Source organism: Nomascus leucogenys, chromosome 8 (assembly GCF_006542625.1).
Source record: "Nomascus leucogenys isolate Asia chromosome 8, Asia_NLE_v1, whole genome shotgun sequence".
In the NCBI taxonomy this organism is placed as follows: Eukaryota; Metazoa; Chordata; class Mammalia; order Primates; family Hylobatidae; genus Nomascus; species Nomascus leucogenys.
Window position 1 is genome coordinate 74,528,808 of NC_044388.1, and position 281,226 is coordinate 74,810,033.

The following is a 281,226-nucleotide window of genomic DNA, read 5'->3' on the forward strand; positions in this document are numbered from 1 at the left end:
GGTGGAGCTCAGTTGGTTAATGTTTGCTCACCCCTCAGCTGTGCGCCCCAATTCATAACGTGCCACGGACAGGGACCGGTTACCAGTTGGTGGCCAGGGTAATGAGGACCCCTGGTACAGATGGTAGTCCGGCTATGTTGCCCAGGATGGTCTTGAAGCCTGGCCTGAATTAATTCTCCAACCTCAAGACTTTTCAGCTCAGCTGCATCACAACTTAAACCTATAGGTAACTGTCACAGAAACTTGTTTCCAGTGTTACGCCATCTTAAAATAATGTGGGTGGCTCTTAAAAGAGCCTTTGGGTTCTTTCCAAATCGGCCTCCCGAAAAACTCTTTACTTCTTAGATGTGGCCTTTCTAATATTAGCTTTATGATGTTGGGTCAATTTTGGCTTCGCAGCCCTTGCCTTCACTGGGCTTTTCTGCTGTTGCTTACCCTTGGCTCCTTTAGCCTTTCTCCCGCTCCTAACAGCTTTTTTAGGAGCTGTCGCCCTGGGCTTCTTGGCTCTCTTACTGGTTTTAGCAGTCTTTGGTGACTTGGAGTCCTTGGATAAAACCAGCTTCTTGGTCTTGGCAGAAACTGACTTTTTAGCCTTACTCTTGGTAGATTTAGGAATGACCTTCTTACTAAGCTTAAAGGAACCGGAGGCACCAGTACCCCTGGTTTGCACCAGGATTCCCTTGTTCACTAAGCTCTTGAGGGACAGTTTGATGCGGCTGTTATTCTTCTCCACGTCGTACCCAGCAGCGGCCAGTGCCTTCTTGAGCGCAGCCAGAGACATACCTACTCGTTCCTTTGACACTGAAAGGGCCTCGGTGATCAACTTGGACACAGAGAGGTTCGGCACTTTGCGACTTGCATTTGTCGAGCCAGCCGACTTCTTCCCTCGCTTCTTGGCTAAAAGTTTCTCCATAGCGGCTGGAACAGCACCGGCAGAAGATGCAGGCACGATTTCAGACATAACAGAGAAACGCAAGACGTAATAACCAGCGAAGAGCAAAAAACGCCACGGGGCCTCGGGGCCTTATATAGGGTAGGGCGCGCTGTGATTGGTGCATCACCTAGGCACCGCCCCCGCCCCTTGGAGGAGGAGTATTTGTGTTTGTTTTACCCGGAAAAGTTGACTATAACAAAACCCCTCTTTACAGAATCTCCCAGGGTCTAGTGCTGAATAATCTGCGGAAATTCATATTTCACATGACTTTTTGCTTTTTAATGAAAAATGACCCTGGATGCCAAAACTATTCGAGAAAGCCCTCGATTTTCAGTCAAATTCAAGGAGAGGAACAAAACTTCCCCTTTTCCTTGTAAATTAATAAGTAATTTTTGGCAGAAGATGTATTTCATCTCTTCAGAGTGGTCTTCCAAATGGATAGCTTCAAATCGGTAGAGGAAATAAATTATTCGCGCCATAATTTTTATTTAAAATTATTTATATATGTGAGGGAAGTAACACAGATCTCTTAGCTGTCTAATTGCGGAGTCAGAAGATGCTTATAGAATTGTCAAAAGACTGCAGAGGATGTCTTTATTTAGGCATGTGCAATCTAATAATGCATAATCCACAGGAACATGGGTTGTCTGTAATTAAAGGTGCTCCCAAGTCCCTGTAGCTTTATAGAGGACTCTCAAGGATGGGGTAATATCAAGATCTCACACATTATGTAAGATTGGCCATAATCAGGCCACTCTCATGACCGGTGCCCTCAACTGAGTTTTGCTTCAGGTTTCATTAATTGAAGTCCCCTCTATCCCCCTGCCCGCCCCTACCTCCCCAGATAAACAGACACAGTCCCTCCCCTAAATTAACTATAAAACATGAAGTAGGAACTCTAGACTCAAGAACCTACTAGAAACTACAGACCCCATGTCTAACAAGACTGGGCGGGTTGGCTGGGTGCAGTGGTTCATGCCTGTAATCCCAGCACTTCGGGAGGCTGGAGGCCAGGAGTTCAAGACTAGGTTGGCCTGGTTCCTACCAAAAAAAATAAATAAATTAGCTGGGCGTGGTGGCACATGCCTGCAGTCCCAGCTTCTGGGTAGACTGAAGAGGATCACTTAGAGCCCAGGAGCTTGAGGTTGCAGCTACTGCACTCCAGCCTGGGCAGACCCTCATCTCTGAATTGCTTAATTAATTAACTGAGCTGGCAGATTTGGCTGCATAGCTGTGGGGAAAGGGTTGTTGGAATAATGTACAGTGTGCTCCCCTGAGCTTCTACTGGAACAGGTCTTTGTGAGAGGCCTGGAGACAAGAGCTTGCTCACAAAGGCCAAGGCCTTTCTGGGATGCTGAATGAGTTCAGTGTGGCCAGAGCATAGGGTCTCAGCAAAGGAAAGCTCCATAAGGGCCATTTTGTGAAGATCCCCAAATACTTGTGTGAGACATTTGGCAGATATTAGAAGTTTTGTTTTGTTTGGTTTGGTTTGGTTTGAGATAGAGTTTTGCTCTTGTTGCCCAGGCTGGAGTGCAGTGGTGTGATCTCAGCTCAGTGCAACCTCCACCTCCCAGGTTCAGGCAATTCTCCTGCCTCAGCCTCCCAATTAGCTGGGATTATAGGCGCCCACCACCACGCCTGGCTAATTTTTCGTATTTTTAGTAGAGATGGGTTTCATCATGTTGGCCAGGCTAGTCTCGAACTCCCCACCTCAGGTGATCTGCCTGCCTCTGCCTCCAAAGTGCTGGGAATACAGGCGTAAGCCGCCGCGTCGGGCAGACATTGGAAGTTTTTAAGCAGAGGATTTGTTGTATTGCTGTAGTTGTCTTGGGTTTAGATTTATTGCATAAACAATCATTATTGAGAAGGGCCCACAGTCAGAGGTTGGGAGTCTGTTGCAATAGTCTCAGAAGAATGGCAAAGACCTTGCCTAAGGGGACAGTGTGGTAAAGGAGAGTCTACATTTCAAGTATTTCTGAAACAAAACCCAAAAGACTTCAAACTTCTGATTGCAAAGTGAGATAGAAAAGTTTCTTTCTCTCTCTCTCTGTTATACCCATACACACACACATATGCATAAACACCTGAAAAAAAAAAAAAATTCAGGAAACAGGCCAGGTAAGGTGGCTCATGCCTATAATCCCATAAATTTGGGAGGCTGAGGCTAGTGGATCACTAGAGCCCAGGAGTTCAAGGCTAGCCTAAGCACATAGCAAGACCCTGTCTCTACAATTAAAAAATTACCTGGGTGTGGTGGCACGTATCTGTGGTCCCAGTTACTCAAAAGGCTGAGGTGGGAGAATCACTTGGGCCCAGGAGGTCAAGGCTGCAGTGAGCATGATTGTGCCACTGCACTTCAGCCTGGACAACGGAGCAAGACCTTGTCTCAAAAAAAAAATTTTTTTTTTTTTTTTTTTTTTTTTTTTTTTCAGAAAAAAATACTATCTTAAGCATCAGCACTTTAGTATGTTTTATTGTGGACTAGTTCATTTTTAAAAGAACACTAGGTTGGAAATCATGAGATTGACTTCACAACTCACTAAAGCACTGTGTCACTCAGTTTGGAAATTATTTCTCCTTAGAGAGATTACAGGTGCATCTTTTCTGAGCACCTGTATGTTTTTACATTTGTTTGGCTTCTCTGACTTTTGATAATTTCTGAGCATTGTACTATTAAATATTACTGGCTAGGGGTCAAATTGTGGATCAGGTTTACAAGTTGACAGATATGTTACTCCATTGCTTTAAAACTAACACAGAATTAGAGAATTTAGAAAATTCTTACATTCCATAATTTAAGACCCAGAAAAAAAAAGATTCATATTTTGCATTAGATAGCTAAAATGGTACCATAAAAGCAAATTATATCCACATATATATAGTATATGGTGCTTCTCCTGTGCCAGTCACTATCCTAAGTTTTTCTCCCCCTCCCCCAAAAATGTAGGAATTAACTTTATAGATGAAGAAACTGAGGCACAGGAATGTCACATGACTTGCCCAAAGGAAATTCAGTCTTCCTTTTTCAATTTTTTTTTCTTTTTACTTTGCTGCAGAGTCTCGCTGTGTTGCCCAGGATGGTCTTGAACTCCTGGACTCAAGCGATCCTCCTTTTTCAGCCTCTCAAAGTGCTGGGATTATAGGCATAAGCCACTGTGCCCAGTCAGGAAATTCAGTCTTCTAAACATTCATTATTGAAATAGTACTTCCATAAACATTTTCTTAGATAAACTTTGGCATCTCTAACTTCTAAGTAGCAAAGTCATGGAAACAGTCACAAAGAAAATAACGATTTTCTTTTAAAAATAATAAATTCTTATCTCTGGTGATAAGTATACAGCCCATTTTTTAAAGTATTAATTTTACATTCCAGTTTGGTTTTTCAAATGTTTACCATATATTTCTTTTTCTACATATGTGTGTGAGTGAATAAAATAAAGGCATCTACAGATTTTTACATGTTCAGTGAGATTAGCAGGGTTTCACTTGATAGCACTCTTACCATATTCACTTCTTGGCTTTTCCTGATATCTAACATTTTTAAAACGAGTACTCCCTTTTCATATGATTCTTCCTTTTTCAGGCACTATTTTTGAACTTTATATTTGATTGGCAATAATTTTTACAGACATTATTTTACAATTAACTTTAACTCTGTTCAAATGATTTCTTCATTTTCAAGTATTTTATTTGAACTGCTTTTTTTTGTTCAACTACCGAGTATTTAATTTGTCTGTTTTGTAGAAAGGGTATGTAGATAAGTCCATGTTTTGTAAAAGTTGTCTCTAAAAATCTAACAAGTGTAATTATGATGCTATTACAGGGCTGAGAGATGCAGAAAAAAAAAAAACACTAAAAAAATTTTTTTTTAAGTATTACTTGCTCTCTAAAGAATTTACCATCTATTTTGGGAGATAAAATCCAAACATAAGCAATGACAACAGTTGTTATTATTGCTTAAATCAATGTCCAAGACAATAATTGACCCCAAGGTAGGGAAATCACTGAAAGAGTGTAGCAGAGAGGGTGTCCTCTCTGTTCAGATGAGCCTGAATAATTTGTTCAGTAGGTTTCTGCTACTCATTTATAAACTGCACATCTTCTATATATAGTCCTGGAAAATGTCTAAGAGGAGAGAGGAACTAAGATCAGGGCCACCATTTAATTAGGAAGTTCCGGAAGTACCTGACCTGGAAGAAAGATTAGCATAGCTGAAAATCACCCATAGGGGAAACATCTAGGTGGTAATCTTATTTCCGTTCCACCTGACATTTCAACTTCTCTTTTCAGCTATAAGTATATAAGTACTTACATGTAAGTAAAGAAATGTACCCACATCATGTTGTTTTTTATTCTATGCTTAACATGTATAATGTTAACAACACAGACTTGATGTCCAAAACATTTCTATGAACAGCTCATTACTCGATGACTGAAATAATTTTTCCAAGCCACATGGAGGCTAATGAGTCAGTTTTTGAAAGCAAGGAGAGAAAAACATTAGAATTTAGGGTGACATTTCTCTTGCGTTGTAATCCAGAATACAGAAGGCAGAAAAAAGCAGAAAATCTCTCTTCTTAAATTTTCTGAAAACCAAGGTGTGCATTAAGATGGTACATGCCTACTTCCCTTTGCCTTTACCCTTTTTTCCTGCATGGAACATAGATATGACCCCTAGACATGCTGCAGATGACCATGAGGTTGAAAGCTACATGGAAGATGGTTAACACAGGATGATAGAAGAGACTTGCATACTTGGGCAGCCTAGACAGCTCCTGCCAGCCCCCAACAAAACAGCCTAGCCGTCTTGCCAATCGAGAAAAACAAATCCCTTCTGGCTAACCCACTGTAAGTGAATTTCTGTAAAATGTGGCCCAATGTATCCATAATTGATATACAAATATTAGTTTAGTGGGTGGCACCTCTCCATGAGCATGTCGACTTCATGAGACTGAGATTTTTGACTGTCATGTGCAATTGTCCCATTACAGTGCCTGGTGCATGGGAACAGCTCAACTGTGCATACCCATTGAAGAAATAGATGCATGGTCAATCGAATTTCCAGGTATATCTCATATCTTTCCATTAAAAAAGTAAATGTACAGCATATCTCCTTCCAGTTTATTTGTCTCTCTAGGACCAATTTACAGTCTATCAGCAGTGCGTGAGCACCTGTTTCACCACATATACAAACCCCTCCAAGACTGTAAGGATATCATTAAGCTTTGTATCACTGTCAGTTAAGTGGCAAGCATAGTTTTCTACATACTTTGCATTTTTGTTTTTCATGAGGTTCAATATTTTACATGGGTGAGTTGTTAGAACATATTTATTCAAGATGAGGCATTTGTCTCCTGGTAAGACATCTTGGTCTAATGCTGACTCTGGGGTGTGGACATTTGGCTGTTGACTGTGAGGTGGCTATCCACATGTGGAGTGGAGGAGTCTTGGCCTTGGATTGAGGAGAACAAGGTCAGCTTCTCACCTCACTTGTTTCTGGCTTTTGTGACCTTGGACAAGTTTAACTTTTATCTCTCCTAGTCTTAGTTTTATTGTCTGTAAGTGACAGCAATGATGCTGTCTTTGTTGGCTTGGGCTGCCATAACAAAATACCATAGATTGTGTGGTTTAAACAACAAAATTTTCTCACAGTTCTGGAGGCTGGAAGTCTCAGAGCAGGGTATAGCATGGCTGGATTCTGGTGAGAGCTCTCTTGCTGGCTTGTAGAGTGCTACCTTCTCACTGTGAGAGCTCACATAGCCTTTCCTCAGTATATGTGCAGAGCTCTCTCTCTTCCTCTTTTTTTTTTCTTTTAAATAAATTATTTAATTTGGAAGACCAAGTGCAGAATCTTCCTCTTCTTATAAGGCCACCAATCCTATCCAGTTAGGAACCCATCCTACTGACTTCATTTAACCTTAATTACCTCTTATAAGTCCTGTCTAGGAATAGAGTCATATTGGGGTTTATGGCTTCAATATATGAATTTGGGGGGATGGGGAGACAATTCAGTCCATAGTAAACACTTTCTCAAAGAGTAGTTATAATGTTTGTAAGAGAAAATGTAGGTAAAAGTAGTTTCAGTTGCATGCAGCTAAATGCAGTTTAGTATCCCTTCAGAGTCCTCCGCAGAAGAGGCACCTGATAAATATTTATTTGGCCTTAACCTAAGGTATTATTCTTTATATAGTGCCTTCCCATGTAATGACTGATAATCATGTTTATCATTTTGCAGCGCAGTTTATTTCTTATAGGGTCATGGCTAACAAGAAACATGGGAAAAATGACCCTCAGTAATAGAGTAATTAAAATAAAGAAATGTAATTTCAATTTTTTGTCTTTTGGGGGCCTATTAGGTTAACAATGATTTTAAAAATTTATTGTAAATATGAGTGCTATAAAACAGGAATTTCCATATTATGCTGGGATTATAAATTGGTATGATCCTGAATAGCAATTTGGGAATGTATATGTTAAGAACCTTAAAAAATGTTTTTCACTTTTGATTTAGTATTTCCACTTCATGAAGTCTATCCTTAGGAAATAATATTTGAACAAAGATTTATGTACAAAGATGTGTGAGCTGTATAATCTATAATATAATGCATAAAAATGGGAATCAATCGAAGTAGTCAATAACGAATACATAATTATCAATACATCCATAAATTATACATCCGTAAAAAATTTTCTAAGTATATTTATCTAAATACATATCATATGACACCTAAATTTATTTTATATATGACACATGATGTGAGATATGTATATATGAATATGAATATATATGATATACATATAAAAAGAATAGGAGATACTAGGAGTTATTTTAATTTTGTCTTTATGTTTCTCGAGTCATAAATTTCTATGAAGAACATTTTAATAGTTTTATGCATAGAAAAAAAGCTAATTTTTCTTAGCCAGGTGTTCATTTGTCCTTCTTTGATAGTTCAAAATACCTCCATTTATCTTCTTCTACGATCACTCATTTTCATTGGTTTATTTGCAAGATGAAACAGTGTCCAGCAGCGACGACCGCTGGAAAAGATATGTCTAAAAGCTGTTGTCTCCCCCTGGAGAAAAGAGAGAGAGTGATTGATTCACTTCTGTAATTTATCAGATATGAGATATTGTATTTGACTATGAGAACAATGATAATGATGATGGCTGAAGTTCATTGGATGTTTGCTCTGTGCCAGGCAGTGTTTTAAGCACTTTACATAATAGATACCAATGCATTTAGTTGTTGCAACAACCTTATGCGATACCTACTGTCATTCTCCCTGCGTTATAGATGAGGAAATTAAGGCACAGAGAGGTTAAGTTTCCCAGGTAGCACAGCTGTTGGATAGTGAGCCTGTGCAGTAAACCCACACCCTCTAGCCCTTGAATCCCTGTACGCTCTTAAAAGATGAATGTAACCTAGTCAGTGTCCTAAAGTTCCATTTGATCTAACCTTGAAGGATAAGAGTTTGTCCAGCGAGGAAAAAAGACTTAGTGTTTTTCATAAAGAAGATAACAGCGACAAAGGCCAGGCTGTAGGGACTGTCTGATTTTTAGAGCACTCTCTCTAAACCCTCCAACATGCTCTTACTCTGTTGCCTGCTGAGCATCTTTGATCCACTCTTGAGGCTAGCAGTTTTCCTTCCATTCAGGATCTCAGAACGTGTATTGTCTCTGCACAATTTTTAAACGTGCAATTTTATTTTTTAATTGTTAAAAATATATTTATTTCAGTGCACTGAAGCTCAAATCTGTGTGTTTTAAAATCTAGTGTCCAAGGTTCATTATCCCAATTGTTTAAGCAAGTCTAACAACAAAAGGGGCACATTTTAATTTTCAATTTTTTTTTGTTCTAGCCTACAGCTGAGTTTGGGCCAATAACAGTAGACAAAAAAGTGAAAAGAAAACTAAGGACAAGAAAATAAAGGAAGGGAGAATGAGGGGAGAGGAGGGAGAAAAGTGAAAACAAAAGTTTATTCATATTTCTCTTGAATCCAATTCTTTTACCGTTTGAAAACTTGATATGGTCAGAGAATAAGCCTAGAATTTTAAGTGATGAGGATAAGGTTTTACCACAGGTAGCTTCCTCTACATAGGTCTACTTCCTCATAGAATGAGAGAAGCCCCATCATTTCTGCTCTTTTACCCTTCTGAGCCAGCAGCAAGGAGATCTACTATCAAGGCACGAACAACTGTAGAAACACGAGACCAGATGTCTCTATTAATTATTCTACAAATTGCGCACTGGATGAATTACATGAATCTTTAAATCAGCAAATCAAAGTCCCATTATTATTACATATTTTTTCCTCCTCAGAACTGAGGTGGGGCGGGGTACAGTGACTCACGCTAGTAATCCCAACAATTTGGGAGGCTGAGGCAGGAGGATCACTTAAGCCCAGGAGTTTGAGACCAGCCTGGGCAACATAGTAAGACCCCATCTCTACAAAAAACTTTTTAAAAAATTAGCTTGGCATGGTGCTGTGCACCTGCTGTGGTTCCAGATACTCAGGAGGCTGAGGCAGGAGGATGGCTTCAGCCCAGAAGGTGGAGGTTACAATGAGATGTGATTGCGCCACTACACTCCAGCCTGGCAGCCTGGGCAACAAAGTGAGACCCTGTCTCTGAAAAAAAGAACTGAGGTCAGGGAGTAGTAAGAAAGAGGCTCATTCTCCAGATTTACTCCCTTTTTCTTAATTACAATGAACTCATGATACTTGAGGATATGTCAAACTGATCTTCAGACCCCAAAGAAATTACTCAGAGCCTAGAATATCTTTCAGGAAATGTTACAGTGGTATACTCTACTCAATTTAATTTTATGCTTGGTCATCCAGGATTACACAGGCTAAAGGTAGGAAAAGTTTCACTAATTTTTAATGTTTTTAAATTTAGGACTACTGGGATTATCTGTCAATGTGCTGACTATATATATCCTTCCAAATCTGGAAGATTTAAGAGAAATGACAGTTATTCTTTAAGTCCTTAGGAATATGCCCAGAGAGCTAATTTCATATATTCAGGGAAAAAAAAGTGTATTTTTTCTCAACCTGTTGGACCTCAGTAAACATATTATGATCAACTGGCATTTTTATATCAAATAATTTATGAAATTCTTATAATTTACAGAAGGCCAACTCCTACCAAAGTCTTCAGTCATAAGCTGCTTCAAGTCCTTTTAGGAGTGTAAAGATGGTTATAAATAAAATTTGTCAAACAGCAGTAAACACAGTGGTTTACATGCATTAAGGATCTTTAATCTTTACATACTTCTAGAAGGTAGGTGCTATTACCATCACCCTTAAGGTATAGAGAAGGATACTAATGCACAGAGAGATTAAATGACCTGCCTCAGAGTCCCACATCTGATATGTGGTGATCTGGGAGTCAAACTTGGAGTTTGTCTCCAGAGGCTTCACTTTTTGTCATCATTGAGCAATGCTGTGCAGCCATTTTACTAGCATGATACCATGTCTGGAACTAGTGTTCTATAGGTGCTATTTCATTTAATCTTCACCCCATCTTTATGAGTAGGGCAATTATTACCACTCTATAGGCTCAGGGTAGTTGAGTTTGTCAAACTGTGACTCAAAGACATTTAATTTTTGGCATACTATTTACTTATGCACAAGGTATATCAAGCAATGGACTGATCTCACTCAACAAAGTATTTTAAAAAGATGATTTATAAAATAGAAATGGGAGAAAAAAACTATAAACTGTCTAGGAATAGGGTGTTATGTTTGCACATTATTTTCAGTAGAGAAGAGTTTAGTATGGATGCTCTCTTCTTGTATAAACCAAGAATGTTAAAAGAAAACAATTAGTGATTCTCTAGAAACAATTCGTGATTCTCTAGAAACACTTAAGATTGGCTGTGCAGCACTGTGGCTATCTCTGTGTAATATTTTCCACTGACAATCAACATTTCCATGTTAGGTAGGCCATGTCTTCACGATTTCTGGCACCAGAGTTTTTCAACTCCTCCATTTTTGGTAAAAATATCTCATAAAGGAGCAAGTCTAACCATGTGAGTTTGTTTAGTTTTTTTTTTTTTTTGAAAATGGCTTTGTAACAACATTTAATAATTTGCATATTAGAGAAGTACAGAAGTAGGGCAAAAAAAAAGTTATGAGGGTAATTACAAATATTATAAGAATTCCTTAAAATCCAAATTGTCTCCAAGAATTTAATTGGCTTGTCTTAGTTAGATGAATAGGTCTCAAAGATCAGTTTGGTCAACTTTAGTTAAACAAGTTCATTTTTCCTAATTGATTATTTTGACTCAAATGTGGGCCATAGGCAGAAATAAATTTTCTAGTAAATATTCTTATTTAGGAACTTTTAGTCAAGGTACAAAGGTCCTTGTTACAAACCTGCAAAAAGTTAGCATGCCAATCTCTTAGTAAAATATAACCGAGATTTGTTTATTTGCTTGTTTTTTAATACTTGGGAGGACCAGATCAAAATTTCATCACTGAAAAGACAGCTAATGGAGAAAAGGACAAAACAGAATAATACCACAGGTAAAGGAAGGAAGAAGCTGTCTATTTCAGACCTCATCTTCATCTGTAGACTTTGAAGAGGAAACTTCCTACTTCCAGAATTCTGGAGGTCTTTTAATGAATCTCAGAACTGTATTTTTAGTGATAGTGTATTTCTCAGTGAGATTCCAAATGTGTTTACAACTGGGAAGCACATATCCATCTGCTCTGAAGTATAAAAGCAGTATTTGTTGTTTGAAGTACTGAAAATGGAGGTTTCAGCATTGTTATAATGTTGTCAGAGAAGATTGGTTATTACATTAAGATATGAATATAAATCATGGCTATATAAAAATAAGAAAAAGATTGAAGTCTTATTTTAGAGTGACAATCCATAGTAAATTGAATGTACCACATTAACAGTAACAGCTTTTTAAATAAGTAAAGGCTCAAGGTAGTCATTATCTTGAATGCTTACCTGTGTTTCTCTGTAGCTATAGTACTCGATAGAGTCAGAGCTGTTTGGATTAACCATAGCCCTTAAACAAAGCAGGCAATTGTGTTCCCTCATAGGCATGAAGAAAACAGAGGCAGTCATCCAAAACCTGCATGGTCCTCTAGGCCCACACGTATACAGTACGTGATTTACAAATCTAAAGTGGCAAAAGCAACGGTATCTATTCTAAGGCAATCATATGTTCTCTTATCTGTTTATCAATGGTTATTCTAAACTGTGTAAAAATGTTATTTGCATAAACTACACTGTTTCTTGTGATTTGTATTTTGTACCTTCCAATTTAGACATTGTCCAGGTATCCAAAGATTGAGCACTAATTTACTCAATTTAATAATATTCACCTAAATTCTTAAAGTTATCATACATTGTGAACTGAGTACTTAAGCTCACATTGAATCCTTATAATTAGTAACATAAAATTTAATTCCATTTTTTAAAATGACATTATCTATTATGATTTAATTTGGTTCAATGAATAATTTACAATTTTAAAATTATAAATAAAATGATGTTAACTCATTTAACCAGTACAACTAGTAGAAATTTAGTAAATTCAAATTAAATTAGCTTTTGTTTTTGTTTTTTAGAACATGAACCCTAAACTTGTGTATACTATAATATTATGCTAATATTATTTTTACATTATAATAAAGAAGCCATTTTTTAAATTAAATTATTAAGCCAATTTGTCCAAAAAATAATATTGATTAGATGTATTATATATTTTCCCTATAAAAAAACTAATAAAAGAGGTATTAATATTTTTAAGTTATTTAAAAATTGTGAAGTTTTTTTTTTTTTACAAAATACTTTAACCTGTTAACTAAGACCACTAATGAAACTCACAGTTAAACTTTTTTTCTCTGAATTACAACTTAAAGAGGTAGCACATTTAAAGCACAAGGAAAATTTTTGATTTTTTTTTAGACAAATGAGTTTATTTAAATTGATGTATTTTAAGTCTTTATGTAAGCCAACTAAAATTTAAGATTACATTATAATTTATTAATTCCCGTAAGTGGATAATTTCACAATTATTTAAATTCATAAAATAAGATAGTCTTTTCTGGGCACGGTGGCTCACACCTGTAATCCCATCACTTTGGGAGGCCAAGGTGGATCACCTGAGTTCCAGACCAGTTTGGCCAAGATGGCAAAACCCCATTTCTATTAAAAATGCAAAAATTAACCAGGCGTGGTGGTGCGCCTGTAATCCCAGCTACTGGGGAGGCTGACGCAGGAGAATCGCTAGAACCCTGGAGGCGGAGTTTGCAGTGAGCCAAGATTGTGCCACTGCACCCCAGCCTGGGCCACAGAGCAAAATTCTGTCTCAAAAAAAAAAAAAAAAAAAAAAAAAAAGGATAGTCTCGGTCTTATTGCCAATTAGAAAAGCTAACCGTGCTAATAGAACAGAATTTAAAGTGGGTAAAAACAGAGCCATAGGTTATCTATTTAGCATGTTGATCAGTTAAAGAAATAAAAGTATGTAATTAAGATCAGAGGTCCTCAGGTGGTACCATTGCTGAGAATATGAATAATTCTCTGATTCTCAGTTTAGTAGAAAATTCTAGTTTCCAGCGTCATATCCCTTACAATAAACTCATTAAGGTTTAGAAAATATTAAATCTTTGTTTTATTCAGATATTGAAAGCACTCTTATTTTCCTGACTCAATAGTCCAATTTGTAACAACATGTTTCTTCTGTCCTCTAACCTTAAAGAACCTGAAGGGGCAATAATGTGAAATTACTAAAATTAATAATAAGCTGTAGAGCCTCTGGCATAGCAGTTATTGAGACCAGACATTCGGTTTCCTTGATTTCCTTTTTGTCTCCTGTTAGACGACCTAACACTTTCTTAAAGTCAAAAGTTAAAACAGGGCAGCCATTTTATATTCATATCATCTTAACACAGGAATACTGGTTTTGCAGATATCGACAACTATTTGGACTCAAAAAATTCAAGTTTTGGAAGGTGTAAAGAGGCATACAAGCACAAAACATCAAATCCCATGTAAAGTCAGAAAGAAAAACACCAACTCTAACCCTGTGTTCTCACAGAGAATATCAACATCTTCAAACAAAAACACCCCAAAAAAAGTTAATAAATAAACCAGATTTCCTGTCCTCTCCACTGACTAATCACTTAATGATGTGACCAGAAAACCAGAATTCAAATTCTACTACTGCTACCAATATGCAACCAATCAGCCAAGTCCAATTAGAATAACCAAAACAAGAAACAAACGCAGACGATAAACTTTTAGCATGCAAAAGCCAAAGGAAGGTGAACAGAAAACTCAAAGGGTCCAGGGATAGACAAGCTGTTTCCAAGTCACACATTTCTGTTGGTTCTTATTGTATGACTCACATTAACACTGTCTTGGTGGAAAATTCAGAAATAAATGACCAAGAAGTTAATAATTTGCTTACTGGGTACTTGTACAGAAGAGAGAACAAGCAATAGAATTATTTCATCTAACACAGGCAAAAACATAATTTATGTAAGAGAAAGGGGAAAAGACGGGGAAAGAATACTTAATTTTGTTTGCAGATTTTGGTTACACTGATTAGTTAGTTGGCAGGTAGGAGAGCGGTCAGTCTGAATGGGAATAAGTCTTTGACCAGGTCCATTAGAGGCACAGAAAAAAAACCATTTAGGCCCAGCGGGGTGGCTCATACCTGTAATCCCAGGACTTTGGGAGGCCAAGGCCGGCGGATCACCTGATGTACGGAGTTCGAGACCAGCCTGACCAACATGGAGAAACCTCATGTCTACTAAAAATACAAAATTAGCCAGGGTGTGGTGGCGCATGCCTGTAATCCCAGCTACTCCGGAGGCTGAGGCAGGAGAATGGCTTGACCCGGGAGGCGGAGGTTGCTGTGGGCCAAGATTGCACTACTGCACTCCAGCCTGGGAAACAAGAGAGAAACTTCGTCTCAAAAAAAAAAAAAAAAGAAAAAAAAAATTTACTTGTGAGGGACTCCGGAAATTTCATTTCTCATCAGAATCTCTCAGATAAGTTATCTAGGCAAGGCAGCCCGTGATTGCACAGCAGTGTTCAACTATAAGGCCTTGTCTGGCACCAAAGACGGGCCTTAGTTGATTTTCCGGATGTGAAAGAAATTGCAGATTTAAGATCACACAGTCCTTAAGTTAAATAACTGTAACCTAAATTACATGGTATTTAAATTTGTAAAAATCTGCTTTAACACTAATTTTATTTATTGTATATTCCCGGTTTTTAATGGAGAAAGCAAACTTCACTTCTAGGTGCTAAAAACGTGTTCTAGACTTGAATAAAAAGATGGGTAGACTGCTTCTAACCTTTCATCTTAAAATCTTTGCCGGGAAAAGACCATAAGTAAAATACTTAAGGGAATGTGGAATTTCCCAGGCCATAAAGCGGCCTGCAGTTGTCTAGGAAGCGAAGGTCCTCTGGGAGACACAGGGTATGTGCTAAGTTTAATGGCGTCTCCTCTTCATTCTCCCACCCAGAGCCTAGTCCTTACTGGCCTTCAGTTCAGTGTTGGAAGGCTTGTCAATTTACCCAGCAGTTAACAGTTGGCTTCTACTAAAGCAACTTTCAAACTTTTCCGCATGTTACAAGCCCCCTACGGAGATTTTAAGTTTCAATCAGGCAACACACCATTTATGGCTGACTGAGCACTGGGATTCAGTAAAATTTGATTTGAATCTTGAATAAACCAGTTGAATAGAATAAGATGTATGAAGCAACATCTGGCGCAGGGCTTAAATCTTTAGTTCTGTACTGCCTTAGTCTTGTTATCAAAACTGACGCATATTAGGTTAAAAGACTTTATTACCGCGGCAGTTGGAAACCCAGGAGACACAGCTTTCAGTATACTACGAAGGTGTGCGCCACGAAAACAGAGGAGGGGGTGTCCCTTCCTTAGACAGTTACTGCCCAGGTTCCCACTCCGGTCCGCTATGTAAATCAGCGTTTCAAACCAGCTTTCCCTCGAATGGTTAATATTAAAAATGACAGGACAGCCTATTGGCTGGAAGCTGGTGGCGAAATTATGACATTACGGCAACCGTTGATCCTGGCGACGTAGACAGCGACAGACAGCTGGGTCCGAAACCTAAGCGAGCCAGGTTTCTTCCGGGAACGCCGAGTTAGCAAGCAAAATGGCCGCTTGTCTCCATTTTAAATTTAAGCACAACGAATTGACCCCCCAAACCCATTTTTAATAGCTGGCTTCTTCCGGGTTCAGGCCCCTTTGTCCCTCTCTAAGCTGCAATATTTGTCCCCACCCCTCTCCAATCCCTACCTTCTAATACCCTCCCGCCGCCAAATAAAATTTGGCGTCTGGCCACAGCTCTTTTAGTGGGTATGTTGGTGGCTCTTAAAAGAGCCTTTGGGGTTAGGTGTTAAGACGCTTACTTGGAAAGTTTACTTAGAGCTCGTGTACTTGGTGACGGCCTTGGTGCCCTCCGACACGGCGTGCTTGGCCAGCTCTCCGGGAAGCAGCAGGCGCACCGCCGTCTGGATCTCCCTGGAAGTGATGGTCGACCGCTTGTTGTAATGCGCCAGGCGGGAAGCCTCGCCCGCGATGCGCTCAAATATGTCGTTAACGAAAGAATTCATGATGCCCATGGCCTTGGAAGAGATGCCAGTGTCGGGGTGGACCTGCTTCAGCACCTTGTATACGTACACAGAGTAACTCTCCTTCCGGCTGCGCTTGCGCTTCTTGCCATCTTTCTTCTGTGCCTTGGTGACCGCCTTCTTAGAGCCTTTCTTCGGGGCGGGAGCAGACTTGGCTGGCTCAGGCATCTTAAAACACCAGAAATGTGTCGAAAGTAAAGAGCAGATTTCTGCTACTTATAGGGCTTTTATGCTAATGAGGGATGGAGAGTACCTCTTAGTTAATTGGAAGACAAACTGCAGAGTTGTCATCCGTGGGCAGAGCTATGCAAATGAGGTATGAAAGTACAGCTTTTCTATTGGCTACCTGACTAGCATTTGCTACCGACCAATCAAAAAGTCGGATTTACTCCCCAGGAACTACCTATAAAAGCAGCCATGTTTTACATATTTCTCGATTTTGTTTGTTTTCTCGTGAGCTTCGGCCGCTGGTTTTGGTAATTTTGTTTGATTGCGATGTCTGGACGTGGTAAGCAGGGAGGCAAAGCTCGCGCCAAAGCGAAATCCCGCTCTTCTCGCGCTGGTCTCCAGTTCCCGGTCGGCCGAGTGCACCGCCTGCTCCGCAAAGGCAACTACGCAGAGCGGGTTGGGGCAGGCGCGCCAGTATACCTGGCGGCGGTGTTGGAGTACCTGACCGCCGAGATCCTGGAGCTGGCCGGCAACGCGGCCCGCGACAACAAGAAGACCCGTATCATCCCGCGCCACTTGCAGCTGGCCATTCGCAACGACGAGGAGCTCAACAAACTGCTAGGTCGGGTGACAATTGCTCAGGGCGGCGTCCTTCCTAACATCCAGGCCGTGCTTCTGCCTAAGAAGACCGAGAGTCACCACAAGGCCAAGGGCAAGTGATTTGACAGGCATCTGAGCTCCCGGAAACGCTATCAAACCCAAAGGCTCTTTTCAGAGCCCCCCTACCGTTTCAAAGGAAGAGCTAACCTCACTGCTTGTACATAGAAGGAAAAAAGATAATAAGGTAAGTTGGTAAGTTAATTTTATGCCAACCTGGAGCAAGGTGTGTATTCTTGCTTTTCGGTTTTTTTGGGGAGCGCCGTTAGTAAAGGTTGGTCTGTTTGTATGTAATAGGTCAGTTATGGATTAATGTTCGCACGTACTATCATACTCTAACGAAATATTCTAGTTAACGTTTTGTAAGATCGACCATAGTTAGTGCCTAAGAGTTTACATGCGGGGTATGCCTTGTGATCTAAAAGCTTTGTTTTGATTACTTTAAAAATGTCAGTTGAAGGCAAAACTAACGTTGGCAACCTTGTTCGGTCCTCCGACTAGTCCTCCGTCTATTTTTTCCTCAATTTAGGCTGTAGGCAGCCTCACTTTCTTAAATCTGTGAGACAGGTTCCATTCCTGCCGAAGTGCAGAGTGTATTATCTAAAAGTTAACCAGGGAGTGTGAAAGGTGTCTGTAAAAAACAGACTAATGTCCCTAATGTAGAACGATGCCTGACATGCAACTTACTCTTATATTTTAAGAGGCTCAAGCGTCTGGGTTGCCATTACAGGCAGAAAAGGAAATAGAGTGGGGCATGTGGCCACTCAAAAACCTTTGTTTTCTAAGCTCACCCCTCTAATCCTAGCACTTTGGGAGGCCGAGGGGCCTGATCACCTGAGGTCACGAGTTCGACACCAGCCTGGCCAACATGGTGAAACCCCTCTCTACTAAAAAAATAAATAAAAAAAAATAAGTCAGGCGTGGTGGTACATACCTTGTAATCCCAGCTACTCTTGAGGCTGACGCAGGAGAGTCGCTTGAGCCTGGGAGGCGGAGGTTGTAGTAAGCCGAGATCGTGCCACTGCCCTCCAGCCTGGGCAACAGTGAGACACCGTCCCCCCAAAAAACCTTTGCTTCTTGGGATCTGGTAACAGCTGCCCCACCCACAAGAAATGGAGATCTGGGACCATGGACAAATTTCTAGAGACCTATTTTCCTGGATTCTGTGAATCTCGCCGAGGTTTTTTTCCGGATCTCGGTTTCTGCAGTTTGTTTGCTTGCTTTTTTGAAACGGAGTTTTGCTCTTGCCCAAGCTGGAATGCAGTGGCGCGATCTCGGCTCACTGCATGCGAACTCCGCCTCCCGGGTTCAGACGACTCTCCTGCCTCAGCCTCAGCTTCAGCCTCCCTAGTAGATGGGATTACAGGCGCCCGCCACCAGTAGAAACGGAGTTTCACCAGGTTAGCCGGGCTGGTCTCGAATTCCTGACCTCAGGTGATCCGCCGGCCTCTGCCTACCGAAGTGTTGGGATTACAGGCGTGAGCCACCGCGCCCGGCCGGTTTCTGCTTTGATCGGAATTAAGTGGACAGGAAAGTCTAGGTGGGCTAAGTCTTGCCTACGCATCAGCTCCCAGCTGCTCAGACTGGCCAAACAGACCCAGTCGTTTAGTCTAACGCTTCTGGAACTCCACTGAAGCGTTTTGCATTGTTAAGTTTGGAGCCTTCAAATCCGAGTGTGTGGCAGGAGATAATAATCCTAGCAGAAGCTGTTTACTGCTGACGCGCCTCCCACTTCCCAGATACTGATACCGGGTCGGGGCGGATCCAGCCTTTTCCGCTCTTCCCTCCCTCCACCCCCTCCTTTCCCTACAACTACCCTCAAAGGAAAAGGGTTGGATGTCCCATTTGGGTGAAAACAAAGTGGCATAAAAGCAAATGATCACCTTTGATAGCCACATATTAGAAGTTTCCGAGGGTATTTTTAAATTACAACGATTCTAATGGGCAGCTGGGCTGAGAATCATCAGATTTGAAGGTCTGGTTTCCACATGGCTCTTGGGCTGAGAAGACCGGATTTTCCCCCTCAGCATTTCCTGTATGTCCAAGAACTTGGAACCTAAGGTTAGAATTGCCTTATGGGCCTTGGAATCCTTTTTATTCCCAGGCCAAATTGCTTTTGATTCCAGCTCCCAATCGGTATGTGACGTTGGCCTAGGGCTTAATCTCTTCCTGCCTTCATCTCTTCCTTGTATGCTTTTGCTCACCTTGAAATGAAAAGAACCTGGCTCAGCAAGTGTAGATTCTGAAATCAGAAAACAGGCTGAATAAGATAGATGGTTTATTAGACACTACTGTGTGCCAGGCACATTTCATGAGCTTCCAGTATGTTAATTCATTTAATCCAACAATCTAAGAGATAGGTTTTATCCTTATTCCGAATTTTGAGATGAGCAAACTAAGAAACAGCTTAAAGAACTTGTCTAAGTTCCAAGGCCAGGAAAAGAGTACTTATAACAGCTGGCTATTCTATAACCACACCTCCTTAAGAGATTATTGTCAGAAAAATAGAAAGAGTAAAACATCCATACATAATGGGTAAACTGTCCACATACCAGAATGTTACTAATGGCTTTCTAACTTCTGAATAATTTAAGGGAAGGAGGAAAGGTAATTTTCCCCAGGGAATCTACATGAAGAGGTAAATCTTGACAATGTATTAACACTGTAAACCCAGGGAAAGAAAAGCCAGTACAATTTTTATTTAGGGTGTGGCAGATAAAACAAGGGGACAGGTGAGAAGATGGCTCAGTAGAAAGCTACAAGACTTGGTGCAACTGACTTTGGTGAGAAAAGGAGAGAGAGAAAACTTGAATTTCAATTTTTCTCTCTGGGCTCCAATAACAAGATTTTGTATTTGGTCTATTTAGTAGTGAATGATACATGGTGTTAAGTTTGTTAACCTAGAGGCTTTCATCTAAAGCAATACTTAAGATGTAGACCCCCTCTTATTCGATTACTGATAATCAGCATAGAACTTGGCATACAAGAGACACTTGGTTGTTGGGCATTGAGAAAATGTTGAACTGAATGAATCAATGACTAGACAGCCAGGAAGCACTTTGTTCTAGAGAGTCGGTTTATTACTAAGGAAGACATTAAGTATTAAACATTAGACTAATAGGTTGCTAATAGTGTTTTCTCTTTCCAATAGAAAATGTCTTCTGAGGCTGGTCTGGTGTCTCACATCTGTAATCCCAGCACTTGGGGAGACTGAGGTGAGTAGATCACCTGAGGTCAGGAGTTTGAGACCAGCCTGGCCAACATGGTGAAACCCCGTCTCTAATAATACTACACAAGCTAGTCAGGCGTGGCGGTGTTCACCTGTAGGCGCCTGTAGTCCCAGCAGCGCCTGTAGTCCCAGCTACTGAGACTGAGGCAGAAGAATCACTTGAACCCAGGAGGTGGAGGTTGTAGTGAGCCGAGATCGTGCCACTGCACTCCAGCCTGGGCGACAAAATGAAACTCTATCTCAAAAAAAAAAACCAACCCCATCTCTACTAAAAAATACAAAAATTAGCTGGGCATGCTAGTGCATGCCTGTAGTCCCAGCTACTCGGGAGGCTGAGGCAAAAGAATCACTTGAATATAGGAGGGGGAGGTTGCAGTGAGCCGAGATGGCACCACTGCACTCCAGCCTGGGTGACAGAGTGAGACTGTCTCAAAAAGCAAACAAACAAAAATAACAACAACAACAAAAAAGAAAATATATTCCGAAAATCCAAATTGCATTTGGCAGTTTGTTCTGGGAGCTTCAGAGACATAGAAGGTGCCAGTTAACCAGTTCTTACCTAAGAGGTACTGCTAAGAGCCTAGTCCCTAAGCAAAGGGAGCATCAGAGAAACACAGAAGGTGCCAGTTAACCAGTTCTTACCTAAGAGGTACTGCTAAGAGCCTAGTCCCTAAGAAAAGGACATTCCTCATAGCTCTGTCCTGTCTCCTTATCTCCAAAATACTTTACCTTCTACTTTGAAATGCCACTGTTTTATTCAAAAGCCCTAGTTACTTCTGGGGAAAATTATCTATTGAGCAATGAATTTCCGTAGCTTCAATTGGATTCCAACTCTTGAGCAAGTTTTCATCTACCTTGCCTGAATGGCCCTGGGAGGACTATTTAAATTGAGGCAAGTGGATGAGGATGCTAAACCTAGAGGTCTCCCAATTACCAAAGGCACCTGGGCACCAGGGACAAAAGTTTATCTCAGGAATTTACTGAGATGTGAGGCTGAGATAATATTATATTTCGGTACATAAGGTATCCTGAACAAAGCAGATCAGTTTAACACAAAGTCAACAATTGTAATTTCCCTTTTAAAATTTCCAAATCTATGTAGCAATATCCTTTAATTCATTCATCATCTCTATTCACTTTTTGTATTCTGTAAATCATTTGAACTCTTATAAGAATTATATTTTCCCCTTGAGGTCACAAAAAAGAAAGTATTAGAAATTTTATAACCAATTTTTAAAAATAATATTTTAAGGTTAAATACAAACCTTCTAAAGTTTTGTCATCTGTTGATCCTAAATTGTAATTATAAATTTATATATTCCTGTTAAATATAATGCATGTGTGTTACAAGATTATTAGCTATTTGAGAATTTCCCATGCATATTGGAGATGAGCAAATGGAAAAAGGTTTCATATGTAGTAACAGGATTCTCTATTTTATTTCAACTTAATATTGTACCAAACCAAGTAAGAGGAGCATCATGAGAAAATGTACTAAAGGACAGTCATTACCTATATTTACACCTAGAAAAGAAAACTATATTATTGATAAACTGATAAATCTTATTTATTTATTTATTATTTTGCTCTGTCATCCAGGTTGGAGTGTACTGGTGCGATTTCCACTCATCGCAACCTCCTGCTCCCAGGTTCAAGCAATTCTACCTCAGCCTCCCTAGTAACTGGGACTACAGGTGTGCACCACCACGCCCAGCTAATTTTTATATTTATAGTAGAGACAGGGTTTCACCATGTAGGCCAGCCTGGTCTCAAACTCCTGACCTCAGGTGATATGCCCACCTCAACCTCTCAAAGTGCTAGGATTACAGGTGTGAGCCACCGTGCCCAGCCTGATAAATCTATATTAAAAAGAATAAATATAACCATTGCACCTTCAACAGAAATTGGAATATGGCACATTGGTTTCAAAACAAAATGAATTCTTTGGCATTGAATTAGTGTACTCATGTTGAAGAAATGTCAGAACTTCATTGGCTGTTATTATATTACAGTTGTTTGTTTGAGTTGTAGTTTGGGCGCAGAGTAAAGGAACCAACATGTCTTAGGATTTAGAACTTGTGCACATTGCTACAGTTGAAAGAAGAAAGTGTGCTAAATTCCAGCCTCCTTGGTATGTGGTTGGGACGTAAAGTTTTACCACATCCTTCATTGTCTTAGCCTACTCAGGCTGCCATAACAAAGTAACAGAGACTGGATGGCTTAAACAACAGAATCTTTTTTTCCATATCTAAGAGGCTTGGAACAGAAATTCGTTTTCTCACAGTTTTGGAGACGGAAAGTTTAAGATCAAGGTGCCAACATAGTTTATGGTGAGAATCTGTGCCTGACTTACAGATGGCTGCCATCTCACTGTGTTTATATGGTGTTTCCTTGGTGCCTGAGTGGAGAGTGAGCTCTAAGTGTCTCATCTTCTGTAAGGACACCAGCCCCAATGGGATTAGGGCCCTATCCTATGATCTTTAGTTTTATGTACCCCCTAAAGGCCCTATCTCCAAATACAGTCACACTGGGGTTTAGGGTTTTAATAAATGAATTTTGCGGGACACAGTTTAGTCCATAACATTCTGTCCGTGACCTGCCAAAACATATGTCCTTCTCCCATACAAGATAAATTTATTTCATCCCGGCCTGCACCGTGGCTCACGCCTGTAATCCCAGCACTTTGGGAAGCCAAGGCGGGCGGATCACAAAGTTAAGAGATCGAGACCATTCTGGCTAACACGGTGAAACGTCATCTCTACTAAAATAAAAAAAAAATTAGCCGGGCATAGTGGCGGGCGCCTGTAGTCCCAGCTACTCTGAGGGCTGAGACATGAGAATGGCATAAACCTGGGAGGCGGAGCTTGCAGTGAGCCTAGATGGCGCCACTGAACTCCAGCCTGGGCGACAGAGCTAGACTCCGTCTCAAAAAAAAAACAAAAAAATTATTCCATCCCAAAAGCCCCCTGAAAGTCTTAACTCATTCTAGCATCAATTCTAAAGTTCAAAGTGTCATCTAAAAAATCATCTAAATCAGGTTATGGATGAGACTCAATGTGTGATTCATCCAGAGACAAAATTCCTTTCTAGCTTTGAACGTGTGAAACCAGAAATGTTACATGCTTCTAAGGTACAATGGTGAAACAGGCATAATAGACATTCCCATTAGAAAATGGAGAAACAGGAAAGAAGGAAGGTGTAATGTGTCCTAATCAAGTCCAAAACCTGGCAAGGCAAATTCTGTTAGGTCTTAAGAAAAACTCTCTTTGGCTTGATGCCCTGACTTCCAGGCCAAGTGGTGTCTCAGTGTCACCTCTGGCTCTGTGGTTGGCCTACTCCATCTGCCCTGCCTGAAGTCTCGGTCTTTCAGTTTGGTGGGGTCCCACCCAGGCAGCCATCTGTGAGGGACTCTCCCACACAGTTTTGCAGGGCATCTTTGAAACTCAGGTAGAGTCAGCCTTGACTACATGTTCCCACCTCCACCCTATCCCATCTGTACTCTCTGAGTCTGAGATCAAAGTGGCAGCCCTGGTGGCTCCTGCCTGTAATCCCAGCACTTTGGGAGGCCGATGAGAATGGATCACTGGAGGTCAGGAGTTCCAGACTAGCCTGGCCAACATAGGGAAACCTTATCTCTACTAAAAATACAAAAATTAGCTGGGCGTGGTGGCAGGTGCGCTACTCGGGAGGCTACAGATGTAGAGCCTGTAATCCCAGCTACTCGGGAGTCTAAGGCAAGAGAATCCCTTGAACCTGGGAGGTGGAGACTGCAGTGAGCTGAGATCACACCACTGCCCTACAGCCTGGGTGACAGTGAGACTGCCTCAAGAAAAAACAAAAAAGAGTCAGTCCTAGTGATCTTGTAAGTTGCCTTTGGTGGGTCAGTCTTTCCTTTTCTTAAAGAATAGTACACATTGACAGCCAGGTAGCTCTATGATCCTGTTCTATAGAATTCAAAAAGTTGACAACTTTCCTTTGTTCCTTCTGTTTTCTCTGCCTGCGTTAGTTTAAATTGGCAGTGTCTCTGCTGGAATAATCCCATCTCTCTTCCTGGCTTCTGCTGAGATGGCTGATTAAATCCTTGGGTCACACCTGTTATCTCTTTATCAAATGGTTGTTCAGGCTAGGCTCAATGTTTCACGCCTGTAATCCCAACACTTTGGGAGACTGAGGAGGGCAGATCACTTGAGCTCAGGAGTTAGAGACCAGCCTAGGCAACATGTCAAAACCCCATCTCTATAAACAACAACAAAAAATTAGCTAGGGTGTGGTGATGCATACCTGTAGTCCCAGCTACTTAGGAGGCTGAGGTGGGAGGATTGCTTGAGCCTGAAGGCAAAGGTTGCACTGAACTAAGATTGTGCCACTGCACTCCAGCCTGGATGACATAGCCAGATCCTGTCTCAAAAAAAAAGAAAAGATGGTTCAACCATACCTCTTCAAGAAAAGCTTTCTCAATTTTTACAATATAGATTGAGAAATCTATCCCAAATCTCCAAGTTCTGATTGTGTTTTGCTTAAAAATTCCTTCTTGGCCGGGCGCGGTGGCTCAAGCCTGTAATCCTAGCACTTTGGGAGGCCGAGGTGGACGGATCACGAGGTCAGGAGTTCGAGACCATCCTGGCCAACATAGTGAAACCCTGTCTCTACTAAAAATACAAAAAAATTAGCAGGGCGTGGTGGCGGGCGCCTGTAGTCCCAGCTATTCGGGAGGCTGAGGCAGGAGAATGGCGTGAACCCGGGAGGCGGAGCTTGCAGTGAGCCGAGATGGTGCCACTGCACTCCAGCCTGGGGGACAGAGCCAGACTCTGACTCAAAAAAAAAAAAAAAAAAAAATTCCTTCTTTACTTAGGCTCTTTCCTCTCACATTTTACTATAAGCAATAAGGAGGACCTAAATCACACCTTCAATACTTTGCTTAGACATCTCTTCTGGTAAATATCCAGTTTCACTGCTTATAAGTTCTTTCCAGTAAACACTAGAGCGTAATTCAGCCAAGTTCTTGACACATTATAACAAGAACAGCGATTTCTACAGTTTCCAATAACCTGTCCCTCATTTTCATCTGAGACCTCACTAGAGTTGACTTTAATGTCCATATATATGTATATATACATATATATATATATATAAATATATATATATATATATATATATATATATATATATTTTTTTTTTTTTTTTGGTTGGGGGGTACAGAGTCTTGCTCTGTCTCCCAGGCTGGAGTGTGGTGGTGTGATCTTGGCTAACTGCAACCTCCACCCCCTGGGTTTAAGCGATTCTTCAGCCTCAGCCTCCCGAGTAGCAGGGACCACAGGAGCGCATCACCATGCCCAGCTAATTTTTGTATTTTTAGTAGAGACAGGGTTTCGCCATATTGGCCAGCCTGGTCTCAAACTCCCGACCTCATGATCTGTGCCCTCAGCCTCCCAAAATGCTGAGATTACAGGCATGAGCCACCACGCATGGCCTAATGTCCACATTTTAACCAACATATTTAATATTCTATTCATGATCGTTATAAATCTAAGTTTCTATGAAAAGAGAAGTTTCTCTCCAGCTCTCTTCCTTTCTGAGCCTTTGCCAGAATTGCCTTTAATGTCCATATTTCTATCAATAGTCCCTTCACAATTGGCTTTTTCTAGTATGAACCTCAAACTCTTCCAGCCTTTACCCATCACCAATTTCCAAAGCCACTTCCCCATGTTCAGGTATTTGTTGTTGCAGCATCCCATGCCTGGGTACCAAAACCTTAGTCAGCTTGGGCTGCCATAACAAAATACTACAGACTGGTGGCTTAAACGATAGACATTTATTTTCTAACAATTCTGCAGGCTGGAAGTCTAAGATCCAAGTTGCCAGCATAGTCAGTTTCTGGTGAGGATCTCTTCCTGGCTTAAATTATTTCACAGACACCAGGCAGATAACCATATCCATTCTTTCTTGTATTCGTTAATAATCAGAGCTAAAAGTGTAGGGCTCTAAATTTACACTTCAGCAAATTGTTCTGTCATTAAGTATTCACCTCAAAATGACCAGACTATACTGTGCTCTGAATTTTAGAAACTTGGAGCTTGGCTCTGGTCCCTAGTCTTTGTTCTGTCTCATTAATGGCTTCATCAATACTACAGTTCCAAAGACTATCTATATGCAGTAAACTTCCAATTTCACATCTCCAGCCTGACCTTTTTTCTGAAATGCAAATGTGTGTAGCCACATTTTCACTTGACATCTCCATTTAGAACTCTAATAGGTCTTACACCCTAAACACTTCCAAGACACAGGAATAAATGTGCTCCTTAAGCCTGTTATCCCTTGCAGTTCTCCCCAGTTCAATAACTGACACTACCATTTACTCAAATCAACATTCTAAGAGTGTCACTTGCTACATTTCCTTCATCTCTACAAATCCAAAGTATCTGTGAGTCACGTCACCTACATATTCAATACATGCAATAATTCATTCTCCATACTCCTTACCATGACTTGAGGGCCCACTCAGTGACCACCTCTGGCCTCTGTTCACCTCTTCTGTTCTCCTTTGCTGTTCCAGCCACGCTGGTCTCTTCACATCAAGCAGCTAAGCTCTGCTCATTTAAGACATTTACCTTCTTGGCCTCAATCTCTGAAATGCCTGTTTGATTTTTCTTCTGGTGAGCTCGTTTTCACTCATCAGGTCTCAGCTCTGTTTCACACAAGGCTATTTAAAATAGACCTAGCTAAATGGATTAAAAATCTCAGAATATGAAATAAATATCAGATGACATTTTAGGAGACCCTTTATATACCTAATTTGTGTGTGTGTGTGTATGTGTTTGGAAATGGTAGTGGGAGGGTGTCATTACTAAGTGAGGTGAAACACAAGCCATATAGGAAAGGACACAGACTAGATAGGTCCAAAAGTGGTTTAAGACAGAATATATGTAAAGAGAGTTGTAGAAAGAGCAATAAATTGGGATAAAGGATTTCCAAAACATACAGGGTTAGTAACCTCAATTTACAAGGACAAACTGCAAAACGTTAGTAAAAAGGCAAACATAATATAAAAAATGATTAAACGATATTTTATATCATGTATTAAATTCATATGGCCAATATATATGAAAAACAAACAAAAAACTTCCATAATAATTCAAAATTATGCATATTAATACAACAAAGGGATACTTTTTTTTTGTTTTTTTTGAGACAGAGTCTTGCTCAGGTACCCAGGCTGGAGTGCAGTGGCACAATCTCAGCTCACCGCAACCTCCACCCGCTGGGTTCAAGCGATTCTCCTGCCTCAGCCTCCCGAGTAGCTGGGACTACAGGCGCCTGCTACCATGCTTAGCTAATTTTTGTATTTTTATTAGAGATGGTGTTTTACCATGTTGGTTAGCCAGGATGGTCTCGGTCTCTTGACCTTGTGATCCGCCCGCCTCAGCCTCCCAAAGTGCTGTGATTACAGGCGTGAACCACTGCACCTGGCCTAATTTTTGTATTATTAGTGGAGATGGGGTTTCCCCATGTTGGCCAGGCTGGTGTCGAACTCCTCCTGACCTCAGATGATCTACCTACTTCAGGCTCCCAAAGTGCTGGGATTATAGGCATGAGCCACTGCGCCCAGCCTGGGATACCATTTCTTACCTATGAATAGACAACCACTAAAGCCAGTATACTCAGGACTGCAAAGGATGAGGAAGAATTGCCATTGTCATATAGTTTTTCATAACTTTTCCTGGCAATGTCTATTAAATTGTATTAATAGACATTTGGAAAGGGAGAATGTCAACAATCTAGAATAAAGGCCCCACTAGGTAAGGTTACATATGTAAGGACTCTTTCAAAACTGTCACAAGAGGTCAGACGCGATGGCTCATGCCTGTAATCCTAGCATTTTGGGAGGCTGAGGCGGGTGGATCACTTGAGGTCAGCGGTTTGAGACCCGCCTGGCCAACATGGTTAAAACCTATCTCTACTAAAAATACAATGATTAGCCATGCATGGTCGCAGATGCCTGTAATCCCAACTACTCGGTAGGCTGAGGCAGGAGAATAGCTTGAACCCAAGAGGCAGAGGTTACAGTGAGCCGAGCTCACACCACTCCAGCCTGGGCAACAGAGTGAGACTCCATCTCAAAACAAAACAAAAAAACTACTCAAAACTGTAATAAGAAAAAAAAAATTATACATGTAAAACATTTAAATAACTATAAATAAGAATACTGTTGACATAGACATCCATTTATACTATGGAATGTTACGCAGCTACCCGAAACAATAATCCGGTGAAACAAAATCACACACACAACTGATGAGAGTAAATAGAGAACCGTATGGAAGAAAACATATCACATTAATTGTCTCAGAGAGCTGAAACTAAGTTGGTGCAAAAGTAATTGTGGTTCTTACTATTACTTTCACTGGCAAAAACTGCAATTACTTTTGTACCAGCCTAATGGAATGGGGTGAGAAGAGGTTAAACCTTTATAAACATCTCTGTGTGAACTGTTAAAATGAGCAAGTATTTTTTTTTTAAAGTATAAAGAGAGAAAGTAAGCTTTCTCCATTTCCCACCTCAAATTATGTTCTATCACTCATCCTGTTTATATTCTTTCAAATGCAGTTTGAAGTTTTATTTATCAGATTCCTTGTTGTTTGCCTCTTTCCATTAAACCTAGCTCCACAAAGTAGAGACCTGGTCTATTCATTCACTGTTATGTCCCAGCATCTAGCAGAGGGCCTGACACTTAGTGGGAACGCAAGTATCTGGTAAATAAACCAGAGAATAGATATTTTTTAGCCCGGAAAGCTGTTTCACTGCACAGAGTGTGATTATCTGAATTTCTGTATAAAAATGTCTATTTAAATCATTGTTAATACATTACCTACTCACCTTACCCAGCTACCAGGAACACTGTGAAGTTTAGAATTACACCCCATTTGTTTTCCACACTGTTACCATTTTCCCAGTTTCTGCACTAACCTCTCCAGACATCATGTATACTGATAATTCTAAGTTGTCTAGATTGTTAATTCTTTTAAGGGCCTGTTCTCTGCTAGCTGGCATCATGCATAAAATAATTCTCTTTAATATGCTCTGGGTCTAGGGTTAATAGATATTTGCTTAAAATCATGGAAAGAAAATGGTCACACAGCTGGTGTGTGTGATCAAATTTGTGCTGTTTCATCCACTTAATGTTTACTTTGTAATAATGGAATCTCCCAGCTTTTATCTTCCTTCCTTCCTTCCTTCCTTCCTTCCTTCCTTCCTTCCTTCCTTCCTTCTTCCTTCCTTCTTCCTTCCTTCCTTCCTTCCTCCCTCCCTCCCTCCCTCCCTCCCTCCCTCCCTGCCTCCCTCCCTCCCTGCCTCCCTTACTTTCTTGACAGAGTCTATCTCTGTTGCCCAGGCCGGAGTGCAGTGGTGTGATCTCAGCTCACTGCAACCTCTGCCTCCTGGGTTCAAGCGATTCTCCTGCCTCAGCCTCCCAAGTAGCTAGGATTACAGGTGCATGCTGCCACACCTGGCTAGTTTTTGTATTTTTAGTAAAGACAGAGTTTCAGATGTTGGCCAGGCTGGTCTCCAACACCAGGCCTCAAGTGATCCGCCTGCCTTGGCCTCCCAAATTGCTGGGATTGACAGGCCTCAGCCACTGTGCCTGACCCCAACTTTTATATTCTAATGCTGAGATGATTCAGCATTAGAATAATCTTACCTGCTAGGATAAGTTTGTTGAAGAATTTTACCTTACCTTGTACCCTTTACCTTCACATCTACCTGTACCCTGGCCCTTCACATCGTTTCCATATACTATATCTTCAGTAAATACAGGGTAAAAAACTCAGAATGATTATGTTGACAGCAAAACATGTTTGTGCAGAAATGGAGTAGTCACTATCTAAGCTACAGAGACTTAGGAGTGTATTCCTGAGTTACGTATCATTTTAACCATCACTGGATCTTAAATCCCAGTTGCTATATTGAAGGGGGGAGATACATTACTCTTTTTAGAGCTTTGCTCTCCGATACAGTAACCATTAGCCACATGTGATATTTTAAATTTAAATAATTAAGTCAAAAATTCAGTTTCCTCAGTCTCACCACATTTCAAGTTGCTAGTGTCTACTGTATTGGATACACAGACATAGAACATGTCTATCATCACAGAAAATTCTATTGGATTGCACTGGGCTAGGTACTTTTTGTGCCCCTGGGCTAATAAATTCAAGTGCACTTAACTAGCTTCCTCCAAGTGGAATCAGAGGATAAATTTACTATACAAAATACAGGACACCAATTATATTTGAATTTCAAACAGGCAACAAATAATTGCTTAAGTATGCCCCTCACTGCACACCAAAACATTACATGAGACATCCTATACATTAAAATATATATATATGCTGTATATTTGAAATTCAGATTTAGCTGAACATTCAGTGTTTTTAATGTGCCAAATCTGGCAGCCCTATCTGAAGAGCAAAACTGGAGTGTCTAGCCTGGATAGGTCCTTTTACACCATGGGGAGTTATTTGAGGAATTGAGAAGGGCTGTGGTACCTGTAAAGAAGCTAACTCATTATGAAGAAAAGGATCTGTAAGTTTTTCTGTATGCGTAAGGAAGGCCAAGAAGGAGGTTTCCAGATATATTTACTTTTTCTTCTCTCTCTTAGGTTGCAAAAGCTTCTCATTTCAGAGAGATGCCAGGATCCTGAGTGCCTGCCAAACTTACCAATTCTAAGGATTAAGTGGATGGATGGCATCAATCTTCCTACATTACTGATTGATTCTGCATCCGCAAATTTTTTTGTTAAAAACATTCTACATCGTGTGGGGAGATAAGGCGGGTAAAATGAAGAGAAAGAATATTGAGGGGAAGTTCTTCAGAATACAAAATGTGTTTAATTTTTTAAATAAGTATAACATTCACAGGGTTCAAACGATGTGAAGTAAAGAGGTATATATAAAGAATCCACCCCTCAACTTACCCAGGTGATCACTTCTTTTTCTTGTGTATCTGCCCAGTATTCATTCCTGCTGATATCAGTCAATAATGAATGATACATGTTATCTTCACTTTTTTCATTCTTGGTCAAGTAGCAGACTGTATACACTTTTCTGCACTTGCCGTTTTTATAACAATCTATCTTGGAGAACTTTCCCTATGAGAACATACAGAGCTTCCTGTACACAGTTGCATGTACTACATTATGCAAATGCATTATATTTTATGTAACCTGTCCACTGTTGGTAGCCACTTGAGTTGTTTTAGCCTTTTGCTATCAAACAGTTCTGGGATGATTTACCCTGATTTACTGCAAAATTGAAATTGCTCTGCTATTCTGCTGGAATGGTGGTAAGTGAACTGAAAATTCCAGTCACTCTTGGGCTAGACTCAAGGTTCTTAAAAACTATGTGGCCATCACCAAATTAGTTATTTTGAACCTTAACTTCTTCACCTCTAAAATGGAGGTAATACTTACCTTAGGTGGCTATGAGAATGAAGATCATGTGTATGAATTGTTTGGTGCTCTAAAGAACAGCACAAATAAAATTATTTTATTTTCAAATTTAATTCTAATTATACTATGTGTAATTTCTTAATTTTGAAATAATTTTATTTGTAATTGCATAATCTTATTTAATGTATAATGTATACATTGTAATAGAAACAGATTTCCCAAATTCCAGCCTGGCGTGAGGTAATAAAAGGTAACACAAAGGGAGAGGAAAGCATGTGCCATTAATTTTCTGCCTAGGACACCTCCCTGGTTAAATTGATATTTCCTCCCTTCCTTGCATAATGATTAGGAAACACATCCCCCTGACCTGCCTGCCCTCTTTTGCCTCTTTTTTCATCTGCAGTCAAGGTCTGATTTTAAGACTGACTGTTACTCTTACAAAATCTGTGTGTATTGGTGGCTAAGGGCCTGTATGGTCCACTGCTGTGTTCCCAGGTCCCAGCATGGTGCCTGACGCTGCCTGGCAAATAGTAGTCACTCGAGAAATGGCTGATGAATTCATGAGGCCTAATCTGGATGGAAATTTCAATTCTGGCCCTGTATTTTCAGGAGCTGGCAAGAGAGCCACCTTAATATCATAGGCTGAGTTGGAAGAAGGGAACACCCAGTTTATTCTTAAGAAGTACCTTGCCAGGTACTGTGGCTTAGGCCAGTAATCCTAGCATTTGGGGAAGCCAAGTTGGGCAGATGGCTTGAACCCAGGATTTCAAGACCAGCCTGGACAACATGGCGAAACCCCATCTCTACAAAATATGTAAAATTTAACTGTGCTTAGTGGGCCTGCACTTCTGGTCCCAGCTACTCCGGGGCTGGGGTGGGAGGATTGTTTGATCCCTGGAGGTCAAGGCTGCCGTGAGCCATGATTGCAGCACTGCGCTCCAGCTCTGGGCAACAGAGCAAGACCCTGTCAAAAAAAACCAAAAATGCCTATACAATAAACCTATAAAAAGTGGGTTTTGTGTGTCTACACACACACACACCTACCTGCATAGACACTCAGGTGTTCTGGAAAGACAGGAATCAGAAGCCAAAATACTTGTGATTTTGTTCCAGCTCTGCCACTCACCAAGTGTCTGATGGGATTAGTTGCCTGCCATCTCAGAATTTTTCTTCTGTAAAATAAGGTAATAGTACCTCCCAGAGTTATGAAAAACCATCAAGTGAGATGGCAGATGAGAAAACAGTATATTCCTTGTAAAACCTGACGTAAATGTGTGCGAGATTATATAAAGACTGTCTTCTGTCCATTTTCAAATGTGGAAAAGTGAAAGCAGGAGAGGATGTTGGGATTTCTGTCAGAGATTTGCTGGCTTCCACCTGCAGAAATTGAAGTAATTGGGGTTCTTACACCTAAGTACTAACTGATTCTGGTTGCAGTTTGCCCCCATGGCTAAGTGAAGCTTTTAGAAGAGTCAGCCTGGTAGACATGGAATGTTGAATGGTGGTGGAGTGTACCCACACACCTCCCACCAAGTCAGCTCCAGGTTCAGAAGCAGCAGCCCCAGTGGAGGGCATGCGTGTTTGTAGCTCAGCTGAGCCACCTTTCCAGAAGCAGAGGCTTTCCAAACAGGGATGTCCCCCCACTGCCCATTCTGCTTTTGGTTCAACTTGACTTCCTACCTTCAGTGAGGGCATGGGGAATTCATCTAGACTGGGTACCTGAGCAAACTTGGCAGAGCAAAGAGAAATGAGGAAGGCCCTAGGTAGATTGGGCCTGTAGAAGGAAAGAATCAATGAAAGAGCACAGAAAGAAACTCCCATTTTCTTTAGCACAGTCCCTTCAGATTAAGGATGAAGAGGCTGGGGCTCTGAACTGGCTGGCCTTAGGTATGGTCACAAAAACAAGTCAATGGCTTTTCCACATCCACACATTGAGATATATTTCTGCCCTTGGTACTCATTTTCTCTGATCTCCAATTAAAGATCTATCTATGCCTCATTTTAAAGCCTTTCTACTCTGGCCAGTGTAACATTGGTGGTTTGAAACTGGCCATAATGGCAGCATTTACACCATGGGAACTAGCATATGTTACATCAGGGTTTTTTGTTTTGTTCCTGGAGAGCCAGTAAACATGCATCATCACACCACTGCCTTAAATATTCTCTGCTCCTTCCTGGTAACGATAGCCTCATCTCTCTCCCCACTCCTCAACTCCATCCAGCACATGCACAATTGGATCACTCTATTGTGCTGTTTTCCTACCCAGAAGGGCCCTGTCTCAAATGACTCCTACGCTTCTGGTCTGATTTAAGTTCCATACTCTTTCCTATGAGCTGTACCCACTGCATATATTTCTATATTGTTTCTCACCTTCCCTGTTTTCATGTCTGCTCTCCAAGTTTTGTGAGGAAGCCTAGAACACTCTTTTTGCAGATACTCACTTACTTAAATGTCACCTCAGTGAGGCCCTCCATTGACCATTTTCCCACTCCCAGAGGGGCAGGGAGGCCTTCTGAGAAAGTGACTGTGGTCTGGTGGATGGTGATGCTGGGAATGTGAACTGTCAGCAACAGCATAGCTAGGAATGCAGTGAGCAAAGGCACTGTGAAGACACAAGCAGAGCTCTTCAACCAATGACCCCAGGGACTTTTTCTGGGTTGCCTGGCAATGAACTGGGAACAATGGCTGCTTCTTTCCCTGTGGGAGGATCAGCCAATGTTCCCAGGTGCTGGAAGGCTGGCTTTCTCAGCTGACACCCACACAGAAAATGTTTATTCTCTTTATCAAGTCTGCTCTCATGCTTTTTCTACGAAAAGGAACAGCCCGGGCTGTGTGTGGGTCCCTTTCTGGAGCACAGCCTCTCTGTGCATCAGGCTACCCCCTTCCTGGGCTCAGGGCTCTGTAGGCTGCAGGAGAACAGGCACTGTGTATCTGCAACCCTCTGCCCACTAGTTCCAGCTGGCACAAGCAACACTGTGCCTGCTGACAAGACAGGCAGAAGCCACGAGAGGAATTAAATTACCTCCGAAGGTGGTAGACAGTGGAAATGAGTGGATATAGGCTTTCATTAAAGGGCTAGGATTTAACTTCTTAATCATTATTCCAGTCACCTTGTATCTCATCTTCTCAAATGCTCTTAATGAAAGTCAGAAACCAATAGCTCTCTCTCTAATTTTCCATTTATGCCCCCCTTTCTGTTGTCCATTATTTGCCCACTATCTCTCTTTCCTCTCCATTTAACATTAGCTATTTTTAAAGCAGCACTTTAGAAAAGTTTCTTTTCTGTTTTGCACTGGGTAGTGTTGAAATATGTGGAGGCCCTACTGCCACATGCCCCAGATGCCAAAGTGGCAGTCATTCATGTAGGGCCTGAGAGTTGAGCTCCTGGTTTCTGGTGGGCCCACATTTGTGTCATGGTGCAGCATATGTGGACTGGCTGTCTGGCTCTGTGATCAGGAATCTAACTTTTAGCTCATATCTAACCTTTAGCTCAGAAGCTGAGCCTCAGGTTGAGATCGATATTCCTTGTTGCCCAAATGTACTGTAGTTTGCTATGCTATCCAAACTACATGTAATTGATCCATTTCTAAGCTCATTCACATGATTCAGTGAATACAATTCTTTCCAGGGCTGTTAGACCAAAGGCCTCAAGTCCCTGTGTGGGCCTCTCCACAGGACAGTGTACCACATGGCAGCTGACTTTCTTCCAAAAGAATGAGCAAGTGAGAGGACCCAAGAAAGAAGCCATAACCTTGTGTAACCTAATGTCAAAAGTGACACACTATCATTTTTGACATATTCTCTTGTTAGAAGCAAGTCCCTAGGTGCAGCCCACAGGAAAGGAGATAATACCAGAGGACGAACCCTCAAAGGCAGGGATCATCCTAGAGAATGCCTGCCCCACTGGGTAAATCACAGCCTGTGTAAAACAAGGCAAAACTGTCTTCTTGATCCGACATCCTTACAAATGGAAGCGCACCTCTGTGTTTTCTAGGGCACTTTGCTAAGTGCAGGTACAGGGTCACATGCAGGTACAGGGTCGTAATCTAAAACTGCAGAAATATTTGTGGTGTTTGAGTTTCTGTTTGTTTCTGTCACTTGCCCATTTACTCTGATGCTGCTGTATCTCACTGGAAACTACATTTCCCAGGTTTCCTTGCTCTCTAGTTTCCAGTAGATTTGGCCAATGAGTGTCACTGATGGACGATGATGGTGGGGCCAGAGTATTTCTCTTCTTTGTTTCCTGGGGCTTCTCCAGCCTCCTTGGTACTTTAGTCCTACCACAGAGCCTTTCTCCTGGTGGTCTCAGTTCTTGCCTTACCAGCCTGCGCTCTCCCTGCTTGACTCCAGCATCACCTCTTCCCTTTCTTTGTTCCTAGAGGACAGAGGTGAGAACTTTCTGCTGCAGCATATCTGTGGGTTGCCCTCACCCCCTCTCTTGGGTTTCTCAACTCTTTCATCACCTGTTTATCTAATTACCTCTATTTAATTCCTTCTATATGAAATCCCTAGAGTGGGCTGTACTTGTACACTGACAAACAGTAGGATTGAATGAACACTGGCCTTTCCTGAGTAACTCATGTACAGAGAGGATGGTTTGGAGTGTTTGCTAGTCCTAAATGTCAGACTTGGTCCTCATGCTGCTGGAAATTTAGAGGATGGTCACTTCTTCAGGATGTACCTTCACCACTCTGGGCTTGTTTCTTGTTTTGTAAAGTGGGAAGATTTGTGATATCTGTGGTCCCTTAAATCTCTGAATATTAGGGACTCTAGAATTTTTCCATAAGGAAGGTTTAGGAACTGCATGCTGATTGAGAAGTGGTGGAAGCATTTTATGTGAGACTCGCATGGGACGGTGAGGAGGAATAGTAAAAAATAAGAAGAAAGGGAAGGAACAGAAAACCCAAAACCCTGAATTGTCCATATTCCAGAAGGTGAGTGCCACTGGTGGACACTATGAGGAAAGCTAACATGAATCATGCCATGACTTCATAAAATAAGTACATTATCTCACAAATCGCTTCCTGTTTTATATTCCACTCCTTGCTTTCTACCTTACCCCCAAATCAAGGAAGTGTGCTTAGGAATAAAGTTCTAGCCTGGGCAATATGGCAAAACTCTGCCTCTACAAAAAATACAAAACTTTACAGGGCATGGTGGTGTTCACCTGTGATCCCAGTTTCTCTGGAGGCTAAAATGAGAGGATTGCCTGAGCCCAAGGGGCGGAGGCTGAAATGAGCCGAGATCATGCCACTACAATCCAGCCTGGGCAATGGGAGTGAGACTGTGTCTCGGGGAAAAAAAAGAATAAAGTTAACAAACAGGAAAATCACATCTTGTTGTACTTAGGATAATAATTTACAAAGAGTGGTAGAATTCGTTACTAGAAAAATCTCATGAAGAGAGGCATCTATCTTAGCTGTAAGACCATGGGCAATTGACATCTTTGGGCATGATTTTGTTTTCTCAAAAATGGTTTTAAGAGTATAAGGGTTATTATAAGGACTGAGTATTTGTCAAGTGCTTAGGACAGCATCTAGCACATAGTATCTACTCTATAGTAAACTTCATGAATATATTGCAATAAATTGTCATCCACTACATTTCTATTGTAACTGACAAAATTTTTTTTTTTTAACATGGAGTCTTGCTCTGTCACCGAGGCTGGAGTACAGTGGCACAATCTTGGCTCACTGCAACCTCTTCCTCCTGGGTTCAAGCAATTCTCTTGCCTCAGCCTCCCTAGTAGCTGGAATTATAGGCGTGCACCACCACACCCAGCTAATTGTTTTTGTATTTTTAGTAGAGACGGGGTTTCATCATGTTGGCCAGGCTGGTCTCAAACTGATGACAAATCAGGAAAGAAAATTTTAATAGGGACTTATAAACAGAAGCCATGTCTTCCATGGCATGTAGACAGCTTGGTGAATTTGCCCACCTGCCATTACCCCACCCCAAACCCCAGAGCTTATAGATCATCGGGAATTTGCCTAAGGGCAGGATTTATAGTAAGTATGTGTTTACAATAACATCAAGATTGTTTTGACTTAAGGGCAGGATTTATGGTAAGTACCGGGAAGTAGAAATCTTAGAGGCATTCGGCTGGGCGCGGAGGCTCACACCTGTAATCCCAGCACTTTGGGAGGCCGAGGTGGGTGGATCACCTGAGGTCAGGAGTTCGAGACCAGCCTCAACATGGAGAAACCCCGTCTCTACTAAAAATACAAAATTAGCCGGGCGTGGTGGTGCATACCTGTAATCCCAGCTATTCGGGAGGCTGAGGTAGAAGAATTGCTTGAACCTGGGAGGCAGAGGTTGCGGTGAGCCGAGATCGTGCCATTGCACTCCAGCCTAGGCAACAAGAGCGAAATTCCGTCTCCAAAAAAAAAAAAAAAAAAAGAAATATTAGAGGCAGTCCCAGAACTGGGATTATTTAGAAGTCGATACAGCAGATTATCATCTAAGATTGAGTTACTTTAGTCTCCACACTAGAAATTCAGAGAGTTCATGTAAGAGCAACTATGATTAAAAAAAAAAGGCCGGTGATCACCTAGAAAATGAAGAGCTCATAGAATGGTGAATTGTTCACTGTATCTTTTCCACAGAGCAGAGCGAAGTACACAAGTGTCCCTGGGATAGAGGAGCCGATTGGTCAGGAGACCACTGCTTGATGAAAATGTCTTTTTACAACTCTATGCACAGAAATTATCTTCTAATTTGTATCTTTGCCTCCAGACCAGAATGTAATGCAATAAACACATCTCTGATACATATTTTTTTTTTTTTTGAGTTGGAGTCTTGCTCTGTCGCCCAGGCTGGAGTGCAGTGGCGTGATCTCAGCTCACCGCAAGCTCTGCCTCCTGGATTCATGCCATTCTCCTGCCTCAGCCTCCTGAGTAGCTGGGACTACAGGCACCCACCACCACGCCCGGCTAATTTTTTGTATTTTTAGTAGAGACGGGGTTTCACCGGGTTAGCCAGGATGGTCTCGATCTCCTGACCTCGTGATCTGCCTGCCTCAGCCTCCCAAAGTGCTAGGATTATAGGCGTGAGCTACCACGCCCGGCTCTGATACAAATTTTTAATATGAAGTGTATCTTTCATTATAAATTGATAAAGTAATGGTATGGCTTACAAACCTATTTCATGTGCATTTAGGTTTGAATAATCATAGTAATAGACATTCTTACTATGTGCAAGACATTGTTATAAGCACTTCAAAAATATTGTCTACTCCTACCAATGATTCTACTAAAGGAGGTAATAGTTGTAACCATTAAGTTTTTACCAAGCTATATAAAAACTCCCCACATCTTGGTGGATAATAACAAGAAGGGTTATTTCAGGCCCAAATTCTATTTCTGTATGGATCAGCAATGGCTCTGCTCCATATTTTCTTCATAGACAGACCCAGGCTGAGAGAAACTGACATAAAAGGATCTCAATGCTCTCAAAGATTCTACAGGAAAGTAGACATATGGTACTTCTACTCATATTTTATTGACCAAAGCAACTCACTTATAAAGACTGATGTGTAGATAGTAGGAAAGAGTGCTCCTTACATGGAGAGGAATATAGTAAACCCATATCAATGGGCAAGGATATATAATACTCCCAAAAAGGGCCGTAAAATCATGGGAGCAATAGTACAATTTACTATAATATTCTTGTCTAAATTTTAGGCATGAGAAAATTGAGAAACAGTTTAGGAAGTTTCTTAAAGTCACCTAGTAAACAATACAGGAATGAGATTGAAATGGAGTGGTCTGTCTCCGTAACTCTGATACCCAGACTCCAAGATGGCTCAGTAAATTCTCACCTTCTGGTATTCACAGATTTGTGTATCTTGTGTATCTCGCTCCCAAATTGGATAACTCTGACCTATGAAACTAATAAATATTGTGACTCCCAAGAGGTTAAGTCATAAATGATATTGTGACTTCTGTTTTGCTGTCTCTTGAATCACTCTGGAGGAAGCCAGCTGCCATATATTGAACCCTTGTGTAGCCCTACAAAAGACGTCATGTGGCAAGGAACGGAAGTCTTCTGCTAATAGCCAACATCAGCTTTCTAGCTAGGTAAGCCATCTGGGAATTTTCCAGTCCCATTCTTCAGCTTAAGTCTGCAGATGACTAAAGTCCCAGCAAATAAGCTTGCCTCCAATCTCATGAGAGATCCCACGTTGAAACTACTGTTCACTCTCCCTCAAATTCCTGCATCATGGAAACCGTGTGACATAATGAATTTTTCCTGTTATTTTAAGGCACTAAATTTTGGGACAATTTGTTATGTAGCAATAGAGTCTATACTAGAGTCAATCTGTTTAAACACTATGCCAAGCTGCCATTGCATATAAATTAGTGATCATGTGTAAACAGATAATCCTTACATTTACAAGCCAGCAAATTCATGTAATATAAGGGAGATGGAGAGGAAAAAGTAAAGAGATATTGAGGAAACAATAACGGAAGTATCATAGATAAAGAGAGAAACTGAAAAAACTGAAGATACACAAGAAGGCCAAATGCAATGTGTTCATTAAACCACCTCTTCCAAAGAGAGGCCAGAACTTTGAATAAATAGATGCTGAAGAGATTCTTTGAGAAAGTGATTATAAGTTCAATGTTAAAGTGAATGGAAAGGTTGCTAATATCTCCAAAACCAATGTTTTTCACCCTGCCGCCTATAACATGGTATTTCTTCAGTATTCTGATTGCTATTCATGAAGACAATTTAGTTGGTTGTGATCAGCTTTACTGAAATTAGAGAGGGGAAGGGAGAAAAGGGGAAAGGTGAGGAAGGGAGGAGAGGAATGCCCAGACATGGTCTCCACGTGCGTCTTGGCTTTCACAGACCACAGTGGCCTCAGAATCATCAAATTTCTTATGAGATAGTTTAGCGACACAAGCCTGAAGAGTCAACAAAATTAAATATGCCAAGTTATACAACCATGAGAATGTTCATGAGGAGTACACTAGATAAGTAAATACATGGGGCCAAATTTATAATATAAAACAGCAATGCAAATCAACAAAATTGAGCTTTCTGCATCAATATAATAAAGAGGAATGGATCCTAGTGAGGGAAAAAAAGAGCAAGGCACACAATAATACACTATGATTTCACATACACGAATTTCAGAAACAGGACAAACTTAATCATACTGTTCATGGATACATATGTACATATATCTATAAAGAAAAAAAACTAGAAAATGATTTTAATAAAAGTTCAGATAACGAAGAGAAGGAGAGTACAAAGGGAATAGTATCTGGATGTCCAGGACACTAAGCAGACATTTCTTAAAAAATAAACTTTATCATATTTTTAAGAAAAACACATTGTTTGTTTTTGTTTTTTGTTTCTTTCTTTGAGACAGAGTCTCACATTGTCACCCAGGCTGGAGTGCAGTGGCAGGATCTCGGCTTATGGCAGCCTCCACCTCCCAGGTTCAAGAGATTCTCCCACCTCAGGCTCCTGAGTAGCTGTAATCCCCATCACCGTGCCCAGCTAATTTTTTTGTATTATTAGTAGAGACAGGGTTTCACCATGTTGGCCAGGCTGATCTTGTACTCCTGACCTCAAGTGATCTGCCCACCTCAGCCTCCCAAAGTGCTGGGATTACAGGCGTGAGCCACCATGCCCAGCTCTAGAAAGATGTTGTGTGTTAAAAAAGAAATCCATGCCGACAGTAGAAATTTTGAAAACACATAAAGGTTTAGATACAATAATAAAAATAATTTGTATTTCCACCACTATGGAGACTCTCTATATCACAGTTTGGTGTTTTGCATTGTTTCTTTTTACCACCTATGAAAAGTATTCTTTCTTTCTTCTTTTTTTTTTTTTTTGAGACGGAGTCTTGCTCTGTCACCCAGGCTGCAGTACAGTGGCGCGATCTCCGCTCACTGCAACCTCCGACTCCTGGGTTCATGCCATTCTCCTGCCTCAGCCTCCAGAGTAGCTGGGACTATAGGCGCCCGCCACCACGCCCGGCTAATTTTTTGTATTTTTAGTAGAGATGGGGTTTCACCGTGTTAGCCAGGATGGTCTTGATCTCCTGTCCTCGTGATCCGCCCACCTTGGCCTCCCAAAGTGCTGGGATTACAGGCGTGAGGCACCATGCCCGTTGGAAAGTATTCTAACATGACAAAATCCTAAGAGAATTATTTTTGCAAAAAATTGCGAAAAAAATGTTGCAAATAGAGTATACAATGTTTCTTATTTTCAGCAACTGTTTTCCTCTAATGTTAACGTTTTACATAACCAGAATACAATGATCAGAAATAGGAAATAGACATTGGTAAAATATTAACTAAATTTCTGACCTATTCAAATATCACACATCTTCCCCCTAATGTTCTTTTTCTGTGTCAGAATCCTATTCTGGATCCCCCACTGAATTTAGTTACTACTTGTTTCTTAGTCTCTTTAAGTCTGTATTAGTTCTGCTGTCTGTTCTTATATTTGTGATGTTCACACTTTTGAAGAGTGCTGATCAGTTATTTTGAAGAATATCCCTTGATGATTGTCCTTTTTTTTTCCACTGGAGTGAGTTTCTGTCTTTTTGACAGGAAAGACTACCAAAATGATACAATTTCCTTCTCAATGCAATGAGTTTATGAAGCACATATGCCTTGTTACTTTGTGATGTTTACTTTACTTAGTTAAGGTGGTGATTGCTAGGATTCTACAGTGCAAACTTACTATCTTTTCCTTTGTAGTTGATAAGGTAACTCGGAGAAGCAAATCATGCTTCTTAAAATTTGCCCACTAGCCGGGCGCGGTGGCTCACGCTTGTAATCCCAGCACTTTGGGAGGCCGAGGCGGGCGGATCACGAGGTCAGGAGATCGAGACCACGGTGAAACCCTGTCTCTACTAAAAATACAAAAAAAATAAGCTGGGCGTGGTGGCGGGTGCCTGTAGTCCCAGCTAATCGGAGAGGCTGAGGCAGGAGAATGGCGTGAACCCAGGAGGCGGAGCTTGCAGTGAGCCGAGATCGCGCCACTACACTCCAGCCTGGGCTACAGAGTGAGACTCCGTCTCAAAAAAAAAAAAAAAAAAAAAAAAAAAATTGCCCACTAATTTTAGCACCCATTGATGGATTTTATATGAAACAAGATCACTATATTCTTTGCCGGCCGGGCGCGGTGGCTCAAGCCTGTAATCCCAGCACTTTGGGAGGCCGAGGCGGGCGGATCACGAGGTCAGGAGTTCGAGACCATCCTGGCTAACACGGTGAAACCCCGTCTCTACTAAAAATACAAAAAATTAGCCGGGCATGGTGGCGGGAGCCTGTAGTCCCAGCTACTCGAGAGGCTGAGGCAGGAGAATGGCGTGAAACCAGGAGGCGGAGCTTGCGGTGAGCCGAGATCGCACCACTGCACTCTAGCCTGGGCGACAGAGCGAGACTCCGTCTCAAAAAACAAACAAACAAACAAATATTGTTTGCCTAATGATCATTTTCTGTTTATCTCCTTCCTACTACATTTACTAATTGGAATTATACTGTAAGGAAGAATTATCCCTTCTTTTTATTTATAAACAAGTTAAAATCCAATACTTTTAATTTTTTTTTTTTTTAAGACAAGGTCTTGCTCTGTTGCCCAGGCTGGAGTGAGCGGTGCAATCACAGCTTACTGAAGCCTCGAAATCCTGGGTTCAAGGGATCCTTCTACCTCAGCCTTCCATGTAGCTAGTACTACAAGTGCAAACTACCACACCTGGCTAGTTTTCTTTTTCAAGGTTCATTTTAGCTAAATATTCTTTTTCCACCAGTGAGAACACTGACTATCATTATATACAAATAGATAATTTTACTTATTTGCTTAATAGTAATGTGCACATAAAGGAGTTTCAGAATTGATAACCCATAGTAATAACAAACACTTTTGCTAAATTATAGTATATACTATACTAATCCATATATATTAGATTACAGTGTGTATGTATATGTATATATGATTGGTTTTTTGTCTTTAGTCTTAAAGTATCCAAATACATTTTTTTTTTTTTTTTTGAGATGGAGTCTTGCTCCATCACTCAGGCTGGAGTGCAGTGATGTGATCTCGGCTCACTGCAACCTCTGCCTCACGGGTTCAAGTGATTCTCTTGCCTCAGCCTCCCAAGTAGCTGGGATTACAGGTGCGTGCCAAAACAGCTGGCTGATTTTTTTATTTTTAGTAGAGACTGAGTTTCACCATGTTGGCCAGGCTGGTCTTGAACTCCTGACCTCAGGTGATCTGCCTGCCACGGTCTCCCAAAGTGCTGGGATTACAGGTGTAAGCCACCGTGCCTGCCCAGGGAGTATGCAATTAGTATTGTATTCCAATGCTACTTAGGTTAACTTTTATCTTCTTCCCTCCCTTAAGTGTTACTATGTTATTAAGTTAATATAGCTTGGTTTATTTGTTTCATTCATTTTGTATCCCCTATTTCTATCAGTTTTAATAGTTTAATAGTTTATTTTGCTTGTATATGAAACATTACTATAGTTGTAAGGGTCACTTATATGAAAAGGTATAGTCAAAAACGTGTCATTCCCTTCTTATCCTTACTGTTTTTTCCCATTCCCCCTTCTTTCCACCTGTTTCTTTCTCATCCACCTCCCATAGGTAGCCAGTGATTTTTAGTTTTTGGTTTAGTTTTCTATATTTCTTTTGCACAAAGAATAGAAAATTGTGTGTTTTCTTATACTCCCTTCTTTCCCAGCAAAGGTCATTATATTAAGTATATTCTTTTGGACTTTGCCTTATCACTTAAGTGTATATCCTGGAATTTATACTAGTTCATAGAGATCTTAGTCATTTTTGTAGCTGCATATTACTGCACTGTGTAAATGCATCCTACTTTATCCAACCACTCTCTTATATGGGGCATTAAAGTTTTTTGAAATATTTTATAATTCCAAACATTGCTGTGATGAATAACCATGGGTGTGCAAACCACAGCTTTAATTATTGACTTAAGTAAAAAGGAAACAATGTTGAAGATAATATATAGTCCATCTGTCTAGTATAAAGCAGCTCCTTTCCAAACTCTGTCTTTAATGAAACAATTATGGTAACATCATATTAAAATACAGAAATTCAGAATTAAGCTCTTTGACTGCAGAACTGTGAGGTAAAAGCAACCAAGCACAATCTTGTCTTTTCTTTCAACTTTTCTGCAAATCACATTGTTTCCCTTAGTTCATAGTCATATTTGCAGCTGCATATTACTGCTATCATGTCCAAAATAAAAACAATTAGAGTGTCCCCAATTTTCCACCACTCAGGGTACCTTGGAGGCTTTAAATGTCAGTGATAACAAATTACTTTCTTAGCTCATTAAAGAATAACATACTTGATAATATTTTATGACTATAAAAGCTCAAGAAATTGCACAAGGAAGACATACTGTGGACATGTGAACAGGCACAGTAGAAAGGTCTTTTACTAAGGGGCCTAACACACAAAGATTTGTGTATATAACTAAAACTACACGCAATGAAAACTGGTATTTTATATTCTATTCTATTTCACTAAAAAGAGAAATATTTTGGCCTTGACAACTAAATTGATTTCACAACTTTTCATGCTCGTTTAGACCTGTAGTTTGAGAAAACACTGTTTAATAAGCATACATGCTTTGAAGTAAAACCAATGTGTGCTGGAATCTGGAATGTACCTCTTACCAACGGTTTTCTCAAGAGAACTTTTTAACCTCTGCATGTCCATTTCCTACTTTGTAAAGTAGAGATACTATCCATAACAGAGGATTGTTACACTGACTAAGTAAGAATGCAGGTAACTCAGGCTGCAGCCCAGCTGTGGGGGGAAAAAAAATTTCAGATAGCACGTAGTACAGTAGCCAACAAATGGAAAGGATAACTATCATTAAAAATGATAAAATGGATAAGGAATGTAGATGCTGTACTAGAGGATTCAAGTAGTCCATAAGCAGCCAAGGTTCAGTCTACCTTCTGTGGTTTGAAAATAATGACTCACTGGATGCTTAACTTTAGTTACTCTCCTTTCTCCTTCTTCAGCCCACTATAGTGGCCAGCCAGGTGTGAATCAAAGGAAGTCAGGATTGGACTAATGCTGTCCCCGTCTTTCCAATATATGGTCATATTCAGCATGGATATCTTTTCTAAGATCTCACAGACACGCCCAGAAATCCGTGGGAGAACTCACGTGACAGGAAGCACATTTGCCCTGCTGGTCATCTCTAGTGAGTTCAGCAGAGTTCCCAAACTTGGCTCGGCATAAGAGTGGCATGAGAAACCTGATAAATATTCAGATTCTGAGGACCTACTGAAGAGTTATTACATCAGAATAATCTTGAGCAAGGCCTCAGAATCTATGTTTAAAACACATGCATGACTGGGTGGTTCATGCCTGTAATCCCAGCAGTTTGGGAGGCTGAGGAGGGTGGATCACCTGATATCAGGAGTTGGAGACCAGCCTGACCAACATGGTGAAACCCTGTCTCTACTAAAAATACAAAAATTAGCTGGGTGTGGTGGCAGGCGCCTGTAATCCCAGCTACTTGGGCGGCTGAGACAGGAGAATCGCTTGAATCCGGGAAGTGGAGTTTGCAGTGAGCAGAAATCGCGCCATTCATTGCACTCTAGCCTCAGTGACAAGAGCGAAACTCCATCTCAAAAAAATAATAACAAAATAAAAAATAGAACACACGCATGAACATGTGTGTGTGCACACACGCCTAGTTCTGAGATAGCCAGCCTGCTGATGAATAAGAAGGTAAGGCCTTTTGTTATTGTTCCTATTTCATCAGCGACAAGTGTCAAATAGATGCTTAATTTCACAGTGACCAATCCTAATCTCTGTCACCAAGGCTCGAGAGCATGTTCACTGCAACCTCCGCCTTCCTGGTTCAAGGGATTTTCCTTCCTCAGCCTCCCGAGTAGCTGGGATTACACCACCACAGCTGACTAACTTTATTATTATTATTATTATTATTATTTTATTTTATTTTAGCAGAGACGGGGTTTCACCTTGTTGGTCAGGCTGGCCTCGGACTCCTGATCTCAAGTCATCCGTTCGCCTCAGCATCTCAAAGTGCTGGGATTACAGGCGTGAGCCACCTCTCCCAGCCCATGTATTTGGAGGCAGAGGCGCTGATTGCAGTGAACCAAGATCGCGCCATTGCACTCCAGCCTGGGCGACACAGTGAGACTCTGTCTCAAGAAAAAAAAAAAAAGAAAAGAAAACACAGGACACCTTAAGGGGGCAAGCAGTGGAATTTGAAAGACCACAGAATTTGGAGAGTTTAACTCCTTCCTAGCCATGAGGAATACACTGGATAAAGTGAGGCATGTGAAAGCAAACTTCCATGTGTTCTGTAAGTTTCAGTCACTTACAGGAGTGCTTTTTGTTGTCATTAAATAGGTATAACATTACCATTCTGGAATCAAATGCCCATATAATCACTTTCCCTAGTCTGTTTTGGTGATTTATCCATCTCCCTTTTTATTTCAATAAATACCAAAGGGCACATTTATTTTTGCACTTATGTGCAATAATTAGATTGAAAATATTTACACATCAAGACATTAAAAACATTGATAATTTACATCACTTTTATAACAAACTCAACATTAAACAATACTGTTTTGATACATTTCACTCGTGTCATATCAAAATTCTATATTCTCCTTATTTCAGTAGCAGAATTTGTGTCTGGAGATTTTGGGCAATGAAATTAAAATTTAAAGTGATATCCAACGCCGTATTACAATCAGCCACGTCCACAGAACAGTATCATATCAGCTTATAGCACTGCGCAAAATTTTATTTCGTTTCCATGATAAGTGACTTGTAGTTCCACCCATACTGTTCCAGCCATATCGTTTTTCAGAAAAAATTCTTTTTTTTTTCTTGAGACGGAGTCTTGCTCTTTCGCCCAGGCCTGACTGCAGTGGCGCTATCTAGGCTCACTGCAAGCTCCGCCTCCCGGGTTCACGCCATTTTCCTGCCTCAGTCTCCCGAGTAGCTGGGACTGCGGGCGCCGGCCACCGCACCCGGCTAATTTTTTGTATCTTTAGTAGAGACGGGGTTTCACCGTGTTAGCCAGGATGGTCTCGATCTCCTGACCTCGTGATCCGCCCGCCTTGGCCTCCCAAAGTGCTGGGATTACAGGCGTTAGCCACCGCTCCTGGCCCAGAAATAATTCTTTTGGTTGGGCTTTCATTGCCAACTTAAACACACTCTTCTTGATTGGGCAAATACCTAAAGAAATTCACTCAGACATTGTTCAAAGGATGTTTTCAGAGGTCAATGATTTATAATAGCTTAGATAGACTCTCAAAGCTCTGCTTCTGAGATCGAAATTTGAACTTGTCATTTAATCACTACATGTCACTTATTTTTCTTTCTATGGAGCTCTGGGAAGCATTGGGATACAATCTTCAGGGGAATTGAAACCATACATGGTGAGTGGACTAGTCATTCCTCAACTATTCAGTAATAATAGGGACTGGGTTTCTCTAATAATGGGAGTAGATATGTTTCAATCTACATTTCTTATTTATTTTCCCTTATCATCAATGCTTGAATTTCAGCTCTAAGCTACTTTATTGCAATTTGGTTCTGAAGCATATGCTAAAAGCACTCAGCAAGGCTGCAGACAAATGCTTTAAAGTAGAGTGCCCTCCACTTCCAGTGACTTTATGAACATCACATTTGAAAATCCTTTTTCATCTCTGTACGCTGAGTACATTTTGGACTTCCCTTCGTTCCCAAATACCCCGAATTCAAGGTATCTCAATCCATGGAGAGGTTGTCCAGAGGAAGAGAAGCAACAGCCCCGCCCCCAACCCTTGGGAGCAGAAAGGGAAAGAATTATCCAAAGGAATTGTTTAAAAACTCAGATGTAGCGGACAGATGTAAAACCATGGCTGCATAGATTGATGTCCCAGGGGTCCAAAACTTAATCTCAAATGGGCAATAATTTGTTTGGCATTAAACTAAACCAGTTTGATGAACTCAAATGCCCTCGGCTCAATAGGCAGGACTCTCCGAGGAGCCTGTGTTACTTCCCTCACTTAAGTGCAGATTTGTAATAAAAATCTTAATGCCAGTGGCATGCTTTTTGGACATATAAGAAGCTAACCACTTGGACTATCATATTTGAGAGGTCAGAAAATTCCACAGTTAAAGATCGGTTTATAATTTACGAAGAAAATAGAAAGTTTTGTTTCTCTGAGTTGAAATTTGCCAAGCACGGCGGGAAATATTGCAAGTTTTTGGCACAAGGCTTTGTGCTTTCCTCATAATTTGAGATCTGCGTGAAGCCTGAGGGTTCGGGGATCATTATCTGAGAGAAACCGGGCAGTTCGGTGTAGACAATTTTTATATTTTTGGCTTTTTTTGAGGTGTAACAAACACAACTCGGGATCCGAGAGGACACTCTGCGGCTGCCAGCGAGGCGGGCTGGACAGCGCACCAATCACGGCGCAGCTCCGCCCTATATAAACGGGCGGGCGCAGCGCCGCGGCCCGAGTCCCGGCCAGTGCCTCTGCTTCCGGCTCGAGTTGCTCTCGCTCACGCTTGCCTTCAACATGTCAGAGACTGCGCCTGCCGCGCCCGCTGCGCCGGCCCCTGCCGAGAAGACACCCGTGAAGAAGAAGGCCCGCAAGTCTGCAGGTGCGGCCAAGCGCAAAGCGTCTGGGCCCCCGGTGTCCGAGCTCATTACTAAGGCTGTTGCCGCCTCCAAGGAGCGCAGCGGCGTATCTTTGGCCGCTCTCAAGAAAGCGCTGGCAGCCGCTGGCTATGACGTGGAGAAGAACAACAGCCGCATCAAGCTGGGTCTCAAAAGCCTGGTGAGCAAGGGCACCCTGGTGCAGACCAAGGGCACCGGCGCGTCGGGTTCTTTCAAACTCAACAAGAAGGCGGCCTCTGGGGAAGCCAAGCCTAAGGCTAAAAAAGCAGGCGCGGCCAAGGCCAAGAAGCCAACAGGAGCGGCGAAGAAGCCCAAGAAGGCGACGGCGGCAGCCACCCCTAAGAAGAGCGCCAAGAAGACCCCAAAGAAGGCGAAGAAGCCGGCTGCGGCTGCTGGGTCCAAAAAAGCGAAAAGCCCGAAAAAGGCGAAAGCAGCCAAGCCGAAAAAGGCGCCCAAGAGCCCAGCGAAGGCCAAAGCAGTGAAACCCAAGGCGGCTAAACCAAAGACCGCCAAGCCTAAGGCAGCCAAGCCAAAGAAGGCGGCAGCCAAGAAAAAGTAGAAAGTTCCTTTGGCCAACTGCTTAGAAGCCCAACACAACCCAAAGGCTCTTTTCAGAGCCACCCACCGCTCTCAGTAAAGGAGCTGTTGCACTACTAGGGGGCGTGGCTGGGGAAAATGCTGCTAAGCAGGGGCGGGTCTCCCGGGAACAAAGTCGGGGGGGGGAGAAGAGTGGGATTGTGTGTTGGCGTCTCGGGAGCTGTTTGACTAGCGTCGCGTCGCTTTACGTCGCCCCAGCCGGAGTGGAGTGGCGACATCGCGGTTTTATTGCGTTCTCGAATGCTGGAGTTGAACCCATTTGGGCCTCCCCGTAGTTTGCACTTTAGCACGACCTGGCCTGCAGATAGCAGGGAAAACAGAAGTCCGGGTTTTCCCGGGCTTCTATGCTGGGTTTTTCCGAGTTCCAATCACAGCACAGTGTATCAATTTCTATGCTGGTTGCAAGCCTACTGGTTTTCCCTACCGAGTATGGCAGGCAATGAGGGAGTTGAGTACGTGTCCATTTCAAGTGCTTGAGGAGACCACTGACACATACTGCCAGACTTGGGGGATGTCCCAATTAGCACGGCTTCTGTATGCAACGAGTCCCATAACTTGTTAAAGGAAGAAAGGGATGTAAGCTCTCCTAATCTGTTAAGTATCTCTTCAGTGTAAGTTCTGACACCACAATGCTAAAAAAGAAGTCGGATGTCAAAAACAACTGCTCCAAGCGAAGTGCACAGCTGTCTTGCCTAAAAAGGCCTATTTATAGTAGCCTCGGGTAGTCTGGTGTGGGTTTTCTGATTGGGTAAAAGTAAAGGAACGAAATAGCCAATGAAAAGGTAGACTTTTAAGTGTCGTTTACATTGGCGTTTGTGACGACACACTAAAATTAATCCAATCATAAACGAAATCTGATTAACCTCATTTGAATACCGCATCTATAAATGAACGGGGCCTCAGTGGGAGTGATTATTTTCTCAGGTGTTTGCAACAGTGTTGTAACTAGTTAACACTACGATGCCTGAACCTACGAAGTCTGCTCCTGCCCCAAAGAAGGGCTCCAAGAAGGCGGTGACTAAGGCTCAGAAGAAGGACGGGAAGAAGCGCAAGCGCAGCCGCAAGGAGAGCTATTCAGTGTACGTGTACAAGGTGCTGAAGCAGGTCCACCCTGACACCGGCATCTCTTCCAAGGCAATGGGGATCATGAATTCCTTCGTCAACGACATCTTCGAGCGCATCGCAGGCGAGGCTTCCCGCCTGGCGCATTACAACAAGCGCTCGACCATCACTTCCAGGGAGATCCAGACGGCCGTGCGCCTGCTGCTTCCGGGGGAACTGGCCAAGCACGCCGTGTCGGAGGGCACCAAGGCCGTCACCAAGTACACCAGTTCCAAGTAACTTTGCCAAGTAAGCATCTTTACACCTAATCCCAAAGGCTCTTTTAAGAGCCACGCATGTTTCCAATAAATGAGTTGTAATCATTTCATTCAAAAGGGGGATTATTGGACTTAGCACCACAGTACCAATCTTTAATGTTACGTTAGTTCTGCAGAGGAAATAACTTGGAAGTTTTAGGGAATAACAATTGTTACCAGAAATTGAGTGCTGTGGGCACATGTTAGATCGTTAGCTCATTTAGTATCACATAACACTAGCATAAACAAAGTATTGTAAATGTAGAGCTCTTTAGTTTCCGTGTGCAGATTTCCAAGTTGATCGTGACGTTGATCCGGGACTCGGTGTGGTGATGGCCCGCCCTGAGCACGAAAGTGCACGCTCTGGACAACTTCCTTATATTTGGAGCTTTCTCCACCACCACCCCCGCCCCCCATTTTGTTGTAACATTTTTACCATGCAGATATGTAATAACTGCAAGTAAAGGCTGAAGACAATGTGAGCTGAACACGGAACTATTACAAAGGTTTCTGATTTGTTTTGTAATTGGGCCGGTTTCTGTCTGAAGCTCTGGCGAGTAGGGGAGGGAAAGGCGGATCCTAGGCGCTAAGGTGCAGGAAAAAGAAGCAGCTTATGAGACACCTTAAAATTCTTTTGCTAAACCGTCTTTTTCAGAAAGCCTTTTAATTTATAGTTTTCTTTTGGCAGATTTCAGGTTAAAAGCCCTCTGGGTAACGGCAGAAACCAAATAGTCAATCATTAAAGTGTCTGACTGCAGGTAGGCAATAGTTATCGCAGGACTGAAGCCCCCTTTGCACTACAGTTTACCCTTTCCTAGATGCCCCTGAGTACCGAGGACTGGAGGAGGTAGAAAGGGAAAGAAAACCTCCTTCTGGCAGGATATAGCTTCTGCTGCACAAGGTAGGATGATGACAAAAGGTTTTCACTGCTGGGGAATGGATGATTGTGGGGGAAAAAGAATCTCGGAAAAGAGTTGGGCGGGAACTAGGAGGGAGTGGCCAGAAGGAAAGGAACCAATACTTGAGACGTGAAAAATGTGAGATGGATGAGGCTAGGTTTGGAGTCAAATGTTGGCTGAGATGGAGAATTTAAGTGATGGATGATCATTGTCCGAAAGAGGAATGAATTTAGAAGTTTGTCCTCATGCCCTCATAATGTCCTCATGCCCTCATAAACAAAGATGAAATCATGGATTATGGGATACATTTTCCATAACATGGCAAGCGTGGTACTTGGACGGATAAATAAAAGCCTGAGTAATATTTTCTAAATTCTTAAAAGTAACAAAGAGGGTCTAAGAAAGTAAATTCAGAGCCAGGGACTTGGCCCATGTTAAACCCCAAGCACTACAGCTGGCTTTTACCCAACCCATGGAAACTGACCAGGGTATAGAGCCTGATAAGAAATCTTTTTAGGTGAAGGTGAGACACCAGACCAAAATCTGTCACCTCAGGGTAGAAGGATGAACTGAAAATAAACACACATACAAACCCATCACAGATTAATGCAAATAAAAGAGTCAGCTCTGAAGTTGAGTTCTGAGCGGTGTAGATTCTACTGCTAAGGCTTGGACTACAAGCCATCCTTGATGCTTACTTGTTCCTGGCATTCATACCATAGGGATTCAAACACCCAAGCTGAGAATTTAATTTAGGCATATCCCAGGCTGGTTTTGTGCCCCTGAGCACCTGGTAGAAACAACTACAAGTCATCTCTGGAAAAGAAGCTTCATTTTACACCTCAACAAATTGCCACAGCTAAAATATCCCCCCAAAAATGCACAAGCAGCTTCACAATCTAAATTAAACAAACATCATGAAACCAGAAGTATGACTAATGAAAACAAAAGCAACAGACAATGGGAGCTGGGCGTGGTGGCTAATGCCTGTAATCCCACCACTTCGGGAGGCTGAGGCTGGAGGCTTGCTTGAGACCGAAAGTTTGAGATGCTGTCTCTGAAAAAAAAAAAAAAAAAAAAAAAGCAACAGACAATGGAAATGAATGAAAAGGGAGAATTAACAAGATACAGACTTGAGGCCGGGCGCCGTGGTTCATGCCTGTAATCCCAGCACTTTGGGAAGCCGAGGCGGGCGGATCACGAGGTCAGGAGTTCAAGACCAGTCTGGCCAACATAGTGAAACCCTGTCTCTACTAAAAATACACAAAAAGGTAGCCGGTGTGGTGGTGTGCGCCTTTAATCCCAGCTAGTCAGGAGGCTGAGGCAGGAGAATCGCGTGAACCCGGGAGGCAGAAGTTGCAGTGAGCCAAGATCGTGCCACTGCACTCCAGCCTGGGCCACAGAATGAGACTCTGTCCCAAAAAAAAAAAAAAAAAAAAAAAAATATACAGACTTGAAATGACTAGTGTCTTTTTGGAAAAAAAAAAAAAAAAAGAGTCCAGGCACAGTGGCTCCCGCTTGTAATCTCAGCACTTTGGGAGGCTGAGGCAGGTGGGTCACCTGAGCTCAGGAGTTCGAGACCAGCCTGGCCAATATGGTGAAACCCCATCTCTACTAAAAATACAAAAATCATCCAGGCATGGTGGCATGCACCTGTAATCACAACTACTCAGGAGGCTAAGGCAGGGGAATCGCTTGAACCCAGGAGGCAGAGGTTGCATTGAGCCAAGATCACGCAATTGTCCTCCAGTCTGGGCAGCAAGAGTGACACTCCATTTGAAGAAAAAAAAAAAACAAAAAGTCTTATAAATATATTGAGGGACTAAGGAAATACAAAAGTGACCACACAGGTTTGAAAAAATAACCTAATAGAAATTCTAGAAAATAAACATGTAATTATAATACAAATTGAAATGAAAAGCTTACTGCAGAGGTTAAAACTCTAGACAATCTCTTAATATCGTCAAATATTTCTTTGCTTCACTGTTGGTTTTATAGAATCATACAAACAAGGTAGGTTTACACATTGAATTTGGTTGATAAATCATCATTTTTTTTTATTCTATAGGCCCCCCCTCCCACTTTGTCCTCCTCTGAGATTTATTTTCAAAGAAGCTGTTCATTTGTTTTGTAGAGTTTTTCACAGTACAGTTGTTGCTGCGTCCATCCTAATGGTATTATTTAAAATCTTTACCTGACCTCTGTGTCCTCTATAAAATAATTCTTAAATCCAGAGTCCTGATCTGTTTAGATTCAAATTTTTGACAAGAATATTTCATAGGTATAATTGTGTATTTCTGTCAAGAGGCGTGTATCATCTTATTTTTTCCTTCTCCCTCTCTATTTATCTTATTAGAGTTGATTCTGGGAATTGCCTGGATTCATTACAGTAGTCCACCCTTATCCCCAGTATTGCTTTCTGCAGTTTCAGAACAGATCAACAGCAGTCCAAAAAATATTAAATAAAAAATTCTGGAAATAAAAACTTCGTAAGTTTTAAATTGCCCACCATTCTGGGTAGAGTAATGAAATGTTGTGTTGTCTGTGCCTTCCAGGTCTGTCCTGCCTGGCATGTGAATCATACCTTTGTCTAGCCCATCTTATGCTACTTGTATGTTAGTCACTCAGTAGCCATCTTGTTATCAGATCAACTGTTGTGGTATCCCAGTGCTCTTGTTCAGGTCACCCTTATTTTGCTTAGTAATAGTCCCAAAGTGCAAGATAAATTATGCTGACAATTTGGATATGCCAAAGAGAAGCCATAAAATGCTTCCTTAAAGTGAAAAGGTGAAAGTTCTACAATTAATAAAGAAAGAAAAAAACTTACACTAAAGTTGTAAGATCTGTGGAAGCAATGAGTGTTATATCTGTCAAACTGTGAAGTGGGAAAAATTTTTTTTTACTACTTTTGCTTTGTACTTCAAACTGCAAAAGTTACAGCCACAATATGAGATAAGCACTAAAAGTGGGAAAGACATTAGATTTATGGTTGGAAGACATGACAAGAAATGTGTTAAAATTGACTGCAGTAGTTTTCAATACTATCTGCGGTTTCGGGCATCCACTAGGGGCCTTGGAATGCATTCCCTATAGATAAAGAGAGATGACTGTATTTCATAAGAGTATTACAAAATTAAAGTGTTTTATTTTTATCATTCCATCTTCATGTATTAGCTAGAATACTTCTATAAAGAAAAAACTGTCCTGTGGTACAATTTTTATAGGATAGTCAGGTTAAATGCTTGACTACTTCTCTTGTATCCATTTTCAGATTGATACATTACTTCTCTAGCAACCTCCAAAGGTACCCAATGGATTTATGTTTAGTATCATTATAAATTTAGGAACTGTTTTACTTTTGAATATGTAAAAACTCATTCAAATTTAGTGATCTTAAGGTGAATCAAAATATTAAACCAAAACCATGTGTACAGTTGAAAAATAATGTAAAAGAATAAAACAAAAATACTAGAGAAAGATTTGTTGAATATACTAAAAGAGTGATTTGTGTTTAAAAACAGAATTTCCTCAGTTTTTGGAATGCTAATAGTACTAACAAATTGATAGAAATAAAATAGAACAATAAAATTCCACTAATACATTTCTTTCCTAAAAAAAAAAGAAAAGAAAAGCTTACTGCATGTGTTTAACAGCAGCCAATTGGACCTACCAGTAGAAATTTAATAAACTATGTAATCAGATCTTAAGGAATTATCTGAAATGCAGAGATAAAAATGCAAAAGTGAGTTTAAGAAACCTGGAATTAGGTCCGGGCAAGGTGACTCATGCCTGTAATCCCAGCACTTTCAGAGGCCAAGGCAGGAGGATTGCTTGAGCCCAGGAGTTGGAGACCAGCCTGAATAATATGGCAAAACCCCGACTCTACTGAAAATACAAAAAATTAGCCAGGCATGGTGGTGCGTGCCTGTGGTCCCAGCTACTCAGGAGGCTGAGGTGAGAGAATCACTTGAGCTAGGGAAATCAAGGCTGCAGAGAGCCATGATCACACCACTGCACTCCAGCCTGGGCAATGAGAGTGAGACCTTGTCTCAAATAATAAATAAATAAATGAAAAGAGACCTAGAATTAGTAGTAAAATATGATCTGACGTTGATCTAATCACAGTACCAGAAGAAACAATCAGGGAGAATGATGCAAATGTGAGATTTAAAAGATCATGGCCAATAATTTTCTAGAATGGATGGATTACTAATAATTAAAAATAATATAAGAAAATAAAAATTGAAACCTAACTTATTGCTCATCAAAGCAAACCTAGGTTAACAAAGTAAATATTTAAACAGAAAAATGATACAAAAAAAGGGAGTCACTATGTGTGCTGTGAATTAATAAGCTCTCCAAATTTTTACAAATTTAATACTGATTTTCAAAAGATTGTGACTTCTATTACATATTGACATATTGACCTCACACTAAAGCACTGTTTGAAATTCTGCATGTAAGAGGATAATTGTTATTTACATGAATTTTGTGTCTAGCTAACTTTATCAAATTCTATTAATCCTAATCAATATTTAGTCGACTGACTTGATTTTAATTGCATATAGTACTATTAGCGAATAAAAACGTTCAATATTCTCTCCCGTAACTATGTATTGTTTGCTTTAATCATCTTACTATGCTAGCTACCATCACAAACAATATGTCATATTAGACATGCTACCAGGTATTGTCTTTTTCCTCCTGTTCATAGAAATGACTTTGGTGGTTGATGATTTATAATTGCTTTTGTGTGTATGTGCATGCATGTGTATGTGTAGTCTTCATTGTGTTAATGTAGTTTTTGGTTTTTGTTTGTTGTTGTTTTGAGACAGAGTTTTGCTCTGTTGCCCAGACTGGAGCGCAGTGACCGGATCTCTGCTCACTGCAGCCTCCACTTCCCAGCCTCCCACCTTCACCTCAGCCACCTGAATACCTGGGATTACAGGTGCACACCACCACACTCGGCTAATTTTTTTGTATTTTTAGTAGAGACAAGGTTTCGTTATGCTGGCCAGGTTAGTCTCAAACTCCTGACCTCAAGTGATCTGCCCGCCATGGGGTCCCAAAGTGCTGGGATTACAGCTGTGAGCCACCTTGCCGAGCCCTGTAGTTTCCTTCTAATCTTCTTTTAAGATTTTTTATTAGGAATGATTTATGAATTTTATTCGATCACTTTGACATCTGAAGAAATCATATGCTTTTTCTTTTTTAACCTGTTGCCATGAAGTATAGATACATTTCTTTGTGTTGATTCATACTTTTATTCCTAGTCCAAATCTTATTTGGTCATGTAATTATTTTAAATAATATCTGAGTAAATTTTGTTAATATTTTTCATGGATTTTTTCCATTTCTATTTGCATAAAATCATTCTATGATTTTTTTTTTCTTTTAGATTTAGTCTTGCTCTGTCACGCAGACTGGAGTGCAGTGGCATGATCTCGGCTCACTGAAACCCCCACCTCCTGGGTTCAAGCGATTCTCCTACCTCAGCCTCCTGTGTAGCTTGGATTACAGGCATGAGGCACCACACCTGGCCCATTCTATTATGTTCTATTTTGGGCTTACCTTTATCAAGTTTCATTATAAAAATTGTGGTGGCTCTATCAGCTTAATTGTGGGGCTCCCCATCTCTATTATGTTATCTATTGCCGTGTAACAAATTATCCCAAAACTAATTTCTGTGAGTCAGGAATCCAGAAGTGATTTAGCTAGGTGGTTATGGCTCAGGGTCTTCCTTGAGGTCGAAGTCAAGTTGTAAACATAGGCTGCAATCATCCGAATCCTTGACTGTAGCTGGAGGATTCCCTTCTAAGGTGGCACACTCGCATATCTGGCAAGTTCAAGCTGACTTTTGGGTGGAGGTCTGAGTTCCTTGCCCGTTACACTTCTCTAGAGGGGTAACTGATTATCTTCAAAACCAAACAACTGTTTTCTCTTAGCAGGAGAAGACAGAAAGAGAAGAGGGGAGGAATAAGCCGCAATGCCTTTTGTGAACAAGATTCGAAACTTACACACTTCTGCCACACTTTTTAAACGTTATTTATTTATTTATTAGAGACAGAGTCTTGCTCCATCACCCAGGCTGGAATGCAGGGACCTGATCTTAGCTTACTGCGGCTTGGAACTCCTGAGCTGAAGCAATCCTGCCTCAGACTCCCAAGTAGCTGAGACTACAGGTGTGAGCCATTTCCTCCGGCACATGTTATTCAATATAAGCAAGTCACTGAAATCTGGCACATACCCAGAAGTAGAATTAAGCTACACCCTTTCAGATAAGAATAGTAAAAGAACTTCTTGAAATATTCCAAAGCCAAAAATGTGGACATTGACCCCAACTGCAAAAATACCTCAGCAAATTCCAACGTCTTGAAGACTTCTGAGTAGATCCCCCCATGGGTGAGGAGGCCAACCACAAGCAACACTCACTGGTAGCAGGAGGTGGCAGGGGTGAGGGCAGGAAGCAGTGCCCTTCCCAGTCTCCCAGCAGACCTGCCATCATGATCAGCCAGCCCTCTATACCACCCACTGGCCAGCCCATCCTGAAAGATGCCAAGTGGACAAGCCAGCACTCAGACACACAGATTTGGGAAAGTGAAAAACCATTTAGCCCTGGTGCTTGAGGCAGGGAAAGGGATGGGATGGGCAAGAGTCTATGGCCATGCCCAGTCCTAGGACAGGGAACAAAAAAAGGACAGGCCTGGAGTTATTAGGATGGGCCTTTGTACTGAGTAGCAATGTGTACACCATTTGGGCTGTCAGAGTACCCCTGGACAGGAGCCTCAACATCCCCTTCCCTCCCCTCTATGATTCTTTACATCCTAACTTCTTCTAAGAGGGGAGAGCAAGGGGGAGATATATATATATATATATATAAAATTTTATATATAAAATTTTAAATTATTGATAGTTCATCTGGATTACCAAAATCTGCAGCCCTACCATAGCTAGTAGGCTGCAACCCTGGTCCCCACACCTAACGTCTTCCTGCTCCCCTTCCAGCCAACTATGCAGCCCACAAGAAGGCTCTGCAGGCCCCATTGCCCAGCACCATCCCATGGAAGGCTCTGGTGGTACCCCTGAGCCCCAAGAGAACCAGCACCTTGATCTTGTAGAGTTTGTCATCACCATGTTCTCTCTCTGCTGTCCCTACCATGCCCTTCTGCCATCTTCTGGGAGAAGGAAACCAAAGGATCTAAAACTGGGGCTTGGGGAAAGATTCTAGCCTCTCTTCACTCTCCTCTCCCCACACTCTTTACTCCCCAGCCCAGACAGATGCTCATATCAGGAAAGACTATTGAAAGATGATTTATTTTTCTCTGACCTTTCCATCCCTGGGAAAACGGGAAAAAAAAATCAATAATTAAAAAACAAGAAATCAGAAATCCCCCAATGAATCCACAGAAAATGATGTCTATCCTCTTCCCTTAGATTTTTGTTTTTGGAAATACTTTTAAGTTGCCTTATTGTGGAGTGGGAATCCAAAATACCCAAATGTCTGTTTTCCACGGTGGAGAGCCAACCCAAAGAGCTTCCACCTTCTCTGGATGTGCCTGGTCTTGGACTCCCTAGAATCTTTGTCTGGGCTGCTGCATGTACACAGCCTCTGTCCTGGAGGCAAGAGATGGTGGTGGCTTGGATCAGAACCATGCCCAAGATAGCTTTGCTATTGCATCGTTTGAAGCTGATATCCTGTGTCTGCACACAGCTGCTACCGTTGTGTCCCTGCTCTGCTTGCTATTGCCTCATGCCAGGCCCCGTCCTGCCATGACGTCCTGCATCCTACCCATGAAACCCCAAGGCCAAGTTTGTTTCAAACTTTTGGAGAACAAACTTGGCCTGCATCTGGAACATACTTGTTCTCAGCTGGAACATCTCCCCTACCCCAGAGAGAAAAGGTGAACACCCACAGCTGAGGCTTGGAAATGTTTCCTGTGTTGACCTGAAAGATCTCAGACCTCAAGGAGGCTCTGTCTCTCTCTCTCTTTTTTTTTTTTTTTTTTTTTTTTTTTTTTGAGACGGAGTCTCGCTCTGTCCCCCAGGCTGGAGTGCAGTGGCGCGATCTCGGCTCACTGCAAGCTCCGCCTCCTGGGTTCACGCCATTCTCCTGCCTCAGCCTCCCCAGTAGCTGGGACTACAGGCGCCCGCCGACACGCCCGGCTAAGTTTTTGTATTTTTAGTAGAGATGGGGTTTCACCGTGTTAGCCAGGATGGTCTCGATCTCCTGACCTCGTGATCCGCCCGCCTCGGCCTCCCAAAGTGCTGGGATTACAGGCTTGAGCCACCGCGCCCGGCCTCTTTTTTTTTTTTTTTTGGAGACGGAGTCTCGCTCTGTCGCCCAGGCTGGAGTGCAGTGGTGCAATCTCAGCTCACTGCAAGCTCCGCCTCCCGGGTTCACACCATTCTTCTGCCTCAGCCTCTCCGATTAGCTGGGACTACAGGCGCCCACCACCACGCCCAGCTAATTTTTTGTATTTTTAGTAGAGACGGGGTTTCACCGTGGTCTCGATCTCCTGACCTCGTGATCCGCCCGCCTCGGCCTCCCAAAGTGCTGGGATTACAAGCGTGAGCCACCGCGCCCGGCCATGGCTCTGTCTCTCTTAAAAAGTGGAGAAAGTTGCCATTCTCCTCCTAGGGCCTAGTCTCATCCCCGCTCTGTAGGCCATCTATCTCTGCCCACCCTCCAATCGACCCCACTTGGGGATGAGGGATGAAAAGGAGGTGGGGGCCAGGAGGGAACCCTGCCAGCTGGTGAAGCCCTGTAGCAGGAAAATATATGTGGACATAGAGTATACCTGACTTCTCTTCTTCAGCCACTGACTGGATTGGGCTGTGAATGACAATGGAGTGGCTGAGGTCTCCTGTCATCAGAAGCTAGGGAGGGTGATGAAGGACTGACCCACACAGACTGGGATGTGTGTCGGGTACAGGGATAACTCCCTGTTCACTCTCAATGGGATCTGGGCAACACAGAGGAGTTGGTGGTCCTGTTGCTCACTTACTCAATGTCTTTGACCCTCCTTTTCAACAGGTTCCTCTGTTGAGCCCAAAGGCTGCAAGTAGGAGACAGTATCACAGGCTGACAAAGTCTTGCCTGTTACCTTGGGCATCTCATTGCTTTTAGCCTGGGCCCTTCCTCGCCTTTGACCTCCCAGTGGTTGGTATGTGGGAAGCCCATTTCAGTTCCTATGACCCATGTTTCAAACCATGGTCTCTGCTATGACAGTGGAATCTGAGGCCTTTCCCTGTTCAGTCTGGTGCCTGCTCTGCATCGTACCAGATACTGGGCTCCTGGACCCCCTCCTCCTTCCCTTTATTCCTTCTTTCCTTCAGGTCATGCAGCTATGTACTATATCCAGCACCACAGAAACTTCATTGTTTTTCCTCTGCTGCATCTGGGGGCACAAAGAAGCCTTGGGATGTGGGGGAAGGCTGTTCTTATCTGGGGTTTACTCCCAGGCCAGGGGGCTGCCATCTTCTTCACACACATTCCTCAAAGAGGAAGCCCCTTTGGGGCAGGGAGGTAAGGACTTCATCTCAACATAGATTGGTGGTCGGCACGAGCAGAGGGGGACGCTTTCGGCTTTTTTTTTTTTTTTTTTTTTGACACGGAGTCTTGTTCTGTCACCCAGGCTAAAATGCAATGGTTTGATCTTGGCTCACTGCAACCTCCGCCTCCTGGGTTCAAGCCATTCTTCTGCCTTAGCCTCCCTGAGTAGCTGGGATTACAGGCATGCACCACCACGTCTGACTAATTTTTATATTTTTAGTAGAGACGGGGTTTCACCATGTTGACTAGGCTGGTCTCGAACTCCTGACCTCAGGTGATCTGCCTGCCTCGCCCTCCCAAAGTGCTGGGATTACAGGCATGAGCCACCTGCCCGGACTCTTTTTTCCTTTTCTTCACATTTTTTTCTTTCTTTTTTTTTTTTTTTTCTTTTTTTTTTTTTGTAAAATGATAGGAGTTAATGTTGCAAAGAGTAGTTTACATATTCAATTTCTGAAGACACTTGAATTTAGGACCGATGTATCTGTGACAAGCATGCCAGAAGTGGCAGGGGCCATCAGGGCTAGCTACTTCATACCCACTATCCTCCCATGGGGATCCAAGACCTGAGACACAAAGCAACAGCCTGCCGAGATCTCTCTTTTCATCATATCTCTTTTTTTTTGAGACGGAGTCTCGTTCTGTCGCCCAGGCTGGAGTGCAGTGGTGCAATCTCAGCTCATTGCAAGCTCCGCCTCCGGGGTTCACGACATTCTCCTGCCTCAGCCTCTCAGAGTAGCTGGGACTACAGGCGCCCGCCACCACGCCTGGCTAATTTTTTGTATTTTTAGTAGAGACGGGGTTTCACTGTGGTCTCGATCTCCTGACCTCGTGATCCGCCCGCCTCGGCCTCCCAAAGTGCTGGGATTACAAGCGTGAGCCACCGCGCCCGGCCCATCATATCTCTTTCAAGGTTTGTCCATGCCAACACAACCTTTGGGCTTCAAACATCAGAAGGTCTGTGTGTCTCGCCCCTGTTAAGGGGCAGGTTTCTCTTTCACCTGCTCTTGCACCTGGGAACAAATGCACTACCAGTAGAGAAGGGCCATCCAGCCCTCCCCCAGCCTAGACCGCTGGGGCTCAGATAGAGGTGCTAAGCCCCTATGTCAAAAGTTGTTAAATATTTTTGTGTTGTTCTATCAATCCCTTTCCTGGTGATTGATTTTACAAAAGTAAGCAAGCTACTTAGAAGGCCCTGGAAGTGAGGAGAAGAGCCAAGGAAGATGACTATGGAGGGTGAGGATTGTTGTTTTTTTTCAAAAAAGGCTAGGTAGAGTGATCTGAATTATCTGGTACCCTCCTGAATGGAATCCTCCCACTTTGAAGGGTCCTTGGATTTTCCCCAGCCCCAACCCTCTCCGCCTTCAGGCATGTTGATAGTAGAAAAGATAAGAACTCAGAGCTGTTTATCATTGGAGACAAAAACTTGTCATCTGGCTTTGTAGAGAAGGTTCCACCTTACACTTATAGTATATTATCTTTACTATGGGCTAGGGTATCGTGTTTATTTATTTATTTTATTTTATTATTATACTTTAAGTTTTAGGGTACATGTGCACAACGTGCAGGTTTGTTACATATGTATACAGGGTATCATATTTAAAAGCACAAAAAAAAAAGCAACGTAAAATACTTGAATGAGCTTGTATTATAACATTAATATTATTGAAGGTATCTGCTTTCCAGGCTGAATTGATTCATTTATTATTCTAGTCCTGCTTTAGTCCTTTGTAATTTGTGGTAATTATGCATTCCTTTTTAATACCAAAAAAAAAAAAAAAGTGTATAAAAATAAAAACTTGGGCCGGGCCCAGTGGCTCAAGCCTGTAATCTCAGCACTTTGGGAGGCTGAGGAGGGCAGATCACCTGAGGTCGGGAGTTCAAGACCAGCCTGGCCAACATGGGGAAACCCCGTCTCTACTAAAAATATAAAATTAGCCAGGCATGGTGGCGTATGCCTGTAATCCCAGCTACTTGGGAGGCTGAGGTAGGAGAATCATTTGAACCCGGGAGGCAGAGGTTGTGGTGAGCCGAGATCACACCATTGCATTCCAGCCTGGGCAACAAGACCGAAACTCCATTTTTTAAAAAAAATAATAACTAAATAAGTAAAAATAAAAATTTGATTAGGCAAAAAAATGTAAAAAAATTTATGAACATAATTTAAAACCACTATAGCTTTTTTATATTTGAAATGCTTGGATGTAAAAAGCATTTGTGCTTTAAAGACTACATAGAGGCCGGGCGCGGTGGCTCAAGCCTGTAATCCCAGCACTTTGGGAGGCCGAGGCGGGCGGATCACGAGGTCAGGAGATCGAGACCATCCTGGCTAACAGGGTGAAACCCCGTCTCTACTAAAAATACAAAAAATTAGCCGGGCGTGTTGGCGGGCGCCTGTAGTCCCAGCTACTCGGGAGGCTGAGGCAGGAGAATGGCGTGAACCCCGGGAGGCGGAGCTTGCAGTGAGCCGAGATCGCGCCACTGCACTCCAGCCTGGGGGACAGAGCAAGACTCCGTCTCAAAAAAAAAAAAAAAAAAAAAAAAAAAAAGACTACATAGAAATCAAATGTACAATCACCTGGCTCTGATACGTTTATAAATGGTAGAACCTTTAAGAATTTCGACAATTCAGACTAAAATTGACCACTATCCACAGAGACAAAGCCCATTAAAATCCCCTCATAATATCCTGATGGACTTTTCCCAGATATTGTAGAGGACAAAGTAGTGCCTCTACAGTTTATATAAAACATTATCCTAGCTCGTAGCAGGTACTTTTTAAAAAATATGCATTGAATGTATTAATTCATCTGAGAAATTTTAAACTGCAGTCTGTAAAGCAATTCTCTAGTGCATGATTGTTGTTAGAATGTCCAACAAACAGATTGGGCCTTTTTAAAGAAAACAAACTGAAGCAGAAAAATTAATACAATAAAAATTTTAAATCTTAGAAAATACTGCAGAGTATGAAAAAATGTTTAAAAATGGAAAAAACAAATTAATGAAATTTAAATTGGACAAGAAGTTAAAGCTAAGCTAATAATTTAATATATAAAACTTAAGATTAATGATTAAGTAATAGTAAAAAAAAAGTTCCAAGTGTAAGATTAACAGATTAACACTCAGCAGAGAGAGGTATAAAGAAAAGAAATCAAATAGAAGAAATTAGTCATGAAGGATTTGTAAGGAAATTCATGAAGTATGCAAAACTCCCTAGGCACTGGCTTGGGCACTGCCGATACACAGAGAGATATGGTGGTCCTTGACCTCCTGGAGCCCTCAGTTAAAAAGACTTACAGTTAATTGTTTTCATTTACCTTTGTCTTTCACTAAAGCCTAAAAAAGTGTTTCTCATACTCTGGAAATCTTCAGCAAAGTCAAATGAATGTGGGCTCATACAGGAACTACCAAATTAATTGCATCAAGGCAAACATATGTATTCTAATTTTTGAGTAATAAAATATTCTGTTTTAAAATTTCAAAATATTCTTTATAAATACAAAACAATATTTTATACATATTATAGCCAAGTTACAATTACTTTCTAGGAAATTGGGGAGAGCATGAGAAAAAAGGTGAGAGAAATTGAGAAGGACTCAGAAAAGGAATGGAAGAAGCAAACTCCTACTAAAAAAGGGAGGGGCCAGGTGCAGTGGCTCACAGCAATTTGGAAGGTTGAGGCAGGCAGATCACGAGGTCAGGAGTTCCAGACCAGCCTGGCCAATATGGTGAATTCCTGTCTCTACTAAAAATACAAAAATTAGCCAGGCATGGTGGCATGCACCTGTAGTCCCTGAGCCAAGAGGGCACCACTGCACTCCAGCCTGGGCAACAGAGCGAGACTCCATCTCAAAAAAAAAAAAAAAAAAAAAGAAAATATTAATGGTGATGGCAAAATGGCACCTAATAACTAAACCCTTCTTATTTCTTCAATCAAGGGAGAGACATGAAGACAGAGGAGAAATGAATGCATAAAATAACTGACAATATGAATCTATACATAGAACTTAGGAAGTCTCGTCTGCCTGAAAATGACTGTGGATCCCACCCAAATCCAACTCATCCTGGTTTGCTACACACTGGCTCATCAAAAGAAGGTTACCGAGTGGAAGAAACTAAACAAGGTGTTTGCACTTCATGTTACTTTTTGAGTTTATAAACATAAAAATACAATTTACTTCTGTTACAGACCTAGTTACTGGGAATTCATTACTTGCCATGGACTACCTTTGCTAAGAAAAGTCTGAATGAGAAGATGGCAGGAAGTCTGAAAAAAAAATTTATAATTAATAAAATCTGCGGAGAACTGTAAATTCTGCCTTGATTGTTGATCCAAACCCTTCTTCTAAGACCTCCCCTTTCTAGACATCTATCTACCTATTTTCACTTTACTTTCCAGCATCAAGAAGGTCTGAGTGGGTAAGGCCTAAACACTGATTTGGCTTTGGTAATGAACCTGAAGTTAAAAACAGGTTAGTTTATGCTAAGCTGGCATTTGAAAGGTCTCCTTCAGCATCTGAATTAAGGGAAACAATGTTTTGAAGCAGTCACAAAACTTTTCTGATGCATTAGATCTGAGGTAGGACCTGATAATTTGTACTTCTAAATTATCCAGGTGATGCTGATGCTGCTGGTCCGGAGACCACCTTGGAGAGCTTTACTTTAAAGGAAATGAAACTGCCCTAAAATGCAAATACTAAATAGCCACACAAAGCCGGAAAATCGCACAGAATTTCAAACCGAAGATGAGAGGTCCTGAAAAATAACAGCGGTCATCCTACTCCCGGTGCGGCAAAGCGGCCATGAAAAGGAGTCTTGGGGACCGGTCGTGCCCCTCCACGCAGGCTCCCTCATAGGGTCATCCCATCAACCCTCGCCAGAAACGCCGGGCCTGTCATAGGGCCGTCCGGCCACGCCCCTCCGTGCCCTGACGACAGATCCACACGTTACGCCGCCGCCACGTTACGCCCATCCGGCCCCGGCATAGGGCGTCACGTACGTTTAACGTCCGTCCGGCGCGGGCGTCCGGGAGGTTGTCCGTAGGCCACTAACTGGTGGTTCCCAGTGCCCGCCGACTCGGCCTCTTTCTTCTGCGGCCACCAGATCGCGGGACATCGGAGACTTCGAACAATCCGGTGGAGTCCTTTACAGTTTAAAAACAGAGGACCGGCCGGGCGCGGTGGCTCACGCCTGTAATCCCAGCACTTTGGGAGGCCGAGGCGGGTGGATCACGAGTTCAGGAGATAGAGACCATCCTGGCTAACACCGTGAGACCCCGTCCCTACCAAAAGTACAAAAAAATTAGCCGGGTGTGATGGCATGCGCCTGTAGTCCCAGCTACTCGGGAGGCTGAGGCAGAAGAATCGCTAGAACCAGGGAGGCGGAGGTTGCAGTGACTGAGATCGTGCCACTGCACTCCAGCCTGGGAGACAGAGCGAGACTCCGTCTCAAAACAAAAAAACAGAGGACCGAAAATTTTGAAGACTGAGAGCAAGGCAACAATCTTCCCTTGATCTTTTTGCTCCTCTCACAAGGGTTTTTCAGACGGCTGAAACCAACGAAAAGAGTGAGGAAGCAGGCAGAAAATTTCAGCTTCCGTCTCTCAGCATCCTCCTGCTTTCTTCTCGGGGAGCTGGCACTTCCCCCCTTCTCTAGTAGCTGAAAATACGCCTCCCAACTCCAAGGAGACCTTTCTTGCACCTCCCTTACTGTTCTCACGCCTGTAGGGCTCTTCGTGTGAGAATTCAGTGTATGTATGTATGTATATGAATGTGTGCGAATAATTATTTCCTAATTGTATTTTTTTTTTTAAATCATCTTCAGGTACACGCAGTGCCGTCCTCCATTAAACAGCAGGCACGGTGTCTAGGGTCCGCAGTTCTTTTGGAGGCTCATGAAAATATTTTAATTTCTTCTAAAGTCAGAAGGAAAAAAATGAACATTTAAGTCGAAGAAGACGTTATATATTAATCTTCATATGACTTTAATATTTTAATAAAAGAAGGTGCCCACGAAGGCAGAAACACCTAAGGTGCAAGAAAGACAATGCAGCCGTTGTTGCACATAGCTGACAACCCTTATGAATTATTTTTATTTCTTTTTATTTTTATTTCTTTTTTTCACATACATTTATAAGTGATTTCCAGATACTAATGTCAGCCCCAAGACATACCCATGCACTGTTATCCGCCCCCCCCCCTTTTTTTTTTTTGAGATGGAGTCGCCCTCTGTTGCCCAGTCTGGAGTGCAGTGGCGTGATCTCACCTCACTGCAACTTCCACCTCTCGGGTTGAAGTGATTCTTCTGCCTCAGCCTCCTAAATAGCTGGGATTACAGGCGTGCTCCACCATGCCCAGCTAATTTCTGTATTTTTAGTAGAGACAGGGTTTCACCATGTTGGTTAGGCTGGTCTGGAACTCCTGACCTTGTGATCCGCCTGCCTCGGCCTCCCAAAGTGCTGGGATTACAGGCGTGAGCCACCACGCCCAGCCTGTTATCCCACTTTTACCCATGAGTATATACCAAGTGAAGCTTAAAATAACTTGTCCAATTTCCTACACCTAATACATGGCAGAGAGCTTTCTGACCTAGGCAGGTTAGCTCCAGGGTCCCTTCTTTACACTACAAATATTATCTCTTGGTAACTCTAAGGAATTAATTTAACATGTAAAAACAAAACCTTGTATTTCACATGATCAATGAGATTTCCACTGTTCTCTCTGCTAATAATAGTACTGCACATAAACATAGTACAGTATATACCTGTTTCTTTTTTTTATGGTACTCTCCCCATATCACACTATATGCCCACTCAACTACCACTTCTCTGGTCTTCAGGGATGTTTCTCTCTTCATCTTGCTTCAGCATCCCAACACCATATATGGAGATGAAGTCTCCATTCTCTGTATTGAAAACACTCACCAACTTGAGTCAACCAGATTCCTATAGCAAACTGTGAGTTGAGTTTAGAATCAGAGAAATATTTTATCATTATTCACCCTCTCTAACCCCCTCATTCCCAGGGATACAGAGTTAAAGCATCCAGTGAACGGCGATCTATAGGCAATTAGAGTATGTCAGCAAAGAGGCTCCCAGAAAACTCCAAAAATGCTTCACTCTGTTCTACTCACCTGCTGTTTATACCTAGACCAAATGCCACACTGTTTTAATTACTGTAGGTTTATATGTCTTCATATACAGTACTAAGTCAAGGCCCATCACTCTCTGTTCTTTCTTTTCCTTCTTTTTTTTTTTTTTTGAGAATCATCTTGACTATTTTCATTCATTGATATGAATTTTACAGTGCTCTACAAAATATTCATTAGGGTTTGCTTGGCATTAAGTTTTTCAGTAGTTTAGAAAACTATCCTTTTAGGATAGTTTAGAATATATGAACATTTTAATATGTTGAATCATCACAAAACAAACATAGTACACTATAAAACTGCCTCTTTTTAAAATAGATCTTGTTTTATGTACTTCAATGATATTTCATAATTTTTATCATATACATCTGGAATATTTACTCTTGGATTTAGAATCTGTGGTACTGTTGTGATGTCTGGCTTTTCTATAATATCTTGATTTCAGATAGGTAATTGCTAGTGTATAAAAACGCCATAAATTTTTGTATGGTACTCTTATGCCCACTAATTCCAATTCTTTTATTAATTTTTTTTTTTTTTTTTAATGGAGCCTCGCTCTATTGCCCAGGCTGGAATGCAGTGGCTGGATCTCGGCTCACAGCAATCTCCGCCACCCGGGTTCAAGCGATTCTTCTGTCTCAGCCTCCCGAGTAGCTGAAACTACAGGCACGTGCCACCAAACCCAGCTAATTTTTTGTATTTTTAGTAGAGACGAGATTTTACTGTGTTAGCCAGGATGGTCTGTATCTCCTCACCTCGTGATCTGCCCGCCTCGGCCTCCCAAAGTGCTGGGATTACAGGCGTGAGCCACCACGCCTGGCCTATGCCCACTAATTCCAATTCTTATTTGATCTAATTGTTTATAGATTCTTGTGAACTTTTACCTTGACAATTATGTTATTTTCAAAGATAATCATCTTTTCCTATTGAATCCTTGCTCTTCTGACTGCCTGTTCCTATCTCATGGTATTGGCCAAACCCTGTGATGCCATGTTGAATAGGAGTACTTTCACACCACACTTGTCTTCCTTCCGCCTCTATTGGAATCCTTCCAAAACGGCACCATTAAGTGTTATACTCACTGTAGCTCTGCCTTATGAAGTTCTCTTCTCATTGTAGTCTGTTAAGTGTTTATGATGAAAGAGTGTTATTTTGTTAAATGCCTTCTCAGTATCTTTGGAGATGATCATGTTTTTTCTTTATTAATCTCTTTTTTATTTTATTTTATTTTATTTTAATTTTATTTTGAGGTGGAATCTCACTCTGTCTCCCAGGCTGGAGTGCAGTGCCCTGATCTAAGCTCATTACAACCTCCACCTCCCAGGTTCAAGCAATTCTCCAGCCTCAGTTTCCCAAGTAACAGGGACTACAGGTGCGTGCCACCACGTCTGGCTAATTTTTGTATTATCAGTAGAAGACAGGGGTTCCCACCACTGGCCAGGCTGGCCTTGAACTCCTGACATTAAGTGATCCACCTGCCTCAATCTCCTAAAGTGCTAGGAATACAGGTGTGAGCCACCGCTGTGGGCCTTCCTTTATTAATTTCTTAAACTGACAGATTTAGAATGCTAAACTTCCTTCTATTCTTAGAATAAACCCTATATAATCAGCTATTTATTTAAATAACATGGTCTCTGCAATTTCTCCTGGTTTCCATTTTTTCTCATAATAGGCGTTTTTTTCTAAAAAACAAAAATGAATGTTCATTAGTGAGACAAAACTGTAATTTTGTTTTTTTCTTCTTTCTCTCTTCCTTCCTTTTTAAAATTTGTATTCTCCTCCAGTTTTGCTAATAACGTTATACAATTTTAAAAGAAAAAAGTGAGTAGGAGAGCTATTTTTCTATAGTAACAGATTCTGTGAAATAGGTATCATGCCAAGTGAGGTGGCACGTCCCTCTAGTCCCAGCTACTCAGGAGGTGAAGCAGAAGGACCACTTGAGCCCAGGAGTTGGAGACTGTAAGGTGCTGCCATCATGCCGGTGTATAGCTACTGTGCTACAGCCTAGGCAACGTAGCAAGAACCATCTCAGAAAAAAAAATTAAAAAAAGAGATAATCTATTCCTTAAAAATTCACTAAAACTTGGAAAATCCGACCGGACTTGGCAGCATTTGGGTGGAAGGACATAGAAAATATTTTTTAACTACCTACCTTATTTTCATAATCATAATTTGTTTACTCAGCTTGTCTATTAATTTTCTTCTTTTTCTTGAAAATTATTTTCCACTGAGTTTAATTTTTTGTAAAAGTTACACAGCATTCTCTTGTCATTCTTTATATCTCCCTTTTTGTAGTTATGTTCCTTAATTTCTATAACTGTCTGAAACCAGGGTTAATTTTTTTTTGAAATTGTCCAATGTGTGCTTTGAAAAAAAGAAGGGATGTCTTCTGTGTCAAATGAAGGTAATCATAGATCAAATTTGCTTATTGTCTTGTTCAAATCCTAGAAAACCATTAGCATTTTTCTTTGCTTATGAGTATCGAACACTCATACATAATATTAAAAGCTTACACTACAATTGTAAATTTGAAATTCTCCTTCTAATTCTGTCAGTTATTTATTGACATAGTAGTGGTTCTGTAGTCAAGTGCATATAAAGTTTGGAATGTTACATCTTATTTTTGGATTTTTATTTTATCATTATGGAGTATAGCAAAGTTCTATTTTGTTCTTTTTCAAATGTACTTGGTTTTGATTATCCCTTGGTCTTTGTTTTATTATTCTATTTTTTATTTCATTAAACTTTCAGTAAATAGTGATTTTTATAGTCTGTATCTAATCATTTCAATATCTGAAATCCTTTGTTTGCCTAGGGATCTAGGAGGAAATAGGCTCTTTGCTTATAAGGCAAACTTTCTTCGATTTTGTGACATTTGTTATGAACTTATATTTAAACATCCTAAGTTCCTGACAGAGTGTGTGGCATATAATAGGTGTTCAATAAATGATTGCTCCATAAATAGATAATGTGTGTGGATGTAGAGAACTTAGGTTCAAGATGCTTTCCTCCTGTAGGGGTTTGTTTTGTCTTCATCAGGCACAAGGGGGCACTATAAGCCTGAGTCAGTTTAATTTCAGGACTTCATTGGAACTCAAGACTTCATTTAAATCTTTGGGGCCAATTTTCTCCATCCACCTCCTCAGAGTCAGAGTCCTGTAGAGAGAAACAATGTTTTATCCCAGGGATGTTTACGAGTTTTTTTCTTCTTTTTTCCTTTTTTTTTCTCCAGGCTACCCCTTTTTCAAACCATTCTGGCTTTATGCTATGTGTCTTCTCTTTTGTTTAAGAGCATTCTATTCCCCAAGGGGCAGACTTTTAATTCCCAGAGCTCATAATCCTGATTAATGGTATTTGCCCCCAGAGAACCAAAGATGCCCTGTTTGTCACCCTAGTTTCAGCTTCTAAATTTTATTGTTCTGGATGGTTTCTGGGAATTTCCCTTGTGTTTTTTTTTTTTTTTTTTTTTTTTTTTTTTTTTTGCTGTTTTTTTCTTTGGGATGTATGTGTGTTTCAGACAGAGTCTTGCGCTGTCACCCAGGCTGGACTGCAGTGGCATGATCTCGGCTCACTGCAACCTCCACTTCCCAGGTTCAAGCGATTCTCCTGCCTCAGCCTCCTGAGTAGCTCGCACTGCAGGTGCGCACCACCATGCCCGGCTAATTTTTGTATTTTTAGTAGAGATGGGGTTTCACCATGTTGGCCAAGCTGGTCTCCAACTCCTGACCTCAAGTGATTCACCCGCCTTGACTTCCCAAAGTTCTGGGATTACAGGCATGAGCCACCGTGCCCGGCCCCTTGTGTTTTTTGTTAATTGAGTAACTAAGTACTAGTTTGTTGGTTGTAGTTTCTCTAGTTCATAGGTGTATTGCTTCAATAGAGCTTTCCAGAATATCTTTTCCACATTGCAAATAAGAGTCCTTACAGTGTCGGCCGGGCGCGGTGGCTCACGCTTGTAATCCTAGCACTTTGGGAGGCCGAGGCGGGCGGATCACGAGGTCAGGAGATCGAGACCACGGTGAAACCCTGTCTCTACTAAAAATAAAAAAAAAAAAAAAAAAAATTAGCCGGGCGTGGTGGCGGGCGCCTGTAGTCCCAGCTACTCGGAGAGGCTGAGGCAGGAGAATGGCGTGAACCCGGGAGGCGGAGCTTGCAGTGAGCCGAGATTGCGCCACTGCACTCCAACCTGGGCGACAGAGCGAGACTCTGTCTCAAAAAAAAAAAAAAAAAAAAGAGTCCTTACAGTGTCCCTCTCTATCCCTATGAACACCTTTGCTTTAATATTTTCTCTGATATTAATATTCCTAAACTAGCACTGTCTTGGTAAACATTTATTTTCCAGGGATATTTGTCCGTCGTCTTCTTTATTATTATAATAATAATAATTATTATTATCTTTTTAAATCCACGCATGATTTCTTTTCAGGCACAAATAAGAGGAGTACTCTCTAAGGCACATTATTACATATATTCTTTGCTTCAATTAAAAAAAAATCATAAAAAGATAAAATACTGTTCATGTTCAAAAACAAAAACTGACATTTACTTTTTTTTTTTTTTAGAAAGGCAGAATAAAACTTATAATAATTCCATGAAATTGCAACCATATAGCAAAATACCTTGGATATATTCCATTTAATTTAATATCTTGCATCATTTTTGAGTTTTGTTGTATGTAAACCTGAAAAAAAAATCACTGTTCTTGGAGCTGGAGAGAACTTTTATGGGAAAAATTTCTATCAGAGAAACCTACTTATTTGTAAGCATACTAGCCAATTTTGTTTTTAAAGTAATGATCCTGTGGTCCAGGTAACACCCTTTAGCTCATCATCAAGTGATTACTACCTCAGAAGAGTTAAGAGCGATTGGGATTCAGGAAATATGACTAGACAGGCAATTTTCATTATATCCAACATATATTGCTTTAAATAATATATGTCAGTAATTTCTGATTACATTAAAATAAAACCAAATGTATTTAATCTTTTACATTTTTATTTTTTAAACATCAGACCCAGTGAGATTTAAATGATATGTCATTGATTGCAACTGATAATACTGATATTATTTTTCATTTTAATTTTGCCTATTTTTTAGGCAGTGTTCAATGGCCTATTGACCTTTATCTGAGCTCTGTGATAAAAAAAAAAACAGCAATGGTTAACAAAATCCTCCCCATCTTCTTTTATTCCAAAAATGGCTTACTGCAAAAACACCCTTCATCATATGTGATTTAAATAAGACTCATGGGTCAGGCATGGTGGCTCAGGCCTGTAATCCCAGCACTTTGGGAGGCTGAGGCAGGCAGATCAGGAGGTCATGAGATCCAGACCATCCTGGCCAATATGGTGAAACCCCATCTCTACTAAAACGACTAAAATTAGCCAAGCTTGGTTCAAGCGATTCTCCTGCCTCAGCCTCCCAAGTAGCTGGGACTACCGGCACGTGCCACCATGCCCAGCTAATTTTTGTCTCAATCTCTTGACCTCATGATTTGCCAGCTTCAGTCTCCCAAAGTGCTGGGATTACAGGCGTGAGCCACTGCACCCAGCCAGGGAGGACATCTTCTATAGGGAGGTTTTATCTCCTAGGAAGAAAAATGGGAGATCAGAGTGAAGGAAGAGAAAGACCCTCTCATATTATTTTATATTGTTGTATACTCAGTACCTGTTTTAAGAAAAAACAACAAGGAAGTAAAACCAAAGACAGGCAGCCTGGCGCCAGGCCCGAAACCAGGCCTGGGCCTGCCTGGCCTAAACCCAGTAGTTAAAAATCAACTCATAACTAGAAACCAATGTTATTCATAGATTCCAGACATTGTATAGAAGAACACTGTGAAACTCCCTGCCCTGTTCTGTTTCTCTCTGACCACCAGTACATGCAGCCCCTGTCACGTAACCCCTGCTTGCTCAAATCAATCATGACCCTTTCATGTGTAATCTTTAGTGTTGTGAGCCCTTAAAAGGGACAGAAATTGTGCACTCGGAGAGCTCAGATTTTAAGGCAGTAGCTTGCTGATGCTCCCAGCTGAATAAAGCCCTTCCTTCTACAACTCGGTGCCTGAGAGGTTTTGTCTGCGGCTTGTCCTGCAACAAGAGCATCCCTCTTGCATCTGCTGTTTTTAAGTCCCTTTAGCTCAAAATAATCCTTATGCCACAATGGCATATTGTAATCTGGAATATTCTGCCACCTTTCACATGTTTATGTGAATGTACTATGTGCCAGGCACTATTCTAAGTGCAAGATATACATCAATGGACAAAACAAGCAAAAATTCCTGCCCTCTTCGATCTTACATTTCTGTAGGGTTGTCATTCATTTTGTTTCTTTAACTTAAACAACCAAATCCTACCTGAATTAACACTGAAAATTTTCATTACTGATGCTTTATCTGTGTTGATTGAATTATTTAAAAAAGAAATTCATGCAATTTATCTTATCAATGAAGGCAACTAATCTAATAAGATTAAAATTCACTAATCCATCTCTACATAATTTCCAGGAAAAAGTGAACAGATTTAATTCATAGGATTTTGTTTTTAAAGATCTTATCACCAATAGCAATCAAAATATCTTTTTTTTTTTTTTTTTTTACTTTTTCTATTTTATTTTATTTTAAGTTCCAGGATACATGTGCAGGATGTGTAGGTTTGTTACATAGGTAAACATGTGCCATGGTGGTTTGCTGCACCTATCAACCCATCACCTAGGTATTAAGCCCAGCATGCATTAGCTATTTATCCTGATGCTCTCCCTCCCCCTACCTCTCCAACAGGCCCTACTCTGTGTTGTTCCTCTCCCGTGTTCATATTTTTTCATTGTTTAGCTACCACTTATAAGTGAGAACCTAAAGTATTTGGTTTTCTGTTCCTGCACTAGTGTGCTGAGGATAATGGCTCCCAGCTCCATCCTTGTCCCTGAAAAAGACATGATCTCATTCCTTTTTATGGCTGCTTAGCATTCCATATTGTATATGCACCACATTTTCTTAAACCAGTCTATCATTTGTGGGCATTTGGATTGGTTCCATGTCTTTGCTATTATAAATAGTGCTGCAATAAACATATGTGTGCATGTGTCTTTATAGTTGAATGATTTATATTCCTTTGGGTATGTATTCAGTAATGGGATTTCTGGGTCGAATAAAAATATCTTTAAAAGATTAATCACGGCAACCCGCTCGGGTCCCCTTCCACACTGTGGAAGCTTTCTTTTTTCGCTCTTTGCAATAAATCTTGCTACTGCTCACTCTTTCGGTCCACACTGCTTTTATGAGCTGTAACACTCACCGTGAAGGTCTGCAGCTTCACTCCTGAAGCCAGCGAGACCACAAGCCCACCGGGAGGAACGAACAACTCCAGACGTGCCGCCTTAAGAGCTGTAACACTCACCGTGAAGGTCTGCAGCGTCACTCCTGAGCCAGCGAGACCACGAACCCACCAAAAGGAAGAAACTCCGAACACATCCGAACATCAGAAGGAACAAACTCCAGACATGCCACCTTAAGAGCTGTAACACTCACCCCGAGGGTCCGCGGCTTCATTCTTGAAGTCATTGAGACCAAGAACCCACTAATTCCGGACACAATACCATTAGGCACATACAAATTTATATTTTTTCAATTGTACTGATTGTTGACTTTTTGATAATTATAAAAAAAAAGATTAATCAGGCCCGACCAAGAGTGGTGGCTCACACCTGTAATCCCAGCATTTTGGGAGGCCAAGGTGGGCGGATCACTGGAGGTGTGCAATAGGAGAGCAGCCTGGCTAGCATAGTGAAACCTCATCTGTACTAAAATATAAAAATTAGCCAGACATGGTGGCATATGCATGTAACTCCAGTTACTGAGGAGGCCAAGGCACAAGAATTGCTTGAATACAGGAGGCAGAGGTTGCAGTGAGCTGAGATCAAGCTACTGCAGGCGTGTGCCACCATGGCCACAAAGGGAAGGGAAGGGGAAGGGATGGGAGGGCAGGGCAGGGCAGTGAAGGGAACTTGGAAGCTGAAAAAAAAATATTACCTAGTGAGAAATAGGAAATGCAAAATGGTTCTCTCCATCCAGATATTTTTATGGTCGGTATTTATGATGGTTTAAGGGACAATTATTCAAACCTTGCAAAGACATTAAGGGTTGAGGGATGGCAGGGTGGCCTGCCATTTTTCTATGCCAGGCTTCAGCCTTGAGCTCTAGATCTGTAGATGTATCTTCACCCTGAGCAGCTCTATGTGAATGTCTCAACCAGCCTCTCACCTTGTTACATATATACTAGAGAAATGTGTGCACATCTACACCAGGAAACATGTGCAAGAAAGTTCACAGAAGTAATGACCTCGATAATCCCAGATAGATACAATATGAAGGTTTGTTATAATAAATTGAATAAACCAGTGTTACTATATATTTAGCTACTTAAAATAATGAAATGATGGTACTGGAGTAACATATATGAACATGAATGAATCTCAAAAACATTGCTTTGGATAAAAACATCATAAAATTATATACAGCTTGTGATTCCAATTATGTGAAGATAAATTAGGCAAAATTAAATGAATTACAATTTATGGATCCATTCTTAGATATTTAAACCAAGGAAAACCAAAAAACAAACAAAAACAAAAATAAGATTGATAGCCGGGTGCAGTGGCTCACGCCTGTAATCCCAGCACTTTGGGAGGCTGAGGCAGGCGGATCACGAGGTCAGGAGATCGAGACCATCCTGGCTAACACGGTGAAACCCCGTCTCTACTAAAAATACAAAAAAAAAAATTAGCCGGGTGCAGTGGCAGGCGCCTGTAGTCCCAGCTACTTGGGAGGCTGAGGCAGGAGAATGGTGTGAACCCAGGAGGCGGAGCTTGTAGTGAGCCGAGATCTCGCCACTGCACTCCAGCCTGGGCGACAGAGCGAGACTCTGTCTTAAAAAAAAAAAAAAAAATAAGATTGATTAAGACAAAATGTAGGGCCAGGCTTGGTGTCTGACACCTGTAATTTCAGTGACTGGGGAGGCTAAGATGGGAGGATGCCTGGGCAATATAGTGAGATCCCCTTCTCTAAAAAAAAAAAATTTTTTTTTTCTTGAGACAGGGTCTCATTCTGTCTCCCAGGTAGGAGTTCAGAAGCACACAATCTTGGCTCACTGCAACCTCCACCTCCCGGGTTCAAGCAATTCTCCTTCCTCAACCTCCCAAGTGGCTGGGATTGCAGGCATGTGTCACCACGCTGGGCTAATCTTGGTATTTTTAGTAGAAACAGGGTGTCATCATATTTGCTAGGCTGTTCTCAAACTCCTGGCCTCAAGCAATCCACCTGCCTTGGCCTCCCAAAGTGCTGGGATTACAGGCGTGCGCCACCGCGCCTGGCCCTTTTTTTCTTTTCTTTTTTTTTTTTTTTAGAAGGAGTTTTGCTCTGGTTGCCCAGGCTGGAGTACAATGGTGCCATCTCAGCTCACTGCAACCCCCACCTCCCAGGTTCAAGCGATTCTCCTGCCTCAGCCTCCCAAGTAGCTGGGATGACAGGCATGCGTCACCTTACTCAGCCAAGTTTTTGTATTTAGTAGAGACGGGGTTTCACCATGTTGGTCAGGCTGGTCTCGAACTCCTGCCCTCAGGTGATCCACCCGCCTCGGCCTCCCAAAGTGCTGGGAATACAGGCGTGCGCCACTGCGCCCCGCCCAAGATTTTTTGATTAAATAAATACAAATAAAGCACATTAGCTATTATTCTGAACACTGCTACATTAGCTACATAGAAAATTTAAAAAAAAAGATGTTAAACAGATTTTAAGGTTTTCTCGTCATCACTGAAGTGAGAACAACAAATTATTTTGTGAAACAAAGATAAGACACAATAAATTCAGAGTACACTTTTGTTAGATGCTAACCCACAGAGCGGAATACTTTTTGCGCAGCACCTTCATTCCTGGAGACTTAGGGCCCAGGAAGTGGGAATGGTGGCAGGAGAGGAGAGGGGCGAGGGGGCTAGGGAGCGTGGGGTGAAGGAGGGGGGGCTTAAAAAGGACAGTCAAATTTAGGAAGAACAGTTTCTTAAACTGAAGTTAGCTAAGCAGCGGGCTTTAGCCAAAGATATTAACATTAACTTGAAAGTAAAGCTGTTTGTTAAATAGCAGGCTTTCATTTTAATTTTTTTAAAAATATTTTCGTTAGACTGAATATTTATTTCTGATCCTCGCTGTAGGGCTAAACTAGGTGTGACTTGCTTTTCCATTAAGGACTGCAGCCATTTTGGCTAAGACATTCTTTCCTGTCTTAGCTCTCTTCAAGAGATGCTATTTACTTTCTTGTTGTTGTTGTTTTCTCCGGAGCTTTATTGTGCCTGCCCTTTATTTTCACGATGTCTTTGTGCATTCTGTAAAAAGTGGGAAACACTGTTCTCGGGATTGTGTGGGTGATCGCCGGTCGCCTAGCTTGCCTTCTTCAGGTCTCTCCTGCTGCTCCAGAATCTACATCTGAATGTCAAGGCATAGCTTTTCCAGGAGCTTTTAAACCGACCTTTCAATTCGAAGACGTAACTGCGCCAGGAGCTTTGTGTCCCTGGCATTTGAAAGCATAGAGGAGAGCAACTTCCAGTTTATAAAATAAGTAAACTAATCTGAATTGTTTGCAATGGTAGGAACTGGTTGTATAAAATGTTAATTAGGTGGCCCGTGCTCGAAAACTGCTCTCAGGATATGACCAATGGGAGAGCAGACCTAGGCTCCTTCATTTGCATGCAGACTTCACGACAAAATAACGAATCAGAGATGGAGAAACTAAATCTTCATTTACATAACATTGTCTACAAATTCCGAGGATCAGGAGATGTACATTTCATTTTCATTCCTACCTGCAGAACAGCAAAGATAGTATGCCCGAGCCAGCGAAATCCGCTCCCGCCCCGAAGAAGGGCTCCAAGAAGGCCGTGACCAAGGCGCAGAAAAAGGACGGCAAGAAGCGCAAGCGCAGCCGCAAGGAGAGCTACTCCGTATACGTGTACAAGGTGCTGAAACAGGTCCACCCCGACACCGGCATCTCCTCCAAAGCCATGGGGATCATGAATTCCTTTGTCAACGATATCTTCGAGCGCATCGCCGGCGAGGCTTCCCGCCTGGCTCATTACAACAAGCGCTCGACCATCACTTCCAGGGAAATCCAGACGGCCGTGCGACTGCTGCTTCCCGGGGAGCTTGCCAAGCACGCTGTGTCGGAGGGCACCAAGGCCGTCACCAAGTACACCAGCTCCAAGTAAACCTGGCCCTGCAACTGCCTTAGTACACCCAAAGGCTCTTTTCAGAGCCACTCACCTTTTCACAATTGGAGCTATATGCTGACATGCGAAGATACTAGAAACTCCTGCAGCTGAAATAGGCATGTTTTTAAAACTTAAAATGGCACTGTCTGGGCTGGTGGCTTTATGAAACTCTGGTTTCCGTGTTTTATGAGGTATCACTCGATAGCACCTAAGAGGCAATAGTAATTTGATAGTTTTGCTCTATGAAGAGGAACTTCGTTTCTCAAGAATCCTTAAAAATACGGGTTTTACCAAAGAAGCCCATATTATGGGGGGCTGGAGCGGGGGTGGGGAAGGAGGAAAGGAGACTGCTGCTCTCAAGTAGTTCTTAATGTTGAATTTGCTTTTTTCCTTTTTTTCCTCAATTACTTCAAAAAGGTCTTAATTTGGATTTTTATTTTAGGTTCTAAAGGAAAAAATAAAACCCTCTTCCCTCCACCGCCTCACCTCCACGACCTGTCTGGTTTCACCAATTAGATTTGAACAATTCTCAGTGTGCAACCACACTCGCGCTCGCACACAAACACACATACACACATTGTTCATTGATCGACAATCCCCATCTCATCTTAATCATGTTCTTAGAGAAGTTGGGTCTCCATTGTTAAGGATTCTCCTAATCACAAAAACTGACTATGTACCTATCCCCAATCCAATAACTAATAAGGGGCATGTGACCTTTAGGATAGGTGTAGTCAAATTAATCAGATCCCTGAGGCTAGAGGGAACTCTGCCTTCTCTGGAGACCAAGTCAGGGAACAAAGAAATAAAGTTGTATTAGGAAGAAAGGAGGGGAAATGACTTGGGGAGGAGGCATCTGCACTGCCTGATACAAGCACCTTCCAGGCGAAGGTGGATGGAAGGAATATCCAGTAGGTTGAAAATGGATAGTCATTCCTTCACATTCAAGTGCCCAGCAGTGAATTTTGTACTGAGGACTTTTGTACTGAGAAGAGTGGTTCTCAGAGTTCAGTGTGCATCAGAATCACCTGGGGAGCTTGTTAAATAAAGGAGATGGCTGAGATAAAGAATATGCTAACCAAGCCTCCTGCTCACAGGGAGTTTTCTTGTGATAAACATGTGGGAGAAGATTGTGAAGAGTCTGAATGTCAAACAATGAAGTTTAGATTTGTTTTGCAGACAATAAAGTTATAGAAAGCTTGTGAGCAAGGACTAACAAAATTATAACTAGTTCTAGGAATATGCTTCCGGCGTCAGGAGACTGGATGCAGTGGAGCGAAATAAGGATGTCGAAGGAGGATAAAGTTTCAAGCCAAAGAAATGGCAGGAGTAATGGAGCAGAGGATACAATAAACAAATCAGAGAGTAGTTGAAGGGATTTCATTCAGTATTTCATCAAATACTGATTGCGTTCCCTTTGTGCCAGGCATTGAAATAATTCAGTGAGCAAGACAGACAAGAGACTGCTCTTCTGAGGCTCATATCCTAGTGAAGGAAGAGAGGTAATAGACTGGGCATGGTGGCTCACGCCTGTAATCCCAGCACTTTCAGAGGCCAAGGAGGGAGGATCATCTGAGGTCGGGATTTCAAGACCAGGTTGTCCAACATGGCAAAACCCTGTCTCTATTAAAAATACAAAAATTAGCTGAGCATAGTGGCACAGGCCTGTAGTCCCCGCTACTTGGGAGGCTGAGGCAGAAGAACAGAATTGCTTGAACCCAGGAGGCGGAGACTGCAGTGAGCTGAGATCACACCACTGCACTCCAGCGTGGGTGACAGAGAGAAATTCCATCTCAAAAAAAAAAAAAAAAAGAAGAAGAATATATAGGTCTATTTCACTCAGTAAATGGTAACAAACTCACTCCTGTTCAATGTATTATTTAGTATTATGTCTGCAATTCCTCTCTATCTTTAAATTTGGGATCTCTAGATCTCAGACCCTGAAATCCTAGACTTCTGGTTGTTGACAAGAATCCATGGAGCCCTGGGAGTTCCTTGAGTTTCTGAGAATAAATGAGCCTCATAAAATGTCTATGTTCATATGTCTATTTTCAACAGATTCTCAAAGGAGTTTTTGATCCATCTATTACTACAAACTACTCTATTTTTTTTTTTTTTTTTTTTTTTTGGATACAGAGTTTCGCTCTCATTGCCCAGGCTGGAGTGCAATGGCACGATCTTGGCTCACCACAACCTCTGCCTCCTGGGTTCAAGCGATTTTCCTGCCTCAGCCTCCTGAGTAGCTGGGGTTACAGGGATGTGCCACCATGCCCAGCTAGGTTTTTATTTTTAGTAGAGACAGGGTTTCTCCATGTTGGTCAGGGTGTTCTCGAACTCCCAACCTCGGGTGATCTGCCTGCCTTGCCCTCCCAAAGTGCCGGGATTACAGGTGAGAGCCACCGTGCCTGGCAGAACCACTCTTTAAGGGAAGTCAGCCCATTGAAATATACAGGTTACCACTGCTGAAGACATATAGACTATCTAGTCTACCCATTGATAACTTTTTTTTTTTTTTGAGATAGAGTCTCACTCTGTGACCCCGAAGCTGCTGGGACTACAAGCGTGTGCCAGCATGCCTGGCTAATTTTTGTATTTTTATTAGAGACGAGGTTTCTCCATGTTGGCCAGGCAGGTCCCAAACTCCTGACCTCAAGTGATCCACACACCTTGGCCTCCCAAAGAGCTGGGGTTACAGGCGTGAGCCATGTGCCTTGGCTAATCTCTAACTTGTAATTAGCCCCACTCTGTTCTGTCTGTAATGGAACACAACAGAGGTGATACCAAGTTGACAGGCTCATTTGGCATCGGCTTTTCTGTAAAGAGCTTTCAGGTCAATGGAAGGACGTTCCACAATACTAAATAAGTTTAGTAACAAAACTGAATTTTGTGTGATAAAGTTATGCTGCTTACAAACAGACTCAACAATAAATAAGCTTAAAGACAGATATTTTTGTTTCATGGAACAAATCTATTGTGATTAGTCCAGCTTTGTGAAGCAGCTCTGCTCCTTGTGATCAATCAGGAAATTTTGTTCATTCCAAGTCAATGTTCTGTCATCTCCTAGGGCCTGATGTTCTCTAATTGCTCAAAATGAAATCAATACCATTATAGTTGGGGAAGAAGGTAACATGGAAGTTTCAAAGCCCAGACCTGGTAGTAACTTTTCTATGTGTCTCACCTGAATTGGAAATAATGTAGCCACATGCTTACATCTGCTCCCAGAAAGACCAGGAAATGTCTCTTGCTAGATAGCCACCTGTCTAGCTTTCTCTTTATTATGATAAAGTGAAAAAACTTTATTGGAAAAACGAGGGTTTACTCAATATTCTCCACAAATTAAAATCCATTTTGAGGACAGCGAATAATACAGTGGCATACTGATAGTCCTGAGATTGTAAGGACTGGAGTAACCCACTAGAGAATGGCTTACTTATTTTTGTCTCATTTCCTGAGGTGTAAAGGGAAAGAAGGTGGGAATTTAATCATGACAACCTCTGTTTTAAACGCCCATTCATGCACCCACAGTAACCTGATCTATGATTTAAGGTAAAATGATTTGTGTTAATAATAAAGTCTAAGACTATTTAAAACGACAACAAAAAAAGAACTCGTTCAACATACCTTTAAATTGGCCACGGGTACATAAATAAAAAGTCCTTTCAAATTCAACAATAGAAAACCAGTAGATCTGGATGGAAGGCAGCTCAGAGAAAGAGACAAACAAGTTGGCCTCTCCCCATTCCACTAAAAAATGTTGAATCTTATGTACTTCACGGTTGTTTTTCTCACGGTAATTACTACTTTCTTCTTTAAAGATTGTATTTGCCAGTCAAGTGCCTCTCACACACCTCCCATCCCCCCCACACCAATAACCATCTGAATGCCATTTTGTCTTCCTTTCATGTAACAATGCCTCGGTAGGAACTAGTAACTACCTCCATTTCTTTCACTATTCTTCACGGCAGCATCAGCCTTTACCACTTGCCTTCTGAGATACAGGTTTTGCTACCTTGTTTCTCTGATAGCCACGCAGAATGTTAGCGGCAGTTTGCCATCAGCCTCCTTACAGAAATGCAGAAAACAGGCCAAGCGTGGTGGCTCACGCCTGTAATCCCAGCACTTTCGGAGGCCGAGGAGGGAAATCTCTTTTGAGCTGGAGTTCAAGACCAGCTTGGGCAACATGGCGAAAACCCATCGCTGCAAAAAACACAAAGATTAGCCGGGTGTTGGTGGCGCAAGCCGGTTGCCCCAGCTACGCAGGAGGCTGAAGCACAAGAATCGTTTGAACCCGGGAGGCGGAGACTGCAGATCGCCGAGATCGCGCCATTGCACTCCAGCGTGGGCGACAGAGCAAGACTGAAAATAAGCTTAAAAATAAAATACACTATCCTTACTGGCCAATAAGATACGAAGCCGAGACGTAATAAAAGAATTTAACTTGAAAACCGGATCTACTAAACACGGGAAATTACATTAAGTTTTAGCAGTGACTACTTCTCTTTCTCCTGAGTGGATAGGTGGCCCTGAAAAGGGCCGTTGGTTTTGTGGTAGTGAACTGTCGAGCTAAGCTCAGCCGCCGAAGCCATACAGAGTGCGTCCCTGGCGCTTGAGCGCGTACACCACGTCCATGGCTGTGACCGTCTTGCGTTTGGCGTGCTCCGTGTAGGTGACAGCATCGCGGATTACATTTTCCAAGAAAACCTTCAGCACTCCGCGAGTCTCCTCATAAATGAGGCCAGAAATACGCTTGACGCCGCCGCGGCGAGCCAAGCGCCGGATGGCGGGCTTGGTGATTCCTTGGATATTGTCACGCAACACCTTACGGTGACGCTTGGCGCCACCTTTACCTAGACCCTTTCCGCCCTTACCTCGGCCTGACATCCTGAAAGCAGTGCCGTTAAATCTGTAACACAATATCTCTGCCAGAGGCACGCAGCACTTTTATAATAGCGTGACGGACCTGTTTGAAAACCTCATGGGAAGGGGCGGGAACCACAGTCAGTTCCCGCCCTTCTGTGCAATTCTTCCCTGCTCAGACTGGAGGAGACCAAGAGGGGCCTGAGGCAACAAAAGAGCCTCAGCTGGGATTTGATAAATACTCCTACGTATATATGTATATATATATACATATATATATACGTATGTATATATATATACATATATATATACACACTATATTTGCAGCCATTAACTGAGCCATCAGTTCATAAACTTTCGACAAAGAAGCCTGACAGTTGTCCCCCACTTTTCCCGGAATATGAAATAATTAGTACACACAGTTTCCCTCACAGGGTGCTTTTTTTTTTTTTTTTTTTTTTTTTTGAGACAAGGTCTTGCTCTGTTGCCCAGGGTGGAATGCAGTGGCGCAATCTAGGCTCACTGCATCCTCTGCCTCCTGGGTTCAAGCAATTCTGCCTCAGCCTCCCGAGTAGCTGGGGTTACAGGAGCCCACCACCATGCCCAGCTAATTTTGGTATTCTTTTTAGTAGAGACGGGGTTTCACCATAGGCCAAGATGGTCTCGAACTCCTGACCTTGTGATCCACCTGCCTCGGCCTCCCAAAGTGCTGGGATTACAGGCGTGAGCCACCGCGCCGGGCCACAAGGTGCTTTCCAAGTACTTTAAGCAACTCATATCTTTATTGTCTCTGAGACTATTTTTATTGATTTATGCATTCCTAGTTAACCAAGCAGGGCTCTTTGGCATGCAGGCTAGATAGTGCTACTGAGGGAACTAAAAGTATATGAAAGTTACACATTTAGAGGTCAAATTAGGATAAGATCACTGAGGGCCCATTGAAGACAATGTACATCCGTAAAACAAAACCTTGTTGGGCTGAAATTTATGGAAATTTATGCTTTGATTGTCCCTTTAATCATGGACAGATTGTAGCTAGCACTGCATCATTCACCACATTCTATTACTCCAACAAATTGGCATCATAGTATCCCTCCAAACTATCATAGAGACAGCCTGCTCCACATACATGCTGTGGGGGTAACCCTGGGCAAGCTATACTAAGTTTCCTTGTTGTAAATGTTTTTAAAAATCTAACTTGTAAGCATTTGTTAAGTTGAAATGAGATAATCCTATCAAAATGCTTAGAAAAATGTCTAGATTCCAAATAAGCAATGACTAAACATTAATTATGGTATAGTACAATATTGTGGGTGTTTTCAATTCCTATCCTTAAGGTTCACCCTTCTAAAGGGATGAGAGTATTCTAATTTGCTAAAATCTGATTTTGAGAACTCCTCAAAATAATAAATAATTAAAAACTTAACTCATCATTAATCCCCATAAAAAGTTCCAGGTCCTTTGGGTGGAATATTTGGCTTTTCTTCCATGACTTGTGAGGAGAACCAAGTTTATCACAGCTGTTTGCTGTTTGATGAGTTTATGGTACATGGAAAAGATTGCAGAGTAAGGTTCTTAGCCTGAGATACATAGAAAGCCTTCAGGGGATCTGGGAATGAGTATAGAAAAAAAAAAGTCAAATCTTTTTTTTTTTTCTTTTTACTATCTCCAACAGAAACTTAGCATTTTTTCTGTGTATGAACTCAGGCAACAAACAGTGTAATTGGCAGGACAAGTGCTTTTATTTATATCACATTCCCATTGCCAGTATCTCAAAATTTCATTTAAAAATCTCAATCCTAAAGCCGGGCGCAGTGGCTCACGCCTGTAATCCCAGCACTTTGGGAGGCAAAGGCAGGAGGATCACGAGGTCAGGAGATGGAGACAATCCTGGCTAACACAGTGAAACCCCATCTCTACTAAAAATACAAAAAAATTAGCCAGACATGGTGGCGGGCACCTGTAGTCCCAGCTACTCGGGAGGCTGAGGCAGGAGAATGGCGTGAACCCGGGAGGCAGAGCTCGCAGTGAGCAGAGACTGCACCACTGCACTCCAGCCTGGGCGACAGAGCAAGACTCCATCTCAAAAAAAAAAAAAAAAAAACCTCAGTCCTTCAAAACTATAATAAGTCTTAGTCATATGGGTAGATTATTATTTAACGTATTAATTTAAAATGGACATATGCCAGGCCATGGCTTATGCCTGTAAATCCCAGCTCTTTGAAAGGCCCAGATGGGAGGATCACTTGAGGGTAGGAGTTCGAGACCAGTCTAGCCAACATGGCAAAACCATGTCTCTACTAAAAATGCAAAAATTTATCAGGCATGGTGGCGCACAGCTACTTGGATGGCTAATCGCCTGAACCTGAGAAGCAGAGGATGCACTGAGCCAAGATCGTACCATTGCACTCCAGCCTGGGCAACAGGGAGACTCTGTCTCAAAATCAGTAAGTAAATAAAATAAAAAATTTAAAAGCACAGATGTTAATATTTCACCAATTTAGATTTTTTATAATTTGATAATGGCATACTAATATAATTGTTTCACTTTGCATTCCTATATATTATCTAATGCATTTAAAACCATTATTCTGCGCGGGGCAAGGTGGCTCATGCCTGTAATCCCAGCACTTCGGGAGGCCGAGGTGGGTGGATCACCTGAGGTCAAGAGGTCAAGACCAGCCTGGCCAATGTGATGAAACCTCGTCTCTACTAAAAATACAAACATTAGCTGGGCATGGTGGTGCATACCTGTAATCCCAGCTACTTGGGAGGCTGAGGCAAGAGAATTGCTTGAACCTGGGAGGCAGAAGTTATAGTGAGACAAGATTAAGTCACTGCACTCCAGCCTGGGTGACAAGAGCGAAACTCCATCTCAAAAATAAATAAATATTATTCTGGCCGGGCGCGGTGGCTCAGGCCTGTAATCCTACCACTTTGGGAAGCCAAGGCTGGTGGATCACTTGAGCCCAGTTCAAGAGCAGCCTGGGCAACATGGAGAAACCCTGACACTACTAAAAATACAAACATTAGCTGGGCATGATGGCATGCTCTTGTAATCCCAGCTACATGGGATGCTGAGGCACAAGAATCACTTGAACCCGGAAGGCAGAGGTCGCAGTGAGCCAAGATTGCACCACTGCACTCCAGCCTGGGCGACAGAGTGAGACTCCATCTCAATAAATAAATAAGTAAATAAATAAAATAAAATCTTTCTTAGAAAGAGAGGCATAGTATGGGCCACTCAGAGCTAAATGGTGAAAACTTGAACGAGTTACCAATTTTATAACTGATCTGCATCCTCAGTGGTGTATAATGCCTCACCCAGTTACTCAATTTAAAATGAAAAATAAAAAGTCAAGCACTACTATGTCAACAATACTGCACAGGGCCTACTGCTGCAGAAAACAATCATTTGGGGAGTAGCCATAAAGGCAAAATAAAGAAATGGAAAGTTAAGGACACTTGAGTTATGTTCTGGTTCCACACAACTCCCTATATGTATTTCTGCAAGTTTTTTTACATAAATATTTGTATGCTGTACTGTAATACCAATCTGTACTTTTAGATGTTTGTAAACTACTAGGAAGATTTAAAAGTTGAGAAGTATGCAGATAATATGAAACAGATTATAATGGCCTTTTAAGAAATCGATGTAGGGGGCCTGGTGCCATGGCTCATGCCTGTAGTTGCAGCACTGTGGGAGGCGGAGGCGGGCAGATCACAGGGTCAGGAGTTAGAGATCAGCCTGGCCAATACAGTGAAACCCCGTCTTTAGTGTCTACTAAAAATACAAAAATTAGCTGGGCGTGGTGGCGCACGCCTGTAGTCCTAGCTACTCAGTAGGCTGAGGCAGAAGAATCACTTGAACCAGGGAGACGGAGGTTGCAGTGAGCCAAGATCACGCCACTGCACTCCAGGCTGGGCAACAGAGTGAGATTTCATCTCAAAAAAAGAAAGAAAAGAAAGAAAGACATCAATGTAAGAATTCAAAACAGAGAGAGATCTCATCTATTTTGAGAGATGGGGAATGAACAATATAAAAATTTCAAAGTATGTCATTAGATTAGTTTGAAGTTTAAAACAGGGTGGGGGAGAGAGAAAAAAAGAAGAAAAAAAACTGAAAAAAGATACTCTGCAAGGTAGTATAATTAGACCAAGATCACATAGCTCCTAAGGGGCAAAAGAAGACTGAAATACATGTCATCATGTTTGCAAATTCCGTGCTTCTACTAAACCACACTGCCAGATTGTTGATTTAAGGCCATATAAAAGAGTTTGATTGCCATACTAAGATTATTCTTAAATCTAAAGCTATATGAATCCAGCTTTTTCTTCACGGCTTATAAGAATAGAGAAAACCAGTTTTTAAGTGAAGAAAACATAAAGCTACAAGGAGATGGGGCATATAAATTTGAAGCTCATATGAAGAATATTTCACCCAGAGCAATGAAGAGAATGAATGACAGCACAGAGGGATGAGAGAAAGGAGCCACCCATAAAAAGGCTATAAAAATAGCCAGTCCAAAGAAGAGATAGAAGAGCAAGAATTACAACCATGAAAAGGCAAATAAACAAGGAAAGATGAATTTAGGAAGAATTCATCAAACTTAGTAACAGATTGGATTTGGCAACAAAGGAAAGGGAATAATTGGTGTGTCAGTTAACAAAGCAATAGTGTTGTTGTGAATAGAATATATAGGAATGTCACTTGAAATGTTGCTTCCTAGATGTGGTTGGATATATTGAGGGTATGATATACGTAAACAATTAAGCCAATATTCAGCGATCTTAGACAGAAGCTACTTAGATGAGGATGGTCATACTGAGAGTCTGGTATAGAAGATGAACAAGCAGATATCCAGCAATCATCTAGAAATCCAAGTTTGATACTTAGGCAAGAGGACAGGCCTGAAGGGAGAGACTTTAGTTACCTGTAAGAAACTAACTCACAAACCCATGAAGGCAAATAGGACAGTACCTTAGAGAATTCCTGCGGTTGGAAGGCTACAAGTCAGTTCTTCCTTTGTTGGTGCTCCAGGAAGTCAAATGTAAATATAAAATATAAATATAAAATGGGTCAAAGCCATGTTAAGATTAGAAATACATGGGCTCCAAAAAAAGTGAATACACACTCAAAGTAAATGTGATTCATATTTAGCTCATGTCTCATCTCAAACATTTGATGTTAATTTTTATTAACATTTATTAATTTGTTCATGTCCTAGTTTAATTTGCTACATGAAGTCGTTTGTATTTTGATGACATCAAAAAGTGTGAAACCCTCACCTTTTGGGCTTTGCTCTGTCTGTTCCCAGCATTTATCTCCTTCATAGTCTTAGTAAAACATAGAAATGTATATGCTCCCCAGATCAGCATACGTTCAAGACATTGAGGAGTGAAGAAAATCAGTTAAATCACTTTCTGTCATCACTCCATTTTCTTCTCATATCGAACATAAGCTGTACTTCATCACTATAAGCCTATATCCTTGTTTAAACAAGAAATGTAGTACTGAATATGAAACATGGCTGTTTTTTAAATTTCTCTCTGTAGGGAATTTTGTGTGTGTGTGGTGCTTGTGTGTATATTCCTTGATCCTGGTACTTGAATATTTTGCCAAAGTCTATCTTCCCCATGTCACCAAGCATGACAGACCCCTGAACCCAAAGACTCATGAATATTTTAATAACTAATTTCCCCCAGTAAAAATTAAAAAAAAAATTTTTTTTGACCCTTAAACGACTCAAACTCTGTTTTATGACCTTTCCTGGATCTCTCCTGAGTTCAGCTATGCAAACAGTCCCAATATCAGGAGAATCACTGATCATTGTATTTCCCATTTTCCCAAGGAAACGTTGAACATTTACTGGAACCCTCCCAAATTAACTAAACGTCCAAATAGTTACAAGAAGCTATCATGAAATATTTTCAGTCCCAACTAATTTTATCAGAAAGAGCTGTTGTTCTAAGTATCCGTAATGCTCTTCTTTTGGAGAAATTCAAAAAGAACCTGTTGTTTCTCTTCTCATATAAAACAGATTTCCTCGTTAAATCTCAATGAAAATCAAGTAGTTGTTCAATGTATGAGAAGCCAAAAATGTGTAGGCTATTATTAGAAGACAGCAAGCAATTGAAGACACGAATGGAAGAATTTATATTTTAAATGAAAACCAAGAAGTTGTCCCTCTGAATTGTGAATCTCTGAAAGTTGGAGCTTTTGATAAAGGCCGAGGCTGCCTTAATAAAAACTAGAGGAAGAAAATGTAAAGATCATAAAGCCTTAGCCGTTCCAGTTCATTGTAGAATAGAATTGGTGTGATTCCTCCTCAGGAAATTTAAACTATTTTGCTTTTCTGAATTTCAGCAAACACAACTCAGAAACAGGGTTGAGACTAGGTTGCTGCCAAGCTGAAAGACTGAGCTGGGAACCAATCAGCGCGCAGCGTGTCTGTGTGTGACATACACGTAATCACAGACACACTCGCAGCCTGATTTTTTTTTTAACTGTTAGATATCCAAACCTACAATCATGTCCGAAACTGTACATGCCGTGACTCCTGGTCTGTCTCCCAAGTCAAAGACTGAAGTAAAGAAAATGTTTTGCAAGTCCGAAGTTGCAGTGAAGCGCAAGACGTCCAGGGCCCTTCTGTGAGTTCATCACTAATGACTTAGCCGCCTCCAAGAAGCGCACCGGCCTGTGGCCGCGCTCAAGTAGGTGATGGCGGCTAGGATATGAAGAGCGGCTGCATTAAGCCGGGCCTTGCCGTTCGCGGTGGCCTACGCTTGTAATCTCAGCATTTTGGGATGCCAAAGCAGGAGAATCTCTTAAGCTAAGGAGTTGTTTTTGGTGGTTTTGTCTGTGTTTGGGGATTTTTTTTTTTTTTTTTTGATGGAGACTAGCTCTGCTGCCCAGGCTGGGGTGCAGTGGTGAGATCTCGGTTCACTGCAATTTCCGCCTCCCAGGTTCAAGCCCTTCTCCTGCCTCAGCTTTCCATGTAGGTGGGACTGCAGGCGTGTGCCACCACACCCGGCTAATTTTTGTATTCTCAGTAGAGACGAAGTTTCAATGTGTTGGACAGGCTGGTCTCGAACTCTTGACATCACGTGATCCAGCCGCCTTGGCATCCTAAAGTGCTGTGATTACAGGCCTGAGCCACCTCGCCTGGCCAAGCTGAGGAGTTTTGAGGCCAGCCTGGGTAACATAGTGAGACCTCGTCCCTAAAAATAAATACAAATTTTTAAAAATTATTTGAATAAAGTTAGGCCTTGAAAACAAACGAGGGCATCTTCGTGCTAACGAGAGCAGCGCCTCGGGTTCGTTCCAGCTAAACCAGGCGGTGTTAGGAAAATCAAGACCGAGGCCAGAAAAGCCGCTGCAGTCATGCCCAAGACAGCTGTCCCGGCAGCCGAGAGGCCCAAGAAAGCTTGGGGCGTCCTTATTCCGAAGAGTACTAAGCAGACCCCAAAGGCTTTTGCGGGTGAAGGCTGCTGGAGAAGTTTGGTTGGTCAAAGGTGGCCAAGAAAGTTCCCAAGTCAGAGGTGCCCAAGCCTAAGAAAGCGGCCCCCAAAACAAAGAGAAATTAAAACTAGAGTACCTTAAAGGCTGTTTTAAGAACTGCCCAATTACAATAAGGCTTTTTACACCAATTCCGTAAGGGGAAGGGGGACGGACAGAGGTAGGAATGCTTACTTACCTTGACTGAACAGAGGTTCCAGTTTACGGACAGCAACAGTACACAGCAACTTTTATAGAAAAGGTGGTTGGCTCTGAAAAGAGCCTTTGGGTTTTGGTTAGCACACATTCACAAGACAATTTACGCCCTCTCCCCACGAATGCGGCGAGCAAGCTGGATGTCCTTGGGCATGATAGTCACTCGCTTGGCGTGAATGGCGCATAGGTTGGTGTCCTCAAAGAGCCCCACCAGGTAGGCCTCGCAAGCCTCCTGCAGCGCCATCACCGCCGAGCTCTGAAAGCGCAGATCGGTCTTGAAGTCCTGCGCGATCTCACGGACCAGACGCTGGAATGGCAGTTTGCGAATCAGCAGCTCTGTCGACTTCTGGTAGCGGCGGATCTCGCGCAGAGCCACAGTGCCGGGCCGGTAACGGTGGGGCTTCTTCACGCCGCCGGTGGCCGGAGCGCTCTTTCGAGCAGCCTTAGTGGCCAGCTGTTTGCGTGGCGCCTTCCCACCCGTGGACTTGCGAGCAGTCTGCTTGGTACGAGCCATTGCGAACTTCTAAAACCTGCTAAATGACGAAAAAACGAAAGGCTAGCCTTTTCTACCCGTATATATAAAGACAGCCCTGCTCTGATTGGACAAGGCAGCCATTCCCCTGCAGCTCGATTGGTGGAGACGTCCACTCCCTGACAGAACATCTCCTGCATGTAGACCAAATATTAAAACTTTCCTCAGTCCATCTCCTTTAACTGCTGGGTTTTCAACCCTTTCGCCTCTGTGCCATGTTTCTGGCTTTTATTTAAAACCTACTTTGATTCTCCTTTGCAAAATTGTATCTAGCTACTAGGATGACGTGTCTTAATTTCTTTTCAAATGTTGGCGCTGAAACTGGCTTTGATCAACGTTTTAAAAAGGCGCGCGCTAGTTGTGATTGGCCAAGTGATTTCTTTCCACCCTCTTAAGTTTAGAAAGGCTAATTTCATATCTTGATTTGTCTATTTAAACTTGGAGATATTTTCAATAATTTGTTCCAAATGCACCATGACTATTAACTCATAAGTAACAATTTGAAACCTGATGTTAAGCTACATGAACATATTTAATTTCACCACAGTATGACATCCTCATGAACGCACTCTCTTATCTTTTACAAGTTCAACTGGTATTTGTGTAATCTGCTGTAAAAAAAAAAAAAAAAAAAGCCAAATTTATAAATGGCACAAAAAGACCAGTGTGCCCTTTTAAGTCATGCTGAACACTGTGCTAAGAAACACCACCTAAGGGCCATCTGGTTCCAGAGGATGTAGGTTTGTATTCCTATTTATAATTAATTAGGGTTAGCTCAGTAGAGTCGAAAGTGGCTTGCAAAAACAAACCCAAAAATCTTTACAAATTACAGGTTATTTTGTATCATTAAGATGCATACAAAAGACAATAAAAGGTTGGTTCTGGTTCTGTTGCTTTAAGTCACTAACTACATTTGTATGTAAATGTAAACACTGACGAACATTAACTTCTCTCCTGTATTTCTCAGGCCTTTTAACAGCTTTGCAATCCTAACGAGCTGCTGCATTGATCGATGTAAATTACATGTGACACAAAGTCTCTTTGCATTTTAATTAGTTTGCTTTTTTGGGGTTTTGTTTTGAGACAGAGTATGGCTCTGTAGCCCAAACTGGAGTGCAGTGAGCCGAGATCGCGCCTCCGGGGTTCAAGCTTTTCTCCTGCCTCAACCTCTTAAGTAGCTGAAATTACAGGCGCGCGCCACCACGCCCAGCTAATTTTTGTATTTTCAGTAGAGACGTGTTTTCACACCGTTAGTCAGGCTGTTCTGGAACTCCTGACCCTGTGATCCGCCCACCTTGGCCTTCCAAAGTCCTGGGATTACAGGCGTGAGCAACCGCGCCCCGACAATTTGCTTAAGTATATTTATGGCATCTTTAAAATGGACGGTGTTTCACGGTTCATAGTGTAAGAACACCCACTTATAGGTGGAAGAATTATTAAAGAAAACTGCAATAGGTACTTACATAGAGAAAACGTGAGCCCTTTTAATGAATACATGGGTGGCTCTGAAAAGAGCCTTTGGTTAAGATTGCTTCCGTAAAAAGCCAATATGCGAGTTCTCGTTTTACTTGCCCTTGGCCTTGTGGTGGCTCTCAGTCTTCTTAGGGAGCAGTACAGCCTGGATGTTGGGCAGAACACCGCCCTGAGCAATTGTGACTTTACCCAGCAGCTTGTTTAGCTCCTCGTCGTTGCGGATGGCTAGCTGCAGGTGTCGGGGGATGATGCGGGTCTTCTTGTTGTCGCGGGCTGCGTTGCCCGCCAGCTCCAGGATCTCGGCGGTCAGGTACTCCAACACCGCCGCCAGATACACTGGCGCGCCGGCCCCGACTCGCTCGGAGTAGTTGCCCTTGCGGAGCAAGCGGTGCACTCGGCCCACAGGAAACTGGAGCCCGGCCCGCGAAGAGCGGGTCTTAGCCTTGGCTCGGGCCTTTCCGCCTTGCTTGCCGCGTCCGGACATTTTGAAATCTCAAAAACAATGCTGAGCAATAAAGACAAAAATGTAAAAGTGAGTTTTGTTAGCAAGTGAGAAACTATTATACTTGGAAGTCGAATTGTAAATAACGCTATTTGATTGGCTAGAACAACCAACCAATTGCAAAGAAACGCGAGAATCACCTAATTTGCATACCACACGGCACACCAGACAATTTATCCAATCAATGTGTAAGCTTTTAAATGCCAGTTTAGGATAGGAGCTCTACAAATATTACCAGCTGCAGAGTGAGGGCACTTGCATTTCCCTTTAGGTGGTGGACGAAGTGTTTATCATGCCTGAACCTGCTAAGTCCGCTCCTGCCCCAAAGAAGGGCTCCAAAAAGGCGGTGACCAAGGCGCAGAAGAAGGATGGTAAGAAGCGCAAGCGTAGCCGCAAGGAGAGCTATTCCGTGTACGTGTACAAGGTGCTAAAGCAAGTCCACCCCGACACCGGCATTTCATCCAAGGCCATGGGCATCATGAACTCCTTCGTCAACGATATCTTCGAGCGCATCGCTGGCGAGGCTTCCCGCCTGGCGCATTACAACAAGCGCTCAACCATCACCTCCAGGGAGATCCAGACGGCCGTGCGCCTGCTGCTGCCCGGGGAGCTGGCCAAGCACGCCGTGTCGGAGGGCACCAAGGCTGTCACCAAGTACACCAGCTCTAAGTAATTCTAACGTCTTCATACCCAATCCCAAAGGCTCTTTTAAGAGCCACCCACTTTTTCAGCTATAGAGTTGTAATTACCTGCATATTTTCTGGGTTTACCACCAACAGGTTTGGTTTTATCCTGATTTGAGGAGATTGCTGCTGTGTAGGTCTAGACCACAGTTCTTTTCACTGGTTGAAGGCAAAATGCTGTACTTAACCGTAGCATGTTTGCTTTACCCCAAGTGCTGGTTATAGAAGGCTGGCCCATTGTGCTCATGCACATTTTTCTTATGTTGTGCTGTGATGTGTCCCTTGTCAAAATGGTTTCATAAGAAAAGAACTTTTGAAATTAATTTTTTTTTGCTACTAACATAGTGCGAGGGAAAGGAATGTCTTCCTTAATTCCGGTTTAGTCATCACAGCATTGGCAAATTTAGCTGGTTAAAATAATGTAATCAAATTCTTCAAAATATAAGGAAAGCAAGAAAAGTAATGTGCATGAAAACTGAAAAAATGTGAACACCGGTGCCTGGATGCAGCACTAATAATCAAAATTGTTCTTGGTTTAGTTAAAGAAAAGTTTGGCCAACTTCCTCAAAGTTGTTTTTGACTTTTTTTCTTTCAGGGTTGACTTCATATGTGTTCATTTTATTCTAATAGGCAAAAGTTGCAATTTTTAAATGAAAAAATAATTTGTCATTCTACTTAGAAATACCACAATTTTTCTATTCTATATACTCATATATAAAGATATTGAAGTTTTACTGTATTCTTTGTAATTACAAACCTTACTTGAGATCATAAACTGTTATGAATGGCATCCATTGTAGAATACTTAGAATTTTTACAAAATGTTTTTGTATCTTAAAAATATTTAAAATATTATATGCAAAATATTCTTAGAATTTCAACCCAGTTAAAAAAGGAATAGTATTCTATATTATTACTTTTTTTTTTTTTGAGATGGAGTTTCGCTATTGTTGCTCAGAGTAGAGTGCAATGGCGTGCTCTCGGCTCACTGCAACCTCTGCCTCCCGGGTTCAAGCGATTCTCCTGTCTCAGCCTCCCGAGTAGCTGGGACTACAGGCACCCGCCACCACGCCCGACTAATTTTTATATTTGTAGTACACATGGGGTTTCTCCATATCGGCCGGGCTGGTTTCGAACTCCTGACCTCAGGTGATCCACCGTCCTCAGACTCCCAAAATGGTGGGATTACAGGTATAAGCCACCACACCCGTCCCGTAATTATTTTTTAACTTCCCACTCCCTGTCTGGCACATAAATGGACACAGAACACAGCACATACAAAGCATATATAAACATTCAAATAAACAAAACCCAACTGAAGAAAAATGAAAGCAGCAAGAAAAACCTAGAAAAATGAAAACTAAAAATACTAAGTAGCTTCATGTGCAAATTTACATGGGGATAGCAGTCAATTTTTGCTTTCTGTAGTTCCAGAAGTAAATATCTAAATTAAGGTCTACATCAGCTTGAGGGGAATACAACAACTTTCTGAAATTATATGCAGAAATGTGGCCATATGTGTTTCCCCTTCCCAGAATAAATTATATAGCTTTCTATCAGATTCTAAAAATATTATGATCCACTATGTTAAGCAGAATAAGGCTACCCCAGTGATGACCACATCCTAATCCCTGGAGTCTGCAAATTCCTGGAGTCTTTGTTAGGTAACATGACAAAGGGCAACTAAGGTTTCCATGGAATTAAGGCTACTAATTGGCTGACCTTAAAGTAAGGAGATTATATTGCATGTTATGAATTAACCCAATATAATTATGAAGATTCTTAGAAGTGGAAGAGGGAATTGGAATAGAGAACTAGAGAATATGGCAGCATGAGAAAAATTTGGCCATAAATTGCAGGCTTTCAAAATGAAAGAAAAGGACCATGATCTAAGGAGAGAGTGGCATCTATCAGGTAAAAAGACAAGGGAAAAGATACAGGTTCTTTATTTCTTTAGTTAATATCAAGCCAACACCTTGACACTTTTGCTCAGTAAGATCTGTGACTGAGTCCCAATTTTAAAAACTATATAATTATAAATTTGTATTTTTTAATCATAAAATGTGATAAATTTTCAAACCAGCAATAGAAAACCAATACACCCATGCAAGTTTAAGAATTGAGTAATGTACCAGCCCCGGCCCGGGACCCTACAGCTGCCAAGATGTTGATGCCTAAGAAGAACCGGATTGCCATTTATAAACTCCTTTTTAAGGAGGGAGTCATGGTGGCCAAGAATGATGTCCATACGCCTAAGCACCTAGAATTGGCAGACAAGAATGTGCCCAACCTTCATGTCATGAAGGCCATGCAGTCTCTCAAGTCCCGAGGCTACTTGAAGGAACAGTTTGCCTGGAGACATTTCTACTGGTACCTCACCAATGAGGGCATCCAGTATCTCCGTAATTACCTTCATCTGCCCCCAGAGATTGTGCCTGCACCCTACATCGCAGCCTCCCAGAGACTGGCAGGCCTCCGCCTCAAGGTCTGGAGGGTGAGCAACCTGCAAGACTCACAAGAGGGGAAGCCGACAGAGATACCTACAGACGGAGTGCTGTGTCCCCTGGTGCTGACAAGAAAGCCAAGGCTGGGGCTGGGTCAACAACCGAATTCCACTTTAGAGGCAGATTTGGATTCTGGTCAGCCACCTCAGTAAAACTGGAGATTATTTTGCATTGAATAAACTTACAGCCGAAAAAACTTAAAAAAAAAAAAAGAGAATTCAGTAATGTATTAACTAATAGTCTATTAAATTACAATTTTATATATTTAAATACAAATGTGTACATACTATTATTATAGAAGCAGGTAAATTCTTCCTAAATATCACAGTCTCACAGAATTTTGATATTGCTGGGATTTTAACAGCAGCAATTTACAGTTCCTTTTTGTTTAGTTTCTACATATTTGATTTCTTTTCACAGTAGAAATCCTAACATTTGTAAGTCTAGCAGGACATACAAATTAACTAACATGTACCCAGTAGCCTTCGAACGGAAGACCCAAAGATACAGGGGAAATCATACATTTTTATGCTTAGATTCAACAAAGTATGGACAGCTGTGTAGAAATATGATTGGACACAAAGGGTACGAGCTAATGCTAATAGATTGAGCTAATGATAATAGCCCAGCAAGGCCTGTCTAGGTTCTTCTTGGACTTTCTGGGCAGCATTCTCTCCTCTTGGGAATAGGACAAGCCCTCTCTTAAATCGGGGTCTTATGACCTACAATCAAACAAGGTAGGCCAGGCAATTTCTTTACTGCCAGTTTTCACACAAAAAGGCAGAAGGAAAGTTGGATTAATATTTTTTAGGTTTTATGGCTAGCTTTGGGTCTAGCTTTGGTTTATATGTTCCATCTTGGGGAGGAAGGAGTCTAGTTCCTATAGCTAGCTTCGGGGAAGAATGGGAAGGAGAAAGAGGAAGGTGGGAGAAGGAGAAAAACTTACTGCTGAGGCCTTCATTTTGCAGCATTGTTTTCTGAGTCCCAACACTACCTTTTATTTTAAAAGGCTGTAGGAAGTCGCCTATTCAATAACTTGACCCATTACAGGTTGCCAATTCTCTTGTGATAAAGGCTGCTACCAGCATCAAAGAGAAAAGAAAACTAACAATAGAGAAGTAAACATTAACACACCAGTGAGTTTCTAGGTTTAGATGTGCGAGTTAGCTAGATATTTAAATGAGAATTATAAATTTTAATAAACAGGGAAGAAAGAAAAATAAGCCAAAAATGTAACACGGGCGTCCACAGCGAGGACCAGAATTCGTGGGATCAAATTTTTTTTTTTTTTCTTTGAGACGTTGTTCCGCTCTTGTTGCACAGGCTGGAGTGCAATGGTGTGATCTGGGCTCACCGCAATCTCTGCCTCCTGGGTTCAAACGATTCTCCTACCTCAGCCTCCTAAGTAGTTGGGATTACAGGTATGCGCCACCACGCCCAGCTAATTTTGTATTCTTAGTAGAGACGTGGTTTTTCCATGTTAGAGACTGGTATTGAACTCCCGACCTCAGGTGATCCGCCCGCCTCAACATCCCAAAGCGCTGGGATTACAGGCGTGAGCCGCAACGCCCGGCGGGATCACTAATTATCCATGTCTTTCTCTTCGGGAAGAAAATCCTTTTGGTCAGATTTCCCTTGGCTTGGTGGTGGAGAGGGTGAGATCTTGCAGTTTTCAAACACTTCCTAAGGGGGTTCCGTCCCCAAGAGAGCAAGCAACAGAAATGCCCGAGGCACCGTGCCTATGGGGACAAAGCTGAACTCCTCATGGAAGGAGATTGCTGCAGTTCCGGTCTTGTGAGCTGAAGCTCCTATTCAGTCGTCCTAGAGCATCCCAAGCAGCAAATGATATTAAACATGTTAATGTATTTAATCTCATTTACTTGTTAAAATACGCCTAAATTTCCTCTTTGGGAACGCAAGACTTGCATTGATGCCTCCATGGAGAGCGCACTCTGCCGGCGGGAACTGGAGTCGTTGGTAACGTCCTCCCGGTCTAATCTGAGAGGGGTGGGGCCAGCAGGCAGTACCAAAGTTCCCGTATGTGCGTTCTCAGTCTTCAATTAGGTCCGAATTCCCGGAATATAAGGCTACTACCTTCACTTGTCTTCCAGATTTCTGCGGCGTTTTTCGTTGGTCTGTTCGGCATGTCTGGTCGTGGCAAAGGCGGAAAGGGGCTGGGTAAAGGAGGCGCAAAGCGTCACCGTAAAGTCCTGCGAGATAATATCCAGGGCATTACCAAGCCTGCTATCCGGCGCCTTGCTCGTCGCGGCGGTGTCAAGCGCATTTCTGGTCTCATCTATGAGGAGACTCGCGGTGTTCTGAAGGTGTTTCTGGAAAACGTGATTCGTGATGCTGTCACTTACACGGAGCATGCCAAACGCAAGACTGTGACAGCGATGGATGTGGTCTACGCTCTCAAGCGACAGGGACGCACTCTTTATGGCTTCGGAGGGTAATGCTCCCGCTTAAACAATTCAACATCTCGACTTCTCAAATCAAAGGCCCTTTTCAGGGCCGCCCACACTTTTCCTCAAAAGAGCTCGTGACTTGTTTCTAAGTTATTGCTCCTGTGAACAGGTACGTATTTCTTCAGCCGTTTTTTTCTGTTCCAAATTACATTTGGGGTTTCGGCATACGATTTTCTAGGCTACGATCCCTTCGTGTTTACAATTACTGTATTAAATACAGCCTTTTCAGGAGGTGTAGTAGGGCCTTATGATTGCACTGAAAAGGGTAAAGTAATAGTGTCTCAAATATGTTTTCCTTACCACTTTTCTTTTGAGTCCTTAAAAACTGCATGGTTTTCGACATAAGTAGGAAAACTGCAAGAGACTGCGTAACCGCTCAAAATGGCGGAGAGCGAGGAACAAAGCTGCTGCCTGGCAACGGGCCGGGCCCGCGAATTAGCGCAGCCAATCTTGGGAAGGATTGTGCGCCTTAAATACTAGCAGCCTGTTTTCTATTACTTAACCTAACGACCGACTTTCTGGTGTGTAGAAGCTCCTGGGGTAGATAAGCTCACGCAAGGAGAGGTTGGAAGCATGCATTTCGGAATTCTTTTAAACCAACCTAGTTGTCTTAGAAGTTCTGATATTTGCTGTGTTTTGAATAAAGGAATTTGACCGTCCTTAAACTCTAAAGCTTGAGACATGAGTTCCTAAACATGAGACAAATGTTAAAGTTTAGGAACTCATGTTCCTGCCTGAGGCAAGGAACTGAAACCAGATCACTGCATCCAGACTGTGAGACTGTGTCTCATGCATCATTGCTTCCTTATCCCTCCGTGATTTCCTGTTTTCTCGTCCTTCTCGCTACATAAGCCCCCAGATTTTGGTCGGGGAGAGGGATTTGTGATTTCATCTCCCTTTCTCCTAAGCAGCAGCACCGGATTAAAGCCTTCTTTCCTGTAAGTCATTGACATTCTCTGGCGAGCAGCAGGACCTAGACTGAACCCCTGGAATATCGATAATAAAAACATTTAAAAAGTAGGTAGGATGTTACTTAGTGAACAACGGTATAGAAACATCACTTAAACTTGTTAACAATAGCAATGACAGTTTTTATAGTATACATACTATACTATAATAGGACATCATACCACAAATTGTTAGGTATACACTACTTAAACTCCACATAATCGAGTCGCATGGCTAGCAGAAAAAATGAAGGATTGATCATCTTAGCGTTATTGCCATATGGTTTCTTTCCTGTAAGCAGAAAGCAATTGCTGGAAAGCATTGTAGAAACTATAGTTAGAAAATTTTCCAAGGGATTCTGATTGACCAGCCAGAAACCCCTTTCCCTTGCTTTGCAGTCCTGCCACAACTCTAATTAGAGGACCAATCTTGTAGATACTCGTTATTGATAAGTGGACAATAGACCTTAAGCCAGTTTGAGCCAGCTTGTAGAGACTAAACAAATTGTCTGCCCTACAGTTCACCTTTTGGCATACAGTAAATCCCACCTCATTCTAATGCTAAAAGGCTCCCCATGGTTAAAATGAAATATGTGTTACATGTTTTCCCCAAGTGCAAGTGCCTGACTTCCCTCATGAATATTCATAGAATTTTTCCAAACCTACTCAATCTGTATGTAAGATTGACTCTGTAAGGCATATATATATTCCAGCTCCCCTTCACTGCCACGGAGCGCTCATTCCATCCTGGGATTGCTTCTCCCTCTGAAAATAAAGCCTTTGTTACTTCCTACTTGGATCTCATTGTCTATTATTCAAAAAAGACATGTACTCATTCCACATTAAAAACATCCCGGTTCTGCCCCAGATGTCTTGGAGATCTGGTTTGTTTAAAGAAGGATCCAGCCATAACTTCGGTTGTGTCTCCAGTTTTCTTATCTAAAACAGGCTCCTCTCCTCTACATCCCCATTTTTGGACATTGATTTCTTGGAGACCAGACTTACGGAATGTTTTTTTGTTTTGTTTTGTATTGGCTTGATTCTTAATCATTTTACTTGGCGTCTGTACTCCATGCCCTGTAAAGTACAAGTGACTTCCATACACTCAATTGAAATCAGGTGAATATTCCTGTCAGGAACAGTTTACAGATTTAAGGTACATAGTAGTGCACTACATCAGAAACACACGATGTCTGGTTTATGTAAACTCCAAGTGATAGAAAAATCGCAGGTTTGGGCTGGGAACAGTGGCGCATGCCTCTATTCCCAGCACGTTGGGAGGGCAAGGTGGGTCGATCACCTGAGGTCGGGAGTTCAAGACCAGCCTGGCCAACATGGTGAAAACCGGACTCTACTAAAAATAAAAAAATTAACTGGGCACGGTGTCAGGCACCTGTAATCCCAGCTAATCAGGAGGCTGAGGCCGGAGAATCGCTTGAACCCAAGAGGCAGAGGTTGCAGTGAGCCAAGGTGGTACCACTGCACTTAAGCCTGGGCAACAGAGAAAGACTGCCAAAAAAAAAAAAAAAAAAAAAAAACCGTTGGTTTAGAGTGATAGTTCCATTGAAAATCAGATGTTTCTTCTAGCCAGCAAGTAATCTGTAGGCTGATACTTTGAAATCAGGAAAATAGTTATTTTGAATGTCATTTTCAAAAAACGTGAGCTCGTGCATATATATGAAAAGCATCATGTTACTGGTGCTAAGGCACTAGTTTGAGGAGAAAAATTTTATGAGGATGTTAATGTAACAACAGCAACAAAAAGGAGCACATAGCATGTACCAAGCATTGTTCTGTGCTCTGGGAATTAGAACAGTGAATGAGAAAGAACAAAACAAAATGTTTGTGTTCATAGAATTTATAGTTACTGGGTGGGGGTACATACACAAAATAAGTAAAACTGTGTGTCAGATGGTGCTGACTGCTATGAAGATCACCGAAGCAGGAAAAGGCATAGCATGTGGAGGGAAGAGGTGATATTTTAAATGATATGGTCTTGGAAAATTTTACTCATAAAGTGATAAAAAATACATTGAGAAAGTGAGAGAGTATGCCAAATAGAATACCAAGCAGGAAAGCCTGGAGGTAAAAGGCAGGTATTATGGCTGGAAAAAGGGGCAGAGGTGAGGCAGACAATGGAAGGCAGGACAAGGGACCCCTCCACACTTGTTTACATGCTATGCTGACTACAGCAGCACCCAGCTCCATAACCTTGCAGCCATTGAAGCTTCTGCTCATAAAATCAGCCAATCAGACATAAAAGAAATAGAACACTCTAACCACAAACATCCTGGCCATCAGCATAGGGACTTCCAAAAGACCTTCCCCAAATGAACATGTGCTGTAGGGCCTTAGATTATCCTAACCTAACTTTTGCATCATGTTAGTGATAAAAATCATACCCCTGCATGGAGATTTAAGATGCCAATGAGACCTGAGACACAGGAAAAAGCATGACAAGGGACTGCAAAGGTGTATCCAACAGACCACCCCAAACATGCCATGATGTCACCTGGACAAAGCCCAGAGAAGAATAACAAACTAGACTAGCTTGCTTTCAAGGAGCCAGCTGCAAGTATAACTCTGGTTGCTGTCTCCCTTTCTGCTCAAGCTGAAAGCCCTAATAAACTTCCTTGCTCAAGTGCATCTTAGATTCTTGGTTGATTTCTATTTCCTGAGGGGCAAGAACCCACTGCCGGTATCGGAGAGGGTGCAAAGAAAAAGCAAGTAAGATCTGCGAGGCAAATGGAGGCGAGTCTCTATATGGCCTTGTAGACCATTGTGACTACTGTTTTACTCTGAGTGAGATGGGAGCCACTGCAAGGTTTTGAGTGGAGAACTGACATAATATGATTTATAGACACACACACACACACACACACACACACACATATATATATATTTTTTTTTTTGAGACAGAGTCTCAGTCTGTCGCCCAGGCTGGAGTGCAGTGGTACAATCTCGGCTCACTGCAACCTCAGCCTCCCAGGTTCCAGTGATTCTCCTGCCTCAGCCTTTCGAGTAGCTGGGACTACAGGTGTGTGCCACCACGCCCGGCTAATTTTTTGTATTTTTAGTAGAGACGAGGTTTCACCGTGTTAGCCAGGATGGTCTTGATCTCCTGACCTCATGATCTGCCTGCCTTGGCCTCCCAAAGTGCTGGGATTACAGGCATGAGCCACCGCACCGGGCCTGATTTTTATTTTTTAATGAGCTATCTGGATGCCTGATGAAGAATAAACTATAATGGGACCAGGGTAGGAGCCAGGAGACCAGTTCGGAGGGTACCACAGTAATGCAGTTGAGATGGCAGTGGCTTGGATGGTGTGTTAGTGGTAGAGGCTGTGAAAAGTGGTTGGATTCTATATATATTTTGAAGTAAGGTTGATAGTTCTTTTCTGAGCTACTGAATGCTTAGAGTATGAAAGAGACAAAAATGTATGGATGATTCCAATGATTTTAGCCAAAGCAACTGGAATTGGAGGTATCAATTGCTAAAATGTGGAAAAACAAGGAAGGAACAAGTTTTGGAGAGGATTCAAATTCTTAGTTTTGGATATCCAGAGAGAATTTAAGATGCCTGTTACATATCTAAGAGAAAGATATGAAAGATATGAAATAGGCAGTTGGCTATAAAAACCTGCAGGTTAGAAAAGAAACATGGAGATATAATTCACAGTCGTCAAACCATAATTGCCATAAAAGTGAAAAAGCCACAAGATGGGATTAAATCTCTTAAGAAAGAAGGTAGATAATAAAGAGAAAAAGCTTTGGGTCAAAGAAGTAAAGAGTGTTTGTTTTGTATTCATGACGTGAATTCCTAACTTACAGTTTTACAATTTCTTTCTCCAGTAATTTTCCTTTTCTCCTGTAATTTTCAGAACAAACAATAAATATTATCCCTATTTTACAAATGTGGAAAAATTCCCTTACTAATAAGAGTATGAAATAACATTGGAATCCTCACTTAAATAATCTATTAAAGTTAGAGCCATGGGGAGATCACTTTGGAGATCCAGTGATAGATATTCACAGTTTTTCCAAAACACACCCACTCTCGCCACATATTTGGGGACATTTGAATCCCCTGATGCAATTCTATGTGTTCTCAGGCATCCTGAAGCCTATTTGTGGAAACCGGCTTCAGAGCTCTGTATCTGATGCTGCCTTTTCTCTTCCCTTAGCGCTGCCACTTCTGATGGCTCTGAGAAGATGGACCTGGAGAATGAAAATCTCCATCTGATTCCTTTGAACTGATGTTTCCTTGTTGCCATGGAGATACTATACATATATTTATGTTGTGAACACTAAATGACCAGCCTACAGTGTTGTACTCCATACTCAGAGACCCTGTTATTTACTTGAAAGTCCAATTACTATGAACTTCCAATTTCATCAGAATCTCGTTATCTCTGCCAAAACAGCTAATCTCATCATCTTGAAATTGGTGAATGGCATTTATACACTTTTAGTTGGAATCATGTCTTTTTCTTTCACATCCTACATAATAATCTATCAGTAAGTTCTATGAGCTCTTCCTTGAAATCACAAACAGAATCCAACCATTTCTCATTGCCACTGCTACTCCTCTGGTCAAGCCACTGCCATCTCCTACCTTTATTATTGCAACACCATCATCACCTGGTTCTCCCAGAGGAATTCCAATAAAGGGCAATTCAGATCAGATGACTCCTCTGCTGAAAGCGCCCCCCCCGCCCCCCTGCAACGCCCAGTGGTTCTCATGTCACTTAATGAAAAACTCAAGGCCTGGCGCAGTGGCTCACGCCTGAAATCCCAGCACTTTGGGAGGCCGAGACGGGCAGATCACGAGGTCAGGAGATCGAGACCATCCTGGCTAACACGGTGAAACCCCGTCTCTACTAAACATACAAAAAATTAGCTGGGCGCAGTGGTGGGCGCCTGTAGTCCCAGCTACTCGGGAGGCTGAGGCAGGAGAATGGCGTGAACCCCGGAGGCGGAGCTTGCAGTGAGCCGAGATAGCGACACTGCACTCCAGCCTGGGCGAAAGAGCAAGACTCCGTCTCAAAACAACAACAACAACAACAAAAAACTCAAGGTCCTTTCAGTGGGTTGCAGTGCCACACTGTCTGATCCTTGTTACCTCTTTGGCCTCAAATCCCGCTACTCTTCCTCTCCTTCCTAGCCAACTCGACTAGTTCCTGGAACTTGCTAGAAGTACTCATCACTCTCAGGAAGGACGTACTCATGGTTCCCCTTGAGTGGTCCACTCAGCTTCTAGGTTTCTGTAGGTGTTGTTCCCTCACTTCCTTCAGGTTTGTATTCAAATATCATAGTTTTCTTGAGGCTATCCGTAACAGCACTGTTTAGCATTACAACCCCTCCCCACCACCTCCATATTTTTTCCTACCCTTGAGGAGCTTCCAGTCTATTTGGTCAGTCAAAACATGCCCTCATGGGAATCAGAGCAGGAATTAAATACTATATACAATTTCAGAAAACAGGCCAGGCACGGTGGCTCATGCCTGTAAGCCCAGCAATTTGGGAGGCTAAGGTGGGTAGATCACATGAGGTCAGGAGTTTGAGACCAGCCCGACCAACATGGTGAAACACTGTCTCTACTAGAAATACAAAATTAGCCAGGTATGGTGGCACATGCCTGTAAATCCAGCTACTTGGGAGGCTGAGACAGGAGAATCGCTTGAACTCAGGAGGCAAAGGCTGAAGCGAGCCAAGATCGTGCCATTGCACTCCAGCCCGGGCAACGAGAACAAGACTCCATGTCAAAAGAAAATAGAAGTTCAGAAAATAGTATAAATCATGTCAGTATTGGAAGAGATGGTTGATGCTTGGCCAAGTGGCTTTGTGCCACGTTTGGAGGCATGTTAGGCCAATGACAGGAATGTGGACTTTATTCTGAACAATATGGAACCATGCAAAATCCCTTTCCTGACCCCTCAACTGTTCTGATTATGTAAAACAATTCTCATATCTTTTACAAAACTATTTCTTGCACTGAGTATGTTGAATTCAAATTATGTGTTTAATTTATCTGAACAAGTGCCTGAATGAATGGATAAATAAACGCAAATCTAAATGAATTTACAAATGATAAAATGAAATACTTCAGTGTGCATGTGAAGTATTTCCTTTCCCTGGCAGAAAAGGAAAATATTTCAAGAAGAACAAAACAAGTCTCACAGGCCGGGTGCAGTGACTCACGTCTATAATCCCAGCACCTTGGGAGGCCAAGGCAGGTAGATCACCTGAGGTCAGGAGTTCAAGACCAGGCTGGCCAACATGATGAAACCCCATCTCTACTAAAATACAAAAATTAGCCGGGCATGGTGGCACACGTGGTCTGTAGTCCCAGCTACTCGGGAGGCTGAGGCAGGAGACTCACTCAAACCCGGGAAGTGGAGGTTGCAGTGAGCCGATATCGCACCACTGCACTCCAGCCTGGGTGACAGAGCAAGACTCCATCTGAAAAAAAAGGAAAAAAGGGAAAAAAAAATCAAGTCTTATATAGTAGCAGAGATTTTTGTTAAGCACTCACTCTTTTTTCAGAATCTACAGACTTTTGGAGTATAAGGGGAGATTTCCTTTTTCATAACCAAATTTTTGCTATAAGCAATATTTCATAGTTTACGGTTCTTTTTATAGAAGTTGGAGTGACTTTTCCACAGACATAATTGTACATTATTTTTTCTTTATTTGCTTTTAAGTTTGTACTTCTAGATACATTTAAAAATGTAACAAATTGATATACAAGTTATAAAGAATAACATGATGGCCATGCTTGAACCCAATTGTCAATCAAAAAATTTGTTATATCTGTTATATTTGTCATATTACCAAAAACTGCTTTGAACTCATCTCTCATCTTCCTGCTACTGCCCCCAGAGGTAACCATGACCATAAATTATGTCACTTTCTGGCCTTAATCCTTCTTGTTCCTCTGTTCCTTACAGTCATTTTGTACTTTTTAAATTAGCCTTCCCATTTGATCCTCTCTGAGGTCATTAGGACATTATTTCATAAACATGAACATGTGCTCAGAGTCACACATATTATTAGGTGGTTCACAAATAATTCTTAGTCTGTTTTTTCCTGTTTTTTTTTTTCCTTTTATGCTAGGATATTCTATTTTCTTGATTTTCCATTTCTTTAGTCAGCGTATCTTAAATTTACTCTATTCGTTTTTATATTGCATAGGATAATAGCTGGTACGTAGTTGGTGCTCAATAATTACTTGTGGAATAAGTTAATTTTTCTTAACATACAGCAGGGAGACTTGGAGAGGAAAGGGCCTAGGGAGAGTTTCCTATTTCTTAACCACACCATTGAGAGTTTGGCATAGAGACAAATAGAGAAAGTTATCTTTAGAGGAGCTGTCTATTGCACCAAAAAAAAATGTAACAGCACTGTTAACATCTTGGCATTGACCCTTATACTCACTCTTTTTCCCTAAAACTGTAGTGTGTGTGTGTGTGTGTGTGTGTGACATCATGTAAATACGAATACACTATTTGGCAACTTGGATTTACCCCATACAATACCATGAGCATATTTTATGTCAGTTTTTTTAAAAGCATTATTTTTAACAGCTGCATAATATTCCATTAGGGACAAAACCTAGTTTTAGGCAAAGTCCAACTCTTCAACATTAATATTTCCAGTTGTTAGCCACAGTAAACAAAAATATGGACAATATTAACAAAATTAGAAGTTAAAATCAATGAGAGTTTGTATATTTTTAAATATTTGCAGAAAAGAAAAGGGAGTAGTCTGGAATGGGGACTAGATTTCAAACTTGGATGAGTTAAGTGAAGATAGGTAGAGTATCATAAGGTCTGTCTTGGTTGCGCTGAGTCTAAGATGCCTGTGAAATACTTATTTCATGTACTATTTAGAAGCCTAATCACCATAATTTTTGATATTGACTGAATTGCCTGTCCCCAGCCCACAATTCAAACATTGAAGTCCAATACCAACTACTTCAAAATGTGACTTTATTTGGACATAAGGTCTTTAAAGGTGTAAAATGAGGTTTTAAGGGTGGGTCCTAATCTATTCTGACTGCTGTCCTTATAAGATGATATTAAAACACAAACCACACACACACAGGAAAGACCAGAGAGGGGAAAATCCAAGGAAGTGGCCCCAGAAAAAATCAATCATGCTCACTGGGTTGATCTTGAACTTGTAGCCTTCAGAATTGTGACAAAATTAATTTTTTTAAGCCACACAGTATTTGGTAGTTTGTTTTGGCAGCCCTAGCGAACACACTTCTCAAACATTTTCATTCTGGGAATACTTTTCTCCACACCTTTTTTATGTTATGCCAGCTTTTGTACTGCACAAAGACAAACACGCAGAACACAGATGCACACCTACCCCTACTGTATGTTGTAGAGGAGGAAACAGCGTTTCCTTTTACCCATCTTATGTTCATTGGCTGGGGCCCTGAAACAAAATACAGATTAACAAGAGAAAAATATACACTTTTTTTTAATTTTTAATTTTTTTTTTTTCTTTTTTTTGAGACAGAGTCTTGCTCTGTCGCCCATGCTGGAGTGCAGTCGCCTGATCTTGGCTCACGGCAAGCTCCACCTCCAGGCTTCATGGCATTCTCCTGCCACAGCCTCCCGAGTAGCTGGGACTACAGGCACCCACCACCACCCCCGGCTAATTTTTTTGAATTTTCAGTAGAGACCGGGTTTCACCGTGTTAGCCAGGATGAGTCTCCATCTCCTGACCTCGTGATCCACCCGCCTCGGACTCCCAAAGTGCTGGGATTACAGGCGTGAGCCGGCGTGAGCCACCACGCCCGGCCAAGAGAAAAACATGCACATTTAATATAAAGTTTTACATGACATAAGGAAATAAGGACCTGTAGAAGGGCTTAAACTTGAGTGTTTTTGCACTAGGTTTGATGAAGAGTAGAGAGTCATGCAGAAATATAACAAGACAAAAATAATACGAGCTAAGGATAATAAACAAGGAGAAATCTAGCAAGGTCTATTGTTCACATTCCTCTCATACTCTGCAAGACTCACAGGAGGGTCTTAAGACCTGCTTCAGAGGAAGGTCATAAGAACATTCCTGTCTGTTGTTCTACTAATGTCTCAGAATACTTACTATGTCAATGCGCCATACTTTGGAGTACTATGTTGTTTTCAGAAACCTGAGGTTGCTCATGGAGTACTATGGAGTAGTGACTTTTTTTTTTTTTTGGTCCCATTTTAGAAATTTGATTAATGAGTATAAACTAATGGTTTCTGTGTTTGAGACGGAGTTTCGCTCTTGTTGTCCAGGCTGGAATGAAATGGCGGGATCTTGACTCACTGCAACCCCCGCCTCCCGGTTTCAAGCGTTTCTCCTGCGTCAGTCTCCGAAGTAGCTGGGGTTACATAGGCATGTGCCACCACGCCAGGCTAATTTTGTTATTTTTAGTAGAGACGGGGTTTCACCATGTGGGTCAGGCTATTTTTGCACTCCTGACCTCAAGTGATCCACCCGCCTCGCCACCCAAAGTGCTGGGATTACAGGCGAGAGCCACTGCGCCCAGCCAGCAAAACCTGTAATTTTTTTTTTTTTTTTTTTTTTTTTTTTTTTTTTTTTTTTTTTTTTTTTTTTATGAGATGGAGTCTAGCTCTGTCGCCCAGGATGGAGTGCAGTGGCGCGATCTCGGATGACTGCAACCTCCGCCTCCCGGGTTCAAGAGACTCTCCAGCCTCAGCCTCCGGAGTAGCTGAAACTACAGGTGAGTGCCACCACGCCCGGCTAGTTTTGTTTGTATTTTTTTAGTAGAGACAGGGTTTCACAGTGTTAGCCAGGATGGTCTCGATCTCCCGACCTCGTGATCCGCCCGTCTCGGCCTCCCAAAGTGATGGGATTACAAGCGTGAGCCACCGCGCACGGCCGAAAACGAGATTTTTTAACTCAACTTTACATTGCCAATGCCCATGGTATTCCCTCCACAACAAACTCCACAAGAGTGCTCAGAAAAGTCAAACGTGCTGTCAGGTGATCTTTAGGGACCCAAAGACTACTCTTCCTACCCCTTCCAGTGTTGCCCAGGCTGGAATTGCACTAGCGTATTCACATGTTCCTGCCGTCTCTAGCTCGAGTTTAAGCTATCCTACCACCTCAGCCTACCGAGTAACTGATAGTACAGACGCAAGCCGTCACACCGTTAGCTTCATTTTTTGCAGAGACGAGTTGTGTTGCCCAGGCAAATCTGTTAACTCCTGAGCTGAAGAGAGCCTCATGCATCGGCCTCCCAAAGTGATAGGATTACAGGATCTTGCCAACACAGAATAGGAGTATCTCCTGATCAACTTTTTTTTTTTTTTTTTTTTTTGAGTCTTAGCCTCGCCTCTGTCCCCCAGGCAGGAATGCAAAAGCGCCATGTCGTTTCACTGCAACCTCTGCCTGCTGGGTTCAAGCGATTCTCCTGCCGCAGCCTCCCGAGTCGCTGGGATGACACGAGCCTGCCCCACGCCCGGCTAATTTTTGTATTTTTAGGAGAAACGGGATTTAACCACGTTAGCCAAGCTGGTCTCGATCCGCACGCCTCAGCCTCCCAAAGTGCTGGGATTACAAAATTGGAAAAATTATTCCCTAGAAAACGGTGAAATTCAATATTAAAGCTCTTTATGTGAGACTTGAGTGGCTCTGAAAAGAGCCTTTGAGTTTTAAAGTCCCTAAACACACATTTACTTGGAGCTTGTATACTTGGTGACAGCCTTGGTACCTTCGGACACTGCGTGCTTGGCCAGCTCTCCGGGCAGCAGCAGACGCACGGCCGTCTGGATCTCCCTGGAGGTAATGGTCGAGCGCTTGTTGTAGTGGGCCAGGCGGGAAGCCTCGCCTGCAATGCGCTCGAAGATGTCGTTAACGAAGGAGTTCATGATGCCCATGGCCTTGGATGAAATGCCAGTATCCGGGTGGACCTGTTTCAGCACCTTGTACACATACACGGAGTAGCTCTCCTTACGGCTGCGCTTGCGCTTCTTGCCATCCTTCTTCTGCGCTTTGGTCACAGCCTTCTTGGAACCTTTCTTCGGAGCAGGAGCTGACTTACCTGGCTCAGGCATAGCCGTCAGAAAACAAGGACAGCAGTAAGAATGAATGCACTTCAACAAGAGTTAGTGTCTAGAGTCTCTCCTTTTATAGGCCTTTCATGCAAATGAAGAATTCAAAATATCCAGCTCTGATTGGGCAATGTGTTAGTGACGCATACATGTAAAAGAGCCTTCACCTTATTTCCTTTCTAATTGGTTGACTCGTCAAAGAATAATTTTAACCAATCAAATTGCTCCTTTCACAATTCTACCGACGACTATAACTAGCTTCTTATTCCTCCATCGAGCCCATTCTTTTTCTTTATTCTGTGGATTGTTAGCTCTTCTGCTGTTAGGAAGTCACTATGTCTGGACGTGGAAAGCAAGGCGGCAAAGCTCGGGCAAAAGCTAAAACGCGTTCTTCCAGGGCCGGGCTTCAGTTTCCAGTTGGCCGTGTGCACCGCCTTCTCCGCAAAGGCAACTACTCCGAACGAGTCGGGGCCGGCGCTCCAGTGTACCTGGCGGCGGTGCTGGAATATCTGACGGCGGAGATCTTAGAGCTAGCTGGCAACGCGGCTCGCGACAACAAGAAGACCCGTATCATCCCGCGCCACCTGCAGCTAGCCATCCGCAACGACGAGGAGCTAAATAAGCTTCTAGGTCGCGTGACCATCGCGCAGGGCGGTGTCCTGCCCAACATCCAGGCCGTATTGCTGCCTAAGAAGACGGAGAGCCACCATAAGGCCAAGGGCAAGTGAAATGATTTCTAGTTAAGTCCATCAGTGATCCCGAGTCCCAAACAAAGGCTCTTTTCAGAGCCACCCACGTTTTCTGTAAAGTGCTGGAATACACATACGATGCCTGAAATCTCAATGTTCACCACTGTCCTAGTTTTACGAACGCTTCTGACGTTACTGGTCAGTTCTTGAAATCCTTGCTCACATTTCATGCGCTAATTTATCTTACTGGTGTTTCTTTGCAGTAAAAATGCGTTTATAAAGGTATACAAGAATAGAAACCGAGGTTTTGTGACACCAGGGTGTCACTGCGTTATTTTGTGTATAGGTCCATGGTGTGTATACAAATTTATCAATACACAGGCTGTTTATTCATGTGCACTTGTCAGAAAAGGCTGAAATATTAATGCAGAAATGAGAGAACAAAGAAGGATAGCTGCCCATTAGCATTTCAGGGCGGGCTTTTTAAGTTTTAAACATGACTACATTGCGGCTGGGCTCAGTGGTCCATGCCTGTAATCTCAACACTTTGGGAGGCCAAGGCGGGCGGATCACAAGGTCAGGAGTTCGAGATCAGCCTGCCCAACATGATGAAAGCCCGTCTCTACTAAACAAATACAAAAAGTAGCCGGGCGTGGTGGTGTGCATCTGTAGTCCCAGCAACTTGGGAGGCTGAGGCAGGAGAATCGCTTGACTCTGGGAGGCAGAGGCTGCAGTGAGCCGAGATCACGCTATTGCACTCCAGCCTGGGCAACAGAGCAAGACTATGTCTCAAAAAAAGACTACATTCCTCCAGCGAGAATTGTGTTTGTTGGATTTCTCTTTTCAAAAGGAGCAATTAACACAGTATTCTAAAATAAACAGTAAACAAAACTAAGCAGTAATGGCCTGACGCCCTAGCTCAGACCTGTAATCCCAGCAATTTGAAAGACCAAGGCTTGAGCCCAGGAGATCAAGACCAGCCTGGGCAATGAAGCGAGACAGCCCCCTCATCTCCACAAAAAGTAAAAAGCCTGCCCTGCCCGGTGGCTCATGCCTGTAATTCCAGCACTTTGGGAGGCCGAGATGGGCGGATCACTTGAGGTCAGGAGTTCGAGGCCAGCCTGGCCAACATGGCAAAACCCTGTTTCTACTAAACATACAAAAAAATTAGCCAGGCATGGCGGTGGGCTCCTGAAATCTCAGCTACTCGGGAGGCTGAGGCAGGAGAATCGCTTGAACCTGGGAGGCGGGGTTGCAGTGAGCCAAGATCGTGCCATTGCACTCCAGCCTGGGCAATAGAGCGAGATTCCGTCGTCTCAAAAAAAAAAAAAAAAAAGGAAAAAGCCTGGCGTGGTGGCTCAGTCTGAGATCTTAGATACTTGGGAGAATTAGGCGGGGAAGGATTCATTGAGCCCAGGAGTTCGAAGTTGCAGTGAGCTATGGGCGGGCAAAGCAAGATCCTGTTTAGGAAAGAAAAAAAAACCCAGCAGCAAAAACTTAGTTTTATGACCTAAATTTATAAATGGACTACACTGTAAAGCACAATTAATTATTCAACTTTAGTAGAAATCCAGTCACATTTCTCTGTAAAAAATCTCAAATCTAATTGGATCACACACCAGGCCCTATAAAGAGAAGTGATCTGTAAATCTGATATGAAAGGTCATGGCCTGCACCAAGCCAACCACACGAAAGTCCAACGGTGGCAGACAGCCTCCTAAGCAGCTGGCCACCAAGGCAGCCAGCAAGAGCACTCTGGCCACCAGCACCTTGAAGATGTCCCTCAGATATAGGCCCTGAACCATGGCGAAATTCATCGCTACCAGAAGTCACTGAGCTACTTAAGGGAAAAGCTGCCCTTTCTTAAATGTTAGGACAAGGTTGCTGAATGAGATTATTAAAAAAATTAATGCCCCTAGGGTTCTAAATAATTGGAGTTATATCTATTCCACTGAACAGAAGTTATTTGCATCACAAATAATTTGCATCCAAAATAATTTCTGGTGATACAAATAACAGAAATTATTTGCATCACCAGACAAAAGCCTCCAAGAAGTAACTTCAATAAGTTTGATATCTTTAATCAATAGTAAATTGTCAGATGATGTAAGCACACTTCCCTGCAAACTTTGTAAAAACTATAAATTTTTTATAGTGGGATACATTACACTCCCTCCCTTTTTTCCTTACAAGTCTTACAATTTTTCTTAAACTAAATTTTCACTAGAACAAGATTAAAATATAGCAATTGCAAGATAAATGTCTATGAAGCCCCATAGTATAACTCCTTGACATTCTTTACACAACCAAATTGGGGCTCAGAAACAATACCCCAAAATGAAGGCCAAAGAAGCAACCTCAGAAGCAAAATTTTTCTGTCACTTTCTCCTGCCTTCTTGTCTCTCAGTCCCATTCTCCCCTGAGGCTAGACATAGAAACTAGAATTCCTGTTTCCCAGAGTGGCTTATGACAACCAGAATCCTTTTTCCCCAAAGCCAGCCATAAAAACTAAAAATATTACTCTAACTTCCCTTCCACCTTTTTGTGTAAAAACTGGCCACAGAGAAATTATTTGATCCACCTTGTTTAATTGCAAGTCATAAGACCCCATTCCAGAGATGGAGCTGTCCCATACCCAATACTAGAAGGAAGGAATGCATGTTCAAAGAGGTGAGGGATGAAATGAAAATTCCAAACCCCTTTGACAGAATAATGTACCCTCCTTTGGCTAAAAGACCCCAAAATTTAAGTTCCCAGCCATGAAAGGATGGAGGCTGCACATCCTGTTTCTTTCTACCCCTCTTCCCCTTTCTAATCACTGCTAGATTTTCTCAAAGTCCGATTTGAGGGAATAATACACCGGAAAGCCTCTTTACTTACTTTATCTGGTCCCTTCCACCCTCCTCCATGGTGGTCCAGACAAGACATGTATTAAAGACCATAGAGTTTCTTGATAAATGACTGCAGGCCCATGACTGGTTGTGACCAGTCTCCTGAGAATGCAGATCATGGACTTCTGCCCTACATTTCAGTTTTATATATAGGACCTAATTATAACTCATTTACATGTTAAATCTTCACCCCAAAGTGATCATGGGACATATCTTACCTACATGTAAACCTAATACACATGTGCTTGGGTCTCCTTCATGAATATTCATAGCTCCTCCTATAACCTGTTGAATATGTATATTTCACCAACCCATTCCTCAAAAATTCCTGTTTTATCCCTCCCTGCTTCCCTCCAAGTGCCCGTCTCGCAGCAAACCAAAGCTACCCTTCCCAGCCTGTCAGAATGGCCACCTTGCAGGCTGCAACTCTTTTGAGAAATAAAGCTCCTTTGCAAATGTATGAACCGTCTCATTCTTCAGTTGACAGAGGCCAAGAAGAGTCTAGACAAACAGGCCTTGCTGGGTTTCTCCACTCAGTTTATTAATGTTTCATCATACCCTTTTTATCCAGTCAAATTTCTACAAGGTTGTCCACATGTTGTTGAACCTAAGCATAAAAGTGGACAATTTTTCCTGTATCTTTGTGTTTTGATCCAAAAGGCTCCCTTGAACACGTTAATAAATTTGTGTAACTTTTTTCCAATTAATCTGCCTTCTGCAAGCTAATCTTTCAGCAAAGCTTCAGAGCTCGCCTTGGCTCCTATAAAATGATAAACACTTTAACTTTTTATTCTTTTCAGACTTCAAAGTAATTGACCTGATGTTCTCATCTGAGTTTTTCTTGGAGTTTATGTAGCTTCCAGGAATAGCAAATTATTTTCTGGACTTTGTCTTTTCATAAAATGGCATTGTGCTTCCACAGTGATTTATCTTCCCCTTTTTTTAAACACCAGAATTAGCAGTTGTAGAGGCTGTACTTCAAAAACATATGATCGACGGAAAAATACTCATATAACACTTTCTTTTGTTGTTTTGTTTTGTTTTTTTCATTTTTAGGTCTTGCTCTGTTGCCCAGACTTGGTTGAAGTGTCACAATTATGACTCACTGCAGCCTCAAATTCCTAGCCTCAAGCAATCCTCCTAACTCAGCCTCCTGGGTCACTGACATTATAGGACTCAGCCACTGTGCCTGGCTAAAAGAATTTCAATTACTGTCTATTTACTGATATTTTGCTATGGAAAAATTCAAACATCAATAATTTTCTAGTTGCCCACCTCTTCTTGCGTCATTGAGTAATGGCTTAACAAGCCCCCTTAGTTCCCTAACACAACTGTATAGACATATAGATGTAGACATAAATATAGATATTGATTTATTGTAAATAAAGTCCAGATGCTATAACTGGGTTCATAGAGATATATTGAATGTCCTCATTGTTTCAAGGCCTATGCTGTCAAGATATGGTAAAGAATCAAGAAACAGAGAAGAGAAATGGAGAATCCTGGAACAATGCTATCTATAAAGAATAACGCAAGCCACGGCCAGATGCGGTGGCTCACGCTTGTAATCCCAGCACTTTGGGAGGCCAAGGCAGGTGGATCACCTGAGGTCAGGAGTTCAAGATCAGCCTGGCCAAAATGGTGACCCCCCCCACCCCCCCACCCCCGTCTCTACTAAAAATACCAAAATTAGCTGGGTGTGGTGGCTGGTGCCTGTAATCCCAGCTACTCAGGAGGTTGAGGCAGGAAAATCGCTGGAACCAGAGAGGCAGAGGTTGCAGTAAGCTAAGATAGCAGCACTGCACTGCAGCCTGGGTGACAGAGCGAGACTCTGCCTCAAAAAAAATAAAATAAAATAAAAAAGAATAATGCAAGCCACAGATGTAATTTTGAATTTTCCAGTAAGCACATTTTAAAAATTAATAAGCAGGTAAAGGAATTTTAATAATTATTGTATTTAAAACAAAATGCAAAATAATTATTTCAAAATATAGTCAATATAAAAACATTATTAATGCAATATTTCACATTTTTTTTAAATCTTAAGTCTTCTAAATATGAGGGACATCCTATTCAATTTGATATTACATTTTTGTTGGAAATAAATGGAATTTCATTTTGCTTTCATAAACTTCAGTGCTGAAAAATTAAATTCATATAGCTGATTGTTTAAAACATATTCTAACATTTTCCAATAACTGAAGTATCAGCCTTCGAATTAAAATAATGAAAATTAAGTAAAATAAAAATTCAGGCCGGGCACAGGGGCTCACGGCTGTAATCCCAGCACTTTGGGAGGCCGAAGTGGATGGATTACTTAAGGTCAGGAAATCGAGACCAGCCTAGCCAACATGGTGAAACCCCGTTTCTACTAAAAATACCTCCACCACCGCCCCCCCACCGGCCTCAAAAAAAATAAGCCGGGTGTGGTGACAAGCATCTGTAACTCCAGCTACTCTGGAGACTGAGGCAGGAGAATCCCTTAAACTTGGGAGGTGGAGCTAACAGTGAGCTGAGATCACCCCACTGCACTCCATCTGAGTGACAGAGCAAGACTCCTTCTCAAAAAAAAGAAAGTCAGTCCTCAGCAGCAACAACCACATTTCAAATGCTCAGTAGCCACAATTGGTTTCTGACTGTTTTATCACATAACGCAGATCCTATGGGAAATTGTGTTCAGGTATGGAGATAGTGATGGAAATTACTGATTAATACAAGTGAGCTGCTAAGTTCTTATGTAATCATGTAAATTTTGCACTGACTTCTAAAATAAAGCTTTACACATATTTAGAGATGAGGATTATGAAAGGAACTGAAGGTAGGTTCCCATGGCAAAACACCGGATTGACAGATTTAAGAACACTGGGGAGGAAATAAAACTATGGGGCATAAAGATGGAATTTCCTTAATGGTTCTCACTGACTGTGACTTCAGAGTTTATCTTTTGATTTTGGAAACATTTTTTAGATGTAGATATTAACATTCTAATAATAGAAATGAAAAAACTAAAATGAAAATGAGAAAACAAAAGATAATATCAATAAACAGGTTTTGGGCCTCAGAAGACAAGATGTAGGGAGTGTGGAGAGGAAAAGCACAGAGGGGCCATAGCTCTCATTAACAAACAGCCCAGCCCACAAATAGGTGATCATATTGTACAAAAGGATTTCAGTTCTTTCCTTGCTTCCTATAAAACAATTTTGCCAACATACCTAACCGTTTTACCTTGATTTAAAGCGTACAGAATTTTCTTTTTCTGAAAAGGAGAGAAGCAAGGGACTCATATATATTTCAGATGTGAGACTGAAACGCAGGACAATGTGTAATTTCAGTCAAGACTTGCCCACGAGTCCTAAGATAATTCAAATTTGCAAAATAGACACTAACTTGAAAGGTGCAATTTTATCAATCCTGTGGTTAGCAGAATTTTGATGAATGCCCTAAAATAGGGCAGGTTTAACAGAATTCAGGGAATGAGCAGGAATGCACAAAGCATCCTTTGTCTCCTCCCCCCTCCAGCTTGCAGACATCCGCGAGCATTTGCGGGCAGAGATAAATTTGGTTTAGCCGTCTCCCCTCCCTGGAGGACGGGGGCTCCAGCATATTCATGATGTCAATCGCCTTGGATTACATGCCAGCGTCATTGCGAACCTGCTACAACACTTTACAAAATAGCTTTCCAATGAGAAAGAAAACCTACTGGGAAAGAAAAACAAAAAGAAACTAGACCTTGCAACAGGCACGCACGCGCACTATCCCCCTCTGAAATATTTATAGTACGCTTACACAAACGCGAACTTGTAAATCTAAACTCTGCCTGAACCAAAGTAGCCAATAGATTAAAAGTATGTAAATTAGGAATTCCCAAACTGCTCTTTTTATTGGCTAGGAAAAGAACACCTTACAGGGAATCCGGTAGGTTAATTTACAATACTGTTAGGCTATAATGTCATTCCTTAAGAATCTTTTCCAGTAAACATTTGTTACGTTTTCAAAGTAATTGGGAGCCGCTGAGTTTGGAAGCGAAAACCAAGTTAAGAAGTCCTGTTATTTGGGTGAGTCCAGTTCCTGTAAATGTTCTGTTGGATGTGTCTTAAATTGTTCGGTGCACCTCAGCTCTCTTCCGCAGGGATCCGGAGAAACTGCGCCATTGTTGTCTTATAAAGAAACAACCTTCTAAGACTCTCTTCGCCGCCATCTTTTTGAAGATTTTATATTGAAAATACTTTTTTGACGGCTCTTGCCATGTCTGGACATTTTAATTTCAACAAAACGAAATAATAGCGTTAAATTCTTTTAGTCAAACCCGATATTACAGAAGTAAGGATTCCAGGATGTTAGAATTTTACTATAACACAACTGAAACACAAAGTTCCTTATGCTTAAACAGTGTATCTTAGAAAACCTTGTTTGAGTGAATTAGCTATGTACTGTATAATGAAACGAGGAATCATTGAGAGATACTTAGACAACGGATTTTAAATGAGTGAATAGGGAAGGGGAAAACTTAAGGAAAATGAAGCAGAAAAAAGCAGCGGAGATTTTTGAAAAAATTCTAAAGCACTTTCTAATGCAAACACATTCGATTTTTTATAGCTAAACAGGATAAAAGATCAGTCTATTAAGTTAAATGATCAATATCTTTGCAGGTCATGCTCTGTGAAACATCAAAGAAACCTGTAACAAAAAAAGACTTGTTTAAAAGAGCCAGTTTTCTATCCAAATTTACCAATCAGAATCTTGCACTGAAAAAATAAACCAATCGTGAATCTCTACGACCACTTCCGGAATTTACCAACCGATCACTAACAGGGATTGTCCACAATCCAATCAGAGTGATTCTGTTCCTGTACAAATAGAGGGGCAAACCAATCTTCCTAACTCACTTACTTGGCAGATGAGCTATGGCGCGTACAAAGCAGACGGCTCGTAAGTCCACAGGCGGTAAAGCGCCGCGCAAGCAGCTGGCCACTAAGGCAGCTCGCAAGAGCGCTCCGGCCACGGGCGGCGTGAAGAAGCCCCATCGCTACCGCCCTGGTACCGTGGCTCTGCGCGAGATCCGTCGCTACCAGAAGTCCACAGAGCTTCTAATCCGGAAGCTGCCGTTTCAGCGCCTGGTGCGAGAAATCGCTCAGGACTTCAAGACCGACCTGCGCTTCCAGAGTTCCGCGGTGATGGCGCTGCAGGAGGCCTGCGAGGCCTACTTGGTGGGGCTTTTCGAGGACACCAACCTGTGTGCTATCCATGCCAAACGCGTGACCATCATGCCTAAGGACATACAGCTTGCCCGCCGCATTCGTGGGGAGAGGGCGTAAATTGTTTTGAGTGCAAACCTTAAATCCAAAGGCTCTTTTCAGAGCCAACCATTTTGTCCATGAAAAAAGCTGTAATCCTTTGAGACGCATTAGACCACTAAACTGCACTGATCCAAATAGAGATTGAAATACTGGCATTCAGTTCTCTCAATGCTTCATTTAAGTGTCCAAATTTAAGCGCTTCCTCAGGTTTCGCCTGGGGCTGGGCCTCCCTACGCCGTTCTCCATTGGTTTAGCTGGCTTTGTTTTGCTGTTCAGGCCCTCTGCTTCTTTCTTGTACTTTGTTCTCGTTTTCTAACTCGGCCACTTTGTCCCCTGCTTAACCCATCCTCTTGTTTTCTGGCTCTTAACGCTCTTTCAAGTGGTGGCCTGCATTTTAGGTCTTAACTGCCTAGGCTTCCAACGCCGTGGATTTGCCTTTCCCTGATGTTTATTTGACCTTGCCCGAGGGGCCAGCGCTTTTGGTCTGCATCAGGCTGCCTTACTCCACTAGTGTTTTCAGACCCAGCTACTTGCCGGCGACGGTCGGCGCCTTGGGTGCGGTCAAGATTACCCTCTCTGTGCGCCTGATACTGGTCTAAGGCTAAGATTATTAGCTGGAACACCTAGACCCCTGGCACTACCACACAGCTCTTGCAGACTTGACAGCCTTGCTTAGGTTCTAAACTGCAGGAGTCAAAGCAACGAAGGTGCAGATGGGTGTCTCAGACAGACCTGAGTGCAAAAGGAAAATGCAGAAATCATGAGCCCTTTCAACTTCCCAGCTGATATCTTTTGTTTGCTTTTTTCTTTTCTTTTTTATTTTTTTACTTTATTTATTTTTTTTTTTTTTGAGACCGAGTTTCGCCCTTGTTGCCCAGGCTAGAGTGCATTGGCGCGATCTCGGCTCACCGCGACCTCCGCCTCCCGGGTTCAAGCGATTCTCCTGCCTCAGCCTTCCCAGTAGCTGGGATTGCAGGCATGAGCCACCTCGCCCGGCCTTCCGGCTGGTATCTTAAAAGAACTTTTCAACTTTAGTAAATACCCTGTCTTAATCAAATCTCATGAAAGGTACCCCATATTTATCAACAAAACATGAAAATCCTTGGACGGCTTCAAAGTTCTTACAGAAAATATTCTGCCTTTCCTTTCCATACAAAGGCACAGCTTCGAAACTGGTAGATGAAGGGAAGGAAAATAAGGAATTCTGTTCCGAAATCATACAGGCTGTTATTTAGAAATACAGACGGGTGTATGTACTATATGGGATACTACCTGCTGTTTGGAAGAATTTTGTTTCTTTAAACATTTCAGCAAATTCCTCAGTTTTGTAATGGGGTGGAGTATTTTTAACTGTCATTGAGAAATTTCTATTAACTTTTTTTAATGTGGTCTTTTCCCACAAGTTGCACTAAGGAAAGAGGTTAGTCATGTGGTAAAATTAATGGTGACAAAGCTGTAAATAGCTCTGCAGGCCAAGGTAGCCATAGTAAGAAGTTCTGGAGATTTCTGGAAGACATTTTTGTTCATGGAAGCCTGTCAGACATGAAGGCATGGGTCTTGTGAATTGGAGATTCAGTGCATGAGGAAAACCGCATAACTATCCATAATTAAGGTAACTACTGTCAGATATTTGTAACATAGTGAACATCCTATTATGCTGGATAGAAGCATTCTCTATTTGAATGTTGTTTCCTGTATCCTGTACTTTCTTTAAGATTCTAGCTCAACAGGTTTTAACCTGTATTTCTCTTACAGCTGTTGGACTTCAGTACTTGAGGACTTGGACTTGGTGGACACAGAATGCATCTTTTTATATCATTAAATCCACCAGGACATCTAGCATGGTCATTTGCCTAAAACAAAGCCTCCAGAAATTTACTCAAGTTGAGATTTAAAATACAAGATTACTGAACAGAATTTACCATTGAGTGCATTCCTATTTACAAAAAATAAAAGATTAGATAAAGTTTATATAATTTTAATATATAGTTTTTCTAAATAGGAAAAATCCACACTTATTGAGTGGCTGCAATGGGCCAGAAGTCATGCAGTATTTTATGAAGCCTCCAAAAATGTAAGTTCAACAGTTATCTATTATCTAAAACAAATTTAAAAACTGAAACTAAGATAATTTCAGATAGTGCTGGAGCCAAAACTTTCCCCACTAGGCATTACTGTTTTAAATAAACAGCCTCAGCAGAATCCTCATCAGTTACTCCCGAGGGCTTTATCACCTGGAAGAGCTACTAACATGTTTAAATTTTTCACATGCAATAAAATAAATGGATGTTTTAAAATTTACAGGGTCTTGGGCCAGGCAGGGTGGCTCATGCCTGTAATCCCAGCACTTTGGGAGGCCAAGGCAGGCGGATCACCTAAGGTCAGGAGTTCAAGACCAGCTTGGCCAACATGGCTAAACCCCATCTCTACTAAAAAAAATACAAAAATTAGCCAGGTGTGGTGGCACGTGACTGTAATCCCAGCTACTTGGGAGGCTGAGGCAAGGAGAATCACTTAAACCTAGGAGGCAGAGGCTGCAGTGAACTGAGACTAGGCCACGCCACTCTAGGCTGGGTGACAAAGCAACATTCCATCTTAAAAAAATAATAATACCAGCCTGGCCAACATGGTGAAACACCATCTCTACTAAAAATACAAAAATTAGCTGGGTGTGGTGGTGGACACCTGTAATCCCAGCTACTCAGGAGGCTGAGGCAGAGGAATCTTTGAACCTAGGAGGCAGAGGTTGCAGTGAGCTGAGATTGCACCACTGCACTGCAGCCTGGGTGACAGGGAGAGACTCCATCTCAAATAACAATAATAATAATAATAAAATGAACTTTACAGGGTCTTATATGATTGTGAAGTTCTATTACACTATAATTAGTACTGCAAATTGCACAGAAATGTAACTGATGGACATACAGTAAAATATGACATTAACACTGACAAATTTTAGCCTTTCTGCATACTATTCATATAATAGCCTTGATTTAACCACATATACCCAGGCAACTTTTTTCAAAGGCATACACTGAGATAGTAGTAAATAATACCAGATGTCTTTAAAATAAATTGTGATTTTATTTGGGGAAGATCTCAAATCTGACTCATGTGTAAGATCATATTTTCTATGTACTTGTTGGCACACTATATAGTATATATCCATTTCACAGTTACATAGTTGCCTGCAAGTACTTATAATTAAAATAAAACAACTATGTAATATCTGAATAACCAGTAGCTCCTTCATATTATAAAGATAATAGCTAAAACTGAAGACAATTCAGAAATCCCATTTTATTATTTCTCCATACTCTCCCTACTCGACCTGCCAACAGTAAATATTGATATGTAACATTTTGGAATTTGCAAGGCAAAGGTGAAATTTTTTTTCTTTGTTTTTGTTTTGTAGTTGCCCCCACTAAAAATTGTATATATATAAAATGGTATACTTCTGAAGATAAGGTAGTCTGTAAATCAGGCCATTGAAACAAGGGTCATGAAAGGGGCAGAGAAATTTGTTACTCTTGTTTTCCCACCCAGGAAAACAGAAAATGAAACCACTGAATTTGATGAGTATCTGACAATAATGTAACCCAATTGATGGAATTTTTTAATTCAGACACACACACACACACACACGTGCCCCTAGAGTAGTGGAAAATAAGACAAATGCTCTAGAGTTCAGTTTAGTTGATGGGAGAAAATAATAGATGCATTAAAAATTTTCTACTGATAATAATTGTTCTCAACTATTAAATGTCATGAAAGCACATTTTCAGAGATAAGTTTACGTTTTGAATTAGAAGGACTTTTGCATGGAGATGTAATTTCAGAAGGAATTGGAAGTATTAGAAAGATTCTCATGGAATTATTCCTGAGCAAAGTTGTAAAAAAAAAATAATAATAATAATAAAGAAGAAGAAGAAATAGAAAGGCTACATTGTTATTAGTGTCTGTGAGTGCCAGTAGACAGTATTATGAAAAGGGGCTAAGACGCTACAGGGCTTTCCCTTGAACCTATGAGAACCCAGTGACCTTTTTCATAAGGCATATTTGGTTTTTGTTTTTGAAAATGGGCCGGGCGTGGTGGCTGACACCTGTAATCCTAGCATTTTGAGAGGCCAAGGTGGACAAATCACCTGAGGTCAGGAGTTTGAGACCAGCCTGAACAACATGGTGAAACCCCTCTCTACTAAAAATACAAAAACAAATTAGCCAGGTATGGTAGCGTGTGAATGTAATCCCAGCTACCTGGGAGACTGAGGCAAGAGAATCACTGGAACCCAGAAGGCAGAGGCTGCAGTAAGCTGAGATTGAGCCACTGCACTCCAGCCTGGGCGACAGAGCAAGACTCTGTCTCAAAAAATAATAAATAAATAAAAAAAAATTAATAAATAGTTAAGAATTTAGAAATTGGAGGCTAGAGAAATTAGGGAAATAGTAAGCATTGGAATAATCCAGCTATGAGAGAATGTAGACGGGAGAATATGTCAGAATTATTGAGGATTCTTTAAAAATCAACCTGATTTAGTGACTGTGTAACAGGGATGATTGAGGCCTCCCCACAATACCATGAAAATCTGCTTCCTCCAGTTAAAGTAGTGACTTCAGGTTGATCCTAAAAATTACTTTTGTGTCAGACCTATGCCATACACATAAGTACTCTCCAACAGCTAAGATAATATGAAAATGCCCTTCGCAACTTCCATGCTAAGACACTGTTAGTTTTCTTTACCAATCTCAAGATATTCATTATAACTGCTACCAAAATTTTAAGATATGGAGAAAGATTTAAACAAGTTCAGATTTCCTTGAAAACAAGTGCATGTCCTCTGTGGCAAATGAATATGAATATGAATTTATATAAATCAGAGCGACTCTGGAAGATCATTGATTGAATCATCACATTTAATTGCTTCTCTTGCATTCCAAACACATTGTGAAATGGATACTTCACAAGGGGCCGGAAACAGAAATACATAAATTCTGCTTATTTCTCAATGAGCCTAAAAATGAACTGGAAAATACCACTCCTTTTCCAGTTGATGTAACAGAATTGAAGCAGCATAAGAATGATTCTAGGAATCAAGAAAATTGTTTGAGACCTAGGTCCACCATTTACTGACAGCAAATGGTCATTTTCTTGCCATTTAACCTTTCTAAGCTCCAAGTTTCTTAACAGTAAATCAAGCATTTTAGCTATACCTGATATAAATGCATTGTAACCACCCAAGTGAGGCAGTTAAGTAAGTGCTTTGTAACAGTAAGAAACTAGAGGCATGTTATAGTCATTTGGACTGCTCTTGCGGAATGCCACATTCCCCACCTAATTCTCTTATTCCTTATCACTTTTCATCAAAAGCCTAAATCTTGTTATTCTTGGTACTAAAGACCTCCCAGATCTCTTCTCCCCATTGTGAATTGGAAAATAATACCCCAAAACGAAGGCCTTGGAAGCAGAAGTGACCTCCTGCTATCCTTTGGCCTCTCATCCTCCGTTTAGGCTACACATAATCACTAGAATCCCTCTTCCCCAAGGTGGTTACTGAAACTAGAACCCCTTTTTCTTCAAAGCCAGCCATAAAACCTAAAAATCTTACTGTAACTTCCCCCCCTCCTTTCTGTGTAAAAGCTAGCCATAAGACAGTATATGTCTTACGTTGTTTGGCTGTAGGTCATAAGACCCTCCCTCATTCCAGAGAGGGTCCTCTAGAATGAGGAAGGAATACCCAGAAGAAAAGAATCTTGCCAGAGGCCAAAAGAGTCTAGACACAGAGGCCTTGCTATGTTTCCCCAGTCTATTAGCATTAGATGACACCCTTTTTATCCAATCACAGTTCTACATGGCAGTTGGTACTTTGTTGAAACTAAGCATAAAAATGGACAGTTTCCCCTGTACCCCTGGGCCTTCATTGTGAAGGTTCCCATGTCACATAAACCTATGATGAATTTTGACTTTTCTATTAATGTGCTTTTTTTCCATTGATTTTCAGTGAACTTTCGGAGGGTGAAGTTTTGCTCACCCCTACATACCTGTACTTTTCACTCATTTTCAAAAAGATTATTTTGAATAAATATTTCAGTTCTTCCCATTTATTCAGATCCCCTTCTCAATCAAGCCACTCTCATACAGGGAGGTATTTTGGCTTTCTCTACAAAGAAGAAATTGTGTGATGTAGCCGTGGTTCCCAAAAAATTAAACTCCTGCTTATAACTAGAAAGATATCACAGGCTACATCCTTTTCTTTGTGGGGAGGGAGGCAAATAATAATGTAAAATATAATAAAATATTAACTAATAAGCACAATGTAAACAAAGAAGATTAAGAGCTATTATAATCATGAGGGATTTATGGTATTTGGTCCCACTGCAAACTTGTTCAAGAGTTCATGACTTGTTTTGTGCTATGTATTCTGGAGACTCTGGAAATCTATAGACGCCTTCTCAAAACCATGTTTTAAAAAAATACTTATACAGGGTAAGAAAGGTAGTGACACTAAATTTTTTTTTCTTAAAGTCTGTATATGTGCTTTAGTTACACATCAAATAATAAGATCTAGCAGCAAGTATAATGTTGGCTTCAAAGGTTCACTATTAGTGTAAACTATTTCAAGACACCTGTAATAAGTACAAAGTGATATAAAAATATCTATGATTATCATTGATGTGAAATCCAGTGATTAGCTGCCTGTACTCACGAAATAAGCAAATTGCATTTAGGATTTGTGAAAATGTAATTTTTTCCCATCTAGAATCCCATAAACATCTGTAGAAATCAGATTTTGTCGCGATTTCTCCGTACTATTAAGTGGGTTTTTCTAAAATCAAAAACAAAACAAACAAAAAATAACCTCAGCCTCCCAAATACAATGGAAACAGTAGTACATCCAAGTCAGCCCAACTTCCTATAGCCCATTTCTTTGTCCTGGTAACCCCAATTTCAGGCTTCTTCCTCCCTTCTCCAAGTTTTTTCATTTATTTTTCCCTCTCTATTTCTTATCTAATCACCAAATATGTATTGGATAGCTAACTATAGCTCCCTGATTCAGCTCAATCTGTGAGAAAGCAATTTGGGAAAGGAAGTAGATTATAAGCTGACAGAGGTTCCTTTCATACTTTTTGCTATCTCTCAGCATCAGGGTGGTAGCAATACTTGTACAGACTGACGCAGAATGACAAGGTGAGTAGTCTCCGAAAAAAGAATTCCATTTGGAGAATTCCATCTGAGCGGGAGGTGGAAAAAAAACAGGCTTTTCGACTACATCCCAGCATACACAACTTTTAATATCGCAACCTGATTGGTGAAAAATTTTCTCTCGGAAAAACCACGCAAATAAAAAACTAAGAATACGTTCTGATTGGTTAATTCAGCAGGCTCTGCAAACCAACAGAAAAAGCAAGTTTTACAAAACTGAGCCAGAGACTATGAACTATCCCTCCGATTGGCGTAATACTAGAATTGCATTTTTTTCTAACGTTACTTGGACGCGGGAAGCAAGACCAAACTCGCGCCAAAAACAAGACCTGCTTTGCCACGCGGGCCTACAGTTGCCAGTAGGGCTAATACACCGTGTCCTCCGCAAAGACAGCTACTCCCAGCGGGTTGGGCCAGCACGCTAGTGTTACTTGGCGGCAGTGCTAGGAGGTTAAGAGTAGGCAGAAATAAATGAACAAGCAAGAGATCCCCTGGGAAAACAAGTCCTAGAGACGCTGGCCACTGACAGAAAATGACAATGGCCACACTTATTTTGAGACGGAGTCTCGCTCTATCGCCCAAGCTGGAGTGCAGTGGCGCGATCTCGGCTTACTACAACTTCCGCCTCCCGGGTTCAAGCGATTCTTCTGCCTCAGCCAAGTAGCTGGAATTGCAGGCGCGCGGCTAATTTTGTATTTTATTTAGTAGAGATGGGGCTTCACCATGTTCTTCAGGCTAGCCTCGAACTCCTGACCTCGTGACGCGCCCGCCTCGGCCTCCCAAAATGCTGGGATTACAGGCGAGCCACCTCGTCAGGCAGTGCAGCCCCCACACTGCCTATTTCCAAGTACAGTACCCGAGGGCCGATATCCCAGAGCTAAGGCTTACTATCAAAGACCTGCGAAAAGACAGACATCTGGCGCCACCTGCAGTTGTGCAGCTGGGCCATTCTCAACGACCAGCTGCACAAGATCGTGGGCCGCAGGAACCTTGGGCATGCCACGTGCTGCTCACAACCAGGACGGGCTGTGCTCACGTCACCTCAATGCTAAAGTAAACTAAAGCATTTACACCATATCCCTGTGCCAGCAATAAAATTTTTTCAGGGCCACTTTTAAGTGCTGTGCTTTTAAGAGAAATCAGCCAGCCAATCACACCACCGCGGGAACTTGAAAAAGTAGGACCTGGTGGCTCAAGTAGCCTTACTACTCCGGTGACTGGTTGAGACTGAGGCAGGAAGATCCTTGCGCCCAGGATGCTGGGAGCTGTGAGCTACTGACCCCCCAACCGGCATGACTGGGATAGACCGTGGCGGCACAACACCGCAGCACCCCCACCCCTCTCCACCCCTCTCCACCCCACCCCTCCCAAAAAAAAAGGCTTCAGCTCTTTTGACTGAGACCTATGGGTGGCTCTGAAAAGAGCCGTTTAAATTTGCAAAGCGGAACATCCCACCAGTTTCACTTTTTCTTCGGAGCTGCTTTCTTTGCCTTTGTAACTTTCGGCTTCCCCGACTTAGGCTTGGCTGCCTTGGGCTTCGGGGCTTTGGCCTTAGCTGGACTCTTGGCAGCTTTTTTTGGCTGGGGTGTTTTCACCTTTTTCGCACTCTTGGCCACTTTCTTGGTCGCAGCAGCGGTTGCTGGTTTCTTTGCCTTCTTAGGCGTCTTTTTGACGCTTTTCTTCGGGGTAGCGGCGCCAGTCACTTTCTTGGGCTTCTTGGCTGCCCCAGCAGGCTTCCTAGGCTTGGTTGCGCCAGCCTTTTTGGCTTTGGGCTTGCCTTCCCCGGAAGCCGCTTTCTTGTTGAGCTTGAAAGAGCCAGAAGCACCGGTACCTTTGGTCTGCACCAGGGTACCTTTGCTCACCAAGCTCTTGAGGCCAAGCTTGATGCGACTGTTGTTTTTTTCTACATCGTAGCCGGCAGCCGCAAGCGCTTTCTTAAGCGCGGCTAGAGAAACGCCGCTGCGCTCTTTAGAAGCTGCCACTGCCTTGGTGATAAGCTCAGACACTGGGGGTCCGGATGTCTTGCGTTTCCCGGCAGTTGCGCCCGTCTTCTTCGCCTTTTTCTTCACAGGTGTTTTTTCTGCGGGTGCAGGAGTGGTAGGAGCAACTGGAGCAGTCTCCGACATGTTTTCGTCTTGCCAGAAAAGACAAAAGGAACCTGAAACTGTCAGAACACCGTGTCCTCTACGAGGGAGGCTGAGGGTTTATATAGAGAGACGCTGAGTGATGATTGGTTCCTTGCTCCATGCGCGGCGCTGCTGGAAAAGGACTCCTCGTATGTACCGCGCTGCTGTGTTTGTTGCCCCTTAAAAAAGAGTAAAAATATAAGAAATCTGGGCATGAAATAATTAGAGATTTGGGGGAAACTGATCCGAGAGAGTTCGGGCTTCATTCCTGACTTTTGTTCTATGCATAGTTTTAAAACCGGCATCTTGAAACTTTTCTTATTCCCCCAACTCTCTTTCAAACTTCGGTCAAATCGAGACAACTTTCAGGTTTTCCTTAAAAATACTATTTCTCCCTCTTTCATTTGCAAATCTCTCTTCTAGGGTATTGTTCTGTGAATTCTTATCGTCTCAACTTTATATAGATAAACTCATTTTTATCCAAATCTGCAGGGAAATTGGGTTTTTTCGCAGGAACAATAGCACAGGCTCTCTGGCGAGCTGTTTACATCAACCTCTAGGAATTGGCACTGAGGTAGAAAGTTCTATGTACAAGAGGGGTGATTATTTTAGAAAAGATAGTTTTAAAAAAATAGTATTTGAGTTACCAGTGTGTAAGCTGGATTTGATCTCCATATTTCACTGGTTTAAACATTTCAAGAAAGATAAGGGTGAGGCTACATTATTCCTCTTACAGAAAAAAAAAGTCCTAAGTAGAGTTACCAACCTTCTCTTAAAAGTTAGGATCATGGATTTTTCCGACCTAGAATGGGCATTAAAGATCAACTACCACATCTCCAAAAAAGAAAACTGAACCAACAAATAATAGAATGGCAGGCCAACATCATTTTGGCAACTGTGAGCATTGAGAGCTTGTGTACATGTTCATGTCCCATCACTTTATACATAATTTAATGAAAGACACTTTTTTTGCTAATATTCATCATAGAATTTTGTACATTTTTTATATTTTAAAATTATATTTATAATACAAATTTCCCTTCCTCTCTCTCTGCACAACCTGTTTCAATAACTGGTAAAAGTCACTTTAAAAAAATAAAATACAAATTTTGAACATTGCAAGTGTGGGCATCGAGGGTTAGAAAGAAAAAAATCTGATTTAAATCACTCTAAATTTTCATCATTCTTCTTGGCTTTTTACACATAAAATATGAACTAAGCTGTCACACCCTAAATTAATTGGTTGAATATGTCCACCTACGGAGCTGAACAAACATTTCAGAGCAAACATAAGTAACTTCAGTATTCCTTATCTGTTAGTTTGCAATACAGCTGATGGAATTAGGTTATTATTGGATAATGAAGCACAAAATTGATATTCTCCATCAAATAATCAGATGCTGAAATGAACTCCTATGTTTGTTAAAGAAACAAGAGAAGTAGTTTGATGTTATGTTTCTTCTAACAAAAATAATCATTTCAAAAAATCAAGTTATTCTGGCCTACACTCAATAGTGATTAGAGGATTTTTTTCATGTAAATCCTAGATAAAATAATCGACTTTAAAGATGTCATCTCTCCTCATTCAACTAATTTCATAAAAATTACTTAGCTTGTCTGGCCGGGCACAATGGCTCACGCCTGTAATCCCAGCACTTTGTGAGGCCATGCTGGGCAGACCACCTGAGTCAGGAGTTCAAGACCAGCCTGACCAACATGGTAAAACCCTGTCTATACTAAAAATACAGAAATTAGGCGGGCATGGTGGCACACGCCTGTAATCCCAGCTACATGGGAGGCTGAGGTAGGAGAATCGCTTTAACTCAGAAGGCGGAGGTTGCAGTGAGCCAAGATAGTGCCATTGCACTCCAGCCTGGGCAACAAGAGTGAAATTCCATCTCAAAAAAAAATAAATAAAATTACTAAGCTTGTCTTAAGTAATTATTTACTCTCTTGCATGTATGGGAAACAAGTCTCTGGGACTTAAGACCGTGTTATATACCACAGAAATACAAATTTGGTTTATAAAAAAGCTAAACTTATAGAATTGGATTAGTAGGACCCCATAATTCCAGTAGGGAAGCATTTTATAGGTTTCTGGAGGCAGGGGCGGTACATCATTATGGATATCATTTTCAACAGTGGTAGTCACAAGCATACCATAAGTATTTCTTTTTTGGGACCATAGCTGTATATTGCCTAGACGTAAAGATACAATTAAAATTCAGATTGTTTACTGTTTATTATTTTGATCATTATTGTAGTCTTAATAGTTGTTGAATAATTGTTGGAATTGTTCACCGTGTTTGATATAGTCAATTAACAGATGCCACCATTTCGTTCTTGTGCAACACTGACTGGTTCCCATGGCTACTTAGGATCTCAATAAGTAAAAAGGCATTGGGCTAACTAATCTCTGCCCTTTCTGGAGGGCAATAACTGAGACTCAGTTTCACCAACAAAGTTCGCCAAATGTTCAAAGAGGAAAGGCGCTAGGCTACATAAGTTAGGACCTGGTACTTATCTTCTCTGTAATTGTAGCACGGACAAGGTTCCTGAAAGCTGGATCACCCCATGGACTGTAAACTTGAAGTCCTGCAAAGTTTCACCTATTACTTTGGTAGTCCTCAAAAAGAGTTCTGTGTTGCTTTGGAATCCTAAAACTGAATATAATCTAAAACAGTAGATTTCCCATTACACTGAGGTTGGAACCGTTTATTTTATAGATGCAAAAAGTAGCTAGGAAAAACTAGTTAGATAAGTGATAGCTATCTAACTTAAGGCCCAGTGTTCTCTTCATTTTGTGTTAACTCCCCCATCCCCACGATCACCATAGTAAATGACTGTGAGAGTTGTAGGTAGTATTCAATAGATCAGTCCAGTGACACTGTGCTTAAGCATCACACAATTCAGATTTTAAAGATTTCCAAAAAAAAAAAAAAAAAAGAAACTATGTAGAATAAATATTAAAAGGGGCGAAAACATATATAGACTATTATAGAAAATAAAGCTTTGTGTTAGAATCAAATGTGTTCCAAAGGTCCATGAGAAATCACATCGATTGTAACCGTCTATGAGGTAGTCTTACCTGAGGACACTGGCTCCTTGAAATTCCTCTTCAACAGTATTGTATTAATTTTATTTCCTAAAAAGGCCACCACTACACTCAGACTTACAATTTTGTTTTTACATGTCTCAGGCATCCACCAAACTCCCTCCTCCCTTCTAGACTGGATTAGAAGCTGTTCAGAAGAAACCCCCTTATCATAGATACAGCCCAATAGAACTTTCTGCGATGATAAAAATATTCTGTATTAACACTGTCCAATAGGTAGCCACTACCCATACGTGGCTACTGAGTACCTTAATGTGGCTAGAGTAAGCGTACAAATTAATTTTTAATTTAAATTAATTTAAATAAAAATGAGCACATGTTGCTAGTGGCTAATATAGGACAGCAGAGCTTTAAAACAATTATTCTCAAACTTGGAAGAGCATACCTACCACCCACTTAGAGATCTCATTAAAAATGCAGTATCAATTCCATTGATTTGGGGTTGGGCCCGAAATTCTGTATGTCTAACAAGCTTCAGAGTGATGCCAGTAAAGCTGGGATATGGCTGCTCCACCCTTAAATACTTGGCAGTAAGTAGAAGTATGCTGGTCTGATATCTGCCCCCTAACCCTGAGTGTACTTTTTCCTTTACTAAACTTTTGAGTTCTTTAAGAGAATAAATGTGATTATCTTTGTAAACCTGGTATTTGTACACCATTCTTGGCATGTAGTGGACATTAAATTGTTGAATGAATGAATGATGCTTGTTTGGTGCCTACCACAAAAAGGAGAGCACTTGAGATCCTTATGTCTATTCCTACAGGTAACTGAACCTAAGCCAAAATTTAAGTAGACTCTTAACTCCACAAAATGAATAATCTTCTCACTGCTTTTAGGCACCAGCAGAGAAGGGATATTTAAGTTACCCCTGCAGTATATAGGAGGCAATGAATGTGAAGCAGTAGAATGTAAGAGTTAATGTTGAATTTTTCTACTACACACCCTATGATCTGTGTGTAGAACATTTCTTCTGGAATCTTTTATTAGAACAGTATTTCACAGAATTTATTAGTATTATTTTTGTTAATTTACAAACCTTTATTCACCATGATTTACCATGTACGCTTTAGTGGCACGAAAGCAGTGGTAGGTAGCAAGGTAACGAGACTCCAGAATTGAGCCAACAATACAATGCCATTTATTAGAGGATAATGTCTTCAAGCCTGGGGTTCCTTATCTTTACACCTCAGATATTGCATTATACACTGAAAAACTAAGAATGAAACTTCAATTAATATTGGTTTCCCGCCGGGCGCGGTGGCTCACGCCTGTAATCCTAGCACTTTGGGAGGCCAAGGCGGGTGGATCATGAGGTCAGGAGATCGAGACCATCCTGGCTAACACGGTGAAACCCCGTTTCTACTAAAAGTACAAAAAATGAGCCGGGCGTGGTGGCAGGCGCCTGTAGTCCCAGCTACTCGGGAGGCTGAGGCAGGAGAATGGCCTGAACCCGGGAGGCAGAGCTTACAGTAAGCCAAGATTGTGCCACTGTACTCCAGCCTGGACTGCAGAGCAAGACTCCATCTCAAAAAATATATATATATATTGGTTTCCCTGACTAGAGGTCTTTCTTTATTAGGAATGCCAAAAACGATGTGAATGTATATGTCTCTGCCAAACGCTAAGTCTCATGATTGGCCAAATTTAAGAAGTATTGCTACATTTTAAGAATTAATAAAAATGGCCGGACGTGGTGGCTTACGCCGGTAATCCCAGCACTTTGTGAGGCCAAGGTGGGTGGATCACCTGAGGTCAGGAGTTCAAGACCACCCTCGCCAACATGGCGAAAACCCATCTATACTAAGAAAATACAAAAATCACCCAGGTGTGGCAACGCGTGCCTGTAATCATAGCTACTCGTGAGGCTGAGGCATGAGAATCGCTTGAACCCAGAAGGCGGAGGTTGCAGTGAGCCGAGATAGCGCCACTGCACTCCAGCCTGGGCAACACAGTGAGACTCTGTATCAAAAAAAAAAAAAAAATAGTAAAAATACATTTTTAAAGAATCTTCACATTTAAAAATTAAAGCCAGGCGCCTGTAATCCCAGAACTTTGGGAGGCCAAGGCGGGCAGATCACCTGAGGTCAGGAGTTCGGAGACCAGCCTGGTCAACATGGCGAAACCCCATCTCTACTAAAAATACAAAAATTAGCAGGGCGTGGTGAGGCGCGCCTGTAGTCGCAGCTACTGCAGGGGCTGAGGCAGAAGAATCGCTTGAACCCGAGAGGCGGAGGTTGCAGTGAGCCAAGATCACGCCACTGCACTCCAGCCTGGGCGACAGAGCAAAACTGTTTCAAAAGAAATAATAATTTTATTCTCTTGTCTATCCATTCGGTAGACAAGTGTAGCGTTACTGCCTCCTTTTTGCAAATAATAAGGCTTTTGGGAGACAGACATTATCAGTTCTTCGAGAGCCCACAGGCACTGGACTAGAGGACAAAGAAATCTACACTCAAGACCCAAACAAGGAAACAGGAAGGAGTCAAATCAACTTGCATTTCCCCTACCCTCACCGCCCCCTTTCCTTCCCAAGGCAATAGTGTAGGGGACGCCCAGTAAGTTACGGAAAAGGCGGAGACAGAGGTTTCGTTCCCGCCCCTCCAATTCAGTCTCCAAAAAGGTCCGCATAATTGATATATAAGAGGCTTCAGTGAGTAGCAAAGTTGCGGAGGTTAAAAGTTGCTGTTTGTCTCAGATCATGTCTGGTAGAGGCAAAGGTGGTAAAGGTTTAGGGAAGGGAGGCGCCAAGCGCCATCGCAAAGTGCTGCGTGATAACATCCAGGGCATCACCAAGCCTGCCATCCGTCGCTTGGCCCGACGCGGCGGCGTGAAACGCATCTCGGGCCTCATTTATGAGGAAACCCGCGGTGTTCTTAAGGTGTTTCTAGAGAATGTGATCCGGGACGCTGTAACCTACACGGAGCACGCGAAGCGTAAGACAGTCACTGCCATGGATGTGGTCTACGCGCTCAAGCGCCAGGGTCGCACTCTGTACGGCTTTGGTGGCTGAGCCTCACCCCGGATTTTTATTTAGTAGCTCATCCATAAAGCCCTTTTCAGGGCCACCTCCTTCGTCACACGAAGGGCTGTAACTGATGATGATTTGGGTTTCGTTTTGTAAACGGGATTCTAGCTGAGTTAAACCGAGCCATTTTTAGCGATCCTCCCAAGATGGTGGATGTGCTAAGGGACAAAGGGTAGGCGAAACAATACTAGAAACTTGTTGAGGTATTTCGATCGCAAGCCACGGAAAAGGATGGAAATGGTTTAGGAATGCCAGCAGCCTGTTCTCACGTATGTGATGTGTCTTATTCCCAGGTTTCTAAAATTTAACTACTCCTATGTTAGGTGGATGGGACTTAACTACACTAGCATTACATGTTTATTTTTTGAGAAGGAGTTGCTCTTGTCCAGGCTGGAGTGCAGTGGCGCAATCTCGGCTCACCGCAACCACCCCCTCCCGATTTTAAGAGAGTCTCCTGCCTCAGCCTCCCGAGTAACTGGGATTACAAGTACGCGCCACCACGCCCGGCTAATTTTGTGTTTTTAGTACAGACGGGGTTTTTCTTTGTTGGTCATGCTGGTCTCGAACTGCCGACCTCAGGTTATCCGCCCTTCTTGGCCTCCCAAAGTGCAGGGATTACAGGCGTGAGCCACCGTGCCCGGCCTTAGTGTTACTTATTAGCCATAGAATGTGAATGATCTTAGGGCGGCTATGGATAGACCAGTTACTGGTAAACTTAATCCACTACTTATGTCCTGGCGCGGTGCCTCAGGCCTGCAATCACAGCACCTTGGGAGACCACGGCGGGCGGATTACCAGAGCTCAGGAGTTCGAGACTAGCCTGGGCAACCAAAATGGTGAAACTCTGTCCCTACTAAAAATGTTAAATAGGAAAGTTAGCCCGGCGTTGTGGCGGACGCCTGCCGTCGCAGCTAATCTGAAAGGGCTGAGGCAGGAGAATCGCTTGAGCACGGGAGGTGGAGATTTCAGTGAGCCGAGATGGTGCCACTCCACTCCTGCCTGGGCGACAGAGACCATGTCTCAAAAAGAAAAAAGTCAAGTTTGGCTGGGCTCGGTGGCTCATGTCTGTAATCCCATCTGTAATTCCAGCACTTTGGGAGGCCGAGGCGGGTGGATCACTCGAGCTCAGCGAGTTCGAGACCAGCCTGGCTAGCGCTGCAAAACCCCGTCTCTACTAAAAATACAAAAATTAGACGTAGACGTGCTGGCACGCGCCTGTAGTCCCAGCTACTCGGGAGGCTGAGGCAGGAGAATCGCTTGAACTCGGGAGACTGAGGTTGCAGTGAGCCAAGGTCGTGCCACTGCACTCCAGGTCTGGGGCACAGAGCAAGGCTCCGTCTCAAAAAGAAAAAAAAAAAGCCCAAGTTTTTGTCTTACCCAGTGAATTCTTTGTTGGGGCACTTACTGTGATTTCAGGTCATTGACAATCTTACTGCTTTATTTCTCGAGTACTGGCAATTTATAACCTAAAGTGTTTCTCCTTGTGCTTTGTCAACCTACCCGGTTATCACCTGTTATCCTGCCTCCTAACGTTTTCATTTTTTCACCACACCAAAGAAGTGGCTTCTCATCTGTTCTTTTTTTGTCAATGGTAATTCATTACATACACTGTTCCACAAATATTCTTCAACTTGGGGTTTCCTCTTCAAGAGGCCTTTACCTGATTCCTATGGGCAAAATCAGTATCTGGGGTTTCCTTACAATTCACGAAGCACACTCTACACATGTCCCTAGCCCTACTTCAGAATTCCCTATATGACTTAAGAGCTACTGCACACTTAAATAGTTGGCAGTAATTCTTGCCCTCTTCCCAAGATATTTTCAGGCCTTGAACAATGTCTTTAATTTAGTATCCTCAGGACGTAGTATTCAGTTCATAAATGTTTGTGCAGTGACTGAAGGAATCAATGAAATTAAGCTATCTGGGCCATCACTAATATACCGTTATAAAAATCATTCCCCTTTAATTAAGCAATATCTCTACTCCCACAGAACCATCTTCTCTATTCACCTTTACACAAATGTCAATATTCATGGCTGCCAACAATTTATATTACAGACTTTTTAAAATGCAGATCGAGATCCATTCATGGGTAATGAAAATAATTTAGTGGGTCCCAACCAGCATATAAAACATTAATAGAATCCAATATAACAACTAGAAATTATCAAAGTATCCCATCTAGTAAGTAAAAATATTGTGTCATAAAATTTTAGTTTCAAATAGACGTACTTTTGGTTTTACTTTGGAACTTGAAGCAGAAAAGGTTCAAAAAATACTGGTCCATTTATTTCATGGATAAATTTGTCAAATTCTCAGGTTAGGACATTGCCTCACTTCCCTGGGTTTCAGAACTTCAATACTCAGCCTCATTTGCAGCTGGAATGCAGATATGTAACCTAGGCTTCACCAATGAGTCACAGGTTTAAAAGACTTCTCTTCAGAAATGGGACCCAGGAGAGAAGAGACTGCCTAAAGCTTCTGTTTCTGCTGTGACAGATGTCAGATGGGCCAACTTTTGGCAGTAGCAGCAGCCATAGGTTACAGGTGAGTCAAGTTCTGATTCAGAAGTAACAGGTGTGACACACCAGCACCTGACTAGTTCTGCAGCACAGCTTTGGAGTTTGTCCCTGGAAGTGTCATCAGGCGTGGTTCTATAGCACTCCCAAGAATGCTATTATCTATTCACTATCCCTTTAAACATCACAGTTAATGTGCGATTACCAGTCAGCTGGCAACTAAGAATTTAGAGTTTCAAACAAAAAGGGTTTTAACTATTTGCTAATGGAGTTTTGTGTATTTTAGGAATTCGGAGTCATTTTACAACACTATTAAAAGGTTTTATGCCTTAACTATACTTCTGGTAGACAATAATACCTTCCCCGCAGACACACGCATCTTAATCCCAAAAGCTGCGAATATGTTTCCTTAAATGGTAAAAGTAACTTTCCAATGGTATTAAATTAAGGCTTTTGAGATTGGATGATTCTGGATTACCTGAGTGGTGCCATTGTAATCACAAGGATCCTTATAAGTAGAAGCCAGGAGAGTCAGAGTCAGAGAAGTGATAAGGGCAATGGATTGTGATGCACTTTGGAAACAGAGGAAGGGGCCACACTGGTTTCCCTTTGTTTCCTGAAACACATAAATCTTTTCTCACCTTGAGATTTTTCACTTGCATGTCCTCTGGCCCAGAACATCCTTGGCCTGCCTCCCAATCTATGTGTGACTTCACACAAGAGCAGTGATATTTAAGCCAGTCATTTTGGCTACAATCCACTGTTTAAACACTATGTCATACTTTATAGGGGCATAGAAAATTATGGCAATTGCAGGAATGTTGTTTGACAGAATAGAGTGGAGAAACCCTGAAAGGTAAAAAGCTTGGCTTTGACAGAAAAAATAAATAACAATGAGAAAATGTGTATCCTAGAAAGGGTTTTTAAATTCTAGATTGACTCTTGCATTCAAATCTATTTTTAAAAAGTTTTGTTGTGTTCTGCTTCCTGTGTTTGTTGTTGTTAAACACAATGATTATTGTGTCAAGTTTCATTTTCCCCTATGAAAGCAAAGTAATATAAATCAAACATACACCATTGTAAGTTAAAAACTCATAGACTGAGAAAGTAAATATTTAATTCTGTGGAATTAAGTATATAGAGTAAGTTTTTCTTATATAAGAGTCTGTAGATCCTGTGTGGTCTACAGAAAATTTAAACTTTGACACCGTCTCTACAAGCTGTTTCCAGTGGCAAGGCAAAGGATTGGCCAAAAAAAAAAAAAAACAAACAAAAAAACACATATAATACAAACACAGAACTGTTCACGACATTTATTTTATGAAACATGGAAGTGGTGGCATTTCCTCATAAAGTGTCTTCCAGTTGGACCTCTAGACTTATTTCCACTTTCTCCTCCAAGCCCTGGGCTTTGGGAGACTAACTGTATGGTTCTGACCAATTTGCTACCCCGACCTCCACCTTCTGGTAGGATTCAGCCAGTGGAAACCCCACACAGGAGACTGGAGGAAAGGAGGAAAATGAGATGAGGTATTTATTCCCCAGTTTCCCTTTCACTGGCTGCTAGCAGCATCTCTCCAGGCCAGGGATCCCTCTCTCTGCAGCTATAGCAATTGCTTCCCATGCCCCTTCAGAGTTACAAGTGATCCTTACTAGACCTGGATGGAAGCACTACTTTTTCAGTTTTCTGTATCCTGCCCTCAGTTTGCAAATAATTTCTTTAAGAAACCCTCCTCCAATTATCCCATGTGAGTAGGCTACTTGTTTCCTGTCTTGACCTTAGTGGAACCCAATATTTTCACTACACAGCACAAAGTTTATCGCCACAATATCCAAAAGAATTGATGTAACTGAAATGCAAGTTTCTCCGTGTCACACCTCATTAACATGCTTCCAACAATATAAGGTTAATTCTCAGTTTCTCAATTTGCAAGAGGAGGCCCTCCTCAATCAGGCAACTGCCAGGCCTGCATCTTTGGTCATATATGTATTCCCAGTCTCCATGGCATCAAACTACTTATTGCCCCTTGTGTCTTCACACTAGTGGAGACCTACCCTCTCCCAAATTACCTGAAATGCCCTGTTTCCATGTCCCTCCCCTCTGGCTAACAGCTGATCAGAGTGAGAGAAAGAGGAATAAATGTACCTGCTTATGACAAGTGTCATGCGGCTCAGTGTCCTGCTACTTCCATCCTCTCTCTGCAGACAGGTCTTTTACACTCACCTGTTCAGAGACCTCTCCCGTGATAGCACCAGAGTTTGTAACAGTTTATTATCTGTTAATTTTTCCCAAATTTTTATTATAAAAATATTCAGAATAAAACATAATAAAAGATGGGTTTATCAGTCATCCACTACCTAGATTCTATTGAATTTGGATTTTACCACCATCTGAAAGTAAGTGACAGACTCATGAGAATTTACACCTACATACTTCAGTATCTAACCCCTAACAATAAGGGAAATTCCATGTAATGTCAATATATCAAACCTTTCTTTAAAAACTTACTAAAATGACCTGTTATCCAGTTCATGTTCAAGTTTCCTTGATTATCTCCAAAATGCCCTTCAAAACTTTAGAGACAGACTGCAATTAATACATTTAGTTGCTATGTTACTCTAATCTCCTTCAAACTTAAAGTCCTCCAATTTTTGTCGGTGGCTCTTTGAACAAAGCAATTGTCCCAAATGTTCCACATTCTGGAAGGTTTTTTCCCCCTCTTGAGATGTTTAATTGGCTCTTTGACCTCTATACTTTCGTAAACAGCAAATTGAGACACGAATTATTGCAGTTACACCTTTATCAAGGTGTTTCTATGTTTATGATGGATCACAAGCAAAGGCACGAAACAGGTAAACTTCTTTTAGTGCTGCTAAATTAGGTCATTGAACTAGCAAGGGGGCCAGTCCCTCCACTGCAAACACATTTGTCAGAATGGCACCTGGCAAGTTTGTGCTAATTATTGTGTATTCTCTGGTTATTGAAATTGCTTATTAAGCAGAATGTAAAAGTCGGGTTATCTTGGCACTAAAACTACAATTTTAATTACAGAGGATAATCCTAACAGTAAGGAGAAGAACACACTACCATAACCACATTTTGAGAGCTTTTAAATGACAATGTAGCCATTGATGTCCTCAGCCAGCCCACCAGATTTCTAATCTCTGAACACATGATTAATTTACCACCTGTATTCCATGTTGTATGTCAGCCTTGGTGTAAATTTATACTTTACAGCATTATACACTTACAGCTTTTGGGCACCTACAGCAATAAAACACACAATATTGCTGAGTGCGTTAGGTAAGTTTCCACAATGGTAAACGTGAGCCCTTCAGGAGAAAACGTATGTGGCCCTGAAAAGGGCCATTAACGATATTACAAGGAAAGGCCTGGCCTCACTTAACTGCCAAAGCCTTACAGGGTTCGTCCCTGGCGTTTGAGCACGTAGACCACGGCCATGGCGGTGACCGTCTTGCGCTTGGAGTGCTCCATGTTGGTCACGGCGTCCCAGATCACATTTTCCAGGAACACCTTGAACACCCCGCGGGTCTCCTCATAAATGAGGCCCGAGATGCGCTTGACACCGCCATGCCAGGCCAAGCGCCGGATAGTGGGCTTGGTAATGCCCTGAATATTATCGCTCAGTACCTTGCGATGGCGCTTGGCACCGCCTTTCCCAAGGCCTTTTCCGCCCTTGCCCGGACCAGACATGATAAACACGTGAGAACTACCTCTAAACAAAACGATTACTCGCTTTCCGCAGCCTTTTATATAATGGTGGAGTAGGCCTTTTTGAAAACTGAAAGACCAGGAAAGGCAGGAAAACATATTCAGTCCCCGCCCATCTACTTCTAGTAATACCAAGACACAAGAAATTCTCTTGTAGTAGGGAGATTTGCTGGCATTTAGAGAATAAGGATCTCTAAACGAAAGTGTCAAACATGTACCTAAAGGAAAGTATCTCGATTTTTGATGTCTGCATGTGTTTAAAGATTTACTCCTTCCGTGTGTATTAGAGCATTTACCATGCTGAAGCTGAAACAAGCCCAAATTCAAAGACATAAAAGAATTCCTAATCATATTGCCAAGCCGCCCAGCTAAAGAGAAGTAGCCTGGTTTTTGGTTTCGAATCTGGGAGTGGCTGCTCTCTTACCGACATTCGACGTGTTAATCTGAGTTTAAATGGCCCTATCTGTAAAAAGGGTAAATACTTGTTAATAATAAGCAAAACACTGGCATATAGTTAGTAAATGATTTTTTTTTTTTAATACGGCGTTTGGCTCTTGTTGCCCAGGCTGGAGTGCAATGGCGCAATCTCTGCCCACTGCAACCTCCACCTTCCGGGTTCAAGCTATTCTCCTACCTTGGCCTCCCAAGCAGCTGGAATTACAGGTATGTGCCACCACTCCCGGTTCATTTTTGTATTTTAGTAGAGACCGGATTTCACGTTGGCCAGGCTGGTCTCCAACTCTTGCCCTCAGGTGATCCGCCCGCCTTGGCCTCCCAAAATGCTGGGATTACAGGCGTGAGCCACCTCACCGGCCAGTTGATAAACGAATTCTTATTGCCACAGACTTTTTTTTATAGACAAAATAATAATACAGAGGTAAAGCACACCGAAGGATTTTAAAACATTGCCTTTGCAACACCGATACATTCAGTGCGCTCTCACTTATATTAAGCACTATACAATTAAGCAATGAAGAATTCACCAGAAAAAAGATAATGTAAATTGCCAGAGGCTCCATGCCCTGTTCTTCTCATATGGAGGACAGAAGGTACAGGGGGTGACTGTCTTCTGGGGTTGATACAACAGGAAACTCAGGGAAAGCTGTCATAAATGTTAATAGGAGAAAAGGGGAATTTGCACACAAGCCAAAATAAAGACATAAGCACCACTAACTTTTTACATTACAAAATACTTGCTGAGCTAGTTAAACGAGAGCATTTAAGTGGAAATAAATGATGTCTCTAAAACAGAATGTTCAAAATAACAGTGGATTTTTTATTGTGCAGTTACAATACACCAAACACACAGTCCTAAAGATCATGGGTTTTTGAAGCAGGGTCAGCAATATCTAAAAAATCATGTAACTGCATAAATGAATTATGGCCTAATGAGCACGTCACCACAACAAAAAGCCAAGAGTGCAAACAACTATTTGTGGGGAAAACAAACAAACAAACAAACTTGATAAACCATGGAATTCCAAGCAATAAAAGTAGCAATCCCATCACAGCCTATTTCTACATTATTTTGAAATAACTAGATTTTTTTTTTTTTTTTTTGAGGCGGGGTCTCACTCTGTAGCCCAGGCTGGCGTGCAGTGACACAGTCTCGGCTCACTGCGACTTCCACCTCCCAGGTTCAAGTGATTCTTCTGCCTCAGCCTCCCTAGTCGCTGGGATTACAATTGCCCGCTACCACGTCCGGCTAATTTTTTCTATTTATAGTAGAGACAGGGTTTCTCCATGTTGGCCAGGCTGATTAAATAAGTAGAATAACAAGAATTTGCGTTGGGCACGGTGGATTACGCCTGTAATCCCAGCACTTTGGGAGGCCGAGGCGGTCAGATCACCTGAGGTCAGGAGTTCCAGACCAACCATAGGCAACATGGTGAAACCCCCGTCTCCACTAAAACTACAAAATTAGCCGGGCGTGGTGGCACACGCCTGTGATCCCAGCTACTTGGGAGGCTGAGGCAGGAGAATCGCTTGAACCCGGGAGGCGGAGGTTGCAGTGAGCCGGGATCCCGCATTGCGCCACTGCACTCCATCCTGGGTGACAAGAGTGAAACTCCGTCTCAAAAAAAAAAAAAAAAAGTTGCAATAATATTTCCTTGAATCCAGTTTTCCCTGAGCATAGTGTACTGCTCCACCTGCACCTCGGGGTTTTAATTGGAAGGCTCCCATGCCACGTAAAATTTGTATTATATTAACTTGTATCCGTTTCTCCTGTTGATGTCTCAAATGAACTCTCAGGGAAAGCCAAAAAAATGTGATTTAACTCCCCATACTGTCACAAATAAAGCTTTCGTACACTTTTATCAACAAGTTGTTTCCTTTGTCCTTGTAGTTTTGGTTTTGCCTCAGCACACAACCATTTTCTTTTTTTGTTGTTTTGAGACAGGGTTTCGCTGTCACCCATGGCGGAGTGGAGTGGCGCGATCTCGGCTTACTACAACGGCTGCCTCCCGGGTTCAAGCGATTCTCCTGCCTCAGCCCCCGATATAGCTGGGACTGCAGGAGGGCGCCACCACGCCCGTATTTTTGTTTTTTGGTTTTGTACTTCTAGTGAAGACGGGCTTTCACCATGTTAGCCAGACTAGTCTCGAATTCCTGACCTTTGTATAAAGTAATCCGCCCGCCTCAGGCTCCCACAGTGCTGGGATTACAGGCGTGAGCCGCCGCTCCTGGCCATTTTGAAGACAATGGCCAAGAGGCAAAAGCATAGTTTAAAAAAGCCACCGGCCCTGCCCCCATCCCCTAACCCTCCACCCTCCTTGTTTTAGGAGACGTTACTCCCTAGTGCTGCGGCGCTTTCAACTGAAATTGTTGGTGGCTCTGAAAAGAGCCTTTGGTTTCAGTTGGCACACACCCTCAGTATAACTTATGCCCTCTCTCCGCGAATGCGGCGAGCGAGCTGGATGTCCTTGGGCATGATAGTCACTCGCTTGGCGTGGATAGCACACAGGTTGGTGTCCTCAAAGAGCCCCACCAGGTAAGCCTCGCAGGCCTCCTGCAGCGCCATCACCGCCGAGCTCTGGAAGCGCAGGTCGGTCTTGAAGTCCTGCGCGATCTCACGTACCAGACGCTGGAATGGCAGCTTGCGAATCAGTAGCTCAGTCGATTTTTGATAGCGGCGGATTTCACGGAGAGCGACAGTACCAGGCCGATAGCGGTGGGGCTTCTTCACGCCACCGGTGGCTGGCGCGCTCTTGCGAGCCGCCTTAGTGGCCAGCTGCTTGCGCGGCGCTTTGCCGCCAGTAGACTTACGAGCTGTTTGCTTCGTGCGGGCCATGAGAATGGGTTTCAAGCAACCGTCACAACTGAACAAACAGTTGTTCCTACTCCTATTTATAAAGGCAAAGTCCTTCTGATTGGTCCGAATCTTCCAATTTCGCGCCCTGAATTATGTAGTGTGATAGGACTTGTGATCAGCTACTAGGTCTCGTTTTAGAAAATCTTAACCTATCTAAATGCTGTTTTTCCCCTAGTTCCTTACATTTTATTATGTTTTATGTGCCTAACTGTATTACGTACCTTCACTGATTTTATTTTAATCAGTTTGTTTGGGATTGTTTGACAGACGGAAATGAACGTTCTGCAGTTCCGGAGAGATTTCAAAAACTCCGCGTTTGAAAGTGATTGGTCCAGCTCAATTTCTCCATTATACTTTTTAAAAAATTCTTACTTTGAAGAAATATTTTATTTTTAATATAAGTACCCTATTTCATATGTTCTGAACCTTTCCACAAACACTGGTTTCACTTCCAGACACTCCGTTCCTAGGGGATATTAAAATCCCATGGCTCTTGAGATGTGTTCATCCTTTGATTACTGAAAAAGCTTACATTTTTATGTAAGAATGCTGACGACCTTGATCAGATTATAAAAGAAAGCCAATGGTATAATTCTGGAAACACGTAAATCTTTAGCTAATTTCCATTTTAGAATTAGCTATTCATAGATAATTTTAAATCCGGAAGGTGCAATTTGGTAGGAAATTAGAAACATAATATCCGTCTTTGTTTCTGTTTAAATTCGCACCTAAGGAGACAGAACTTATAGCTAGATGTTACTGGCAAGGCATTAATTTTTCTACTGTTTTGAATGAAAAAACTACGTTTTTTCCCCCGGGTGGTGTAGAAAAGGATTTAGGGTAGGTTTCGCATAAATATCCAATCAAAAAGTAGACTTGAATTTAACTTTTTTATTGGCTGATTTGGTCCAATCAGGGATTGAGAATGATTAAGCACCTATTTGCATAAAAGACCTACAAAAACGGCCAGCTGTGCTGCTGAGCGTCCACTTTGGGGTGTATTCTTATTCTGTTATCTTGTTGCAATGCCTGATCCAGCTAAGTCCGCTCCCGCTCCGAAGAAGGGCTCCAAGAAGGCGGTGACCAAGGCGCAGAAGAAGGATGGCAAGAAGCGTAAACGCAGCCGCAAAGAGAGCTACTCTGTTTACGTTTACAAGGTTCTAAAACAGGTCCACCCCGACACCGGCATCTCCTCCAAAGCCATGGGGATCATGAATTCCTTTGTCAACGATATCTTCGAGCGCATCGCCGGCGAGGCTTCCCGCCTGGCTCATTACAACAAGCGTTCGACCATCACCTCCAGGGAGATCCAGACGGCCGTGCGTCTGCTGCTGCCTGGGGAACTGGCCAAGCACGCCGTGTCCGAGGGCACTAAGGCCGTCACCAAGTACACCAGCTCTAAGTAAATGGACGCATGTTCAAACCCAAAGGCTCTTTTCAGAGCCACTTAATGATTTCAATTGAGAGTTTTAATGCTGGGTGCTGCTGTATTCTATGGGAGAAGTGTCGCCAATACAGGTAAAATTTTCCTACATCACCAGTTTATTCTGTGCTTTCGACAAACACTAAGCTTTTAGAGCTTATTTGTCTTTATAAAGGTGTTGTATAACTACATTGTCCAGGCTGGTCTTAAACTCAAGCAAGTTTTCCCACCTCAGCCTTGCCTTGTATTACTGAGTAGATAATTTGACACAGCAGGAAAAGTGGGCATTCTTGTTTAGGAACCAAAAAATAAGTTTGCAACTTACAATGCAATCAATTTGGAGCAACACGTCCACCAGTCTAGAGCTGGTAAGTTTGAGTATTCAAAATGAGTTGAAAGTACATTTAGTGCCTATAATAACCCACTCTTGATAGCATAATGTGGTCTTTGTAGGAGTCTCGTGGAAGTTAATGTCAGCTGGGATGTTGTAGTTTACCAAATACCTGAGAAAAATTTAAATTTCTTAATAGATAAGGATTGAGAGACAAACTTTATGGAAATGAAAAAATGCCATGGAATAAACTAAGTTATTCGGCAAGTAATATGAGGGGTTTTAGCTGTCTTTGAAAAACCAGATTTGTAAGACAAAGAAGAGCAGAGAATATAAATAGTAAAGGGCCTGGCAACTATGTGTCTTTGTTTTTAGGTAATGTTGGTTGGCAGTCAGCAAAAAGGCCAGGCTCTGGTAGTCTTAACTTGAAAAGGCTAATAGGAATCACCGAAACTATGTGTACAACTTCTGCCGTGGGTTTTTTAAATACCAAGATTACCGATTGTAATGGTAGGGTAATATAGACTGAAATCCCTACATTCCTCCACCCTCATGGGCATTTCTCTTGGATCATAAAATGTGGGGGTAGCAGGAGGTAAGGGAAGAGTATTTTAAGAGCCTAGATCTGAGGTGTACGTTCAGTTTTTCCTCAAAGTATCTGGTGGTTGGACTAGTACTTTATTCATTTATTGAGAATCTATTAAATTACAGAAAATACTTAGTAAAGAGCAGTGAGAAAGATAGAAACTATCCCTGTCCTTTACCTGGATTGAAATCTAAAGTGGATATTTATACAATAAACTCACAAACTAAAGAAAGTCTGAAGGTCACGTTTTTCTTTTGATGGGACTGAATTTAAATTGCCAAAAGGTGAATTAACATCATCTTGAAAACTTGCAAGTTCCTGGAGGCAGTTCTGGAGGGAGGGTGGAGCAAAAGAGATGGCAGAAGAAGAGGAGCCAGCAGCATGGAATTCAAAAGTAGACATTCTTGTCTCCTCCCTAGTGGACAGGGAGGAGGGGTGGGGAGAGCACAAGAGAGCCATGACAGAGGAAGGGAGAGAGTACAGAGTTTAAGTCTGTATTGATGGAACTATGGTTAAAAATAGGGGCTACCCGTTTATATTCTCATCTGGCCATGTCTCATCAGTGGTTTACAAAGATTTCATAGAAGTGCTTTACTAAAATGTACAACCTCACTGAAATATAGAAAGTAATACTATAAGACAGCAAATATTTTATATTTATGCAAATAATTTTTTAATAAAAGTTTTTTTAATGTCCACCTGTGTTAGTATCTGATACCTCTGGAAGTAACAACTTAAAATAGTTACTCGTTAATAAAAATAAGCCTACTTTTCCCTCACACAAAGCTAATAGAACTCAGACATGGGAGTTCTAATATCCTTAGAAATTCCCCCTCACGGCCGGGTGCGGTGGCTCACGCCTGTAATCCCAGCACTTTGGGAGGCCGAGGCGGGCGGATCACGAGGTCAGGAGATTGAGACCATCCTGGCTAACACAGTGAAACCCCGTCTCTACTAAAAATACAAAAAATTAGCTGGGCGTGGTGGTGGCAGGCACCTGTAGTCCCAGCTACTCGGGAGGCTGAGGCAGGAGAATGACGTGAACCCCGGAGGTCGGAGGTTGCAGTGAGCCAAGATCGTGCCACTGCACTCCAGCCTGGGCGACAGAGCGAGACTCCGTCTCAGAAAAGAAAAAAAAAACTTTCTCTCTTTCTCTCTGTACATATATCATATAGACATAAAATGTGTGTTTGTCCTCTATATATAATGGTTTCTTATTATTTGAAATTCTCTCAAATATATTCTGCTATTGAATTCTCCCATGGAGGAACAACCTAACAAATGGGACAGACGAAATTCATAAGAAGTGTTAAGTATTACCTATACAAGAAGTCTGTGAGATGTAAACAAAATTCAAAACCTATATTCATAATCAATCATAGATGAGTAGCCTGTGAGACGTGTTAGACATAGAGAAAGTCAGCAGGGCTTGTGTGTGCACTACTCAGAGACAGAGATGAAAGAACCCAAAACTGCTGGATATTTGTGAGACACCATATATTTATAAAGTACTCAATATTTATGGGGTCATAAATTGACCGCCCACTGTTAACACCCATTTTGGCTGGCTTCATTGGCCCCTCTACAGACAGCATGCATATAAAAGGCATGGCTGCTCAGTATGCCGCTATTGAGCAATATAAGTGGCTGTATACCAATAGAGCAAGGATGTGTTGGCTCCACATAATTTGCATCTGCTGACTCCTTTGCTTATCATGAACTCTGTTTCTCGAAATCACCCTCTCAGTGGGGAAAATATGCAAGGGGGAGAGAGAAACCTCACACACGACATGCATAACCAAGGATTCAGGTAGTGAGACTGTCATTTGCAACCTATCTGAAAAGTGTTCACTTGCCAAAGCTCTTTCCGCTTGTTTCTTGCTATATGTTTTAAATTGATTCAATAAAATTAAATAAGCCATGGAGCTCAGGAAACTTACATTGGGCTATGAGACTTTCTATTCATAGCCTCTGGAACGGCCTCCCTGGTAGTGTATTTGGAGGCTATCTTTGCATTAAAGTAGTTTTCCGCATGACATTGTAATTTTGTCTTTTTGAATATATCCCTGTTTCCAGCTCCAGCTGTCATATTTACATTTAATCCTGAAGGAAGGGAAGGCCTGTGCAGTGGCTCACGCCTGTAATCCCAGCACTATGGGAGGCCGAGGCAGGCGGATCACCTGTCAGGACTTCGAGACCAGCCTTGGCCAAGATGGTGAAACCCCATCTCTACTAAAAATACAAAAATTAGCTGGGCATGAAGGCCTGCGCCAGTTATCCCAGCTGCTCAGGAAGCTGAGGCAGGAGAATCACTTGAACCTGGGAAGTGGAGGTTGCAGTGAGCCAAGATTGCACCACTGCATTCCAGCCCTGGTGACAGAGTAAGAGACCCTGTTTCAAAAAAAAAAAGTAAACAATGGCAAGAATTGCTTCAGTTAGGAAGATAAGAAAACAATGCATCTCTAACTAGAATCAAATGTTCATTTTAACATGAACAGACGGTGCTGACTTCAAATGTAGCTGTTTGCAATCAGCATAGGGCTTAGGAAATCAGAAAAACACCTTGAGAAGTGAAGTCAGGGCTACATGGTCAGATTCAATCCCTAACATGAATGAGATTGGGCTGAGTTTGAAGTCCAATGGCACTCTGCTTTTCTGTTTTGTTTTTTGAGACACGGTCTCACTCTGTCACCCAGGCTGGAGTACAGTGGTGTGATCACGGCTCACTGCGGCTTCGACATCCCTGGACTCAGGTGATCCCACCTCAGCCTCCCAAGTAGCTAGGACCGCAGGCACACAACAACACGCCCAGCAAATTTTTTAATATTTTTTTGTAGAGACGGTGTTTTGCCATGTTGCCTAGGCTGGTCTCAAACTCCTGGGCTCAAGTGATCCACCTGCCTTGGCCTCCCAAAGTGCTAGGATTACAGGCGTGAGCTACTGTGTCTGGCTATGCTATTTTAAATACCCATTCTAGTCAGCAATCTGGTAAAGCTCCAATTCTACCTGCCTTAGTCCTGTCCTCTATCTTCCTGGATTTTCTCAACTCAACATTGGAGACATACCTATTGGTGTCAATGTTCTTTATGCATTGACTCCCCCTGACCCTCACCAATAAGATTCAACTTTGCCTTTTGCTTGCTTTATTTATTTATTTATTTATTCTGAGACGGAGTTTCATTCTTGTTGCCCAGGCTGGAATGCAATGGCATGATGTCGGCTTACTGAAACCTCCATCTCCAGGGTTAAAGTGATTATCCTGCCTCAGCCTCCCGAGTAGGTGGGATTATAGGCATGCACTACCACGCCTGGCTAATTTTGTATTTTTAGTAGAGACAGGGTTTCTCCATGTTGGTCAGGATGGTCTTGAACTTCCGACCTCAGGTGATCCTCCCGCTACGGCCTCCCAAAGTGCTGGGATTACAGGTGTGAGCCACCACACTCCGCCACCTTTTGCTTTAAACAGCTCAGCTTTCTCATTTCAAGGTACTCTGCCTTGTTCCTCAAAGCCTTTCACATCTGAAATGCCCACATTACTTGAATCAAACCACAAAGGTGAACCACACATGGTCCTTATTATCTAGGATATGAAACATTGTCCCATGTGGAAAACAACTTACAAACAAAAATAACCAAAAGGGTCAGAATATATTTTTCTCGTTTTTGTTTAAGCCCTTCTTCTTGCACACTGAAGAATATAAAGAATTTATTCAAGCACAAAGCATAAGGATGGAATACCTGGAAATACCAACTCCAAAGTAATAGAGATAGCATTCTGAAACAGGGAAGTTCAGATTTCATTTATAAAGTTAGAGGAGCTTTTAGCAAGGCTCTGCACAACTTCTGGGGAGAATAGCTGAAGGCAACTGTTCTCTAACCTTGAGGCAGAGGGTGAGGAGCAAGTGCAAGGGAGCGAGGGGAAATTATCTTGATCAGGCTTGTTTGAAGTTATCCTGGAATTGACCTTTGAACATCCGTGTGTGCGTGACATTCCCTGAAAGGGGAACAATAAATATTAATTACCCACAAATTGTGTTTGCCCCAGGCTTTCGGCATTCTGCCTGCACTGAATGAAAGCAAGCAGCTCCGGCTTCTCGGGGCTGCACTTTGGCCACTTGAGCCAGGCAGTCTCCTAGCTGCTCTTACACACTGCATAGCTGTGTGTAAGTACTCTTTTCATCCATCAGTCAGCCAAGGTCTGCGGGACAGATCCGGCAGGTGGTGCCCCGTGTGAGGAACACTGCAACGGATCTGGACTGAACCCTCCAAAATGAAAGTAAAGTGACTGCTCAGTAAGTAATTGGTCCCCGCTGGGGATTTCCAAGTTCGAGGGGATTTTCAAGCTAGGGTTTCATCATGGGACAACAGTTATCAGATCAACAGCAACAGTATATAAAAGTATTGAAACAGCTGCTTAAAGCTAGTGGAGCCTCGGTTTCGGAGGCTTAATTAAGGAATGTAATGCAAACTGTTGTATTCCATAACCCATGGTTCCCAGAAGAAGACACGCTAGACCTAGGGCTCTGGGAGCAATTGGGAAGAAATCTTAAAACAACATCATGTACAAGGGCAACAGGTCCCAGTAACATCTTTAATGTTATGGGCCTTAGTTAGGGCTGCTTTGGCCCCGCTCTACACAGAAGAGCCTAAAAAAGGAGGGGAGGAAGAACCATCATCTACCTTACTGCCTCCTCCTCCTCCCTCAGCCCCGCCATTACCCGGGTAAAGATACCAAAGAGGAGACGGCGGTTTTTCCTAATTCCCTTCCCACAGTAAATTGGGAAGAAGACAAGAGATACACTACAGTTATGGGACCCTGTCTTAGGCAAGCGGCATTAGAAGAGGAGCTCCTGGCTTGTCCCGTGATGCAAGATCAACAGGCCAATTGGGTACATGAGCCTATTACTTTCAACACTTTTAAGGAAATAAGGAAAAGCATTAGAGAAAATGGACCTGCTAGCCCATTCACAAGAGGATTAATTGAGGTCATGGCAGATAACTACCATATTGACTCCATGGGACTGGTCAGTGCTAGCTAAAACAACTTTAGAGGCCTGTCAATACCTCCTCTAGAGGGCAGAATATAATGAAGTGTGTGAACAACAGGCTAACCAGAATCAACTGGCAGGACAGATCATATCAGCCCCTCCAGGGGAGGGGTCCCTATGTTAATGTACAACAACAATTAAAATTTTTCCCTCAAGCCTATGCACAACTGTCTTTGTGCACTCACAGGACCTGGGACCAAATTCCCAAAGGTGGAGTTCAACAGAGATCTTTTATAAATGTTCCACAAGGGCGTCAGGAGCCATTTGTTGAATTTATCAATTGGTTAACCCAGGCAATTAAGAGACAAATTAGTCATGCCAAGGCCACTGATATCTTATTGTTGCAATTGGCCTATGAAAATGTTAACGTGGATTGCCAGCAAGCAATGCAAGCAGTCAGAGGGAAAGCAGCTACAGTAGGGGAACTCATACGAGCATGTCAGCTGGTGGGGACTGAAACACACAAAGCCAGAATATTGGCTATGGCATTAAAGCCTCCAAAAGTAAAAAGGGATAAAAATCCAAATTGTTTTCAATGAGGAAAGCCAGGTCATATGAAGCGGGAATGCTCCAATAGTAAAGACCAAAGTAACTCAGGAAAAGAACACCCTTCTACATAAGCACAAGCCATAAAACAAAAAAGGGGGAATATGAGTAAGGACCCTACAACACTACTAGCACAAGACTTATTTACCCTTACCTTCTTAAATTTAGACTTATTTACCCTTAACTTCCTAAATTTAAACTATAAATTTCAATCAGCCATAGAAAAGCACTTTGCAAAAACCTTTCAAAACACAAAACCTTTACATTTTTGGAAAGATGTAAATAGTAAGCTATGGTGAGGTCCAAATGATTTGTTAACGTGGGGAAGAGGATATGCTTGTGTTCACACCCCCTCAGGTCCTCTTTGGATTTCTGCGTGACACATGAAACCATACCATGGCGTCGCTGGAACCCAACCCGGTACCAAAAATAAAGGAAATGACCCTGCAGGACCCGCAGCCCCAGAACGATGCGGCTTCCTCGGACGACACAGGTCCCAGACATTATGCTGAAGAAGACAATTCAGGAAGCTGAGCGAATCCTGCTCCAGACACAAACACCGTTCACTCCAGATAATGCTATCTCCTCTGTTGTACATTGCAACACTCGTAGGCTATTGGTGTTTCTTATTCTCTCACTTTGCCTGCAACTCGTACCTGCTACATTCTATTAGGCCCATCTTCTAGATCCACCTTTCTTCCGCCCTGTTACTTGGGCAGACACCCCCTTCCCAGCTTCTAACAATGTGACTGCTTGGGTAGGAGGGATAAACATATGCCTGGTGGGGTTCCTCAGTAACAGCCCTATAGAACAATGTGAAAAACACCTCTCCTGGATAGACCCCGACTCCTGGGGGTCACTCTTTGATTGGAAAAGAATATTACTGATTATACTCATGCTTGTCTTATGTTACCTACTGCTTCTGGGATGCAAAGCTGGAACACAAGCTGTAACTGCTGCACCTGTCAAGCCTGTTACTGCACACATCTGTATTCTTCAATCAACAAAACCTGATGCAAAAAACAGAAAAGGGGGAGATGTAGGAGATCAGTCAGAGTGGTGAGAGAAACTATAAGGAAAGGAGCAGGCCTTCTGAAAGTTCAGAAGGCTCTGCATAGCTTCGGGGAAGAATAGCTAAAGGCAGCTGTTTTGTAACCCTGAAGCAGAGGGTGAGGAGTATGTGCAAGGCTGTGAAGGTGAAATCTTGATCAGATTTGTTCGTTTGAAGTTGTCCAGGAATCGGCCTTTGAACATCCATGTGACTGACGTCGCCTGAAAGGGGAACAATAAATGTTAATTACCCACAGATTGTGTTTACTCCAGGCTTTCGGCATTCTGCCTGCACTGAGTAAAAGCAAGCAGCTCCAGCTTCTCGGGGCTGCACTTTGGCCACTTGAGCCAGGCAGTCCCCTAGCTGCTACACTGCATACCTGTGTGTGAGTACTCCTTTCATCATCAGTCAGCCAGTGTCTGCGGGACAGACCCCTCAAAGCAGGACAACAAAGGGGAGGTTAAACAAAGATCATTAACTAAGAAGCCAGGGCCACGCAAGGTGGCTCATACCTGTAATCCCAGCATTTTGGGAGGCCGAGGTGGGTGGATCACGAGGTCAGGAGTTCAAGACCAGCCTGGCCAAGATGGTGAAACCCCATCTCTACTAAAAAATACAAAAATTAGCCGGGTGTGGTGGCAGGCGCCAGTAATCGCAGCTACTCGGGAGGCTGAGGCAGGGGAATTGCTTGCACCCAAGTGACAGAGGTTGCAGTGAGCCGAGATCATGCCATTGCACTCCAGCTTAAAGAAGGCAGGAGACTTTTGTACCTAATGCCTAATGTTGCTTAATTCTAGACATGACATTGTATATAACAAGAAAAAAGAGAACTCAAGTTATCTCATCTCTCTCGAGCTTAATGTGTTTTAGGAATTCCAACAGCTGGTTTTTTTGTGTTTTTTTTTCTTAAGGATATAAGGTCTCATTTTGTCACCCAGCCTGGAGTGCAGTGGCACAATCATAGCTTACTGCAGCCTCCAACTCATGTCTCTAATGACTCTCCCACCTCAGCCTCCAGAGTAGGACGGGCTACAGGAATGCACCATCACATCAAATTTTATTTATTTTCACAAACTATAGCACAGCAATGGAATATGCTTAACATTAGGAGAGTTTTGAGACCCACTACCTGGGTTGAAATTTGTTACATCATTTGTATTAACTGGATGACTTTAGGCAATATGCAGAATCATTCACCTTGTTTCCTCATTTATAAAATAGAAACAATGGATTTTCGTAATGATGAGGCGATTGCTCAAGCTTATTTAGAGTTGGGTCTAACAAAGAATTCTGACTTCTATTTAACTTTTCTTTCTACCACTATCAAGAACAAAATGGGGGCTTCTGCACAGCAACTTCAGAAGATAAGCAGGTTTTCTGGAAATGGATTTAGAGCAAGCGAGGATATCTAAAATCAAAGATACATGACACTGTTGGGGCTCAGAAACTGATATCCCAAAATATGGCACTTTGACATGCTGAACTGAAGAAGCTACAAGGTCTCTCTGACCTTCTCCCCGCCCCTCCTGTCTCTCAGTTCTCTGTCTCCCAAAGCACAGGATGAAGTTGTTTTCAGAAGTTCCTTATCTGCCTAAAGTCCAAACCTGCCAAAGAATACAATTATCTTTAGTCTCTACCCTGAGGTTTCATTAAATGAACTAATATCACAGGGAGAAACACAAACCTGTCAACAAACCTAGACAGATTTTGTCACAAACCACTGCCTACTCTGCAGCGCTAACAGACATTGTCCCAGGCCCTTGCATGTTCTTCAAGCCCATTGAATTCCCATTAAAATCATTTGTTTTAATTTCCATTAAAATCATTTGTTATATCCCTAAAAACACTTCTCAAGCTCCCATTTCCCTAGGAAATAGGATAAACATCTATGCCCAATTGCAGTATTGGGTGATCACTCTATCCACCCCCCTCTGCAGTGTACATGTTAATAATTTCATATGCCTTTTATTAATTCTGGTCATTAATTTAACCTTTTTCTTCTTTTGGGCCCATGTTGAAACCTCTTTTTTCAACTTCTCTTCCACTTAGGTGTGGCCTTTTAGCTAAGTTCCTGCCAATGGAACACAAATACAAGTAAAGATTGACATTTCCAGGCCTGGGATATAACAACTTTCCATGAAGGATTTTTCCATGTTCTTTCCCCTTGCAGGACAAATGTAGAAGCCACATTTAGGATGGCTAAGCCACAAAGACAGAGGGCATCTAGGTTCCAGAACCACTGTTGGAAGAAAGAGGGACCTGCTGATCTAGAATACCCTTTTTGAACGTCATATCCGCAGAAAATAAACTTGTATTTATCTTAACTCGTATGCTCTGCACCAAAGAAGGGTCCAGATTCTTAATTTCTAAAAGGAAATGCATTCACTTGTTGCTGGATGAATCTTCAGGTCAAAACACTTCATCTGTAAAAGAAACATAAGATTTCATGAAGAGAAACAAAGCAAAATGTGGACTTCTTAAGAGTTAACCAGAGGAGAGGAAGCTATATTCACATCTCTCAGCAGTAGAACTTCTGTCCACAGCCTAGTGATCTTTCAAATGTGGATGTGACCATAAGGATGAGGTAGTTTCATTGGATATGTTGTCTCTTGGGTCCTCCATTAGAAAAACATAAGGAGGGCTGGATGTGGTGACTCACACCTGTAATTGCAGCACTTTGGGTTGCTGAGGCAGGAGGATCACTTGAGCCCAGGAGTTCAAGACCAGCCTGGGTAATATAACGAGACCTTATCTCTGTATTTAAAGAAAAAAATTAAATAAAATCAGTAAGGTGGCCGGGGGTGATGGCTCATTCCTGTAATCCAACACTTTGGGAGAGAGAGGTGGGAAGATGGCTTGAGGCAAGGAGTTTGAGACTGCAGTGAGCTAGGATCACACCACTGCAGTCCAGCCTGGATAACAGAGCGAGACTGTCTCAAAGAAAAAAAAAAAAAAGAAAACGGAAAGAAAAGAAAAGAGAAAAGAAAAAGAAAAGAAAAGAAAAGCTCAAGGAGAAAACAGAGACTCTGTAATATTGACACTGCTCCCCAAAAGTCTCATAGAATAATCTGGGTAAATTTTGTAAGACACCAGACATGTCTTTTTTCCTCTAACTGCACTTACCAAAAAAGTGAAAGTAATTGATAGTCCATTATTGACAGTTATAATCATAAATAAAATCCCTGGATCTCATATCGGACAATAGTCTCACTTAATATGAAGGATTAAGAAGAAATGTGATCTCTCAATTTTTTATCAAGGTTTATCTAGGGCTCAAAATCAGTAGTTGGGAACATGTATCATCTTCATCATAATTTAATTTTGTTTTATTATGGATTCGGCCATCATATTATAACCATTATAGAAATTTTAATGTGGACTAATGTTGCTAGTAGGAGCAGTTTTCTTTGTACTTGGGAGCTCATCCATAGATATCTAGTATAATGAAATCTCAGAAAATGTTATAGCATCTAAAGCCTTTTTGTAAAGATTACATTAGATTCTTTCACGTGAAAAGTAAAATGATAGCAATTTTGCAGATCTCTTATTTTTTATTTTAAATAAATTATCATATAATAATACTCTTTCTGTAACTACTGGTATCCTTGAATAGGGCGAGCAGTCCTCCATGGGGTTAGCACTCATTGCTTATCTCTTCCTGCCCTTGCCTCTTGGTTCACTGTCTTAACTGAATGTCCTTGGGTATCTGGAGCAACACTTTTGAAAAATTAAAATGTATGAATCAGGCCAGGTTCAGTGGCTCATGCCTGTAATCCCAGCACGTTGGGAGGCCAAGGTGGGGAGATCACCTGAGGTCAGGAGTTCAAGACCAGCCTGGCCAACACGGCGAAACCCCATCTCTACTAAAAAAAATACAAAACTTAGCCAGGCATGCAGGCGCCTGTATTCCCAGCTACTTGGGAGGCTGAGGCAGGAAGAAGTGCTTGAACCTGGGAGGCGGAGGTTACAGTGAGCCGAGATCCCGCCACTGCACTCCAGCCTGGGCAACAGAGTGAGACTCTGTCTCAAAAAAAAAAAGGCAGGGCACGGTGGCTCACTCCTGTAATCCCAGCACTTTGGGAAACCAAGGTGGGTGGATCACCTGAGGTCAGGAGTTGGAAACAAGCCTGACTAACATGGCAAAACCCCGTCTCTACTAAAGATACAAAAATTACCTGGACATTGTGGCACATGCCTGTAATCCCAGCTACTCAGGAGGCTGAGGCAGGAGAATCACTTGAACCTGGGAGGCGGAGGTTGCAGTGAGCCGAGATCGTGCCATTGCACTCCAGCCTGGGCAACAAGAACAAAACTCCATCTCAAAAAAAAAGTATAAATCAGTACTGAGTTACCTAGAAATTCCAGCTTAAGAAAAACAAAGACCCTGGTTTTATGTAGTTGGCTATCAGAACAATGTCCATAGCCCAAATATGCACCCAGCTCAGGATCCATGAATCAATGCTTCTTCTCTCTGGTATGATCTTCCTACAGATATATAAAGAACTCACTCTTTTCTCTGCTCAGTCTTGTCAGGACCAAGAAAAATCTTCGCCTTCACCCTCTGAAGTTTGTCTCAAAAATCAATTAACAAAAAACAGATTAATAGGAGAGAAAGGCACACAAGTTTATTAACATGCAGGAGGGAGAAACACAGAGTAATTACCCCAACCCCAGCAGTGGGGTACAGAAGCTTAAATGCCATCTTTAGGTTAAAGAATGGGGACTCAGAGTATGGCCAAAAACAGGTTAGGGTGGTCAATCATGCAAGACAGGTTATGGGAGGGCTTTGCTAACAAAGGTGGTCTTGTTATGTAGATGAAAACTCAGGTAACAGCCCTCAGGAAGAATACATATATAGTAAATATTTCTTTCAGACCTTTAAAGGTGTCACACTCAGACTTTTTTTTTTTTTTTTTGAGAGGGGGTCTCGCACTGTTGCCCAGGCTGGAGTGCAATGGCAGAATCTCGGCTCACTGCAACCTCCACCTCCTGGGTTCAAGCAATTCTCCTGCCTCAGCCTCCTGACTAGTGGGGATTGCAGACGCCCGCCACCATGCCCAGCTAATTTTCGTGTGTTTAGTAGAGACGGGGTTTCACTACATTGGCCCAGGCTGGTCTCTAACTCCTGACCTCAAATCTGCCTGCCTCGGCCTCCCAAAATGCTGGGATTACAGGCGTGAGCCACTGCGCCCGGCCTGGTGTCAGACACTTAATCTTTCCTAGATTGGACAAGGTAAAGCCTCAGAAAAAAACCCTGGCAGCACCAAAGCAGTTTTTCTCTACAGATGCACATCTCCACAAAAGGCAGCTCTGTAGGGCAACTTCTGTTTGCAGACCCTCCAAAGGGCCATTTCAAAATATGTCAAAGAAGTATACTTGGGGATGAAATAGTTGATTTCCTTCAGACTTGTTGGCCTAAAAGAAAGATGCAGAGGCACAAATCATAACTTAAAGAATTTATGGCCGGGCGCGGTGGCTAACGCCTGTAATGCCAGCACTTTGGGAGGCCGAGGTGGGTGGATCATGAGGTCAGGAGATGGAGACCATTTTGGCCGACATGGTGAAACCCCATCTCTCCTAAAAATACAAAAATTAGTCAGGCGTAGGGGCATGTGCCTGTAGTCCCAGCTACTCAGGAGGCTAAGGCAGGAGAATCACTTGAACCCAGGAGACAGAGGTGGCAGTGAGCGGAGATTGCACCACTGCACACCAGCCTGGGTGACAGAGGGAGACTCCATCTCAAAAAAAAAAGAATTGGGGCGGGGAACGGTAGCTCACGCCTGTAATCCCAGCACTTTGGGAGGCCGAGGCGGGCGGATCACAAGGTCAGGAGATGGAGACTCATCCTGGCTAACATGGTGAAACCCTGTCTATACTGAAGACACCAAAAAATTAGCCCGGCATGGTGGCGGGCACTATAGTCCCAGCTACTGTGGAGGCTGAGGTAGAAGAATGGCGTGAACCCAGTGAGCCAAGATCACACCAGCCTGGGTGACAGAGCAAGACTCTGTCTCAAAAAAAAAAAAAAAACATTTACTTGAGCCAAAGTCAGCACAGCAGCTTAGAAATCTCAGACCCAAGTAATCCTGGATATGAGCTCCACTGGCCTTTGTTAAAAATAGGTTTTTAAAGGCAAAAAAGGGGAGACAGAAGGTGGGCTGATACAAAATTTTTTGTCAGGAATTGTCATTGGTTTACAGAAATAGCATTAGTTATTGGCTATACATTGTAAAGCTACAGGGTGTGGGTTACAGTGTGGGATGTGGCATTATTAGACAAACTTATAGCTACTTATAACAATAACAAGCAGTATCTAGAGATGAATACATAGCTCAAAGAGGGGAGTAGGTAGTGATTGCTGTCTCATTTTAATGTTACTGTGGGCCTGATAATTTAAAATGACTCCCATTCCTCAGATGAAAGTTATTTTCTTGGCCTGGTGTGGTAGCTCAGGTCTGGTAGCCCCAGCACTTTTGGAGGCCAAGGTGAGAGGATCCCTTGAGCACAAGTTTGAGACTTGCCTGAGTGACATAGTGAAGCCTCGCCTATACAAAAAAAAAAAAAAAGTTATTTTCTTTTCCCAGTCTTATCTCAGTTGTGAGTTCTTCCCCATCCACCCTTTTTAAAATTACAGCTGTCTACCACATTCCCTCCCATCCTCTGGCAGTCATTCCCTTTATCCATTTTAACTTTTCTACATCCTTTTTACCTAAGAATATACTAAACTTTTTTTTTTTTTTTTTTTGAGACACAGCGTCTCACTCTGTCACCCAGGCTGGAGTGCAGTGGTATGATCTTGGCTCACTGCAACCTCCACCTCCCAGGTACAAACGATTCTCATGCCTCAGCCTCCAGAGCAGCTGGGACTACAGGCATGCGCAACCATGCATGGCTAATTTTTTGGTATTTTTTTAGTAGAGATGGAGTTTTGCCATGTTGGCCAAACTGGTCTCGACCTCCTGACCTCAAGTGATCTGCCCAGCTGGGCCTCACAGGCCATAGACTTTGTGTAACTTGTGTTTCTTTCTCCCAGATGCATCCTCAACCTTGGCAAAAATAAACCTGTGAATCAGTGGAGATCTGCTCAGTCACTTTTTGGTTTACACTATCAGGGAGAACAAAAGAAGTACAGAAAAGAGCTTTCACTCTTATAGGCCTGGTGATGCACCAGAAGTTTCTATAAAGCAAGCTTTACTAACTACCCTTTATCTATTTGTTTGCTTTCCCCAACATTGCCGCCCCTGGAGACTCAAAGTACTTCTCCTTCGCCTTCTAAATTATCTAAAAATTTACTGTTCTTTGTTGAAGACACTACACAACAGCTGGAATTCAAAGCCACCTCAATGTGTACTCATTCCCTAGGTGTCATTCATGTATATGTAATATATATGTTAATACACTTCTGCTTGTTTTTCATTTGTTAATCTGTCTTTTGTTACATGGGTTTGTTTCAACTAAGAACCTATGTGAGAGGTGGGAGTTGAAGGGAAAATTATTCTGCCCTTTCTCCACCTTCATCTCCCATTATCCCCTGCTCATTCCCCATAGTCACCGTGGTGCCTCAGCAGTCTCTCTCCTCTTCTCCCTGAACACATCCACATTTTGCTTCCTCACCTCTTTCAGCTCTTTGCTGAAATATTATCTTCTTAGTGCAGTCTTCATTTGTTGCCTTATCTAAATTTCAGCCTCCCATTACACTCCTTAGTCTTGCTTTATTTTTCCTTCTCACCATCTAACATATTACATAAACATATCTGGTTTATTTTCTGTCTATTCCAGACTCAAATGTAAATTCCATGAGAGCAAAAATTTTGTGTTTTGTTCTCTGGGTGTATTTCCAATGCACAGACCAGCATCTGGTACATTGTAAATTCTCAACCAGTGTTGTTTGCAGTAAATAAAAATCAATGTTGAAGAAATATGTCACCCAAAATGGATCATATTAAATTTTTTAAAAAGAAATACTATTTGTTATAAAAGTAATGATGGCATCATAATTTATTTTTGTTTTTAGAGATGGAGTCTCGCTCTGTCACCAGGCCGGAGTGCAGTGGCATGATCTTGGCTCACCACAACCTCCGCCTCCCAGGTTCAAGAGATTCTCCTACCTCAGCCTCCCCAGTAGCTGGGATTACAGGCGTGCACTACCAGGCCCGGTCCAGCTAATTTTTGCATTTTTAGTAGAGATGGGGTTTCACCAAGTTAGCCAGGTTTGTCAAGAACTCCTAACCTCATGTGATCCTCCCACATCGGCCTCCCAAAGTGCTGGGATTACAGGCGTGAGCCAAGGCACCTGGCCCATAATAAGGTGTTAAATAGCAGATAACATATATAAAATAGATGAAATGATATTGAAATTGTCATTGCAAAATTGTAACTGAGACAGTCAAAGAGATCTGACCTAAACAACTCCATCTTGCTTCTAACCTTCAAGCTGTCCTTATTCATTCCTGGGTGTAGGCTGAACTACCTTTGGAAGGAACCTAGTTATAGTTTAAAACTAATATGATAACAGCCCTTTCCCAAAACAAACCTCCTTGCCTGGGGACTAGACTGCCTTTGTAGGACTAACAAATTACTCACAAGATTAGAAATTATGGTTTAGGGGTAGGTCGTAATGGCTCACGCCTGTAATCCCAACATTTTGGGAGGCGAAAGCGGGCGGATCACTTGAGGTCCAGAGTGCGAGACCAGCCTGGCCAATATGATGAAACCTTGTCTCCACTAAAACTACAAAAATTAGCTGGGCATGGTGGCGCACGCCTGTAATCCCAGCTGCTTGGGAAGCTGAACAGAACCGATCGAACCTGGGAGGCAGAATTTGCAGTCTCCCTCCTGGGCAACGCAGTGAGGCTGTCTCAAAGAAAAAAAAACACACGCATTATGGTTTAGGAGTCCTGCAGCTGGAACCTACAAGATTCTGACCCCACCTAAACTGCTCCTAAGATCAGTGCTTGAGATATTTTGCAGACCTGATGGATCAGCTGGCCCCACCCAGATTGATAAACTGACTCATCCAATCTTGTGGCCTCCACCCAGAAACTGACTCAGTCCAAGGAGACAACTTCGGTTCCCTATAATGACATCTCTCACCTGACCAATCAGGACTCCTGGTTCATCGGCTTCCCCCAGCTGGAATGCTGGGGAGACTGATTTGAGTAATAATAAAACCAGGGTCTCCCGCACAGCTGGCTCTGCATGAATTACTTTCTCTATTGCAATTCCCTGCCTAGATAAATCAGCTTTGTCTAGGCAGCGGGCAAGGTGAACCCATTAGGCAGTTTCATTCTTTGCTTTACAAAAATCAATAGATAAAACACTTAGCCAATGTTATTATTGAAGCTGGATGAGAGGAACATAGGTTTTATTAAACTATTATCTCCTTTCCCATATATTCTGGAATGTCAAATAAGTTTTTAAAATAAAAGCAATATGTGAAAAAAAAAGACAAGTTGCTAAATTAATAAAGGTCATAAAGAAGGATCTGCTGAATACCCAAACAGGGCCCTTGTGCTAATCTGTAAAGGAAGGGTTCTATATGAAAACATATCTTGGTTGTATGCCAAGCAGCCCAGGATGGTATGTGTTCCTCCTTGTAACATCCCTAAAAACCTGATACTTCCAATCACTGAAAGGACCTCAGTGTTTCAAAAAAACAAAAAACAAAACAAAACAAAAAAGAAAAAACTTACATTAGTGTTGCCCTAAGAAATTCTTATAAAAGCCAGGTGTTGATAGTCAAGCAAGCCAGAAAGTCTTTAGAGACCAGTATATTCTCTCTGAAGGCAAACTACAAGCAAACTGATTCAATTAGAAAACTGCTAAGCCTAGAGTCAAACCAGAGCTAATGAGAGTATTAAAATTTATGTAGCAAGGAGTCTCAGCCCCAGCTGTTAGAAGCACTTGAATTTTAATAATTACCATTCCCTGGGCCCACTCTACAGATTGCTATTAGTCTCATTGAACCCCAGGTAAAGATTTTTCTAAAGCCTTCCCATGTGACTGTAATGTTGCATTGAGACAACTGATCTGTAAAGAAATAAAACGATTTTAGGGGATTGTTCTGTGCACTTGCTTTAGAGAACATTTCATAGAATATTTCATTCTGTAACATAAATAAACATGCATTTTGCAAAAGCTCACTCCTTGTAACAGTTCACAGGCAGGATGCCTTTGTTGATGAGACCAAAACCAACAACCTAGGCTTCCTAAATCAGTGTTCATGAGAATCATCTGAGGTATATGCAGATTGACTCCAGCCCTAGATGGGGATTGAAACAAGCTCCCATGTAATGCCCTGGGAGCTTCTAACAAGTTCCCAGGTAATGCCCATGCTGCCAGTAATGTAGAGGCCAATCTGGCTTTCGTTTCTGCCACCAATTTCTAATATTGAATCAACTATCAGCCAAAAATGCTGATACTATCATTTCACAGAAAAACCAAGAACTTTCTTTTTAAAAAAAAAAAGGGAATTGTGGAAATAGCTTGCTTCAGACACGAAAAAGCGGCAACCGAGGATATCCGTACCTACCCTCAACTGCCAATGCTCATACCTGTAAAGTCTTAAAAGGGATTAACTACAAATACACAACGAAAAAAAATCCCTTCTATAATGGGCATAAGTAGACAACGGGACTAACGCTTGAGACAAACCATGTATAAAATGAACCCAGGTGGCCCCTTCCACTACCAAATCGAAGCACCAAACCCTTAAAAGCCAGTTTAAAAAAGAGGACGCTGACAATCTGGTACGTTCGGGAGAAAGCACGGGAACAAATATAGCAAGCTTACCATTAACTTTAGCCAATCAAATGAGAACTTAAGTACTAAAACGAGCGTTTAGTTTCAAAGATTCGATTAGTTAATCACAGCTATTTTCGGGTGAAAGTAAGCGGCTCTTAAAAGAGCCTTTATAAGTTGGATAGAACTACTGCCCAGAAACCTCTACGCTCTCTCCCCACGAATGCGGCGAGCGAGCTGAATGTCCTTGGGCATGATAGTCACTCGCTTAGCATGGATGGCACACAGGTTGGTGTCCTCAAAAAGCCCCACCAAGTAGGCCTCGCAGGCCTCCTGCAGGGCCATCACCGCGGAACTCTGAAAGCGCAGATCTGTCTTGAAGTCCTGAGCGATTTCTCGCACCAGGCGTTGGAAAGGCAACTTTCGGATCAGCAGCTCAGTCGACTTCTGGTAGCGGCGAATCTCGCGCAGAGCCACGGTGCCGGGACGGTAGCGATGAGGTTTCTTCACGCCGCCGGTGGCCGGCGCGCTTTTCCGAGCCGCCTTAGTGGCAAGCTGCTTGCGCGGCGCTTTGCCACCGGTGGACTTGCGTGCAGTCTGCTTGGTGCGGGCCATCTCAGACTACCTGAAAGAAAAACTCAGCCACTTGGCAGAGTGGAGACTGCCCTTATATATACTCAGAAACATTCTAATTGGCCTTGTTGATTTTCAAAAGTCCCGCGCAACAAAACCATTGGCTGAAGAGTCCAACGATGTGATTGGTGAATTATGGGAAAGTCTGATTGGCTGAATCACTTCATTTTTGAATCCTCTTTTCTCGGTTAGTCTGCGATCCAAGAGCGTTAATTTCCTGAAGTTCTAACTCTTCGCTTCTCAAGCTGTAGTCCGTAAACTTTAAGACTTTGGAAGACGCTAATTCTCATTCAGTAGATGTGTTGTGGGGCCAGATTCGGAGGACCACGTTTTGAGAAGTTTATCTTGTGCCGTTTCTTTGAGTCACCTGGACTGCTGGTAGAAACCTTTGACCATTATAAGGCAGGATTCCTGGGTGGTGTACCTGGGAAATCACGAGCCAAGAAGTCACCGACATACAACAGTGAGCAACAAATGTTAAGTGAATTCTATTTTGTCCCAAATGGTGTTTTGCTTCGGTTGAGAATTTTTAAAGCACAGGCTAATTTTAGGTTTTCCAACGACTCTATCATTTACTTTTCACTGGGTCCTATTGATGATATTCCAGGATACCACCCCCATTAGCCTCTTCTGCAGGATAACTTGAACCCTGGAGTGGCCCTGTCCATCTAAACTTTACAAGGTTTTGTAAACGTTATTGAACTTGCTTCTTCCCGACTACATTAAAGCACTTACTTGCGATATTAAACATTTTTTCATTAGTCCTGTTTGCCTAGTCAGTCACTTGTATAGAATATTGGGCAGGACACCGCCCTGCGCGATAGTAACTTTGCCCAGCAGCTTGTTGAACTTCTCGTCGTGGATGGCGAGCTGCAGGCGTCAGGGTCTGACGCGGGTCTTCTTGTCGCGGGCCGCGTTGCCCGCCAACTCCAGGATCTTGGCGGTCAGGTACTCCAGCACCGCCTCCAGGTACACCGGCGCACCGGCCCGGACCCGCCTGGCGTAGATGCTCTTGCGGAGGAGGCGGTGCACTCGGCCCACAGAAAACTGGAGACCAGCCCTGGAAGAGTGCGTTTTAGCCTTGGCGCGAGCTTCGCTGCCCTGCATTCCACATCCAGACGCAGTGAAGCATTTAAATAATTGTTTAGAAGAAGGAAAGTGATTGATTCTAGTAAAACGCAAGCAGCTTAACTATTATAATCTATATTCGACAAAGTAGACTGTGCTATCTGCTGAACACAGATTTCAGCCAATCGAAAAGCAGGTATTTAAAAAAAGTTAAAAAAAAAAAAAAAAACCACTTCTGACTTACATAATTGTAGTTGAAAGGTCAAATTATGCAAGGTTGAGCTTCTGGGAGAGCCAATGAGATTTAGGAGTTCAGAAATGACCTATCATATATTCAGACACTAAAAGAACCAATCAGAAACCGAAACTCAGCAAGCCTCATTTGCATATACACGAAATAAATAATGAGGGCGTTTGGGATCGCCAGCATTTTCCTGTAGTTATTTGACGGTATCACTTCGGCCGCGGACATGCCTGAACCAGCTAAGTCAGCTCCTGCCCCGAAGAAGGGCTCCAAGAAGGCGGTGACCAAGGCACAGAAGAAGGACGGCAAGAAGCGCAAGCGCAGCCGCAAGGAGAGCTATTCCGTTTACGTGTACAAGGTGCTGAAGCAGGTCCACCCCGATACCGGCATCTCGTCCAAGGCTATGGGGATTATGAACTCCTTCGTCAACGACATTTTCGAGCGCATTGCAGGCGAGGCTTCCCGCCTGGCGCATTACAACAAGCGCTCGACCATCACTTCCAGGGAGATCCAAACTGCTGTGCGCCTGCTGCTGCCCGGGGAGCTGGCCAAACACGCGGTGTCGGAGGGCACCAAGGCTGTCACCAAGTACACCAGCTCCAAGTAAACTAGTTACCTGAGTAAAAGCGCCAAAGATCCAAAGGCTCTTTTAAGAGCCACCCATGTTGTCATTTAAAGATCTGTAATTTTCCAGACTTGGCAAGGTAAGATGGCTAAGCAACACATGGGATAGTAAGAGTTTACTGAAACATCCAAGTTCGGCCGGGCGCAGTGGCTCACGCCCGTAATCCCAGCACTTTGGGAGGCCGAGGCGGGCGGGTCACCTGAGGTCAGGAGTTCGAGACCAGCCTCGCCAACGTGGTGTGAAACCCCGTCTCTACTACTAAAATATACAAAAATTAGCCGGGAGTGGTGGCAGGCGACTTAATCCCAGCTACTTGGGAGGCAGAGGTAGGAGAATCGTTTGAACCTAGGAGGCGGAGGTTGCAGTGAGCCCAGATCGAGCCGTTGCACTCAAACCTGGGTTATAAGAGCCAGACTTCTCAAAAAAAAATTCAGGTTCGTTGTTTTTTCCCCTACAGATTGTAAGGGTCACCAAGGAGTAAGCGCGTATGCAGCTTAAATTGACACATTTCACTCAGCAGCTAAGGAAAAATCGTGTTCTAGATTAATCTCCACTTTTCTTCTCCCCGCACACCACCACCTTAAAACTTTGTTTTCGTTTTTAGTTTCACTTTATCATCCTATTGCCCTTGATTTGGAGTACCTGGTGGAAATCAACTTTGGGGTAGTATTAAATCTAAAATAAGGTCTGAGAAAGCGAAACTCGTCTTTTAGTTCGTTGTTAGCTTTCAAATGGTTGGAGCGGCATATGATGGAAGAAATCACCTCTATCGGTTGCATTTCTAAACCATGGCAGATCTCTACCAGACGTTCTCATATTCCCCTTCCAAGTCCATTGATTTCTCTACAAATTTTACTGAGTTCATAATTATTAGATTACTTCACGTAGCTATATGTATTACCTCTTGGCAAGATCAGGAACTCTACCATCTTCCTAGCTGAACATATTGAGGTTTAAGAGAAAGAACAGGCAACAGGATAGCCTGAAGTTGGAGCAAAGAAATGAAAATTCCCAGTGCTACAGTCAGATGCTTTTATCTGTAAGCCTTTTTAAGGCTCCAAGGACTGTGTTCTCCCTAAACCTCCTCCGTGTCCTGGAACGACTTTGTCCACAGCTACTTCCTTTCTTGAAATTTTATTTTAAGAGAGGAGTGTTACAAAGAATTAATATTTGTGTGGTAGTCCTTAGAATGCATTATTTCATTCATTGATTTTTTTTTTTCCTACAGTCAGCTGTGAAATGGAATCTCCTCTTTTACAGGTGAATGACCTCAAGAATTAAGGTTAAGTAACTAGCCTCTTACACATAAATAAAACTGAGATTTGAATCTATTCTGATTCTAAGGATTACTTCCCACTATTTGTTAGAGACCATCCCAAGCAGGAGCCTACTTGCTGTCATAGGAGTCAGGAAATTTAGGCTCAGTTGTAATAAAAGAAAACTGGTCAGGAGATACACATACTCTTTGTTGCACAGCAAAGTCCTTACACCAGCAAAAGTTTCTTTTAAAAATGAAATAATATTAATGGTGACCTTTGGGCCCTAAAGATCACCTGGCAGCAAGTTTAACTTTTCTGAGCACTGTATTCTGGTGGGGAAACCATGGGCATTGTCAGTGTAAATGTGAGCTCTAAAATCTTATTTTCTATTTATTACCTACATGTCATTATCTGCAAATACCCACATAGCAGCTTACTGTGAACATTAAGTGACAAAAATTTGTTTTTAATTTTTTGTTTTGAGACAGGGTCTCACTTTGTCATCCAGACTGAGGTGTAGTGACACAACCACAGCTCACTGCATTCAACCTCCCTGGCTAGTGCTCCCACCTGTCTCCCAAGGAGCTGGCACTACAGGCATGCACCATCACACCCACTTAATTTTTTTTTTTTTTTTTATGATTTTTGTAGAGCCAGGGTCCCACTGTGTTGCCCAGGCTAGTCTCAAAGTAAATTTGTAATGGAATTTGTGAAGAAAATTCTCTAAGCCCCAAATATAACTAAGGCATTCATTTCTTGCTCCCCAAAGCTAATTTTAAATACATTTTAAATTATATATTCATGAAATATTCAAGCATGGATTAAGGGGGACATCACTCAGGAAGTGATATAGTCCTGATTGATTGTTTCAATCCTAAATTTGGGCAATTTATCTAATTCTTTTGTAAGCACTTCCTTATGTTTATTCCAAACAGGAGTAATAATTAGTAACTACTGCATGACATTGCTGGAGTGATGAATCAAAGAACACAGCTAAAGCACTTAGGACCATGTCTGCACAGAGAATGACCCCCTAAATATTAGCTATGGCTAAGCCTCTGGTTGAAGTAATAGTGAAGGTGCCTTTGCTCCTGCCCACATTTAAAGCCCAGAGTCCTGAGGCCTGTAATAATTAGCATTTGATGTGAAATGGGCTTCTTTGTCTGGCAGTGTAAATAATACTCTTTGAACAGTTCAATCCCCTCTTTAAAGCCATTGCTTTCCTCTGAAGTATTCTGAAGACATCCTACTGCCTGTGGCTGTTTGATTTCCCTATCATTGCTTGCCAAGTCAAGCAACATGTCTCATATTTTCCAGGGACTGTCTCATGCCCTCACTAGAACTAGGGGTGCCTCATTTAATGGTCACATGTGTTTAGTTGTAAGGAAAGAAACCTAGAAATTCACATAAGAATTGCTTAGTACCTTTTTACTCCTTTTTTCCCCAAGTTTCCTATTAATTTCCTAACCTTGCTACATTTATTTTCCATCCATTTGTTGACTAGCTTTCCCTCATATACCTCCAAATCACAGCCCTGTTTTCAGATGAACTTCTGCACCTTGATAAGTATGTTCTTTAATTGGAACATAAGAAATTGGCTGGCTAATGAGAGCCACACTTTCCTGAATCCATTGTATCCCTGAGACATAGGTCACTTCAAAGGAAACTGATTGGTGTAAATTCCTGGCCTGAAAAGCTGAAGAACACCACCTCACCACTAGAGAAGTAACATCATTTTTAGGCTCTGATTTGAGTCGCTGCTACCATTGTATTTGTCACTCCTGCGGTAAATAATTTCTGAAAAGAACCAAGAAGTTACTATCTCCCATCTACCCTCAGCAATGTATATCTTGATGGCATTCAGAACATACTATCTCAAAATATGACCCCTTGACACACTGAATATTTTAAGGTGAAAGAATATGAGAAGCATCGTGGGCAGGAAGGTCTCTCTGATTTTTCCCAACTCTTCTCCCCTAGAAGCAGGTCATAGGACCCTCATATGAGTCCTAGAGATTCTGAGAGAAATCTGAACAAAAAGACCTTGCTAGGTTTGTTTTACCCTTAGCTCAGTCTTCTTTTTGTCCTATTATATTTCTGCATGACTCTCCACTCTTCATCAAACCTAGTGTACAAATACTCAGGTTTACCCCTTCTCCAGGTATTCATTTCCTTACCAAGGCTCCCATGTCATGTGAAATTTAAATAAATGTTGTATTAGTCCATTCTCACACTGCTATAAAGAAATAACTGAGACTGGGTAATTATAAAGAGAAGAGGTTTAATTGGCTCATAAAACCTCAGGCTGTACAGGAAGCATAATAGCTTCTGCTTCTGGGGATACCTCAGGGAGATTTTACTCATGGCGGAAGGCAAATGGGAAGCAAGGCATCTTACATGGTGGTGCAGAAGCAAGAGGGAGAGAAGGTGGAGGTACCATACCCTTTTAAACAACCAGATCACAAAACTCACTATCCTAACAGCTCCAACGGGGTGGTATTAAACCTTGAGAAACCACCCCTGTGGTCCAATGACCTCCAACCAGACCCCACCTCCAACACTGGGGATTGCAACTGAACGTGAGATTTGGGTGGGAACACAGATCCAAACCATATCAACTGTATATGCTTTTCTCTCGTTAATCTGTCTTTTGTTACAGGGCCCCAGCCAATGAACTTCAGATGGGTAGAAGGGAAAGTTTTTTCTTCCCTACAGCACACAGTAGGTGTGGGCGGGCATCTGTGTTCTGTATGTCTGTCTTTCTAGGGTAGAGAAGCAGACATAACACTGAAAAAATGCAGAGAAAAATAATCCCAGAATTAAAATGTTTGAGATGTGTATTCGTTTGCTAGGGCTGCCATAACAAAGTACCACAGACTGAGTGGCTTAAACATTTATTTTTTCACAATTCTGGAGGCTACAACTCAAGATTAACCCTGTGAGCAGGGTTGATTTCTTCCGAGGTCTCTCTCCATGGTGTGTCGATAACTGTCTTCTCCCTGTGTCTTCACATTATCTTTTCTCTGTGTGTGTGTCCAGTCTTCTTTACTTATAAGGACACCAGTCAGATTGGACTCAGACCCACCTCAATAACTTCATTTTATGTTTAACGACCCTAACTCTAAATGCAGTCATATTTTGAAGGACTTCAACATATGCAGCAGGGAGGAGGGTAAATCAGTCTGTAACAAGAAGTGCAGTAATTAGTCTTCCAAATACTGTATGAACTAAGTATTCCACAGATGGCTCAAACCCAGCAAGACCAAGACTGGCCTCATTATCCTCATAGCTCTGCTTATCCAAGTTTGAAATTTGGTCCTCATCCTAGATTACCACCATTCATTTTCATCATATATTTAATAATATACAAAATCCTATTCTATTGATTCTATTTTAACATCATATTTTTGTTTATTGTGGCTAAAAATTGGAAAGACAAATGTTGAAGAGCAGGAGTTTCACTAAAAATAGGTTTTATCAGACCCAGCACAGTAGCTCATGCCTATAATCCCAGCACTTTGGGAGGCCGTGGTAGGCAGATCACTTGAGCCCAAGAATTTGAGACAGCCTGGGCAACATGGTTAAACCCCATCTCTACAGAAAATACAAAAATTACTCCGGTGTGGTGGTGTGCACCTGTAGTCCCAGCTACTCAGGAGACTGAGGTAGGAGGATCACTTTAGCCAGGGAGGCAGAGGCTGCAGTGAGCCATGATCCCGTTACGGCACTCCAGCCTGAGCGACAGAGAGAGACCCTGTCTTAAAAGAAGAAAAAAGACAAAAATGGTTTATGCATAATGAAATACTGTGCAGCTATTAAAACTAATGTCAAAAAAAAAAACATAAGATATGCTTGAAGGATAGTACTTTGGGAAAGGTACCAAATCATATATTCTCATTTATATTAATATATCATATACATGTGTAGTATAGTTGGTTACAGGAAAAAAACCTGACTAGAAGGCTCAATGCCAAAATGTAAACAATTCTGTTGCATTCTTTGGGATGAAAGGATCACTCTGGAGAGAACTTTCTCTATTTGGCTGTCTCTAAAACTCCCAGTAGTGTGGTTAAGAAAAAGGAAGTTCTCCATTAAGCCCTTTCCTTTTCCAAGTTTCCCTGTCCTGTGTTAAGAAAAATATAAGTAATTTTTTTCTCTTTTCTACTGCCTCCATATTTGCAGAAAAAAAATTAATTGAACAAATAATTATTGAACACCAACTATGTACACAGTATTATCCTAGGTTTGGTATATAAAAAATTAGTAGGATAATTTTAAGATACAATTCCTAAGGAAATTGAAAAACAAGGCAAGAGAAAAGTATCCTAGCATTAAAGGAAAGACTAGAGTAAGATTAGTGAACCACTTAATAATCCATGTGACTCTAAGTATATATTCTTGTTTATAAAATAATGCATGAGTGACCTCAAAGAGGATCAAATGGGAAAGTTAAGCAAAACTTGCAGTATTACTGTAAGGACCAGAAAAGCATAAGGAATTTTAATGCCAAGCCAGCAACATTTCAAGGCAATAGTTACCTCCAGGGGAAGTAGTGGGAGGATGAGAGATGAGGTCAAAGTTGTTATTTGTAATATTTGTTATACCTGGTTGGCAACTGGGTTCAAGCATGGTTATCATGTTATCCTTTATAACTTGTATATGGATTTAATACTTTTTTTTTTTTTTCAGACGGAGACTTGCTCTGTCACCCAGGCTAGAGTGTAGTCACAATCTCGGTTCACTGCAACCTCCACTTCCTGGGTTCAAGCAATTCTCCCACCTCAGCCTCCAGAGTACCTGGGACTACAGGCACACACCACCATGCCCGGCGAATTTTCCTATTTTTGGTAGAGATGGGGTTTCACTATGTTGGCTAAGCTGGTCCCGAACTCCTAACCTCAGGTTATCCACCTGCTTCAGCCTCCCAGAGTGCCAGCATTCCAGACATGTGCTACAGCACCTGGCTTTACATTTTTTTTTGAGACGGAATCTCGCTGTCACCCAAGCTGGAGTGCAGTGGTGCAATCTCAGCTCACTGCAAGCTCCGCCTCCCAGTTTCACACCATTCTCCTGCCTCAGCCTCCCGAGTAGCTGGGACTACAGGCACCCGCCACCGCGCCCGGCTAATTTTTTGTATTTTTAGTAGAGACGGGGTTTCACCATGGTCTCGATCTCCTAACCTCGTGATCCGCCCACCTTGACCTCCCAAAGTGCTGGGATTACAGGCGTGAGCCACCGCGCCCAGCCTACATTCTTTTATATGTTATCTAGAGTTATAAATTTTAAAGCAAATAAAGAAACAATAATGAACAAATGTATTCATGGAAAAGTCATCTCACCTTCCATAAAAATACAGAACCTCCATAACTATTGCTGGTATTAGAAATTTGGTTATACAAAAGGCAATCTCCCCTTATACTCTGAAAGTCTATAGATGCTCAAAAGACCAGGCACTTTACAAAAATCACTGCTAATACACAAGACTTGCTGTGTAAAGGATAGTTCTTGAAGTATCTTCCTTTTCTGCCAGGAGGACATAACCTAACATGTACACTAAAGTATTTCATTTTATCAATTGTAAATTTAGATTTATATTCATTTTATTTATATTCATCTAGGCACTTATTAAGATAAACACATAATTTGAGTCTAATATGCTCAGTGCAAGAACTAGTTTCGTGAGAGATGCTAGAATTGTGACATAATCAGAACCAAAGCAGGGAGGGGAGATTTTGTATGGTTCCCTGCTGTCCAGAATAAAGTCTATATTCCTGTCATTGGCCTAACAGGCCTCCAACATCTGGCACCAAGCCAGGAACTATCACTTCTGATACTGACTTGAATTACATTCATCTGACATTCCATATAATATTCTATGCCTGCTTTCCTTTTCATAAGCATATGTTTTCACTCTCCAAATAGACTGCAGGATCCTTAGGAGCAGGGAAAAATATAGTGGGAAGGCCGTGGAGAAGGGAGCGGGATTGTAATGCCAATGGGGTCACAACCAGCCTCACACAGAGGGTATTATTTGAAAGAAGTGAGGCAGCAACACTTAAATCTAGAAGCTGAGTTGCCCACACAAAGGGAACTGTCAATATATAGTCCCTGAAAGAGATATATACTTACAGCAAGTTTGAGAGGCTAGCGGAGCTGGGCGAGGAAGGAAAGGAGTAGTGGGATTTGAGGCCAAAGAGATAACAAGAGCCAGAGAGTGGGGCCTTGCAAGGTACTGAAAGGACTTTGGGTTTTGTTTTTAGCGAAATGAGAGTAATTGGAGGGTTTTCAGAAGAAGAGTGACCTGATTTTATTCACCCTTTATTGGAAATCTGTGGGACAGAACTAGGCAATGAGGGTGCTACAACAATAAAGGTGAGCGTTGGCAGTGGCTTGACCAGAGCAGAAGTGGGAATGAGAAACAGTTGGATTCTGTTTGTTTTCAAAGAAGAGCTCATAGAACTTACTGATGGATTGTTATGCAGGATGTGAAAGAAAACCACAGAAATGACTCCAACTAAAACAGTAAAATGCCATTCACTAATTTCAAGATGATGGGAGAAGCTGTTTTGCAGAGATAATGAAAGAAATTCTGTTTGAAGCCTATTAAAGTTTGAAGTGCATATTAATTGGACTTTCGAGTTGAGATGTCAAGTAAGTAGCAGGGTCTCTGAGTATGGACTACAAGGCTGTAGGCTAGTGACTTAACGTCCGCAACATCAACATATAGGCAGCATCTCCATAGCAACAAACATCAGTTCAAAATAATCAGACAGATTTTCATCCTCCACGTCCATCTTCTCAGATCCATGAGGAGGCACAGAACTAAGGGAAGAAAAAAGGCAGCATCAAATACAGAGCTATCAAGCTGAGATCCACAAATACCTTTCAGAAGGCCTGAGAACTCCTGGAATTGCAAGCAAAATGTATGGGGAAAGTGGGCACATTTTGAAAAAGGTGTGAATATCTATCACTGGGTCTCCAAAGTAACCCCTTCATGGCTCTAACTTTAATAGGTTATTTGAATGAAAATTGCAATATTATTGCATACCCTTATTACCAAGGGCATTTTTCTGCATTTGTAAAATAGGGATAACTTTTTCTGTTTGTTCCAAAAATTACAGAAACAGAATTACTAAAGAAAGCACTTGTAAAACTGTAAGTTAGGAATCCAGATGTCCTATGTACAAAGCAAACATTCCTTACTTCTCTAACCCAGGGCCCAGTCCTTGCACTGCTTCTCTTCATTATCAATCCTCTTTTCCTAACGTATCATTTCACCTTCTGGCTTTTTTTACTCTCATGGGAGTAAAAACTCAATGTATGTTTCCAGCCCAGACCTCTTTTCTGAACTCCAGATTTATATATCAAACTGCTTACTTCGTATCTTCCTCTTAGATGTGTGTAATAAGCATCTCACACTCTCTCTGGATGTCCAAAACTAAGACACGGAATTCTTTCCAAAACTTGTTCCTTCAGTATTCTTCCCCGTTTTAGCAATTGATACTTCCATTTCAGTTGCTGTCAATGAAATCACTGGAATCATCCATAAATTTTCTGTCTCATACTCTACACATTCAGTGACTCAGAAACGAACTATCAACCTTCTTTCAAAATAAATAAAGAATCCAACAACTTTTCACAGCCTCTACCACTAATACACTGGTCCAAGCCACTACCATCTCAACTCCTTTGTTTTAGTACCCTCCTAACTGGTCTCTGCTCCTATCCAGGCTCCATCACAGTTTATTATTCATCAGGCATCCAGACAGCTCATTCTAAAATATAAATCAGATAATCTCAGTCCTCTGCTCAAAACCCTGAGTGGCTCCCACCTCACTAGGAATAAAAGCCAAAGTAGTTAGACCGGCCATATAGAAACTGCTCACCTCCACTTGCCTTTCAGACGTCATCTCCGTTCCTCTGCACCCTTCTCGCCTCCATTTGCCTTTCAAACCTCATCTCCATTCCTCTGCACCCCTTCTGCCCTTTTGCCCCGACACAATAACTCTCTACTATCTCCAGGCTTTGCTACTTTGCCTTCTATTTGGAATATTCTCTCGTCTTTTTTTCTGCAACCACAGCTCTATCAGTAAAGCTTTCCATGACCCTATCATTTAAAATTATCACTTTCTCGACTGGGCGCGGTGGCTCACACCTGTAATCCTAGCACTTTGGGAGGCCGAGGTGGGCGGATCACATGAGGCAGGAATTCAGGACCAGCCTAACCCCATATGTACTAAAAATACAAAAAATAGCTCGGTGTGGTGGCGCAAGCTTGTAATCCCAGCTACTCAGGAGGCTGAGACACTAGAATTGCTTGAACCTAAGCGAGGTGGTGGTGGAATGTGCCGAGATCGCGCCACTGCACTGCAGCCTGGGCAACAGAGCAAGACCCTATCTCAAAAAAATAATTAATTAAACATCACCTCCTCCCTCGTCTTTAGCCTGTTTCAGTGATAGCACTTAGCACCATCTGATACAGTTTCACTTACTTTGTGTGTGAACGCACACCCAACAGACTCCATGCATACAGAAAATACTGTTTTGTTCACTGTCATTCACTCCTATAATTCTCTGAGCCATGAACAGTACCTGGCATACGTTACTTGCTCAATTTTTGTTGTTGTTAAATTTCTATCCTCATACAAACCAGTGCCTTAGCTCCGATAACATCGTTCTTTTCATATTAATGAACAAGTCCGCATCTTTAAAAAAGATGAAACTCAAAGTAACTCCATTGATTTTCTCGATTTCAAAGTTATAACCCTATAATTTGCTTGCTGACCACAAAGAGGAAAAATCTGATTTTACAATGGAACAATCATCCTAAACCAGCAATTGTCCTATTCTCTTCAACGTAGATAAACCAGACATGTGTCTCTGATGTGGTGCACCAGTATGTACATATAAACTGTTCCTGACAAGCATATTAACCTGATTTCAACTAAGTATATAAAAGTCACTTCTGTTCAGGACAGAGTATAGAAGCCAAGGAAAATGATACCATTAGAAAAGCCAATCCAGGCCGGGCGCAGTGGCTCACACCTGTAATCCCAACACTTTGGGAAGCTGAGGCGGGCGGATCAGGAGCTCAAGAGATGGAAACCATCCTGGCCAACATGGTGAAACCCCACCTATACGAAAAAATACAAAAATTAGCTGGGCGTGGTGGCGCGAGCCACCACTTGGGAGGCTGAGGCAGTAGAATCGCTTGAACCGGGGAGGCAGAAGTTCCAGTGAGCCGAGATCACGCCACTTCACTCCAGCATGGCGACAGAGTGAGACTCCGCCTCAAAAAAGGAAAAAAAAAAAAGCCAATCCAAATCTCCTACAGGTTTGGTCTCTAGCAAATCATTGTCCTGACGCCTGAATGTATACTTTTTCAAAAGGCGATCATTGCTGGTTAAGAATTTTAAGTTTTGGTGGCCGGGCGCAGTGCCTCATGCCTGTAATCCCAACACTTTTGGGAGGTCGAGGCGGGCGGATCACGAGATCAGGAGTTCGAGACCAGCCTAGCCAACATGGTGAAACCCCATCTCTACTAAAAACACAAAAATTTGGCGGGCGGCTGTAATACCAGCTATTCAGGAGGCTGAGGCAGGAGAATCGCTTGAAACCGTAAGGCGGAGGTTGCGGTGAGCCGAAATCGCGCTACTGCACTCCAGCCTGGATGAAAGAGCAAAACTCCGCCTCAACAACAAAAAAAGTTATGGTGATGTTTCTATATTGCTCACTAAGCGATACTCTACCTACCTTTTAATGTTTTCGTAATATTCAGAAACACATTTTAGATCTATTGGAAACAATACTTGCAAGCTCTCGAGTAAACATTTATATTGTTACCCCACATTGCCTTTTGTTGACCAAAGTTTTGTCACCAAGACAAAATCAGCAGCGTGCACGCCGCCTGGACTTAGGTCTGCGATCCTACTTAGGCAGATGTGTTGCGCTCACGGATTCGCCTGTTTAAAGCCCGCCGCCTGGGTGCGAGCTTTCTTTGTTCTTAGCCCTTCCCGCCATTTTGAAAAGGGTAACTTGCAGTCTCTCCGTTTCCAACTTCTGTAGTCCTTGAGAACCTTACGAACACTTCAAGCTTAAACTGAAAGGGGAAGGCCCACGGGAATTATAAACTGTGCCAACCCAGCTTACTCGCTGATACCTAATGTGTTAAGGTGTCACAAAAAACTAAACGTATTTCACATACCAACTACCCACAAGCAGGAAACAGTAGCTTTAAGTACTTTATGCCCAAATCCTAAACATGCGAGATTAACCATGAGTAGTTAAACATTACCTGCAAATCAACACACGTGCACAGTAACTACTCAGCAAAAACCTGGAACAAAGCAGGATAACAAGATGTCCGCTCTTTTACGAAAAAAGTGGGCGGCCCTGAAAAGGGCCTTTGGTTGAAAATGAAAATAGAGTGGAGCAAGGAGGTTTAGCCACCAAAGCCGTAAAGAGTGCGCCCCTGTCGCTTCAGCGCGTAAACCACATCCATTGCTGTCACAGTCTTGCGTTTGGCGTGCTCTGTGTAAGTGACAGCGTCACGAATCACGTTCTCCAGGAACACCTTCAGAACGCCGCGAGTCTCCTCATAGATAAGGCCAGAAATTCGCTTGACACCGCCGCGACGAGCAAGGCGCCGGATAGCTGGCTTAGTGATGCCCTGAATATTGTCGCGCAAAACCTTGCGGTGACGCTTGGCGCCTCCTTTACCCAAACCTTTTCCACCCTTACCACGGCCAGACATAACTAATTAACTCCCCCAAGCAGCTTAAGAAACCTAAACGCTAAAGCAAAGCAACGCCTTTATATGCAGAGCATTCGGACCTAATTGAAGACTGAAAGCGCGCATACGGGAACTTTGGTCCTGCTTCTCGGCCCCACCCTACATAGCCCAGATCTGGATGACGTCACCAACGACTCCAGCCTTTGGCATCTGAGCGCCCGCTCCGCGGAGGCGTCTCTCGCAATTGCTGGGAAATAGGAATAGGAGTTTTAAGGCTGTTTTAACAACCAAATCAAATTAAAGAAATTAACATGTTTAAATTATTATCAATTGTTGCTTCAGTTGCTTTAGGACGATTGGAGAGGAGCCTCGGTCCACAAGACCGGAAGCCTGAGGAGTAGTTTGTCCCCAAGGTCACAGTGACTGGCATTTCTGCTGCCTGCTGTAAAGCACATGCGGACTGAAACCCCCCTTCGGAAGTGTTTGAAAACTGCAAGATTTCACCCTCTCCATCACCAAGCCAAGGGAAACATAACCGAAAGGGTTTTCTTCCCGATGGCGAAGGCATGGTAGTTCGTGATTCGTGGTAGAATTATCGCCCTCCGCGCGGAGGCCTGATTCTATTCCCAGTTTGTTCTCTTCTTTCTCTGCTTATTAAAATTTGTAATTGTCATTTAAATATCTAACTGCCCCTCACAACTGCACCCAGTGTGTAGGTTTCGGGTGGGGTTTTTTTTTCCCTTTTTTATTTTATTGAGAGAGGGTCTCACTATGTTGCCTGCCTTGGTCTTCGAAAGTGCAGTGACTACAGGCGTGAGCTACTGCGCCTGGCCCACTAGTGTACCGATACTTACTTTTCTATCCCTAGTTTTGTTTTCTGTTTGATTCTGGTAGATGCCTTTTTCCAAAGTGAGTGGGCAAGCTGTGGCAGCCAAAGTATTAAGTAGGCAACTGCTCGTAGGCTTTTTCTTAAATTATGAGGTAGTCTGAACGCATCGCCTGTAAGTAGTTAAGAGTACTGTGAGAGAACTTTCTTGGCGAAGCAGCAGAGTGGCGCAGCGGAAGCGTGCTGGGCCCATAACCCAGAGGTCGATGGATCGAAACCATCCTCTGCTAGTCCTTTCTTTTTTTTTCCCCTGTCTATTTTCCTGAGGATCCCTTTTTTTTTTTATGTTACAGTTTTTTAGGTTAAACAACGGAAGAAAACAAAATGAAGCCGAGTTTTTTTTTTATTTCCAGAATTACAAGCATTTCCGGGAAATAATGTGAAACTACAATCTCTGCATGTACAATTTTGATTTTCATAGACACCCAAGTGTCATTAATCAATATTTCATCTCTAAACAAAGCAAATTTATCTTGTTGCCAAAGTGGCTATGCCACTGTTGCAGCCAGTTATGACAGTTGTTAAGTTAACCTGCCAAGCAAGGAGAATGCTTCCATAAACTGAGTGCCAAGGGCGGGGTGGGAGCCCAGGAATGGAGTTTTATATCTTTTGATACATAATTCAGAAAGCACTATTTGCTAAGTAGTTAAGGCAATTGACTAGCAATCCCTAAATCCCCACACAGATTCTTTGCACCTACGAGGATCTTAATCTCGGAAAATGAGTTGCATTTTGAGGTGGGTGTGGAGTCTTCATAGCACTGATTGAACTCTGACCTGAGAAAAACATTTTTATGGACCCTACTGGTAAATGTGTCTCTACTCTCTACCGTCCTTTAATATCTCAAATAGAACTATTCGCTGTGCTTAGTTTTTAAACATATGTGTGGACTGTTTTATGCCTCTCTCTCTCAGAAAGGATTCCTATTCAGGTATTTATGTGTCACATACTGTATTAGGAACTAATTAAAAAAAAAACAACCTTAAGTAGTCTACAGTCTAGATATGCTTTTGTTGTTTTTGTTTTTTGTTTGTTTGTTTTTGAGATGGAGTCTCGCTCTTGTTGCCCAGGCTGGAGTGCAGTGGCGTAATCTTGGCTCATTGCAACCTCCACCTCCTGGACTCAAGAGATTCTCCTGCCTCAGCCTCCCAAGTAGCTGGGATTACAGGTGCCTGCCATCACACTCAGCTAATTTTTGTATTTTTAATAAAGACAGGGTTTTACCATGTTGGCCAAGCTAGTCTTGAACTCCTAACTTCAGGCAATCCGCCAGCCTCGGCCTCCCAAACTGCTGGGATACAGGCTTGAGCCACCGCGCCTGGTCCATATGCTTTTAAACAAGTAAATATGTAGAGTGCAATACAGTAGTTCTGTGAAAGGATTGTACACCAAGTGCACTGGGAATAAGGAAAATAGTGCTTGTAATCCCATGACCACCCACTAATTCAGTAATTCACCGGAAGTAATCACATGACTCACCATACTCTCAGTTAAGATTTATTATATCTATTGACCATTTTTTGTTTGGGTTAAAGGACATGTTTTAAAAATAAAAACAAAAAAGATTCATTATAGCACAGGATACAATGCAAGAAAAGCAGAAATATATATATATATACACAGGTGAATGTGGCTGTTACTATAGGACTGAATGAAGGAGGATGAACGCATAAATGAAGACAAAGACAAAAGGATTTGTTTAAAAGAAGGGGTCGGGGTCTCCTAGCTTCTGGAGAACAAGGGCCCTGAGCTTCTACAGCCCTTGGTATTTATTAGGTAGAGTGAACAGGGAGGAAGGGGTAACTGTCCGTCAGCTACTGGATTTATCACAGGCTCACATGATTGCTTTCTTTGTTCAACAGACTCCAGATGTTCCTATAGATAACCTTAAGGAACACGGTGCCTGGGACATGATTGCCCTCAGCATTCCTTCTGGTGGCAGATGCACTTGTCAGTTTGCCAACATCCTGCTTTCATGAGAACAGTTTGCTGTTTGCTCATATAGCCTCCAGTGGTATATTGAGTTGGTCACGTCCCTCATTCCTTTGGCCTCCAACATCTCCCCGTTTTTGTTTTTGCATTAATTGAATAAAGGCAATTCCAGGCTGTGCAGCTTTCAATTGCCAGTTGGTGGTCCAGCCGATTTTACAGACTATAAACAGAAAATAGAGACACAAGAACATTATTCCTATAATTATAAAAGAGACATTGAGGTGCTGTTTAAAGTAGGTCCAAGAGTTAAGCTTCTCTAAACCTTGCTGGAATTAGGTCCAAGCTCCTAAAGAGGGCTGATACTCTTAAGTTGGCCTATTCAAATCAAGAATTTTACTCAGTAAATCATTAATATCAAAAGTAACATTGGATGTAAAAGCCCCTGCAAATGGGCCTTTACAAGTCTCCGTGGATATTCACTTTGATTATATTACACAAATTAGTTACACAAATATCAGTATGGTTAAAATGACAATGCAATTGCTGCTGCACCTGCAAACGTTGTATTTGTTCTCCTAGCCACAGGAGAGTAGTCTTTAACATTGCCACCTCTGTTTGTATTTTGGTGTTAATTTTATTTTGAAGCGTCCGTGCCTGGTTGGCCATACGCGTCCAATTTTTCACATATTGAGCTGTTTGAATAGAGCTGTGCAGTGCTACTGAGGACACTATAACAGAGGTTATTAGTGTAACTAGGGAGACTGTAGCAAAAATTACCATGCCTAAGGCTCTACAAGCACAATGAGTGAGCTGAGTAAGAAGGAGTTGTACAAAATGTAAAGCGGGGATAGCCACCCAAGGCTCAAACAAACTGACAGGAATCCATAGTCTGGGAATGCGACCCGGAATTACTAAGGTGGATATGTTGTGCGTTTGTATCGTGCTATGATTTATGCAGTGATACAGTTGACAGGAGTCACAAGTCAATTGGGTGACGTTTACCTGGAGTTGGTCCTTTTTAGCTGCCAGAAAGATACAGGGATTAAAAACACAAACTGTAAATTAAGTAGTAATATTTCTTACAAAGGTAACATTAAAACTGTGTTGAGTCCTATTACTATTATTGGATAGTATCCTGACCCAGATGCTGCCATTCATAAATGGGAGTGCTAACTTCCATATTGACTGCTGAGTTGGGCCCCTCTTTCCTTGATGATGCCACTGAGGCAAAGGCAGACTAAAGCCTGTTCCATGCCAAGCAAGTTGCCTGGCAGATTAGGATTGAATCCTAATGCGATATAGCGAAGAAATGTTAAATGTTCACCACCAGTGGCAGCGAAGTTTGTGCCATGAGGTCTGATTCTCACGTCTCCCATCCAAATGACCACAGGGACCCCAGTCAATAATGTCTCCCATTAACATAGACTTGTCTAGCTAAGGGGTTAAGACACTGGATCCAAGGAGGGGGGTGAGAATTATTGAAGGGAGCCCATTCTGTATAATCAATACAATTTGGACGATGGGGCCTGGAGGGATTAGTAAATCCACCAGTAATATTAATAGAGCTAAGGCCTAATAGGTACATAATTTTTCCATGGTGACTCAACCATGCCTGGGATTGGACTGCAAGGCAACTGCCATTGAGCGATGTGTCCTTGGTGATGCATAAAGGGAGTCCCTCCAATGGGGCGGTGTAATTGATACTATTGTTCTGAGAGTCTAATTGTTCTGTGTCAGGGGGAGTTAGGGGTCCTGGGGTCCATGCTCCCTGATCATGATATACCTCAGGAGGAGTGTCACTCCAGAGTACAGGTCGCACTACTCAGGGGTTAGGAACATATACCCAACACGTTTTTGCTTCTACACAGGGGAAACAAACCGCACAGGACACTACAGCTAGCATGGCCAAGAACATCGAGTCAGGGGTTTTTGCCTGAGCCTGGCACTCCAGCATTTTCTCAGCTTTCTGCGTGGTTTTCTTGATCTGTCCCCATGTTATGAGGGTGGATGTCAATGTGACTCCAGTCGGCCCTCGTTCCATCTTCGCATTCAGATTCAACTGGCCTATGGCTTCTACTGGGGGAACCGGGCTCATAGTTGCGATCCATGGATCCCTCCAGTCTCCCGTTCCATGGTTGCACATACCTGGAGGGCACCTACACAGTTTGTCCATCTCCTGTAGAAACACAAGCATACCCTCATCCCCACATCAGCAAATCCACTGCGCCTTTCCATTGTCCTTCTTCCGGGGATTTCCATAACACCTTTGGATAAACTTGCCTCTTTCCCTCTAACACTTGCCAATGTTGTTCTGCCGGACTCTTACCATCCACACCAGGCATCAAAAAATTTAAAGTAAACTAGGCTAAATGTAATTTTGTTTAAGGTGGTAGCTGGTCTCCTATTCCCCCTTTTTTTCTCAACATATGCTGTAGTGTTTGATGTGCCCGCTCTATAATGTCTTGTCCTTGGGGATTGTAAGGAATTCCTGTTTTATGAGTGATTGCCCATAACTGTAAAAAATTTTGAAAAGCACAACTAACATAAGCAGGTCCATTGTCAGTTTTTAATTGTTTAGAGACCCCCATATGGGCGAATGACAACAAACAATGCCATTGGACATGGCCAGCAGTTCACCCTGTTTGACATGTGGCATGTAACATATTGGAGTAGGTGTCTATAGTCACGTGAACATAGCTAAGTTTGCCAAAGACTGCTGTATGTGCAACATCCATCTGCCAGATTTCATTTGGAGCCAAGCCTCGTGGGTCGCATCCTTCCACGGGTGCAACACCAGGGACATGCTGACAAGTGGGGCAGGCTTGCACAATAGCTTGAGCTTGGCTGCAAGGCAGATGAAACGTATGAGTAAGGGCAGAGGTGTTTTTATGCAGTAATGCATGGGAAGCTTGGGCTTGTTGAAATACAGAACCAATTAATTTATCTGCTTTATCATTACCTTGAGATAGTGGTCCAAGAAGTTGCGTGTGAGAGCGAATAGGAGCAGCAGAAGAGAGAATAGCTTGTTGAAGTCTTAGAAACAAATTAAGCAGCTCTGGTTCTAGGATGCCTTTAATAGTGGCAGTCTCAATGCAACTAGCTGCATTTACAACATAGGCTGAATCACAAACAATATTAATAGGAGATAAAGCCGTGAGCTCTAAAACCTGAATAACTGCCATTAACTCTGAGCATTGAGCTGAAACTCCAGAGATCTTTATTGTTTGAGTACGCTTAGTTGCATAAATAGCTGTGCGTCCTTTGTAAGAGACATCGGTAAAATATGTCTTTCCACCTGGAATGGGCTTGTGATGAGTAATTACAGGGAGGATAAAAGGGTGAACTTTATAAAATTGCAAAATCTTGTCCGATGGATAATGGTTATCTATTATTCCCACAAAATCTGCAAAAGCAATTTGCCATGCAGTTGACATTTCCCATGCTGCGACCTGTTGTTGGGAATCCAAGGGAGCAGTAATTTTATCAGGATCATATCCCGTAAGCATTTTTTATCTATGCCTACCTATTGTTATAAGTTGAGTAATTAAGGAAAGATAAACTTGCAAAGATTTCACTGTCTGATTGAATAAAAAAAAAGCCATTATATTACCATTACAGATTTGTCTATGAATTGGCCTAAAAATCCTGATGGAGAATGGGGGGTAGGAAGAATAAACAAAAGCAAAGGCTTTTGTGGCTGTAGCTGGGAGGCATGTTGTTGCTGAAGGATCTGCTCTACAAGCTGTCACTCAGCTTCTGCCTCCTTAGTAAGTTGCCGAGGAGAATCTAATGAAGAATCTCTTTGGAGGGTTTGATAAATGTGTGTGAGTTGGTAGATGGCAATACCTAGCATCGGGCACAGCCAATTGATATCCCCTAATAATTGTTGGAAGTCATTCAGAGTTTGTACCCTGTCCCTACAGAGAGTTACTTTCTGAGGCCGAACACTTCTTCCAGTAACAATAATACCTAAGTACTGGTATGGGGAGGTTGTTTGCACCTTTTCAGGAGCTATTTTGAGATTCCATGCAGTCAAGGCTCGTTTTAGTTCCCTGAATAACTGATGTAACATTTGATCTGTAGGAGCGGCCAAAAGAATATCATCCATATAATGAATGATGTAGGCATTGGGAAATATATTGCGAGGCTCCTTTAAAGCTTTTCCTACAAAATGCGGACATAATAGGACTGTTGAGCATGCCTTGGGCTAAAACTTTTCACTGATGACGAGAGACAGGCTCTCTTTGATTAATAGAAGGCACAGAGAAGGCAAATTGAGGCTTATCCTTTTTGTGTAATGGTATAGTAAAAAAAAAAAAAAAAAAAAAAACCTTTAAGACCTATTACTACAAGAGGCCAATCTCTTGGAATGGCTGCTGGGGATGGCAGACCTTGCTGTAATGCAACCATTGGTTTAATCTGTGCATTAATAGCTCTCAAATCATGTAGCAGTCGCCATTTTCCTGACATTTTTGGATCACAAATACTGGTGAATACCAGGGGATGACTATTCTGTATGTTCTGCTTCCAATTGCTCTCTCACTAGCTGATGGAGTTGCATCAGTTTCTCCTGTGATAGGGGCCACTGATCCACCCACACAGGTTGTCAGTCAGCCACTCTAGCGGCAAAGCAGTGAGTGGAGGAGAAATATCAATGACCCCCGCCAAAAATCCTGATAAACTAGCCCTTTTCTGTTTTGTCCAGTTACTGATATTGGATCAGGATTTCCCTGCAGGGGCTTTCCTAAGCCTTTTCCACTCTGAATCCCATTTTCTTTAACATTTTAAATCCTGGATTATCAATAGTTTCATTTTTAAGTCTCATATTCCATGCTGTCAGTAAATCTCGGCCCCATAGGTTAACAGCTATATTTGCGACATAAGGTTGAAAAGTACATGACTGTCCATGCGGTCTGAGACAGGATAAAATCTCAGCATTCCATTGAACACTTTGAGCTTTCCTAGTCCCACTAGGGATGTAGAAGTTAATTGCAGGGGTCAAGATGGTGGGCCAATAGTGTTTGGATATTACTGACATATCAGCTCCCGTATCCATAAGCCCATAGAACTTCTTTCCTTTAATTTGCACTGTACAGGTGGGTCGATTAAACGCTATGGGTTGTGATAGATAAATTTACTGCCTCGTTGTACTTCCAAATCCTTGATTCCCTCGTTTTTCCTTTCATGGGGAAGCGTGTAACTTGCAGGGAATAAGCAATAGTTGAGCAGTATATTCTCCCAGTTCAAAAACCCAAAGATCTTGTGACATTACTACTACTTGAATTTCTCTTTCATAATCAGAGTCAACAACTCTGGGGACCATGGTAATGCCCTGTAAGTGAAGACGGCTTTTGCCCAAAATTAATCCCATATATCCTGTTGGCAAAGGTCCCCAAATACCAGTGGGAATCTTCGTGGGTTTGTCTCCTCCAACAGATGTAACCCGTTCTCTGACTGGGAGATCTAATCCTGTGCTTCTGGGTGTTCCTGGGGAGCGGGAATCAATGTTCTGGGACCCCATGCCTGAAATGGGGTTGTGGCCTGGATAGGGAATGCCCTCATTGTTTGAGGGGCCCGGATCCAGGCCCCCTTCTCGTTTCCTGACGGGGGTGCTATTCTGATGAAATTTTGAGCGGCATTGACTAACCCAATGATTTCCTTTATTACGAGTGAAAAGTCCTGGTGTTTTTTCTGTCGGGGAGAACTGCATTATAAGATCCTCTCTGCCCAGAGGTCTGACGGCATTCTTTTTTGAAATGTCCAATTTTTCCACAATTATAACATTTTCCTACTTTAGGGCTTGATCCTTGGCCCTTTCTAGATTTGTTTACTACTAAATTAGCCATTACTTGAGCCAACATTGTAGAAAAGATGGAGTTCAGTTCCCACATCCTGACAGGCTTTGAGAAAATTTCCTAAGATCTTTGTACACCTCACAGGTGCCAGAGCACGTTTACAATCTGTATTTACATTTTCAAAAGCTAGAGTCAAAGTAAGCACTTCTGCAGCAGTGGTATGAGGAATCTGATGCCTCACTGCCTCTTGTAATCGTACAACAAAATGTGCATAGGACTCCTGCGACCCTTGTGTAACTTGTAGAAAAGATTGTACTGGGACTCTTTGCTCTGGAATGGTGTCCCAGGCTCGTTTAGCGGCCAAGGCAGACTGCTTGTAAGCAGCGCCTGGGAGTGTCAATTGTTTCAGCAGATCTGAATAAGGGCCATTACACAGTTGCATATCCTCTGTAATGTCCCCATGTCCGGCAGCAAGATTCTGTCTAGCCTGGTCAGCACACAGTTCTAGCCACTTTAAATTCCATGTCAGATATGCACTAGCAGACAAACAAGCGCGAGCCAAATGCTTTATATCAAAGGGTGGAAGGCACATAGCACCGAGTACAGATTCTAGCAATCCTAAAGTAAATGGGCTCTGTATTCCATTATTAACTACACTAGCTTTTAATTCCTTCAACAACTTAAACTCTACCGGGGTGTGTTCATAAGTAAACTGCTGTGGATTATTCTGATCGGGCCTTACGGAAATAGGAAAAGCGCAAGGTCCTAGGGGCTCTCCAGCTATGGCAGCAGCACAAAGAATTCTTTGTATTGGGGTCTCTTTCTGCTACTGAAGGAGGCAGTACAGATGTTTCTGCTATTGGGGGGACAGTACTGGCCAATTTTCATCCTTTCCTGTTTATCTTTTTTTTTTTTTTTTTTTTTGAGACAGTCTCACTCCATCGCCTAGGCTGGAGTGCAGTGGCACGATCTCAGCTCACTGCAAGCTCGGCCTCCCAGGTTCACGCCATTCTCCTGCCTCAGCCTCCCGAGTAGCTGGGACTACAGGTGCCCACCACCACGCCTGGCTAATTTCCTTGCATTTTTAGTAGAGACAGAGTTTCACTGTGTTAGCCAGGATGGTCTCAATCTCCTGACCTCATGATCCGCCCGCCTCAGCCTCCCAAAGTGCTGGGATTACAGGCGTGAGCCACCGTGCCTGGCCTCCTGTTTATCATTTTCAATGCATGCTGGGGGTAGGACAAAAGATTCCTTCAATTTTTGAGATTCAGAACATGGCTCCTGTGGTCCAGCAGAATAAGAAGGGGACAATGGCAGAAGGACAGTACAGACTAAACCACAAACAGAGAAAACAGAAGGATCAACTTTGAGACCTTTTTGATGAGCCCGTTTTAATCCTTCTCCTACTGGGTTCCAGTTTTCCACATTGAGGGTGCCTGTCTATGGAAACCATGGGTTATGCATAATAAACTCCTGCAGAAGCTTAGTGTTTGAGAGCTAACCTGAGCATTAAGCAACTGCACATAATGTTGCTCCTCCATAGACAAATTCTGCCCCATGTTACCCTGATTCAGAAACTTCCCGCTCCCAGTACCTCCTCAGGGCACTGACTTTATATCCTCTGCTGGCTGATTCGTCCTGGGGTTCATCTGATCAGTTTCACTTTCTCTGCTCCAGTAGACCTTCATTCAAGTCTCTGTTTGGGCACCACTCGTGACTGTTACTGTAGGACTGAACGAAGGAGGACAAACGCAGAAATGAACATAAAGACAAAAGAATTTGTTTAAAAGAAGGGGTTGGGGGCTCCTTGCTTCTAGAGAACAAGGGCCCTGAGCTTCTACAGCCCTTCGTATTTATTAGGTGGAGTGAACAGGGAGGAAGGGGTAACTGTCCATCAGCTACTTGATTTATCACAGGCTCACATGATTGCTTTCTTTGTTCAACAGACTCCAGATGTTCCTATAGATAACCTTAAGGAACACGGTGCCTGGGACGTGATTGCCCTCAGCATTCCTTCTGGTGACAGATGCAGTTGTCAGTTTGCCAACATCCTGCTTTCATGAGAGCAGTTTGCTGTTTGCTCATATAGCCTCCAGTGGTATATTGAGTTGGTCACGTCCCTCATTCCTTTGGCCTCCAACAGGTGAAGGCTAAAGAAGGCTTTCTCATCCAACGTCTTCATTGAGGATAGGAAAGCGCTTTCTCTCCAATTGTGAACTGCACGCATGTGCTTGCATAGCAAAGTCCACTTGGGCATTAGAGTCAAAGTTGTTAAGGGGAGCTAGTCATAGCTACCATGTGGCCAGCCATGTGGAACCAGACACCAGGTGCACATCATGAATCATCATACTTACTTTAAATATGCTGACAACCTAGTCCATAGTGACTCACTACTTGAGATATATAGAATAACATTATTACCCAGTAAGTATGTGAACATTCTGATATTTTAGTAAGGGTCATCACCATGGCACTTATCTACAGGGATAAATGAAAACTAAAACAGGGTTGCTGCATTAATTTTGCCCTGGCAATTGTCTGATTCTGAAATGGTGGCAGGTTTTGAGCCAAAACTTGAATGACTAAGAACTTGCAATATAGCCGAGAAGAGCACCCTAGCAAAAAGAAATAAATACAAGGAAGCATAATAGTTAAAGGTTTTTAAGGAACTACAAGTAATTCAGTGTGATGAAGTATGGAGGTGAGGTCATGTGAGGGAGAGGGATTTGGAGAGAAAAGTGGCTGTGTTCTGATCACCTCCTGTGCACCTCTTGAAAGACAATAAATTCTCCTGCCCTAAATAGTAAGAAGGCTGGACACATGACACTCAACACTGGATAAATGAGACTGGCAGAAATTTATTAGTCATATATACTCACAGCCTGGAAAAAAGAGGGCACTGCACACCGTGCAAGGCCACAGAAGGTTTGCACTCAGCAGCAGAATGAACCATTAGGGGCTGTGAGAGGTAGGCTTTGTAGTCATCAGAGGGTTGGGTGACTCCTGGTTCCCTCCAGAGAATGTAGTTGGCTTGCTTTAACAGTTTTAGGGACTGGCAGTGAGACAAAACCAATTAGGTTGAGGCCTGAGTGAGATGCAGCTGGTCTGTCAGATAAGGGAACTGGACAAGTAGGGAAACTTTCCTGCTTGTGGGAGTCATAGCTATCAAGACAGGGGAACTTGTGGATAAGCATTTTTGGGGAGCTCTGTGAGGGTCAAAAATCTCAAGGCAGTAGTTGAAATTTTAGGTCTTACAATATCTAAAATTGGTCTGGAGTTATGGCAGAACAAAAAGGGAAAGAACAGGTCATAAGGGGGTGAGTATACAAGACAAACACTTGGATTTTATTTTTCAGTGGGCAATAGGAAACCACTGACCAATTGTGAATAAAGAATATTATTCCAGTTCTCTCCTGAGAAAACAAAGTCTCTGTCCCATTCCAGGAGGTACAGCAATCAATCAATCAATAAGGGGGGAAATAAAGGAAAAAAGTCTTTAAAGTTTTGATGTTTATGATCTGGTCCTTGATTGGTTTCTTTTTCAGCAAGTCAATTCTTTTTTAACTTGGGAGAGGGAAAGTTTGGGACTGTATGTATTTATTTAAGTCTGACCACTCCACACTAGTCATCTCCACTTGAATGTTCAATACACAACTTGAAGTAAATCCTGAAACAGATTCTAGATCCCCACCACACGCATATACACTCCACCCTCAAAGTTCTCTTTCTGAAGTCATTCCTGTCTCAGTAAATGCAAACTGTGTTGTTACAGCAAAAGAAACTGGAGATACATATGACTTTTCTATTTATTTCACACCAATTTTATCACAAACCCTTTAAAACATACCCAGAATTCAACCACTCCTCAATACTTCTACAAACACTGCCCATAATGGTTTATGGGTCATCCAAACATTGTAATAGCCTCTCAATCTTCTCCAGGAAGGAGGAAGAGAGAAAGAGAGCAACAAAGATTTTTGCAGAATAGAAGAATATTGTTAAATAATTATCACATTGGCCAGGCGTGGTGGCTCACGCGTGTAATCCCAGTACTTTGGGAGGTCGAGGTGGGAGGATCAACTCAGGTCAGGAGTTCGAGACCAAGCTGGCCAACATAGTGAAACCCCGTCTCTACTAAAAATACAAAAATTAGCCGGGCATGGTGGTGGGCGCCTGTAATCCCAGCTACTTGGGAGGCTGAGGCAGGAGAATCACTTGAACCTGGGAGGTGGAGGTTTCGGTGAGCCGAGATGGTGCCACTGCACTCCAGCCTGGGCTACAGAGTGAGACTCTTGTCTCAAAAATAATAATAATAATAATAATAATTCTCACATTGAAGATGATTGCAGAATTCAAAAGTAAGTGAGAAATTCGGCATATTTTTATTGAGCTCCTACTATTTGTCAGATATTATTCTATGGATAGGGAAAGAAAGACTATGTAAAAGGCCCAATTTCTATGCACCAGAAGCCGCTACATTTGCTAACCAAGAGAAACCAAGACTTACCACAAATGAGCCAGGAGAGCCATTATTCCCAATATCTGGGGTTTAGGAAAATTAAGGAAATGTCTTATATGTAGACTGTTGACATTATCTTCAAATGAAGTACTTGACTTCACAGAGATTCACTGACAGGCTTGAAAGAAGCCACCCAAAATAGAACTTTATATGCCATGATGGGGCCAAGAGCGCTACGTAACATTATAAATTCTATAAATATCTTCTCCATAGTATGATGCTAATGCATTAAATTTTCGTGTTGATTCGTCTGTTACATGTAAAAATTGTTAATAATAAAAATTTTTGCATTTCTATTTCGTGTTCCTTCACTTCTTAATATATGGGAACCTCAAAAACTGGTAATGGCTCTAGGCCACTCGACACTCCTGAGAAACCCCGAGGAAAGTATTTTCTTTCCTTTCGAAACAGAACCATACCAAGAAAAGTGCTCTGATATCATATTATCACAATCAGAGAAAGTACCAGAACAGCATGGGGAGGGGGTAATTGTCTCCAGGGTCTGCAGATATCCATGCAGGATGGCGAGAAAGACCACGATGCAGATGTTGCCTTGTGGTAAAACTGCCTTCCAGGTGCAGTTTTCTTAACAACTATCTGGGCAGACCCTGCAAGAACCTAGTCTGTAAATGGTGAATGTGGATGAGCATCATAGGGAAGAAACCTTGAGTAAGTTTATTTTAACATATCCTTCGATGCAGACAATATGCAGAATTTTATCATCTTTTAGATGCCATAAACTCCACTTCTTCTGCCTTGGGAGTCAGAACAAACGACTTTTCTCTCCAAGGAGTAGTCATATTACCACAAGACTAAAATAATTGTCGATCCCAACCGTTTATAAATCCCGATTCTGTGGCCCCAAAATATCCCACGTAATCTAAAGTTTTCATTTTCTCATTGGCGAAAACACGGGCACTGCGGATGCCAACACGGGGGGGTGGGAGGGGGGGTGGGGGTGAGGGGGAAGCTCGTTTTATTTTCTAAGTAATGCAGCAACAAGTAAGCTGCGAGGGACCACGTGGCCTAATGGATAAGGCGTCTGACTTCGGATCAGAAGATTGAGGGTTCGAATCCCTTCGTGGTTAGGCGGGGGTTTGTTTTGGGGCCTGAAAATTTTATTACCCATTTCATTCCAAGAAAAAAATTAAAAATCATCCGCTCTCTGGGTTTTCTGAATCCTTTTTTTTCTTCCATCTCCTCTCCTTTAAAGGGAAGAAGGAGACATTCACAAAGGCCTTAGGAGAACAAGTGACAGAGTGAAGAAAGACTGGAAAGTCAAAACTGAAATACAGCCATCTAGTATTTTGGAGCTGTCAGGTTCTCCCCAGTTTTGGATTTTAAGCACCTGCGTTTCGGTTTTGTAGGCTTAGATTCAATTCAAGGATTGAATTCCCTGAAAAAAAGGAATTCAGATCTATAAGCCAAGCTTTCTCAAACTGTAGTGTCTCCGACTAATGCCAGGCCCCAATGGCTAGCACAGTAGAAAACCTGTTGCTTCTTCTGATTTAGCACTAGGCCAAAAGCTCTTCACATTTCTTTTTTAGTCTACGACCGCGCGTGTACTAAGGAGTTTTGGCAGCTGCTGAAGCCTATGTTACTAGTTCTTACTCTCAATTTTAACTTTTTTGTTGTGGGTGCCTTGCCATCAAAAGGATGAGAATACCTAATATTGCATTTGATATTGCAAAGCAAAAATATAAAGGTAATTAAAATAGCCCAACTGGTTACAGTGTGTGTGTGCAAACAGGAAAAGACAGGGAACACAGCTGTGCAAAATATATAAAAACACATTTTGTATTCCTAAATAACATTTTGTGTGCCTGAATTTAATAATAATTTAGGATTAAGGAAAAGTAATTTCCAATTGCTGACATCATGATGAAACATAAGACATCCAGATGAGATCATTGATTCAAATCACATGGAGTCCATAAGTGTGTTTCTAGATCAAAGCAAAGAATATTAAAACGAGTAATAATTACCTCTCCCTGTCCCCAGCTTCTTCCTTAGCTCTGTTTGATTCTGGTTTCCTCTAGTCATCTGTAGATTCCAAGTTGTATAAAAAACGTGGGGATTGAGCACTGGTTTCCAGACTTTGAAATTTATTGGATTAGAAAGTGTCAATGTCCTAATGTCATGCAAAGCCATGTTCTGCCTTCTTAATGGCAAAACCCACCATTTGCACTGAGCATCCTTTTATAAACTAGAAAAAGTATATAACCTCAAAAGAAGAGTAACCTTTTAAAATGAATACAGTGATACTTGAGAATTACATAGCCCACCTTTTTTCTGGATTCTAAGAACAGGAAAAAAGCTTCCTCCTCTCTCTCTGACCAGTATGTAATCCTGTGTACCAGAGGATGAACAAGACTTTTTCCAGGGGCCCCACAGCCTCCCTCAAACATTTAATGAAAGTGGAAATTCTGATGCAAGAATATAAAAATTTGCCTGTCATAACTCTTTCTCTCTTCTTTTTCTTTCTTTTCCTACTGCACTGATAGCAAAGAATATCAAAAGGAGGAGAGAGACATTCTAGACTGGGAAGTGCCAAAAGGGAGAAAACTGAAAAAGACAGGGAAATCTGTGGACATCCTGAGTCTTAAATGGTCACCGGAATTTAGGAGCTTGTCCCAAATCCACCAAATAAAAATGTATGCACGCTTTGATGAATGTGTAAGCCTTTCTGCTTTGAGAGTGGGATTCAGAAAAAAAAAAAAATATGAAAAACATCTTTTGGAGCTGGATTAAAAAAAAGCAATTGAAAGAAAATAAATCAAGAAGAAAGATTTCTAGATGTGTATCACAAACACTGGGAGTTGGGTCCAGTTGCACAGGGGATTAAGAGATTCATGAATTTAATAGAGTAGCCCCCCTTATTTACAGGAGTTATGTTCCAAGACCCCAGTGGATGCCTGAACCTTGGATAGTGCTGAACTCTATATACACCATGTTTTTTCCTATACATACACACATATGATAAAGTTTAATTTATAAATTAGGCATTTTAAGAGATTAACAATAATAAAACAATTATAACAGTCTACATACAGTAATAAAAGTTATATGAACGTGATCTCTCTGTCCCTCAAAATACTTTATTGTACATTACTCACCTATTTTCAGACCTCAGTTGACCATGGGTAACAAACCACAGAAAGTGAAACCTCGGATAGAAGAGGGACTACTGTAAATGTTCATGGAGCACCTACCCTGTGCCTGCTTCTCTCCCCAGCCACTCTGCTAGGCACTGGGATTCTAGAATATAGGATCTAGCAATCTAGGAACACGGTAACAAAAGTATACAAAAACCCATGTCCTTAAGAGGTTTGGAGTTGAAGGAAGAGAGGAGGAAGCAACACAGAAAACACAAAATGAATAAATAGATTATATAAGTAAATTGTACTTTATATTAGAAGAGATATATTCTGAAGGAGTTAAAAACTATGCCCCTCTGGCATAGTGACTATTTTGAATTAAAGGCCCTTGAAAAATAGCAGGTGCAAGAATATCACTCGGACTCTCATTCTGTTTCTTAAAAAGCAGAAGATTAAATTCCTCTGTGAAATAAGTCCTCCCTAAACTAGAATGAAAGTATCATTCATTCTAGTTTCTAGGGTAACTGAGGCTGAGGGAAATCTGTGTAAACAAATCTTGTTAAATGAGCCTTTATCCTCTCAGCCACTTTTCTACCCAAGTAACTACCCAAGCCCAAGCCCCTTTGCCTTGTCACATTTACGTAGTTTACCACTTTCTGTCTAATTCAGCATGTAAGTGTTCCACTCGCACTGCACTGTAGTATCTTCATTTTCCAATGAAGGCTCTTGTGCCACAGAAAACTATTAAATGAATTTGTATGGTCTTTTTGTATTAATCTGCCTTACATCAATTTAATTCTCAGGTTCAGCTGGAGAAATTGTAATAAGAATAGAGGTAAAATTTTGCCCCCACTACAGTTCAAAGACGTAAAGATTATATTATATATTTTTAAGACATAAGGTCTCACTTTGTCACCCAGGCTGGAATGCAGTGGTGCAATCATGGCTCACTGCAGCCTCAACCACCAGTCCTCCCACCTCAGCCTCCCAAGTAACTAGAACTACAAGTGTGTGCCACCACATCCAGCTAATTTATTTTTTGTAGAGGCAGGGTCTCGCTATGTTGCTCAGGCTTATCTTGAACTCCTGGCCTCAAGCAATCCTCCTGCCTCAATTCCCAAAGTACTGGGTTACAGATGTGAGCCACCATGTCCAGCCAAAACCATAAAGATTTTTATTATGACTTGCAAGGAGCAAAGACTATGTGTTTCAGTCAGCTATTGCTCCATTAAAACACACACACACACACAAATGCTTAAAAACATATAACAATAAGCATCTGTGTGTGTCAGTTGAAGGTCAACAGCTCTAGGCCAAATTATATGAATGGCTGTACCTTAAGATATAAGTACACTTCAGCTTACCTCCTTTGCGCTTCACAGTAGGAACTCTAGTTAGTTCAAAGCATGTTCTTTCTGGGGCCAAGGGTGAAAAGACAGCAGCTACCCAAGAGAAAATTTATCTCATGAAGATGGCAGAGGTGCATATGGACACCCAACTATGCAGGCATATTCAAAGGCCCTAATTGACTCATGCCTGCTAACATCACATTGACCAAAGTCATTGTCATGCCCAAGGCCAAAGTCAAAGTGATATGGAAATACACCACATCTCTTTGGGAGGAATTGCAGAGTTGTTAGGCAAAGGGCTTAGATATGGAAAGAAATGAAGAATTTACCAAACTTACAAATAAACTTATATCTTGAGGAAGAGAAAAACAGCCCCAGTAGCCAGAATTGGTCTGACATTAACAGCTAGGACTCGGAGTTGCTAGGAGCTGGTCTGGCTCTCACAGCAAAGATCTGGTCAACTCCTATTGGATATAACCAATCTCAAAAAACACCAATAGGCAAGGACATTTTGTGGCCATTATGACTTGAGATAAAAACAAGACAATTCATAATCACGGTGAGTAAAAATAAGAAACAAGGACATCGTCAAATAACAAAAGTAACCAAACATCTCCTCCTTTCTGGCTAATATGACTACTGCTTCTTTACCAGTTATAGCGAGAATCCTGCTTTATCCTGTTTGTTTGTTTGTTTGTTTGTTTGTTTGTTTGTTTGTTTGTTTTTGAGACAGAATCTCACTCTGTCACCCAGGCCAGAGTGCAGTGACGCAATCTAGGGTTACTGCAACTTCCTGGATTCAAGCAATCTAGGCTCACCCACCTCCTAGGTTCAAGCAATTCTTGTGCGTCAGCCTCCTGAGTAGCTGGAATTACAGGCATGTGCCACCAAAACCCAGCTAATTTTTGTATGTTTAGTAGAGACGGAGTTTCACCATGCAGGCTCAAACCCTGACCTCATGTGTCTGCCCGCCTCCGCCTCCCAAAGTGCTGGGATTATAGGCATGAGCCACCACACCCAGCCTATTCTCTCCCTTTCTAGATAAAAATTATTAGGATATACAATCACAAAATTATGGCCAGCTAATGGTTCACCATAGCATTTTGTCTCCCTCTTTGCAACAAACCAACAAATCCAATTTCGCTTGTCTACAGGTGTGTCTCTGGTGGTCTTTGTCAGGAATTTGCCAACAGTCTTGAATTCTAAAACATTAAACATCACAGACATAGAGGCAGCTAACTTTTATGTAATACCTCCCCTTTGTCCACCACTAAACCAGATGAAGGAGAGATGTGTTAAACGTGGAAGACAACAGAGCCTCTGATAAACCACATGAATAAAAAAAAGAAAGATTTTTTTTTTAAGTTGTAAAGTTTTGCATGGCATAAGCATAACCAATTTTTTGTGTTTTTTGTTTAGATATGGGATGTTTAGATACGGGCCAAATGGCAGTTTTAAATATGTATTTAGCAAGTTTAGCAGTCTTTTTTGTGTGCGATTTTTATATAACATAAATTTTAATGGTCCTGTGGGCTTCATTATTTAGGAATGACATGGCATATGTACCTTTTTTCTTTCTTTCTTTCTCTCTCTTTTTTTTTTTTTTTTTTTTTTTTTGTTTTTTTAAATGCGGGGAGGTTGGGGTTGTGGGGTGGGGGGCGGTCTTGATATATTGCTCAGGTTGGTCTCGAACTCCTGGACTCAAGTGATCCTCCAGTCTCAACCTTCCAAAGTGCAAGGATTACAGGCGTGTGACACTGCACCAGGGCCAATTCCTTATGATTACACATTTATGATGAAAACTGCCAAAACAGCGAAACCAAAACTAAGAAGGAAGTGAGGACAGTGATGGTTCTTAACCCGGGAGACCCAAGGCACTTGCAAAACGACCACTAGACTCTACCCCCTAAAGATTTGGATTTAAGTGGGTCTAGGGGAGGGGAGGAGACACGAGCATTTTGAGAAATCTCCCCAGTTATGTATAATTAACAACCACCGGATCACAGCTAGATAAGGAGAAAGTCTAGGCGCTACTTAGGGGGTTAGCAAAAAATCAGAGGGTCGGAAACCAGTTTTCAACTACAACAGAGTCTTGCGGGTCTGGAGCAGCGGTGGATACACCTCTGCCTGCGCGGAGGGAGCGGAGCTAAAATACTGTAATTTTTCGGTCCTTTATAAAACAGAATCAGTAATCATGTTACCGACAGAAGGTTGTTAGTGCCAGCACACGTTAGTGTGCTAATACGTACTGAAAAATACCTCTCTTAAAGGGAGCTAAAAACACCTAATTCTCAGTGAGCAAACGGGGAGGTATACCAGATAACACCTCACTGAAGGGGAACCTTTAAAAAAAGATGAAGTGCCGGTTGGCAGGGAAAGCCGAGCGACGAGGATGGGATTCGAACCCACGCGTGCAGAGCACAATGGATTAGCAGTCCATCGCCTTAACCACTCGGCCACCTCGTCACATGCCCAAACCTCTCGCGATATATGTAATGTTTCTTTTCTCAACAGTTTTATTTGGCAATTCCTATTCTTTTGTTAAATGTTTTCAGTGACGGAAATAATGGATAAATGGCCCTCTTACTCTCATAAAGGAAGAAAAACTAAAGAGGAGACTGGGAGGGAGGAATAGACCCTAATAAAGATGACAAAGTACACTTTCTAAGGGAAAAATAAGAGAAATTAAAAAGGAAAAAAGAGTTAGTGACGGCTCCTGTTTTTTAAGTCAAATTGGATTTTGTCTTTTTTCTTAGGTCATGTATGTGAACGCCATCATTAAACCAGGTATGTCTATTGCTGCATTCCTGGACACTCCCCGGTAGGATTCCCAGAGGGATGCCTGCTATATGATGGCACTAACGCATCTGAGAAATAACCATTGTCTCTCCTAGAAGCCCAAGTGAGTGACTGGTAAAGTGTTGAAGTGATGGGTTACAGTCAAACTGTGATTGGTTCTGAGTGTCAGACCCTAGATTTTAGACTGTATCTTGAAGAATCGTGGGGCCATCTGAGGGATCTTTGTTTTGTTTTTGCTTATTTTGTACAAAGAAATGTGATGAAAATGATACTTAGTGTTGTCACTTTTATTATCTGTTTGTATTTCATTTAAATTCTAAATTAAAAAAATAATTTTATTTTTATAGAGACAAGGTCTCACTATGTCACTATGTTGCCTAGGCTGGCCTCAAACTCCTAGGCTTAAGCGATCCACCCACCTTGGTTTACCCAAAGTGCTGGGATTACAGGCATGAGCCACCGTGTCCAACATTTCTTTGGTCGTTTCTGACTCATTTCATCACAATCAGAAAAGTCAATCTGATGCTAATGTTCTGTGAAATTAGGCTCAACAGAAGAACCCCATGACCTAGCAGTGACTGCCTGGCCAATTCCTGACAATATGCAGGCCTAGTGAATAGGGTCAGACCAGTTCCTGGATACCAGGGGCTGTTTTCTCACCTATACCCAATAAAATTACAAAAACAATAATATTGTGTATGTGTGTGTTTTGACATGATGTAGCATTAAAAAAATAAGGCCAGGCACAGTGGCTCACACCTGTAATCCCAGTACTTTGGGAGGCCAAGGCTGGAGGACCGCGTAGGCAACATGACGAGACCCCGACTCCACAAAATATACAAAAAATTAACCAGGTGTGGTGGCTGGTGCCTGTAGTCCCAGCTACTTGGAAGGCTGTGATGAGAGGATCAGCTGAGCCTGGGAGGGCGAGGCTGCATCAAGCCTTTATCACACTACTGCACTCCAGCCTGGGTAACAGAGTGACAGAGTAAGACCCTGTCTCAAAAGCAAAGCAAAGCAATTAAGAATACGATCAAGATTCAAACTGTATACCCTAAGGAGGTATCAAGGAATTACCTAACAAATATCAGACATATTAGGTATCAAATCATCATCAAAACATAGCAGGCCAAGAAATGTACAAATTTTCATTTTTTTAAAGCTTCAGTTAGCAACAAATCCTAAAGTGTTCTGGAAAGAAAAAATATCGCTTGGTCTTGATTGTGTTTGGATTAGGAATTATAAAGCATGATAAACAAACCTGGACCTGAAGGGTTCATTGGTTCTTTGATTCATTCAGTCTTTTGATGAATATTTATTGAGCATTGCATATGTTCCAGGCATCGTTCTAAGAACAGATGTATATGCTACACACAAAATTCCCTGCCCTGGTGAAACCTAATTATGGGGAAATAAGCAATAAAACAACTTATAAAGCAAAATATAGGCTGAGCACAGTGGCTCACGCCTATAATCATAGCACTTTGGGAAGCCAAAGCAGGCAGATTCCTTGAACTCAGGAGTTCAAGACCAGCCTAGGCAACATGGTGAAACCCCATCTCAATAAAAAATACCAAAATTAGCTGGGCGTGGTGATGCGCATCTGTAGTCCCAGCTACTCAGGAGGCTGAGGAGGGAGGATCGCTTGAACCCAGGAGGTCAACGTTCAGTGAGCCAAGATTGTGCCACTGCACTCCAGCCTGGATGAAAAAGTGAGACCTTGTCTCACCAAAAAGAAAAAAAAAAAACCAAAATACATAGTATGTCAGAGGATGGTATATGCATAGGAGTGAGTGGTGGCAAGCTAAATAGGGTGGTCAGGGAAAAATTAGCTCAGTGGTTCTCCATGCTGCATATTTGAATCCATAGGGAACTTTTGAGAAGGATTCATGTCAGGGCATTATCCGTATAGATTGTAATTCACTTGTTCAGTCATGATATTAAAAGAGAGCAGCAGTCAAGCTCTTCAATACTGGCTTGATTATAAAGGAAGATACACAAAGGAAAACTACTTTTAAAAAGGTGAGGGCAAGAGATAATTTTCCCAATTGAAAGGTACCAGGAATTGCTCCCAATACAGCACTTCCTGACCAAGCAACAGAAGGTGTCTGCAAAGTGTCAGTCATAGCATTAGACCAGCTCCAATTAGGGCTTATTCTGCCCTGAGGTCTCTAGAGTGTTTAACAGTGTGGTGGCCACACTTCCTGTGTAATCTCCTCCCTTTGAATGTTGGCTGGATGTAGTGACCTGCTCCTAACCTACAGAAAATAGAAAATGTGATAGGATATTACTTTCATGATATCTCATGTGGGATATGTGTCTGTTGTTTTAAGCTGCCAATTTGGGGGCAATTTGTTATACAACAGATAACTAATACATTCAGGAAGGCCTGATCAGCCAGAGAGCAGTGGAGCCTATGGCTGGAAGGGAGTATAGTAGACAATGTAAAAATACAAGACATCATAGCCATAAATTTGCCAAATCTGAGTTCAGATGCTAATCATTACATCATAGACCCTTTCCATAAGATTCTCCTATTGAAAGACTTGTGTATAAGCTTGGTGTAAATCCATACATTATCTTTTTGAAAAAAGCCATGACCAATAGATTAAAGAGCATTAACAAATGCCTGCTATTTATTAATAGAGGGTATGGTACGCTAAATAATGACCCCCAAAATAGGTCCACAACCAATCACCAGAACCTGTGAATATGTTACTTTATGTTACCTTAAGTGGTCAAAGGAATTTTGCAGATGGGATTTCATTGAAGATTTTGAGATGGGGAGATTATCTTGGATTATCTAAGTGGGTCCAATGTAATCAAGAGGGTCCTTATAAAAGGAAGGCAGGAGGTTCAGAGTCAGGAGAAGAAAATGTGACTATAGAAGGAAAAAGTGATGCAAGGAAGGGGCCACTAGAAGCTGAAACAGTGACTGTAGAAGCAAGAACTGATGCAAGGAAGGGGCCACTAGAAGCTGAAAAAGCCGGGAAAATGAATTATCTCATGATGTCTCCAGAAGATATGCAGCCCTGCTAGTACTTTTATTGTAGGCTACTGATATCCAAAACTGCAAAAAAAAATTTAATTCGCGTTGTCTTAGCCAGGGATGGTGGTGTGCACCTGTAGTCCTAGCTACTTGGGAGGCTGATAGGAAACGATTACTTGAACCCAGGAGTTTGAGGCTGCAATGAGCTATGATTGTGTCACTACAGTCCAGCCTGAGTGATAGTGTAAGACCCTATTTTTAAAAATAAATAAAATAGGCCAGATGCGGTGGCTCACGCCTGTAATCCCAGCACTTTGGGAGGTTGAGGCGGTCAGATCATGAGGTCAGGAGGTCGAGACAAGCCTGGCCAACATAGTGAAACCCCATCCCTACTAAAAATACAAAAAATTAGCCGGGCGTTGTGGCAGGCGCCTGTAATCCCAGCTACTCAGGAGGCTGAGGCAGGAGAATGGCTTGAATCCGGGAGGCAGAGGTTGCAGTAAGATGAGATTGTGCCACTGCACTCCAGCCTGAGCGACAGAGCAAGACTCCGTCTCAAAAATAAATAAATAAATAACAAAAAATAAATTCATATTGTCTTAAACCACCAAATTTGTGGTAAGCAATAGGAAGCTAATAAAGAGCCACTAAGATAGTACCATGAATAGGGCTAAATAGGCAGAAGGAAGTCTACAGGGCTTTTTTCTGGAACAATTTTTAGAGGCCAGAGGAGATCACGGAGCTCTACTTTTGCTGTCATTGAGAGCCCAGGAGGATATGTTTTGAACTGTAGAGAGAGTCAACAGAAGGAATTTAGAGTCCCACCAACATTTGGGATGGCTGTATTTGGAGTCCAGAGTGTTAACCGTTATACCACGGTACCTTTGTATAACAAAGGTTCTAGGGAAGATTTGTATACTATTGCATCTGGTCAGTTAATCTTTAAAATGGGCATAGATTCAATGTAAGGAACACTAATAGCTTCTCATAGGGAGAAAAATGCAGGCTCTCAGATGATTCAATTTGTGGTTTGCACATTTTCATGCCCGAGTCCAGAGATAGCATACATGGCATTCGGAGTGAGCTCTGAAGAAGAAAAAGTCATAGGTGGGGCCTCTGACACATGAACCTTTACTCATCCCAGCAGATGATTAACTTACAGTGGTCTAACTGACTTCAGGCTCCAGCAAAGCAAAGCAAAGCTTTCAGAAGAGCTTCTAGGGATACATGAGGGTAATGGGCAGTGGACAACTTTCAGTAGCCAGAGAAAAGATCAAGAAGCTGGATGTTGCTCCAGAAAAGAAGTGCAAGTATGTGAGACTATCTATACATGCCCAAGTGTGCTTCTCCATTTGGGCAAACTCAAGAGCAAGGTCACCAAAACTGAGAGAGTTCCACTGAAATTTGAAGCCTAGGTGCTAGCCATTAAGTCACCAGGACATGGAAATTGAATCCCTACTGAAAGACTGATGTGTACTTTTAACATACCAGCTAATCTTTCAAATAATGTGGACAATGCATTAGCTTAAGGAGTTTGGATGGCGCCCCAACTGAGTACAGACAGTAGAGGCTCTAAGATGTGTACAACTGCAGCGCCGTGCAGTCCAAACATTTTAGGGACAGTGTTAGTGCTTAGAAGCAGATGGAACGCTTTAAATAGGCTCTAGAAAAGGAAGAAACTGAGATTGGGGGCTGTAAAACATAAACTCTTAATCACTGGGGCCAAGATTCTAACTTACCAGAATCTGAGAAACTCTGGGCAAAAAGGCAAAAAGAGACATCAAGTAAAATAGGAGTAGGGCTAAAATTTCAGAGGTCAGTAGATAGAGACAGTTTTCTCTAGGACAAGTTGCCATGATGATTGGCAGCGCTTGCAGCCAAGTGGGTACACCTCGAAGGTGGGCTAATGATTTAAGAGAACCACAGAGGAAAATTGACCAAGGTGTTGCTAACATCCCAAAGAGATTTGGACTCAAATTCCTGGATTCAGCATCCCAAGTGCTAGCCAATATACTATGGGACCCTTATATGCGGCACTTGCTAGTACAATTCTTATGTAAATCCTTGCATTTTGAGGGGCTTCCAAAGAAGAAACGATTCGCAGGAGGGGCCTCTGACACATAAACCGTTAAGCACCCTGAGCACGCAAATAGCACCCTGGCTGCCTTTGGGACCTCGGGGAAGAGTAGATGCTAAGAGAAAAGACCAAGAATGTACAAGGACATGATACTACTCAGAAGCTAGAAATGACAATCAGGAGTTACATGACACTTGCTAATCGGGAGAAGAAACTGTGAGTGAAAAAGTAAATCCACAGACCTGCGTGTGTTGAAGATTTAAGAGACGAATGAAGGTCACCAAAAGTGGGACAGGTCCCACCGAGATTTGAACTCGGATCGCTGGATTCAAAGTCCAGAGTGCTAACCATTACACCATGGGGCCACCTTTGATAGTTTATTTCATGAATACATATAAATAGTGATTACACAGCGTGTCATCTATTCGATGCAGTATTCTATTAATATTTATTAAATTAATGCTATCTGCATCCCATATAGCAGAAGCTCCAAGAGATTCACATGCACTACAAACATATCTGGACCAAGTCCGTCTTAGAAACTGATAAAACTTGAACCCGTTTGAGTATTGTTCAAAAAAGGAAAGAACTGAGTTCTGGTAGGTGAAAAACGTATCCTTAAACTTGCGTATGATAATTTAAATCTGAGGAACTCGCGTCCAACAAGAGAGGAGGGGCAAGAGAGAACAGATGTGAAATTCCAGGTGAGAGATTAGAGGATGCTGTTCTGCAGGAAAGCATCGTGCTGCCGACTGGGATGGGATGTTAAGGTGCTTAAGTGATCAGGTGTACGCTCCTCTGGGTACAACGGTAATTTGAGAGAAGGAAAGAGTACTAAAATTTGAGAGGTCCCACCGAGATTTGAACTCGGATCGCTGGATTCAAAGTCCAGAGTGCTAACCATTACACCATGGGGCCAACAATACAGTGATCTCCTGGCATATTTTTGATAGCATGAATGTAGTACGTGGAATTGGTCCATTGAGAATGCCGTTTATTTTGGCCTCTCAAAATAGGTGCATAGTCCAGATTCCGAGAAAGCAACAAAACTGTTCCAGCAGTCAGAAAGCAAGAACAGAACTCACCTTTCCAAAACCTTGTTCTGATCTGCCCACGGAGATTATGAATAGGAGCGTTCCTTGATTAATCAGAACTGTGTATTTGCTGAACTTTTAGGTCACGATACGTTTTTCTACTTAAGGGTTTATAAAAGAAAATATCAACACTTAGACATCTCTTAAAACATCTTAGCAACAGTTTTGGAGATCCTCTATCTGGTGTTTCCTCTGCAATTCTGGCCTCTGAAAGTAGGATGATACGAGGGGAACCAGAAAGGATCTGTTTGAGATATTGATTCCAGAAGTTAAAGGCAAGCACGGTTTTGGAAGTCAGACGTGAGCTGGATTTCAGATAGGGAGACAGCATTTCAAGAAGACTTAAAGGCGAAACAACTTGAGCGTTTTTCCATCATTTTTATAGCAGTGTCAGAAATTACTTGTGTTTTCAAGTGCTTTCCCATGTAACACTTCAAAAATCTCTAAGTCTTGTTACACAAAAGAACTAAAATTATCTGCTTCCACTTTTATGGAGAAAGATAATAACAGGAAAATAAAAAGCACTACTCCATGTTATTCTGTGTGATTGCACAGGTAGTGCACCGGATTTCCTCTACCTGAAAATAAAAAAGCTCGCCGTAGTCGGCAGGATTCGAACCTGCGCGGGGAGACCCCAATGGATTTCAAGTCCATCGCCTTAACCACTCGGCCACGACTACGTGACTCCTTCAACACCCTGGATACATTCCCATGAGGAATATGTTTCTTTTCACAGACATCTTTAAATTCGTTTATTTTGACAAGGTAACAACTCTGGAATGTCTCTCATCCTGGTTAAAAAACAAAATCAAAATTTTAAAGATTTAGATATTGGCTAAAAGAGATATTGATGTAGGAAGTAAGAAAGACTTTACGAGGGCCCACACGCCAACCCCTAAATGGTCTCCAAATCTAAGACACTGGCTGAAAGGCTCTCCACACCTAATTAGTAGGATTACAGATATTGAAGACTGCAAATGCGCATTTCCACCAGGATACCTCATGGATTCTTACACAGGTCGGGTCCGCTGACGTTTAGCACGCCTCATTTAAAACCCCTTTTTTGTAGGGTCCTATTCTTCAAGTAAAAGATACACTGCCACGTAGCAGAGGATGGTTTCGATCCATCGACCTCTGGGTTATGGGCCCAGCACGCTTCCGCTGCGCCACTCTGCTGTTACATCAGTTCTGTCAAGGATTTATTAAAGGCTACAATTTCTGGCGTCTTCCTAATTTTAAATGATTTGTTGTCGTTTACCAAATTATCCTGGAGAATGAGAAGTGCACACTGGCCATCCATATGGGGCTGCACGCCACTTCCAAACACCAGCGGTTTAGAATTCTTCCTCGATAAATTAGAATCAGCTGAGGTTGAAGTTCTCTAAAACGGAAGCATGTTTCGAGTTATTGGAAAACAAAGTGTAGGCTAATTGGCATAATTTATAAAGGTGAAATTATAAATGCTTGGGCAAATTTCAGCCATTCCTGGATACCGGAGGGAGTCCTTATTACTTCCAAACATTTTTTACTTGCGATTTGCATCGAAAATGTTCACAGGAAAAAAAAAATTACAGTTGCATCGAGGAGGCAACTGAACCTAGACCTCCCGCGCGGCAGGTGAGAATTCTACCACTTAACCACCGGTGCTAAACGTAGTCACATGGATTTGTTTTCTTTTACATCTATCATCATACCGTCCTTAAAAAAAGTGACAATGTATGTTCTCTGTCTATAATGTTTTAAAACTCCAATCAAATATTATGTCTAAATATTCTGAGTAAACGTTTGAACATAGAAGTAAGTAAATACGTAAGAATATTTCTCAGAACGTTTGAACGTAGAAGTAAGCAGAAAGTCTGCTGATACGTGGCCCCTGGAGACTTTCAAAGTGAAAAAGACACTCAAGCCTGTAATCCCAGCATTTTGGGAGGCCGAGGCGGGTGGATAGCTTGATGTCAGGAGTTCGAGACCAGCCTGGCCAATACGGTGACACCCTGTCTCTATTAAAAATACAAAAATTAGCCGAGCGTGGTGGCACGCGCCTGTAATCCCAGCTACTCGGGAAGCTGAGGCACAAGAATCGCTTGAACCCGGGAGGAGGAGGTTGCAGTGAGCCGAGATGGCCCATCAAATGCACTCCAGCCTGGGTGACAAAGGAGGGAGGAGAGGGGAGGGAAGGGAAGGGAGAAAATTTGAGTTTCAGGAAGGAAATCAAGCTCATTCACTTGGCTGTTAACTGGAAGCCTCAGTTATGGCGTTTTTTGACGGAGTCTCACTCTGTCGCCCAGACTGGAGTGCAGTGGCGCGATCTCTGTTTACTGCAACCTCCGCCTCCCGGGTTCAAGCAATTCTCCTGCCTTAGCCTCCTGAGTAGCTGGGATTACAGGCGCCCACCACCACGCCTGGCTAACTTTTTGTATTTTTAGTAGGAATGGGGTTTCACCATGTTGGCCTGACCTCAGATGATCCACCCGCCTCGGCCTCCCAAAGTGCTGGAATTACAGGCGTGAGCCACCGCGCCTGGCCATGGCCTTCTATTAAGAAGTTAATATGTGTTTCAAGAACTTCCCGGAATAAACAATAGGGTCCTAGAATAAATAAAATGTATTTGCAACTTTAACTTCCTGGGCAAAGGTCTCTGGGAATGGTAAAGGTATGTTGATGAAAATAGTGGAATAGTAAAGTCATGTTAATATAGACAGTAAATTGGGCCGTGCCTCATACCTGTAATCCCAGCAGTTTGGGAGGCCGAGGCAGGAGGATCCCTTGAGGCCAAGAGGGTCCTCTGAGGCCAGGAGTTCAAGATCAGCTGATGAATTGACCAAGGTTTTATTTATTTATTTATTTATTTATTTATTTATTTATTTATTTATTTTTGAGACGGAGTCTTGCTCTGTCGCCCAGGCTGGAGTGCAGTGGCGCAATCTCGGCTCACTGCAAGCTCCGCCTCCCGGGTTCAAGCCATTCTCCTGCCTCAGCCTCTCTGAGTAGCTGGGACTACAGGCGCCCGCCACCACGCCCAGCTAATTTTTTTGTATTTTTAGTAGAGACGGTGTTTCGCCGTGGTCTCGATCTCCTGACCTCGTGATCCGCCCGCCTCGGCCTCCCAAAGTGCTGGGATTAAAAGCGTGAGCCACCACGCCCAGCCCGAAGGTTATTTTTAAAAGGTGACTTCTACGTGTTACTCTGCATCGTGTTGCAAAAACTCAACAATTACAGTTGAACTATCCAGTGCATCTTTCCTGATACAGAGTAATCTAAGTTTTATCTGTCATATATGAAAACAAACAAAACTACGGCTACCTAGACTGTAGATCAGTATATAGGTTCTTTTCTCTGTCCTCTCACTCTTTTTTAAAATCATAGATAACTCTCATAATAGTCCAAAATCCTGCTTTGGTGTAGATAGTCTGTGATTTCCCCCCTAAATCCCACATTCTGCACTCTTGGCACTCACATTATCCAGTCAGAGGCCACCACTCATATCGATGCACTACAGTTGGGTCAAGCATAGGCTTATCCTTGTAAATTTCATCCTTTTTCTTAATTATGAGTTGATATTGCCTGTCTTTTCCACTGGACTACTATTTCCCCCAGAGCAAAAACTTTGTGTGATGTATCTTTCTATGGAGCTGGCACAGAGTATATGTGCAGCATTTTTTTTAACATAATTTGTATATTTTCTTTTTTCAAAGAAAAACTTTTCATCTTAAAATATTTTAAAAATACAAGTCAGCAAAAAGCAAGCAAATTAAAATGATGTCTAATCCCACACCCAGAAATATTTACTCTTATTATTGTAGTATAATCATTAGCCATACAGATCATACTGTATAGTCTGACTAATCTATAATCACACATGGCAATTAATTGCTTAATACATCATTTGTCTATTTCAAGTGTCTTAAGCATCTTTCTATATCAGATATTCTTCAATATCATGTTAAGGGCTACATAATATTTTGCTCTATTATAAATAATAAATTTATTTAACCAATTCTCTCCTGTTAGTATTCTGAGTTTCTTATTATTTTTCACTTCTGTAACTGAATAATACTGCTACTATTGCTCCCCGATCAAACCAAGGGTCAGGCTGCTTATTCTTGGGGCCCAATAATGAGATGCAGATGAACTGGGAAATAAGGGAGTTTCTTTTTTCTTTTTTCTTTTTTTTTTTTTGAGACTGAGTCTTGCTCTGTCACCCAGGCTAGAGTGCAGTGGCACGATCTTGTCTCACTGTAACCTCCACCTCCCAGGTTCAAGTGATTCTCATGTCTCAGCCTCCCGAGTAGCTAGGATTACAGGTGCATGCCACCGCACCCAGCTAATTTTTATATTTTTAGTAGAAATGGGGTTTCACCATGTTGGCCAGGCTAGTCTCGAACTCCTGACCTCAGGCGATATGACCACTTCGACCTCCCAAAGTGTGGGGATTACAGGCGTGAGCCACCGTGCCTGGCCAGGAGTTTATTTTTGTAACGGGGTACACAGAGAAGGCCTGGAAATTATGGCCAGACCAACTCAAAATCACAAAGTTTTCCAGAGCTTATATACCTTCTAAGCTATATGTCTACATGTAAGTGTGCATGCATTTAAAGACATACCCTTGGTGGGCTTTGTTACATTCCAGCCTTTGTATAAGGGCACTGGCTTTTTCTTTTTGCTTTTAATATTTAACTTAACCACTCAGTCAGTGCTGAAACCATTGTCATGGAGGCCTGCCTGTTCAGCCATTAGGGAGACCTGGCCTGCCACACTATGTCTGCTGTGTCAAATGAAAACGATTTTCTCCTTGACCAAACTCTAGCCAGGCTCCTCTGTACATTCTTCTCAACTAGGCCTCAACCTTGACCTTTAAAGACTAAAGACACTAACACAGTTTCTAAGACCGCATCTCTAGGATGACCTTAGTCCCCCTTAAAGTGTCTGCCTGAGAAAACTCAAGACTGCCAAAAGAATGCACTGTTCTTCCAAACAACACCTGAAGATAAAGCCCCTGTCTCCCACTTCTGTGGGAATGTAGGAGCTTAACTTCTGTAAGCACCAGTTAGCAAACGTAGATGGGTTTCATATGAACTAATCTCCTCTTTCTGATTTTTGTAATTTTTCACTCCACTGAGCCCTGCTCACCCCCTTTTCCGTTCCTTCATTTTGCCTTTAAAATGCCCAGTCACAAGGTGAGCTTGGTGGCTCATGCCTGTAATCACAGCACATTGGGAGGCTGAGGTGGGCAGATCACCTGAGGTCAGGAGTTTGAGACCAGCCTGGCCAATATGATGAAAACCCGTCTGTACTAAAAATACAAAAATTAGCCGGGCATGGTAGCAGATGCCTGTAATCCCAGCTACTCAGGAGGCTGAGGCAGGAGAATCCCTTGAACTTGGGAGGTGGAGGTTACAATGAGCCGGGATTGCACCATTGCACTCCAGCCTGGGCAATAAGAGGAAGACTTCGTCTCAAAAAAAAAAAAAAAAAAAAAAAAAAAATGCTCAGTCACTTCTGCACAAATTTGAGTTCATTTCATGCTCTACTCTTCTTTATTGGAATATTGTATGGATTAAAATCTGTACTGGGTGCAGGGGTCTTAGGATCAAGTGGCATCTCTTGATCTGCTGAAAAGCTAAATCTCAGAAATATCTCAGATGCCACGTTTTCGTTTTGTTTTTATTTTTTGAGACGGAGTTTCACTCTTGTTGCCCAGGCTGAAGTGCAGTGGTGTGGTCTCAGCTCACTGCAACCTCTGCCTCTGGGTTCAAATGATTCTCCTGCCTCAGGCCTCCCGGAGTAGCTGAGATTACAGGCGCCACCATGCCGGGTTAATTTTTTGTATTTTTAGTAGAGACGGGGTTTCATCATGTTGGCCAGATTGGTCTCGAACTCCTGACCTTAGGTGATCCACCCACCTTGGCCTCCCAAAGTGCAGAGATTACAGGCATGAGCCACCGCCCTCGGCCGGGAAGTTGTAAATCATGCAACCCCCAATTAGTGACTCTGGGGCAGTAAAAAACTTACAGAAAAACAAGCTAAGCAGTGGCAGGTTATTGTCTATGCCTATTCTTTAGCAAAGTTCAGGACCCTACCATAATTCTTACCTGTTCTTGTGAATGCAGCTTCAGTCTCCACAAAAGAAGTTGGAGGTCAGTTTTCCTTGCCTCAAAGTTTATCTGTAAACTGAATTCCTCTTGCAGTTATCTTGGCCTCTGCCCTAGAATAAGCAAAAAAACAATTTAGCCTGTGAGGTGAGAAGCAAGATGGAGTCAGTCAGTCATGTTAGATTTCTGTCATTGCTTATAATTCTGCTAAGGTGGCATCAGTGTGAGCAAATACATTTCTGTCATTTAAGCCTCCCAGTCTATGGTATTTGTTATGGTAACCCTAGCAAACTAATAAGATTACTAACAGTGAAATCTGGAGCAAGAAAATAATTACCGTGCAATAACAGTATAGAACTTTAACAGAACTCTATACACCTTTTAGGAATACAGTAAAATAGAAAATGCTTGCTTGTTAAAAAAAAAAAAAAAAAAAAAAAAAAAAGACAAGTGGGCAGGGCATGGTAGCTCACGCCTGTAATCCCAGCACTTTGAGAGGCCGAGGCAGGCAGATCACCTGAGGTCAGGACTTCGAGACCAGCCTGGCCAACATAGTGAAACCCTGTCTCTACTAAAAATACAAAAATTAGCTGGGCATGGTGGCACATGCCTGTAGTCCCAGCTACTCGGGAAGCTGAGGCAGGAGGATTGCTTGAACCTGGGAGGCAGAGGTTGCAGTGAGCCAAGATCCCACCACTGCACCCCAAGCCTGGGCGACAAAGTGACACTCCGTCTCAAAAAAAAAAAAAAAAGATTTATGTCAATATCCTTGGCAAGACAGAAAAGATAGAAGCAAATAGGCCATTGTAATAATTGAGAGAAGTGGATAAATGGGATATGAAATATGAGGAGGTAAAACTCAGCACAACTTGGGACTCCTTTCAGAAGGGAAGAAGAGGTAATGTCCAGGATGGCTCCAAGTTCCTGACTCCAGGTCGAGTGGGGATGAAACTGAGAGGAAGGCATGAAGTGTTGCAGGCAGATAAGAAAAGGAAGAGTCAGGAAGCAAAGAGAGCAGGGCATGAGCATGGAAATTGCGCCAACGTTTAGGGGTTTATGTGTAGGAAAAGTTATCTAATGCCAGAAGAGAGCGTTTAATCTCCCTTTAAAGAGGTGGCCAAAGATAGACTGTCCACGAGGGGAATTCTTCATTTTAGGGTCATAACAGCAAGCCCAGGGCAAAAGAGACAGATCTCAGTTATCTGTGAATGCAGAAAACGAAAGGTGTCCTTTCTGTCACTGTCTTCAGTTCTTTATCCCACGTTGACTGACTAAATATCTCGGTACAGATCACTTTGACCCCTTCCAAAACACAACCACCCCTGACCTCGACGTGATTTGAACACGCAACCTTCTGATCTGGAGTCAGACGCGCTACCGTTGCGCCACGAGGTCACAAGAATCCTGCCTTTTCACTTTAGGATAAGAATCTAATCTTATCCTCCTCCCAAACAATTTCTTTATTATTTGATTTGGTCTCTTTTCACAGTTTCGCTAAGGCTTTTTTGAGAAAAATAAGGGAGTGGCCGGATTAAATATTAACCCCAAACCCAAATAAATGCTCCATATATGAAAAACAGTTGTTTCTCAAGTTCAATCTTTCCATTTCTCGAATTTCTCTGTTTCGAGAAAAAGTGTCTATGTGTTGGGTTTAGATTAGCAGTGAAACAGGAATAAGAACGGTTATGAAGTTTGCACTACTACTTTCTGTAAATGCGCTAGATTACTCTCTCTTCAGGAAGAGAATTCCAGCATTGCCCTGCCCCGCAGGACCTGGCCTAGCCAGCACTTACTTCACTCAAACCTATAGGCACACCCGCCCCATCCTCAACCTGCTGGGATTCAAAAGCCTAACATAAATAATATCTCTTGCCTAAACGCTCACTTCTCAGTCCAAATTCGCGGGCCCTCTGGTCTCTATTGTGTACACAGGCCATTCAGTTCACAACAATAACCCCAAAGAATCCGCTAACATTTACTGAACTCACCGTTTTCCACTAGCCCCATGGATTAACTTCTTCCAGCCTAGCTATTCTCAAGAAGTGCCTCAGGGTCGGAAGCAGCAGGGAACCTAGGAAAAAGGGAACCCCACACCTACTGAATCAGAAACTGGGCGTGGGGCCCACCAGTCTGTTTTAACTAGCTTTCCAGGATATTGGGATGTAGGAAAAAGTTTGAGAATCACTGTTCCAGCCTAGAAACCCGATATTTTGCTCTTTCAAGAAAATAAGGCCGGGCGCATTGGCTATGGGAGGCCGAGGCGGGCAGATCACCTGAGGTCGGGAGTTCAAGACCAGCCTGACCAATATGGAGAAACCCTGTCTCTACTAAAAATACAAAATTAGCCGGGCTTGGTGGCGCATGCCTGTGATCCCAGCTACTCGGGAGGCTGAGGCAGGAGAATCGCTTGAACCCGGCAGGCAGGGGTTGCGGTGAGCCGAGATCGCACCACTGCACTTTTTTTAATGAAATGTTTCCCATCATGGTGGATTCTTAAGCACGTTCTCCACGTATGCGGCTTGCTAGTTGGATGTCTTTTGGCATAATTGTTACACGTTTGGCATGGATAGCACACAGGTTGGTGTCTTCGAAAAGGCCAACCACATAGGCCTCACTTGCCTCCTGCAAAGCACCTATAGCTGCTCTCTGGAAGCGCAGATCTGTTTTAAAAGTCCTGAGCAATTTCTTGCACCAGACGCTGGAAGGGAAGTTTGCGAATCAGAAGTTCAGTGGACTTCTGATAACGTCTAATTTCACGGAGTGCCACAGTACCAGGCCTGTAACGATGAGGTTTCTTCACCCCTCCAGTAGTGGGCGCACTCTTGCGAGCGGCTTTTGTAGCCAGTTGCTTCCCGGGTGCTTTGCCACCGGTCGATTTGCCAGTCGATTTGCGGGCAGTCGGCTTTGTACGAGCCATGGTATAGAGACCTCCTTACTTACCCCGCTTCTCCTTTGGCTGGAGCTCCGCGAGCGAGAGGCGGCGCTGGGCTGGCGTTGGAGAGCGACGGCAGGACGGCGGCGGCTACGAACATAATTGCAGTATTTTTTTTTTTTTTTTGACAGAGTCTCGCACTGTCTCCCGGGCTGGAGTCTAGAGTGCAGCGGCACGCAGGCGCCCGCCACCACGCCCAGCTAACTTTTGTATTTTTAGTAGAGACGGGGTTTCACCGTGTTGGCCAAGCTGGTCTCGAACTCCCGACCTCGTGATTCGCCTGCCTCGGCCTCCCAAAGTGCTGGGATTACAGGCGTGAGCCACCGCGCCTGGCCATTAGATTTTTTTACCATTAGATTAAACTTCGTCTTTCCCCAACCAGGCGGTAAGTTTTTTTCAGGGGTTGGAAATTCCTTGGTTTACAACAATGATTTCACTATACTTAGTACAGTCACAACTCATGGGGAGGAGATTATTTTCCGTCAAAAAATTGTTCCCTTTTCTAGCTCGAGACCACGTGGCCTAATGGATAAGGCGTCTGACTTCGGATCAGAAGATTGAGGGTTCGAATCCCTCCGTGGTTGTTTGGGAGACTGACTACGTTGGTGTTATTTTCCTTCCTCAAAGCTGGTAATCAGAAATGTACTTCTTTCCACTTACTTCACTAAGTTATCTTCATTGTAGATCCCTTCCTACACATCCCTTGCCTTTGCTCTGTACTTAGCCACCGCGTGTCTGTTTATCCTCTCTCTCTCCACCATAACTCCATACAGTCTATCTTCTGGGCCTGGGCTACTTAAAATTTGGTCCAGTCCCTGAACCAGTAACATAACCTGGGAGCTTCTTAAAAATGACAACTTTTCGAGGCCGACCTCCCTTGCTAGTCCGCACTACACTCGACCTACTTAGAATCGTTGTGTGTGGGCTCTAGGATTCTGGGTTTTAACCAAGCTATCCAAGCGGTTCGTTTGCACACTCGAGTATGAGAACCATTTACAGACCTTACAGACTGTAGAATGCACTCTAGACCATAAAGCACGTCAGACCCAATTACAATTTAGCGCCAACCTACGTGAGTTTTAAGGCTGTTACGACAGGGTTAATGTCAAGCTGCCATGGGAACCTCTTGGAAAGACTGGGGTACGAAGGAAGGCAGAAAAGAGGTCCACACGTTTGACAAAAGTATCTTCTAACAAATACAGAAGACTGGTAGATTTAGAAGAATCACCATTTGCAATCCTTAGAAAAATAATAGACCAAAGCAACGAACGAGCTTAACGACCTTAAAACCATTAGGAAAAGGCGGTTGGGAAATAACATATGCTCATGGTGTTAAGTGCCACCCCAAAACTACTTGTCAATTGCAAAGAGAGAAATAAAGAACCTTGGGGGGCACCACTCGGTCTTCACCATCAGCAAGATATCCCGACAAGTGCCTCCTGATGTGAAGTTAGTACAGTGTAAAGAACAGCGTCTGGGCAAAAATGTTTAACCTAAATCTAATCACTCAAATTAATCACAAGAGCAATCATTTAGATTTATCTTCTAATTTAAAAGGAACAAAAATAAATTAAAAGATGCCATAAGGAAATAATGAGACAAATCCAGAATGTAGGACATTCTATGAGACAATTAGATTTTTTTGCTTGTTTTGTTTTGTTTTGTTTTGTTTTGTGACGGGGTCTGGCTCCGTCCCCCAGGGCTGGAGTGCAGTGGTGAAATCACGGCTCACTGCAGCCTCAACTTCCGGTGATCAAGTGATCCTCACCTCAGCCTCCCGAGTAGCTGGGACCACAGGCACACACCACCATGCCTGGCTAATTATTTTTCTATTTTTTGTAGAGACCGGATCTCCCTGTGTTGCCCAGGCTGGGGGGAGGAAGGGAGGAAGGGAGGAAGGGAGGAAGGGAGGAAGGGAGGGAGGGGAAGATTAAAAGATGTCATGAAGAAATAACAATAAAAATAAAAAGCTGGGAAACTGTTCTACTGTGAAAGAATGTAAGGAAACATAAATACTGACTCTAAAAATATGTTAGATAAATTTAAATAAATACTTAGATGTTTTTATTCATTTATTTAGAGTTTCTTTCGGTCGCCCAGGCTGGAATGCAGTGGCGCGATCACTGTAACCTTGAACTCCTGAGCTCAAGTCATCCTCCCGCCTAAAATTCCGGAGTAGCTGGGATTACAGGAGCGCGCCACCAGGCCAGGTTGATTTTTTAAAATCTGTTTTGTACAGAGGCACAAGAGAAGGGCTTGTTTTGTTACATGTGCTCTCAAACCCTGGGGTCAAGAAATCCTCCCGCGTCAGCATTCCAAAACGTTACAGGCGTGAGCCACTGCACCCAACCAGATAGGAAATATTTTTAAAGAATTGCTCGATTGTTTTAGTTTCGTTAATGATATTGTAGTTAAATAAAAGACCCATGTTTAGGCGACACATGTTTATGGATTTTGATGTGCTATATCATAATGTCTGCAAGTGAATTTCATATGATTCAGTAGAAATAGGTAGATGAGGCTAAGACGGCAAAATGTTAATTATTGAATGTGGGTGATGAGTATACAGATAATTGCCTATTCTTTCACATTCTTTATAGGTTTGAAAGTTTTTACAATAAAAAATTTAATTTTTCAAGAAGGCTTGACAGAGCCTGTGCTACTTTTAAAAAGGCGTTGAAGGATGAGCGCTGGGGCTCCAAGCAAACATGGCAGAGGTCGGGGTGAAGAAACCCGCACCATCCGAGATAGGGCTGGTCCTTTCACGTCTCAGGAGTTCCAGGCCCCCTTGACAGAGTGACCAGAAGAGGAGCTGAAAAGGTCGGACAGATGCAGAAGATGAAGGCCTCCCATGTCATCTGCGATCTTCTCGCTAGGCCACAGGGTACCTTAAAGGCATTAAAGGAGGTAAGGGACACAGTCAGAAACACATTCTAGGTTAGTGCTAACTTAGCTCTACCTACATAATCTGCACTCAACTACATTTCCGGTGTTATCGCTCATCAATGCCCTTCCCAGTACCCCTCCAAAAAGCAATGTTTCAACTAGAAGGAACTTTCTTCAGTTTCTCCCACATTCCATGAGGTTTAGGTTTGGAACACTACCCTACCCCATTTTCTCACCCCACACCAATTTGCCTCATTTTAACACATCCTTTAGATCCAGATCTGAGCTTAAGTATAATTCATTCCAAAAATACTTAAGCACCTATGAAGGACTCAGAGGTAAAGAAGGTAAAACTGGAACCTTTCTTCGTGAAGCTTGGAGTCTAAGTGACCCTCCAGGCAACCACCTAAAACCTTTGTGGTTGAGATCCAGAACTCTTCCTGTGGGCTGCTTACTATGTTACGGCTGCACTTCTCACTTGCACTCAGTTGTTTCATTGTTAACTTCTGTAATCCTTTAGAAATCTCGCTCTCCATTGAATGAACAGTACCTAGCAAAGGGCTTGGCTTTTGCTATTTCACATATAAAGAATTTGAAAAAAATAGGCAATTCTCTGTCTCACTACCCATATTCAAAGTGCTTATTTTTATTCTAAAAAAATAAAATTTTTGGAAGAATGAAGAAACGAATATATCATTTAAGGGATCAGGAACTGGAGGCCAAAAGACTAAGAAGTTGTTGCAATAACTTAATGAGAAGTTTCTCATGAGTACTTCTAAGTACCTAAACTAAGTACCTCATTTTAAAAAGTGGTCTGAGTAGCTGGTCATGGTGGCACGCGCACCAGTAATCCCAGCTACTAGGGAGGCTGAGGCAAGAGAATTGCCTGAACCCGGGAGGCGGAGGTTGCAGTGAGCCAAGATCGCGCCGCTGCACTCCAGCCTGGACGACAGAGCGAGACTCCGTCAAAAAAAACAAACAAACAAAAAAAAAAACGTGGTCTGAGGAATGGGGAAGAAGAGCCAGATTTGAGAGCTAATTAGAAGGTTGAATTGAAGGCCTGCTGGGAAGGGAATCAGAGAGAGTAAAAGGAGAAGGGGAGTCTTCGGTCTTGGTAGCTAGTCTTCCGTTTTGGTATCTCATCAAAAATTTGGATTGTTGGAGAATATTCAAGTTTGAGGAAAATGATGGAACATTCCTTTGGGGTTGCATTGCTTTTGAGATGCCCATGGACATGCAAGAAAAAAAAAAAATAGGACAACTGTATATTCTGGAGCCCAGAGGAGACAGATCTGGAGTAGAGACGATTTTCAATCCATCCGCACATGAGCAGTAGTTCATCAATCATTCCTCACCCTTCTTCTGTTCACAGAGTTGGGCCATTGATGAAATACAGAATCCCTGACTTGTTCACTAATACACACACACGCATAGTATTGTGGTAATGGTAGTGTAGTTTTAGAAACTGGGGTTCTGCTCTTCCTTTGGGAGTGGTCTTTGAATATAATTTCAAACTATTCACAGAATATCAGATGCAGTTGTTCCTCCCCTTGTGAGAGAAGGCCGCATAAACGAAAGAGGATTTGACCCGCAAAAATATTTTCTACTTTCTAGTTTCATTCAGAAATGTTCTTTCAGCTGGTTAAAATATTCTGAGTTTTATGAAAAGACAGAAGCCTATCTTCACTGCAGAACATTTTGATGAATCTAGATTCTGGGATTTTACAATGATAGTTAAAATTGCACTGACATTTGTTGAGCCGTTAGTATATCGCAGGCACTGGACTTCGTCAGAAAATATAGGTGATCTCTATGGAACATCTTTGTTATTTATTGAGGATAATTTTCTTTCTTTTTTTTTTTTTAATTTATTTTTTATTTTTTTACCCCCGAGACGGAGTCTTGCTCTGTCGCCCTGGCTGGAGTGCAATGGCGCGATCTCGGCTCACTGTTACCTCCGCCTCCTGGGTTCAAGCGATTCTCCTGCCTCAGTCTCCCGAGTAGCTGAGATTACAGGCTTGCACCACCACCTTGGCTAATTTTTTTGTATTTTTAGTAGAGACGGGGTTTCGCCATGTTGGGCAGTTTCAAACTCCTGACCTCATGATCTGCCCGCCTTGGCCTTCCAAAGTGCTGGGATTACAGGCGTGAGCACCCGGCCTGAGGATAATTTTCTTACTAGGCAAAAATATGAGAATTTTAAAAGTTGTTGAAACATATTCCTGATTTGCATTATAAAAAAGACCTAAAGAACATTCTTAGCGTATCATGTATGTGTCTGAACTTGAAGTTTGTTGATTGCTTCCAAATTTTATTCTTAGGATACGAATTCAGCTGTTATTAAATCTCTAATAAAACGAGTACAATATGTGACATATAGAAACATGTAAGATATTTAAGGAAACGTTCAGTACCTTGTAGTCGTGGCCGAGTGGTTAAGGCGATGGACTAGAAATCCATTGGGGTCTCCCCGCGCAGGTTCGAATCCTGCCGACTACGGTAGTGGGCTTTTTGCATCTTCAAGCAGGTTTCATCCGACCGATTGATATTTCACATGTAAAAAGACTTTCGATCTTTTACAAGTTAACATCAAAATGGATTTACGGTAGTGGGCTTTTGCATTTTCAAGCAGGTTTCATCCGACCGATCGATATTTCACATGTAAAAAGACTTTCGATCTTTTACAAGTTAACATCAAAATGGATTTCTTGGAGATTCAGGGCAAGACAACTTGAATTTATGTCTCAGAGGTCCTCAAAATGGATTTCTCGTTGCCCAAAGTAAACCTTATCTCTGATCTTTCACAAGTTACATCATAATGGATATTTCATTGTTCAGGAAGTAATCATTGTGCACGAGGATGGATTTCTCATTACCCACGAAGGAATCATACTTCATGAGTAAACCAAGTCAAAGGAACAAATAAAACTATATTTTGTTTTAATTGGAGGGTTTTAGGTTCAAAATCCTTGTGATCAGAAAGAAATAAAAGTTTCATATATTCATGTTTAGGACGACGCAGTAATCCCAAAACATTTTTTTCTGTAGGTATAACGCGTTAGTTGATGTTAGGGAGGGCCAGTGGCGCAATGGATAACGCGTCTGACTACGGATCAGAAGATTCCAGGTTCGACTCCTGGCTGGCTCGTTTGATTTTTGGTGGAAACTTGGAGGTTTACATAAATGCCCCTTCCCTGGGCATTTATACATTTTATGTATTTTATTATTTTAATTTTTAAAAGAATTACACAAGATGACAAAAATTTTTATAATAGACTCCAGCTTCAGTTCACCATTGTTTCACATACATAAGAGTTTTTTTTTTTAAATCATATCACTAAATTGGTAAGTTTCAGAACTGACCAATTTTCACATTGCTTAATAAAACTTAATACAGGGGAATTTTTTTTTCTTTTTTTGAGATGTATCACTGTGTCGCCCAGGCTGCAGAGCAGTGGCGCGATCTCAGCTCACCGCAACCTCTGCTTCCTGGGTTCAAGCGATTCTCCTAGCCTCAACCTCCAGAGTAGCTGGGATTACAGGCGTGCGCCACGACACCCAGCTAATTATTTTTGTATTTTTAATAGATAGGGGGTTTCCCCATGTTGGCCAAGCTGATCTGGAACTCCTGACCTCAAGTGATCAGCCCGCCTCGCCCTCCCAAAGTGCTAGATTACAGGCGTGAGCCACCACGTCCGTCCGGGAAAATCTTGTGTCATTCTGTGAGAGTTACGATTGAGAATTCACAAACAGACAATTTCTAGATAGCAAACAATTTTGGGTTCTTTTCTATCCTTTTCACATACACATAATTTCAAGAATCTTTTGAAACAAAAATCAACAGTCTCTTCTCTGCTCCCTGTCCTCTAGCAATTTTTAAAGTTATTGAAACATATACCTGATTTGCATTATAGAAAACACCCAAAGAACATTCTCAGCTTACCACATATGCGCCTGAACTTGAAGTTTGTTGATTCCTTCCAAGTTTTGTTGGCAGGACATGAACTCAGCTATTAAATTCCTGGTAAAGCGAGAGGTACAATATGTGACATATAATAACATGTACGACGTTTAAGAAAACTTTTGGCACCTGTAGTCGTGGCTGAGTGGTTGAGCTTACTTTTTAAACATTTAAGTAGCTTATTTTAAAATTATTTAACTACATATCTCTAAATAATATGTTTGTATGGTCCTTCTGTTGACTTTATATAAGAGGAGTAACTGGTTCACTTTCTTCTTCACACCCCAGGACCCCCGACACACACATGCTCCCTTTCTATGTCTTCTCATACGGTTATAGCACAATACATGATACTTTAATATTTGTAGCTTAAAATATGACAACTTTATAAACGTAATTCAGCAGGTGAGCAAAGAAATACATTGTTAAGTTTTCCTTTCCTCTCAATTTTTATTTTTCCCTGGCATTAGTACATAATTGTCTTTTCTTGTTGTTTTACTGCTTAAGCTTCTAGGCATTTATCATTAATTCAACCCCAAGCATTTCGTCAGTTGTCTAAACATCTCTCCAAAAGTTCAAAAGCTTTGCACAGTCTGTAGATTTCATCCTACTTTAAACATGTCTCCTTATGCATCTGTATTAGTTTGAGTAAACACAAAAATAAGAACAAGAAAAAAAGTGTCTCCTACAGCCTGCTCGAATCTGGACATGTTACTACATGTCACATATTGTACCTCTCATTTTGCTAGGGATTTAATAATACTAGGTGAGTTCGTGTCCTACCAATAAAACTCGGAAGGAATCGCTGAAATAACGTTTGAAGTTTGCTGTAAATGTTAGTGTTTGTAATTATGCAGAACGGCGGTTTAGAGCTTTATCTTTGCTCTACCATTTACTAGCTGCATGACTTTGGGCAAGTTAGTTAACCTCTGCAAACCCCAACTTCCAGACAAACCCCAATTTGTCTCATTTGTAAAGTAAGAGTAATAGCAAGTATTTACTTCGTAGAATTGCGAGGAATAAATGATTCAGAACTTGGAATAGTGCATGGTATCTATTAAGTGCTCAAACAATACAAGCTAAAACTACTGCTTTTGTTATTTTTAATCTAATTAGGATAGTAATGTATTGCAACCAGAGATGCAGATCTCTGAGAGAGGTGCAAATCAAAATAAGTTCCCTTACGGTGTCCATGACAATTATACCAATTTCCTCCTCCTATGAGGTAGATCTATTTTTGAAGGGGGAAAAACAAATCCACAGAACTTCCCTAGCAGAGGATGGTTTCGATCCATCGACCTCTGGGTTATGGGCCCAGCACGCTTCCGCTGCGCCACTCTGCTACGCAAGGGATGTACCCCATAGTTAATACTCACCTTTTTTCTAGTGTGTCAAGTTTCCAAATCGCAAAATTATGTCTTCTCTTCTTTTTTTCCAGAGCAGTAATCTGCTCGTAATATGGCCATAGGCTTAGACTACTACTAAGAAAAGAGTTAATCAGAAATAGGAAAAAGGTTATTTCAGGTACACTTCTCCGATGTAATGTTTGTCACTGTGTATTGTGTGAACGTAAATACATAAGAGAACGTCTGCTAATATTTTAAATGTCATGTTTTAAAGTCGTTGTAAGTTATAAAAATTTAAACACTTCTGAAGAAATAAACGTACTTTCCCTTTTTTCCATGTTGTATTTTGCTAATTCATAATCTGTAAGGGATCTTGAGCCACATGTGGGGAAAAAAACAGCACATTCATGCACATTTTCAGATAATACTATTAGGGGGTTCACGGAATATCTAGCCTTCTCTGATGTAATGGTTCATTCCCTGTATGAATTTGGGAAAGTAACTGCATTCAGGTTTTCTGCCTCTGGAAATCAAGTGACTTCCGTGATTTGCAGGGAGGGTTGAGGAAATCGCAGAGATCCAGGGAAGTTCTATGGAATCGCTTTAGCCTGGAACAGCTGATCCAAATATGAAGCAGGTCAGCCTAGGTCATCCACTCAAACCAGACTACGTCTCTGCGAAGATCTGCTAAGCTTCTGAAGGTTGGAGAGACAGACATGGATGAAAAGATAAGGCCGAGGGCATGGGAGTGAGTATGGAGAGAAGTCCAGGAGGGTTTAACAATACGGATGAGTTGCTGAAGAGTATAATTCAGAATGTTTGCAATAAAAGAGTGAAAACGTCTCTGTAAACCCGGAAATAAACCCCAAAATACCATAACATGTTCCTGTATATATCTGCCTACTAAAAAAAAGAGAAGGGGGGAGTTTTGAGGAGGCTAAAGTAATTGAGTATACAAGTGCCTAGGAGAAGCAGGAAAAGCAACTTTTTTCCCCCCGTAATATGTAATGTACTCCCCGCCATACAGTTATCTGAGCCAGTGAGCTAAAATAAACTGTTGACCTCGACGTGATTTGAACACGCAACCTTCTGATCTGGAGTCAGACGCGCTACCGTTGCGCCACGAGGCCTCCGGGGCACTTAGTTTTTATTTACCTGTCAATCTGATTCATGAAAAATAATTTCGGTACTGGTGAAGACCAGGCAGCTATTAACCGATACAAAATAGTGCCTAGCTGCTTCCCTCTCGGTAAAATTGCTATCCACCCAATCATTGATTTTCTCTACCTCCGAATTGCTTCATTTTCACCTGTTCTTGTTTATATTTCATTCCGTTTCTTACGTAGTTTTCTCTGTATATTCCAAATATAGACGTTTTGGGAGTTTCGTTGTTTTTATCTTTATAGAAGTACATTCTGTTGAAGGTCAGTCGCTTTGGAATGGGTTTGTAGAGAGGAGGCAGCAAAGAGGGAATAATGAGGATCCTTCCTCTCCTGACTCCTCATTAAGGAACGCTGATCAAGGTGAGTTTTAAATTGGTTTCCAAAGTTCACTGCAGGTCACAACCAGTGTTTCCATTAACGAATTCACGCAGGGGCTGGCAGGTTGTTTGTGCTGCGTCTTTTCTGAGAGATAACGGCGCCTCCCTGTAGCCTCCGTTCTCAGCTGGTGAGAGAGTTGATTTCACACCCCGACAATTCTTCAAAATCAGATCACCGGACCTGAAACTGACCCTAAAAAGAACAAGAAATTCTGTCATCAGGAGTGAGTGGGTTATTCTGGCACTGTGCTTTGTTTGGCTGGTTAAAGAGCCTGCCTTGGGTAACCAGAGATCAGAGTTTTCTAAAGTCAGCGGGGTTTGTCTGGGGACCTCGAATTTACATACAGACGATCTCCGCAAATAGTGCAGGGGCCGCTTTGAACTCTTAGGAAAAGATATTCCAAAAAGTGATCCACTGCTATAAAACATGCATCTTTCTCTAAAAATTAAGGACCCCCCCCCCCGCCCCGCCTCACCTTTCCCCCCGCCCCGCCCCACGTTTTCCCTCGCCTTGCTATGGACTAGAGAAAGGTTTCCCTTTCTTAATTCTGAAAAACGGTCCAAAGCCCAAGGGCTCCAGCTGGCAATTGTTAAGGACCATAAATCCTAAATTGAAGGAGTTTATGTTTGACCTGTAGTTATCAGAGTAGCTTTGGTAGGTTGTGTGCTGTTATTTGACTGTTAACAAGCTAAGGTAGTCATTCTACGGGGTCGTGGAAAGAGATTAGGGGGCTTGGGTGAGGGGTGCGTTGGGAGTCAGAAGCAGTGGGCAACGAAATGAACGGGTATTTCAGAACATAAATAACCGAGGGCTTAGGAGGATCTGCAGCAGCTTACAGAATGAAAGGATACTCCAGATTTGGCGTTACCAGAGAATCCAGTGTGATCTGCTGTTGACTGAAAGTTGAAATATATACTTTTCTCATCTATAAAATTGTGATAATAATATCCACCTCATAGGATTGTTGTGACTTTATTTACGTGTTGTGCGCTAGAAGAGTTTATACATGCTTAGAACGATGCCTGGCACATCAATTGCTCTCAATAAATGTTAGTATCACTATAAAGTTTGGTGAAATTCTTACTTTTGTTTTTGTTTTTGTTTTGTTTTTTGTTTTTGTTTTTGTTTTCAGAGACAGGGTCTCTCTCTCTCTGTGTGTGTGTTACCCAGGCTGGAGTGCAGTGGCTCCAACACAGCTCACTGAAGCCTCAACCTTCAGGGTTCAAGCCATTCTCCTGCCTCAGGTTTCCTAGTAGATGGGACTACAGGGCCACCACTCACAGCTAAAGTTTGGTGACATTCTTAAATGCATTTGCTCACACCACCAGCCTCATTCAGCAGAGAGTGTAGTAAAATTTACATTTATCAATTCTTGATTTCTTCCATAAGTTTACATTTTGGTGTTAGCAAACAATTAAATACATTTGCTCATTTTAGATGTTAGAATTTTTCTGTAATGAGGATAACAAAAAAATAGTAATAATGGTCATCAACCCAGGTCGCAGCTAAAATTGGACAGGACATTGACAGCATCCAGCTGTGGAGAAACCTGGAAATGAACACCAATTCAGATCAGCAACTGGAATGAAAAACTCAGTGAAATACTTTAACTTATAGAAGTTTATTCACTCATTTTAATTGGTATTTAAATCTGCTGTGATTCACAGCACAGCAGATTGTCTGGTTATTTATAATGAGTTGTTTCTAACATAGAAGCTAGTCTGGGCCCAGCATGGTGGCTCACTCCTATAATCCTAGCACTTTGGGAGGCCGAGGCGGGTGGATCACTTGAGGTCAGGAGTTCAAGACCAGATAGGGCAACATGATAAAACCCCATCTCTACTAAAAAATACAAAAATTAGCCAGGTGTGCCTGTGATCCCAGCTATTTGGGTGGCTGGCTGAGACACAAGAATCACTTGAGCCCATGAGGTGGAGCTTGCAGTAAGTCAAGACCATGCAACTGCACTCCAGCCTGGGTGACAGAGCGAGATCCTGTCAAAACAAAACAAAACAAAAACATTATGAAGGTCTGTTTCTTTTCCCAGCAGAAACACAGCTAATCGACATAATCCTCCCTTGCACTTAGATGTAGCCATGTGGCTGAGATATGGACAGTGAAATGTGGGAAGAAGTCTTGGTTTAGGAAAACTTTTCGTGAGTGTTCCTTTCTCTTTCTGTTGGTAAAATGCTGAAGATCCAGTGAAGAACTCCATGATCCTAGAGCCAAAGCGGCTCAATGATCTCTTGGTGATCACTGGTAAGACCAACCAGAAAACCTGCATTAGATGTTGCCTGAGGGGAAAAAAGACATTTATTGAGTTTAAAAACTGAGACTTATGGTTATAGCTGTGTTATGGCAACTCCATTATAGAGTAACACAAGTGTTAAAGCTAATGGTATCACTAGCTATTCATAACTAATGTAACAATGCTTTATTTCTCCTTGCTCATTTGTCTCCCATGTTTTAGTGCATAATCTCATAATTACAGCATTCTCATAAAACACCATGTAATAAGGTAACTAGAATCATTAACACATACATGCTAAACATATGGCAGAAAATGCAATTTTCCAAAATTCTGAAAATTATTACCTCATTTAATAATGCACCATTGTTTTGTAAATTAATTAGGATATCTCCCGCACTTTACTTTCTCACCCTAAAAAAACCAAGCTGAGCAGAAATATATAAATAGATAATGCTCTTTAGTAAACGCAGTACAAGGCTGGGTGTGGTGGCTCACACCTGTAATCCAAGCACTTTGAGAGGCCAAGGCATGCAGATCCCTTGAGCCCAGGAGTTTGAGACCAGACTGGGCAATATGGCGAAACCTCATCTTCACAAAAAATACAAAAATTAGTAGGGCATGGTCGTGCACACCTGTAGTTCTAGCTACTCAGGAGGCTGAGGTAGAAGGATTGCTTGAATTCAGGAGGTCAAGATTGCAGTAGGCCAAAATCGTGCCACTGCACTCTAGCCTAGGTGACAAAGTAAGACCCTGTCTCAAAAAAAAAAAAAAAAAGAAACAAAGCTGGGTGCAGTGGCTCATGCCTGTAATCCCAGCACTTTGGGAGACTGAGGTGGGCGGATCATGAGGTCAGGAAATCGAGACCATCCTGGCTAACGTGGTGAAACCCCATCTCTACCAAAAATACAAAAAAAAAAAAAAAAAAAAAAATTAGCCGGGTGTGATGGCAGTCACCTGTAATCCCAGCTACTCGGGAGGCTGAGGTAGGAGAAATCACGTGAACCTGGGAGGCAGAGGTTGCAGTAAGCTGAGATCGTGCCACTGCACTGCAGCCTGGGTGACACAGCGAGACTCCATCTCAAAAAAAAAAAAAAAAGTAAACGCAATAGTACCCTAAAAATGTTGTATTAATGTGGACTTCATTCTAGGTATAATCTTATTTTAGCCTGACTCAAATTTCTTCTCACTGTCACCAAAGCAAAGATATTTCTTAATTTATTTTTTAAGAAATTAATAAATTTCAATCCCACATTTATTTTTTGTTGAGCTCCTTACTGTCTTGGTCATTCCCAGATGGGTGTGCTGGTAAATGTTTAACAACCAGCTCTTGAGTGAAAGACACTATCTCAGCAAGTAGTGCTTGCAAATTCTCTCACCATAACTGATTCAAACTACAGTCACTGAATGTTAAGTTGGGAAGAGATGTGCATAATTGGCTCCTGTGAGCCAGTACAAGGGGCTCTATTGTACCACCAATGTCTGGTCTATAGTTTTCTCAACAGTAACGACACTTAGAAGAAACTAATTGTCTTAATCTGTTTGTGTTGCTATAAAGGCATAACTGAGGCTGGGTAATCTTAAAGAAAAGGGGTGTATTTGGCTCATGGTTCTGCAGAATGTACAAGAAGTATGGTACTAGCATCTGCTTCTGATGAGGGCCTCAGGAAGCTTCCACTCATGGTGGAAGGTGAAGGGAAGCCAGTATGTGGAGGTCGCATGGTAAGAGAGAGAAAATGAAAGAGGAGGAGATGCCAAGCTCTTTTTAACAACCAGTTCTGTGAGAACGAAGAGTCAAAACTCACTCCCTCCAGTGAGAATAGCACCAAACTATTCATGAAGCATCTGCCTCCATGACTCAAACACCTCCCCCAAGGCCCTGCCTCTAACATTGGGATCAAATTTCAGCATGAGATTTGGTGGGGTCTAACAAACCATATCCAAACCATAGCACTGACATTTATTAAGCATTTATGTGCCAATAATGTTTCTCTGAATTTTTATATGCTGACATATAATATATTCCATCTTTTTTTTTTTTTTTTTTGAGACAGAGTCTAGCTCTGTCACCGAGGCTGGAATGCAGTGGCGCAATCTCGGCTCACTGCAACCTTGGCCTCCCAGGTTCAAGCGATTCTCCTGGCTCAGCCTCCTGAGTAGCTGGGATTACAGGCGCGTGCCACTACACCCAGCTAATCTTTGTATTTTTAGTAGAGACGGAGTTTCACCATGTTGGTCAGGCTGGTCTTGAACTCCTGACCTCGTGATCCGCCCACCTCGACCTCCCAAAGTGCTGGGATTACAGGCTTAAGCCACCTCGCCCGGCCAATATATTCCATCTTTACAATAAGTCTGTGAGGTTGGTGCTGAAAACATAAAAAATTGCCCAACATCTAGAAGCTAAAAGCTAGGACAATTGAACATACACAACTTTTACACACAAAAAATTTGTTTTTGTTTATATTGTTGCACAATATAAACAATGATCAGACAAGGCCGTTGTGTTACCTGAGGTGGAACAAGATGAAGACAAGATCACTCCATAACTATATATGACACAGGAAAGAAATAAGGACACTCTACATCCATAAAAAAAAGTAAATACCCCTTTTCCAGGATAGTAGAGTGACTATGATTTCTTACCAATGATATCCCCAGCCCCACTTTAATTATTCTCCTACCTCCTAGATAAAAAAAAGTGACTCACACTGTTACTGAATTGCTCCACTTCCTGACCACACCCAGTCCAGAGCTGATATTTGATTCCCTTACACTCTCCTTAGAATACTAAGCTTCTCCCAACTCCCCCTTACCTAGATGCCTTACTGTTCCACTAGTATTCATTCTCTCTTGCAGTAGCAAGTTTAATAAACCTAGCTTTGTTTGACCACAGGTGTGTTCCTAGAGGTCTTTGGTCAGCAGACTTTAACAGTGTCAGCAGTTTCATTTTACAGAAGAGAAAATTAAAGTTTAAACTGAAGAGTTAGGGAGGCTGTTGTTTGAGATAAGATTTCACACAAGAGATCACTTTACCTTCCTGCAAGAAGCAGATGATCTAGGCTGAACTTATAAGACAGTGTCACAAAGAGCAAAATGAACTGGCTGCCAAGATAAGGATTCACAGATGGGTAACCCAGAGATTAGCCACAACAAGAAGCTATTATCACCCCTGAGGATGGAGGGGCAGTGGGAAGAGGCCATGTTAGAGCCCAGAGTGGTAGGTAGAAGGGTGACAGTGGCACACAGGAAATGACCATCAGGAGCTAGAATTCCAAGGGGAGAATCTCAAACCTTGGAATGGATGCAGCTATTGCAGGCAATGCTACAGGAAGCACAAAGAAAGAATATCCTGGTCTCAGAGTTCCTCTTGAATTCCAACTTTTGTCATTCTCCCATTGGCTAACCCTACCCAGAAGCCAGAAGGCAAGGATGCTCAGAGCAGAGGAAGGATGGGGAATGAATCTGACAACAAAAAGCGAACTTGATTTACAAGACAACTTGATTGACACCTCCCAATTATGATCAAAGTATTACATCTACTGAAAATGTTTTAATGAGGTCGGGAGCATACCTGTAATCCCTGCACTTCAGGAGGCCAAGGTGGGTGGATAACTTGAGGTCAGGAGTTCAAGACTAGCCTGGCCAACATGGTAAAACCCCATCTCTACTAAAAATACAAAAATTAGCCAGACATGGTGGCACGTACCTATAGTCCCAGCTACTCAGGAGGCTGAGGCACAAGAATCACTTGAACCCAGGAGGTGGAGGCTGCAATGACCCAAGATCGTGCCATTGCTCTGCAGCCTGGGCAACAGAGGGAGACTCCGTCTCAAAATAATAATAATAATAATAATAATAATAAATTGATAGTAATAAAAATGTTTTAATGACTGTATAAATGAGTCTTCTCATTAGAGTTTGCTCTTTGAACTAATTCCTTCTAATATGCAGTTTCTAATCATAAGAACTCCAATGTAACACAGGGTTATATTTAACATGTATTTATAGAAGTGCCTAAGTTTTATAGCATAAAAATCACTGGGAACAACAAATTACAAATATTCAATTTAAAAAAGTTTTCTTTTCTTTTCTTTTCTTTTCTTTTCTTTTTTTTTCTTTTTTTAGACTGAGTCTCACTTTGTTGCCCAGGCTGGAGTGCAGTGGCACAATCTCTGCTCACTGCAGCCTCCGCCTCCTGGGTTCAAGCGATTCTCCTGCCTCAGCCTCCTGAGTAGCTGGGATTACAGGCACGCACCACCTCACCCAGCTAATTTTTGTATTTTAGTAAAGACAGAGTTTCACCATGTTGGCCAGGCTGGTCTTAAACTCCTGACCTAGTGATCCACCCACCTCAGCCTCCCAAAGTGCTGGGATTACAGGCGTGAGCCACCGCGCCCGGCCAAAATGTTTTCTTTTCTAAGACATAATTATCAAGTATATAAAACATTCCATATCCCAGATATAAAAACAGTAGTAATTCACTTACGAAAGAGTGGCATTTTGATAGTAGGACAGTTTGATGGTTTGATAATAGGATTTTTGCTGGTTTGTATTCAATATAAAGCACTTTAACAAAAAAGCCAGGCCATGATAAGTTAAAGGTCAATTCCTTCACTAGATTTCCTTTCTTTGAGCAAAAAACTTTCAAAAACTTTTTTTTGTAGATTGGAAAAACCAGGCCACAGAAAACATCTCAAATATCCAACAGTCATTAGTGTAGATCAAGGGTCAGGAAACATGCCTGCAGGCCAAATGTGGCCTGCTACCTGTTTTTGTATAGCCTACAGCTGTTTTTACATTTTTAGATTGCTGAATATAAATTAAAAGCAGAATAATCATCTGTGCCACATCAACATTATATGAAATTCCAATTTCATTGCCCATAAATAAGGTTTTATCGGGACATAGCCATGTTCATTTATCTATGGCTGCACTACAAGAGCAGTTATGAAAGACACAGGAGGACCTGCAAAGCCAAAAATGTAGCAGAAAATATACAGAAAAAAAGAGTTCAGGCCCCTGCACCAGAGGAAGGTGTTTTCTTGCAGACAGAGGCAGCTGTTCCCCTCGGCATCAGATGCATCTCCAGAATTTCTTTCTTATTATGGGGTTAGCACAGGTATCGGTAAACAGAAAGATTTAGAAACTTCCAACACATACTGTTGCCCAAGGCCATAGCCTGAGGGAGACCTGAACTTGGGGTGGCCCCTAGTTCCAGCTGACTCGTCTGCTTGTCAGCTTCACTCCCTCTGCTCAGGTTCCCAGCTGTGACTGGAGGCCCAGCGGGAGCTCTGTGCTTGGCCTCGGCAGTCCCCATTGTATCCTTATAATAGTATGATACATTCCTTTTTTGTTCTGCTTAATTGAGTTTGAGTTGCATTGTTAGAAACAAAGTATTAGGATATGAAAGCTCAACTTTTGTGTATGTGTATGTGTATGTTACTTTAGAAAAAACATTCTTTCCATTTTGCAGGGAGGGTAGGCCACTATGTTCTTAATCAGCAGAAAAGTAAACAGGCTCTTTTGTGGTTCTAGATGAGTGATCCATCCATCCATTCATTTATTCATTCAACAAATATTTATTATTGGCCTAATGTGTGCGAAGCACTTTTCTAGACCCAGGGGATACTACAGTTAACAAACCAATTAAAACAAATTCCTCTGTTGGATGTTATTATGCCTGGATATGATCCTAGGGACAATCATAGCCATCTTGTGACCATGAAGGGAGCTAAGCTGATGCATTGCATTAACCTTGCAAAATGTAAAGATGGATCCTTAATGAGGATACATTGGAATTGTCCTCTGTGTTGGTCAGGGTTAAAATGCAAACAATCGAACGAATGCACTTTAGTTTGTTTAAACAGGAAAATATTTTTTACAAGAAATTTTGTAACATTTTTATGTTGAGCATTCAGATTGACTTCCAATGCCACACTGCAGAACTGGACCACCGAGGGAGCTGCTGGCCCTTCTAAAATCACTACAGTGTCACTACCACAGCACTACAGCATCACTGCCACAACCAAGAAAAACGCCACCATCAGAAAGCTCCTGCCTGCTGCCAGCTCCAGAACCATGCAGCACCTGCATCAACACCAGTAAAACAGATGCCTTATGGCCCGCCTCTCAAGTCTTAAAAATCCATTATGGGTCACTGGAGACTCTGCTAACAACACTGTACAGGAGAACCAAACAACAGTTAAAACTGCAGAAATGTAGTCCCCACCTCATTTCTATCCTCCAAATTCCGTGTGACTACATCTGATTTGCTAGATATAGTTTGTTTAAGCTACATTTTTTTTTCCAAATCATGACTGCCTGAGAACCTGAGAGATGTAGTGTTTTGTTTTCCTGCCTCTACAGTACAGAAAAGATCACTAGGAGGAGGGAGAATGACTGTGGCATGCCACCTTACTAGAGCCTCTCCATGTCCTACCTGAGAACTTCTTGTTAATTGAGAAAACTCTTCTTTATTGTTTAAGCCAATAAATCAATCTGACACTCCAGGGTGTGGGATCAGTTCATGCCAGAATTTAGGCCTTCTGAGCCCCAACCCTGTTCTCCCACACCTACCACCCCTCACTAACTTTGGTTTTCACACCTCTCCCTTCTCTCATGTGTGGTAGTCACAATATTCAACTACAGAGCTCAGAGATGAGACTTTCCAGAGAAGACGGTATCACAGCCAAGTTAAATCTATAGAGGTCTTCCTTAACAGACAACTGAAACAGAATTTCTGAGATCTGGTGAACTCAGCAAGAAACATAGGACTGACTTAGTTTCTTTCTCCATGGGTGAAGATAGGAAGACAAGTTTCTCAGAGAGTGAAGGGGGATGCTTTAAGAAAGAAACTAAGACCTTCTCCACCTGGTGAACTATCCTTGACAATACCCTTATTTTGGGTTCCTTCCTAGTTACTCTTCCAAAGAAAATGACTTTCCCATTTCCATCCCCAAGTAACCAAAATGTCTACATTTCCTATAGAAACAATGGCATATTTCAGCAACTACCATATGCTGATCATTGTTTAGGAATGCACAAAATATATCATTCTTGTAGAAGATGTTTATTTTCAGTCTTTAAATGAAATCTCTCTTAATAGCAGGCTCAATTCAAAATCATCTTCTAGTTTTTAAAAATTTGTAGATACGTGGACTTTTGGAACATGTTTTCTAAAAGGACCCGAATCACCTTTTTATGGATTCAGTTTTGTGTCCCCCAAAATTCATATGTTGAAATCCTAATCCTAGTACCTCAGAATGTAACCTTATTTGGATATAGCTTTGGGAGGACCTGAGGCAGAGCTGTAGGGTGTAGGGGAGGCTGTGGATGCTTCCTGGTTCCTCTGGGTGTGAATGTGGCTGACAGGTTCAGAAGCTGAGGATACCTCGCCAGGATGCTGAGGAAAGAAGCCAGGATTTTAGTGGTTCTGCACTCAGAAACCAAGGCTCAAGAACGCAGAGGCAGATGCCCTAGTGGACAGACGACCAGGGAGGGCCAGCGATTCTTCTCCATGCGTGGACACAGCGGCGGTCCTCTCTTCATGTCCAAACTGAGATACCGTAATCTGAGGAAAAGGAGAGGCCCAAAATTAATTAATAAAGCCCTGAATTGACTAGGACGAAGACCATTGACTCAGGAGTAGCCTGGTTTGACTAAGATGAAGGATATGCTATTAAGGCGGAAGGGGCAGAGGATGGAAATAAAGCTCAGTTTGTATTCATATAAACGTACAGGCGCGCACCATCATGCCCAGCTGATTTTTGTGTTTTTATTGGTCAGGCTGATCTCGAACTCCTGAGCTCGCGATCAGCCCGCCTCGGCCTCCCAAAGTGTTGTGATTACAGGCGTGAGCCACCACGCCTGGCAACGCTTCTAGGAGCAAAACATGTGCATTTCAGCTTTTGAGGCTCCCTTCTGTGCACAGCCCTCAGTTTGCCACCTACAGGCCGCTGCATTACAGCGATTGAGAGGGTGAGACTTTCTCAAGCCCACGGCACATGCAGTGATGCAAATTCGCCACGAGGGGGCGGCGAAGCCTAGAGAAAGAGAGAGACCCTGAGACGTGAGTTCGAAGAGGCGGGAGGAGGGAAAAAGCTGGGGCGGGAGGAAAGGGGACGGGCAGGGAGGGATGGAGAGGAAGAGAGAGAAGCAGGGAGGGAGGGGAAGAGATGATAGAGTGAGGGAACGAGGAGGAGACGAGGAGGACTTGTGGGAGGAAAGAGGAGAGAGCAGAGAAAAGGTGAGGCCGAGGAGTGGGAGGAGGGAGAGGAGAGAGGGAGGAACGGGAAGGAGGAGAAGCGTGGAGTAGGAGGGAAAGAAGCAGGAATGAGAGGTGAAAGGAGCAGGGGAGGAGGGAAAGCAAGTTACTGAAGGGGAAAAACAGTTCTCTGGACAGCAGTTAGCGACAGTTGCAGAGTACTTTACATTTTACAGTGTGTCACAGATACTGGCTCATGTTTCCCTCACAGTAACAACCCAATTAAGCAGTAAGCAGTAATTGCTGTCCACGTATTATTTTCAACCTGAAATGTTATTTTTAACAAAACATACTTTATATATGACAAAACAAAGAGAAACATTGGGGCAAGTGTACAGACTAATGAACATTTACTACGTTTTAGTTTAGTGTTTTTTTGTTTTGCTTTGGTTTTTGAGACAGAGTTTCACTCTTGTCACCCAGGCTGAAGTGCAATGGTGCTATCTTGGCTCACTGTAACCTCCGCCTCCCCAGTTCAAGCGATTCTCGTGCCTCAGCCTCCTAAGTAGCTGGGATTGCAAGCATGCGTCACCACGCCTGGCTAATTTTTTATATTTTTAGTAAAGACAGGGTTTCACCATGTTGGCCAGGTTGGTCTTGAACTCCTGGCCTCAAGTGATCCAGCCACCTCGGTCCCTCAAAGTGCTGGGATTACAGGCAGGAGCCACCAAGCCCGGCCTTGTTTTTTGAGACAGGGTCTCAAAAACCAAGGCTCTGTTGCCCAGGCTGGAATGCAGTGACACAATCACAGCTCACTGCAGCTCCAACCTCCCAGGCTCAAGTGGATCCTCCCACCTCAGCCTCCATAGTAGCTGGGACTATAGGCATGAGCCACCATGTGTGAGCTACATTTCATGGTCTCTTTACATTCATTTCTATGTTAATTCTCAGATCTCTGAATAGCATGTCACCAAAAAGCATGCTGTCTGAGCATGTCAGAGCTCAGACACAGGGGCAAAGGGACAGAGCAGTACACAAAACTTAACACAAGTGCGTTCTCAAGGAATCGGCATGCTAATGGTACAGAGAGAAAATAAGTAACATATAATGTCAGATGATGACTTAAATGTTATGGAGAAAAATTAAGCATAGGCATGGAAAGTAGGATAAAGAGGGGAAGGGGAGAGGGAAGCGGTTAGGGAGGGTTTTAAGCAGCCTTCTCATCTGTCAAATGGGGACAATAGCCCCTACCTGCAGGCAGCATACCCTTTTTCCACCAATCATCCTTGGACTCCTCCCAGGGAGTCAGCCGGGACAGTACCCAGGGTAAGTCATCTTACCTCTCCCCTCCAGTAGGTCTCCAATAGGGAAGGAGGATGGTTACTGTACATGTTCCCTTCACAATTTCAGATCCTTACAACTGGAAGGCTCATTCTAAATGACTAGAAAGAGATCCTGAGGGGGGTCTTATTTCCAGCCCCTCCAAACAAATTTCAGATCAGAATACCATGCTAGTCTTCAACTTCTTAGCAGAAAGGGAAGTTATAAGGTCTCCCAGGGAAAAGCACGGATTTCTCAGCAGCAGGTTACCTATTTGGGGTCCCTCCTAGAAGGAGAACAACGTTTGTTCCAAGACAGATGGGAGGTAATATGCCAACTATAAGCACCAAGGACCCAGAAGCAACTCTGAGAGTTCCTGGGAATGGCCTAGTTCTGCCACCTCTGGATTCCTAATTTTGGCCTCATTGCCCACCCCTCGTATAAACAATCAAAAGGAAAGGACATGGGCCCTTTTAAATGGATGGTAGAATGCAACCAAGCAGTCCAAGAGGTTAAGACCCAGCTTATGAGGGCCCCAGCATCAGCCCTATCAGCTGTAAGCAAACTCTTCCATCCTTATATCCATGAGAAGAGAAGGAATGTCCCTAGGGGTATTAAACACTAGCCTCTCTGCCTCAGGTCTGCTTTTCTAAGCAACTGGACCTGGTTGCTAAAGGCAAGCCATCTTGCCTCTGGTCAGTGGCAGCTACAGCCCTCCTCCTGAAGGAGACAGGGAACTAATCTTTGGACAGCCCTTAACCATCTGGACTCCTCACCATACCCAAACTCTCATAAAAGAAAGGGAGGCAGAATGGCTATCCCCAGGCAGGACCCTCTAGTTACAAGTAACGCTTATTGATAACCCCCATATAATTTTAAAGGTGTGTAATAATTAGAACCCTACCACTCTCTTTCCACCTAAGGATGGGCATTTATTCCACAACTGTCCAGAAGTGATGGAAGAAATATACTCCAGTAGACCAGCCCATTGAAAATGCAGAAGCCGGCCGGGCACAGTGACTCATGCCTGTAATCCCAGCACTTTGGGAGGCTGAGGCAGGCAGATCACAAGGTCAGGAGTTCGAGACCAGCCTGGCCAATATGGTGAAACCCCATCTCTACTAAAAATACAAAAAAATTAGCTGGGTGTGGTGGCAGGCACCTGTAGTCCCAGCTACTCGGGAGGCTGAGGCAGGAGAATTGCTTGAACCCAGGAGGCGCAGGTTGCAGTGAGCCGAGATTGTGCCACTGCACTCCAGCCTGGGTGACAGAGCGAGACTCTGTCTAAAAAAAAAAAAAAAAACAGAGAGAGAGAAAAAAGAAAATGCAGAAACCGAATGGTTGACTGAAGAGAGTAGCTGTATGCAAGGAGGACAGACAGGACAGGTTATGCTATCGTCTATCTCACTAAAGTTATAGAGGCCCATGCCTTCCCGACGGGATGCTCTTCACAAAGCAGAACTTATTGCACTAACCTGGCTGCTGGAGTTGGGGGAAGGAAAAATTATCATTGTGTACACAGATTCCAAGTACGCCTACTGTATGCTACACACATGGAGCTATTTGGAAGGAAACGAGCATGTTAACATCTGATAACAAACAGGTCAGAATGGTGCTGTCATTTTTAAAGCTATTGGACTTTAAATAAGAGAACCAGCCCGTAAGAGAACAAGCCCAGGTGGCGATTGTTCACTGCAGGGGCCACCAAAAGCAGGAGCACAAATATAATTATTAATGATTATTTTTCAGGGCATGTCCTCAAATTTTGACCCCAGGGTGCATGGGACCCTGAAATAGAACTGGGATCCATAGGGTTACATGCCTCCCACTTCCATGCCTGGTTACAAGGGCTTACCACTGCAACATCTGTTCTTTCTCCCCTTCCTTCCTTCCTTCCCTCTTTCCTTCCTTCCTTCCTTCCTTCCCTCTTTCCTTCCTTCCTTCCTTCCTTCCTTCCTTCCTTCCTTCCTTCTTTCCTTCCTTCCTTCCTTCTTTCCTTTCTTTTCTTCCTTTTCTCCTCTCTCTCTTTTTCTTTCATAAAATAGAGATGGGGTCTTACTATGTTGCCCAGGCTAGTCTTGAACTGTTGAGCTCAAGTGATCCTCCTGCCTCGGCCTCCCAAAGTGCTGGGATTACAGGCATGAGCCACCACCCTCAGCCTGCAGTGTCTTTAAAAGGAACTGGAAACCTTTGGTTATGTGGCATAACCCTCTTTATTACTATCTCTCATTGTTAGAAGGGAGTTTGCATCAATACATCTCATCTAGGGTCCTCAGGGAAAGTATTTAACCTTAGGGTATTCCTTTCCACTGCTTTAAATATCACAGGATCCAAGGCTGTGGAGAAAGGAACCTATATGATCCAGACCAACTCCACTTTAGGCCCTTAGCTACCTCTAATCTAATTATTAGTAAAAGTGGTATAGGGCACTCCCTATAGCATTTTCTGGTGTCTAGGGATAGGTGACCTAGAGAAGTCCATTAAAAACATCTCAGTCCTTATTCAACAACCACAGAAAGCTACAGTCAATACTCTGGATGCTCAACAGAGAGCCTTGAACTCCCTACTTCAGTGCTACAAAACCGAACGACCCTAGATGTACTCACAGCAGAGGCAGGGGCACATGTACCATGTTAAGAGAGGAATATTACTTCTATATAAATACCTCAGGCCAAGTTAAAGAAAACTTGGAAATCTGTTATCAAAATATAGCTATACTGGACAAAACAAAGGGAGAACCCTCTTCACCCATCCTAGGCAGGATAGCTAATGATTAATTAGGGTGGTTGGGACCGTGTCTAAGCCCCATTGTCTCAGTAATTGTTCACAGCAGTAACCCTTTTAATTTTTGGTCCCTGACTTCTGAACTCTGTCACCAAGTTTGTTGCAAAAAGCCTAAAAGCCATAAACCTTCAAATGTTGGGCTACTCAGGGGTACTAACAGCTAAGCCTATAGCCAGGAGAGAATCAAACCTATCTGAAAATGACCAGGAAGAGTTTCACTCCTTTAACAGGATGCTTACCTATGCCCAAACTCAGCATAAAGAAGCTACAGAAAATAGACTTTGCCCTTCAGCACCCCTGAAGAATGAGGCATGAACATTTAAAAAGGGAATTTGTTGCCCTTGCAATGCCTACATGACTTAGCTGGACCCCTATTCTGCTTTTGTTGCCCAGTGCAAGGCATATGTGATATACTGAGTAAATTCCTACTCAGCTTAACTCTGCTTAATTTTAGAAAACAGGATGTCTGTGATCATAGATTTCTTCTTAGGCAGCTTATTCATCCCCTGAAGAACCTCTAGCTTCATTCTAATCCAATTTCCCTGCTAAATGACATTCGCGCTTGCACCATGACAGTTGACAATCACCATGACAATGACTGGAAGAGACCGAAAAAGAACAAAAAAGAGGAGGCTCCTTGATTCCAAGAAAATCTTCGTCCCTTCCCAAGAAAAAGCAGGAATATTCCTTCCCTTGCTCTTAATGCCCAGCCCCTTTACTAAGTGAGATACCGTACATCTGTGACTTCCCAGTTCTCAGGGGCTGGAAAGTTATTTGCAAGCTATACTCCCACTTCTACAACTCCACGGTCATTGGATAAAGCCTGCACTGCTTGACAGTGGGTTTTGTGTATTGGTTTCTGGACACCACACAGAAAAGAGCCTCTTTAGGAGTAACTGGGACCCCCAGTAACAATATAGCAGAAAGGAAGACTAAAGTCTTCCAGAAACCTGAACAGACTTTTGTCAAAAACCATTGTCCACTCTGAGGACCCAACAGACTTTGCCCCACACCACTGTATGTTCTTCAAACCCATTGGATTCTCCCTAGAAATTAGTTATTGCCCTCAACAGAATTCCTCTTCAGCCTGCTTCCATAACCTGTTTTGCCAGGATCCTAGCCCCCATTCTTTCTGTAACCTCAAGATGGTATACAAGTCTCTATACTCATTGAGGGGTTGAGCCTTCATTCTGAAGGCTCCTGTACATACACATTAAGTAAATTTGTATGCCTTTTCTCCAACTAATTTGCCTTTTGTGAGTTGCTTTTTCAGTGAAACTTCAGAAGGCCAAAAGAAAAGCCTTGGTCCCCACACTCACAAATAGCAAGTGGCATAACTCCTTCCAGCATTACTTTCATAAAGTCAAAATGTTTTTCTTCATGAAGTATTTATTTTATAATTTCTGTAGTCTGAGAAGTAGTTCACTATTTCCTCTATTATCTTACGCAACACAGCAGTTATGAACAGAAACTTCAGTATGAGACAGATCTGGCTTTAAATATCAGCAATCTGTTCATCTCTAAGTGACCTGGGCCGGATACTTAATTTCTCTGAGCCTCATCTGTGGGATAAGTGTAACCCGGGATCCCCAGGTCACTGCAGAAAAAGTACCCACTTGTAACTGTTGCACCTTGAGTTTTTGTTGTTTCAAAAAGTTTCCAGGAACAACCCCAGCCCCTGCAAAACAAAAACCAGTTGGATCCAGAGATGCCTGAGTTGGAGAAGAACTTTTTTTAACTTTCCACATTACCATATTAAAACCAAGACGGGAGCCTATTCATCATTTTTTGTATGTGTGATGTATGAAGAAACATGATCAACGGCTACACCTGCGCTGACTTTATCCCACTTTTACATACAATGACTCAGCTGAACAGCACAATAAAGGCCCCACTTTCACCTTTGTTCCGGGAGGCACTGCTTTGGGAACTACTCCAATGTTCTCTTTACTTGTTGCAAGTAATCAAATACCTTTGTTAAATCCTCCGTGGTTGCAGTCATTGGACTGACACCTGCCAAGCAATGGAACCTGTTGCACGGGTAATGTAAGCTCAGCACTGTTTAAAAGTGATGTTCTGAGGATTAAATGAGATCATGCATATATAAAACACAAGTATAGTGGCTGTAAAAAAGCCAATAATTAGCAGTTGATAAAAATTAGTTTCATTCTCATCCCCTACACCACTGTCTGTTACCTGCACTAAATTGCAATGATCTGCCTGTATTAAGGCCCTCATTTGAACAAATCAATTATAAAAATACATTTTTGAGACAATTGGGGAAATTTGTATAAGACTGGGTTTAGACAATCTGAAGAAAATGCAGTATTAATTTTACTAAACATGATAAAAGCACCGTAGTTATGAAAAAAAAAGCTTACCAGAGATTCATTCTAAAATGCTTATGTGTGAGGCCAGGCACAATGGCTCACACCTGTAATCTCAATGTTTCTGGAGGCTGAGGCAGAGGCCTCTTGAGGACAGGAGTTCAAGACAAGCCTGGGCAAGACCCTGTCTCTACAAAATAAAAATAAAAATTAGCCAGGTTGGTGGTGTGCCTGTAGTCCCAACTACTTCGGAGGCTGAGACAGGAAGATTGCTTGAGCCCAAGAATTCGGGGCTGCAGTAAGCTATGATTGTGCCACTGTACTAAAGCCTGGGTGACAGACAGAGCAAGACCCTGTCACAAAAACAAACAACACACACACACACACACACACACACACACACACACAAATGCACAGAAAATGCTTAGGGGTGAAAATGTATGGCATGTGGGAAGAAAAGGGAGGTTAAAGAGACAGAACACTTTCCATCTGGCAAAATGTTAAAGTTGCCGAAGTTGCTGTAGTTGTGAATGGGCACATGAGGGCTTCTTTTGTTTTTTGTTTGTTTGTTTTGCTTATTTATTTTTCTTTTTGTATTAGGCTTCTTTATACTGTATTCTTTTTTTTTTTTTTTTTTTTTGAGATGGAGTCTCACTTTATCACCCAGGCTGGAGTGCAGTCGTGCGATCTTGGCTCACTACAATCTCAGCCTCTCCGGCTCAAGCAATTCTCCTGCCTCAACCTCCCAAGTAGCTAGGATTACAGGTGCATGTCACCACACCAGGATAATTTTTTTATTTTTAGTAGAGACGGGGTTTTGCTATGTTGGCCAGGCTGGTCTCGAACTCCTGAACTCATGTGATCCACCTACCTCCACCTCCCAAAGTGTTGGGATTACAGGCGTGAGCCACTGCACGATCTCGGCTCACTGCAACCTCCACCTCCCGGTTCAAGCAATTCTCCCTGCCTCAGCCTCCTGAGTAGCTGGGATTACAGGCACTCGCCACCACACCCAGCTAATTTTTTCTGTATTTTTAGTAGAGACGGGGGTTCTACCATGTTGGCCAGGCTGGTCTTGAACTCCTGACCTCAGGTGATCCACCTGCCTTGGCCTCCCAAAGTGCTGGGATTACAGGCATGAGCCACCGTGCCCGGCCTGGTCTTTTTTTTTGAAATAGGGTCTCACTCTGTTGCCCAGGCTGGAGTGCAGTGATGCCATCTGGGCTCAGTGCAACCTCTGCCTCCCAAGTAGTGAGATTACAGGCATGCACCATCACGCCTAGCTAGTTTTTGTATTTTTGGTAGAGATGGGGTTTCACCATCTTGGCCAGGCTGGTCTAGAACTCCTGACCTCAGGTGATCCACCCACCTCAGCCTCCCAAAGTGCTGAGATTACAAGCGTGAGCCACCGCACTCAGCCTTATACTATATTCTCTACTTCTGTGTTTCTTGAAAATTTCCATAATATAAAGTTTTAAAAATGAATTTTAAAATGACATGAAAACGCTCCTAGTACATTGTTGAACAATAAAAAGACAGGTCACAAAGTATTAAGAATTCATTTAGGAATAAAAGTACATCATTCACAAATCCATTCCACAAGTATTTACCAAATGCCTACTATGTGTCAGGCACTGTTCAAAGAGAACGGTGTTCAGGCTGGGTGCAGTGGCTCACATCTGTAATCCTAACACTTTGGGAGGCCAAGGTGGGAGGATCACTTGAGCCCAGGCATTTGAGACCAGCCTGGGCAACACAGTGGGACCCTGTCTCTACAAAAAAAGAAAGAAAAAAAAAAAAAAAAAGACCAGGGGTTGTGGCGCATGCCTGTAGTCCCAGCTTACTCAGGAAGCTGAGGTGGGAGGATCGCTTGAGCACAGGAGATCAAGGCTGCAGTGAGCCGTGATGGAGCCACAACATTGCAGCCTGGGCAACAGAACAAGACTCTATTTCAAAAAAAATGTTGGGGGTTGGGGGAGAAAGGATTGTTCTGCAGAAATGTCAGTCTCAGCTCCCAGGATGGTAATTTTCAATTGACAGGGTAAGTTAGAGCACTTCTAAAAGCTTGTGCATCCATCAAATGTGGAACGTCTTTAAACTCCATTTCTGTTTGTTTCAAAAATAGACTGTACCTGAGGCCAATTTGTGGAATTTGAGAAGTTTGACTTCACGATATCCAATCTCCTCTTGGTACTCAGTTTCACATACCCAGGACCTGCTGACTTTTTAACACTATCCCTTATCAGATAAACTCTGCAAGGCAAGGCCATTATCTGTTTCACATTTGCATACTTGAAGTAACGAAGTTCTCGCCTGAAAGATAAGGTGTAGATGACCAAACCATTGGTTGCATAAGAAGAGAGAGAAAGAGAGAGAAGGAGAGAGAAAGGAAGAAATTATCGTTATTGTTTACCTTTGACTTAAAAATTCATTTGCTCTAACTCATTTTACATTTCATCTGAGGTCTTTCAGTTCTAATTGTGGAATAAAAGGCTATCTCCCTCATTAAATAGACTTCAGGCAATAGCAAGCAGGTTAGAAACATATTTTCAGGTATAAGAGAGTCTCTCTCCTAAACCGTGCCTTAGAGTTAATAATGATTTGTAACATTTCTCTGGGGTGCGGAGAGCAATATCTGTTTCTCTTCATGTCCTTCCCCACCTTCATAGTCAGCAAGATGATTAAGTTGTTCTGATCCACAAAATGTGGAACCTCAGACCTAGCTAATAGAGTCCTCCCTCTGATCAGTGGCGAGGAGTGGCCATTATCATTTTTTAATGGTAATAATATTTATTACTTTTTAAACTTATTTTTAATTTTTTTAATGGTAATAACATTTATATTATACTGGGTGTCTCTATATTGAGTTGCCATTCCAAAGGACTATATAAAAAATATATATCTAAATGCTTGACAAAAAAATAAATACAATTTTTTGGAAAGGAATATATTTGGTGGCTGCCTCATGCAGCTTAAGTGTCCAAAATCTGATAGATTGGTGTATCCCAGTGGTAGTTTTCTGTTGCCACAAACTCCAATCAACAGGAATGGGGGTTGTAACTCCTGTACAATAGTTCTACCTTATCCACGATTCTGTTTTCTGCAGTTTGAGTTGCTCCTGGTCAACCTTGGTCTGAAAATATTAAATGAAAAACTTCAGAAATAAACATTTCATATGTTTTAAGTTGCGAGTGACTCTGAGTAGGATTCTGACCCTGTCCAGAATATGAATCATCCCTTTGTCCTGCTTATCCAAGCTATGTATGCTATCTGCCCATTAGTCATTGACAGCATCTGCCCCTGACATCCAACCACAGATGTTATCATGGCTCAGTGATCCAGGATCACCCAGGCAGATGATCCTCCTTCTGATGTATCATGAGGTCAACAGTAGCCTAGCGTTCCATCACAGTGCCTACTTCACTCACCTCGCTTCATCTCATCACTTAGGCATTTTATCATCTCATCACAAGAAGAAGAAGGGGGAGTACAGCACAAGACGATATTTTGAGAGAGAGACCCCATTCACATAACTTTTATTACAGTGTATTGTTATAATTGTTCTATTTTTAAGCTAGTGTTGTTAATCTCTTACTGTGCTTAATTTATAAATTAAACTTTACCATGGATATGTCTACGATAAACATTGTACATATAGTGTTTGACACTATCCATAGTTTCAGACATCCACTGGGGGTCTTGGAACATGTCCCCCAAGGATAAGTGGGGACTACTCTAATGCCATCAGGCTAGCAGGCTCTAAAAGTTTTAATGGCAGTCTCTGGACCATGGCTTATTTAACTGCTTCCAAGGTCCACTGCTACAAGGGGCCCCTTCAAAGTTGGTGGCTTTGTTGGTCACCCTGACTTAGGGGACCAAAAGAACACTCAGGTGGGGTACATGTTGTCTCCAATGCCCCAGTACCCAAAGAGGCCTTCCAGCTGTTGGACCTCCTTTTTATTAGTGGATGCCTCCAAGATTAAATTTTTTTGCTTGGTTGTATCTAGAATACTTTTTTGGCTTACTGCCCATGTGGCCTTCGCATTTAGCCCAGGGACAGTCCATTGTTAGTTTCCACATCCGAAAGCCTTTTTGACTAGCCAAACTGAGCTGTTACATTATGACAGGGTAGTTTGTAGCATTTCCATTTGTAACAATAATTAACAGAATAATGTCCTGTTCTTCAGTTAGTATGCAGTACTGTTTTGTTGAATAACCCATTGGGACTTGGGTGGCTTAGGTGGCAGGCAGGCATGGATATGCCCCGCCGTAATGGCTGGGATTCTTAGCTGTGAGCGGGCGCACCCCTCAGGCAGTAATGATATGCTGAGCCCCAAGCAGCCAAAATGTCAATGACTATAAGACATTCAGCCACAGGAACCAAAGTCACCAGCACCTCGAATGGCCAGAGGCACCCCACAGCAGATAAGAACCATAGGTCACTGCTTTTGTCCCCAAGCCTCTTAATGTCACCAGTTTAATTTTTCCCTTAAGGAGACTTAGAAATATTGTCACATGGGTTCCAATATCTAAGAACACCAGAAAAATCTGAATTCCTATTTCCCCCTTTTTATCTTTTAAAGGAATATTATTAATTTTTAAAAGCAGGGACCATGCTAATCATCTCTATATCATTCCAATTTCAGTATATGTGCTGCCAAAGCAAGCATGTCTTTTTTTTTTAATTTTTAAATTTTAAATTTTATGAGCACATAGTAAGTGGATATATTTAAGTGGTACGTGAGATATTTTGGTACAGGCACGCAATCTCTAATAATCACATCATGGAAAATGGGGTATCCATCCTTTCAAGCATCTATCCTTTGTGTTAAAAACAATCTAATTATACTCTTAGTTATTTTAAAATGTACAATTAAGATATTATTGACTATAGTCTTCCTGTTGTGCTGTCAAACATTAGGTCTTTTTCATTCTTTTGTTTTTTGTTTTGTTTTGTTTTGTTTTGTTTTTTTCAGATGGAGTTTCGCTCTTGTTGCCCAGGCTGCAGTGCAATGGCACGGTCTCAGCTCACTGCAACCTGCGCCTCCCGGGTTCAAGTGATTCTCCTGTCTCAGCCTTCCGAGTAGCTGGGATTATAAGCACATGCCACCATGCCCGGCTAATTTTTGTATATTTGGAAGAGACAGGGTTTCACCATGTTGGCCAAGCTGATCTTCAACTACTGACCTCAGGTGATCCACCCGCCTCAGCCTCTCAATGTGTTGGGATTACAGGCATGAGCCACCACATCTGGCCCTTTTTCATTAACCATCACCACCTCCTCTCCAGCTTCTTCCCACTCCCACTACCCTTCCAAGCCTCTGGTAACCATCCTTATATTCTCTATCTCCATGAATTCAATTGTTTCGATTTTTAGATCCTGCAAATAACTGAGAACATCCAAAGTTTGTCTTTCTGTTCCTGGCTTATTACAAGAACTCCTGTTTTATCTTGACAGGAATATAGAGTGACTGACCTCCAGTGGGGAGGAAACCAGAGACCTTGGCTCCATTCCCAACTGGGTCATTCAGCCTGAGACATTTGGATTTGATAGAACCTCTTTGATAAAACCATGGCTTATTGATGAAGTGGAAGGAGTGATACCCGAAGTACGCAGCCCAGGGTGTAGACATCAACCTAGAGGGGTGCAGGCGCTGGACAAACACACCACCCAGGCTGCACAAGATTTAGCTGGCTATTCTCCATATTTATTCTTTGGATAATGAGTTTCTGCTCTGTAAACGCCCTTATGAACTGTGTTTGGTTCCCTCTCAGATGCCTCAGGGACCACCAGAGGACCTCTTCCTCTTCCCTCTCAGGATTTTCAGGGGTCATCTGAGTATCCATTTCCTGAGTTCTCTAGCTCTCAGGAATGAACAACCATACAAGTGTTCAACAATCAGAGGGTGGCTTGCCACTGTCTTATTCTATATTTCTTTCTCTCGGCCTCAGTCAGTGCAGCCAGCTCATTCATATCTGCAGGGTTGGGGGTGACCTATGTCCTGTTTACAAAAAGAGTCAAACTGTAAAACATTTGAAGAGATGTATTCTCAGCCAAATATTAGTGACCCATAGCCCGTGACACAGCCCTCAGGAGGGCTTAGGGAGGCATGAGACATCAATCAAACACATGTAAGAAATACATTGGTTGGGTCTGGAAAGGCAGGACAACTCAAAGCTGAGAAAGGGTGGTGAGGTGAGGGTGTGGCTTCCTGGTTACAGGTAGATTTAAAATTTTCTGATTGGCAACTGGTTGAAACAGTTATTATCAATAGAAAGGAATGTCTGGGTTATGATGATAAGGGGCTGTGGAGAACAAAGCTTTATTATGCAGATGAAGACTCCAGGAAGCAGGCTTCAGAGAGAATAGATTGTAAATTCTTCCAATCAGACTTAAGGTATGTGTTGATGTTAATGCTGGTCAGCTTTTCCTGAAATCCAAATTTGAGTGGGGTATAATTGGCCCTTCTTTCCTGTCACGGCCTGAACCAGATAATCAGGTAAACTTTGGAATGCCCTGGCCAAGAGGAAAGATCCGTTCAGATGGTTAGAAGGCCTTCGAATTTTATTGTTGGCTTATAATCTCACCTCTCATCCTTCCTTTTATAAATCATCCAGTCGCTTGTCCAGCTCCTGCACCCCTCTGGGTTGATGCCTACACTCTGGGCTGGGTACTTCTTCCTTCCACTTTATCAAAAAGCCGTGGTTCTATCAAAGAGGGCCGTGCTCACTGCACCAATTTCATGAACCAGATTCACCATGCACTGGTGAATTTTGTGAACCTGCCTGAGCCTGGTGAGACAGAAGACACTCACATGCAACAAGTTACATGAAGCAAATGTATTACTTACAGATAGGAAGCAAGAGACAACAGAAGCCTAGAATTCATTGTGTGCCAGTTTCCCAAGGCTTATGAAAGCTGCCTTGGGTGGTGGAGCTCTAATTGCACATGCCCTACTGGTGTTGCAGCTGAGGGGCCCCAAAAGCAGCTTACCCCAGGCTCTATACCTCAGGGGCCACAGGAATCACTGGGCTAAATCTCATCCTACTTCCAGGGAGAGAGGAACAAGGCTCTGGTTGTCCTAGCAGTTCCTCCTTAATTCAAGATGTTACATTCTGTAGGAGAGCCAGGAGCCAGGCCCAGGCTGTTTCAGGCAGTTCCTCCCTACCTCAGGATATGGGCATTCCCACACATTGTACAGTTGTTCTTCAGACTATAAGCAAGAAATGGAGGAGAACTGGGTCAGTCCCTGGCCACCTGAAGAACAGTCCTGCAGAAAGAAGTCACACCAGTGAAAACTGCCTGCCAAGAGGAAACAACTACATTGACAAGTATGTGAGCAAGAAATCAATTGCTATTTGGTTAAGCCATTGAAACTTTCTATTTTTCTTTCTTTCTTTTTTTCTTTTGTTTGAGAAAGGGTATCACTGTAGCTCAGGTTGGAGTACAGTGGCATGTTAATGGCTTACTGCAGCCTTGACCTCCCAGATCCAAGCAATCCTTTTGAGTATCTAGAACCACAGGTGCACACTACCATGCCCAGCTAAATTTTAAACTCTCTAAAGAGATAGGGTCTCCCTATGTGGCCCAGGCTGGTCTCAAACTTTTAGGCTCAGGTGATCCTTCCACCTCTCAACATCCCATAGTGCTGGGATTACAGGCGTGAGCCGTCTTCCCCGGCCTGAAACTTTTAAATATATTTGTTACAGCAGTTGACACTACTCTAAGCAGGACACATACCTTGCATTTTCAATAAAGAATACATAGAAATGGCAGCAGTTTTCAGGGGAGCATTGTCTTTGACGACTAAACTCTGACTTTTTTTCTTATCTTGGCCAAATTCCTCCCTAAGGGACCTGGGGAGTCACCCCTACAAACCATAAAGTTTCATCAGAGGGGTTTTATTTAACCTTATATGACATGGTTTGCTTTCCAACCTGGCTCTGGCATGACCTCACATAATAAATAAGGAAAGAAATCAAAATATTTTAGCCCCAAATATATTTCCTTGTCTTGAAATGGCCCTGCAAATTTGTCTCTTGTGGGAAAAAAATCTACGTCTTTTTTTTTTTTTTTTTTTTTTTTGAGCTAAGTTTCGCTGTTGTTGCCCAGGCTGGAGTGCAATGGCATGATCTCGGCTCACTGCAACCTCTGCCTCCCGATTCTCCTTCAAGCGATTCTCCCGTCTCAGCCTCCTGGGTGGCTGGGATTACAGGCACATGCCACCACACCCGGCTAATTTTTTTGGTATTTTTAGTAGAGACGGGGTTTCATCATTTTGTTCAGGCAGGTCTCGAACTCCTGACCTCAGGTGATCCACCCACCTCAGGCTCCTAAAGTGATGGGGTTACAGGCGTAAGCCAACGTGCCCAGCCCATTCTTTTCTTTTCTTTTCTTTTCTTTTCTTTTCTTTTCTTTTCTTTTCTTTGAGATAGAGTCTTGCTCTTTTTCCCAGGCTGCATTGCAGTAGCATGATCTCGGCTCACTACAACCTCTGTCTCCGGGCTCAAGTGATCCTCCTGCCTCAGCTTCCGAGTAGCTGGCGTGCACCTCCACATGCAGCCAATTTTTCTATTATTATTTATTTATTCTGAGGCGAAGTTTGGTTCTTGTTGCCCAGGCTGCAGTGCAATGATGTGGTCTCAGCTCACTGCAAACTCTACCTCCTGAGTTCATATGATTCTCCTGCCTTAGCCTCCTGAGTAGTTGGGGTTACAGCCATGAGCCACCACGCCTGGCTAATTTTTGTGTATTTTTAGTAGAGACGGTGTTTCAACATGTTGGCCAGGCTGGTCTCGAACTCCTGACCTCAGGTTATCCACTCGTGTCGGCCTCCCAAAGCACTTGGATTACAGGAATGAGCAATCGCAGTTGGCCAACTTTTGTATTTTTAGTAGAAATGGGGTTTCACCATGTTGGCCAGGCTGGTCTTGAACTCCTGACCTCAAATAATCTGTCCGTCTTGGCCTCCCAAAGTGCTGGGATTACAGGCGTGAGCCATCTCGCCTGGCAAAAACTTTTTTTTTTGAGACAAAGTCTCACTCTGTCACCCAGGCTGGAATGTAATGGTATGATTATGGCTCACTGCAGTCTTGAACTCCCAGGCTCAGCTTCCCAAGTAGCTGGGACTACAGGTGCATGCCACCAAGCCTGGCTAATTTTTGTATTTTTGTACAGACTGGGTTTTGCCATGTTGCTTAGGCTGGTGTCGAACTCCTAGGCTCAAGTGATCCACTGTACTTGGCTTTATAATGTGTTTTAAATGTTCAGAGGAAGGAGAGATTTTTTTTTTTTTTTTTGTCTGCAAGAATAAAAGAAAGCTTCACTGACAAGATGACATTTGAAAACAAAAAAATCAGTGAGGTAAAGCACCAAATCACAGTCCTGACAGGAAATAGGCACAGTCCAGAAAGGCAATTGAAGAGAGTTTAATGGAGGGACTGTATCCCAGACTTTCAGGTATAGACTGAAAACATACCCACTTGTAACTGGTGCACTTTCAGTTCTTGTCTTGTTTCAGAAAAGTTCCAGGAAGAAGACCAGTCCTGGCAAAACAAAAATGGGTTGGATCCAGAGATGCCTTAGTTGAACATATGAACTTTGGTGAACACTCATCATTACCATACTAAAATCCCCACCCAGGGAAGGGTTTATTCACCATCTTCTGTATATTCAATGTATTAATATGTAGAAGCATGATGGGTACTATGCCTGTGCTGCCTTTATTCACCTCTTAGCTAAACAGCGTAAGAAAAACCTCGTTTTCACCTTTGCTCTGGAGACACTGCTTTGGAGAATTATCCCTTGGGTCTGACTTGTTCCAAGTAATAAAATCCTCTTGTTAAAATCTCCTTGGTTGTGTCCTTGGACTGTCATTCCATCTACCCCTTATGTAGGTAACAAGATCATTTGCAAAGACTAGGGGAAGGCTTTTGTCACCAACAACAGGTGGTGATGTACCCTGAGGCTACAGCCATGGGTCTGAAGAAGCAAGGAAAAAGCATTTTCAAAGTGGGTAAGACTCGTAGCCAGAATAGAGGGTCCTGACAGGACCTGTGGCTTCTACCGTAGGAAGGTGGCCACTGTCATCTGCTGCCTGTAGGGAGGGAGATGGGGGGATAAATATCCTGAAGTCTCTGACCTTCTACCCTTTGGAGGATCCCCACCAGACGCAAAGGCTGCTGACACAGTTCTCAGAAGCCAGCCCCTGGGGCTCAGAGCAGGCTGGAGAAGAGCGGAGAATGGAAGCTGGGAGGAAGAGGAAAGTACAGCTAAAGAATAACCAGCCGAGGTATCTCCCTGCAAGGATTTGCATTCTAGAGGGAGAGCTAGATGTTAATAAATAACCACCTTATTGGGTAAACTGGAGTAAGAGTTATTAAAGTAATAGATAATGTTTACTAAGCATCGTGCACCAGGCACTGCACTAAAGGCTTCACATGTACACCCTTGTTCCATCTTTACAACCTTCCTATGAAGCTGTCATTACAATTAAGCCCATTTTATGGAGGAGGCTTACAGGGGGTAAATAATATGCCCAAGATGACCCAGCCAGTGAGGCTGGCTGAGCTAAATGTGAATCCAGATGGTGTAAGCCTAGAGCTCACACTGTTAACCAAAATGCCATGCCTTTTGGTCAAGAGCACAGTTACTGCCTGCATCTGGGTCTGTTGGATTTAAATGCTGTCACAGCAGGAGAGAGGTTCAGATTTTGAAGAGAAGCTTGCAGCGCATTTATCCCTCCAAAGTTTACTAAGGCTATTAATAGTTGATGACTTACTTGATCTCTATGTTTTCTGGGTCTCAACTGCTCCAGAGCTTCATTTCAGTAGCTTTACCCATCCCACCTGCCCTCCATTAATGTTCTCTTAATAGGAAAATTACATATTTCTCTGACTTCATCCCCACCTGAACTTGCTCCCTAGCAACTGCCACCTGACCCTATGCCCCCACCACCTGGTCTTTTTGCAAATCCCTGTAGGACCAAAGAAGTAAAAAGTATCTAGCAGATGCAATTTGTATTGTGCTTTTTGTGGGGGGGTTGTCTTATTTTTTATATTTTTATTTTTTTGAGGCGAAGCCTTGCTCTGTCACCCAGGTTGGAGTGCAGTGGTCCAACCTCGGTTCACTGCAACCTCTGCCTTCCAAGCTCAAGCAATGCTGCTTCAGCCTCCTGGGTAGCTGGGATTATACACGTGTGCCACCACATCTGGCTAATTTCTGTATTTTTAGTAGAGATGGGGTTTTGCCATGTTGGTCAAGGTGGTCTCAAACTCCTGACCTCAAGTGATCTGCCACCCCGGCCTCCCAAAGTGCTAAGATTATAGGTGTGAGCTGCTGCGCCTGGACTGGAGGGGGGTTGTTTTAATACAAAATTGCTTTTCTTCGGCTTGTTCTCCATTTCCAGGGCCCCCCAGCCACATTATCTGCTCTTTCCCAAGCACACACATGAAGTATCCCAGCAGGCCTGCTGAGTTCAAAGACCCCATGCAAGGTGGCCTGAGACCCAGAGTGACAGTACTGTGATGAGGCTGACCTTAGACTTGCTTATTTCTATGAAATCATCTCTATCTTACATCATAAATACAGGGGAAAGGGGTGCACAGTCCAGAGTTCATCCCTGTTGTAATCTGTTTCAGCAGTAGCTGCTGCTGGTGCTGGGAGCGGGGTGGGGCGGGGGTGGTTGTAGTGATGGGCATCTCAACCAGACACAAACCTATGTGGAATCCTCAGGAAGGCCCAGCCAATAGCAATACATGGCTCGGCTGCTGAACACTCTCCTGCTTGTGACTGTATTCCAGTTTGAGATGCAGGAACAAGGACAGTCCTGACTAAAGCCTTGGCCTAGCCCAGCAAAGTGATCCAAAGACTAAGTCAAAGGCGGAATCAAAGATGTGTCTGAGAATGGGCTGTGGCAAGACTGCAAGGTAGGTATGCATAAAGAAGATAGAAGGACGGGAACCTGAGTTCAGAGGGTTCATTGAGGGCTCTGCCTAACTCTTCTCTTAACCCCTCTAGCCATCCTCTGTGTCTAGTTCACAGCAAATAGGTAGGGGTCTCTGCTTGTAAATGGAGCCCAGCTCCACTTGTCTCCTAGAAGCAGTGTGGAGGGAGGGGCAGGGAAGAATCATAAAATCAAAATATCAGAAACACCAGGGACCTTAGAGGTGATCTAGCAAAGTCCAGCCAAGCAGTCTAAGATGGAACTGAAGCCCAACCATTTTGAGGGGCTAGCTCTGGATCACACAGTTTAGTGTCAGATCTGAAATGAGGCCCTGAGATATCTGCCTGTGACCTGTAGTGTCTCCCTAGAGATTTAGACAATTTTCCTATTCCAATGCAGTAGCAGTCCCCAGAAAAATAATAATTTTTAAATACCTCGTATTTTTAAAGGGGGGAGGGGTTGTGGAATGGAATATGGAGAGACTGAGAAAAGTTTCCCACCAAAAACAATATTTTCTTTTTCTTTTTCTTTTTTTTTTTTGAGACGGAGTCTCGCTCTGTCACCCAGATTGGAGTGCAGTGACTCGATCTTGGCTCACTGCAGCCTCCGCTTGGCTGGGTGCTGTGGCTCACGCCTGTAATCCCAGCACTTCAGGAGGCCGAGGTGGGCAGATCACCAGAGGTCAGGAGCTCAAGACCAGCCTGGGCAACATGGCGAAACCCCGTCTCTACAGGAAATACAAAAATTAGCCAAGCGTGGTGGCGGGCGCCTGTAATCCCAGCTACTCAGGAGGCTGAGGCAGGAGAGTCATTGGAACTTGGGAGGCGGAGGTTGCATTGAACTGAGATTGCACCTATGCATTCCATCCTGGGTGACAGAGATAGACTCCCTTTCAAAGAAAATAATAATAATAATAATAATAGTAATAGTAATGCTTTCATGATGCTTTGTTGATATCTCCTTCATCTTAACATATCCAGAGGCTGCTGGCCATAGTCATGTGTGAATCTTGGGAATAAAGTAATAGAACCATGGGAAGCACTCGCTATGTCTATTGACTTGTGTGCTCACAACTACACAGATAATAATTGGGGGCATATTTAATCCACATTTCTCAATTGACTGACAGTTGTCAGAGGCCAGTGATCTGCTATTGCTGTTCGTCGTGCCTTCCAGGTGCCTCCACATTCTAAGGCAACTACAACATGTGAGAAGAAATCGATAGGTCACCAAACTGTGGTATCATATGTATATGTTCTATATTATAGAGCACATATGATTTAACAACAACAAAAAGCTTTCTAGGCCAAATGCAGTGGCTCACACCTGTAATCCCAGCACTTTGGGAAGCCTAGGTGGGAGGATCACTTGAGCCCAGGACCTCGAGACCAGCCTGGGCAACATAGTGAGACCCTGTCTCTATTAAAAAAAAAGCTTTCTAAACACATCCGAGAACTGTAGAAATCACTGCGGCCTAACCACCTCATTTATAAATGAAACCATTGATGTTCAGAGAGGAAGTGATTTGCCTATGGCTACCCAGGGATCACGATTTAATCCTTAAAATAGTAATCTGTTTATAAGTTTTCTGATTTTAAAAGTAATTTGTTTTTATTCTGGAAAATGAGAAAAATAAGGAACTTTTTGGAGGTTCCAGCAAGGGGGTGAGTGCAGCTACTCGTATATCCTTAAATGATCCGGCTGGGCGTGGTAGCTCATGCTTGTAATCCTAGCACTTTGGGAGCCCAAGAAGGGCGGATCACTTGATATCAGGAGTTCAAGACCAGCCTGGCCAATCTGACGAAACCTCATCTTTACTAAAAATACAAAAATTAGCTGGGCGTGGTGGCACATGTCTGTAGTCCCAGCTACTTGGGAGGGTGAGGCAGGAGAATTGCTTGAATGTGGGAGGCGGAGGTTGCAGTGAGCCAAGATTACACCACTACCCTCCAGCCTGGGTGACAGAGTGAGACTCTATCTCAAAATAATAATTAATTAATTAATTAATTAAAAACAAGAACGAGCCTCCTCTACTGGGGAAGGTCATCCTCTTTGAGCACACAGTTTTGAGAGGGAGAAACTTCCTAATGCTCAGCAGCAAGTTTTTTCTATTGCTTAGCTCCAGGCCCCCTCACAAGCATGGACCACTTCCCCAGATTTTTCTTTCTTTTCTTTTTTTTGAGACGGAGTCTCGCTCTGTTGCCCAGGCTGGAGGACAGTGGTGAGATCTCAGCTCACTGCAACCTCCACCTACCAGGTTCAAGCAATTCTCCTGCCTCAGCCTCCTGAGTAGCTAGATTATAGGCGCACACCACCATGCCTGGCTAATTTTTGTATTTTTAGTAGAGACGGGGTTTCACCACGTGGGTCAGGCTGGTCTCGAACTCCTGACCTCGTGATCCACCCGCCTTGGCCTCCCAAAGTGCTGGGATTACAGGCGTGAGCCACCACGCCCAGCCTCTTTCTTCTTTTATTGCAGACCCCTGGGATTCAGTTTACCATGGCCCTTCTCTCAACAGCAGCCACCAGCAAACCACTTAACTCCTTGGGCTCCTGCTTCCCTTCAACCAAGAGCAACTACCATCCTTTTCATTTCTTTTTTCTTTTTTGAGACAAGCTCTCACCCTGTCACCTAGGCTAGAGTGTAGTGGCATGATTTCAGCTCACTGCAGCCTCTGCCTATGGAGTTAAAGCGATTCTCCTACCTCAGCCTCCCAAGTAGCTGGAACTACAGGCAGGTGCCACCACGGCCAGTTAATTTTTGTATTTTTTGGTAGAAATGGGGTTTCACCATGTTGGCCAGGCTGGCCTCAAACTCTTGACCTCAAGTGATCCGCCTGCCTCAGCCTCTCAGAGTGCTGGGATTACAGAAATGAGCCACCAGGCCCGGTCAGAAATGTTAAAATTTTTAAAAAATTATTTTAATGCCAATTTAAACCTAAAAAATGTAACCTAAGCAGACTCTGTATCATCTGGTTCACATCCTTATAATCAACTATTGTGGAGTGGTTCCAGTTTCCAAGGAAACTACGGTTTATCAAATCAGTGACAAATGACTTCCCTAATAACCAATTTTAACTTTTAATGCTGTATTTTTTAACTAGTTCCCATCTCTTTCAGGAGTTAGAAGACATTTTCAGATGTATTATAAAAATTAGTTTTTCTCTAAACAAGTTTTTTACATAACTCAGCTGAAGAAACTCTGGCCTAAAAGATGAAGTCCAGCTTTCTTGGACTTTTTTTTTTCTTTTTTGAGACGGAGTCTCACGCACTCTGTCACCCAAGCTGGAGTGCAGTGGCGCGACCTCAGCTCACTGCAACCTCTGCCTCCCAGGTTCAAGTGATTCTCCTGCCTCAGCATCCCTAGTAGCTGGAGCTACAGGCACCTGCCACCACACCCAGCTAATTTTTGTATTTTTAGTAGAGACAGGGTTTCACCATACTGGCCAGGCTGGTCTCGAACTCCTGACCTTGTGATCTGCCCGCCTTGGCCTCCCAAAGTGCTGGGATTGCAGGCATGGGCCACCGTGCCTGGCCTCCTTGGACTTTTTATCTGCACTGAAGGCACTCAGTGGTCCAGACCACCTACTTCTGCTCTACCTTTGGACATCCTGGCCATGTGCTGCTCCTCGGCCTGACCACAACACCTGCAGTGTCCCACGCACACCATGCAGTTTCATGCCTCTGCACCCATTTCCTCTCACTGGTCAACACACCTGGGTGACCCCTATTCTACTCACTCAGACAAACCAGGACAGGCTCCATGACCTTTCTGCAACTCTATTTTTCTCACCTAGAAATAGAGTTAATGACATCTACTTCTTTAGCAGATGTTTAGGAATGAGATACGGTGTGGACAGCACCTGGTGCGAACACAGCGCATATCTGTGATAGTGACCGTTAGCCGTTATCCTCATCACCACATCGTTTCCCCACATCTCAGATGGTGCCACAGTCTACCACCTCAGAGAGAAAATAGAAAAGGGAGGTCTCAAACTTCCTGCTTCACCACCTACACCTGCCCCTCTTGATCTGTTTCCTCTGATTTCAACAAGCAGGTGTTCTTTCTCCTGTATCAGGCTAATTCTGCACCCACATCGGGGAGCCCCCACCCCAGCTTCCCTCAGGCTTCTCTATTTGGTCAATTCATTAATTCATTCATTTGACAAGGATCCATGAATGCTAACTAAGTGCCAGTCACTATTCTAGGTGGTAGAGTCATAGAAGTGAACAAAACAGAAAGTTCTCATTCAAAAATAACATAACTTGTGGTAGGAGGCAGACAGGAAATAAAATAAGTAGTAATATATATGGTGTGCCGGATGATGATAAGTGCTCAGGAGAGAAATAAACCTGGAATAGCAGAACTTGCATTTCTTTTTGAAGGGGTCTTGCTCTGTCGTTCAGGCTAGAGTACATTCGAGTGATCATAGCTCAGTGCAGCCTAATTTTTTTGAAAGACAGGGATCTTGCTACGCATATTGCCCAGGTTCTTAAACTCCTGGCCTCATGCAATTCTCCTCCCTCAATCTTCCAAGGCCCTGTGATTGCATTTGTAAGCCCTCGTGCCCAGTTGGAAGTTACAGTTTAAAATAGGGTGGTTATGAGCAAGGGGAGCAAGGCACAGAATACCTGGGAGAAAAGCATTCCGAGTTGAGAGAACAGCAGTGCTAGAGCACAGAAGCAGAAGCACTGTGGTTTGTGTGAAGAACAGCAATGAGGCTGGGGTGGCCGGAGCACACAGGGTGACCAGGAGAATAGGAGGTGACAAAGTCAGAGGGGGTTGAGGGCCAGATCATGTATGGCCTTGAAAGTCATCATGCTGACCTGGGCTTTACCTCTGAGAGGGGAGCCACGGGAAGGTTAGAGCAGAAAAAGGATTGGACTTACTTATGTTTTAAGAAGTTACTTCACATGCTAGACCAAGATGGGCTGTGGGTAGGGATGATGGATGGAGGCCTGAAGACCCAGCTGGGAGTCATCCAGGGGAAAGATGCAGATGACTTGTACCGGGGAGGAGCCATGAAAATGTTATGATGCTGGATTTATTTTCAAGATAAAATAAAAAGGCTTTGCTGATAAACTTACAGGTGGGGTGTGAAAAAGAAGGGCATCAAGGGTGACCACAAGGTTTTGGTCCTAAGAAACGGTACAGATGGAGTTGCCACTTACTGAGATGGGGAAAATGAGGTAGAAGCTGGTTGTGGAGGCCAGGGGAGGAGCCAGCACAGAATCCAAAGGTCAGTTTTGAATATGTTGGGGTTGAGGAGCTTACTAGAGATTCCCGTGGAGGTGTAGAGTAGGCAGGTCAATAATAAGCGTGCAGTCCAGGCAACGGGTCAGGGCAGAAAACACAGTCATTCTCTTTGTCTTCTTTATATTCATGTTTGTTGCCACTGCATGTTTCACTTACCTAATGCATTCGTGATTTATTGCTGCATAACAAATTACCACAAACATAGTGGTTTAAAACAGTACACTTTTCCAGCCTGGCCAACATGATGAAACCCCATCTTTACTAAAAATGCAAACAATAAAAGATAAAAAATTAGCCCAGCGTGGTGGCACACACCTATAATCCCAGCTACTTGGTAGGCTGAGGCACAAGAATCGCTTGAACCCAGGAAGCGGAGGTTGCAGTGAGCCAAGATTGTGCCACTGCACTCCAGCCTGGGCAACACAGCGAGACTCTGTTTCAAAAATAAATAAATAACAGTACACTTCTGTCACTTCAGTTTCTGTGGGTCAGAAGTCCAGGCAGAGCTTAGTGGGCTTCTCTGCTCAGAACTTCACAAAGCAAAATTATTATTCATGCATGTAAACCTCTAAGCACAATACCAACATCACGGTAGGTTCTATGTGAGTATAAGCTATTATTAAGAAGAATAATCAATCCTCTTCCCTCTCCTCCATCCCTAAGGCCTCATCATTTGTTGCCTGGAGTGTCACACTAGCTTTCTTCCTGGTCTCCTTGTCTTCTACCATCTGATTCTCTAATGAGGACTGTCTATATTGTGTAATCATAGTGTCATCATTCCACAGAATACAATGTAAATGGCACTCTTACTTCCCATCTTCCCTGGCACCTTTCACACTGTTGTTTCCAATGTACACATTTTCTCATGCCATTTTTTAAAAAGATTTTCTCTTCACCTTCAAACTAAAACTCCAACTCCACAACAGGCACCAGCTGATACCAAACCTTTCATAATGGAAAATAATGACATTCATAAAGAGTTAATATGTGCAGGTGCTATGCTAGGTTCTCCCCAAACAACTTAAGAAGAAGGTCACATCCCTACCCATAGCTGAAGAAACAAAGACATTGAGTGAGAAATGGACTTAGGGGTTTCATAGTTTGGAAACTACAAAGTTCAGAGATATGAAGGGTTGGGCTTAGAAACTCCTAATCTGAAGCTTAGCACATTGGCTGCTTCTTTGTGTCAAAGTGACTTGGATCCTCCAGGCAAAGGTGGGATGTTCATTCTTACTAATACGATTTCAAGCAGCACAGCTTCTGATAGACTCTGAATTTAAAAATAAACAAATGAACAAATAAACAAATAAAGATTGATGGATGAATAGGGATGAACAGCAGGATGGATTTATAATAAAGTAAGAAAGTAAAATATTAATTATACCATCTACATGGCAGATACATTGGAATTTACTGAAAATTCTTTCACCTTTGCTATATGTTTTAGAAGTTTTATAATAAACTGTTGGGGAGGGGGAAGGAGGAGGGAAAAATTGTGTTTTTCTGTTGATAACAGAGATCAGAAGTACCACTGGCTTAAACAAAACAAGGGTTTGTTTTCCTTTCATGAAAAATAAACTTATTTGGAAATTCACCCTGAGTACTAATAGATAATAAATATTTTAAAAGAAAAAAATTTTAATAATAATTTTACTAAATTTTAATAAAAATATTTTAATAAATAAAAATTTTAATAAATTTTTAATAAATTTAGATGGTGACAGTCCAGGGCTGATCTGGCACCTCAGATATGTCATTCATGCCCCAGCCTGCTTCTGACTTCATTCTCTGCTGTCCCAGTGTGTGGCTTCCAACCTCAGGGCTGCCTCATGGTCCCAGGGTGGGCTACTGCACCTCCAGGTCCAAAGTCCATGTTCTAGGCAAGAGGAAGAAGGAAGTAGGAAGAGTGTACCCTCGCACTCCCAGCTATTTTGGCCTCCCTTTGAAGGATTTCTGGGAGAAGTACAAGCCCACAACTTTCACCTACAAACCATTGGCTCCAACTTAGTCCCTTGGCCTGCCCTATCTACAAGGGGGAAGAGCAGGATGCAGTACCCCAGAAAATTAGGCCTTATCACTGAGAAGAAGGGGGCATGCACGCTGCAGAAGCAACCAGCCATTTCAAGCAGACACCACACAGCCTAAATTTAAACTATTGCAATATAATCAAATCCCATCAGCTCCAGTCACATATTAGCTCTAGGAGCTTTCTGGCTTGCAGCCCAAAAAAGTGTGTTTTGAGGTCTTAAGCCACAGGGAGAACCAGATTGTCCCATAAACTCCTTATAGAGATGGTATACAGGAAATGAGCCTTAGAGAGACCACAGCCTGTGGAGTGCCTAGCTTCAGAGAATATGTACTCCACTGGCAGCATGAGAAACAACTACCCAAGAAAATACAATATAGCACAAACCAGGAGCTAAGGGTGAATGAAGATGCTCAGAAAGATCTGCACTAAGAATTTCCTGGGAAAGGTAAAACAATGTCAAGCAGCACTGCCTCTGGAAACCAGAAAAATAATATTATTTGATAACATATCCTAAGCCTAAATGCCAGAAGTTCTTAAAGAGGTGCAGTTTGTCTCATTTTCTTTCCATTCATACCTTTATTTGGCACTGTAAAAAAGATCCTCCTCTTCTACGTATCTATCTACATGCAAGCAAACTGCCACAGAAGCATCTTAATTAGTGCACATCTTCCTCTCTTTGCACATTAAATTTTTTTATTTTCCTACTCCATTCTGCTAATATTTCTATTACGATATAAAAGACACGAGACAGGTGAATATGAAGAAATACTTATATACATCCACGCACGAGAATGATTCAAATAGATAAACACAGAAACACAAACACTAAGGGAGGTGGGGCTGGAGTTTTTCCTCAACGTGTGCAATTCAATGTACTTTCAGTTTTCATTTCAACCTTCCTCAGTGGTTTCTGCCCAGCAACTGATGAAAAACATCACCTCTGAGCCAATCAAAAAACTAACTCTTCCAAAGAGCGACTCTTACTGTTTCTCATGGTGAGAAGACAATTTTTGCTTTCTCTTTTTCCTTTCTTCCAGATGAGAGGCTAAGCCATAATAGAAAGAATGGAGAATTATTGATTGACCATCTTTATTCTGTGGGCTCTGATTCTCCGATGGGAATACCAAGGGGTAAGTACAGGAAATTGATTAGAGCCTGGGCTACAACGCCTGGGAGGAGTGGGGCTGAATCGCTGAGAGTGGTGAGTGGGCATGCAGGGAGAGTACTGGCCCAGAGAAAGGGGTGCGGTGCCTGTGTGTGTGTGTGTGTGTGTGTGTCTGTGTGTACATGCGCACATCCGCACATGCACATATGAGCACGTGGGAAGACGGCAGAAGTACTGCAGAGTATAAGGAACTGCAGAGGTTGGGATTTAGTGGAAGGAAAGGGAGACAACATGAGTGAAGAAATATTCCAACTGCATGTTCTTAACGTATTGTGGTCAGAAAAGGGCAAACAAACAAACAAAAACCCCTTAAAATCTGTTCTGGCCAACTCAAGGCATCTATTCTAAGGGATTCTGAAGAAGGAAAAAAAAAAAGAGATGTGCCTCATAGATTTATATGTAAATGTGTTTATTACAGAAGTATTTATAATATAGTAAAATCTGAACCAACATACATATTCAACAGGTGGGGAATAGACAAACAATGCATGGTTCAGTCATAAAACATGTTCCATATAACCATTAGGAATCATAATTTTAATTAAGTGAAATTCTTTATAATTTTAATAACACTGGATCCTTAAACCATTTTTGGTATCTTTTAGGGATAGTACTTGGTTTTCTTTCCATTCATCATTTCCCCAAAACCTAAAGCATGCTTTCCCATGGCTACAAGCTACTACATTGTATGAATATATAATTATTGGGAGTCTCTGTGAGCCTACTCTGACTCAGAAAGCCGCTCCTAAAGAAGAAAAAGAACAAACAAACAAATAAAAAACACGAATTATTTTTAAAACTCTTTCTTTATTTTGGATTTTTCAGTTTCTACATTTTGTTACTGTAGATTTTACTAGATTGAACAGCCTTAACCATGAATATTTGCATCAATCTCTAAATTTTTTTCTTCAACACTAACTTTTATAGTTGGAATTTTGGGGGCAAATACTACAACATTTTAAAGGCACTTGCCATGCGTACATGGCCAAATGCTTCCAGAAACATTTTCACTTCCATTAGCAAAGTATATGATTATAACTACAGAGTATTTAAGGTTTTATTCCTTTATATTTTTTTCTTTGGCAAAATTGTCTATAGTAGAAAGAATAAATAATAAATAACCTAAAAAATAAAAGTTCTCCCTCTGAGGACAGCAGAGAAATTTTTAGTTTAGGGACTAATAATAATAATACTTCCTTTTCTTTAGGAGCATAAAGAGCAGTTTCAAGGAGCAGAAGATGTGGTGAAATATAATGTTTAGTCTGATGGTGGGTGCAAGATCCAGGCAGGGGTGGAGCATGACCAGCTGCACAGACCTCTGTTCCCTTGCTTCCTCTGCATCTCTCCCCACCTCCATCTGCAGACCTTGTTCTCAGAGGCCATTCCCAGACCCACAGCAGCTGGTGTTATGGCTGCAGGCCTCATGCTCCTTTGTTTTGGGAGAAACTGTTGAGGAGTTAGTATTTACTGAGCAGCTAATATGTTCCAGTCACTATTATTCCTTATAATAATTATTAGTTATTAACTAATACATGAACATTTTAAATTTAAAGTATTCCAATAATTTTAAAAGTAAAGGAAGCAAAAGGCCAAAGTGTCCTTTCACTCACTTAACCGCCGATCTTCAGTTTAGCATCCATCATTTTAGACTTTTTCAGGCATTTACATATATAGCTATGCAGAAATGTATAGCTTTGCTTTTGTTTTTCAATTGAATCATTAGTAGAGTTCTGCAAGGTGCTTTTTGATCACTTAGTATATCTCCATTATCCAGGCTAGTGACATTAAATCACTCTTTTTAACTGCTGCATTGAATTTCCTCATAGGGATGAGCCATCATTCCTCTAACCAGTCTCTTGTGGGTGGCTAGTTCAGTTGGTTACCACTTTTATACTTTAAAAATAGTGCTGCAGTGTCATTCTCACAGAGGCTTCTCTCTGCACTCATGCAAGTACTTTGCTGAAGTGAGCATCAGGAAGTGAAATTGCTGGGCCAATTGTGAACATTCTAAGTCTCGTACTTGATATTTTTGAGTAACTAAAGTTTAAATGGTTTTGTCCCATGACGGAGATCATCAAGCTTGTGACTTGTAGAGCCTTTACCTACTGTCTACCCTCTTTGTGTCCCTAACTCTACCACAGTGGGTCCAGCCCATTGTGGGTGCTCAGTAAATGTTTGTTGAATAACTTTATGAAGGGAAGAAAGAAAAGATGAGTAAGGCCTGGTCTTATTCAAAGCTCTCCTAATCAAAATCTTTGTGATTAAACATGGTGGGTTCAGCCCCTGACTGACTTCAGAGCCTCTGCCAGGCAGTCTGCCTGGATCCCACCAGGAGCCACCAGGCCATAAGTTGACCGTGGTAATGGCCAAGAGTCTGACACTTGAGGAGTCCACAGTGTTGGACACCCACAGAGCTGAACAAGGGTGGAACCAGGGAATCCAGTGAAGAGGGTCCTTCATGAATCAGAGGGGGATGATGGTAGCTTGGACCTGGCAAGGGAAGTGTGGGGAAGTGATAGGATTCTGAATATTTTAATATTTGAATGCAGTAGAGTCAGAGATTTCCTGATCCGATAACAGATATTATTTTTACAGATGGTTTTCCATACTGGAACTCAAAGGTAAAGACACTCAAGGACAGACATTTTTGGCAGAGATAAGATCTTTGGTCACCATACTTGAGTTAGCCCTGGGGAAGTGGACATTTCCATGCAGAATCCTAAAGCTTCTTCCAGGCCATAGTGTCTGTCCCACACCTTCTGGTGTCTCTTGATATGCAGCATAGATGAAAATGGCAAGTTCCCTGGCCTTCCTTCTGCTCAACTTTCATGTCTCCCTCTTCTTGGTCCAGCTGCTCACTCCTTGCTCAGGTAGGGAATGATTCCACGATTCCACATTTATGTTTCTGAAGCAGACAATTATCTCAATTACCTACTTAAGCAGACAATTACCTAAATGCCCACTTAGAAGCTTTAACTCATTCCCATACCTGGAAGTCCATCCCAAACCGAAGGATCACCTGTCACAAAGAGACAAATGGTCCTTCTGTTAGGATTGTGTTCCCCTCTAGGATCTCTGTATCTCGCCTTCCCTGTCTGAGAAGCACCCTTCCTCTCATGACCCCAACTCCAAAACCCTCTGATGGAGCTTCCCCCTTGTGCTGACAGCTCAGTTTTCTGTGCTTGGACCCTCTGGGCCCATCCTGGCCATGGTGGGTGAAGACGCTGATCTGCCCTGTCACCTGTTCCCGACCATGAGTGCAGAGACCATGGAGCTGAGGTGGGTGAGTTCCAGCCTAAGGCAGGTGGTGAACGTGTATGCAGATGGAAAGGAAGTGGAAGACAGGCAGAGTGCACCGTATCGAGGGAGAACTTCGATTCTACGGGATGGCATCACTGCAGGGAAGGCTGCTCTCCGAATACACAACGTCACAGCCTCTGACAGTGGAAAGTACTTGTGTTATTTCCAAGATGGTGACTTCTATGAAAAAGCCCTGGTGGAGCTGAAGGTTGCAGGTGAGCCTCCAGGTTTTGTTCTGAGAACATTTCTCTGTAGGATCTAGAGCAGATGCAGAGTCCCTCTTCCAAAAGCACTGCAGACACTCGTGGCTGCTCACTAGCAATTGCCTGCACTGCCTTCCAACTTAGCTTCTCTGAGGCCCTTGAGAAAGACACAGGTTTTCCTTTAGGAAGAATTCCTGCTGTACCCTACATGCTCAAGTAAAGAACTTTCCTCTGGCCACTAGAGAGATAAGGGAAGTGAAGGACGAGGGATAGGAGGCATAAGAAACCATCTCTTCAGTGACTGGTACACAGTCATTTTAGTTTGGTTGTGTAACAGACGGCTTCTGTTGTGTCTCCAAGTGCACACTACCATGGGCCCTGGGAGGTGGAATAGTGACTGTATCTGCTGCCAGTGTTTTCCAACTAGCCATCCCCAGGAATACTCCTGTAGTAGAAGTAGCTGTATTTCTTACTGGTTGCAGTGAGGAAAAACACACATCACAGGGAGCTGTGGCGGGGTCTCAGTAAGAAGGTGTTAGAGCAGACTTGGTATACAATTTGGGCTTGTGTTAGGGGATTGGGGCAGGGGGAGTTTATAGACTTAGTCCTCTGCTCTGGATGAGATTCCATCAGGAAGGTGTGGGCAGGTTAATTCTGTGAGTGAGAGCCTTAATCAATCTTATGTAGGAGGAAGGAGAGTAGGGTGAGACTAAAGCTCTAATTGATGAAGGGGCAGCAATCCCTCATTGTTGATGGGGGATGTTTGGTCACTGCTGTGGTATGGACAATGTTCATGTTTTTCTCTATGCTCACATATGATGTGGGGTGGTATTGCTTTTCCCATGATCCATCATAGTCACAAAGTGCCATTGTCTGTGTTCTGTGAAATTGCTTATGTTCAACAGGATGACACGGAGACCCAGTGTCAGTTTCCGTATGTTGGGACAGCTTTTCTCTTTCTCAGTGCAATCCCTTGCCCTGTGGCTTCTGGTTGGGTTTGGTTTAAGGGTATCTATAGCAGATAATCATAGGAGGAAGAGAAGAGGAAGAAATCTGGGTGCTTATTCCCTGGCTTCCTTACTGCAGGTTACCCTCAGGCTGGCTGCATTGCCTTGCTGAAGGTAACAGCTCCTCTAAAGGAAGTCCTCAATGCATGAATCTCTTCTTTTATGTATTCAAAACAGCTTCCTCTCCTCCTCCCTCTGGTAATTGGGGTGGGTGGGAATAGCCCCACTGTTTCTGACCCTGGGATACTGCACTAGCAAATTCAGTTTTCCCCTCATCATGACCACACTTTTGTAAACAGCTCCTGAATGAAATCTCTCTTGAATTATCAAATCTGAGTCTGATATTGATTCCCATTGAGACCCTCCCTAATACAGGAGCTATCCAGAATTTAGGCCAAATTATCCTTCCACAGCACTGGGTTCTAATCTTCATGTCGAAGTGAAGGGTTATGAGGATGGAGGGATCCATCTGGAGTGCAGGTCTGCCGGCTGGTATCCCCAACCCCAAATACAGTGGAGTGACGCCAAGGGAGAGAACATCCCGGCTGTGGAAGCACCTGTGGTTGCAGACAGAGTGGGCCTATATGCAGTAGCAGCATCTGTGATCATGAGAGGCGGCTCCGGGGAGGGTGTATCCTGCATCATCAGAAATTCCCTCCTCAGCCTGGAAAAGACAGCCAGCATTTCCATCGCAGGTCAGTACCTGTTTGGCCTCAGGTTTTCTGAGCTGAGCTGTGGCAGTTGAATGAAGGGGGATGTGTTAATATCTGTGGTCAACCTGGGTCTCTGCACTGAATATAAGGCCCAAAGCACAGACCTGGAGGTCCCTCTTTGTGCCAGGGGAGCTTCTTTCCTCCATAAAGGTGTTCATAACACAAACATTTTCTGAACATTTCCTATCTGCCAGAAAGTATGACAGGCAATGGGAATTGGGGGAAAAACATTAAGATAAGCTCCTTATATAACGTCAAATGACAAAATGGTTATATATATATATATATATATATATATATATATATATATTTACAAACTCATATCATAGAGAAAGAGCTGATCTCCTTGAATCAGAAGGAGATTCTAAAAACCTAGTAAAAAGTTTGGCCAGGCATGGTGGCTCACGCCTGTAATCCCAGCACTTTGGGAGGCCGAGGCAGGCAGATCTTTGAGGCCAGGAGTTTGAGACCTGCTTGGCCGTGGTGAAACTCCATCTCTTCTAAAAATTCAAAAAATTAGCCAGGTGTGGTGGTGTGCACCTCTAATCCCAGCTACTCAGGAGGCTGAGGCACGAGAATCACTTGAACCCAGGAGGCAGACGTTGCAGTGAGTGAGAGCAGACCACTGCACTCCGGCCTGGATTACAGAGTGAGACTCTGTCTCAAAAAATAAATAAAATAAAATAAAATAAAAACCTAGAAAAAAAATGTTAACAAAGCCCATGAATTATCAATTCACAGAAAAGGAAATAACTCAAAAAAGGGTGCTCATTCTCACTCACTGGGTAAACATATGAAATAATTTTTCACTTATGATATTTGCAAAAATCAAAACTGCTTTTGGCTTATAATACATGATTCTCATAGGAATGTAGGAAGGCAGTGACTCTCAGTCATTTGCTCATATGACTTGCTGCATTTTTGGTGTGCATTAGGTCAACCTCTGTTGGGGGCTCTATAGCAATATCTATCCAAACTACATACTTATCAATCCAAACTTCCACTTCTAGGAATTTATCTGATAGATAAGCTTGCATTTGTATGAGATGATCCATGTAAAAGGTTTCTGTTTTTCTGGTTTTTTTTAGACAGAGTCTCACTCCGTTGCCCAGGCTTGAGTGCAGTGGTGCAATCTCGGCTCATTGCAGCCTCCGCCTCCCAGGTTCAAGTGATCCTCCTGCCTCAACCTCCCAAGTAGCTGAGATTACAAGCATGTGCCACCACACCCAGCTAATTTTTGTATTTTTAGTAGAGACGAGGTTTTACCATGTTGGCCAGGCTGGTCTCGAACTCCTGACCTCAAGTGATCCACCCGCCTCAGCCTCCTAAAGTGCTGGGATTACAGGCGTGAGCCACTGCAATTGGCCTGTAAAAGGTTTCTTATAGCACTGATTACTATTGCACAAGGTTAGAAAACTGTGCAGATGTTCACTGCCAGGGAACTTCCATACAAGGGAATACTGCCCAATTTGTAAAAGGAAAAAGAAGTAATTCTCTTTATACTAATATGGAAAGATCTCCAAGATACACTTTACACAGGAAAAGCAAGATGCAGAGGGACGTATATAGAATGCTATTTTTAGTTTAAACAAGAGGAAAAATAAGAATATATTTTAATTTACTTCTTTTTAGTTCTTGATTGGGTTATTTAGTTTACATTTTTAAACTTCAACAAGCAATTTTGTAACACTCACTGTCCATCAAGTACTTTATAAGTATGAATTCAATTCTTCTAACCTCAGGAAATAGGTATTATCATTACCCTCATTTTACATTAGTAGATTAGACCACTACAAACAAAGAGGTTATGTAAGTAGTCCAATATCACACTGCTAGTCACGTGGGGGAGCCAGCATTGAAACCCATCCCCTCTGACTCCACAGGTTATGTTCCTAAGCATCATATTAAGCGGACTAAGGAGCAGTTAATACATGGAGGGCGGGAGGACTGGGTGGATGAGAGAGTTAAGTGACTTTATGTGTATGTAGTTTTGAACGATGTAAATGTGTTACCTATTGAAAAAATATTTAGAAAAAAATGTGTATGACTTTGCTCAAGTTACTTTCCATGTGAGAGGCAGACATCTCAAGATAAGTAATAGTAGTAGCTTGTTGTGAGGGTTTACCAAAGTCTTAACTATAGTCCTCTGAGACTTTAGGGAGAGAATCCTTATTTGACCTCATGAGATAGATTCCCCGCCACCGACCTGGGCTGAGTAGCTAAAGCTTGGGGCGCTGCAGGCTGGGGAGGCTGAGTGCACCAGCGCCCACGACCCACAGCTCTCCTTTTCGCAGACCCCTTCTTCAGGAGCGCCCAGCCCTGGATCACGGCCCTGGCAGGGACCCTGCCTATCTTGCTGCTGCTTCTCGCTGGAGCCAGTTACTTCTTGTGGAGACAACAGAAGGAAATAACTGCTCTGTCCAGTGAGATAGAAAGCGAGCAAGAGATGAAAGAAATGGGATATGCTGCAGCAGAGCAAGAAATAAGCCTAAGAGGTATCCAACGCGAGCAGAGAATCTAAGCTCCTGGCTTGCATGCCCCAGCCTGAAAACCTCACCTCTCTCCCCAGCCCTGGCACTGCATCATGTTTAAGGTTTATTTCCCGAAACACCCACCTCACCCATAACGGTTCATCTTTTTTTTTGTTTTGGTTATTTTCCAGAGAGCCTCCAGGAGGAACTCAGTAAGTTACCATTCCCCCAGAGACCCAGACATGTCTTTCTATCCTCTCTTTGAGCACCTTGATGACTCTTCCCTGTTCATTCCATTGCAGAGAGGAAAAAAGTCCAGTACTTGACTCGTGAGTGGCTTTGACATTTTCTCTGAATTCAAATCTATTACTCTCTCTCTGCTTTGTTATTTTCCAGCCCGTAAGTCATAGCCCAGGGTTGAAAAGTGGTCTTGGATCCCTTTACCCAGAAAAAGAAAACGAGTGTGGCTCTTTGCAGAAACCACCCAGTGCTTTTTCTCTCTAGAAAAAAAAAAAAAAAAAAGAGGTCTTCAATCTTTTTGTGCTGGGGGCTACAGACTCTTAAGCTCTAAAAAGCACTGAGGAATATCCAGGGATACACTTCAAAAGGAAGAGGGAAGAGAAGGATGAGGTGCATTTTCTATGGCAGGAAACTTAGTTGTTGTTTCCCATAATCTAGAGGCTGTTGAAAGGAAAACAAGAATGAAGATTTAAGAAATAAGAAAATCAGAAAAGAGAGAGGGAGGGAGAAAAGTGTGTCTGATAAAGAGGAGTAGCTACAGTGGCTCAGCTGGTACAGATTGATCATAACTGCTTTCAAAAACTAGTCCCTGAAATTGCTCATTAAATTCCCAAATTCTTTTTAGAGCAAGGTAGGAAATAACACAGACTGAGAAGGATGAATCTTGTACTCCTAGGCATACACATATAGACATGGTGACACCTATGCCCAGGTACAGATTCAAAACAGATAAGCTGGACCCTATTGGGAAGGAACTCTCACAGTGCCTGCCCTGCCACTAGCATTCAACTGATGTTCCCAGACTTGGTACTAAGAAGAAGAGAAGAAAGAATTGTACCTGCAGATGGAGACCATGGGGAAGGCTGGGATGGTAAAAAAAAAAAAAAAAAAAAAAAAAAGAATAGATGGATGCAAGAAGGGGAAGGGGCCAACACAGAAAAGGCAGAGTTCTGGTGACACTTCTACCTTTCTTTCATTGTAGGTGGAGAGGAGTCGTCATCCGATACCAATAAGTCAGCCTGATGCTCTGTAAGTTTGCTGGGTCACGTGCCCTGAATAGTTCAACCTTTTCTCTGCTGTGACCCATGGATGTTCTCAGCTGGATTAATTAGATCTAATCTAAAGACAATTTCTGTGTGGTGGGGGTTCACCTCTGCTTTTCTGGAGCCTCTGAGAAACTCCTGATCCTGCACACCCCCTTGCAAATCCTGGCCATGCATCCTGCACCCCCCATGACACAGGGAGCCAAGCCTGACATTTTTGAGAAGGTGCCACCTCTGATCCATCAGAGCTGTAGAGGAGGGAAGCTGGACCCTGGAAGAGACTCTGAAGAAAAGGAGAGAAAACATGTAGTGAGAGGAGAATTGAGTGGGAAAAGTACAAAAATACTGACCTTTTTCTTATCTGTGTCTCCTTCCTTTCAGAATGGAAAAATGGCCCTCTTCAAGCCTGGTGAGTAAATCACTGCATGTTCCCTGGACCAACAACCTGAGGGACTATATTCCTTTTTCCTTTTTTCTTCTCCAACTCTTGTGATTTGACTTCCTTCCTGGGTAGGAAGATGCATAAAGGGTGGAGGTGAGGGGAAGGAGACACACACTGAGTGATACTGCAGGGAGAGTGAGGATGGAAATGCCAAGGAGAGGAGGCAATGCCTGCCCAGAGAACTTTGTCCTTCCCAGGCTTCTCATGCCACCTACTGCCTGTATCTCCTCAAAGGATTTAATGCTTCCAAGCTTTGGCTTCCACATTTTTAGATGATGATTGCAATCTGTTTTTCTTGGGGGTTGAGGTGAAGACTGAAGGAATAATGAACATGCTTGGCAGAAACCTAGCAAGAAATAGATGGTGAGTTCAAACTGGGTAGTTAAACAAGGTTTCCAGAAAGGAGGGTTAAGGGAAAGCAACAAGGAAAAGTGCTGTGCCCCCATAGTTCCCAACAGTGGGGAGCTGTCTCCACCCCTAGCCTGGGAGGGCTAGAAAGGGGAGGCAGTTACTGGAACCCAGAGAAAGAGGTAGCTCAAAGAGGGGGATTCCTGAGAAGAGTCATCAGGCCTTGTTAGAGCAGCACCAGCTGCTGCTGGCAGGGAGGAAGCAGGAAATTAAACGGTATCTCTCCTTTCTCTTTCTAATCTTCTATCAGGGCCTCCCATTGGCCAAACCCAACAGCAAACCAGAGGACTAGGGAGCCCAGTGGCACTGTGCATAGAGGACAGATTCCTGGGGCCCAGAAGAGGGTGGAGAAAGCTGAAGGGTGGAGAGTGAATCTGGGACATATAAGGCACCACATAGAGCCCAGCACAGAGACGGCCTTGCAGCTATCAGGAAGATCAGGAGCTTCCTTCATGGCCTGCTGTGGGCTGAGTAAATAACATGATTGCCTTCTACAGTGCTAGAGATTCATATGTTTATCCCCATTTTTCAGGTGAGGAAATGCTTTAGATGAGGCTCCACCTTGTTAAATAAACTGGATGTATGGAAAAATAGACTGCAGAAAAGGGGAACTCATTTAGCTCACGAGTGGTCGAGTAAAGATTGAAAATTAACCTCTGAGGGCCGGGCGCAGCGGCTCATGCCTGTAATACCAGCACTTTGGGAGGCCGAGGAGGGCGGATCAAGAGGTCAGGAGATCGAGACCATCCTGGCTAACACGGTGAAACCCCATCTCTACTAAAAATACAAATAATAATAATAATAATAAATTAGCTGGGCGTGGTGGCGGGCACCTGTAGTCCCAGCTACTCGGGAGGCTGAGGCAGGAGAATGGTGTGAACCCGGGAGGCAGAGCTTGCGGTGAGCCGAGATCACGCCACTGCACTCCAGCCTGGGAGACAGAGCGAGACTCCGCCTCAAGAAAAAAAAGAAAAAAAAAAGAAAATTAACCTCTCAGTATAAAGCATCAGTGGGCAGAATCAATGTGGGGAGGGAAACAACAAAAATGTAGAAAGAGGATCCTTGTTGCTTCTTGGGGCTGCATCAGGGTATTGGGTTAGGCAGATACTGACCTTACTTTCATTTCCACTCTGGTCACAAGACCCCTGGGGCTTTCACCAATGACATTGATGAGAGAATCACATTCAGGGCAGGCTAGGGACTCCGGGTTCTGGAAGGACCCCCTCAGCATGGCCCAAGCCTTGCATGCTGTGGCTCTTAAATCCAGGAAAAATGGCTGACCCCATGGACACCTCCTCAAACTCTCTGCAGCAGATGTGATTCTGGATCCAGACATGGCAAATGCCATCCTCCTTGTTTCTGAGGACCAGAGGAGTGTACAGCATGCTGAGGCGCCCCATGACCTACCAGACAACCCGGAGAGATTTGAATGGCATTACTGTGTGCTTGGCTGTGAAAGCTTCATGTCAGAGAGACATTACTGGGAGGTGGAAGTGGGGGACAGAAAAGAGTGGCATATTGGGGTGTGTAGTAAGAACGTGGAGAGGAAAAAAGTTTGGGTCAAAATGACACCAGAGAATGGATACTGGACTATGGGGCTGACTGATGGGAGTAAGTTTCAGGCTCTCACTGAGTCCAAAACCAACCTGAAACTTCCTGAGCCCTCTAGGAAAGTGGGGATCTTCCTGGACTGTGAGACTGGAGGCATCTTCTTCTACAATGCCACGGATGGATCTCATATCTACACATTTCTGCACGCCTCTTTCTCTGAGCCTCTGTATCCTGTATTCAGAATTTTGACCTTGGAGCCCACGGCCCTGATCATTTGCCCAATACCAAAAGTAGAGAGGTCCCCCGATCCCGACCTAGTGCCTGATCATTCCCTGGAGACATCAGTGACCCCGGGCTTAGCTAATGAAAGTGGGGAGCCTCAGGCTGAAGTAACATCTCTGCTTCTCCCTGCCCAGCCTGGAGCTAAGGGTCTCACCCTCCACAACAACCAATCAGAACCATAAAGCTACAGGAACACACTGAAGCACTTTACTGATATTCATTCGATTATTCCGTAGAACAGTTGTTTGAGTTTCGTGCCACCTTATTGTCCCCTTTATACAGATAAGGAAACTGGGGTGTAGAAAAGTGTATTGACTTTACAAGGCAGACATGAATAGTGAACAACAGAGCTGGGATCTGAACAACAATAACTAACATTAATGGAGAAATTAAAATGTTCTGAGTGCTGTGTTATGAGCTTTGGTGGGTGTCACTCCTTTAATCCTCACAACACCCTGTCAGGTAGTCTCATTTGGCAAGTATGGAAGCCGAGGCAGAGCAACATTAAGTAGCTTACATAACTCATACAGTAATTTGTGGAGTTGGGAGATGTTCAGCTTCAGTCCCTGGCCAATTGCCCATTCTTTTCCAGCCTGATTTTTCCCGCATGGGAAGAACCCACACGTAGCCCTGAGGTTCCCTTCCCAGGACAGCTCCAGGATGGAGATGATTGTGGGTGGTTGTGGAGTTAAGACCCCTGTGACTCCTTCCCAGCTGATTATCAGAGCCTTAGACCCAGCACTCCTTGGATTGGCTCTGCAGAGTGTCTCGGTTGAGAGAATAACGTCGCAGTTCCCACAGGGCATGTAACTTTGAAAGAGACTAGAGGCCACACTCAGTTAATAATGGGGCACAGGTGTGTGCCCACCCAACAAATGTGATAAGTGATCGTGCAGCTGGAGCAAGGCTTCCTACAGTCAAGATTTCCAGGCAGAGCAAATACCCTAAAGATTCTCTGTGATGTAGGTAATTTGGATGAAGGAAGCTAGAAGAATTACAGGGATGTTTTTAATCCCGCTATGGACTCAGTCTCCTGGAAAAGGATCTGTCCACTCCTGGTCATTGGTGGATGTTAAACCCATATTCCTTTCAACTGCTGCCTGCTAGGGAAAACTGCTCCTCATTATTATCTCTATTATTGCTCACCACTGTATCCCCTCTACTGGGCAAGTGCTTGTCAAGTTCTAGTTGTTCAATAATTGTGTTAATAATGCTTACTCTTCAACTTGGCTTTTTCTAGACTGTGGTGTCTACTTAGCACAGTAGAGTCGTCTGCACACCCACTGTACTCACCACAGTTTCAGTTTACCTCACTGCAGCATTTTCACAAAATCCTTATTGGATGCATTTTCTATTGCTGCTATCTGAATTACCAGAAATTCATAGATTTAAAGCAACACAAATTTATTATCTCACTGTTCTGTAGGTGAGAAGTCCCACAGGGATCTCACCAGGCTAGAATCAAGGTGTCTGCAGGCTGGATTCCTTTCTGGAGTCTCTAAGGAAGAATCTGTTTCCTTGCTTATTCAGATCGTTGGCAGAATCAGTTCCTTTCATTTACAGGAATGAGGTCTCAGTTGTTTCCTTGTTTATAGCTAGGGACTGTATCCACTTCTAGAGGCTGCCGCACTCTGACTCTCAGCTCCCTTCCTCCATCTTCAAAGCAGCAACAGTACATTGAGGCTCCTCTCCTAGTTCTTTTTCTCCATTGTATCACTCTGATTCTTTTACCTTCTCCTTTTTTTCCCTTCCTTTTATTTATTTATTTATTGTTGACAGGGATTCCCTCTGTCACCCAGGATGAAGTACAGTGGCGTGATCTTGGCTCACTGCAAACTGTCCCCTGGGTTCAAGCAATCCACCCACCTCAGCCTCCCAAGTAGCTGAGACCACAGGCCCACGTCACCATGCCCTGGTATTTTTTTTGTAGAGACAGGGTCTTGCCATGTTGCCCAGGCTGGTCTCAAACTCCTGAGCTCAAGCAATCGGTCCACCTTGGTCTCCCAAAGTGCTGGGATTATAGGCATCAGTCGCAGCACTCAGTCTGCCTTTTACTTTTAAAGACTCCTGTGATTTGACTGAGTCCACCCAGACAGTTTAGAATAATCTCTCTATTTTGAGGTCCATAATTTTAATTTTGTGTAAGATCCATTTTGCCATGTTATACTTTCTATTCATAAGCTTCTTAGTGGTTATAGCTCAAAGGGTGGATGGCGGGGGCACTACTCAGCTTAGCACACTGATTTGGGAAGTGATCCCAGGAAACACAAGTGCAGAAATAAATTGAGAAATGAAAGAAAGCCAATTACATGAGAAATGAGATAAAGAGTTCACTCATGAGTCAGTTACCATGTGGATAACTTGGCTCAATCCCTTTTAGGACTCTCTAAGAAACCATATGAAATGTGTGATATAGCTCAGAATCTTCCTAAGGACTACAGGGCCTGGGACTTTATCTCCACTTCCCATCCTCCTCTGCTTGAATTGGTTGAAGGTTGGCCTGGGAGTGTTAATTCTAATTCACTTTAAGATTGGGCTATGTAACTGCAGAAAAGCAACTATCATGGGTGTGATAAAGCTCACAGGCAAAGGAGAAGGGAGATTCTCACTGGAGGTGGGAAGATTGTCATCTTTGCAGAAAACTGTGCCTCAGCTATTGGCAAACTGTGATAGGCCAAGAGAATACGGAATGGGGCATCAACAGCGTCTGTTATAAGGGCTCACCTCTGAGAATACGGTGAATGCCTTTCAAGGTCTCTCTGCCCTCCCTGCACCACATTTATTTAGCATTAGTGACCTCTTGTCTTCCAATACATGCCCATATCACATGGCCCTGCAGCCTCACCACATGGACTGGGTCTAGGATGGACACTGACCCAGGCTAGGCCAGAGGACCAAGTGACATATGGCCAGTTACTCCTGTAGCAGATGTGCATGGGAACTGTGGGAAGAAATGTTCCATTCATGGTGTGGACTAAAGGATGGTGGATTGCAGAGAGGACCAAAGCAGATGAGCAGAGAGAGGGCTCCAAATGGAGAGCTTAAGCAATTTTATCATGTTTGTTTCTTTTAGAAGCCCAATATCATTTCTTCTCTTTGAAAAAATTTGTTCTGTTGAGACAAGGTAAATGTACTAGTTAATATTGCGACAGTTGTAAAATTTGGAAGCTTACATAAGCATTATAATATGCTCATTGATTCTGTGAGTCAGGAAACCAGAATTTGAACAGGACAAAGTAGAAATGGATTTTCTGTGTGCCAAGATGCCTGCAGATCCCCTCGGAGTACTCCATAGCTGGAGATGACACACCCATACTACTTTCAAAGATTGGAGTTTATTGCAAAGCAGCAGTGAATCATTGCTCACTCTGGGTCCTGGTTCTTCCAGGATTGGCAGGTACACTATGTCCATAAAGAATCTTTCTGAAGTGACCCTTCCTGTCTCTTTTTCCCTCCCAGGACACAGTATGATTGGGTTAGGTCATTACTATCTAACCTGGCACACCCCAGTAGAACCTGGTTTCTTGCTAAGCTACCCCATGGCCAACTGATCCTCTTCCTTCTCAGAACACACATGTTTCCCTCCTGCTCAGATCAACTTTGGCAGAGGTTGAGGCCTGGCTTAGCTGGATGCTTCTTGCACAAGCTGCTTCAAAGCCCTGGGCCTTATTTCTTCAAATAAAAATATGAAGCTGGGTCTCATCCTGGGTGGCCATCCTCTTAGACCCTTGCATCCTTCTCTTCTGTCCTTTCCCAACAGCTGCCCAGTCCTGGTTGGAATATTCTAATACTGACATATTTACCCTCATGAGCCACTCAACCCAGAATCCAATTTTAATTATAATCCAGAAACATCAAGTGATGAGTGAGGCTGCTGTACGAGAATGGGACAGTTCAAGTGTCAATTCAACAGTAAAAACAGTTCTTAGGGCTTTCTTTATCTTATTCTCATCAAAGAGCTTTCTCTGCAGAAGGGACCTACTGGTTCCTCCTTCCTGGTCCTTGATCTTCTGACCTAGAGTGGCTTAATCGTGCTGCCACCTCTCTCTCGAACTCTGGTGCCGAATGATTCCAGGAACTGGGCCATGCTGTGGTGGGAATGACCTTACCCTGAGCATTTCACTCATGCATTGAACAACGGCTGACAGCAGAGCTTAGAGCTGGGCCTTGCAAGGAGAGAAGAATCACATCCTGCAGAAGTCTGTCCTGAGGAACAGGTACTCCAGTCACAGCGAAGACACAGTTGATACCTGGATAACAATAATACAAGACAGGACATGGTAGCAGCAAAAGATATGGGTGTCAGAAGAGGCTGAGAACCCTTCAGGCAGGAACATTCAGAGTTGTTCTTGGAGGAAGTAGGCATGAAGGCTGGGCAGGATTTCAAGAGGCAGAGATGGAGCAAGCAATTCAAGTGAAAGGCATGGCATAGGAAAGGGAGCGCTGGCCACAGGGAGTGTAATGTTGTGATGCAAGGCCACTGTGGAGCCATTGCTGGCATATTAACTGCAAAGTTTTGAATTGAATCAGAAGGGAATTGGAGACCTCCAGACTAAGCATTTATTCATGTATATTTTATTATTTATTTATTTATTTATTTTGAGGCAGGGTCTCACTTTGTCACCCAGGCTGGAGTGCAGTGGCATGATCTCAGCTCACCCTAACCTCCACCTCCCAGGTTCAAGCCATTCTCCTGCCTCAGCCTCCTGAGTAGCTGGGATTACAGGCATGTGCCACCACACCCAGCTAATTTTTTTTTTTTTGGTAGAGACGGGGTTTCATCATGTTGGCCATGCTGGTCTTGAACTCCTAACTTCAAGTGATCTGCCTGCCTCCTCCTCCCAAAGTGCTGGAATTATAGGTGTGAGCCACTGCATCAGTTCCAGACTAAGTATTTAGACATTTGAGGGGATTATTGACAACTGGGCCTCGGGAAGATTATTCTGGAAGATATCTATACAATGACAAGATTGGATTCTGTGGGGGAGGGATTATGTTCGTGGGAAGGAGGGTATGTGTGCTGGTGTGTGTGTGTGGTCCTTGGACCTAACCCCACCACCTACTGGCAGAAGGTCAAGGTTAACTGAAAGTCTTTGCTCACTTCAATCTTCTGCCTCCACCAGAATACCACCTCCCCGTGGGAAAGGGTTTTTAATCCTCACTCAGTATTCTCAGCACCTCTTATCCAATAGCTTTGGAATGAACAACAAGACCTTCATAACAGCCACTGCAACTGCTGTCTCCTTTCCTTTGCTACCCCTCCCTCTCCAGCCATGCCTGCTTCCCCCAAGGCCTCCCGCGGGCCAGGCCCAACCTCCAAAGCCAGCAACTTGAACAAGAGTCCTCTGGCTTTGGAAAGACGGCGGCTTATGTTTTCCTCCTCATGTTTCCTCCCCAGCAGAATCACTCTCTACATAGAAAGCCCTCTCCTCGTCAACACCAGCAAAGCCACTGACACCTTGGGGAATCTCAAGGCTTTGTAAAAGAACGGAAGGAAAGAGAAAGAAA

The 281,226-nt window shown here is 42.4% G+C and overlaps 18 protein-coding genes, 1 long non-coding RNA gene, 13 other non-coding genes and 4 pseudogenes across 37 annotated transcripts; 16 read left to right on the forward strand and 20 right to left on the reverse strand.

The window, feature by feature from the left end:
- Positions 1–282: 282 nt before the first annotated feature.
- Positions 283–993, reverse strand: H1-6 (H1.6 linker histone, cluster member). The gene has a single exon (XM_004088751.2). The coding sequence runs from the start codon at positions 959–961 to the stop codon at positions 335–337; it is 627 nt and encodes a 208-aa protein (XP_004088799.1). The 5' UTR covers positions 962–993; the 3' UTR covers positions 283–334.
- Positions 994–7,745: 6,752 nt separating this feature from the next.
- LOC100591193 (histone H2B type 1) lies at positions 7,746–16,874 on the reverse strand. Its single transcript, XM_003263258.4, has 2 exons — positions 16,346–16,874; positions 7,746–8,007 (listed from the first exon to the last, which is right to left on the reverse strand). Exon 1 carries the CDS (start codon positions 16,733–16,735, stop codon positions 16,355–16,357), a length of 381 nt encoding a protein of 126 aa, XP_003263306.1. The 5' UTR covers positions 16,736–16,874; the 3' UTR covers positions 7,746–8,007; positions 16,346–16,354.
- A 106-nt stretch (positions 16,875–16,980) lies between these two features.
- On the forward strand, positions 16,981–32,325 carry LOC100591739 (histone H2A type 1-C). Of its 2 annotated transcripts, XM_030817412.1 has the most exons (3): positions 16,981–17,579; positions 20,544–20,607; positions 31,273–32,325. In XM_030817412.1, the coding sequence occupies exon 1, from the start codon at positions 17,063–17,065 to the stop codon at positions 17,453–17,455; it is 393 nt and encodes a 130-aa protein (XP_030673272.1). In that variant the 5' UTR covers positions 16,981–17,062; the 3' UTR covers positions 17,456–17,579; positions 20,544–20,607; positions 31,273–32,325. The 2 variants fall into 2 exon arrangements, with proteins under 2 accessions (XP_030673272.1, XP_030673273.1); XM_030817413.1 differs by lacking the exon at positions 20,544–20,607.
- Positions 32,326–49,573: 17,248 nt separating this feature from the next.
- On the forward strand, positions 49,574–50,346 carry H1-4 (H1.4 linker histone, cluster member). Its single transcript, XM_003263262.4, has one exon. It carries the CDS (start codon positions 49,630–49,632, stop codon positions 50,287–50,289), a length of 660 nt encoding a protein of 219 aa, XP_003263310.1. The 5' UTR covers positions 49,574–49,629; the 3' UTR covers positions 50,290–50,346.
- Positions 50,347–51,199: 853 nt separating this feature from the next.
- Positions 51,200–66,447, forward strand: LOC100592640 (histone H2B type 1-M). Of its 2 annotated transcripts, none has more exons than XM_003263263.3 (2): positions 51,200–51,677; positions 66,073–66,447. In XM_003263263.3, exon 1 carries the CDS (start codon positions 51,288–51,290, stop codon positions 51,666–51,668), a length of 381 nt encoding a protein of 126 aa, XP_003263311.1. In that variant the 5' UTR covers positions 51,200–51,287; the 3' UTR covers positions 51,669–51,677; positions 66,073–66,447. The 2 variants fall into 2 exon arrangements, with proteins under 2 accessions (XP_003263311.1, XP_030673274.1); XM_030817414.1 differs by lacking the exon at positions 66,073–66,447 and adding an exon at positions 54,941–55,018.
- A 13,407-nt stretch (positions 66,448–79,854) lies between these two features.
- LOC100593203 (histone H2B type 1) lies at positions 79,855–80,575 on the forward strand. The gene has a single exon (XM_003263265.3). The coding sequence runs from the start codon at positions 80,147–80,149 to the stop codon at positions 80,525–80,527; it is 381 nt and encodes a 126-aa protein (XP_003263313.1). The 5' UTR covers positions 79,855–80,146; the 3' UTR covers positions 80,528–80,575.
- A 4,475-nt stretch (positions 80,576–85,050) lies between these two features.
- LOC100593558 (histone H3.1) lies at positions 85,051–143,867 on the reverse strand. 2 transcript variants are annotated; one of them, XM_003263266.3, is made up of 5 exons: positions 143,575–143,867; positions 123,919–123,928; positions 116,584–116,601; positions 93,269–93,624; positions 85,051–85,412 (listed from the first exon to the last, which is right to left on the reverse strand). In XM_003263266.3, exons 1-5 carry the CDS (start codon positions 143,865–143,867, stop codon positions 85,100–85,102), a joined length of 990 nt encoding a protein of 329 aa, XP_003263314.2. In that variant the 3' UTR covers positions 85,051–85,099. The 2 variants fall into 2 exon arrangements, with proteins under 2 accessions (XP_003263314.2, XP_030673277.1); XM_030817417.1 differs by lacking the exons at positions 85,051–85,412; positions 116,584–116,601; positions 123,919–123,928; positions 143,575–143,867 and adding an exon at positions 95,206–95,640 and having other exon boundaries at positions 93,119–93,634.
- On the reverse strand, positions 95,136–95,634 carry LOC100593890 (histone H2A type 1-D). The gene has a single exon (XM_004088763.3). It carries the CDS (start codon positions 95,588–95,590, stop codon positions 95,198–95,200), a length of 393 nt encoding a protein of 130 aa, XP_004088811.1. The 5' UTR covers positions 95,591–95,634; the 3' UTR covers positions 95,136–95,197.
- LOC100594586 (histone H2B type 1) lies at positions 95,841–96,324 on the forward strand. The gene has a single exon (XM_004088764.3). The coding sequence runs from the start codon at positions 95,901–95,903 to the stop codon at positions 96,279–96,281; it is 381 nt and encodes a 126-aa protein (XP_004088812.1). The 5' UTR covers positions 95,841–95,900; the 3' UTR covers positions 96,282–96,324.
- On the forward strand, positions 98,413–98,947 carry LOC100594933 (annotated as a pseudogene).
- On the forward strand, positions 100,881–137,665 carry LOC100596300 (histone H3.1). 2 transcript variants are annotated; one of them, XM_003263275.4, is made up of 4 exons: positions 100,881–101,225; positions 108,447–108,479; positions 121,771–122,114; positions 137,303–137,665. In XM_003263275.4, the coding sequence occupies exons 1-4, from the start codon at positions 100,940–100,942 to the stop codon at positions 137,615–137,617; spliced, it is 978 nt and encodes a 325-aa protein (XP_003263323.3). In that variant the 5' UTR covers positions 100,881–100,939; the 3' UTR covers positions 137,618–137,665. The 2 variants fall into 2 exon arrangements, with proteins under 2 accessions (XP_003263323.3, XP_030673275.1); XM_030817415.1 differs by lacking the exons at positions 100,881–101,225; positions 108,447–108,479; positions 137,303–137,665 and adding an exon at positions 120,880–120,923 and having other exon boundaries at positions 121,766–122,228.
- On the reverse strand, positions 112,836–113,333 carry LOC100595959 (histone H2B type 1-N). Its single transcript, XM_012509027.2, has one exon. The coding sequence runs from the start codon at positions 113,289–113,291 to the stop codon at positions 112,911–112,913; it is 381 nt and encodes a 126-aa protein (XP_012364481.2). The 5' UTR covers positions 113,292–113,333; the 3' UTR covers positions 112,836–112,910.
- On the forward strand, positions 113,573–114,125 carry LOC100595614 (histone H2A type 1-B/E). Its single transcript, XM_003263271.3, has one exon. It carries the CDS (start codon positions 113,624–113,626, stop codon positions 114,014–114,016), a length of 393 nt encoding a protein of 130 aa, XP_003263319.1. The 5' UTR covers positions 113,573–113,623; the 3' UTR covers positions 114,017–114,125.
- H1-3 (H1.3 linker histone, cluster member) lies at positions 130,778–131,566 on the reverse strand. The gene has a single exon (XM_003263274.4). It carries the CDS (start codon positions 131,490–131,492, stop codon positions 130,827–130,829), a length of 666 nt encoding a protein of 221 aa, XP_003263322.1. The 5' UTR covers positions 131,493–131,566; the 3' UTR covers positions 130,778–130,826.
- A 2,843-nt stretch (positions 143,868–146,710) lies between the features above and the next one.
- On the reverse strand, positions 146,711–150,428 carry LOC100597637 (histone H3.1). Its single transcript, XM_003263277.2, has 2 exons — positions 150,418–150,428; positions 146,711–147,196 (listed from the first exon to the last, which is right to left on the reverse strand). Exon 2 carries the CDS (start codon positions 147,175–147,177, stop codon positions 146,767–146,769), a length of 411 nt encoding a protein of 136 aa, XP_003263325.1. The 5' UTR covers positions 147,178–147,196; positions 150,418–150,428; the 3' UTR covers positions 146,711–146,766.
- Positions 148,193–148,642, forward strand: LOC100597977 (histone H2B type 1-H). The gene has a single exon (XM_004088766.3). The coding sequence runs from the start codon at positions 148,224–148,226 to the stop codon at positions 148,602–148,604; it is 381 nt and encodes a 126-aa protein (XP_004088814.1). The 5' UTR covers positions 148,193–148,223; the 3' UTR covers positions 148,605–148,642.
- A 16,699-nt stretch (positions 150,429–167,127) lies between the features above and the next one.
- Positions 167,128–167,538, reverse strand: LOC100598327 (histone H3). Its single transcript, XM_030817418.1, has 2 exons — positions 167,272–167,538; positions 167,128–167,220 (listed from the first exon to the last, which is right to left on the reverse strand). Exons 1-2 carry the CDS (start codon positions 167,536–167,538, stop codon positions 167,128–167,130), a joined length of 360 nt encoding a protein of 119 aa, XP_030673278.1.
- Positions 167,539–168,336: 798 nt separating this feature from the next.
- LOC100585021 lies at positions 168,337–168,669 on the reverse strand (annotated as a pseudogene).
- A 371-nt stretch (positions 168,670–169,040) lies between these two features.
- LOC100598671 (histone H2B type 1) lies at positions 169,041–169,525 on the forward strand. The gene has a single exon (XM_003263280.2). The coding sequence runs from the start codon at positions 169,095–169,097 to the stop codon at positions 169,473–169,475; it is 381 nt and encodes a 126-aa protein (XP_003263328.1). The 5' UTR covers positions 169,041–169,094; the 3' UTR covers positions 169,476–169,525.
- Positions 169,526–177,034: 7,509 nt separating this feature from the next.
- LOC100599006 lies at positions 177,035–217,031 on the reverse strand (annotated as a pseudogene). The gene is made up of 3 exons (XR_001116325.1): positions 216,670–217,031; positions 181,047–181,507; positions 177,035–177,574 (listed from the first exon to the last, which is right to left on the reverse strand). The product of XR_001116325.1 is annotated as a histone H3.3 type 1-like (transcript).
- Positions 182,529–182,600, forward strand: TRNAM-CAU. The gene has a single exon. It is a non-coding gene; the product is annotated as a tRNA-Met (tRNA).
- Positions 195,632–195,704, forward strand: TRNAR-UCG. Its single transcript has one exon. It is a non-coding gene; the product is annotated as a tRNA-Arg (tRNA).
- On the reverse strand, positions 201,448–201,529 carry TRNAS-GCU. The gene has a single exon. It is a non-coding gene; the product is annotated as a tRNA-Ser (tRNA).
- Positions 207,222–207,293, reverse strand: TRNAQ-UUG. Its single transcript has one exon. It is a non-coding gene; the product is annotated as a tRNA-Gln (tRNA).
- TRNAQ-UUG lies at positions 207,775–207,846 on the reverse strand. The gene has a single exon. It is a non-coding gene; the product is annotated as a tRNA-Gln (tRNA).
- TRNAS-UGA lies at positions 208,621–208,702 on the reverse strand. Its single transcript has one exon. It is a non-coding gene; the product is annotated as a tRNA-Ser (tRNA).
- TRNAM-CAU lies at positions 209,127–209,198 on the reverse strand. Its single transcript has one exon. It is a non-coding gene; the product is annotated as a tRNA-Met (tRNA).
- On the reverse strand, positions 215,438–215,509 carry TRNAW-CCA. Its single transcript has one exon. It is a non-coding gene; the product is annotated as a tRNA-Trp (tRNA).
- A 526-nt stretch (positions 217,032–217,557) lies between the features above and the next one.
- TRNAR-UCG lies at positions 217,558–217,630 on the forward strand. The gene has a single exon. It is a non-coding gene; the product is annotated as a tRNA-Arg (tRNA).
- A 1,994-nt stretch (positions 217,631–219,624) lies between these two features.
- Positions 219,625–226,739, reverse strand: LOC101179191. The gene is made up of 3 exons (XR_001116257.2): positions 226,582–226,739; positions 223,876–223,953; positions 219,625–219,934 (listed from the first exon to the last, which is right to left on the reverse strand). It is a non-coding gene; the product is annotated as an uncharacterized LOC101179191 (long non-coding RNA).
- TRNAS-AGA lies at positions 222,350–222,431 on the forward strand. Its single transcript has one exon. It is a non-coding gene; the product is annotated as a tRNA-Ser (tRNA).
- Positions 223,008–223,080, forward strand: TRNAR-ACG. Its single transcript has one exon. It is a non-coding gene; the product is annotated as a tRNA-Arg (tRNA).
- TRNAM-CAU lies at positions 225,165–225,236 on the reverse strand. Its single transcript has one exon. It is a non-coding gene; the product is annotated as a tRNA-Met (tRNA).
- Positions 226,298–226,369, reverse strand: TRNAW-CCA. Its single transcript has one exon. It is a non-coding gene; the product is annotated as a tRNA-Trp (tRNA).
- A 21,502-nt stretch (positions 226,740–248,241) lies between the features above and the next one.
- On the reverse strand, positions 248,242–248,328 carry LOC115836474 (annotated as a pseudogene).
- Positions 248,329–266,843: 18,515 nt separating this feature from the next.
- On the forward strand, positions 266,844–276,935 carry LOC100599692 (butyrophilin subfamily 3 member A2). Its single transcript, XM_030818380.1, has 9 exons — positions 266,844–266,928; positions 267,226–267,573; positions 268,982–269,263; positions 271,576–271,776; positions 272,055–272,081; positions 272,975–272,984; positions 273,015–273,021; positions 273,417–273,444; positions 275,197–276,935. The coding sequence occupies exons 1-9, from the start codon at positions 266,844–266,846 to the stop codon at positions 275,898–275,900; spliced, it is 1,692 nt and encodes a 563-aa protein (XP_030674240.1). The 3' UTR covers positions 275,901–276,935.
- The last annotated feature ends 4,291 nt before the right edge of the window (positions 276,936–281,226 follow it).

Excerpts from the sequence above, each read along its gene's own strand:
- H1-6 (XM_004088751.2), bottom strand. The coding sequence starts at position 961 with ATGTCTGAAATCGTGCCTGCATCTTCTGCCGGTGCTGTTCCAGCCGCT.
- LOC100591193 (XM_003263258.4), bottom strand. The coding sequence starts at position 16,735 with ATGCCTGAGCCAGCCAAGTCTGCTCCCGCCCCGAAGAAAGGCTCTAAG.
- LOC100591739 (XM_030817412.1), top strand. The coding sequence starts at position 17,063 with ATGTCTGGACGTGGTAAGCAGGGAGGCAAAGCTCGCGCCAAAGCGAAA.
- H1-4 (XM_003263262.4), top strand. The coding sequence starts at position 49,630 with ATGTCAGAGACTGCGCCTGCCGCGCCCGCTGCGCCGGCCCCTGCCGAG.
- LOC100592640 (XM_003263263.3), top strand. The coding sequence starts at position 51,288 with ATGCCTGAACCTACGAAGTCTGCTCCTGCCCCAAAGAAGGGCTCCAAG.
- LOC100593203 (XM_003263265.3), top strand. The coding sequence starts at position 80,147 with ATGCCCGAGCCAGCGAAATCCGCTCCCGCCCCGAAGAAGGGCTCCAAG.
- LOC100593890 (XM_004088763.3), bottom strand. The coding sequence starts at position 95,590 with ATGTCCGGACGCGGCAAGCAAGGCGGAAAGGCCCGAGCCAAGGCTAAG.
- LOC100594586 (XM_004088764.3), top strand. The coding sequence starts at position 95,901 with ATGCCTGAACCTGCTAAGTCCGCTCCTGCCCCAAAGAAGGGCTCCAAA.
- LOC100596300 (XM_003263275.4), top strand. The coding sequence starts at position 100,940 with ATGTCTGGTCGTGGCAAAGGCGGAAAGGGGCTGGGTAAAGGAGGCGCA. Across the intron at positions 101,226-108,446 it reads CGCTCTCAAGCGACAGGGAC|GTAGATCACCTGAGGTCAGG; the intron begins GCACTCTTTATG and ends AGGCCAAGGCAG. Across the intron at positions 122,115-137,302 it reads CCAACCTGTGTGCTATCCAT|ATCATGTCTGGTAGAGGCAA; the intron begins GCCAAACGCGTG and ends TGTTTGTCTCAG.
- LOC100595959 (XM_012509027.2), bottom strand. The coding sequence starts at position 113,291 with ATGCCTGAGCCAGGTAAGTCAGCTCCTGCTCCGAAGAAAGGTTCCAAG.
- LOC100595614 (XM_003263271.3), top strand. The coding sequence starts at position 113,624 with ATGTCTGGACGTGGAAAGCAAGGCGGCAAAGCTCGGGCAAAAGCTAAA.
- H1-3 (XM_003263274.4), bottom strand. The coding sequence starts at position 131,492 with ATGTCGGAGACTGCTCCAGTTGCTCCTACCACTCCTGCACCCGCAGAA.
- LOC100593558 (XM_003263266.3), bottom strand. The coding sequence starts at position 143,867 with ATGTCTGGTCCGGGCAAGGGCGGAAAAGGCCTTGGGAAAGGCGGTGCC. Across the intron at positions 85,413-93,268 it reads CTATGCGCCATTCACGCCAA|GATGTCAGGCCGAGGTAAGG; the intron begins GCGAGTGACTAT and ends CACTGCTTTCAG.
- LOC100597637 (XM_003263277.2), bottom strand. The coding sequence starts at position 147,177 with ATGGCCCGCACGAAGCAAACAGCTCGTAAGTCTACTGGCGGCAAAGCG.
- LOC100597977 (XM_004088766.3), top strand. The coding sequence starts at position 148,224 with ATGCCTGATCCAGCTAAGTCCGCTCCCGCTCCGAAGAAGGGCTCCAAG.
- LOC100598327 (XM_030817418.1), bottom strand. The coding sequence starts at position 167,538 with ATGGCCCGCACCAAGCAGACTGCACGCAAGTCCACCGGTGGCAAAGCG. Across the intron at positions 167,221-167,271 it reads TGCGCTTTCAGAGTTCCGCG|GACACCAACCTGTGTGCCAT; the intron begins GTGATGGCCCTG and ends GGGCTTTTTGAG.
- LOC100598671 (XM_003263280.2), top strand. The coding sequence starts at position 169,095 with ATGCCTGAACCAGCTAAGTCAGCTCCTGCCCCGAAGAAGGGCTCCAAG.
- LOC100599692 (XM_030818380.1), top strand. The coding sequence starts at position 266,844 with ATGAAAATGGCAAGTTCCCTGGCCTTCCTTCTGCTCAACTTTCATGTC. Across the intron at positions 266,929-267,225 it reads GCTGCTCACTCCTTGCTCAG|CTCAGTTTTCTGTGCTTGGA; the intron begins GTAGGGAATGAT and ends TTGTGCTGACAG. Across the intron at positions 269,264-271,575 it reads AGCCAGCATTTCCATCGCAG|ACCCCTTCTTCAGGAGCGCC; the intron begins GTCAGTACCTGT and ends TCCTTTTCGCAG.